The sequence below is a fragment of the Emys orbicularis genome, chromosome 17, assembly GCF_028017835.1.
Source record: "Emys orbicularis isolate rEmyOrb1 chromosome 17, rEmyOrb1.hap1, whole genome shotgun sequence".
Taxonomy (NCBI): domain Eukaryota; kingdom Metazoa; phylum Chordata; order Testudines; family Emydidae; genus Emys; species Emys orbicularis.
In genome coordinates this window covers 18,165,671-18,424,740 of record NC_088699.1, presented here as the reverse complement: position 1 = coordinate 18,424,740, position 259,070 = coordinate 18,165,671, and the positions used below count along the sequence as shown (strand labels likewise).

At 42.9% G+C, this 259,070-nt stretch overlaps 7 protein-coding genes across 9 annotated transcripts; 2 read left to right on the top strand and 5 right to left on the bottom strand.

The window, feature by feature from the left end:
- Positions 1–3,188: 3,188 nt before the first annotated feature.
- Positions 3,189–19,562, bottom strand: NUP88 (nucleoporin 88). The gene is made up of 17 exons (XM_065418249.1): positions 19,326–19,562; positions 17,085–17,254; positions 15,035–15,160; positions 14,721–14,807; positions 13,744–13,920; positions 12,305–12,491; positions 11,506–11,656; positions 10,187–10,285; positions 9,879–9,969; positions 9,025–9,126; positions 7,339–7,497; positions 6,970–7,095; positions 6,193–6,258; positions 5,803–5,883; positions 5,182–5,308; positions 4,840–4,958; positions 3,189–3,427 (listed from the first exon to the last, which is right to left on the bottom strand). The coding sequence occupies exons 1-17, from the start codon at positions 19,560–19,562 to the stop codon at positions 3,364–3,366; spliced, it is 2,169 nt and encodes a 722-aa protein (XP_065274321.1). The 3' UTR covers positions 3,189–3,363.
- A 155-nt stretch (positions 19,563–19,717) lies between these two features.
- RPAIN (RPA interacting protein) lies at positions 19,718–26,222 on the top strand. Its single transcript, XM_065418298.1, has 7 exons — positions 19,718–19,851; positions 21,662–21,850; positions 22,854–22,917; positions 23,783–23,897; positions 24,546–24,609; positions 25,082–25,216; positions 25,992–26,222. Exons 1-7 carry the CDS (start codon positions 19,774–19,776, stop codon positions 26,019–26,021), a joined length of 675 nt encoding a protein of 224 aa, XP_065274370.1. The 5' UTR covers positions 19,718–19,773; the 3' UTR covers positions 26,022–26,222.
- A 907-nt stretch (positions 26,223–27,129) lies between these two features.
- Positions 27,130–34,002, bottom strand: C1QBP (complement C1q binding protein). Its single transcript, XM_065418117.1, has 6 exons — positions 33,729–34,002; positions 32,224–32,374; positions 31,528–31,615; positions 30,832–30,927; positions 29,722–29,844; positions 27,130–28,294 (listed from the first exon to the last, which is right to left on the bottom strand). Exons 1-6 carry the CDS (start codon positions 33,979–33,981, stop codon positions 28,145–28,147), a joined length of 861 nt encoding a protein of 286 aa, XP_065274189.1. The 5' UTR covers positions 33,982–34,002; the 3' UTR covers positions 27,130–28,144.
- Positions 34,003–39,997: 5,995 nt separating this feature from the next.
- Positions 39,998–60,500, bottom strand: DHX33 (DEAH-box helicase 33). Its single transcript, XM_065418190.1, has 12 exons — positions 60,293–60,500; positions 52,271–52,431; positions 50,441–50,668; positions 49,459–49,629; positions 48,032–48,217; positions 46,885–46,996; positions 45,987–46,146; positions 45,008–45,096; positions 44,222–44,349; positions 41,732–41,935; positions 40,813–40,899; positions 39,998–40,306 (listed from the first exon to the last, which is right to left on the bottom strand). The coding sequence occupies exons 1-12, from the start codon at positions 60,498–60,500 to the stop codon at positions 39,998–40,000; spliced, it is 2,043 nt and encodes a 680-aa protein (XP_065274262.1).
- A 6,297-nt stretch (positions 60,501–66,797) lies between these two features.
- DERL2 (derlin 2) lies at positions 66,798–81,205 on the bottom strand. Of its 2 annotated transcripts, XM_065418138.1 has the most exons (8): positions 81,092–81,205; positions 78,535–78,600; positions 78,392–78,415; positions 76,726–76,799; positions 76,103–76,196; positions 75,282–75,477; positions 73,689–73,779; positions 66,798–67,415 (listed from the first exon to the last, which is right to left on the bottom strand). In XM_065418138.1, the coding sequence occupies exons 1-8, from the start codon at positions 81,182–81,184 to the stop codon at positions 67,310–67,312; spliced, it is 744 nt and encodes a 247-aa protein (XP_065274210.1). In that variant the 5' UTR covers positions 81,185–81,205; the 3' UTR covers positions 66,798–67,309. The 2 variants fall into 2 exon arrangements, with proteins under 2 accessions (XP_065274210.1, XP_065274211.1); XM_065418139.1 differs by lacking the exon at positions 78,392–78,415.
- A 305-nt stretch (positions 81,206–81,510) lies between these two features.
- MIS12 (MIS12 kinetochore complex component) lies at positions 81,511–84,888 on the top strand. Its single transcript, XM_065418410.1, has 2 exons — positions 81,511–81,562; positions 82,985–84,888. Exon 2 carries the CDS (start codon positions 83,023–83,025, stop codon positions 83,656–83,658), a length of 636 nt encoding a protein of 211 aa, XP_065274482.1. The 5' UTR covers positions 81,511–81,562; positions 82,985–83,022; the 3' UTR covers positions 83,659–84,888.
- Positions 84,889–130,181: 45,293 nt separating this feature from the next.
- On the bottom strand, positions 130,182–251,098 carry CAMKK1 (calcium/calmodulin dependent protein kinase kinase 1). Of its 2 annotated transcripts, XM_065418215.1 has the most exons (16): positions 250,631–251,098; positions 218,394–218,441; positions 215,555–215,608; positions 204,146–204,197; positions 201,686–201,819; positions 199,848–199,884; positions 195,182–195,203; positions 191,067–191,155; positions 162,495–162,694; positions 161,854–161,907; positions 159,373–159,446; positions 148,670–148,757; positions 145,655–145,783; positions 143,011–143,114; positions 134,496–134,543; positions 130,182–130,254 (listed from the first exon to the last, which is right to left on the bottom strand). In XM_065418215.1, the coding sequence occupies exons 1-16, from the start codon at positions 251,096–251,098 to the stop codon at positions 130,182–130,184; spliced, it is 1,674 nt and encodes a 557-aa protein (XP_065274287.1). The 2 variants fall into 2 exon arrangements, with proteins under 2 accessions (XP_065274287.1, XP_065274286.1); XM_065418214.1 differs by lacking the exons at positions 130,182–130,254; positions 134,496–134,543 and adding an exon at positions 139,690–139,819.
- Between the last annotated feature and the right edge of the window lie 7,972 nt (positions 251,099–259,070).

Here is a 259,070-nt window from a genome sequence, read left to right as displayed (position 1 = left end):
AAAAAATGAATTGATCAGTAAAGAATGGACTTCAGATTAAAATTCTGGGGTTAAAGAAATGCACTATTTAGAACTGCTTCTTCACAGCTTTAATTTAAAAAATGGAACCATAACTGATACTTTCTCAATTTTAGAACTGAGGTGTTGCTAGTCCCATATTTGTGTTAAGACAGTTAACAAAACTCTGTGCACCATTTAAGCAACATCTAGGGCATTTGCACATCATCTCTGCTGGGGTGAATGTCATTCTGTGTCAACTAGCTTTTACCCAGTATAATTTGTAGTTGAAAAAGGAAGATGATTCTGAATTAAGGAAAAATTCAAAGTCTAACACCAATGCCAATATAGGTTGGGTTAATAGTACATGCAACCTGCATCACATAGCACAAAAGCATTATGCTGCAGGTTTCATTCAAGTGCAATGCATCTCAAATATAGTGTCCAGATATTGCTTAAAACAAAGGAAATAACTCAAATCCTACTCTGATCCTTAACTAGACATTAAGGTAACACTATGCAACAAGACTGTGATATTCTACAGGTGCTAGGTTTGGGTTTCTTGTCATATAAAACAGTATTATAACATGACTTTTTAAAAAAATATTAGAATTCCATACAGGTTATCTGCCACTGTACTATACTAAGTGTTGCAAATTCTGAATATTTGAACTGGCCCTTGTGATAACTGAACTAGCTCTGGCCTTTGAGAGGAATGGAAGTTGTCATTTGATCAGTATTTCAGCCTTTACTAATGGAAAGGTTAGTAGGAATATACTTTCTGAATATTAACATTGAGCATCCACAACTCTTAAGTGGGCACATGCACTATATTGTATGTACACACTTGAAAATTTGGTCCTGTGTTTGGCAGCAGGAGTCACAGGAAAAGCAACTGTTTTCAGCCTATATATCCCCTTAGGCTCTGAAATTAGCTAACATTCTACAATGCAGTGGTGTTGTTGTGTGGGTCCCAAGATATTAGATAGACAAGGTGGGTGAGGTGGTAATCTTTCATTGAACCAATGTCTGTTTGTTGGTGAGAGCTTGTTTCCACTAAAAGATATTACCTCACCCAGCTTATGTTGCTAATGTTCTGCTGGTACTTAAACCTGGTAGCAGTGCTTTAAGGAAGACGGCTCTTTTATGAGAACTGGAATAAATCTAACATTAAATTCTTTGTAGCACCTATTTGAGGAAACAACCTAGTAGCCTGGCCCACAAATAATTAACTTTGAGGTGAGGTTGCTAGGCTATATATCCCAAACTGGAAGAAAGCAAGGAAATAATCATTCAACATCTTTTCTGCACTGAGTCACTTCCTCTTCTCAGCCTCCCTTCTACCACCACAGGTCAGCCTCAACTCTGCTCAGTTTATTCTTTTCATTGGTATGGCTTCCATGTACTGCATTTCACGTAGCTGTGGTGTTTGGTTGCAGATGCTGGCTGTGATGTCTTGCTGCAGTCTTCAGGAAAAGTGAGTGGGTGAGCTGTTAGTGAGCATTTGTAAACTTGCTAGTAACTAATATAGAAATTACAGAATGGAAACGTGCATGTGTATGCATGTTGTACTAAATTTTTATAGCCTGGATAGGTGGCTGCATGTATAATTAGGATGAGAGTAGGGGTACACAGGCTCTGGCAGGAACGTAGTTGAGAAGGGGAACTAAATGATAATATCTTTTGCTTTTACAGAGTGTATTGAGTGATTCAGTGCAGCAACCTCACTTCAGTTTTTTGTGGAAGTTTCCCAATCTTTTTAATATTCACAGACAGCTATGAATATTGATGTAGTATTCTCCAGTCTCACTTTGCTACTCCATGTTCCCTTTCCCTACCTTAATCTTCTTTTATTCAATTCAGCTTTCAACTATTAGGTACCAATGTTTAAAGGTAGAGTGTAGTATGGGCATGAGCCCTTCAGCTGCTAATCTGAGCTCCCAGGGCCCCTTGCTGCACACCCTGCCTCTCACCATATGTGCAGGATAGAGCGAGTCCAAAAACAAAAGGCTTCTAGCTTTTGTTGAAAATATGGCCCTAGGCAGACTGGTGAAGATGAAGTGGTTGACTGCAGTGCCAACAACTAAGCTTAGAGAACTAGATTGTCAAACATAAGCCCTAGAGCTGAGTTAGCCAGAAGGGCCCAAAGGTGTGAGGAAAGTAAGGCATGATTTTCAAAAGGAACTAAAAGATTTCTTCAGGAAAAGTCTCACACAGAAAACTCAGGTGCCCTCTGGAGAGCTGTCTGCCAAATGTGGTGATTGAATAAAGAGTACAAACAAAGCAGGATTGAATTCCTTTAAGTGGAAATAAAGCATCTTAATGTTGGCATGTATCCATAAGACTGTAGCAGGAAAATTATCCCTCTATCATAGAAGCTCCTGGGATCAATTTGATATGAGGGTGGTTAGTTTTACAGTTCTAGCTAACATGCACTAGCTGTAACATGTTACCTACTATACAGCAAAAAACTGTAATTTAGAAAATGGACTATTCAGTGTAGACTGTAAAATGAAAAATATTCAGTGAGTTTCATGAAGTCTTAATCTTTAACTAGAATGTTCTTTTTGCAGCATGTCTAGTATCCCTCCTTTCCTTAACAGCTTTATTTGGGCACTTCTGCATGTGCCATGGTCAAGCAGTGCAGTAGTACTACTTAAAACTTAGCTTGACCATGTCACTTTTAGCAGAAGCAGGGAAGAAGTCAAGCATCCATACTCAGTCCCTTGAAATCATCCTAAAGTATCAAAAGAGAATTTAGAGGCCAGTTGTATTTTTAAAGGCAAACTGAGTGTTTGGAAGTGAATACTGCATTTCAGTGAACCAAGCCATTGGTGTCCTGTGCAATTGTGGATGTAAAATTCTGCTGTCTACAGAATTCAAATGTAACCATTTGTTAACTGTATTGAAGGTGTGTCCTTATGAAGAAAGTGGTCCAAATTAAACAAAAGCTGCTGAAGTGTGTGTGCTTTTCTGGTTTTTCTAATCTGCTTTCTGCCAGAGGGGGCGGTAGAGGATGGATCCTAGAGTTTTCTTTGCTGAAGTAAAAATCCCCTTCCTAAATCTTGCCTTTTTTCTAGACTGATTTAATACTTAGTTTTACACAGTAGATAGCTGTAAGCTTAAAACATTTAGTTCCCTTCTCCTTAAGGAGACAAACTGAGCTTGTAAAGGGATCTTTTCTTATCAAAAGTGTTTTATTCAATACTGAGTCTTTACAAAATATGAAATAAAAAGCATATGTAGCACAAACAGTTGTTACTGATAAATAGATGTGGGTTGTCTGTTCTCCCCCTTAAAATATTCTTTGCTGCAATGTCAAAAGCATTTCAGCCTTGCTATTGTAGGGACTTAATCATTGGCATGTTAGAAGTTCACATGGCTTCTGATGTCATTGATCTGTGTCACCATTTCCCTTATGTGTTCTCCCCTGCAAGAAAGTAGACATGAATTGAATTGTACAATGCTGTAATTCTGAGGGGGTGGATGTGACAGGTCTTGCCTTGGTTGGAAGCTACTGCTCCTGAAACTAAAAACCATTCTCCACTGAAAGAGGGAGGTGGCATTAAAGTGCTTTAAAAAGCTCATGCTGAAGGTAATTCTTGAACAATTTGGCTGGCTCGCATCTCATAAAACCTGTTGGTTAACTCTGAGGCCAGCCATACCACCTATCTCATACATCACTGTTTGGCCTCATAGGCTCTGTTTTAGACCCATGGTGACAACCCTAAAATTTTCCAGTAGAGTTGCTGTACAAGATGGAATAGAATCCAGCTCACTAAATCTTAGGTGCATGGGCTCCACCGTGGTAACTACAAGTAAATACTGAAATTGCCTAGGGAGGAGTTTAAGAAAACAAGTTGTTCAGATGCCACAGCAGCAGTGCTCCAATAAAAATGCAACTTGATGGAAAGTACCTCCCTGCTTCACTTCAATAGGAACACAAGACAGCACTGTAGGGAAGCTTCAGTATGTTTTGGGCTTCACCTGTCACCTCTATTCCTGTTGCACAGTGCTGCGCTGAGGAGTTGGTTTCACTGTCAGCCAGCCACTGCTTCTCACTCCAACAGGTTGTTTATTTTCATATAGTTTGTTCAATGAAGACTTTGCAAGTTTCACTACTCAATGATGACTTCACATTCATGAATTTGTCCATTACCAAGTCTTTAGATATACAGCTTAGGGTCTCTACACCGCACTCAGACTGTGCCTGCAGCTCCTACAGACAAACCTGAGCTAGCTCGATTAAAGCTACCTCAGGTGCCAGCACAGTGAAGCTGCAACTGCATAGGCTTTGGCGCAGGCAGCCACCTGACTAAGTACCCAGGGTCCAGGAAGGCTTGTAGAGCCCAAGCTGTCACAATTTCGCTCTTCAGGTATGTCTACACAAGCTGCAATCATACCCTGAGACTGCTGTATTGACAAAGTGACCTAGTGTAACTAAGGCTCCCAGCAGGATAGAAGTTTTCAGGGAAAGGGGGAAGCAGCTGACCAACTGAACTCTCAGGCTGGCATGCACAATTCTTAGACCCTCTTCCCACATGCTCCAGTCTTTTTAGATAAATAGTGCTCTCTAAAGTAAGCTTAGACCCATCTACTTCTGGTCAAATCTTCAAGGTTTCTACAGCTAGCTACAGAATAAGATAACGTAAGTTACCAGCTATTGGTAATAAAGTAGCTCCCAGCTTTGAAGATAAACCCTTAAGTATCAGTGTGTGTACCCTAATGGCACTGTTTGGAGTTTAAACTTGTGATAGACATCTTTCAATGACTGGGAGTTGAATACACTCACAAAATCAACCCAAAGCACAAAGAGCCCAGCTTGGAAAAAAGTTAACTTACTCTTCTTTCAGAACTGTCTGGATGCACTTGCTCTGGTAGGCACTGAGGGTTATGGTAGGTTTTCGTGGACTGATCCCCTTTTCCATCTTTCTCTGCTGATAATCCTTTTTCATTTTCACCTAGAAGTAGCATGAATAATGGACTCATTAGAAACCTTATGAAACATTCAAGAGTTCACTGTTTCATTGCATATGACAGAGAATAGGAATTGAGCAGCAGCAGATGAAGTGTGTCAATTTGCCCATAACTGCAGAAAACATGATCCATCCTGTCCCTGCATGCTTCCTTCCTGCCATGTTTTCCACTCCATATCTTCAAGTTTCAGTGCCACCCCATGCTCACCTGTTTGATAGCATTTCCTAAGTGCTGCAGTTGATCATGTACTGTCTGTAATTCTTTCTTCATGTCTCTCTCGCTATCTGACAGAACTGGAAGCTGAGAGTGAAAACTGCGAAGCACTTTCTTCATCCTTTATACACAAAAAAAGAGTGAAAGGTAACTTTAAAACTTCGGTACACCACCATTTATGTACTAGGCTGTTTACTATTTGTAACTGCTGGCCCCCCTTACTGTGAAGAATTCTTTTGGGGTGTCCCTGTGTTTTCCATTAGCTAAAGCATTGCTTAGATACTTAATGTCCAGTTTCTCCTTCCTGCTAGAAGGATGTAATCTTTCTACAAGTCAATTATTCTCTGCTGGCTGGAGGCTTCTTCTGTGCCCACTGGAATCATTAACATTGCTGAACTTCACAAGTAAAAGGTGTGGCCGTAACACTAAAAGGTTCATTACTGGATCTGAAACCCACAATACACATCCAAATACATTTGGCATCTTCTGGTTACATTGACTTTGCAGGTACTGTGGAAAAGTCAAACTGACTCTTCTCCCTCCCCCCATACACTGTTCTGAACCTCAGTAGCATCCAGCACTGATGAGGAAACAGGTGTCAATCTCTGTACTCACCTATTCATAATATCTTCTTGTTTTTCTTTAGCTTCCTCATACTTCTCAGCCAAGCGCTCAGCCATTTCCCGCAGACTGTTCCTTTATACAAGTGAGAAACATTCAAAATTACTTCAGAATTATGGAAAAAAACATGTAACGTACTTGTTTGAAAAGGGGCTAGTGAAGCTTTGAAGAGCTGGGCTGGATGTTAAACCTGTGACCCAGTCTAACTTCTATGGGTTCTCTACAACAGTGCAGTCGTCTAAATGTAGTTAGTCCCACTGAAAACCTAACCAGCTAATTGGTTAAGACTTTTCTGAACCATTTAATTCCTATACACATGAAAGCAATTAACATTCCATGATTTAGCTAAAAACTGACAGAGCCAATTAAACAGGTCCAACTCACCTTTCCACTTGACAGTACTTAAGATCTTCCAGTTGTTTATTTTTCTGTGCCCTCAGCAATTTCACTCTAAAATGATAGTTGAGTCAGAGGCCAGACCATTCACAAGGCAATGTAATGATTAATAGTCTCCAGAGACATGTAGAACAAAAAAGCCAACAAAACTTGGACACCCTGGAGAGTTGAAAGTAGGTCAGAAGAGAAGGGATGTCTCCAAAGAGGACGAGAGTTCAAAGGGACAGGGAAGAGTTATTCATTGTAATTTCTCATTTTTAGTACTTGTGGCAAAGCTGTTACCATGGTAAAGGTCTCTGTAGATCCCCAGGCATGGAGGCAGGTTGATTCTGTACAACTACATCCAAAAGGAAATGTTTGGCTAGTAGGTTTCAAGTATTTAGAGCAGGGCCCCCCCATGCTTCCTTTCAATATTTCCTTGCACCTATCATCTTCTGTAGAAGTACAAGCATTATGCTGACATTTGTGTAGTACTCCTGTCCTGTAACTTGAATCTATCATTTCTGGAATATCACTAGTCTCAGATCAACACGATTGAGGATCAGAAATCGATTTCTCTACATTCCATTATGATTATTTGCAGGTACCCAGCTGTCTGACCATCCTGTGAGGTCCTTAATACTATATTTGATGGGGATCTAGAGTGAACTGCAACATTACTTTTCATGTCTATATGTGGCGGCATCTCTCATCTGGGCATAGCCTGATGTTATTAAAAACAAAGGACAAACTTAAATATGCCACATGTTTATAAAACCATGTTACCTTTGCTGGATCTCCTCTTTTGCCAGATCCTGTCTCAGGATATATTCTTCCCTGAACACTTGTGTGGCTCTGCTTAGGAGCTGAAGACATTCCTCGGGGGGAGGAGCTGCATCTTTGTCAGCAGACCTTAAAACACACAGTATTTGTGTACATGCAATCCCACTAACAAGTGTTTTTTAAAAAGGTAAATTCTCTGCTAACCAGAGAAGTCCTCTCAGAAATCTGTTTGGGGTGGGAGACACTAAGTCTATGCCAACCCTCCCCCCATTGCAATGTCCCAAGACACAGATAAAAGGTTCTAGGGTGCACATTCCTTCTAGAACGTCGTCTCCTCCCTCCTTTTGAGTCCCATATAGAAAAAGCTCATACTTCAAAAGCAATGGGTTAGCAGAGCTGCGCTGCAGGATGCTTCGTATGTGCTTCTCAAATGAATGCTGTGATTTAGCTAGGATACGAAGAGGTGAGACCGTAATTTCAGTGTCCTCTCTCGTACACAGGAGCGGAGGGGATGCTGGATGGACTGTCGTTCTGCCAAAACAAAACACACATCTAAGTGATACCTAATGACACAGAATTTTGCTTTCTTTACAGTATCAATGGAATTTAAAAATCCTTAAATGACATCAGTTTGAGACACATTAGGGAAAAGCTTCCATCTACTGTGGTATTAACAGAACTGCTATGAACCAAGGCCTGTGCAACACGCAGTAGCAGAGCACTAGATCCAAAGGGACTGACAAGAACATTCATGGAATTGTTTCAACTCTATGGCAATTCCAACTGAAGTCAAACATGGCAGAGTGAAAACCTAAAATGCTACTTGTATCTACACAGGGCCAGAGACAGCAAGCTGCCAGATTGCCATTCAAGTCCCAGCCAGGATTATCTTTGATTGCTATACAGTACTTGGATAGCCCAGTGAAAAACACTTTAGAAAAATGTAAATGAGAAAGTCATGGAACTAGCTGCTCTTTTTGAAGAAGAAGATTAGTTTGTACCCAGATCTTGTTCAAATACCAATCTACCAAGCCAAAAAAAACCCCAACATTCTCTCAGAATTATTTAGCTTGAGCCATTTTATTTTCCCCTTATGTTTAAAGAAACAATACCAAAATCCCCACACCTTGATAGTGATTTTCTAAGGACTTCTATTCTCTTCTTCATGCACACACAACCTGTAGACTTCACAAACCCAGTGGAAAGATTAAGCCCCTAAACGCAGTCTGACAATTGTGTATACTGCCTCAAATGTATTTAGTTCCAGAATGTTGCTGGCCCTAATGTTTGTAAAGCATTTTGAAATCACCAGGTGGAAAGTACCATAAAAAAAGAATTATAGCAGTATTTCAAGAATCCTTTGCTAATGCTTCTTGGGCCAACACAAAGACTGATTCTATGGTGTCCTAAGCATTGAAGGTGTTCTAGGTTTATTACATTATTCCTCAAAATGCCATAAAACGTGGTCGAGTGGACCGTTTCCTGGATGAGCTGGCATTTTCTTAGCATAAGAGTTATTTAAAAAGAAATAAGCTGTCAAGCTCAAGTCTATTTACAAGCACTGCAGTCACCTGCAGGTTACCTGGTAACAAGGTGGCATGGTTCCAATGTGCAGCTTTGGTCTCTAAAAAAATTAATCCTGCAAAAAAAATGGAAAAGTGGATCCCCCCCCCCAACATTGATACCTGGTTCACTGATAAGGCTGACCTCACAGCTAACGAACAACTGGCATTCCACAGAAGGGGAATGCCTGACAAATGAAAAGCAATTTGGGCTGATTTTAGAGGTCTATGATTAATGCAGACATGTTACTTCCCCTCCTTTCCCTCTATCCTAACCCTCCTTCCTTACTTTGTATATTACAACACTTGTACTTTGGTATATTTGTTCTATTTGAAAAGAAATAAAAAATGATAAATATGAAAAAGAAGAGCAGAAGTCCGAGTTAAACTGGCGGAACAGAAAACAAGTCTTGAGACACTGAAGCACTAACTGAATAGAGCTAAAGACAAGGGAAAAGCACGAATTTTAAATCAATTAAGTAAGAAAACTACATACAGAAGAGGCCTCGTGATACATTCATAGGTGCTGGTGATGCAGATCATTGTGGGCCCTAAGATGTCAGAGACTATCCAAAATCCTCTAATTGGAGCGGGCTGCCTGGGGAAATAAATAGATTATAATTCAAAACACCTTTTGTCAGTGCAGTAAGAATATATCCAGAAAGTTGTATCCAACTACATCAACCAACTTGGAGGCCAAAGTTTCACTGACTTAGGACATCTTTCTTAAATAAGGTGCACAAAATACTTTTACAGCTAAAGCATACTCAGATAACCATCTTGTAAGTAATCACCATTTTCTCATGCAAATTATATAAGATATTAGCCTTCCCCTGACTATGAAATAAAACCAGCTTGTGGACATATCCAAATACATGACATCATAGAGCATAACTGGCTCTTTACCCAGCAGGTAATACCTTGCACCAGATTAGGGATGCTTTGCTGGCTTGAAATTAGTGATTTTTATTGGCTGTGTCTGAATTTTAACACTCCATAAATATACTATGAGGGAGAGTCTAAAAGCAGTATGTGTTTTAGTGTTCCACTAAACCCCTAAATTTTGCACTAGGACAGCTAATGATGGTGATAATCTCTCAATTTTTGTTGGTTGGATGGGTGAGGTTCAGATACTACCAAAGTGGGAATTTCAGGCTTAATTCTTTATTAGAATGCATTTGGGGTAAACACTCAATCCTAAAATACCAACTCTTGGTGCTCAGAGTTTAATCATTTGTAATTATTTGGATTCTGTCAGCTCAGCCAACACATTATTCAGAAGGAATCTTGTTAATACACATAACAGAACATTTCTTCACTCAAGGGAAATGGAGGACATTCGGTTCCTACCTGCATGGCAATGGCTTTGTACAAAGAATGTGTTCCACAAAGCACTTCTGTTCTGCTCCAAGTTCTTGTAAACTGTCCTTATCTTCTTCATCTACAAAGACAGGAGACTGTTTCAAATGCATTATATTCAAGATTCTTTAAATTCCAAACCACTTTACGGGGGGCGGGGGAGGAGGTCTACACATTCTGGATAATACCACGGCCATTCTCAGATACCAGTCGCTGATAAACAATTACCTTCCACAGAAGGAAGTAGTCTGATAAACGAACACACTTCCCCTCATGTAGAAGACAATTTCACTACTCACCTGACCCAAGGAATTTGTGAAGTTTGTGGATCCATGTTAGTCCAACACTGTGCACACCAGCTTCATGTATACAGTGATATCTAGAGGGACATTTAGGATCTGAAAATTAAGCAATATATATTATTAGTACAAAAAACAACACAAAATCATTCCTGTATGTCTATATTCAGCGAGTGCTGAAGGTTCAGCACTCTACTCGGATTGGCCCTTCATCTATTTTGCATTAATACTTACACTGCAAGAGCTACCCAGTCCCTTTCCTGCAATCAGTCCAACGGTGCTTTTTTTTTTTTTTTGTAATTACAGTTTCATTTATAAACAGATCATAAAGGGTTAATAAAATAATAGGTGTTATAAGCGTGTTACAAATATGCTTAGTAGAGGTTACAGGTAATTTTAAGCCAACTATTGACCTATTGGACTTTACAACAATCATTTCTTAACCCTTTATAAACAACATATGGAATCTTAGTGCAACATGTGCCAGTTTACTCCTAACTTTATTAAACAAATAAAGCCTGGCTATACTTTATGCCCACCCAATTTCCAAGATCTCAGCTACATAACATAAGCCTTGCAGTTTGTCCTCACACTTTAGCAGCACGCATTCAGCAAGTCTGCAGAAATGCATGTGCACCCTGTAGTTATACATTTAGTAGCAGAAGGCTTTAAACTCACACTCAGCACAACCTGCACTGAAGAGGAAGGAAACATTAGAATCTTCACCCTATCCTTTATAATGGTAGCCATCAGAACAATAACAAGTGCAAAGATATCTTTGGTCTATCAGTGGTTATTACCCAAGATGGTCAGGGACGCAATCCCATGCTGCAGGTATCACTAAACCTCGAACTGCCAGAAGCTGGGACTGCACAACAGGGGATGGATCACTCAAAATTGTCCTGTTCATTCCCTCTGAAGCATCTGACACTGGCTACTAACAGGATACTGGGCTAGATGGGTCACTAGTCTGACCCAATATGGCCTTTATGTTCTTTTTAAGTCTAAAGAGCTGCAACTCCTACCCCTGGTGCTGTGTAGAGACAGCAGGTACTGAACGCTTAGATTCATTTAAAAAACAATTTCAGCAGCATCATTGTGTTCGCATGAGACATCCTTTTTAAAATTAGCAATAAAAGAAAAAAAATACAAATGTTATCTGAAACCTGTTAACAGATGAGGTAGCTTCAACAGACTCCAAGGAACTGTTTTCAAAACACTGCTCTGAGTACAGCGATAAGGTCTACATTACTTAATATATTAAATTTTGAAATAAAGTGACTTAAAACAGCAATAGTATTGATTAATTTCACCTTTACCTCTGTGCAGTTTAATTGGGCAAGAGAAATCAGATTCTAAAGGCTCTTCCTCTTCTCCTGATGCCAGTTTCAGTGCAAGTTCCAATTCAACACATTCAAACACATAGAGAGAAGGGAAGAGGTCAGATCTTGGGTCCCAAGACTTTTCTGACTGTAAAAAGTGTTTGAATGCATCAGTAAAACATCTTTCTAGCAAAAATACCATTATAATAGCAAGAAGAAAATGTTACTTAGCATGGGAAGGGTCTTTCCAGCATTTAAATAAAACACATCCTTGTTTCCTGAATGGCAGCCCCTAGCAGTCACTACTTACAGCCTGCAGGGAGGTGCTGAAGAGGCTTTCCAGAGCAGCTGCTCTTTTCATAAATCAAGCAGGGTGGTCCCTGCCCAGTCCCCGTGAATTTATGATGCTCTTCTCTCTTTAGTGTCACCTATAGTGCCTCTGCAGCTAGTGATGTCAGTTTCTCATCAGAGTTAATCATTTTAAAGGAGATATTTTTAAAAGAAATGTGCCACATTTCTGAGAAAATAAATAAGCATCAAGCTATAGTTTGGTTTAGTTTAAACTGAATATTGAGAATAAACGTTCGTGTTGGCCCCTTGCTAATCAGACCAACATTTTGGCTAAAATAATACCTAATGATTCTATTTTAACTTAAATGTTGATCAGATTAGCAAGGGGCCAACATGAACATTTCTTTTGAATGTTTCCATTCAGGAAATGAGGATGTGGGACACAAAGAAGAGAACCCCACAGGAACAAGTGACATAATAGAGTTCCTAGGAAACACCACCCTACCGTTTGCTCATCATCCTCTTCTCCCTCCAGTACCACACAGTGATAAAGCATTCCTGACTCGGTGGCAATCACCAAGATGTTGGGAACACAGGGCAGGCACAGAACAGCACAAGCATCATAGCCATAGTTATCTTCAGCTGTGGGGTGCATGGGCAATGGGCCCAACAGCTTGCCAAGTTTTCCAGTGCTGCAATGAAGAAACGAGGAAGTGCTTACTGGAAGCCTAAGACCCAAAGTTTCCAAAATTGTCTCCAGTAATCCCCTGGGAAAGAATGAAAGCCAAGGACAACAGCTAGGGGAACACATACGTTTACTAGTTTTTCTTGCTCAAGTCTGGCAAACTGAAATCCAACCTAATGAAAATTAAAGTTCCTGGGCTACATGCACTGCATGGTGCTCTCACACAAAGGAATGAATCTTAGTAATAATCTTGTATTGTCTCAGACTAACACACTTATCACACAATGGAGTCAATAAACAGTGCCACACCCCTTTACGAAGGGCTGTACAACGTGCTTAAAGAGACACTCAAGTTAATTTTCTATGAACAAATGTCAATACCTAAGAATTTATTTTTCAGTGTTTTGGTTTTTTTATTGTATTGCTCTCAGGTTGGGCTATGAAAAGGACTAGGCAGCTTTACTTTTGTTTATAGGCAGTTTCGCGTCAATTTCACATTATTTCTCACTCACTAGGAGGATGCATGCTGCAGTGTTTGTAACCTAAATATAACAGAAATATTTTTTTAATTTTAATTTGCATATCTAATTAAATCTAGATTGCAATTTTTAAGTGTCCTTTCTATAGGTCTTAAAGGTGCATATCTCTTTCATATAACCTAATTTGTCATCTGTCAACCTATCATTTGACTGGAATCCTATTCTAGCACCTTCCTAATGAGACCCAGGCTGGAAGTCCCTAAGATCTCAAAAGGGGTTTGGTTCTTTGAAGCACAGCCTCACTCTGAGCTATGGGAGCTCCTGCTTGTCACACGCTAGGAGCCAAAAACCCCAAGAGTCAATACGGTACCTTTAGAACAGCTGATTTTTAACCAAACCCTAGTTTTCCATCCAAATTTGATCTGAGTATCTCTTTTAAGTACTGTGACACACAAGTGGGTTATCAGCAGTGGGGACTGAACCCAGGACCTCTGGATCTAAAACAATGAGCCTCTACTGCCTGAGCTCAAGGTCCAGGTCTATTAGCTCAAAGACTAGAGACTGAAAGCTCTATGTGGACCAACCAATAGAGGGGCACAAAAACCAACACTGAATAAGCCTGGGTTACAATATAAAATGATGGAATTCAATACAGCATCTGCTCCTGAATCTGGCACAAATCTTGATATAAAATATAGATCAATCTGCACAGAAACGAAATAGAAGTGTTACATGAATCACATTTTAAACAAAATTGGTCATTGTACTTTAAGTCCCTACCTTTGTAAGAGGCTAATATATGTGAGAAAGGTCTCCCCATTTTCATATAATATGTATAGTGGATATGCCAATACTTCCTCTCTCCCTCGCTGCCCAGCTATGTTCTTCGGAACAGATACCAGAGGCCCAAAATCAAATGCCACTGCAGTCTCTCCTAGTGATGCTGTGTACGCTCTCCTGGGGAAGGAAGAGAGACAGGCCAAAAATTACGGTTAGTGATGACTATCTGCACACAGTTACTGGCTGCATTTCAAGTGGCATTTACTGCTACGTTAGATAAATGTGATTAAGATTTTACAATTATGGATCGGTCCTTTAGCCAACAGTATTTTCTGCAATAGATACCTAAAGATGGGTACTGGCCCTCTCTTCAGTTAAATGCATGTGCTAAAGTCTCCAGGGACTCTGACTGATGGGCTGTTTCAAGAGAACACTGCATCTTTCCCCCCACCTCCACTGAACCTACTGATTTCTTACTCCATTTCTGAAACTGAACTGCCAGCCAGCCCAAATACGTAGCACTCAGAGAGGTGAGGATGTAGTGGTATTTTCAGTGCAATATATTAAGCCATGGCTTGGCTGTTGGAGAGCAACAGGTGTCTCCATTTCAGCTAGGTCAGAGACAAGATAGGACGGTAAGCTCCACCTCTTACATTCTCTTCCAAAAAGCCCCTTTTTAACCTTTGTTTAGGACATAATCTTAACTTCAAAATATTTTGCTTTTGTTGCAGACAGCTACTCCCCTGCTCCCTCTAAAATGGTGAGGCGGGGAAAAAACAAGTTCAGCTACTTTGCTGGGAAGACTAGGGAAAACAAGCTATGGAAAAGAAGGAAAAAAGATTCCCCACTGGCGAATTTATCACAACACATTACGCCATCTTCTCTCCAGGTACTTTTCCATCTCTACAAAAAAACATTTGGTACATCAGCAAGTTTATCCTGTTGAGAGCATTTCAAAATCTAAAAACTGCACAAACCCTTTATTGAGCTTTAAACTCTCCTCCTCGGCATCTGAAAGAGCAATCACCTTCACAGGTGTCTGCGGCACCTTCAGACTGTAAATCCTAGAAGAACAAACAATAAATACTTTCATTAAGTCATTAACTTCATACAGGACGACTCCCTGCTTACGCAGAGTCAGTACATCAGTAGTTACCATCCTGAACTTCTTTCTATGCTAGTTTTAGGTTGTAATTCCACTAATAAGCATGCTTACACAAAAGACAGTAAACAACTAGTTCTTGTACTAGAAAAAAACAACATTCAGAAGAGCAAACAGAAATAGGTTTACCTTATAGTATTATCTGAAGTCAACAGAACTACATGAGGTTCTAATGTCTCACTGGGATACCAGGCCACATGTTTTAGGGTCAGGGATGTCGAACTAGTGAAGAACCTTTCAGCAACAGGAACGGTGCTACAATAACAAATTTATAATACTGTTATAAAAGGCACACCATCAAAACAGACTGCTTTTATCTTGTGGGGGAATAGCCTGATTTAAGTCTCAAAATGGTTATTGGTTGTATTTAAAGTTTAAGGGCAATCTTTAACTTACAGTCACATGACCCTTCTGTCTGAAAATTTCTTTTACCCACTACTGTTACAATATCTAAGATTACTACAACAAAGATGAGAATGTTTTTTCCTGTTTATTTTATTTGTTTGATAGCACTGTCTGACTAGACTGTGTCACTAGTCAGTTTCACCTGGTTTTTCCTCCCCATCCCCTCACACAAGACCAGGGAGTGAAAAATTTACAAGACATAGGAAACGAGGAGAAATAAAAATTGGCAGATGCTCAGGGATACAGGTGTAGGATCTTAAAGCCCCTTTTGACTCATGTTTTAAACTGACTAGGTTTCAAGATGGCAATGTCCCTTTAATGGGAAACTAAATTCTATCAGCAGTTCTGATAGAATCTGAAGTCTCTTGTAATGGTCAGAAATAAGTCACTGCATATGTATCTGTGATTAGAAGTAAATCCTTATAAGCATTTATAACCAGCACCATATATGGATGTTTGAATCCTGAGTAAAATATGTGTTAGCATGAAGAACGGGTTCTCTCCCTATCCATATCCATTCAAATAACTACTGAGTGGACGAAACAAGTGCGCTAACCCTTGAAATCATTTTATTGGATGTACTTGTCAGAGTGCTGCTTCTATTCTAACAGATGCTTGGACCCATATATCTATCACACCTATTTATAAATCAGGAACAGAGTAGTTTCATTGTATGATCACTTCCACAAGTGTTTGAAGGGATATGCAACAACTCAAAAATCCTAAATTATTGTGGTCATGTTATCACGGCCACAAAATACAGGCAGAAACAATGACATTTAAACCAAACAGAGACAAGAAGGATCAGCAGCCTGAAGCAACACAAAGCAGCAATGGTAGAGCTAGGCTCAGTCTCTGGGATCCATGTGGCCATGGGTAAAAACATCTCACATTGAGTGAAACTGTTTTTTACACTCTAAATACAAATACATGAAGGACTTATGATCCCCCTTTCACACTCAGTTTTCCCGTTGCTAATTTGGTACAAGTAGAAGGTGCCATTCTATTTCACTTATTCAGGCTGAAGTTCTCCATTTACACACAAAGTAACTAGCATGTGAAGCAGCAGGGCAAGCTAACGTTCCTGAGCCAAAGGAAGCAGCATTAAGGAGGTCAAGTTTCCCTGTCTATTCAATCCTTAGACTCTTCCAAGACTGCCAACAAAAGTGATGAGGATAGTATGATAGTACAAGTGATACAAATCCCAAGTCACAAAAAACTTTCCTGAGGGGCAGGTTATCCCATAATTACCGCCCCACCGGGTTTCTTGCACCTCTCCTTAAATGATCTATTATTAGCCACTATCAGAGACAGGGCAGTAGACTAACTGGACCTCTGCCTAGATTCTCATGCAATGTGAATATTTTGTCCATTAGGAATGAGGATGAGAACCTATTTCCATCACACCATTTCTCTGGTATCCCAATTTGCCTGTGGGGCACACTTGATAATTTGAATATTGTGTCTTAGAAGGTCCTCTGTGACAATGCTCATTGAATTTGTGGAGGCTCTTAGCCCCATAATCCCAACTAGCCTTTGACTCAGCTCACAACAAGTACTGTACCCCTCTCAGACCAAGTTCAATTGGAAATCTTCAAAATACTCTGCTCCTTATTTATGAGACTTCTTTCATATTTTCTGCTCTGTATCTTACACTCAGCACATATGTCAGATCTTTTTGCACCACTTTATTTGATTGGGAAAGACCAGAGGCTCACACATGAAGAGTGTCAAAACAGAATGTGGTTAAACATCTGACTGAAATATAACCTACCTACAATTAACTGTTGGTTTTCCACCTTCAAATTCTGAGTTCTTTCCCCAGCGTTTAGGCAATTCCAGTACCATCAGCCCTTTAATGCCTATGAGCGCCACATGATGCTGTGTGGGACTTAACAGGGTTTCATAGACCTCAAAAAGGGGTGGATTTATGCAAACCAGGGTCTGAAAATTAAAAAGTCACAGTGAAACACTAATACTAATAAATAGGTCATTGAAAAGTACTACATAGTCAGGAGTTAACATTACATTAAGTATTCTGGAAACATTCGCTGACTTGTAAACAGATGGGACGGGGGGCGAAGCAGGGCCACCCCCCCCCCGTACCTGGTACCGGCCCAGCCCCCCGGGCTCCGCGCCCCTCAGACACCCCCCCCCCCCCGTACCTGGTACCGGCCCAGCCGCTCGGGCTCCGCGCCCCTCAGACACCCCCCCCGTACCTGGTACCGGCCCAGCCGCTCGGGCTCCGCGCCCCTCAGACACCCCCCCCCCGTACCTGGTACCGGCCCAGCCCCTCGGGCTCCGCGCCCCTCAGACACCCCCCCCCCGGCCCGGTACCTGGTACCGGCCCAGCCACTCGGGCTCCGCGCCCCTCAGACACTCCCCCCCCCGGCCCGGTACCTGGTACCGGCCCAGCCGCTCGGGCTCCGCGCCCCTCAGACACCCCCCCCGTACCTGGTACCGGCCCAGCCCCTCGGGCTCCGCGCCCCCCAGACACCCCCCCCCCCCGGCCCGGTACCTGGTACCAGCCCAGCCGCTCGGGCTCCGCGCCCCTCAGACACCCCCCCCGTACCTGGTACCGGCCCAGCCCCTCGGGCTCCGCGCCCCTCAGACACCCCCCCCCCCGGCCCGGTACCTGGTACCAGCCCAGCCGCTCGGGCTCCGCGCCCCTCAGACACCCCCCCCCCCGTACCTGGTACCGGCCCAGCCCCTCGGGCTCGGCGCCCCTCAGACACCCCCTCCCTGGCCCGGTACCTGGTACCGGCCCAGCCCCTCGGGCTCGGCGCCCCTCAGACACCCCCCCCCCCGGCCCAGTACCTGGTACCGGCCCAGCCCCTCGGGCTCCGCACCCCTCAGACACCCCCCCCCCCCGGGCCCGGTACCTGGTACTAGCCCAGCTGCTCGGGCTCCGCGCCCCTCAGACACCCCCCCCGTACCTGGTACCGGCCCAGCCCCTCGGGCTCCGTGCCCCTCAGACACCCCCCCCCGTACCTGGTACCGGCCCAGCTGCTCGGGCTCCGCACCCCTCAGACACCCCCCCCCCCCGGCCCGGTACCTGGTACCGGCCCAGCCCCTCGGGCTCCGCGCCCCTCAGACACCCCCCCCCCCCGTACCTGGTACCGGCCCAGCTGCTCGGGCTCCGCGCCCCTCAGACACCCCCCCCGTACCTGGTACCGGCCCAGCCCCTCGGGCTCCGCGCCCCTCAGACACCCCCCCCCCCGGGCCCGGTACCTGGTACTAGCCCAGCTGCTCGGGCTCCGCGCCCCTCAGACACCCCCCCCGTACCTGGTACCGGCCCAGCCCCTCGGGCTCCGCGCCCCTCAGACACCCCCCCCCCCCCGGCCCGGTACCTGGTACCGGCCCAGCCCCTCGGGCTCCGCGCCCCTCAGACACCCCCCCCCCCCGTACCTGGTACCGGCCCAGCCCCTCGGGCTCCGCGCCCCTCAGACAACCCCCCCCCGGCCCAGTACCTGGTACCGGCCCAGCCCCTCGGGCTCCGCACCCCTCAGACACCCCCCCCCCCGGGCCCGGTACCTGGTACTAGCCCAGCTGCTCGGGCTCCGCGCCCCTCAGACACCCCCCCCCCCGGGCCCGGTACCTGGTACTAGCCCAGCTGCTCGGGCTCCGCGCCCCTCAGACACCCCCCCCGTACCTGGTACCGGCCCAGCCCCTCGGGCTCCGCGCCCCTCAGACACCCCCCCCCCCCCGTACCTGGTACCGGCCCAGCCCCTCGGGCTCCGCGCCCCTCAGACAACCCCCCCCCGGCCCAGTACCTGGTACCGGCCCAGCCCCTCGGGCTCCGCGCCCCTCAGACACCCCCCCCGGCCCAGTACCTGGTACCGGCCCAGCCCCTCGGGCTCGGCGCCCCTCAGACACCCCCCCCCCGGCCCGGTACCCGGTACCGGCCCAGCCCCTCGGGCTCCGCGCCCCTCAGACAACCCCCCCCCCGGCCCAGTACCTGGTACCGGCCCAGCCCCTCGGGCTCCGCGCCCCTCAGACACCCCCCCCCCCGTACCTGGTACCGGCCCAGCCCCTCGGGCTCCGCGCCGCTCAGGCCCCGCAGGCTGAGGGTGTAGAAGGCGCCGCGCTCCGCGTCCCACAGGAACAGGTCCGCGTCCAGCCCGAAGATGAGGCTGCGGGTCGGCCCGGGGGGGCTGGGTCTCTCCGCGCTCTGCTCCCGCAGCCGGCACAGCACGGCATGGTGCGGCAGCGCCGCCCGCCACTCGTCCGCCGGCTCCCCCTCGGCCGCCATCGCCCGCCACACCGGAAGAGCGCCGGGCTCCGCTCGCCAATCAGCGCGCAGGGGCCGGCTGGCGCCTCAGAACTACCGCTCCCAGCGTGCACCGGGCGGGCGGCGCAGAGCGGGACTACACGTCCCAGCGTGCACCGCGCGGGCGGCGCAGAACGGGACTACAAGTCCCAGCGCGCACCACGCAGGGCCGTGTCTGGGCTGGGCTTGCGGCATGGAGGCGCTGGGGCAGCGGCATCGCTCTCTCTACAAGGGGGCCGCAGCCCCGCCCTGGAAGGAGACCTACCGCCGGGTGAGGGAAGGGTGCCCCCCCCCCCCCCCCGTCTGTAGAACGCGGGGGCGCCCGGCGTTCGGGCACTGGATACATTGTAACGATTTCCCCATCCCGCGACGGGCGGCTCTGCGGGCTGCCCCCCGCTCCTGGGTCCCTCCAGCCCCTGCCCCGGGCTGGCTGCAGCTGAAGGGCGGGGGCAGGAAGGAAGTGGGAAGGGTCCCTCCACTCGGCATGGCCCGGTGTTTCACCGGCCGCTGTTGGGGTGAGAGAGAGATCCAGGTGGCGGGAGTCCCCTGCCCACAGGCTGGGTGGCGAGCAGCCCTGGCCCGGGTGGGGAGACCTGTTAATAGTAATAGTTACTGTAGTAGTGCGGGTAGAGTCCCATTTGCACCATCTTCCACACTGGGAAACTGAGGCATGGAAGGCTTACGTGATCAAAGGCAGGACTAGAACCCAGGTCTTCTGACTCACCAGGCCAGTGTTTATGCACTGGGCCATGCTGTCTCCCTAACACCTTTTTCGTGGTTCACCCCAGTCCCTGATGCCTGTCCCTTTTGTGGCGTGGGGGAGACCCTGGCGCCCGTTTACCTTGAGCGCATCAGGTTGCAGCCCCTTTTCCGGCTCCTCCTGCACTTCTCCCTCGACCTTCTCATACATGCGCACCCTATCCGTGGCCCCACAGTCACAGGACCTCCCTGTCAACCTCCTCCGAGTGATGGCCAAAGTGGCCGTCTACAACACCAGGGAGAGGATGTTGGCTCAGGGGGTTTCCTGCGACTGTGGGGCCTATTTCCGATCCTCTCTCCGTTCACGCATCCAGGCAGAGTGCCTTTGGGCAGCGTCTGCTGGCTCCCTTGACACCTTCGAGGAGCAGTGAGCGCAGTCCGGAGTTCTCTGCTCAGTGTCCCCTTCTGGTTCCCTTGTTTTGACCTTCACACCTGCCCTTGTTGTTTTTTCCTGTTGTCCCCCATAATCATTTGAGTCCCGGGCTCAGTGGCTCCTCCCCATAGGCTGGGGGAGGGTCCTTTAGCTGTGGGGGGAAGGGGTTGTGCCAGTCCACCTCCTGGAACCCAGTAGGACCATTTTCAAACAGATATGAGTTGGCCACTGCTTTGTTTTCAATGGCACCCTGAAAGCTACCTAGAAAGAAGAGTTGAATGTTGACCTTCTGTGCGCTTTAGTGGCAGTGGGGGGAAGAGGGGAGCTGTTCTGAGTTTCCTAGGTTTCTACTGCCAGTAGTACAACCTTGAGAAATAAATATTGTCAGGCTCTGATTTCAGGTCAATTCTCCTACCCCCTTACCACCAACTCTAGATTATTCTTAAAAGATAAAGAGAGAAGGGAGTGGGGACAGTATATACAGCTGGCTGATGGCAGAACAAGTAATTTCTAGCCAGAAGAAGCCAAAGAATTGCCAGCCAAATATGTATCTGAGTTGATTTCTGGCAACACACAAGGGATTATCATAGCAGCACCATAAAAATTTGGTCCCTGTGTATTCGAGATTGGGCAGAAAATACAGCTGTTTCCTTTGATTTACCTTCTGACTGGAGAGAGATCCCAGCCAAACTGGATTGAACCTGAGCCCTTGGCCTCCTGTCTGCTAATGGTCTAGGAGCCTGACTGGTCTCTGGTTCTATCCACCTGCTCCAGTTGGCAAGTGGGATTTCCCAAAAACCATGTTGCTATTACAGTCCTGTAGTTTCTCAATTTTCTTCAGTTACATCCCTGAGCTATAGAACCAGTGTCTGGTTGCCCCGTTGTCCAGCCAAAAGAAGAGGCATGACGCTAATGAATCCTGCATCATCTATTTTCTCTTCTCTCAAAGCGCTGTGTGGAGAGACTTAAAAACAGTCGTGCCAAGCTGCTGGATCGATACCGCCAGGCTGGGGAGAAAGTGCATTGCAATGCGAGGGCTGCTCTTCTCGTGCAGGAGGTGATGGAGGAGGAGTGGCAGGCCTTGCAGTCAGTGAATGTGAGCCTGCCCTCCCTCAGGAGAAAGGAGGTGCTGTCACAGGTCAGTGAGCTAGATTCTTGCACCTCATCTTGGAGCTGCCCTATACATGGCTTCCCCATCGAACGATGTTACAAACTGCATCTCCGTCCTCAACCGGAGAAACATTTATTAAGAGACTAAACCTTTAACACTTCAGTCCCTCTAATGGGCCTGATCATTCCTGTTACGTGCAGGCCCTTACACTTTCAAAAGCCTGTTTGCTTTAGGGCTCATCTTTAAACTTCCCAGGCTTCTCTCTGCTAATCAGGTGCTATCTCAGGGTTGCAGATATGCACAGCCCTCCATCTTCTCATCTCAAGATAATGTACATCTATTGTTATTTATATCTAGTACCCTTCTCACCTTTCTAGGGTGACCAGATGTCCCGATTTTATAGGGACAGTCCCGATATTTGGGGCTTTTTCTTATATAGGCTCCTATTACCCCCCCATCCCCTGTCCCGATTTTTCACACTTGCTGTCTGGTCACCCTACACCTTTCTGGGTAGTAGGGATCTAGCTGTAATGCCCTGCTTTAAGGATCTCATGCCTCTGGCTGGTCAAGATTTGCACAGCTCAAAAGCTTTGAGCTGCTTCAGCCATGAGTGGAGGATCCAACATCAGGAGCTACTGCCTCTCAGTCCCTTTTAGCTAGGAATGGGAAGTTCCCGTCAGCACCAGTTGCGTGTGAATCTTGTGATTCTGGGGGTTTTGTTTGTTTTTTGTGCCTGGTTTTTAAAGATTAGTGTTGTTTGTCCAATTTCTTAGAATGACACATCTACAAATGGGTATAAAATGTTAAGGTTTTACGTTAAAGGGGAGTGGGGCTGTATTTCCTTGAAACTTCTATCTAGCTTTAAAAGAGTCTGGAAACCTCTGCTTGCTAACTGCAAACACACCATGGAAGTTCAGGAAACTCCCACTATATAGTTGCAAAGGCAGCAGAGTCACTTGTTTGATTACACTGGATTGTTTTAATGCAGTACTGTCCAGCTGATGTTAATCCTCATCTATGTATGTTTCAGGTGTTGGAGGACCCTGATGAACTAGCAGTACTGGAGGAAATCCAACAAGAGTTGATCTCACAAGGTAGCTTTTCAAAAAACATATTCTTGATACTGACACATGCAAATACCCTCCGTGAGCCATTTTTAACCTTCCTGAAATCCTAGTCATCCATTTATTTGAGGCTGGACTTTCTTCTTGGCTCAGAAAGCATGTGATTTCCAAAGGACTCTTTAAAAAAAAAAAAAAATCCATAATCTCAGATGCTTTGGGATCCTGGAAGGTGGTTGGATGTGATTGGTAGCATTGCTTTGTTACAACTCCAAGAGTTGGGAGTTAAATCATGGGATGTGTGAGAGGTCAATGAAGAACATGAGCTTGGACTGTTAGCGAGAGCTTTAGTTCCCTTCTAAAGAGTTGGAAAATCCATTGCTGGATAAGTAAAACTGTTCAAAAATGTTCCAGTATTTCCATATATATAAAATATTTTGACTTTCCCGTGAGCAGCCAATGACCAAATGACAATCATAATAGCACACAACAAATCTCCTTTTGTATCCTCTGAAATGAGAGTAGTCTGAGCACAGCGCTGGGATCCAGGAGTTTCAGGCTCTGACACTCTTTGGACAAATCACAATCTCTGTTTCCCTATCTATAAAATAGGAAGATGTGAGGTACAGTTGATTAATGCTTGTAAAGTACTTTGAGATCTTTGGGTGGAAGGTGTAGTAGGTAGAGTTAGATTAGGATCATCTAGAGGTTTTCAGTGTGCATCATGAGTAAGGATTTAAGACAGAATCCCCTAATGTTTTTGCAGCTGTCCCAAAGAAAGACAAGTTAGAAATAGCGACTAACCCAGATTTCTTTCTGCATACCCATAGCAATTTCATCTTGACATTTGTCTTAGGTCCGTAGCCAATGACAACTGTTTTTTGTTGTTTTTTAACAGAACAGTTGACAATAGAAGAATATGAACGGAGTCTGCAGTTCGACCAGGAGTGCCTCAATGCAATGCTTGACAGCTTGGACGCAGGCAACAAGATTATCTGTCCAGTGTGTAAAAGGTGAAGTGTGTTCCTGTCATCAAATGCTATATGTTAACTACCTCACAAGCCAGTAGACCTGAATTTCACCCAAGTATGTGATGATGATGTCAAAGCTTAAACATCTTCTTATGCATGCTTTCTAACAACTGGTGATTGGCTGATGAAGTCTGGCTTCATTCATTCTTGCTGTAATAAGAGAGATATATGGAGCTCTTCACTTATCACTGGAATGCAGCCAGCTGTGGAACTCAGTAAGCCTTTAATAGCAATATACCATGAGAAGTTAAGACCAGACCTCATATTTTGTGTGTAACGTGACTTGAACACCTCAGCTTTATGCCTCTCTTCCGTACCATTCCTTGCATGAAGCATACTATAGGGTACGCTGATGATCAAAATAGCCGTAAGTGGTACAGGGCATTCTGCAGTGAGTTGATAAATAGTCATTCTCTGTGGCTGCAGATTCAGTTTGGCCTCTTGCATGGGAGGGGGGGGGGGGAAAGCAAACCTCTTTCCCTATTAAGGGTTTGATTGTTCAAGTTCCTTAGAAGGCACAAATCCTGTGTGTGAGAGATGCTTCTAAAATCTAACTTCAGTCTTGCTGGAATTCAGTGTTTTCTCTTTCTAGCTGTCTGTCAAGGCTATCACATTGTGTTCTATTTCTAGGAATAACCTGACTGTGATGAGTCATTTGGTTTTATGCCAGTGTGGATTATACATCAGCACACAGGTAAACTATCGTTTATTGTTGTAGCGCCTGAGAATTCTGGGCAAAGTTGCCTCTCTGTTTTGAATGCTGCTGACATGGTGCGTTCATGTTTTTGTGCCCCCTGTTTTAGTCCTCTTTTGCACCCATACAAGTTTGATGGGAAGGTGGCTGCACAGAGCTGTGGTTCTCAAACTGTGGTCTGTAGAGCCCATCCCAGAAGTCCACTGAATGGAATGATTGGAGAACCAAGCAGCAGGGGCCTGGGAGAAAATATGGGCCTATACATTCTCTCTCCTACTAAGCATCATATAGAACAAAAAAAAGCTGAAGAAACCCAGTGTAGTAGCTTGTGTCTGAAGTGAATCATCCAGCATGTGGAGCTGTGCAGTCAGAAATGCTAGTTCTTAGAGTTAGGTAAACTTGCTGCAAAGCAACTCCTAAGAAAATCCTCTTAAAAGCACAAGATGAGTTTCTTAATCTATTTCTGTCTCAGGGCATGACAGAACAGAAGCTCCGTTCACTTCTAGAAGACAGTGTAACAGAACATGGTCATCAGTGTCTTCACAATCCTGAGTTCTCCATCACTAGTGGAATGGAGGGAGAAGCCAATCTTCTCATGAGCTGTCCGGTGAGTCTAAATTGCCACGGGAGTCTCGGGGAAGCATCCCCATTCATGTGTGCTTCTCCATGTAGTAGGCAAAAACAAATCAACCTATTGTGCTGCTCCCCTTTCAACCGTGCCCCCCCACCCCAACACACCCCTTTGGGGAAGCTGCTGGGTTTGGAAAAGCACGGCATTTCTATGAGGAACATGACAGTAGGGTTTCATTCCATTTTCTAATTTGGCTACTTGTCCTTTACATGTATGATATGCAGTATGTATTTCCATGCCATGTAACACAAATGGAACTATTGGGCTAAGTAATTATCTATATCCTGAATAAACAGGCTATTTTACTAAAACTAAAGATGTCTTTAAAATATAAGTTACTCTTCATCTTTGTTTCCTTTTTTCTAGTTGTCTCATCTTAAACAACCTAGTGAAACTGACTCATCTGTGTTTTACTTTCTGGTTCTCCTGCACTAGCACAGTGCTGCAAAGTTTGGATTGCAAACGCTGCAGGGAATGCTTAAATCCACAAGACCACTCTTTTCATTTCAGTAACAAGCTGTGAAACCATTTTGATTTAAGCGTACTGAAAGCTTGTTTATAGAAGTCCCAAATGTTGTGCTGAAATCAACATAACCTTTAGACATAGTATGGTCCCCCCCCTCTTGAGTGTCTCCCTGTGAATAGACCAAACCCAGGTTTAGGGGGTGCCTCTTAGCATTAGTGCCCTAGTGTTATAATTACTGTTGTACAATCTATACCTGTAAGTAACTGGGCACTTTCTTTTCTAAAGGTCTGTGACTCTTGGACAGTTCTCATATAACTACAACCCTGCTGGGTTTTCTCCATGGAAAGAATACACTAGTAAGATCCTTCTTTCAGCCTCTAAGCAACTTGGATGGCATCCTGCACATCTTTTCTTTTTATATTTAACTGTATATAATGTTTTTGTACTTTAATACTGGATATCAAGCAATATTGGCTTAATCTGCACTTTTGATAGCTAAATAAATTATTTGAAATGAGATGTGGCTATTCACATAAATGAGACAAGCCTCCCAGAATCTTGAATTCAGCACAAGCCTTCTCATAACTTACTGCTGCCTCTCTGGCTTTTCATTCATTTCCTGTTCTGCAGCAAGAACAGCCGGGGCTCTGCCTGTCTCAGCTTGTGTAGTTACATGTGACTTACTCTAGAGCAGGAGATGCCTGCTCCAGCGTTGATAATGGAAAATTTCAGTTGTGAAATGTAAGTGAACATACACCAAGACCAAAGGTACCATTTTAAACAAACTGGCACTTACAAAAATTACATTAAAAAGTCTTCCCTCTCACTGGATCTAATGTCCCTATCATTGCTACTACAGCTTAACCCCTGACCTTTATCATAGGAAAAAGACTAATACATACCAAGTCTAAACAGTAAAAGTATGTGCCATTGAATAGGAAGCATGATACAGTGCATCTTTATTTGCAACCTTGAGCCAGACACAAGCTATGACTAGTATGCAGTGACAAATGTGAAATGATGTAAAAACTCATCCATCACTTCCTTTTGACTGTAGAGGGTAGTCGTTTGAAGTAAGTTATGATATAGTAGTGCCCTTTAAATCAGCCTGACCTCTTTATCAGAGTAGGGCAGTCACAGCTCAGCTGTTTTCAGAATCACTGATGTGATGTATACAGGCTGCTGAGGAATATGTCTGGTGGTTTTCAACTGGGCTGTGATGAGGGTAAACTAAAACCTAGATGCATTCTATATCTCAAATGCTTCAGTTACAGCACATCAGCCCTAGCCATTCCAAATAAAGACCACTGTAGCTCTGATTGGGTGCTGAGTGAGTGAGCTAAACAGCTGGTCTATATAAGAACTCATACTGGTACAGCTGATTGAGTGGCCAACAGGTTATAAAAAGCCCAACCCCATGATAGTGGGTTCTTATGTTTATTTAACTTGTATTAAACAATGTAGTTGAAAGATTAGATACTAGAAATGTTACATTTCAATTTTAACATGTAAAGGAAAACAAACTGATAAAATGTTAAGTAACCAGATAGAAAGGGTAGTGGTGCTCTGAAATACTACAAGAGTTAATCCATGCGTGCTTAACTTTAACCAATATGAGCTGGGCCTTCCAAGTTGTCAGGAACTCAATCTAGTTCCTGTGATCAGAATTTCCTTTCAATGGTGCAGTCAAATTAATCCAGCAAGCCTAGTTTTACTATATCATAGTTGGCATCAGTGGATTCTAAATATTTATCCAAAAATGAGGAATAGGGGCAAGGGAGCGGCATCTTCACAGTGCATAAGTCTGCCTGCAAGATTTGTGACGCAGGTATCTAACCATTAGGAAGTGGCCTGAAAAACCAACTCCTACAAGATGAAAGTCAATGTTGGCAGCTCTGTCATCAGTCTGGATAAGATCTGAACTATTCATCTAGAAACAATATGCTTCCTCTCCTGCCTCCAATCACCACCTGTGTTGAGGCAAATTAACTTAACAGTCTAATATCTTATATACCACCACAAATAAAATGCAGTCTGTGAATTTTAAGAACTCAGCTGCCCCATGAGCCGCCGAAAGGCATCTATGACTTCTACCTAAGTATTTGCCTCTGACCAATTTACAGCACTTCTTAACTAGCAACAGTAAAGCCAAAAGAAAATATTTTTCTTGAGTGGATTTTATTCTTCATGTCATTATATCATGTTTCTTAATTGTACAAAAATACCCAAACTGGTGGGAGGTGTGAGAATGACACAAAACTTAAAATCCAGGCTGCAACATAAATTAAATTTGAAATGCAATCATTGAGAATCATTTAGTTTTCCATGATGTGTTTATCCCACTTTGAAGTTTTAAACTTACTGGTGGTATCAGCTGCAGGTAAGAGCACTGCTACAGGATATCCACATTTGCAGGCTTTGACTTTTAATTTCCTAATCTACTGACATTTGACAAAACTTTTAAGGTCTTCAAGGAATTTAATGTACTCCTGGTGCTCTAATGCAGTGCTGAGCTCAACTAATTCATCAGCAAATGTGTTGTCCACTCCTCGGTCAGCCAAGAAATCCATTAAGTGGTCATACAGAGCCTGCAAGAAATTAATATAATTATTAAACAAAGAATTATAGATAAGCATTACTTTTAAATGCCCTTTTGTATTTCACTTTCCGCTGGGAAGAAGTGAATGTATTTTCCCAAAATGGATAGAACCTGTTCCCTTCCTCACAGCAGGCCTAAACTAGGAGCAAGATTTACAGGAGACCTCTAATGGATGGATCATACTGTTATTTTCTACTAAACTGCACCCAACTGTAATACTGAGATAGTCTAATGACAAGCTAGTAAATCAAGTCTGTTGAAGACCATCTGCATCACCAAAAAGCCTTTTATCCCACCCAAGATTCTCCGTGTAATGCTATGTATTTGAAGTTTGGACACAGGTTTTTTCAATACTGTCTGGCCAGTATGGTCAGAAGATTAGTACCAGAGGTATAGACCTGTTCAATTAAGATTCAGTTCCTTTCCAAATCATACATTGCATTTTCTCATATTCACATATTTTTAGAATCAGGGGGTAGCCGTGTTAGTCTGCATCTACAAAAACAACAAGGAGTCTGGTGGCACCTTAAAGACTAACAGATTTATTTGGGCATAAGCTTCCGTGGGTAAAAACCTCACTTCTTCAGATGCATAGAGTGCACTTTAGCACGTTTTGTACTAAGCAGTAAATGTGAACCAGGGATGTAGAAGACCTTCCCCTTTGCCCAATTTGATTGTGTATGTTAAAAAAATCAGCATCTCAACCTCTGGCATTATCAGCAGTACTGTTCCAGCCAGTGAGTCTCATTATTGATACAGGCCTGAGCCTGCAAAAGGACTTGCATATACCAATCCTTTCTCCCACATGGATTTCCAATTAAATCACTGGCATTTAGAGGGTATCAGCAAGTGCCTGGTGAGGTTTTTGGTAAAAACACACAAAATATGCATAATAAAATGTGCCCGTAACACACAGACAGAAGAACATGCATGAGTGTCTGCTAACTTTACCTTAAATGATCTGTCAAATTTTCACACAACTGGGATAATTTCACTAACTGATACTTGGTCAGTATTCTAGAGATCAGCCTGCAGAAGTCTCACTGACTTCAATTTATCTTAGGTACATATATGGCTCCCATCACAGTAGTATCTGAGCACCTCATAGATCTATATTCATCTTCACAGCACCCCTATAAGGGACAGCAGTGCTATTATCCCCATTTTACAGATGGGGAACTGAGGCACAGAATTGCCTACAGTCACACAGGAAGCCTGGGGCAGAGTAGGGAATACCAAGTCCTAGGCAAGCACCCGAACCACTGGACTCTCCTTCTCAATGAGAGCTCACCAAGAAGCGATCCCAGGACAGGGCTCCTGGTGACTATATCAACATCTAGAGAGAAAACCAAATGGGACGAGTTGAGCTAAACTCTATGCAGTCTAATGTGCTACACAGGTTTTAGCAGCACCTACCCAGTCAAGAGAGTCTGTGCTAAGAGTGTAGTTGGTGTCCTTCCAGTCTGATTCTCCAGTGGGCTGAAAGCTGACCTCCCGAATTGAGAAAATGTCACTCTCCTCCTCTTCCCCATGTCCAATCTGAGACAAGAAAGGAGATCTGTGAGGAAGAACTGCCCTAACTGGAGAGCACCTTCAGCCATTACATTCTGCATCAGGAACGTTATTCAGCTGGCAAAAGCTATGGAGCACAATAATATGACTGACACATGGTAAAGCTAACTACACTTGCAGGTTTTGATTATTAACATATTTAGGAGTCCCTACTTCTCCTCTTGCTGTGTACATGTGGTAAGGACACCTACACATAAGCACAAAAACACACAAGTTGCCATAATGGATCAATCCACCATTATTTGTTGCCCATTATCCTGTCTCTGACAGTGGCCAGTACCAATTGCTTCAGAGGAAGATGTACAAAATCTTCTAATGGACAATTCTGGAATAACCCAAGAAGTTTCCTCCTAAACATTGTCAACTAGAGTTTGGTTTATACTATGAAGCATTAAGATTTATATCCCTTCTAAGGATTTTATTAAGGTTTTTTTAAAAAAAGTCAAATGCAACTGCAATGTTCTCAACAGAAAAAATGTCTAATTTATTTTGGAATTCTACTACTCTTGGTCTCAATGACATCTAGTGACAATGAATTCCACAAGTCAATTATGCATTGTGTAGAAATATATTTCCTTTTATAAGTTTTAAATTGCTGTCCTCCAAGTTACGGTACACTGCTAAAAATTGCTGCTCACTTCCTTCTGCCTACTCTGTTCAGCAGAAGCTATTAGAACAGAGGAAAGCAAGCAGCTATACTTAGGGAAGCGAGACCAGGATATGCAGAGTGGAGTGGAACTTCCCAGCTCTGCAAACATTTAAAACCTTTTATTGTGTCACTCTGAACAAGATGGTAATAGGACTGTCTATACATTATGGAAGCGCATATACGTTGTACAGCAAAATCTTGCCTGACCAGACAAGAGGAATAAGACGATGCACAGAATCAGAGTGCATTGTCCCACTCAACCCACAATTACCAGTGGTTCACTTCCTCCAATTCATGATACCTACCTCATCCTCAGGATAGTGGCAGTCAAGCACAAGAGTCTGTTTGGGGTCATCTTTTGTTACTTCTACAACAAAGTTAGGAGTCGATGTAAGTTCAGGCTATGAAAAGTAAGAGGAAGATCACGTTAGCATTGGACTCCACCTATGCTAGGTAACTACTTTCTATACAAAGACCAGTGGGGATAGCAGGCAGTACATAAACCAACTGCTACAAAACTTAAACTGGTTTGTTTTTAGACACTACACAGATTCCTTGAATATGTCTAATATCGGTGTTCACAGCAAAGCAAGTTTTTGCCTCAAAACCATCACATCGCTCACTTTAAAAGTGGTAAGTGATTCTATTGACTAACTATTGTAATACCGGCTGATTAAATCCCACCATCACCATAAATATAGATGACCTTATAAAAGATCAAGGGGTGTGTGAATATATTTATGGATTAAGATTTTTTTTAACTGTACTTCATCGCAGCAAGTTGCAAAGGTAGCCATAAGTTCGAACATCTTAGTTCCCTTCACTTTTAGCTACAAAGGATCCTCTTGTACGGGCACATTTTATGCCTACCAAGTGTCTTTCTACCTTTGATATTGCAATAAGAGGGAGAGGGTAGTTTAATTGTAGACCAGGCAAATGCCTAATGTCCTCCTCTACTACACTGCACTTATTGAAAGGGTACATAAAGGCTGTAAATTTACCTCCTGTTCATCAGCTTTCTGTCCTTCTTCTGGTTCATCATCAAATGTTGGTGGAATGCTGTTGTTAATGTTGAATGTGACTGTAATCCTTCAACCCAATGTAACAAAAGGATGAGATTAAATACCAGATAAAAGCCACATTAGTTGAACTGATACTCACAGCTCTATTACTGCTCACAAAGTTTCAGGTGCTTATTCAATCTGGGATGTCAATAACGGGGCCTGAAGTATATTGTGCACTTCACTGAATTTCCCCAGCACTTCGTATGGTGTGCTGCTCTCAAGGATAAATTTTAAGGTACGATCACTGCACAAAGTTTAAACCCCATAAATTCCCTGTATTTATGAACTAATGCATTTTCAGTTTACTAGGTTAAATTCATGTTTCCTGTTGCCCCTTAGGGTGAAATGGTGCCACGAATCCTTAGAAGACACAGGGCAAGATACAATGGCAAAGTATACCCCATTGCACTACAGGATGGAAAAATAAAGTGACTACACAGCTTTTGTAATCTCCACTTGGCCTGGATGACAGCACCAAGTGACATTGGGAAGCAGTACTAAGTTAATAGCTTTTCATTAACACAACATCTATCATGAACATGCTTATACTGCTTCACTGGTATTTATACTAAGTCCTTATATTCACTGACAAGATCAAATATCAGCTCATCGAAAAACCCATCTCACACTTACCTCTCACCAGCTATTTTCCGCAACAATTTGGCTTCAGTGCCATGCACTTCTAGCTCCCACCCTCCAGACATCTTGGGCAGGGATTTATGTTTCCGGATCTTCTCCTCCTCTTTAATTTCATCTCTCAGAAACTCTGCAAATGCTTTGTCCCCTGGGAGGAATAAAAAGAGATGAAGACATTAAAACACCTAAGTTAAGAGAAATATTGTTCCCTTGTGGCTAGAAGAGAAAATGAAGTTAGGCCTCCAGGATTCTATTTCTAGCTTAGCCACTGACTCGACCAAATAACATCTGTGTACCTCAGTTTATCCTGGTATAAAGTGGTAATGGTGGGAGGTAATACCACATATCTTATACTGAGATTACAAGGCCTACTCGTTCATAAAGAGTTTTGCAATGTTCAGCTAAAAAGCACTATACTGAAGAGGGCAAAGAATTAAAGCGTGTGCAGAGTGATGACGTGTGAGAACCCTTAATTTGCCAAAGGGGCTGAAGTTCTGGATGAAGAGTTAAGTAACACGCCATTACTAAAAGACATTATTAAAAGCTGTTCTTTCAATACATACAAGTATTGATACAGGTACAATACACAAGAAAAAAAGCACCTAAATTATTAATGAAGTGAGCACAAGAACTTGGATGGAATCACTGGAGTCTTAAGCAGGGTTCCCAGTGACTACAACAGATCTCAGGCATAAGAATCTGCCCTGTAGGGCCTAGGAGTGAAGTCAGAGGGTGACAATCCCAATATACGTCCATGACTGAAACTAGATTACAATACAGATAAATACCTGTTTAACCATCCATCTAAGGAGCGCACACTGCTTTGCAATCATTATGCATCACCAACCCTTTCCATAAAGCAGATGAATTATCTGTATTTCACCACTGGGTTTGCTGAAGTTAAGATGGGGGAGGGAGGCAAGAGACACGGGACTGACACATAACAGAAAGGTTAAGTGACTTGCCCAAGGTCACACATTTTGTCAGTGACAAAGATAGGAACAGAATCCCACAGACCCAATTCCCAGTTCTGCTATAGTCAGACATCTTCCATCCATCCATCCCCAGCATCTCGATGCATAGGAGACTCTGTGCCTAGGAGTTGTCGAGATGCAGAGAACACAAGAGCCCACGTGCCACACAGGGAACACCATGAGCACAGAGAGAAGCAGTTTACAGCTGCAGATCTTCCGAGGGAAGGAGCCCGGAGCCCAGACCGAGAGCTCCCGGCCCCTTCGCCGTCCCGGACAAGGAGCCAGCCCCAGGCTGCAGCTCAGAGGCGGAGCGTCCACCTGGGCCCGTTACATGTACCCTGACCGCCCAGGCCAGCAACCCGCTTCTACCGGGAACCGCCCGCCCGCAGGAACCGGGGGACGGGGCTCCCCGCGCCTAGGAAACCCCGCTCTTCTCCCGGGACTCCCGCGTCGCCCAGCCTCGCCCGCCCCCCATGGGGGGACCCCCCCGCCCTTCCCGGGGCCCCCTCCTTCCACCCCCGCTCTTACCCTCGGTGTGGAGGCCGCCGCAGCCGCAGGACACGCCGGCGGGGGAGGCTCGCTGAGGCCGCAGGAGGCCAGGCCGCTGCGTCCCGGCGGCGTCCCCGCTGAGCAGCCAGAGGCTGCGGGTGAAGGGGCGGGCGGCAGGCGGGCGGGCGTCGCAGAGCAGGGCCGCGGGACGCAGCAGCGGGGAGGGCGGGATCCGCTGCGGCAGCGGGCGGAGGGCGGCGGCGGCGGAGCGCAGAGCCCGGGCGAGCAGCATCCTACCAGGAGAGCGAGGCCGAGTGAGGCGGAGACACGGCACGTGGGGGAGCAGAGGACAGGGACCGACCCCTCACCCGGAAGTGCAAGCCGTCACCCGGAAGCGCGTCATCACCCGGAAGCGTTTCTCCCACCTTCCGGGGCGTGGGGCGCCGCACTCGGACTGGGGTTCTTCTGTTCCCGGCTGGGCCGCAGCGCTGACCGAGGCAGAGCCAGGGCAGCAGGAGCCCCCAACCTCCGGACTTGGCTCCATGGGCCCGGCTGGAGCGCCCCGAGCCCCACCCCCTTGCGAGGCGCTGTGCAAATGGAGCCAAGTCCCCGCCCCAGGGGGCCATTGAAAAGCCCCTGGCCGCCTGGATTGGGCCCACGCTCGCCTGGTGCGTCCTCGGGTTACCAGCTGTGGTTGGAAGTATTCCTGGAGGTTTCCTCACATGACATAATCTTTAATTAAAGATTAATCGTTTAATTCCTGGAGACTCCCAGACAATCCTGGAGGGTTGGCAACCCTACTGCGTCCATGCAGCGCCACAAGCCTAGGAAAGCGGCAGACGCATTATAATCCCATCCCCTTTGCTCTCACAAGGGGTAGCCACGGAGCTTGGCTCCCACCGGGTGTGAAGGCTGAGCCACAGGAATTCTTTTTTCCACCAAAAAGCCAACACCCGATTTCAGCACAAAGCAAGTGTGCTGCAGCTGAGAATAACCATAGCCCACAATTTTCAAAAGTGACTAGTGATTGTGGATGCCAACTTGAGACAGCTTCAAGTATAGGTAGTCAATTATTTTGGTCAAGGTCCAGACTCCAGAGAAAATAATGACGATAAATAAAAGGATGTAGGGGTCCACTTAAAAGCCTCTGGCAGGCTGGATTGGGCCCACAGTCTACCTGTTGAGTATCTCTGCCTTAAAGGCTTCCGGTAGTTGAGCAGTCACAGAAAATTACGACTCTTTAATGCGCCTCATTTTGGACACCCAAAATCACTACTCACTGTTGAAGGTCATGTCCACAATGATTTAAGTCCAAATTAAGCAGACTCCCTGTCTCCCACCAAATACAGCTTTGAAAGCATATAATTGCTGAAGTGGCAACTACTGAATATCAGGCTGTTAAAACAGTAAGAGCTAAAATAGTGATTAGATAATATTTACACTTCAGTGATCAAACGGCTAGAGTCTCCCTATCGTAGGTATGTTGTTAAAACATGCAGTCAAAAGGTAAAACAAAACCCCCTTTCCCCACCTATCTCCCCTGCAAAAGAAACCTGTCCCTGGAACATCTCTCACAAACAGAAGTTGGTCCACTAAGTAAGATATATTACCTCACCCACTTGTGTGTGTAACTTCCATAATGAAGAAAACTAAGAAGGTAGATAAATTTGGAAACACTAATTACCATAATAAAGGCTTAACCCTTGTGGAGCAATTTTCATTCATAGATCTCAAAAAAATTATAAAAGGAAGGTAATTATAATTATTCTCATTTTACAGATGTGGATCCTAAGGTACAGAGGGGAGAAGTTACTTCCCCACATCAGTTGCAGAGCTGGCAATAGAAGCCAGCTCTTCTGCTAGAGTATAGTTGGAGGCCACCCCTGCCATATAACATTTTTCTTTTCTCCTGTGCCACTCATGACATTGCATCAAGGGAGCAGCTGCTAATTTCTCACTCTTCAGGTTTCCATATTCTTTCTGCAGATATGCTAAATCACATTATTTTTATGAACCAAGAATCTCTAAAAAAAAAAAACTGCAGCCAGGAGTAGGATAGTGAGTCCAAGTTATCAAGACATCAGTATTTACAATTTTTCCCTGAACACTTATTTTTAAGGCTTATAGAAATCAATTTTTTTAATAATTGTATAGAGGTCAATTAAAATTGTACAGGGCACTGAAAACTCGTGGGCTAGAAATAATAGTATTGTAAATGTATTCAACTTTATCTCAATATTCTCTCTCCCACCCTTTATAAGATAACAGCATTCAGCTTTTCATTCAGCTTTGCAAGTCCCCTTAAATGTATTTGAAAATAGAAGTAACAGTCAAAAAATAACCTAGTACTAATATTAATTTTAAAAGAAGGACTGACCAGGGGACATGCACCCTGGCATAACACGCTGACCTTTTGTATGAGTTAGTGATGTTACTCTCTAGTGACCAGCTCTCAATCAATCAATCAATAAATAAAAGACACCAGGAAAACACATTCACAAAAGGACTTTAGGTCATGACAGCAAAGCTATGCTTAGAATAAAACATCATGTTACAAGAATCCAAAGTACAAAAAAGAAAATCACTATGTAAAATTAGAATTTGTACCTAAACATTCCATGAGGTACTTTTAATAGCCACTTAGCTTCCTCACTTCAAAGCCTGAGCTATGTATAGAACATAAGACAACAGCTTCTTGAACTTGGAGTTTAGCCATCTCTTTATTATGGGAAAGTCAAATGTACAAATTAGTTGCTTCTGATCTCCCCTCCCCACATCCAATCCCCAAACATATTGTTAATAGGCTGTCCAAACAAAGTGTGCTTTTATTCCACTTTCCCCTACAGATGCAGAGTTTCTGTATAAACACAGGAATAATTATATACAGTGTTTTAATAATTCCCTGCAGTTTGTATGAGTTATAACAATTGAAGTAGCAGCATACTGTTGAAATGCCATCCAGAATTGCAGCTGGTCATACATAGAAAGGAGGCAACTTTGCCCCCAGCCCCTCAGCATGTTTCTTACCAACAAGAATACAGTGAGAGGCACAACTAAGGGATACATTTATACATCTCCTCTAGACCCCTGTAAAAATTCAGTGTCACCTTGTCTGGAAATACACTTCACTATTCCTGGAAGCAGAAGGGAAGCTACTCTAGGCATACTGTGTAACTGGAGTGCACCTATTTACACTAATGCTGCTCTTAGGAATCAGTGATTTGCAGATATTTAAGAGTGTAATTCAGGTTTTAAAGAGAGGTATTTGTCATAGATTTCACTCGATGAGGACCAAGGTAGTCAGAATAATAGTAGCCTGTCGAGAAGGCATATTGCAACATACTGTGTAATTGTGAAGCATTTAACCAGAAAAAAAATTTCAAGATAGAAAGCATAACTTCTCCCTGCAGATCACACAGTAAAGTCAGCAGTTTATCTGTTCACAAGGATAATGAGTTTTCCAATATGATTCTATCCCTGAGCAGCACCATTAAAACATTTCTTTTTAAAAAGTAAAATCGATGTTTGAAAAATACAAGAGTGGACTAAACACCATTTTAGTCAAACTGGGATATCCCAGAGCAGCTCATGTTAACTAATCACATTATTTAATAAAAGTTTCCCATCTTCCCCTTTTAGAAATCTAATCTGCTTTAAGTCATCTCATCCTAAAACTGAACAACTCAAACCGTGCAAAGAGATTTCTGCTGAAACTAGAAGTTGCCTCTCCCAGAGAAGTTATTTTAGAAGTACTCATAAGGATATAATTTAAAAACTTCTTACAATTTTTCTCCGTCCCCATTCAGACATAATAGAACAGTCCATTCCACTCATTCAAGACATTACTGGGCTGAACCTGCCTTAGTCCCTGTATAAAACACAGGATTAAAAAATAAGATTGGTTCTTATTGCATTTTCCTTCAGAGAAGAATCTGACCACTAGATGCTGGATGAAGCCCAAAATGCCGAAGACAGATGTAGCGTTCCTAGCCAACGTTGCCATGCTACAAATGTCTAATGAAGGACAAAAATAATCAAGAAAAGCAGAAAAATACTGGTGTAAAACTGTAATGGGGAAAATAAATATCTGATGATTAAAGAGCTTTTGAAGGAAGTCTGACTCCAAATTACATCATCATCTTTTTTTTTCTGGAAAGTTTGCCACGAAATAACCTGATGAGCTATTGCAAAGGATAAGACTTACAGTGATCTGCTATCTCCAAGCAGTGAACTTGGAAGTTTTAACCTGGCCAAGAAGGAAGGATGAACAAAGGTGTGGGGGGACAGGCATGGTGGAGGGCAATTTCTTTGCTGCCAGAGTTCTGGGTTGAGTCTGGAACAAAGTCTTTGCTTCTGCTTTGAAACCTTTGGCTGCCATGACAAAGAAAATCTCTTCAGGCAAAGACTGGCGCGAAAATTTCAGAGGGCAAAATACAGAAGTTAACAGTCCGAATTCCACCCCTCACACACATACTGAGGAATAATAATAATGTGTCTTAATAGCAAAGCAGAGGAAAAGACTGTACTCAGAAGACAGCTGGTTATAAAGTCAAGTGGCATTTGGAGAGAGGGGATGCATAATAGACCACTGCCAAACTCAACAGTCTGATTGGATTCCTAAGTAAGAAGCAGAGATTTCTTTAAAGATCTGTGCTTTGTGGGAATGCTAAAAAGCAAGTATGGAAGATATCAGTTTTTGCTAATTCGTTAGACTGTCTGCCATGTAAAGAGCCTGGGATCTTTATACTTAACTTCTTTCGCCATCTCAGTTGTAAATATCTGTTTTACCATCTGCACTTTTATGATTCTTCTATGGATTACATGGTTATAAATTGCTAGCAAAATATAACTAGCCACGCCTGCCCAAGCAAAACTTAGATCTCACAGACGATAGCTTGTTGCCAATTAACAGAAGCATCCAACTCACTGGGGAAATGTTACCCAACTTCTTTAACAATACATACTACCTATAAGAGCTCTGCAGTGGCTGATCCTTTCCTTAGATTTAACTCTTTGGTGGTGGTGAGCCCAGCATTCCCTTATTGCTGCAGCATGTGTGCAAGTTACATATTAATATCAGGTGACCACAACCACCAGGCAACGAACATCAACTTCTCTTGCTTGAGAGACAATGATTTTCAGCACTAGCTCTCGAAGCCAGAGCCACAGATCACTGCTGTGAACAACAGAGAGCTACAGATAAACATAGATTTAGGAGGACCAAGTGCCAATCCATTGCTTTCCCTAGTTTGGCTTTGCAATGGCCAACTGGCTTAAGATTCTGCATCCGTATGCAAGAAAAACTGTGTGTACAAGGTTCAGAGACTGGCCTCCTACCAGCCTAGAACTAACCTCTTCAGTGCTGACATCGACTTCTGTGGTGAAGTGCCAGCGTTCCATAGGAATATTGGCACTTTGGTGTGGCCATACAGGGGCAGCCCTGGAAGCGTTTTACTTGCATGGCACCCGGTTCACTACACAGCTACATGAAAACCAACTGGATAATGGAGAGGAATTTTGTTTAAAAAGACACAGCTGGGCTGGTGATGCAGCAATGAGAACTAACAAAGCATTTGAAAGACATGCCTGCAGTCTCTCTGCTAGCAGACGACATGGGTTAACTGATCATCCTCTCTTAATGGCACTTCACCTCTATCAGCCCTGCAAGGTTTGTCTAACAAACAGGCACAGGTGACGAAGAGCTGTCAATTCAGATAACTCTTTACTGGCTTTCAAATGGGTCAAACAAGGTGGTGAAAGTGACATCAGGCAGAAAGATGTCTGATGAGGTAAAATACATTAGCACCTCCCTCCGAAAAATGTACATTTAAAAAAGGTATTTTTGTCCTGTTAATATAATTATACATAAAGATTTAAAACTTTTTGCCGATAAAACCTGCGAGGGATACAAGGGCAATTGTCAAAAAATACCAGGTCTGCTCAGAAGAGTCCCCTTGGGACTCTCATTTCTTCATACACAACCCCATTATACTTCTGTTTTAAAAACTGAAATCCAAGACCATCACCTCCCGCCCCCAAATATATACATATATAGATATATATTTACAAACATACTATATACATGTATAATATTTCCCTCTTATCTATTAACTGTCATAAAAGATGATTGTTCTAAGCCAGTGCAGCAACAGTGCATGAGGTATGGCTCTTGAGGAGAAGCCATTTCCTGTACAGTCCTACCAGATTGGCAAGGCAAAGCTCTATTGTTCCTGTACATTTGTTACAAAAATCTGATCCCATGACCCCTAGGAATCCCCCCCAGTTCGCCTGGTGACACCAAGGGTGGGTCAGTTCTTGGCTGCTCTTAGCTTCCTGCGGAAGTAGTCGGGTGCAGCATCATACAGCCAGTCTGCATCCACTACACACAGGTCCCTCATGTAGCACTTGTTGGTGTGAAGCAGCTCGTTGTACGTGACGCAGGCTGGCTTGCAGTGGAAGAGGACCGAGGAGGGATGTATTGCCACCAGCTGGTGGGAGTCTACGGTGGCATAGGTGCCATCCGGCCGCAACTCTGCAGTGTTCATGAAGAGGCTGTGAGCCAGGCAGCGGCGGATATTCCCCGTGTCCGATCGGGAGGACTCAATCGGTAATGATAGCTGGTTAGTAACGAGAGAGAAAGAGAGAGATGGCAATCCCTTGTGTTTGGTGCCCTGCAGCTCAAGATCAGACACCCTACTGACATTAAGTCTCATAAAACAAGCCTGGAAAAGTCTCACAATCACCACACGGTGGGAGTGAGACTGGAATCGGGGCTTCTAGCGCCACACAAAAGCCCACATCACCTATCGCTTTCTGGCATCCCTTCCAATAACTGTGGGTGCACATGTTTGAAAAGCAAATATGGTACGACCAAAAGCTCAAAAGGAATGGGAACTCCAATTTAAGCTCGGACAGCTGCCATTATTATGAGTTTGCGGGACGCTTGCCCAGAGACGGGGCCAAGCTGCCCGTTAGAGGAGTTAGTTTCAGTCCAACCATATTCAAACCAGGAACTGAAGGCACAGTGTTTCCCTCTGCTAGGATCTGGTACAGGGAAGCCATTCGGGGGTAGAGGGGAGGTAAAACAATAACAAGACAGAAGAATTTTACAGCAACTAGTTACCTTTAGGCAAATGTCCCTGAGCTGAGCTCTGACGTCTGACACCAGCATCATGTTCCTGTTGTTCACAAAGTTCTCTCTGCACCATTCCTGCAGCAGAGCAAGTGGAAGCCAGAACAATTCACTTCTTTATCAAGGATGTTAGGGACATTGTCTTTGGATCAGATGTAAACCAGAGTCCCTAAATCACATACCCATTCAACAGAGAGCTGCTACCCTTCTGGCCAGATTCGCAATATGGATAGTTACACTCAGTCTACCTAAATTCCCTCCTACAGTTCCAATTAGACACAGTATTCCTCACCCATAGTCCTAAACTGTTTTGTGGGTTTGCCATGTGCCATGAAACAGCTTCTGCGCTTCCTCCCCAGAGATGGTGAAAGCAATTCCTAGAAGCATCAAGTTTGTAAATCACTCTCGGAGCCCTGAGGAAGAAAAACACGCTAGGAAGCCCAGGATGCGACTCTACATACGTAGAAATCAGACTGGAGAGTTTGATTTGTGGATTAAATCCAAATCTCATCTACAAAACTTGCAGAAAGGCCCGATCTCTTTGTAAGGAGCTCTGAAATGATGAAGAGCATTGCCAGGCATTTCCTGGTGGTCAGCTGAAACACAATCCTACCCACCTGGAACAATACAAGGAGGAATGATGACCTTGAGGTTAAGGTGCTCACCAGGGCCTCGAAAGATGGGTTCGGTTCCCAGCTCTGCTGCAGAGTTCCTGTGTGACCTTCATTAAGTCACTTATTCAGCCTGTAAAATGAGGTTAGCCCTTTCCCATCTCACAGAAGCATAGTGAGGATAAATATATTGATTAGAAGGCACTCAGATGCAAAGCGAAGTGCAGGTACACGGAGAGAGGTCAGATCCCCAGCGGACGAGTTATTGTACCATCTCCAGAGGCTCCATCCCCACCTACCTTATTACCGCTGACATTTTTAAAGGCTCTGTAGACGTTGAGCAGGGTGAGGTGATCCCCCTCGCTGGAAATGAACTTCTTCCGGACAGACTGCACTTCATCCCGCCGGGATGGGGGGTTGTAGAGGATGCTGTCCACCGAGAGCAGGGACACGATGGTCAGGATCTCCTCCGTGCAGTGGAACTTGGGGGACATGAGGATAGTCTGCAAAGCACAGAGCAAGAGCTGCTTTCATGGGTTTCACCAGCTAGAAAGCTGGCAGATTTCGACAGCACAGTAATCTTGGTGGGTAATGTAAACTTTAAAAGATACCTTCTCTGTGTTAAACTAACTCCTGGCTCAATAGGATCAGATATAAAAGAGAGGGGAACTCTGGTTTATTCTTAAAATCATAGAAGACAGAGGGAAGAGACGTACTAGGGGACATAGCTTGTCCATCCTCATGCCAATGCAGTATCACGGAGGCACTGGTAATAATAACTATCATTAAGGATTATTCTTTTAAGTTGTCCTCATTTGAATGAGCTAAACTACTCACAAACCTTGAATTACACACTTTTGCTATTTAGGCACACAGATATACACATACACTCACACTATTGGGGAGAGCTGATCATTTTAAGGAAATTTCAACATAACACCGCTCATTCATATGAAAATTGTAAGTAAGACAAAGTCAGCTCTTTTGGAAACTTTGGTTTCAACTCTAACTTGCCTCATTAAAATCAACTAATGTGCTAGAGGAAAGGAGGGGAGCAAATGTCCTACCTATCAACAAGAGGCACTAAAGGTGAATTCCAAACCAGTGAGCCTCACTTCAGTACCAGAGGAAATGGCTGAAGTAAATAGGATTATAAAGCACCCATTAGATGAGCAGGATATGACAGGACAAACCAGTACAGTTTCTGTAAAGGAAAACTGTGCCTCTCTAATCTACTAGGATTTTCAGCGCATGCGAGGCTACAGCTACTCAGGGCCAAGTTCCACATCTACTGAATAGCAGCAATGCTCACGGATATTAATAGGAGCTGCTGGTAAGCAGAAACTGCAGAATCAGTGCCCAATCAGGCACTCATTCTCCGCACGTTACTCCTGAGGGCATTCTGCGCCAAAAAATTAAAATTCTGCAAAATTCTGAAAATTGTATTTGTCAAATCAATGTGGAGGCTCCAGCATGGCATTGGGGAGCATAGGCCACTGGCTGCACAGAGGTGGGAGATCACTGTGCAGCTCCCCCCAAGGACACAGACTCAGCAGTGAGGCTGCACCCAACCCTGGCACAGCGCAAGGACCAGGCCTGCCCCAAAAACACCCCAGTGCCCTGCCCCTCTGCACCAGGTGCACCAGGTGTGGGCAGGCAGTCTCAGCAAAGCACGATCCAAGTGTGGAGGGGCTTAGTGTGGGGGGACCAAGTGTGGGTTGACAGGGCTCTGTGTGGGGCAATCCGGGTGTGGGTGGCTCAGTGGGGGATCCGAGTGTGGGGGGGGGGATCTTGATGCACAGGGACTTGCTGTGGGGTTCTGGGTGCAACAGTAATGGGACTCTGCAGGGAGGTCCAGGTGAAGGTGGTTGGGGCTTAGCAGGGGGATCCAGATGCTGGGGGAGTCCAGATACTGGGGGAGTGGGGCTCAGTGGGGTTGGGATCCAGGTGCAGCTGGTTGGGGCTCGGTAGGGTGGGGATCCAGGTATGGGTGGCTTGTTGGGGTGATCCAGGTGCAGGGGGAGTGTGGCTCATCATGGGGGTTCTGGGTGTGGGGGGGTGAGGCTCAGAAGGAGGGTCTGGGTATGAGGGGGTCTGGATGCACTGCGATTGGGGGAAGGGGGAGCAGCTCCCTGAACAGGAACCCCTCCCCCTGCAGCTGAGGAGCGCTGGGTGCAAGAAGCACGGGAGGTGGGGGGAGTTTGCAGAGCTTCTTACAGCCAGGGGAGAAATCTGAGGGTGGGTCTGACACGGCTCTGGATGCCATGCATAGGAAGAGGAAGTCCCGTCCTCCCTAGCCCAGCCGGGACTAGCAGCTGAGCCCGGCAGAGGGTAGGAGCCACCAGCCAGGTCTTCCCCAGTCCCACCTCTCTGCCGGCTGCCTTGGGCACCTGAAGCATGCTGCTGGGGAGGGTTGCATGACCGTTCTTGTGGCTTCCCTTTGCTTCCCCGTCAGAAAGTCATTTTTCTGCGGGGAAGCAAAGAAATCTGTGGGGGACATAAATTCTGCACATGTGCAGTGGTGCAGAATTCCCCCAGGAGTAACATGTGTATTGTTAGGAATGTATCATGGTAACAGCACCTGTATGGAAGGTACCTTGTCATTCTACCTTATGTGGAAATCTTACATGGAATCAGAAGGTAAATGTGGGAAATTTTGTCAAAACAAACCTCTTAACTCATTATCAAATCAAAAGGAAGTAGTTTAAGGAGCTTGAGAATAAGAGACTGATAACTATGGAAAAATATATCCAGATAAAAATAAAAAGCTTATTGCCTATCATTTGTACTTTAGAAAATTTGGGTTCCAGAGGAAATGCTGCCATCTTCCTTCCCAGTGGGGTCAGAGTAACCTGATCCTCCTTCCGGTCCACAGCCCCCAGCAGATCCAGTTGCTCAATGGCTGCCTGAATGGCATCTATCAAGACAGAATGGTACAGTCAGTTGGCTTCATTGTTGGCAATATCAGCAGAGGTTAGGAGGACTCCCCCTGGCACCATCAGAGGCAGTGTCTCCGGATCAGAGTGAAAGACAACGACATGGCACTGCTGTGCCTAGTATGATTAAACTGCTCGAGCCTCCAGGGCTGTCCACCAGGCATGTTCCACTGACACAACATTCACAAATTATATTTTAAATAGAAGCAAAGGTAAGGTTGCCATGCCAAGCCTTTGGCAGCAGCCCTGTCAGGACCCCTGCAGGCTGCTCTCCTCTAGAAGCCTCCCACCAAGATTTCTTCAGATTCTTTGCACCTCCAGCCTACTTTTATCCCATGCTGCTCCTCACTCTGTTGAGCAGTTGTATTCCCCAGCTCCTGCCACCAGTGGGCCTGCTTTCACAACACTGACCACCGTCAGTGAGCACTTAAGGGACTCCAGTCCACCCAGATGGCAGAAGATTTTGATGAGTTCACTTGTCAGCTGGGAGAGGTGGCAACAGTCCAGGAAGTGTTACGCTCCTTATGATACAGGCTCCCCCCGCTCTCCATTATCAGTTCAGCCCAAACATTTATTTTCAGATAAATTCTCAGTGACCTGTTACCCACTCCTTCCAACGCTGCCGTCACACCCACTTACCTGGGGATGGCTTGGACATAAAGTCGAAGGTGAGAACGTTGGGAATTCTCAGAGCCAGGAGCTGTAGCATCACACTGGCCAGGTTACACCTACAAAGGGAAAGAAAAAAATAAGAACCACCTCAACCACCTGCCTCTGTTGAGGCAAGTCAGGCAGACCTGCCCGACTGGCACCTCTGAAATCCTGCCCGCTGAGGAAGACCAGCCCAAGAGTGGCCTCCGCGCTCCCCTGGCTTCAGCACTGCTGCAGAGCGGCTACTTCTTCCAGCAGCACCTCCAGTCACACAGCAGAGGGGAGGAAAGAGCAGCAGCAGCAGCAGCGGGAGCCTTTACACACTCGTTTTTGTCAGGAATGGGGGAGAAGCATAATAAGGGAAAGGAGTATAATACAAAGGGCGGAGATCAAAGGGTAACAACCAAGGTGACACTGGAAGTTGGAATCTCCCCAGAACAGCTGATGGTATTTGGCACAGACCTTGTTGGATTCTGAGCCCCCTCCCTGAGGGCTGAGCAAGGACACAATGGGTAAACCAGTCACTTCAGCTATCCCTTGTAACCTCATCAGCCTGCTGCCAGTTATATCACATGAGATGGGACAGTACAAGCTTAAAAGGGATGGGGAGAAAAAGCTACAAGTCCAAACTGATGGAGGAGGAGGAATAAAATACCCTGTTCTTCTTGTTTCTGACGCCTTTCTCCTGACAATGGGGCTGCTGGTGGAGATGGAGCCAAAGCCTGAGCTCTGACAGCTCCAGGCGCCCCAGTCACAAAACACACCCAAGCTGTGAAAACGGAATTAACCACAACAGGAAGCCAGCAGAGACACTGTTCTGTCTCCGGACTCTGAATGCCCTTCCTCAGCCCATATCCATTCACAGCGCTCACAGGCCTCCCTTCAGAGTTGCAGATTCTGGCTACGTGGCAGGTCTGGCTAAGGGAAGGCAAGGCTGTGTGTTCGGGGAAGTGGATTCTGTTCTCACCTCTGTATCTCAGGTATTGTCATTTTATCAAACTTCTCGAACTCATCCTCTGTGTAGAGCCGGTAACAGATTCCACTGTCCTCTCGTCCCGCTCGCCCTGTACGCTGCCATGCCTGGGCCTTTGACACCCGCTGCACAGCCAACACTTCCAGGCCACTCTCTGGGAAAGGAAAAGAGTCCACATTAATGAATATTCACATATGCGGGGCTTTGGAAACGCAGCTAGTGCAAATTCACACAGTGGCTGAGCACTGATCCTAGGGGAAGACAGAGCACCACCTACTGAAACAACACCACTTAAAGGTAGTCTCCCATCCAAACACTAACCAGGCCTATTCTTACTTAGCATACAAGACCTGAAGACAGCTACATGGTGCTGCATCCACTTGGTGGCATTTCACAGCTCCAGGGGTATTTTTACACTGCACGTAGACACCCACGGCTGGCCCATACCAACTGACTCGGGCTAAGAGGCTATTTAGGGTGTACATGTTCTGGCTCAGGCTGCAGCCTGAACTCTGGGACCCTTCCACCTTGCTCAGACATCTACACTGCAATAAACAGCCCCGCAGCCTGAGTCAGCTGGCAGGGGCCAGCCACAGGTTTTTAATTGTAGTGTAGACATACCCCAGGAGGCCCGGTAGAATTCCACACTTAGCTGACTCTCCCCACAAATGGACAGCCCTGTATACACCCTATCCCAGGATCAGATGAGCACTGGGGAAGAAAGCACATTCAGTTGACAGGATGAACACACACAAAAAACCCGCCTGAAATACGACGTGTTAAAGACTGGGGCAGAGGGGTGTTTTAAATCAGCTTCTATCAGGGTTTAGTGCCTCAACGTACGTATCAAGAATTAAAAATTATTTCCATATCACTCATCTCAACTCCTCACCAGGGCTGAACTTCTTTGCTTTAACCATGCCTGTGTCCACAACGTATTTTATTCCCGCAATGGTGATGGAGGTTTCCGCAATGTTGGTTGAAAGGATCACTTTGCGATAGCCCTAGGAGGAAGAGCAAACAAAAGAATACCACCTAGCTCTTATCTAACACTTTGCAGCAATACAACTCAAAGAGCTTTACAAAGGAGGTCAGTATCATTATCCCCATTTGACAGATGGGGAAACTGAGGCAGCGGTGACTTTGCCCAAGGTCACCCAGCAGGCCAGCGGCAGAGCCAGGAATAGAACTCAGGCTCTCCCAAGTGCCAGTCCAGGGTTGTATCCAGTAGGCCACATTTGCAGGAGTCCCAGCTCCCACTTTCCCACCTCAGAGTCCCAAGATTCACACATCCTTATTGGTGTACTTTGACTTGGTTACACTTTAGAGTATTGTGTCAGTGTGACCAGTGTGTATGGCTACATTAAAACTCTAGCTACTGGACAGATTTCTAAAAGAAAGGAACTTTGCAATCCAAAACAATTAGTCAAATCAAATACAAGACCCCCAAAGGGCTGTTTGCAGTGGAGCCTTTAAATCTTTTTAGTTTTGCTTCTGGTGTAAGGCATGAGATTAGGATCCCTGAAGACCTGAGTTCCAATTTATCCACTGACTAGGAACAACACAGGCTGTAGCAATGTAAGTTCCTCTGTGCACATACACACAGCGCTGCCAAGTCTGCTACACCCTGGAGGTTAGTCTTCTTGGAATTTCAGTACGACCTGGAAACTGCCCAGTGAGGCTGGCCAGCTAGAATGGTGCTTTCTGTGACGAGGCTCTTCGTCCACAAGGATCCGTATAGAGCACGTTCCAAAGGCTCTGCATCTCATTACCAAGCCCTTGGGCCCTCATTCCGCTACCTTTTCTGTATCCAGGGCAATTATTCCCATATTGGGGCTAATGTTGAGGAGAGACTCATAGAGGTGACACCCCACATATCGCACTGAAAACATGTACCCTCCTGTCTCCTGACAGTAGTCAGCCAGGGTCATAAATGAGGATTGCTTTTAACCCACGAGACGTACAGCCCTTCCTGTGCAGGGAAATGGACAGTGATGTGGATGCATCAGCTCCCCCAGGTGTCCCCCAGCCTGGCTTACCTTGGGTGCAGCCTGAAAGACTCGGAGCTGCTGTGTGTATGGCAGTGAAGCATAGAGGGGCATCACCACCATCTGGGGGCAGCCATCGGGAAGGTGCTTGGCGATGTCTCGGCAGGTTTTGGTCATCGCTTCGATCTCTTCCTGACCAGTTAGAAACACCAGGATGTCCTGAGAAGAAGGTGCTTCCTTGGGGGTTGGGGAATTAGAAACGAGTGTAAGCTAGTGGGGGGAAGAAGACTCAAGCAGAAATAAAACAGCAGTTATCAGTGGCAGCAAATCTTCTGAGCTCTCCTACCAACAGCAGAAGAGATGGAGCAGCTGGGGAGCAAAGCTGAATGTGAGCATACGGAGCGAGGTGCTGCTCCCACTGGATTCACTGAGACGGAAGGGGGCTCAGCACTTTGTAGGACCACCAAGATGGAGAAAAAAAAAAAAAAAACTAGAGAAACGGATGGTTCTGCTTTGTTCAACAACTTTCCAGTGCACCCAAACGAACAAGCCAGTGGCAGTACAGCTGGCCAGTAATCACATGAAAACCTGAAGAAGAATAGTTAGGAAAGCTAGGCTGCATACTTTGCTTAGCAGTCTCCTTTACCTCCAGACTAGTGTTCAATTCCTACAAGCACAGCAACAATAAGTATTTTAACAGCGGCAGATGCAGGATATTAATGGTTTATTTAACAGCTTTCCACCAGTCACTCCCCTTAAAAGCCACTGTATACATACAGCTACGAAAGCACCGTGTCACTGTATGCTCCAATGCAGAGGAGACGCGCTGGATATATTTCCAAAGACGAGAACCGCAGGCACCTCTTTCAAAAACTCAAGACTGGCAGTTTCTCGTTGAAACACTTAGTGCTAGTCATAAAATATTGATGAGCTTTTAATTCATTAGATTTCCATTTTCTCTATAGTTTCCCTTAACAACTACATCAGGGAGGCGATCTTAATGATAATCGAAGATTGGCATTTTTTCATTTTGGTGCTCTTTGTGGATTCCACAATTCTGTAAGTAATGGGGTGCAAATAAATTATTCCCTGGAGTGCAATATTTTCCAATATTTCCTCATCTAACTCAGTCACACCATCAGCATCATCTACCCGAGAAGTAGATTTTAAAAGAATATAGGGCCAGCTGGCCCACACTGAAGTATGAAAGCTAAAGATGAGAATACAACAGCATACAGAACAATCTCCGAGTTCTACTAACGATACAAGCTGCAATTTCAGGCCATGGGATATTTGAGATCATGAATCTAGCCAAAGTCTCACATTAATATAGCTCATTCAGACTTCAGGGGTGACACTAAAAGAATCCTCAATGCTTGTAACTACCACTTGGATCTGAACAGGCAGAATGATAACAGATGAAATGTCCAACTGCAGCATCACAGGAGCAATGCTTGCTCCCAAAACACCCATGGTACCTGATGGATTTGGAAGACCGACACCAGTGCTGCTTGGAGGTAATCACTCTGAGGCTGTTTGGTGTAAAAGATCTGGATTGGATGTTGCCGACCTTCTAGATAGAGAACTGGGGCTCCGTTGAAGTACTGAGAGAACTGGTCTACGTCCATAGTAGCTGACATGATCACCACCTACAAAATGGGAGCAAGGCAGGTGCTATCAATGGGACTCAAGCGTGAGACATTTGCCAACAGGCCTACAAAACCCAGCCTCCTTAGACTACTAGGATGAACACCCAAACCAGCAAAAGGTAAGAAAGGCATTTAGTGCAGAAGAGAGCTACATTTTTTTCTTCCGGGCCCTCAAGTCTACAGCCATCCACTCCCACTGTGTGACACCCCAACATGTGTTATACACATATCACCCCATACGCTACAGAAGGAGTGGAGAAGCGAGCTTAAAGGGTTCCAGACATTTACTAAAAACAGCTACGCCTAGTTAGAACATTCAGACTTAAGAGATGGCTTTCAAGAAAGGGAATGTGTTCAAGCTAGAAAAGTCAAACATGACGAGGACCCCGCCCTTAGGGTGGTTCTTCATAACACAGTTAGTTTGTGTATTACACCAAACTCAACTCCTGTCCACACACAAAAAAAATCTCTAGCTCGCATTAAGTGGTGCTTTAAATTAGCTGGTGGGGATGGGTTGAAGCTCGAGTGCTGTTGAAGCTGCAGCTAGTAATGCAGCATGGATGCAAAAGCTGGAATTAGTACACATCAGCGACAAATCCAATCACTCTGCTGCTAACCAAACCACTCTGCGTCACTCCAGTGTTCTTCTGAAGTGACTGGAGCTAGGCTCTCTCTAGTGCACTAACTGGAGTGTATCTAACTCAAGCTAACCATTGCAGTGTAGACCTGCCCTTACAGGTGTGGAAGAACCCCCACTCTCCATCAGCATATATCATTCTGCTTGGGGGCCAGGTGGGGAATCTGCACTCACTTTGAGTGGGAATTTGCCCAAATCCTTCCGTTTCTTTAACGCCGCTTTCACCACCCCAAAGAGCACGTCTGTGTGTATTGTCCTCTCATGAGCTTCGTCTAGAATGACGACACTGTATTTGCGCAGCAGGGGATCGCCAATGGCTTCGCGGAGAAGCATCCCATCCGTTAGGAACTTGATTCGCGTCTCTTCGGAGGTGAAATCTTCAAAGCGCACCGTGTAGCCGACCTAAGGAAACAGTCATGCAGGACAAGGCACAGACACCAAATCACGTACATTTATAGCCGCTGTGATTCACACTAAAGGATCCCAAAGCATCCAGACTATCCTTACAGCCATCCCTTCACCCATATCCAGTTAGAACCGCGAATGCAATTTAAGGAGGCTGCATGTATTTTCATTCTGTGGGTCACAAGCCCCAAGACTCTAACCTACCCCAAAGAGAGCTGTCAAAATCTTAGCATAATCACTATTTTCTGGCACTGACAGAGGAAGTTCACCCCTAAGAAAACCTGAAGAATTCACTGTAAAATATAATAAACACAGAAGATATAACCCCCTTTCCCAGAAGCCAGTGAACTGGATCACAATTTGTTAGCATTCATACATACAAGAAATTAAAGTAGACTGAAGGTCATACACTGCCCACCGTTTACATGCACAACTCCCATCAACGTCAACTCCAGTTTCACCATGGATTAAGTGCTGGATGTGGCCATTTGTACATATCACAGGTGTAATGAGCCTAACCCAAACTAAAACCAGTTCCATAGGACACTGCAGGTGCAGAGGCTCTGACAGATGCCACGCACAATGATTTTTCTGTCCCGGAACACCTCCTCCAACGGGCTACGTGTGGATTATTATAAACGGCTACTCTCAAATTAACAGTGAATTAGCAGTTTGGAGCCCTCATACCCAAAGGCAGGAGGGCATATTGTAGAGGTGCCTCGTCCTAGGGAGGGTAAAGGCCGCCAGGTTTGTGCCGGGCTTCTCTGTCACCAGTGCAAAAAGCAAAGGGTCACATGCTCCCTAGCAAGATGGGTCATAACTGGAAAAAGGCAGCACGAGGAGCAGCAACAAAAGCCAAGCTGTGCTTTAAAACAAAGTTGTGGAGAGGGTAGGAGGAGAGAGGAATCATCCATTTAGGTACAGACTATGATAACTTCATTGTGAACTTGAAACACACCGCTTAACTTTTAAAATACCGAACAAGGTGATACACTCCAACCCTAAGTGCATCCTATGAGAGAAACCAAAAGGATTTGATCAGTGCTAAAAAGCCACCCAAAACCCCAACATTTGGCCCTCAGAATACTGAAAAGGCTGTGAGTACACTTCTGTTCATGTTTAAACATTCAGTAAACACAGACACCACCACCACCACCCTTGCTGGAAGCCGCTGTCTATTCCTTAAACACTTTTATATATTTTTTTCCATTCTCCCTAAACCACACATAGCAACTGCAGCAAGTTCCCAAGAGTCACAGCTCTGCTTGCCACCCAAGCATGCCCTAGCTTGTTGCAATCATCAATAATCAGTGCTGGAACAGGGGGATATGACAAGCTGATTTTTTACTCATTAGCCAGCATTTTTTTAAATAAAAGCAACATAGCTGGACCCACATGGCGAGAGAAAAGCCAAGCGGGGCTCAGCCACTGGGCTGGATGGAAGAGACAGTGTTTTTATTCTTGTATACTATTAAATGTAGACAGCACTTTATCCCTTGTGGTTCTAGGATCCATACAACTGCTCTGACCACCTGCTGTCCTCACCTACCCAACACCACTGTACATCTCAACCACTTTATTTCAGGTCACCTCACATACCAGTTTTCCCAGCTCTGTTTTCTTCTCATCCGAGACTCTAGTAGCTAAGGATATAGCAGCTACTCTACGAGGCTGGGTCACCGCAATGATGCCTTGGCGGCCGATTCCTGCTTCATAGAGGTACTGTGGGATCTGAGTCGTCTTCCCTGAGCCTGTTTCCCCTATATAGCAACAAATGAACAAACAGCTGTTATTTCTGTAGCATCTCTAATGAGAGGCTCTCAAGCCATTTTGCAAACATTTGTTAATTAAGTCTCATCCCTCCGAGAGACAGGTGTTGTCCCCATTTTGCCAATGGGAAAGCTGAGGAAGAAAGAATTAGGGTGATTTAGCCTATGGGAACAGAACCCAAGTACCCCAGCTCTAACCACTAGATACACCACTTCACTTGATAACGCTCATCTCATTCCCCATGGTTGGTCCCTGGTACAGAATTTTAAAGGCAAACCGCAAGTAAATAGAAGCCGAGTTCTGTACGCTACAGAAGCGCTCCCAAGAACATTCAGCACAGCACAACGCCTACGATTCTTCCTTTGTAGGTTCCCCCAGCATCACAGCAACCTACCGCACTCAGACCCCTGGATGGATCGCACCTGCCTAGGAAACCCCTGCTGGAGCATGGAGCTGGCTCGTGAGGCTCAGATAGGTGGTTTACTTTCAGTATATATGGCACTAGTGTGTGGCCTGGGTTTCAAAGCTTTTGAAGTTATGCTCCCATAAAATCCTGGGAGCAAGAGACAGATGAGACCCATTCAGTCGTCCAGTCTGCCTCCCTGCCACTGCAGGACTGGCTCCTACACTAGACTTCTTAGTGTTTTGTGCAGTTTAGTCTTAAAAGTTCCAGGCAACAGAGCTTCCACAATTTGCCATGGGTGACTATTCGCATCTGGAACTGTCAGTTTTCTCTGATATTCAGCCTAGGAACTTCCTGTCTTAATTTTATCCCCCTATTTCTAGGTATATGTCCACCTACCACACCAAATGATTCCTCTCCATTGGCTTATGCCCCCACTTAATCATTGCTGGGCAAGTACTTCTGACGTAGATGGATTTTTGTTTGGCTTGCAATTCATCTTTAGCAAACAAGAACACTGGGCTGAGAAACAAACACACAGACAGGAGCTGTTCTTTCAGCACCACACAGAGGGCTACCCAAAAAACGCCATCCCGTTATCCCACCCATGCTCCCAATTCTGCCACTACACAGTCAGCTGTAATGAAAGTGGCAACCATCGCTTACTACATAGGGCACTATCAGTCTTATGGACCAGTAACATAGGACAGTGATAAAAATAGGGCTTTGTACTAGCACTGAGTTACTGGATCTGCTTGGACCTATTACAGCACTGACGACAAAATCCTTTCATTGCTTGGGACAGATACAAGTTGGAACCAGGCACAACTCTTCAGAGAACATGAATTTGGAACTATTTCAAGTCTCAAGAGCAACAAAGAGCAGGAAACTGACATTAATGCCAATTTCATTCCCCTTCAATTTTACTGGTTCTTATGAGTCTGTTTTTAGTACCTTTAGTGGGAGAAAAATACTTTTAAATTCAAACAAAGAATAATAAGGCAATTTGTATCGCTTCAGCTTTCTCGTGGCCAACAATAGGGATTCCTCCTCACAAAGGTCTCTGAACATGTTAGAGGTGCATGGAAAGGGGGCGGGGGCTGTATTCTTCTTGACTCTTGTAAAACACTGACAGTAGAGAACAGGACACCTTTCACTAAAACCAAGTAGCTTCCAATACACCAGATCCTGAGCCAAATATATCCCTTCTTTAGGTAATGGAACAAACTGGAAGAGACACCCCCAGCTCTGCAACCTCCTCGCCTATTAGGTCTTGTCCGCTGTTGAGTCTGGTATGGTTGCGACCAGTACACAGTGCTAGCTTGTGCTGTACCCCTATGTTCACCCCTTTTACAAGACTATGATAAATTTCGTATAAAAGTATGCCTTGTGAGGTATCATTTGAAAACTCATAAATTTACTGATCATTATTATCCTGATAAAATGTGTGTGGCAACATTGTATGTAAAGATACAAGATTCTAATGTATGATGTTACTGGGGCTGTGTCTACACTGCCAATTGTCGTTCACAGGTGCTTAAAAAAGCCTCCCCTCCACCCCGAAAGACAAAAGTTTTGCGGCAGCAAGTGGCAGTGTAAACGGCTCGTTGTCAGCAGGAGCGCTCTCCTGTCCACAACGTAAACTCCGCTCGTAGGGGGTGGAAGTATTTTGTCGGCAAAAGTGCCGACAAACAGCATTTACACTGCCCGACTTTTAGCGACACGGCTGTATCGCTAAAAGCTGTGTAGTGTAGATAAAGCCTAAGAGAGATTCAACACCTGGAGAGCAGTCCACAAACGAGTTCTCCAGAGACAAAGGACTAGCCAACACCTCAGCCAGGTGTCAACAAGTTCACATAGGCCATCACCTGGTTAAGTGGTCATTCTTTGGCATGAAAGAGGGCGTGGGGAAAAAAAATCTACATCTTGACACAATCATCTTAGGGTTTCTTTCCATCCACACAGACTTTGTCTCCTGAACCTTAGCTGGAGATGACTCACAAAGAAGAGAAGAAACTACAAGAAAGTAGACTAGATGTCCCATGTTCTCTCTTCCTTTCTCTCTATCCACATCACCTCAAGAACAAAGAAAGAAACACTGGACTTGGGGAGAGATCCTGATTGAAAGGAATTCAGCCAATAAGACGGTGGTGAGAGAGACCTTTGTTTTGAATTCACTTAACTTATTAAGTTAGGCATTAGTTGTGTTTTACTTTTACTTTTTTTTTCTTGTAACCAATTCTGACATTTAGCTTTCTGTAGTTAATAAACTTGTTTTACTGTTTTATCTAAACTAGTGTGTGTTTGGATGGAAGTGTTTGGGAAACTCCATTTGAGATAACAGAATCTGTGCATATCTATTAATAAAATGACGGACTATGTATGAGCTTGTATCATCTGGTGAGACAGGAGAGTAGATTGTGTCTATGCTGTGTACATTTTTGTGCTGATTTTGCAAGGACATCTATCTAAGATGACAGAACCACCAAAACAGATTTTTAAAAACACATTTTCAAATATTTACTACTTGCCCCTGACATAAGTAGGACATTCTGATTATTATTTGTATTGCAGTAGCATCTAGGAGCCCCAGTCATAGTCCAGGACCCCACTGTGCTAGGCACTGTACAAACACACACCGAACAGAGATGGTCCTTGCCCCAAAGAGCTTCCAGCTAACTAACGACTTCCACCTCCTGCCCCTTTCCCAAGATACTCATGGAGGAGGATGGTGTCACTTCAATCAAGTCACCATTAGATCTTTTTTGTTCAGCCATGCTACTGCCAGCAGTATTACTATCCTAATGAAGGCTGGTTGACATGAAAAGCCCACATCCACTAACTATGTAATTAGTGGCCATAAAGAATATGATGCCGTGCTGTCAGAGAAAACTCCAGTGCAACATAATTCTTCATGAAGAGCAGTGACTAGAAATGCACATATTGAGGGGCTCGCATCATGTGTATTTTGCACTAAAACCACATTTCCGCAGAGGTACGTCTTCTATTTTCTTTTTCACAGTGACACATGCAACAGGGCTCAGAAGTCAGCAGGGTGAGGGCAATGTGGGAGCAGAGGAAAGGAAGAAGGAATCAGAAGAATGATAAGAAGTTCAGAAGTAACATTATTGTGTGATACAATTGTGATTCCTAGACAGATGGGAAGCAGAAAACCAAATGTAAGCCGCCCAGCTGCAGACTGGGGCAGAGGGAGGAACTATTTACCGCACTCCTCAGCTGCAGAACCTTCAAATGGCATATTGTAGGACATATTTAGCACGTGATAATGCAAACCATACAACTATAAAAGGGAAATGAGAAAAGTACTGTGCATTCCTTGACTAGAAAATTATTGTGGTCAACATTTTTTTGAAGTGTTCGCTGATTGCATGTGTGAAATTTGAGGCACTTCATGCCTAATTTTAACAAATGCTGAGCCCCTACGTTTCCAGCTGGAGTCAATAGGATCTGCGACTCTTCAGCTCTTAAAAGTCACACATAAGGTGTCTCAAGCTGGGCTCATAAAAACAGAGGAATCATTAGTGAACACTTCAGAAAATTCAACTAAGAAGGTGTTTTTACCTAGGGAACAGAGGGTTTTTCCGGTTTTGGATTTTTTTTGGCTGGGGGGGGAGAAGGAAGGAACTATAGGATCATAGAAATGCAGGTCTGGAAGGAACCTCATGAGGCCACCTAGGTCAGTTCTCTGCACTGAGGTAGGATTAAGTATTATCTACCATCCTGACAGTTGTTTGTTTAACCCATTCTTAAAAACCTCCAATGACAGATTCCACAACCTCCCTAGGTAATTTGTTCCAGTGTTTAACTACCTTTACAGTTACGAAGTTTTTCCTAATGTCTAATTAAAGATCTACCTGGATGCAATTTAAACCTATCACTTCTTGTCCAGTCCTCAGTGGTTAAGGAGAACAATTAATTACCCTTCTCTATATAACAACCCTTATCAGGTCCCCTCTCAGTCTTCTCTTCCCCAGACTAAACAAACCCAATTTTTTCAATCTTTCCTCATAAGTCATGTTTTCTAGACCTTTAATCATTTTTGTTGCTCTCCTCTGGACTTTCTCCAGTTTGTCCGTATCTTTCCCTAAGTATGGTGCCCAGAACTGGACACACTACTCCAGTTGAGGCCTTATCAGGGCAGAGTAGAGAAGAACTGCTTCTTATCAACATTCCTGCTAATACATCCCAGAATGAAGTTTCCTTTTTTTTTTTTTTTTTTTGGCAACAGTATTACACTGTTGATTCATATTTAGTTTGTGATCCACTATTGCTCCCACATCCTTTTTCTGCAGTATTCCTTCCCAGGCAGTCATTTCCCATTATGTATTTGTGCAGTTGATTATTCCTAAGTGTAGTACTTTGCATTTCTCTTTATTGAAATTTCATCCTATTTATTTTAGACTATTTCTCCAGTTTGTCGACATCATTTTGAATTCTAATCCTGTGGTTCAAAGCACTTGCAACCCCTTCCAGCTTGGTATTGCCCGCAAACTTTGTAAGTGTCATCTCTATGCCACTATCCAAATCATTTATGAAGATACTGAATAGAACCAGACCTAGGACCCAATATGTCCACCCAATATGCCCTTCCAGCTTGACTGTGAACCATTAGGGGTGGCCAGCCTGAGAAGGAGCCAGAATTTACCAATGTACATTGCCAAAGACCCACAGTAATACGTCAGCAGCCCCCAATCAACTTCCCCACCACCACCACGCTCCCACCACCTCCCACCCACCGGCAGCCCCGCTCATCGGCGCCTCCCGCTCCCTCCCCGCACCTCCCGATCAGCTGTTTCATGGCATGCAGGAGGTTCTGGGAGGGAGGGGGAGGAGCGAGGGCACGGCAGGCTCAGGAGAGGGGGCAGGAAGGGGTGGAGTGGGGGCAGGGCCTGTGGCAGAGCCAGGGGGTGAGCAGTGAGCACCCCCCGGCACATTGGAAAGTTGGCGCATGTAGCTCCAGCCCCAGAGTCGGTGCCTATACAAGGAGCCGCATATTAACTTCTGAAGAGCAGAGCCACAGGTTGGCCACCCCGCATTATAATAATTACTCTCTGAGTAGTAGGAAAGGGATTAAGGGAGGGATAGAAAGCAGCAATAAACTTCCTGGCTTTCCCCATACAATTAAGTCACTGCAAGTCTTAACTGAGAACCTTGCAACTCAAAGTCAGACACCATATAGTATGAACAAACAATTTGTATCTAACTACTGAAAAAAGCTAATGCGGTCTTGGGATGCATCAGGCAAGGTATTTCCAGTAGAGATAAGGAAGTGTTAGTACCGTTATACAAGGCACTGGTGAAACCTCATCTGGAATAGTGTGTGCAGTTGGTCTCCCATGTTTAAGAAGGATGAATTCAAACTGGAACAGGTTCAGAGAAGGGCTACTAGGATGATCCAAGGAATGGAAAATCTGTGAAAGAGCTTGGCTTGTTTAGCCTAACCAAAAGAAGGCTGAGGGGGGATATGATTGCTCTCTATAAATATATCAGAGGAATAAATACCATGGAGGGAGAGGAATTATTTAAGCTCACTACCAATGTGGACAGAAGAACAAATGGAAACTGGCCATCACGAAGTTTAGACTTGAAATTAGAAGAAGGTTTCTAACCATCACAGGAGTGAAGTTCTGGAACATCCTTCCAAGGGGAGCAGTGGGGGCAAAAGACATATCTGGCTTAAAGACTAAGCTTGATAAGTTTATGGAGAGGATGGTATGATGGAATAGCCTAATTTTGGCAATTAATTGGTCTTTGACTATTAGTGGTAAATATGTCCAATGGCCTGTGTTGGGATGTTAGATGGGGTGGGATCTGAGTTACTACAAATAATTTTTTCCTGGGTGTCTGGCTGGTGAGTCTTGCCCACATGCTCAGGGTTTAGCTGATCGCCATATTTGGGGTCGGGAAGGAATGTTCCTCCAGGGCAGATTGGCAGAGGCCCTGGGAGTTTTTCGCCTTCCTCTGCAGCGTGGGGCACGGGTCACTTGCTGGAGGATTCTCTGCACCTTGAAGTCTTTAAACCACGATTTGAGGACTTCAATAGCTCAGACATAGGTTAGGGGTTTGATACAGGAGTGAGTGGGTGAGATTCTGTGGCCCGCGTTATGCAGGAGGTCAGACTAGATGATCATAATCGTCCCTTCTGACCTTAAAGTCTATGATTCTATACTAAGGGCACATTGTACCTAATTACTAACAGCACTTTAGATTATTAACACTCAAACAGTTTGAGAAAAAGCTTTTCACTGTATGTCATACATTCATGTGGTTCTCCATTTGAAAAATGAATAAGACTGTAAACTCTCTGGGACAAGGACTGTCTTTTACTCTGTCCAGTACAATGGGGCTTCATACCTACTGGAGACATTAGCAGAGATATACCTATACCTATCTCATAGAACTGGAAGGGACTTTGAAGGTCATCAAGTCCAGTCCCCTGCCTTTACTAGCAGGACCAAGTACCGTCCCTGAGTTTTTGTTTGTTTGTTTTTTCCCCAGATCCCTAAATGGCCCCCTCAAGGATTGAACTCACAACCCTGGGTTTAGCAGGCCAATGCTCAAACCACTGAGCTATGCCTCTGGGCATTCCCATAACACAATCAGCTTCACTTCCCAGCACAGAAGGTTTGGGTTATGAACACTGTAGGAAAATGTTTGTTTGGACAGAGCAGTTTCTTTTGGAATTGAAGAAAGAATCCACATAGACTTTGCAAATACTTAATTATATCTATCTAAAGTACTTATATGACCCCCATCACCACTGTATCTGAACACCTCACAATCTCCAGTGTATTTATCCCTGAAGCATTCCCATGAGCCTGGACAGTGCTATTTACTCCATCTTTACAGAGGGGGAAACTGAGGCACGGAGCGTAAGTGATTAGCCCAAGGTCACATAGGAAGTCTGGGAAATTGAACCCAGAACTCTCAAGTCCTAGGCTAGTGCCCTCACTACTGTCCTGCTCTGCTATACAAAGCTAAACGATGGGCCAAGCCCGAGTCGCCCACATCCCTTTTCGCTAACCCAATGTCTCAGCAATAGCTGGGGGACCAGACTCCCGGGCAGAGGAGGAATAAGTTACTTATCTGTCCTGGCAGGAAGAGGACTGGCTGCCCCGTCTGGGTGGGGTGGGGTGGGGGAATAGGGCTGTTCCATGGGGCTCCTTAGCCCACGAGAGCCCCTGGCAGGCGAGGGTGGCACGAAGGGCTCCTCCTGCCAGGGGAATGGGATGCTGGGTGCGCCCTGGGAGACAGCGGGGGGTAGGGAAAGCCCAGCTGAGGAGGAAGTAGGCAGAGCCCCCTGGCCGAGTGGGGGCTGCGGGGGGCTCCATGGTGGAGCGGAGAAGGGGGCACTCCCGGGCCGAGGGGGAGTGGGGGGCACTCCCAGTCCTGCCCCGCCGGGAAGGTCGCTCCCGGCCCGCGCTCACCGATGAGGATGGCGCTGTCCAGGCTCCGGAGCTGGCTGAGCAGCGGCCCCCGGGCCTGGAAGATGGGGAGGCTCCTGCGCTGCGTCTCCCCGGCGCTGGGAGCCAGCGGCTGGCGCTTGGCTCCGGGCGGCGCCAGCAGCATGGCTCTGCGGGGAGGGGGCGCCAGCTTCAGTCTCTTGGCCGGGGGCAGCTCGCCGTCCTGAGGCATCGCCCCCGGGCCGCGGCCGGGCCGGGATCAGCGGCCGCGCCGGGATCAGCGGCCGCAGGGGAACATGCGGCCGCCCCGCCCCGCGCACGTGTTCCCGCTGCCGGCCGCGCACGGGGATTACCGCCCGGCTCCGCGACACCCCTCCCGGGACTACAACTCCCAGCCTGCACCGCTCCCGCTGCCTGTGTCCCACTAGCCCAGAGCGGGGCAGGCTGGGAGCTGTAGTCCCCACAGCCCACACGTGGCGCTGGTCTGCGTCCCACCTTAGCATGCTACAGGGTGGGCCGGGCCTGCGGACCTTACCCTGGCCACGCTGGGTAGGGGCCGTCCATAAGGTATTAGGGGGTAGATCCTTAATTGTGGTGGTTGTGTCACTGTTACAAGGAGTGGGGGGGGGGGGGGTGTCTTGAAAAAATCCCCCAAAAATGTTATGTAATTTATGGACAACCCCTTACTCTACCCCCTTTTTCCCCCAGGCTGCCAGCTACTTGTTAATAAAAGTGTGAGAACATGTGTATAAAGTGCACAGACACAAGTAAAGAGTCAGCTGTGTGCACCCCACCTTTGCTATCTCAACTTTATACTGATAAAACCCTATGTGTAGGGATGGTTTTAAAGCTTCTAACATATCCCATAGTGAGGCATCCACTTACCCGGCCTATTGCCATAGGCATATTCACATGGTTTTCTGCATCTTGTCTTCAATCACCTGAGGAGTGCGAAAAGGAAAAGTGCATGGAGACACAGCACTGGGGAGTGTGTGCTCAAGCCTTCAACCATACAAAGGATGATGGAAAAGGGGACAACAGAGAGGGGCACTGGGGAAGTCAGAGCCTTCCAGCACAAAAGAAAGGGGGTGGGGTAGGTCAAAAGAGGACAAAGATCTAAGTTTAGGCGTCAAAATGAAGAGGATCTGAAATCTTGGATTAGAAAAGAAAGAACAGAAGAGGGATATATAGATGAAAGAAATGCGCCAAGCAGTTCCAAATGGCTCCCAAGCCTAGAATTTCTGCTGGTGTCCCTCCACCGAGGGCATTTGACAGTCCATGGTCACCACATTCAAAAATACACTGAAAAGTGGATTAAACACACAAACATTTACCACAGAAACAGGCTTAAAACATCCCTTTTAAATACTGTTTCTGGCCTTTTTTGCTAAAGACATCCACTACCCCACTGTTATGCTGAGAGATACTGGTGACAATCACAAACCTCTGAGACTGGGTATGAATGTACCCTGCGATCAACGTAACTGTCAGGATGAGTTAATCAAAAAAACCCAGCAAAACCTCCCTCCCCCAGACAAAGGAAGGGCTGTGAACCCACACAAGAGGTTTTTGGGGTTTTTTGGCTGAGTATTATTTGGCTATTGTTTGGGGTAGAACAGAACAGAGAGGCACAGGCAAAAAGTAAGGAAGCCAAGCAGTAGCTTGTGAGCACAGTGTGACCATGGAAAAAGCTAGAGAGAGCTTTTGGGTCTGGTGCTGGCTAAAGAGACTCCAAGCTGTAAGCTAAGAAACTGCCCCTTTTTGTTTCTGGTTCCTCCTGCATTTGGAGAAGCAGGGTTTTGTACCTTTCCTTATAAATAAACAAGACTGCAAATAAAATAGCAGACTCCATCAATTTCTGCTTCCAACTGGAACATCCCCAGGGCCTTGAAATTTGACTTGCCGCTTTTCAACCTGAGTGGCCACAGTACCATTCTTTGGGAACATTTCTACCAGAAGTCCTCATGGGAGACTGGGCCTAGGTCTAACACTTCTTTTCTCTGTTCTGATGGAAGGTCCAACTGAAATGTGGAAATTATCTATCTCCTTTCTCCAGAGAGGGAAGAAGGCAAAAGATAGTGTATTTAACGGTGAATACAGAGTCACCTAGCCTAATGGAAATAAGGTCACCCTGTTAAATATCTCAATACTAGCAGTATCATCTTCTGCAGTTCACTTCCCCTTGGAATTAACTAATTACACCTCTACCTCAATATAACGCTGTCCTCGGGAGCCAAAAAATCTTACCGCGTTATAGGAGAAACCGCGTTATATTGAACTTGCTTTGATCCGCCGGAGTGCGCAGCCCCCCGGAGCACTGCTTCACCGCGTTATATCCAAATTCATGTTATATCGGGTCGCGTTCTATCGAGGTAGAGGTGTACTTTCTTAAAGATTAGTGTCACGGGGCATGGGGGAATGGGCAGTTTATTTTTATTTTTAAAAGTGTACAAGCAGCAGCTTAAGCACAAGAATTCGGGAGTCCTGCTTCTGAATTTTAGGCCCAAATATGACACAACATATGGGTAAATTACTTGTCCCCTCTCCATTATTTCACCAGTATTGGGCAGTCACCATAGAATCATAGGACTGGAAGGGAATTCGAGAGATCTTCTAATCCAGTCCCCTGCACTCAAGGCAGGACTAAGTATTATTTAGACAATCCCTGACAGGTGTTTGTCTAACCTGCTCTTAAAAATCTCCAGTGACAGAGATTCCACAGGCAATTTATTCCAGTGCTTAACTACCCTAGTAGGTAGGAAGCTTTTCCTCATGTCCATCCTAAACCCCCCTTCCTGCAATTTCAGCCCATTGCTTCTTGGCCTAGCCTGAGAGGTTAATAAGAACAATTTTTCTCTCTCTTCCTTGCAAAAAACTTTTATGTACTTATGTTATCATGTCCCCCCAAAGTCTTCTCTCCTCCAGACTAAACAAACTCAGTTTTTTCACTCTTCCCTCATAGGTCATGTTTTCTAGCCCTTGAATCATTTGTGTTGCTCTTCTGTGGACTCTCTCCAATTTGTCTACATCTTTCCTGAAATGTGGCACCCAGAACTGTACACAATACTCCAGCTGAGGCCTAATCAGTGTGGCGTAGAACAGAAAAATTACTTCTTGTGTCTTGCTTAGTTGCTTCCTACCATGCTTCCCAGCACACTGCAGCAAATAAGCTTACCTAGCTGCACTGAAAGAATACAAAATTAACTAGCTGCTTTAGAAAAATACTCCAACTTCAGTTTGGGACAATGTTGACTTTGGAATCTGAAGGTGGGAGAGTCTCAACCAAAGCTACCATTTTAGAATCACAAATGAAACACCTGAAAATAACTATGGCTGGTTCCTTATCAGTAGCCACGACACCATCTCCTACACCATTTGTGTAATGAATATTTACTTCAATAAAGTGTTAGTGCCTGAATTTTCAAAGAGATGAAGCTTAAGAGAGTTTGAGAGACAGCTTTCCAAACTAAAGTATAATACAAAGGCTCTGATGTGGAAAAATCACTGCCACGTATTGGGAATCTAATTTGGCTAAGCAAGTGTTTTCTTCAGTGGTGCTTGCTACTGTTAAATATTTTATGCATGCAATTTATGAAGTACAATACTTTTCTTCATTTAAACTTTGACAAGCGGTTCAGAGGATGAGCAGCTTTGTTTTTAGACTATGACCAAAATTCTTCACACATTTGTTAAGCACTTAGCTGGCCTATAAAATGTCTTATGAACATGCAGTCTGTCCCATCACCTAGCCACCTACCCTCCTTGAATGATCTCCAAGGAAAGAAGAATGCCGTAGAAAGTGCCGTTGGCAATTTGACACACAGCACTCTCACCAATAGTACAGGATGGTGTTTGGGGAAGCAGTGTTCACTTATAGTCATTAAAGACTGTTTGGCATTTTTCCACAAGAATAAGGTTATTACATATTTGGATAACTGCATTCCACCTCCATAAAATTTTACTGCCACTTAAAGTGGCTGTATGTCCTGTCAAACTGTTGTTTACAATTTCTCAACACTATTATTAGTGGCTATAACTTATGGAAGTGGTAGAGGTAGTTCAGCTTTTGGTGAAATTTAAAAGAATAACAATCGTTTAAAGCCATATAAGTACCTAAGACAGACACAAAAAAGGTGGCTTCTTCCTATTTTAAGTTCAACACATGATTTGCCTCTCTCTAAAGTATATGCCTGAGTTATTATAGGACTACAACGGGGAATACTGACCATTTGAGGTCAGAGAGGGAAGTCTGGGAAGCCAGGCTACCCTGTTCCAGGAGTCCCAGAGCAGTCAAAGGCCTAGGGAACAGCAGAGGCAGATGCTGGAAGAAACAGATGGTCCCAGAATAATAGTGTCTGGAAGACACCAGGACCAGGAGCCTTGTAGTGTAGAGTGGGATGGGGCATAGCTTCCTTACCCCGCAATCCCCCGGCCATTCAGGACAAATTCTGGGAAGGAGAGCAGCATATAATCTATGTCTTCCCTCACATGGGTGTAAAAAAGCTTAAAGAAATGTAAAAGAAATGCCAGAAAAGAGCGCAACAAGTAAACAGAGCTAGGCAACAACAGGCCATGAAAAGCCATTTTATACTATAACAAGCCAGCAGCTGTCTCTCTAGCCGCATAACTCAGGCAAGCAGTCTCCTCCTATACTTCCTATTTCTTTATGATAGGCACCTCTCAATATCCCAAGCAGATTTACTTCAACATCTTCTTTAAAGGAGCAGTAGGCCCGTTAGCCACTAACCTGGCCTGCAGCTTGCTGGTACTTAGCCTGACAAGCCTGCCTCCCCTTTATGTTAAGTGAAGGCAGGGGTCTGGGAGACAGGAGATAGAACTCACTGCCCTGAAACAACGTCAGCTGCACAAAATTCTATGGTCTGGAGATTAAGGAACTGGTGTTGCTCCCCAGCGACATAAGTGGCTTCAATTGCAAACAGTACAAGTTTCTGAAAGTATTAAAATATGGGAAGATGCAAGGCATAAAGACTAGACAGCATCTGAAGACAACTACATCGTGAGGTATTTCAGGATAGCCTATACGTCATTCCCTCATCTTATTTTTTGAGGATGCCTCTAGCACCACACTTCTATTAATATGCTCTTTAAAACTTGACTTTGAGTACAAATTAACAATAAATATAGTGCAAAAAGTAGCAAGTAGTTTCAGTAGACGAGCCTGGGTCTTGATCCTTATGAATATATGCATATGCTTCTTGTTACAGCAGTGAGAAACAGACCTCCCTTTTACAGATAGATTTTGGTCCTAGCTACAGAATTGCCCTTTAGCACCAACCCCTGCCTGCTAACAGTCCACCTGCAGATTAACAAGAGTCTCTATAAAAAAAATTGGAACATGAATCTAATCAAATTGCCCCGCCCCCCCCCCCAAGTTAGACCCCAATATGCTCTTACCTCTCAAAAGGATAAAAGTAGGATTTAAAACACAGGCCAAGCCATTTTCTAGACCAAGAGATTTCTGTAAGTCTCAAACTCTTATTTTTAGTGATACGCTGCCATCTGTACTAGCTTCTTGTTATACTGAGATGAAGCTTTACTGGCAGTTACTGGCAGACGGAAGACTACGGAAAACCACTCGGTTGAGACATTTGAAGAGTACAACTCACCATCAGCCCCCACCAAAACATCAGAGTACACACATCCCACTCAATTTTTGAAATTCATGATTACGATGGATGGATACCTTCAGTGATCAGAAGTGGGATACAAAACCTCTCAGACAAGTCACTAGTTCAAATCCAATCCAGGTTAGCTGGTCCATTCTGTGATAGCTGTTCAGTGGCCTATGTGAAATGAATTGATGTCACTCCAGTTCTTGTTGGCTAGATGTCCATATCACTCACAGCCCTCTCGTTAGCAGTCTCTGCAGAGTTCAGGGACTGAATTTAGCACACAACATTAACAACCATCTTCTCTACAGGGCGTGGCTGAGGCATGTTGGTGAGGAAACCTAGGATTTTTGCCATGTTTCCAGGGCTGTCACTGGAACCTTTTATTAACACCAAAATACCACATCAGGGAGCTTTCATGTTTGCAGCAAGCATCTGTTAAACTTTCTCTAGCCTTGTCCTCTTTTCTACCATTTCCCTCAAATCAACAGATTATGCAAGAAGGTAACAAGCAGTCACAAGACATTTTATTTTATTCACTCGCTATCTCAGAGCTATGAGTATCCCAGTCTAAGAGCTACTAGTCTAAATTATATGGGAAAATCTTTCACAGCATTCTGAATAATTTGCTGACCACTTTGGAAAAAAAAAAGCTAGATTTTTCAGAACTATACATGCATATTTGCATTTTCTACTGCATGTATAAGCATGTCAGTGAGATTCATACCTCGCCATTTGCATATATGTAGTTCAAAATAATCTGGATCAAGATGTATTCTCAGCCTGCAAGCTAGGTTCATAATAGGGCTCGTACTGGAACTATAGCAGTCTACTTTCATAGAATTAGCAAGGTAAAATTTGCACCATCCAAAATTAAAATCCTGTCGGACTCAAAAGAAAACAGGCTTGGAAATTTATTGTATTTTGCTTCATACCAGCCTTCGACAACAAGAATAGGGAATCACTTTAAAAGATCTCACACGTCTCCTTTTTATCCAATGAGAAAAAAGTTAAAGCCAAAGTTTTATTTTGTCCCTCAAAGTTTCCTATACACAGTTTCCTGTATCAAATAACTTGGAAAAAATGCCTTAGAAACATTTTCAAATGAGTACGCATGGTCTTGTTAACTGAAGTTAACAGGAAATGGTTTCCAGTTGGGTTGGGGTTTTTTTTGGCTTCACTAGATTATGCTTTCAGTACCAATACAACAAAACCCCTGGTGTAGAAAGACACTGGTAGTCTCCTGGAAATGTCTTGGATTAGTTAGACTGCCATATCATAAAGTGCTTCTTGTATTCAGAACCATAAAGCTGTAAAGTGTCCTTTCTGCAACAAGGAGAAAGAGAATTCCCAATATGGTACTTCAGTTTAGTTCCTTCCAGTTATGTCTGGGTATTGGCACAGCCATTTATTAGCCTCCGAGGCGCTGACCTTCACCCCATGCAAATCCTCCTGGTCGCTCTTCGGGCAGCGGATTGTAATTGGGATCATCTTCTGGTGTATCAAACATTGCTTTCCTGAAAAGCAGAAGTTATATGTAAATACACAGTTCAACTTGAGGCAAGCAGTCAATGTAACATTCTCACTACAAGATACAGTATGCAATAGTGTCAGTCATTTAAATCCAAGTCACATTTGTCCTCTAGTTGAGATCCAGTCAGCTCATATAGGGCAGATCCTATGATGCAAGCCCTTCAAAATTAAAAGTTTAAATAAGAAGATCATATAAGACTCAAGTTCAAATATACTTTACTCCTGACAACAGGGTCAGTGAAGTTGAATCGGTAGCCTTGTCTACAGCAGCTACAGAAGCCACATTAGCACATCTCTAGCAAAATATATCTAAACATACTTAAAAGAACAGCATTAACAGTTTTCTTAGCCGGTGGAGACATGACCCAACTTAAAACAATTTACAGGAACATGCTACAGACTAGGTGGGACCAAGATATTGGGTGAAGTATTTTAAAGACCACCAATGAGGCTGGAATAATTAGTCAAGTCCTTGATTTACCTCAAAAACCTTCAGTATCCTTTCACTAGCAGCCTCTATAAATATAGTTTTGTAACCTAGTTAATAGCACAGTTCAGCCACGGCAATTCTAGTCACTGAGCCATATTATCACCTTTTGGCAAGAATCCTATAAAGAGAAAATGTAAAATTTTCTGACTAATGAGTCTAAGGCTTGGTCTACATTACAGAGTTAGGTCGCCGCAAGGCAGTTTATGTCAACCTAATTATGTCAGTGTACACGCTACAGCCTTGCTCCCACCTATGTAAGTACCCGACTACACTGACATAACTCCACCTCCAGGAGAGGTGAAGGGCTTATGTCAGTGCAATTAGGGTGATGCAGTGTCCCGGTAGACACTGCATTTCTATCATCGGCTGTTGGCTGTCATTCTTGTCAATTTCTTGGCCCCCGCTGGCTGCCCTGAGGCTCCTGGCTCCCCCGCCGGGACACAGAACTCCCTGCTGGGAGCCTGGGGGGCTGAGGGGGGCAGCCAGGCTCCTGGCGGTGGGGAGCCAAGAGCCCAAGGGGTGGGGAGGGGGAGCTGGGCTCCCGGCGGGAAGCTGCATGTGGAGCTGAGAGCCCGGGCTCTCAGCCCTCCATACTGCCCCTCTTATGTCAGTGGAAGTGCTTCTCATGAGGACACGCATCACCAACAGAAGGAGGGTAGTGTGGACATGAACCACCAGAATAATTACTGCAGTGGTTGTAAGCTGACCTAACATAGGTCAACTTACGTTTCTAGTGTAGACAAGCCCTAGGATTCAGGTCACCAGGCAGAAAGATTTTAAAGCAATCCCAACATGCCTTCTTTTTGATTGGTGCCTGGAATCAACTTAAAGCTCTAAGGTTGCTTGCTGGTTTCCATGCTGGACAGGATGAAGAGTAAGTATTAAGCTAAGCAAACAAAAAACTAAGAAGGTTTGAGTACAATTAAATTATTTAACATGCTAGTCAGCATGGGTGCTGTGTGTCAAATGAAAAGATGGAGGATGAATAATTGTGAGGGAGGGAGCGGTAGGCATGTTGATTGGACGAAAGAGCCTGACTGTCAAATCTGATTTCCATACATGATTCACTATTACAACATGCTATTGCCCTAACACCTGGAAGACAGGAACTCCTAGCTCAGTCTGTGCCATGTGTTAAATCAGTTGTCAAGGGAACAGGATTATGTATAGTGGCTCTTTATACTCCTGAGATAAAAACATCTCAGTCTTCCACACATTTTAGTTTGGTCAACTAACAATTTTATAGTTATCATTACGTTACTACCAAAATGGAGTGGTTACTTACCTTTAGTAACTATAGTTCTTAGTTACTGTTGTTGCCCATATGGATTCCAAACCCCACCCTGCAACCCTGTTTTTGTGCCGTTCTCTTTATCTGGGATTCTGACTTAGCAATGGAACTGAAGGATGGTTGTGGCTCCTTTGGGTGTGGACAAAAGGACATGCATGGCATAAACGGAAGCCAGTGGATACTGCTATTCAAAATATTCTAATTTCACACACATGTGAACTTAGAGTGGGATCTACATGAACACCAGATTCTAAGAACCACCGTTGTTTTCTGGTTCTGAGGTGGCTACCAGAAAAAAAGCCACATTTATGTCAACCTCTGGTGTTCCTATGTGAAATACAGCAGAGAGTCTCTTGAAGTAACAGCTAATCATTTAAAAACTGTCTTCCTTGCCACCTAGTTTCATGCTGATCAAGTGAACCAAAGCCACAGTTAATTCGCTCTACTGAAAATTATATGAACAGCACAACTGGATTGAAGGAATTTGAAGTAAAGATATATGCATGAATCTGAAACTGACATGCTCAGTGGTTGAAACAACAAGACTCAAGACAGATAAGGAGAAACTTTGTACTTTTCATATGAGCTAACCTTAAAAGCAGTTTCAAATTGCAGAGGCACCCTCCTCTAAGCCAAGTACAGGCAGCTCAGGGAACAAGAGCAAAAATGGGCTCCAAATTCATTTAAGCTACAGCTAAGCACAAAGAGGCATACTGTATTTGCTGGTCTGACGGGAAAATTTTCAACTAGTGAACAAGAACTGGCAGCCAAAGAAAAAGAGTCTTCACATCAGTCAGCTGCATGGAAACAGATGAGTGAACAGTACTGAGCAATGAAACAAGAGGACATGGAGGAAAAGAAGAAAAACATGGAGAGACTTCAAACTAGCCAAACGAAAAACAGGGCAAAACTCCCCCATTAACCAATACATATATGTTAGGCAGAGTATTAATATGAAGTGGTGGGAAGTTATGTTAATTGTGTATTATACTCTCCTCACAATTCTGTTCACCCATGTCAAGTATCCCATAACACCTTGCATTAGCTGAAGTAAGCTTTTGCTTCAGTAAATAGGAAAAATGTCAGTATCAGGACATATGAGTGTGTTACCATAGAAACAAGTAGGGAGTTATTCTCACAAACCATTACTGTAATGTCCCAAAGGAAAAGGACAAGATATATGATTGTTCTACCCTGGTACCAACCTAGGTGCCTTCACACCCCTTGGTATGTGGCATGCCCGTGTTCAGAACAAAGATAAGGGGCACACCATGTTACCAGAAAAAGAAGATAGAAAGATGATTGGTTAAATCTAGTTTCAGATTATGTACTCAATACCTATTACTTATAAACAGGTGGGTATAAAAATATAGCTTTAGGAGTGTAACTTTGGAAGCACATCTTCTGTGTAAGCTGCATGTAACAATGCTGCATGAGATGGCTTCCCAGAGATTGGAATTGTATTGAACCTTTTTCCTTTACTAGATTATGATGAGATTATGGCAATAAATCTGACTGATATAGGTTATTTGGCCTCTTGAATATATTTCATAATGAACCAAAGTGTGGTCAAACAATTAACTATACAATTTATCAACATCCTACAGTCAGAGGAAGTCCTTTGGGAGAGGTATACAAACACAGAAAGTCAGACAAAAATACATAGAGAATGAGGGGATTTCAATTTCATGGGTTCATCTGAAACATGAATAAATGATAAGCAATAGGCAACATGAATTTGTCAAGAACAAATCATGCCAGACTAACCTAATTTCCTTCTTTGAATACAAAACAGGAAACAACAGACTAGGCAGCAGGTACTGCTAAAAAGATCTAGGGGTTATAGTGGATCACAAATTGAACTAAGCCAAAGTGATGCAGTTGCAAAAAAACTAATATAATTCTGGGGCATATTAACAGGAGTGTCATATGTAAGACACAGGAAGTAATTGTTCCACTCTACTCAGCACTGGTGAGGCCTCAGCTGGAGTATTGTGTCCAGTTCTGGGCACCACATTTTAAGAAAGATGTGGACAAATTGGAGAAAGTCAAGAGAAGAACAATAAAAATGATAAAAGGTTAAGAAAACCTGACATATGAGGAAAGGTTAAAAAACTGGGCATGTTTAGTCTTCAGAAAAGAAGATGATGGGGGACCTTGTAACAGTCTTCAAATATGTCAAGGTCTGTTATGAAGAGGATGATTAATTGTCCTCCATAGTCACTGAGGGTACGACAAGAAGTAATGGGCTTAATCTGCAAGGGAGATTTAGGTTAGATATCAGGAAAAACTTTCTAACTAGAAAAACAGTTAAATACTGGAATAGGTTACCAAGGGAAGCTGTAGAATCCCCATCACTAGAGGTTTTTAAGAACAGGTTACACGAACACCTGTCAGAGATGGCCTAGATATATCTGGTCCTGCATCAGTGCAGAGGGATGGACTAGAGGACCTCTTGAGATCCCTTCCAGCCATACATGTCTATTAATATTTAGAATTAAATTATTGTAGGGTGGCACTAGAGACTATTTGGAAGCAGGGAAGAAGTTGTGCATATAAATGAAGCAGTAAGAATGATGGGATAGAATAGTTATGGCTTCCAATTAGCGTTATTAAAAGATGTAAGGATGAATTTCTTACAGCTAATGTTTAAAGAACAGTATTCAGAGAAGAAATAGGTCAGTGTAGTACTAAATATCTCTTCATATCTATGGAGAGCTGTGCAAACATCAGCTGATCTTCATAATATATCGGAGATAGGCAAGTGTCTCCATTTCACAGTTGAAAGGCTAAGGTACAGAGAGGTTGACTTGTTAAAAATCAACAGAAAAGTCTGTAGCTGAGTCAGAATTACAATTCAGGATTTCCCAATTCCCAAAATCATACTTAATCCTGTAGATTATGCTGCCAATCAAACCAGTTTGAGAGATTTCACCTCTGTGGGTATCTGTTTACCAAGTGCCCAAAAAAGTAATTTACAAACACAAGGAATTAGACTGGATATAAAAAATTATACCCAAGATCAAAACTTGAGCAAAGAAGGTGAGAGTAAATTTAGCTTTCAGTCTTTGGCAGTAGTATAAAAGTTTGTGCTGTTATGTAAGGCAAACCCTGGCTGACACTAAAATAGCTAAAGGAACTATATGATGTTATGTTCACAAAAGGAGTGACAGGACACTCAGAAATATTTTCAAAAGGGAGGATGGAAAATACCGAGTTGAAGACAAGACTACAGCAGACACATTTAAGAAGATTGCTATGTCTGAACATTCACAAATTTAGGACATGACAGGATTCATAACCAGTCTTCTGAACAAAGTGACTCAAGCAGTCCCAAAATATTGGTGATCAGACACTAGACTGGATCTTAAGTGAAGCCCTGTGGATGAAATCATAGAACAAGAACTGTCCCCCACTTGGTCCACAGGCACCCACTCTACCAGGTGAGCCAAAGGGAACCTCCCAATGGCTGATAGCTTAGACCCCATCTATACGGGGGGAATTGACCAGCATAGCTATATCTATCGCAGAATAACTATTCCATTACAGCTATTCCAGTATAATTTAGTTATCCTGCAATAACGCCTTTGTGTGAGCACTCTATTCTGGAATGAGTGATTTTATTCCAAAATAATTACTCATCTATCAAAGCAAAGTAATTAGTCCAGAATAAAAATCACTTTTATTCCAGAAGAGTGTCCACATGGGAGACTTATTCTCAACAGCTATGCCAGTCAATTTTCCCGTGTACACAAGGCCTTACTTGTTTAAAATATCAGGTTTAGAAATCAAATCTAGACAGGATCAACTCAGCAATACATCATTCTGAAGGCAAGAATGCCAGACAGTTTGTGGTCTTAAAAAATGAGGTCTTGTCTGCTCTACACAGAGAATTTTCAAGAGGTTTACCCTGTCCTTCAGGAAAGTTCCCCATATCCATTCTAGTGTGCAGTGTTCCAGTTGGTTACTATTCTCTGCCCAAGAGATGAAAGAATATGAATGGCACTGTGTGAACAGCACATAGTCTATCATGTGTTTTGTGATCCTTTTGGATGGTGGGGAGGGAAGGGAGTAGCTACCCAAGTGTAAAATATTAGCCACATTAAGCTTCTCACTCATTTTGTGTATTTTGCACTCTGAACTCATACTGACACTTTGTCTTAAAACGGGTTTCTTTTAACAGATTCAGATATATTTGGTGCCACCAACAGGCAAACTGTATTATGGATTTTAGTTAGCATAGGAGTTCTTGGACCTTTTCAGAAGTTAGACCATGTCTTAAGAGTGTCTCTTGGATCCTCTCCCCCTCTGGCAACTGTAACACCCATGTGACAACTACAGCAAATGGAACAGTATGATGAACTCAGTGCCATTTATCTCAAATTTCCAAATTTACTTGTATTTGAATTAGTTTAAAAAAAACATTGTGTACAAACACATTTGTCCATGTGCTCCAAATTGGAAGGTAACACTTACAAAATAGATGGTGTTTTCAGAAGCCGTCCACCACCAGGCTGATTAGGAAAGATATCCTCTAAGAAAAAATATATGTGTCCAACTGCGATCCCTAGAATCAATAAAAAAAGAAAGCTGAAGTTGAACTGGTGACTTTCAATATTGCCATTATACCACCTTTAAAATGTTTCACAAGATTTTTCATAAAATAAAAAAAAAAGACAAGTTGTGTTTGATGCCCTTTGTAAATAGCATGATGTTAAAAGGAACTGAAGTAGCATGGTACATACTCACCGCAATATAAAATACTAGAATTAAATGCCATACTAGAAGAGATCTATAGCATAGTGAGTCATATAAATACAAGGAAAAGTCTGTCACAACTGTCTAAACACTTTGGTGGTATGGTTTCATTTGTACTGACAAAAATGTCAGAATGCAAGCTGCCTTACACAATTAAGTCTCATGTCCATAGTTAGCCATGGATATCTGGCTCTCTCCAAGTAATGCAGAAGCAAAACACTGCACTACTTGGAGACATTACAACACAGAGTATGCCACCACGTACAAGAACAATGAAAACTGGTAGAACACAGTATTCTGTACATCGGAGCATGTAAACAATTAGGTCACAACAAAAAATAACCATGTGGCCTCCTTGCTGCTTTTAATTTTTTTCCCTATATGAAAGAGGTTAATAGACACTACCAATTGAATGAGCTGACTCCTTTAGTTAAAGGTTTGTCACCTTAATCCCTCAGAGTATAAAACTCACTATTCAGCTAAGGTCCCATTTCAGAACGAAAAACTTTTTCAGAAGTCTTTAATGTGGAGGACTGTTTCCTCTTCCAAAAGAAATATAGAATGTATCAGACAATAAGTTGTTCAAAACACTTTGGAAAACAAGTCTTTTTTAAAAAAAGTTGAAATATCAGAAATACCAAAGTTACAAATACTTGTCAGATGTGTACCAAGATAAACTGAGCAAGACAGGTAGAGGTAGCCTTTGGAACAGGGTTATGCAGTAAAACCTCTCAGATCCCAGGAAGAGTATTGGATCTGATACAATCACTCATGCAATAAGCCAATCCCAGACCATCGCTCCAGCTCTGAAGACTTCCCCAACCCAGTTTCTTCTCTAGATTTCTGCTCAGCTGTGTGCAGTGAGCGCTTCTGAATCTGAGATAATTCCGAAAATCCTTGTCCTGGCAGTCACAGCACTTTCTTTTGAAATACCAGTGGGGCCAGTACAAAGGATTATTGATGTGTGTGGAAACTAAAGATTCCCAATACGCACACCTGATTAGAAGAAGTGACTCTCAGAGGAAGCAGCACAAAAGGGGAACTGTTCATGAGAGAGAAAAGATTAAGAGATCCATCACCTAAACCATCCAGGCTAATCCTGAAACCATAATCAACCCTGTCATTGGAAGCTTATGGATATCTACTTACCTCTCTAGTAGTGCATCAAAGCATAAATAGCCAACATGGCTTGATAAACCCTTTCTCTTTGCAGGAAGAGGTACTAAGTAGGGGGAGAAGAGACTTTACCTACCAGTAGTTTATGATGGAGTGGCCAAAAAGTCTAAGGATTTCATTTTTCACGCTTCTTACCCAAAAGATCCACAATGATGGAGTTCCCCAATAGCAATGAAAAGCCCATGAGTACCCAGGGCAGAAATGGGGCCTGGAAGATGAGAAGACCAAAAAAGTTCATACGGACGTAGGGATTCCTGCGGCTCCACACATACACGAGCATTATTGTAAAGGCCTGACCCAGGAAAACCAAGTTCACAAACAAGCCAAAAAGCTGACACAAACAGTTAAAGAAAATATCAGTGCACATGACCAACTTGTAGAAAACTGAAATATGAATATGCGGGAGACGGGAACCTATAGGCTGCAGAAAAAAAATAGTTTTGGAGGCCAATCATGGCATCAACAAAAATAGACACACCTGACCTTTGAGTCTATGGTTTTCCAAACAAACTTAAATATTTCCTCAGTCAAACAAGACACCTATAGTTTAATCCCCCTTAAATACTCCATGCTGCAAATACACTATGAGGGGTTTATTATTACAGAAGCTATTTTACACACAGCATCTATATTGTGTGTGTGTGTGTGTGGGGGGGTAAATTCACCTGGACAATAACATTTCCTTCAATCCTCATGATAATACTTGTACAGTTAAATAGCATCTTTCAATCTAGGATCTCATCTTTATAGCCTTAACTCAAATATTTAAGTGCAAAAGATCAATTCCACATTTAATAGTAACCACAAGATCTGGAAAGTTTTGAAGCCCACTTAAAATAGAGTCATTCAGACTTCATTATACAAAAAAAGTATTTCTCTATTCATTGACTTTCAAAGCACAGGGTTTGTGTTCTCCGTGTTAATGGTAGCTGTATTGAAACAGTAAAAAAGGATACAGTCATTAAAAGTCCACCAAAAAGGAACATAAATACAAAGTCTGCCGTCCGACCTCGGAAAGACCCCTCCTCAAGCATTCGGCAGTAACGATATCTGAAGGTGTAGGTCAGGAAAGTGTTATACTAATCACATTCAGCAGAAAGATTAAGAAAAAAACCCAGCTTTTTACATACCTTCACATAGGTTTTATATACAGAATTCCCAAACATCCTTCACAATCGAAGGATTTTTATAGTAGATTATCAAGCAAGTATTGAAACTGCATGAAGTAAATTTGATGGTCTCAGTCCAGTTCTGAGTTAGTGGACAAGTATTCACACCACAGAAAAAATACCTGCCCAATTAGCAGTCTTACTGGCTATTTAGCAGAAAAGTCTGGTACTACAGAATGAATTCTCACTCCTAGTAGTGTGCGTTCCAAATCAAGATCGAAACAATGAAAGCTCACTGAAAAAGAATTACTGAATTAGGTATTTAGGATGAAATCCTGGCTCCACTGAAGTCAGTGGCACAGAACTCCGACTGAGGTCACAATGTGGTGCAGAACTGGAGCCTTATACAGTAACACGGACACACAGTTTTGCATTCCAAAGAGGTGAGATACACTTTTTATAAAGGATACAAAAAAATCATATTAAATAAAAAATTAAATCCAACTGGCCCAAAGAATAAGTAGTTTGTAATCAATCGCCATACCTGTCAGAATAAGAGGAAAACAGATAAGACAACTTAAATATAAATGGTACCCATCTCAAGTATTTAAATTCTCTACATAGAGAATACAGAAAGAAGTTTGTTTAATCCACACAAGCTAAAAGAACTTTGATCAAGTTTATTTGACCTTTAACACTGCTTTAGTATGAGCATTCTGAGTAATACGACAATATTACCTAGACTACTGCATCTGAAATTATGTCCCCAAAATAAGACAGAAGAACACCATCACACAAAACATACACACTGCAAAATGGAAGTAAATTACTCTGCAAGTTAGACTGAAAACATGTAAAAAGAAAGATTACTCCTGGGGGAATTCTGTGCCACTGCACATGCGCAGAATTGATGTCCCCGGCAGATTTCTTTGCTTCTCTGCAGAAAAATGACTTTCTGAGGGGGAAGCAAAGGGAAGCCACAAGAGCGGTCATGTGACCCTCCCCAACAGTATTTTTCAAGTGCCCAGGGCAGCCAGCAGAAAGGTAAATCACTGTGGGGCAGGGGGCAGGACTGAGGAAGACCTGGCTGGTGGCTCCTACCCTGTGCCGGGCTCAGCTGCTAGTCCCGGCTGGGCTGGGGAGGTTGGGACTTCCTCTTCCCCGGCACGGCTTCTGGGGCCGGGTCAGACCCACCCCCAGATTTCTCCCCTGGCTGTAGGAAGCTCTGCAAACTCCCCCCACACACAATTCCTGCATCCATTGCTCCTCAGCTGCAGGGGGAGGGATTCCTGTACAGGGAGCTGCTCCCCCATCCACCCAACCCTGGTGCATCCAGACCCACTCATACCCAGACCCTCCCACCAAGCCACACCCCCCCCTCCCGATGAGCCCCATTCCCACTGCATTTGGACCACTGAGATGAACCACACGCACCAGGATCCCATCCCCACCGAGCCCCAACCGCCTACACCAGAATCCCCACCCCACTGATCCCTACTCCCCCAGCATCTGAACCCCCCACTGACCTCCCCACACCTAGACACCCTGCCAAGCTCTATCCCCCCCACACCCAGACCCCCCACTGCTGAGCCCCAACCACCTTCATCTGGACCCCCTTGCAGAGTCCCCCAACAGGCCCCTGTGCATCCAGGTCCCCTCCACACCCAGATCTCCTACTGAGCTGCCCGCACCCAGATTGCCCCACACAGAACCCTCTCAACCCACACCTGGATCCCCCCACACTTGGATCCTGCCTTGCTGAGCCTGCCTGCCTACACAGAGGGGCAGGGCCCTGGGGTGTTTCTGGGGGCAGGTCGGGTCCTTGTGCTGTGTCAGGGTTGGGTGCAGCCTCGCCGCTGAGCCCATGTCCCGGCGGGGAGCTGCACAGCCATCTCCCACCTCTGTGCAGCCAGTGGCCTGTGCTCCCCAGTGCCATGCTGGAGCCTCCATATTTATTTGACAAATAAAATTTGCAGAATTTTAAAATATTGTGCACAGAATTTTAATTTTTTTGGCGCAGAATGCCCTCAGGAGTAAAAGATAGCTCCACAAATGTGTGTGCAAGCAAATACAGTTTCTTAGCTACTGTTTGAACAATGTGACCTATCAAAGCAATGAGTTTTTACCCCTACTTACCTTCACTTGAATGTTATTAGAAACCTTCCGGGGAAAAAAAGATATTCCAATATTCTCAATGTGCAGTTGTGAAAACAAGTGTTGCAAGTTTAATAATTTTCTTACAAGGATGACAACATTTAACATTCAGAAAAAATACTTACTTGAAAGTGTTTAAATATTAATTCGGGGTTAAAATACAGTTGAAATGGTGTGATTAGTTCTAATTGCTGAAATACAAGAGAAAATATGTGACAGGATCAATCCATTAAAGTCCACTTCACTTACTGTAGAGACACAAATAACCTGTCAGTGGTACATTAATATCTCATGTTCTCTTATTTTAAAAATTATGTGCAAAGCCTAAATTCAGCCAACATATTCAACCTTATGTTCCTTTTACAGTCATGCTTGCCCTCCTCCTCTGCCTCCCCCATTTTGTCCTGTGCCTACTTATCACAACTTAGTCCTGTTTAGATTTCAAGCTAAACATCTACCCCGATAGAACGCGACCTGATATACTACGAATTTGGATATAACGCGGTAAAGCAGTGCTCCGGGGGAGGGGGGCTACGCACTCCGACGGATCAAAGCAAGTTCGATATAACGCGGTTTCACCTATAATGTGGTAAGATTTTTTGGCTCCCGAGGACAGCGTTATATCGAGGTAGAGGTGTATTTGGTTTAGTGGCTATCTTCCATTTTATATTTGTAAAGCACAAAAGACAGTAAGGCTTTGGTCCAGAGATCTGGATTTGGCTCATTTTACATCTGTAAAAGTTTCAATGCACATGCAGGGCTCTATAGAGCCATGAAACAGAATAGTCTTGATGGGGCTTCTGACCACTACTATGACTATATCATTATTCATTATATAAGGCAAAAAATAATGATCTTTCTGCTTTAAGGAATGTCATCATCTTATATTTTTTCCACCACATAAAAGCATATCCCCCCTTTAATCTGAGAAATAACTACTGGAAGCTCACCCTAGTTTCACCCAAAAACACTGAGTTTTCAGAAGAATTTCTTGGCAAAGTTTTTCCTTCTCTACATTCCTTTCAAAATAAAAGAGGTTTCACAGAGTTCCCAGGACACAAAAACTTCTTCAAAGACTACATCCAACGTATATGTATGGTGCCACTAATGGTATGTTTATGTTGCACATTATGCATATGTGTCTAGAACATAAGAACGGCCACACTGGGCCAGACCAAGGATCCATCTAGCCCAGTCTCCTGTCTTCCAACAGTGGCCAATGCCAGATGCCCCAGAGGGAATGAACAAACAAGTCATCATCAAGTGATCCATCCCGTCGCCCATTCCCAGCTTCTGGCAAACAGAGGCTAGGGACAACATCCCTGCCATCTTGGCTAATAGCCATTGATGGACCTATCCTCCATGAATTTATCTTCTTTTATGTACCCCAAAGGCTCACATAGCTTCAAAAAGTGATATTATATTACATTATATTTTTTAAACTGACACATTCATCTTAAATGAGCATGTTTTTAGATTCCTTGTGTCCAGTCACTGGAACGTGGGAAACACTAGCAACCAGCAACCAATTTTCCATGTATTTGCTTGGCCATCACTTTAGTAGCTACATTACTATAATAACCATTTTACAAAAGGGCTCTGCCATATTTTCCACACTTCTCTAGCGGCCTCATTAATAAGAAATTTTATAACTCTAGCAAAAGGCCGGCAAGGAATGGGACACCATTGGGCTGGGTGCTTAATGATTCTGCAGAGGCACGGCGGTGAAACACCCTACACCTCAGCGTACAGCGGCTCTGTAATATAACTACCAGAGAATAAGTCTTGGAGAACTAATTCTCCCCTCCCCCCCCCCCCCCCAAAAAAAAAAACACAAACACACACACCATCTCATGTGGGTACCTGATTCCTTTTCAGTCCCTGTCCTTATCTGTGGTGCAACTGTTAAATGTCTTGCTACCCTCACCCATTTCAAGTGCTGGTGGGTTTGGATTTTGTTTGTGCCTTCAGCACAGGCTGTGTATACACCTCCAGAGGGTCCTACAGAAATGGTTCTCAATGTGTACCCCTGGGGGTATGCAGAGGTCTTCCAGGGGGTGCATCAACTCATCTAGATATTTGCCTAGTTTTACAACTACATAAAAAGCACTAGAGAAGTAGTACAAAGTAAATTTCATAAAGACAACACGAGAAAGTCAGCAATTTTTCTGTGGTAGTGTAGTGACATTTTTGTATTTTATGTCTGATTTTGTAAGCAAGTAGTTTTTAAAGTGAGGAGAAACTTGGAGGTACACAAGACAAATCAGAGTACGGAAAGGGGTACAATAGTCTGGGAAAGTGGAGCACCACAGCCCTACAGGATAAGGGAGAGACAGAACCACCAGGGCCCAATCAAGCAGGTAACTTAACCCCCAGGCTGCAGGGCCGTTCGCCGTCTCTGCAATGGACCGAACCCAGCCGCCCGGATTCAGAACCAGCAGAAACGCGGGGGGGGGAGGGAGGGGAGTTGGGGAGAGTGAGGCTGGACTCGGAGACCAAACCGGAACCGAGCCTGGCCCTGTCTCCGCGCGGCCACGCCTCACAAGCGGGGGCGAACCAGGATGTAGCCTCGTCCCTCCCCGCCAGGGCGGCGCTCCAGCCCATACACAGCGAAGGGACAAGAACGAGGCCGCCGGCCCTGCCCTCAGGCCCACCCCGCTGCCCCACACCCTCCTGGCTCACCACGGCGGCGGTGGTGAGGACGCAGGCGGTGGCGTAGGCCCGGGTAACGGGCGGCACCTGCAGGTACTCCTGCCGGAAGGTCTGGTACGCCATTTTAAGGCTCCGCTTCCGCTTCCGCCTGCGCGACGGCTCGCCTCATTTCCCCCTTCCCCCCCTCCGCACGCTACACAACCAATCAACGCTGCCTCCGGCATCCAAAGCCAGCCAATCCTTCGCTTTCTTTTATCTCAGCGGTTTGAAGGGGGGAAAGCCTTTCTTCCCGGACGCTCCGACGGCCCCTGTCAGACGTGCTTTGTGATTGGGCGGGGTATTTTCTCCCCACCCCCTCCCGGCGCTCCGATTGGTCTGGGAGGTGGGCGCTGAGCGCGCGGGAGGCGCTGAATGGTGGTGCTCCTCCCGGGGGCGGGCGTTCGAATGAGGCGGGAAGCGGCGGCTGGGGTTCAGGCTAGCTCGAGAGCTGCCGTCCGCCCGGTGAGAGGCCAAGGGGAGTGGGCGGGGAGGCTTCCCTACGCCAGCGGCCCCCTCTCACTTGGGAGCCGGGCAAGGTGGCGCCCCAATCCCAAAGGCCGCGGGAGCCTGGGCCCAGGCGACGGTTCCTACCGAGCCAAGAGGGAGCCAGGGCCTGAGGGCCCAAGCAGCCCCCACCCATTGGGCCCGGGGAGTGGTAGGGCCCTGGGGATAGAGCACCAGGGTGAGGGTTGGCGCTGTGCCTGCTGGGGGATCTAGGGCAAGTCATTGCCCTTCCCTGTGCCTCAGTTTCCACATCTGTACAATGGGGCTAAAGAGCCTGACCTGCTTTGTAAAGCGCTTTGAGATCTGCTGAGGAAAAGCTCCCAGTGAGAACTGCCTGCTGTTGTCTGCTCTCACTCTGTGCTGAATTTTCTCAGAGCCTAATGCTGTGGCTTAATTATCCAGGGGAATCTCCCCTGCCCCTTAATTATGACCGATGTCAGTCACTCTAAAACCTTCCCAAGGTGCCGGTCTGGTCCTTGGTCTGATTTGAAAAGGCTTGTACACAGTAGGGGTCTGTGACTGTTAGTGGGATAGAGGCTGGTAAACTGCTTAAAGGGGGAGCTGATCCTATTATAATGGACTAATTGGGGTCTTGGTCCTACCCTGTGAACACAAATGCCTGAGAAGACTTCTGTTGGAATACCTGCAGCACAGAGCCTTCACCTCCAGTGTGACAGGGAAACTGCTTTCATACACAGTGTGACAGTGTATTGATAATTATGTCTGCAGGGCTTTTCCAACCAGTTACGATATTGAGATATTTATCTATAACAGTGGTCTCCAAAGTGGGGTGCGCAAGAGGATCCTTGGGGGTGCACAGCAGGAGGAGCGGGGTTTTTCTTTGTTTGTTTTTTGCTTCCGGAGTCTGAGCGGCTTTTTTTTTTTTTGGCTTTGGCAGAAATGGTAGAGCCGGTGCGGCAGGAGGTGCGTGCTCAAAAATTTTTTACTGATAGGGGTGCGCAATCAAAAAAGTTTGGAAACCACTGATCTATAACACAATGTAATATGTTCAGAGAGGTCTACAACTGTTGACACAATGCATCACTTGTGCATTCAAACACTACAAAAGGTTCTATTTACATTCTACAGAATCCCTCCTTGGGCCTAATAACAATAGAATTTAGATTTTAATGTAAGGTTCTAGTAATGGTTAGCAGTGGTAATAGAATAGGATGTAGTTTCCTCTGAGTCAAAGACTGGCAAATTATGTCCTGCTGGGCAGAGAAAGGACTAGATTAAGAACCAAATTCTTTAAATTCCCCTAAATTCAAACTTGAACTCTGCTCTTCATAAGTGAGGTTAATGCTGTAATAGACTGCTAATACAACTCACCCTTTCCAAAATACAGATTTGTACTTATGTTCCTTTTTTCCTTTACAGATTTCCACATTGTCTCTGGTTGACTTCTTTTAGCCAAGATGTCAGTGAATCCTATGGCATATGAAGCCCAGTTCTTTGGTTTTACCCCTCAGACATGTATGCTTAGGGTCTACATTGCATTTCAAGACTACCTGTTTGAAATGATGCTGGTTGTGGAAAGAGTCATTCTGAAGAAACTAGAAGGCTTTCCTGACTCTAAGATCAGTCCATTCCAAATCCGTAAGAGCACAGAGAAATTTCTTCTCTTCATGAAGGAGCGCTTTGATCACCTCTTCAGCAAAATGGAACAAATGCTTTTGCAGTTGGTGTTAAACATCCCTAAAAATGTTTTACTTCCTGAAGACAAGGTCCACGACCAGTACCCCTACAGTAAGGAACAGTTTCAAACTCTTCAAGGTGAAATTGATCAACTACAGAAACAATACAAGGTCGAAGTGTCTGCTGGACAGGCCCTTTTAGCAGAATTAGAAGAACAGAAAATGGTTCAGGCAGAACTTGAGAAGACCCTCCAGTGGTTTGATGGGCTTGAGAACATATGCAGAGAGCACGGGACTAGCAATTTAAAGGAAAGCTTTGCATTCTTGACGCAAACTTCTAAGAAACTGCAAGATATACTAAAGGAAGTTGAAAAGAAAAACAGAAGATTGCAAAAAAGTAGTCTCCATGTAGTGTAAAGGAAGTACTGAAAGGGCAGCAGAGAAACCAATAAGACAATACTTTTGTTACAATACATTTTTTGAGGATCTCTCCAGAAGCATTTGTATATAAGGTTTTGGGGGGTTTGCCCCCTCTTCCTTGCCATACCAGTTTTTGACTGAAAGCTGGTGAGTGCAATATTCTGGCAAACCATCATTTTCCCCTCCTGAATTCTATAAATACTGCATCAACATTTCTTTAAGTAAATAACCATATCCCCCTAAGAATGTCTAAATGAATTGTCTGAATGGTAGAGGTGAAGACGCAAAATAAGTGCATTGTAATAAAGACTTCAATTCTCTGCACTAGTTCATTTAAGCAACCTTAGTAGATAGGAAGCTTTTTCTTTAATGTAGAATAGGTTAGAAGCATCTTAAGCTTAAACTATTTTTTGGAAGTCAAGACTTGTCAGTATTGAAATGTTCCATTTAGAAATGTAAGAATGTGACATCATAGTAAAACTTAGGCCTTGAGGAGAAATACATTTAATAAATGTTGGAGTTGGAATTAATCTAGACACTGGTGAGTGGTTTCTAAAACAGAGGGGTTAGTTATTACTTCCAGTATTTTAAAAAAAAAGGGGGGAGGGGGGTTGATATTCTGAAGGAGTTAACAGACAGGACAGAGGGCCTGGATCTTTCCTGTTTCTTGTGGGAGCATTTCACAAATATTAATCAGTAGTCACAAACCTATGTACAGTAGGTGATTATACCAATTTTGCAAATGGATAGAGTTAGTTTTGCTTTGAGCAGGAGGCGCACACTGTACAGTGCTGTGTGTGATAAGAGATGGATATGAGCTACAGCGGAATAATTCAGACTCTGGACTGCTTTGAAAGTTTTCTTGCACCATAGTATATGTCGTAGTGTCAGCACAGCATTATACATTGTGTGACTCTTGCTAAAAGCAAAACTTAGTTTGCCTATTTATACAATGGGTATATTCACCTACCTTACATGGGTGTTGTGAGGACATTAATATTTGTGAAGTCCTTTGAGGTCCTTTAATTAAGCTTACTTTATATGGACTTGTTCCACAATCCATCAAAGTAAATGTGAATCTTTCCATTGACTTCAGTGGCTTTTGGATCAGCCCTTATTTGCATATTAGTATAGTAAAAAGAAGCTTAATTTTACAGAGGCAAAACTTCCTTACTTTTTAAAAGATACTTGCTTGAACAATGTTTAACTTCTGTATAACTTGAGAGCTACTTAAATAAAAATTATACATAAAGTGACAAAATGTATTTTTTCAATGCATTCTGAAACTATACTATGAAATATTCTATGAAATTTGTCAAATACGTGAAGATTTCTGGATCAGCTCAATATGCTCAAAGAACAGGTCAACAAATTTCAAGTGTCCACTGATTTTGTGAGCCCAGTGTGACATTGTGACTCACCTTGGGCACCCGAAGTCAGTGTCCACATCTGAAAATTTGGCCAAAGACGTTAACATTTAACACTAGTCTTTGTGTGAACTAACGTGCATTAAATAATACCTAAAGATTTTCTAATGGAAATCATTCTAAAGTATCTTATTTAGAGACTCATTTTGTATGTATCACTTAAAACAATGTTTATTTTTCTGCATTTTTTGATCAGTAAAATCTAAGTGTTTATTTCCCCACCACTCATTCTTACATGTAGTAAGCTTCTGTGCTACTGTATGGCTGCAGCTAAAACTATAGTTAGAGGATTAGGAATAGATACTGAATAAGCAGATTAATTTTTAAGATGCAGCTTAGCCTGTCTTTTATAAATAAAGTACATAGTTGTGTTTAACTTTTTCTTCCCCCAAATTGCAAAGGCTACTGCCCATACTTTGAACTAAACATGCCAGTTTATGAAAAGTCATTCATCTGTCACTTTGTAGAACTTGCATCCTTTTATCATATTCTTCTATTAAGAGTGTGATTTAAGTGAAAAGTAAATAAACATTCCAATAACTCATAAGATAGTGTGATACATTTTTCTGTTACTGCACTAGAAAAATATCATTCAAAAATCTTCATTGCTAATGCAATTTTTTTTTCTGCGATATGACTGCAACAAACCTGTGGATATTGTTTTGTCAGACAGCCACAAGGGAGTTAATTTTCATTCTGAACAACAGTGAATGTTAATTGGAAATCTACAGCAGGACAAAAAAAATAAATTGGTAATTTTAATGTAAAATTAAGTAAACATTTGGATGTCAATAGTAAGAGTACAGTAATAGACATTTGGCAAGGCAGGAGATGAAGAATACAGATACCATCTTTTCTTTAGGGTACAATTAAAAGCTCCTTTCTGAGCCTTACAAATCTACTGTGTGCTTATTTAAATAGGTCCATAAAATGAGCTATAGCACAAGAATTATGTTGATTTTTTTATAGTAAGGAATAAAAAAAGTCCATGTGGGGACAGGGAGTGGTAGGTGAAGACACCCCCCCTCCCCCAATGATACTGATAGTGTTTATCATTCATTGCTAGTGATGTCAGCATTTTCCCAAGGAGTGGCTCCTTCCTTAAATATCCCATGGACTAAGGAGGGATTACTTTAAAAAAAACAAAAAACAAGGATGATGTTTTGAGTAATATAATGATGAATAGGGTTGAGGATAGGGACTGGCTTGGGATAAAATGAGTACCTTTTATAGGTACTCTATAATGGTGGGGTTTAAATCTATTCACCAAATACATATTCTCCAAGTTGGATAAGAAAAGCAAAACACTCTAACTTTAACTGCACTTTACTATGATTTTAAGCTCACGAACAATGGGTATTTTGAATTTTGGGCACAAACACTGATTCAAATAGATTAAAAAATAAAATCATTGGGTTTAACCCTGCTAAAGGTGGTTGGTTTACTGGGTCATCCAAACTCCTTACTAATATAAAGTTGTGTCCTCAGATAGACCTGAGAAGTTTGTTGTCCATCTATTTTATAAGGTTATAGAATGTTCTCTTCTTTTAAGTGAAACAATGTTAAAAAACCCAGCCAGAATGTTAAAGCTTTTGGGAAGTTTGCAGGAGATACATTTCTACATGCACCCTTATGCAGACTGTATATATTGTACCTTTCTCTGCAATAAAGATACTAAGTAGTGAAGTGTTTCAAATGTATCAGATTTAATAGGCAATGTGGATTCTCAGACTACAATAGGCACAGTATGCAGAAGGAGTGTTGTACATGTTGGCATGAATATGCAAAGTACTGAGGACCATCATATGGTCACCAAACGCATCAAAGCCTACAGCTTTATTTCCATTATTAATGAAATTGGATTGATGTAGTTCCTTGCATAGAGAGAAGTCTTGTATGCTATTACACTATAGACAAATTGTATTTCTTTTATACATTCATAATTCACTAGTGGAATGGTGGAATTCCTCAAGGGCTTCTTTTCCACCATGATTTCAACAATTTCCATCCCACCATCAACCTCAGCCTAGACCAATCCACACAAGCGGTCCATTTCCTGGACACAACTGTGCTAATAAGCGATGGTCACATAAATAGCTCCCTACACTGGAAACCTACTGACCGCTGTACTTATTTACATGCCTCCAGCTTCCATCCGGGACACACCACACGATCCATTGTCTACAGCCAACCTCTAAGATACCACCGCATTTGCTTCAATCCCTCAGACAGAGACAAGCACCTACAAGATCTCTATCAAGCATTCTTAAAACTACAATACCCACCTGCTGAAGTGAAAATAACAGATTGACAGAGCCAGAAGAGTACCCAGAAGTCACCTCCTACAAGACAGGCCCAACAAAGAAAATAACAGAATGGCACTAGCCGTCACCTTCAGCCCCCAACTAAAACCTCTCCAGCGCATCATCGAAGATCTACAACCTATCCTGAAAGATGATCCCTCACTCTCACCGATCTTGGGAGACAGACCTGTCCTCGCTTACAGACAGCCTCCCAACCTGAAGCAAATACTCACCAGCAACCCCACACCACAGAACAAAAACACTAACCCAGGAACCTATCCTTGCAACAAAGCCCGATGCCAACTCTGTCCACATATCTATTCAAGTGACATCATCATAGGACCTAATCACATCAGCCATACCATCAGGGGCTCGTTCACCTGCACATCTACCAATGTGATATATGCCATCATGTGCCAGCAATGCCCCTCTACCATGTACATTGGCCAAACGGGACAGTCTCTAGGCAAAAGAATAAATGGATACAAATCTGACATCAGGAATCATAACATTCAAAAACCAGTAGGAGAACACTTCAACCTCTCTGGCCACTCAGTAACAGACTTAAAGATGGCAATTTTGCAACAGAAAAGCTTCAAAAACAGACTCCAACGAGAAACTGCTGAATTTGAATTAATATGCAAATTAGACACCATCAATTTAGGCTTGAATAGAGAATGGGAATGGCTGAGCCATTACACACATTGAATCTATTTCCCCATATTAAGTATTCTCACACCTCTTGTCAAACTGTCTGTAATGGGCTATCTTGATTATCACTAACAAGTTTTTTTCTCTTAATTAATTAGCCTCTTAGAGTTGGTAGGACAACTCCCACTTTTTCATGTTCTCTGTATGTGTGTATATATATATCTCCTTACTATATGCTCCATTCTATGCATCCGATGAAGTGGGCTGTAGCCCAAGAAAGCTTATGCTCAAATAAATTTGTTAGTCTCTAAGGTGCCACAAGTACTCCTGTTCTTATTTCAAACAGAGTACTATACATTCTTTCAAAACCATCATGTCCTTTTTGGACTTTTCCCTGCTAAATTGCCATGTTCTAAACTCCAGTTTATCTAATATGTGGTGTGCATCAATGGAATGTGGATTTAATATGCTGCTAGTGTCACATTAGACCAGTGATGTGTAATTATAATGGTGTCTAGTCATTGAAGAGTGGGACAAACCGGGATAGTACCCTGTTGCCTGGCCTGCAGAACAAGGAGCACAACAAACCACTATACCTGTTCTTTCATGTACACAGCATTTTGGCCAGTAGAGGGCATCAAGAGACTTTGATGGCATTTTGACATCCACAGACTGAGTATTTAATTTGTTTTCATATACACCAAGAATTGTTGAATATCTCCCAAGACAAATCAGTTCTTTTGTAATCAGCCAAAGGAAAATATTCACCTACTGATTACAAAAGATTGTTCAGTGTTAGAAGAAAATTATTCTTTATCATTGTCGCATGGCAACTGCATCACCAAATAAAACTCCTGCATGATCGTATTGCTGCTGCTCTTGCCCTTCATTCTCCATCCACCAACAACATATATTTACCACTTATCCTAGAAAGTGTAAGCTAAGTCCAAATCCTGTAAAGGGATATACATGGGCAGACACTTATGCCTGCATAGAGTTCTCTTGTAATCAAGGGGGAAATCTGTGTTGGGTATAAGGGTCCATCTCTGTGGATCCCTTTGAAGGATCAGCATTTAAATTCTTTGGGTCTTTAATGTGTCTGTAAAATACCATACCCATTTCTGATTCTATATACAATATAAATAATAGATGGGCTTTTAGACTGTAAGCCCTTAGGGATAGTGATCTGGTAGTCTACATCATTATGTACATGAACATTAAGCATGAAGCCTCATTTATTTGACCTTCTACAAACACATGGTGAGGCTAAAAGAATAACGTGATAAAAAGATGGAATATTTGGCTTTTCACAGTTTTGTATTTGTCAATTTAAATCCTTAACAATATAGTTTTTCTTCCTTTATTTAATTCCACAATCTATGAGCGAGAGAGAATAATGTAACTGGGACCATCAGAGCTCTTCCGTTGGAGCTATTATGATGCAATATGGTGTAGCATTCTTCTCATGCTTGGGCAGGCTGCAGCATTCCATTTGCTGGCCTCTGGCCTAGTGTTCTCACTACATAAAATGCTAGGAAAAGGTTGACAACATTAACTTCATCATTCAACGTGCTATTTTGAACAGCAGGACTTGTGCTCAGAATACACATTAGTCTAACTGAAAAAGTCAGGTGCACACTATTGTGTGTGGTGTAGTTCTTGCAGCATGGGTCTAGGAGCACAGACACCTGGGTTCTATTTCCAGCTCTGGCACTGACTGATTCATGGTAGCACTTTGGGAATGTCACTTAACCCCTCTGCTCCCTCAATTTCCCTATTTGTAAAACAAGGACAATAAACTCCCAATTCACAGGTGGTGGGAGGCTTCTCTCAGGAGCTCTTAAACTTTTTCACAGCAGGGACATCACACAGAGTTCATCTCATGGGCACCTATTGTCGCATCTGCAATCATATTACGTGTTTGTGGCAGCTACAGCAACTGCTTACATGGAAAATTAGCATTAAGAACATATTTGATATATTATTTCTAACTGTTTAATGCATTAAAAGCAAATGAGCCACAGGTATTGACATGGCCACCCAGCTCTCCACTGCCTGACAGAAGTACTGTGTGGACCTCTCTTTGGGAACCTCTGGTTTACCTTATTAAAGTAGGCAAAGGACTGTGACAGAGTAAATTTTTATTGGGGGGAGGAGGAAGACACCTATACTCTAAGAAGCAGGACTTATTCTCCTCCAATATAGTTAAGGCTAGAGCTCCAGGAAGAAAGGACTGGGGGAGCAGAAAGAAAGAAGACATCTGCAGATTCCCCCCCACACCCTCAACATTACCTGACTTTTCTGTCAAGAATAGGGTGACCAGATGTCCCGATTTTATAGGGATAGTCCCGATTTTTGGGTCTTTTTCTTATATAGGCTCCTATTACCCCCCACCCCGTCCCGATTTTTCACATTTGCTGTCTGGTCACCCTAGTCAGGAAAAACATGGACATAAGCCCTAAAAGTGTCTCTCTCCCTCAGAGATAGCTTCAGGCAATGGAAGGAACAGCCCTGTCTCACGGGGAAGGGTTCGGAGGGTCATCTCTTAATTTCCTTTTAGGAGGGCATATTGGGAAAGGGTAGAGCCTGGGGATCATCTCTCTCTCAGTACTGAAGAACGACTGCAGGAAAAGAGGAACTGAGATGGTACCCTATTGTCTGTGACAGACATACAGGTAGGGGCTTTCCTGTTTGAAAAAGCCTATTGGTTCTTTTAAAGTAAAAAACTTTGATCATTAAGTACTGATGGCAGACTGGCTTCTTGAGACTACTTGTGTGTAAAGAATGCTTCTGTGGCTTCTTGCATTCAGTTGCACCACAAGACAGATGGTTGCAGCATCGCAGTCATCCACTTGCGATGGAACTCTGAGCTATACCTTCCAACAATCAGTTCCCACACCATTATCACCTATTCAGCAAATCTTGGGAGGCGGACACTCTTCAGCTGTCCCAGTAGCAAGCTATTACCAGGACCCTATTGAGTATGACCCCTTTTTTAACTGCCTTTCCTAACTAAAAAAAGAACAGGAGTACTTGTGGCACTTTAGTACTCCTGTTCTTTTTGTGGATACAGACTAACACGGCTGCTACTCTGAAACCTTTCCTAACTAAGAAGCAGGTAATTAAATAGCCACTTGACTTCTCTCTGTGTATATGCCAGTTCCTTTTATTAAGGTTGGTGGTGTGCAAATTATTCTAAAAGTGTATAAAAATACTCCTTTTGCCCTAAAAGGATGTGCCAAATCATATGTGGCTCAATTATTTTATAAATACAAGCTTTTATAAAATTTTAAAGATCAATAGCCATGTTTCCACACACTTATTTTTAATTAAAAAGATTGGTTTTTTTTTAAAATAAAACATTGCCTAGCAGTGTTTGAAACCCAAACATTGTATCGCTGCCAAAAAAAATTCACAAAACACTTTGAGTTGCATTGTTTGAGCAGAGAAATGTAAAAAGTCAGCAGAGTGTAAATAGCTGCAAGTAAATTGGTTTTTTAAAACTCTTATAATTGAAGGAGTTAACAGCAGGATAGATTAATTTGTTTACAAAAGACTAAAAGGAAACTTTCAACTTCTAAAAGTGTTCTTTTGCCAGGGATCAAACTGGTTCTATCCAGCAAATCCTTGTTGTCATCAAACCATCTGAGATTTTAATATAGGGAATACAAAAATAAAAAAGTAAACTCTATATTTAAATTTTTCTTCTATAGCTATCAAATCAGGATATCCTACTAATAGCACAGTTGTCATCTAAGCTGGCTGCTATTCTAGGTTCAACTAAAATCTCTTTATAAGCTATGGTTGAAATTCTACCACTTGAGATGTGGTTTTCAAACTGGGGCCTGTGGACCACTTCCAGGTGGTGAATAGAGCTGCTTCTAATCACAATAACGAAGTCTGTCTTAAATCAGTGGTGTTTCTTGCAAGTTGTAACCTAAGTCAAGACTCTTAGGGGCTTGTGCATGGGGTTTTGACTAGCTAATCTAAAATTTAACTTCTCTGAAGCCTATGTGGCTGATAAACATAAAGAAATTAATCTGCCATCTAGATGCAGACCCCTTGGCATTGACAAATGTTGGCGTCCATGGGAATGCCTTTTTATATTTTATATTATTTCATCCTCTTGTGATCAAGATGTTTGTAATTTTTTTTTATTTAGTTGGGGATTGGTCCTGCTTTGAGCAGGGAGTTGGACTAGATGATCTCCTGAGGTCCCTTCCAACCCTGATATTCTATGATTCTATGACAGTATAAACGTATTGGGCCAGATCCCCAGCTGGTGTAAATTGGCATAGCTATAACATTCTATTGTTAGAGCTCTACTGGACAAGAACCTAACAGCTTATACAAACTGACCCCAATATGTTTCTGCCTTAAGAGAACAACTGTATTGGTCACAGGTCACCAAAAAGGTTGAAAAAGCTTTACAGAAAAAAAAAAAAAAAAGCACGCATTTACATGGATTCCAAAACTTGCTTACTCCAATCTTTAGACAGAGTTAGAAAGATTTGAAATGACGTTTGCGTGCATCTTACAAGTAAAAGGCAGAGCAGTGTTCCTCTGGAAAGAAGTCATCTCTCACTTGCCTAGTTGTGGAAAGAATCCCACTGGGAAAAGCTTGTTATGACAACTAGAGAATATTAAGACTGATTTACTTTGATACCTGTTCTTGAATTATTGAACCCACCCATAAGAACCCATTCTGTGCTATCTAGATTAGGTCTGGTATATTATATTCAGCACATAGACTTCTAAAATGTAATTCATTCTCAGGGTTCTGAGGACATATAACCATTCCACTGAAGCTTTGCAGTAATGTATAGTTACATTATCAGAACCCCTCAGCTGAATTACAGTTTTGCAACTGTGACCTGGCCAAAAGACACTCTGTATTAAACACATCAATACAAATGCAATTTACACGGCTCTTCCGGGTCTGTACGAGGTCTGTTAAATGCTGTGACCTATTCACTGAAAAAATGAGCCCAGAAGAAGGGGATTTTTCCCAATTTATCTGCACCTTAACTGGAATGTATGAGAGTGGTTTGTGCCACTGCCCTAAAGTCTACTGCAGAAATAGAATCTTTCCCTCTTTAAAAGGCCAAACTCTATATAATTAAACAGCTGTTCCTTAAGAACTATGCCAGAAAGTTTCTTCCATATGAAAGCTTTCCTTTCTGCAAATGTACATCCATATCTCAAATGGTACAATCCAATTAATTGTCTTTGACTACTCCAGAACAAAATATTAAACAGTCTTTACTGGGCACCTGTATAAAGAAGGTTTAGCAAACTATAGTAAACGCCAGAGATGCAGTCAACCATCAGCTAACTTGTCCCATGTTAGCTTTCCTATCACAAAATCAGAAGTAGTGGAGCAATATATATAAAGCTCAGCCCCTTTCCCAAAGTCGGTAATACTGAAATTATACTAACTAAGGTTTCCAGCTAACACCAAGACATGTGTGTCCAGTTTGTCTCTTTTAGCAACAAAACCTGTAAGTATAACTAACTAGTTTGCAGTAATGCTATGGTTGTGTGCCAGGTCAAAACTAAAAGAAAAAGAAAATAGACGTGTAAAGCAATAGAGCTGAATATTTGCATTCCTTTAAATGTCTTGCTCATTGCATCTTTTTGTACTCATGAAAAAAAGACAGAATAATCTTCTACCTCCAATACTGAAATTAAGCAGCCAGTCCTGTCCCCCTGGGCTATACAAAGTGCAACATATTCCTGAATCAGCATTGCAAGTGTTCCTCTACCAGCCAAATACAATGAAGAAAAATCCTCAGGTTAGCTTTAAGCTTGTTTCTGTTGCCATCTTAGTTACTTCCCCCCACCAAACGGTGTTTTCTCATCTCTTGCTCTGTGATAATTCAGACTCCACGATTGTTGGGGGCAGAGACCTTGTTGCCTTATTTGCATGCAAAAGCATAATGCATGTCTATGGTATTTTTATAAATAATAGTAAAGGGTTTGAACAAATGTAGTTCTTAATGCAACGCATTCCAAAGTGTGAGGCCCCATTCTGGCTTCCAGTGAATGAATGGTAGTTCAGACTTCAATGGGAGCAGGATTGGACCCCACTTTTGTATTGTATATGGCTTTAAAGGAATGGAAGGGAGAAGCCATCAGTGATCTAACCTTCATTTTAAAAGCTTAGCTCCTCAAAGTGATCATGTAGGAGCTGGGATGTAAGTTAGAAAAGCAAAAGGCTGAGACCAGGAGGTTAAGATTCAAATTAAAGTCTAACCAATGGCAGCAAAACAATTCAGAGAATATTTGCAGAAAGAATATTGCTCTGGTGTATTTTGTCAACTAATGCAGTTATGTCAGCACCAAAGTGAACATCTGTGGATTATCTGAATCCCCCTTTATTAGTTTCACCGACTGAGGCAATAAATGTTAAAGGAACATCACTAATTTGTACGATCTATTCTAGGATTCACCAGGAGCAGCTTCCACAACCTCCAGTTACAATATCTGTTGTCTCTTAGGAGAGATTGACCTCTGACCCCTATCTGGAACATCAGTGATGGACAGAAGACCAACTCAAAAAGTATATCATATTTGATCTGCATAGTATACTTAGTAACTGTGGTTCCAATAACACTGCAGAGCAGTATCTTTGGTGCAAGGTACTGAGGGCTTGTCTTGAAGAAAATGGGGTTCAGTGTGGAGTAGGAGGGAAAGGGTGTTTGCTAGAGGATGCTCTCTCAAGGGCTAAATACACTTTTTTTTTAAAGTATCTTTATTTAGGATTGCGCTGTCAGCTCAGCTATAAGAAACCAAATCATAGATCACAAATTCTTGTGTCCTAGAGGTTAGTGGTGATCATGGGAAGTTTCTTTTCCATCCAGCTTACATGACCCAGTTATCACAATAACAGTGAATCAAGAAAAGAGACCCAGTCTCTATCAATGACACAGTTAAGTCACTGTATATTGAGGCAAGCGGCAGGCCAGTAAGTGACTCACAATCCCAAGTTCAATTCAGACCCCCCCAGCTCCAACTTTTGAGTTGCTGAAGCACTTTGTTGAGACCAATTAAAAAGCAATACCTTGATAAATATGATTGCGTCACTATGCTTCAGCTGATACTAATATATTCAGTCACATAAGACCTCTGTGTAAATGAGAGTCTTGAGGAAACTGCACTTCTAAACCTCAACAGCTCTTGTTACCATGGTAATTGGTATTCAATACTTGGGCTTTATTAAATAAGGTTAACCCTTTATCTCCTACCTATTTTCGATGGGATCCATTACTAGCTGAGTGCCTACAGGCTAGGTGTGTATAAAACAAACATGGGATTATCAGGACAAGAGTTGAACTATATGTGATGGGACCCCTGGGGTGCAGCCTGGGACTGTGGGACTGCTGTGCCCTCTTAACTCTCCAGCTGGGGCTGTCGCTCACAATGCTTTTCTAGTGACAAGCAGCAAGCCCCTCCGGGCACTGTTATCACTCAGCACAACCACATGTGGAGCCCCACACCCAGCTAGATTGCATGAATGCTCCCAGAGCCACTCATGAATCACACAGAGAAATGCCCCAGCCAAATCCCCCCAGCTCCAAGCACTGTACCTCGGGAATATACCATATTGCACTGCTCAAGATGAGCAATGCAAATGTATTAATTGGTTCCCCACTTCATCAATAGAAAGTGGATATACACCAGCCTTTGCAAACCTGAGCAGATTCATCAGACACTTCAGGTAAACTGACTGGTAAAGATACACAGTTAAATAAATGTATTGACTATAAAAGATAGATTTTAAGTGATTATAAATGATAGGCAAAAAGTCAGAGTTAGTTACCAAAATAAAATAAAATATAAGCATGCAATCTAAACTCTCAACCCTATTAGAGTGGGCAACATCTAGATTAAGCAGTTTTTCTCACCCCACTGGACATAGGCGCCGACTCCGTGGGTGCTCAGGGGCTGGAGCACCCACGGGGAAAAATTGGTGGGTGCTCTGCACCCATCGGCAGCTCCCCGCCCCACCCCAGCTCACCTCTGCCTCCGCCTCTTCCCCTGAGGGTGTCGCCGCATCCTGCTTCTCCCCCTTCTCTCCCTTCCTCCCAGCGCTTGCACCGTGAAACAGTTGTTTCACGCAGCAAGCGCTGGGAGGGAGGGGGAGGAGGAGGAACACGGCGCACCTGGAGAAGAGGCGGGGCCAGGGCGGGGATTTGGGGAGGGGTCCAATAGGGGCAGGGAGGGGGCAGGGTCAGGGGGGTGCGAGCACCCACCGGTGCCAAGGAAAGTTGGCGCCTGTGCCACTGGATATTGCAGTCCTTAATTTACAGGTTTGTTCCTTAAACCTGGGCCAGTCTCCTCTGTTGGAGTCTTCCATCTTCTGAGTGTCTTTGTTGCTTGCAGCATAGGTGGGGGCAGGAGAAAGGCCAACATGGGGCCCCTGTGTTCTGTTTTATACCCTCAGTCCCATGTGCTTGGAGAACACAAGTCCAGGCATGTCTGGTGGGTATTGCTGAGTCCCCAAGCAAGGTTGAGCAATTCCCCTGGTGTGGCTTTATGCAGGTGAGTCATTGCATTGTAGCTCCCTTGCTGGACAATGGCTGTTAATGGTTGTTTGACACCCGCCTGGGCGTTGGTTTCTTTCCTTGGCATTGTCTCTGGAGAGCTAGTATCTGGGCGCTCCCCAAACCCACAGCGTACTTTAGTGACAACCATACAACACAATCCTCATAACTTCATATGCATTAATGATATACATATTTAGATAGAACAGTGACTTTCAGCAGATCATAACCTTTCCAATGATACCTCATACAACCTGCTTCATATGCCATATCACAATTATATATAAATGAAGGATATGGGGGTTACAGGATGTTCCCCCAAGGTACAGAATATCACACTATATACCATATTATAACAGAAGGAAACACTTTCATGGAATCACAGGACTGGAAGGGACCTTGAGAGGTCTTCTAGTCCAGTCCCCTGCAGTCAAGGCAGGATTAAGTATTATCCAGATCATCCCTTACAGGTGTTTGTCTAACCTGCTCTTAAAAATCCCCAATGATGGATATTCTACAACCTCCCTAGGCAATTTATTCCAGTGCTTAATTACCCTGACAATTAAGACGTTTTTCCTAATGTCCAACCTAAACCTCCCTTCCTGCAATTTAATCCCATTGCTTCTTGGCCTATCCTCAGAGATTAACGAGAACAATTTTTCTCCCTCCTTCTTGCAGCAACCTTTTATGTACTTATGTTATGTTCCCCCTCAGTCTTCTCTTCTCCAGACTAAACAAACCCAATTTTTTTCAATCTTCCCTCATAGGTCATTTTTTCTAGCCCTTGAATCATTTTTGTTGCTCTTCTCTGGACTTTCTCCAATTTGTCCACACCTTTCCTGAAATGTGGCACCCAGAACTGGACACAATATTCCAGTTAAAGCCTAATCAGCGTGGACTAGAACAAAATAATTACTTCTTGTGTCTTGTTTACAACACTCCTGCTAATACATCCCAGAATGATTTTTTTTTTGTTTGCGCAACGCTGTTTCACTGTTGACTCATATTTAGCTTGCGATCCACCATGGCCTCCAGATCCTTTTCCGCAGTCCTCCTTCCTAGGCAGTCATTTCCCATTTTGTAGGCATGCAACAGATTGTTCCTTCATAAGTGGAGTACTTTGCATTTGTCCTTATTTAATTTCATCGTATTTACTTCAGACCATTTCTCCAGTTTGTCCAGATCATTTTGAATTTTAATCATATCCTCCAAAGCACTTGCAACCCCTCCCAATTTGGTATTGTCCGCAAACTTTATAAGTGTACTCTCTATGCCATTATCCTAAAAACTGATGAAGATATTGAACAGAACCAGACCCAGAAGTGATCCCTCTGGGACCCCACTTGATATGCCCTTCCAACTTGACTGTGAACCTCTGATAACTACTCCCTGGGAATGGTTTTCCAACCACCTTATAGTAGCTCTATCTAGGTTGTATTTCCCTAGTTTGTTTATGAGAAGATCATGCAGGACAGTATCAAAAGCCTCACTAAAGCCAAGATATACACACCTGCCACTTCCCCCCCCCCCCCATCCACAAGGCTTGTTACCCTGTCAAAGAAAGCTATTAGGTTGGTTTGATATGATTTTTTCATGCCAAATCCATGCTGTTACTTATTATCTTCTAGGTGTTTGCAAATTGATTGCTTCATTATTTGGTCCTTATCTTTCCAGGTACTGAAGTTAAGCTGATTGGTCTGTAATTCCCTGGGTTGTCCTTATTCCCCTTTTTATAGATTGGTACTATATTTTCCCTTTTCCAGTCCTCTGGAATCTCTCCCATCTTCCAGGACTTCTCAAAAATAAATCGATAATGGCTCAGGTATCTCCTCAGTCAGCTCCTTGAGTATTATAAGATGTATTTCATCAGCCTTCATGACTTTGAAGACATCTAACGTGTCTAAGTAATTTTTAACTTGTTCTTTCCCAATTTTAGCCTTTGCATGTGTAAAGAAAATACATCAAAACCAGCATATTAGCTAAGAAGAATTACTAGTCCTTATCTAAACACACTAATGAGAAGTCCAATTACCAGCCCCTAGGGACTTGCAGCCTGATCCAAGGGCTTGTCCAAACCCATGTAAGTAAGAGCATTTGAAGGCTGTTCTAAACATTGCTTTCCATGGCCCCATTACGAGTCCTGGGAAGCAGAGAACAGCTGTTCTGCAGCTCACTCTGCCCCTACGCTGGTACCTGGGAGCAGGGTGGTGTACAGCCCTTACTCCTGCTCTGCGCTGGCTCTCTCTGTCATGTGCTGTTGGCACCTGCCTACATCCATTCGATTTAGCAAAATGAAGAAAACTGTCCACCCTCTCTTTGAATCTATTGACAAAAGAGGGAAAAAAGAATGGAAACAGGGCAGAGGCACGCTTCTGCACCTCATACTAGGTCTTGTAAATTCTGGCTGTTGCCCTGGCAAGCTTGGTATCAATGTGTGTTAGACTGAAGGATCCATGAGTCTGCAGACTGCTCTGGTGTAGCATTTGTCACAGCATGACATCTCCACATAACTTTGTGACAATATAACCATCACAGGGCCAATCTAAGCCAATCTGGCCCCCTTTCAAAGATGTTACATTGGAATCTCTTGCGGCAAGAGCCAAAATTTAGTGTGTAACTGTCTCAGATCCCACCAGCCCCAAGTTCTGAAACCTCCCTCCCTGCCACCCCATTGGCATGGAATAAATCTGTTAAGAGCTGGACCCAGGAAGCCATCTGCCGTTCTGGAGGGGGTGTGGCCTGATGTATCTAGTTCTGGGCAAGTAGCATTCCCATCTCATTCCAGACCATGTCTTAGGTCTTCACCTGTGATTGGTAGAAGAGCATCCCCATCTTATACCATGCCCCACCCTAAGCCTGTATCTGTGACTAGGGAGCTTTACCTCAATACAGAAATACAATACTGAATTCAATAACCTTTTGAAATTCAGATCTAGGAAAAGTTCGCCTTTTCACTTGTTTGTCTATGCCTCCTCCCTCCAGAAAGTTGGTAGAGAAAAATTAGTGATTAAAAGAATGACTTTGGAATGTGGCCTCCCTCTCTAGCCATTTCCCCCCTCTATGTGCAGAGCTGAAATCTGCAGGCTCTGTCACCCTCTGTCACTTTGTTCCCTAGGTTATAATTCTGGGTATTAGAAGAGGTGATTTTATTTTTATCCCACAAATCTCCCCCTCTCCCCCAAGATCTTCAGGCTCTCTTTGCCTCAGGCTGCAATCAGTAAAACTAAATTTCTGCTTCAACTTTTTTGGTCTTTCTTTTAAACATTAAGGGGGAAAAAGCAACAGTATGTATGTGCTGCTTATATCTTAACACTAACACCATAGAATCATAGACTTTAAGGTCAGAAGGGACCATTATGATCATCTAGTCTGACCTCCTGCACAACGCAGGCTACAGAATCTCACCTACTCACTCCTGTAACAAACCCCTAACCTATGTCTGAGCTATTGAAGTCCTCAAATTGTGGTTTAAAGACTTCAAGGTGCAGAGAATCCTCCAGCAAGTGACCCATGCCCCACGCTGCAAAGGAAGATGAAAAACCCCCAGGGCCTCTGCCAACCTGCCCTGGAGGAAAGAGCTGCAGTCAGGAAGTCATCTGCAGTGTAAGGACAACTTGATTGAACCTACAAACATGAACAATAAAATAAGAATATTTAGTATATGCCAGTAAATCAGTGGTCCCCAAACTTTTTCAGTTGTGCCCCCGCCCCCCATAATGCGGTCCGCACCCCCCCAGGAGCCTCGGTCAGGAGCCAGGGCTAGAGCATCAGCCAGGAGCTGGGACCAGGTGCAGAGCGGGGACTGGGGCCTGGAGCGGAGCAGGGGACAGAATGGGGCTAGGTGGCGCTCCCTCCCCACCCCTTTTAGGGGCTGGCCTGGGTCCTGCTGTGCCCCCCGCTAATGTTCCTCTGAGCCCCCCTAGGGGGCACACGCCCCACCGTTTTGAGACCACTGCAGTAAATGGTACACTTTCTATATACTACTACATACAGATACCACTTTTTATACAGAACTCCTGGTAAAAATGCTGGGGGTGGGTGGGCAGAAAGTAGTGTGTGTTTGAGATAGTTTGGGAATAGCAGATGAGACTGTCCTGTTCCAGACAGGAAGACATGAAACCGGTAAGGTAATCGAAGCATGATTAAAAGGGAAGAAATCCTAGTTTGCCAGGTGGGTCACATTACTATCACCACAGAGTTCTCAGTCAGTAGGAAGCAGCTCATCTTCCAGCCACACAGGAAGGACATGTAACCAACAAACATCACACCTCTCCCTGGGTGGAGTCTGTATGACCTAGGGACCCTTGCACTTTGCTACGCATCATCTGAAACAACCCTGAATCATTAGAAATTCAATTTGGGCCTCTTTAATTCATCTCTCTACAAATATGTGTCCTTAAACTAATAAGAGGAGGTATTGACCTAAATGCTCCCAAGGTCTGTACAGTGATTTTCTTTTTTTATTTTGCATGTGTCTACACTACAGTTAACCTGGGCTTTTACTCATTTTTTTAAGCCTTAACGCCCCTATAGGCCACAGACAAAAACCTCTGACCCAGGTTTGGAGGTGTTTTAAAACCCAGGCTAGCTGACCTGAGGGGGTGGGGGGTGTATGGATTAGAACCAGAGTTCTGCTTTAACTCTGGGTGGCACCCACCCACTTTACAGCGAGGATCCAGGCTAAAACACTTGAGTGCCGATAGTCCTCTAGTGCTGTTCCCATAATTCTGTCCAAAGGACATAAAAATCCTCCCACCATTGACTTGGAAAGAATTCTAAAGCGCCTCAGCACAAAAAGTTGTGGGCTATGCCCCCAGAGACACAGGCAATTGCAGAAATCATGAGGACACAGTAACACTATATGTAAGGTTTTGCAGTGGGGATGCTCACACCAGGGCTTGGCTAACACAAGTGCCAGTCACCTGAGTTAACTGTGCACTGTAGACATAGCCTTGTTTTTGTTTTGTTTTATTTTGGCAGAGGGGCGGGGCAGGCTAGGATGGTACGAATAGCAGCAGGGGGAATCCAGGCAGGGAGACTAAGGTATTGATTGTTAGCTGGCTGGCTATTCATAAGCAGCTAGAGTTAGGCAAACCTAGTTCAGGTTGTAACTGCAACTATGGGGCACTGTGAGAGGTTTAGCATGCTGGCCAAAGAGCATTAACCCATTTGATAATAAAAAAGGGGGTGGGTGCTGCATCTCTTTGATCTGTTGGTACAGCAGAACTAAAAAGTAAAAAAAATCTGGGTGGGGGAGGGAAGGGGCCTGCATAGGACTGTGAAGCAGAGGGTCACTGGGGCAACCTGACCTTGGCACAGAGGCTATTTGTAACTCATCCTACACAAGGCAGGCATAGCAGAAGGTGGTGAATAGTCACTGATGAGGAGTGATCAGTTAAGGGTGCAATTGGATTTGAAGTGTAAGCATTCAGCCCAAATATTTTGGTTGCAAGATGTGATGAGGTAAAGTGAATGGAATCAACTAGGAGTCTAAAATAAACTATTGTGGAAAAGAAGCGGGCAAGGGATATGGGAGTTACTGTGTAGTGGATTTTGTGCAGGAAGACTGTCACTCTTACTGTGTCTCCACATCACTCAGCTGTAAGGTTAGACAGTTGCTGTGAAGCCATTGTATGGCCAGGCAGTATTCTGGCTCGTTGGGATTCATGGAAAATTACTTTGGGACTTTTTGCTTCACCCTGTGCAGTACTATCCCTCTTCCCACCACTATAATAAATTAAACACCGAAAGTGTCCATTCTGATAGCATTCGTGCCAAGACATTAATTTACATGAGCAAAGAAATCCAGTCAGGGCTGCTATCGCCAAGGGCCCTTGGTCACATTTACTGCTCTGCTGCTAGTCAGCACTGGAAATTGGTTTTTTAAAAGAAAGTGATAAATGAAATAACTTCACACTGTGCTACTCAAGTAGCATTAAGTACAAGAAACTTAAACACATCATTAGATGTTTACATGTAATATTTAATACATATAAATACAGTGAATCCTGTTTGTTGTGGTCATTCAAGAGATTCGCAAAAGTTGGTTGTCTGACTAATGTGGCAGTTTAATAAAGGTGGGGCAGGTTTGTCCTTGACACATCTGGAGATACTCTGTGGTAGCCTTTTAAAATAGTTTGCCTAATGAGATCTTTTGTACGGTTTTCACCATGTAAACAGTCGCAGCTAAATATGTATCATAGCTGAAATCTCTGAAAAGGGTCTAACCAAGCTGAAAATAACAGAGCCATTCATTATGTGAAGGAACACGATGGCAGCTGCCTGATTGAAATAGAAGAGTGCCATGGTAATAAAACCAGCCCAGTAGAAAGCACTAAAAGCTGTTAGTGTTGTCAGCGCTTGCAATATTTAGTGTTTTCTTAAAAAACAAAGTACTGGAGTCACTGTGACTACAACAGAAACTAAGCGGTCATTAAAAATAAATCAATCAATTCTGAGCCCTTATTACGGAGAAAAAGCTTGAAAACATGAACCCTAAAGACTCAAAAGCTAGAGGGCAAATGAAAAGAACTCAAAATATTTTTAAAATCACGTTTTTGTGGTTGTTGCTTTTTTTTTTTTTTAGGCCTGACTCATGATTGTTGACTGTTTGGCACTGGCAACACTAATTTAATTAAACTTCAAGAGAGTAGTACTCTTCACTAGTGATCACTTGCGGTAAATAATAATTAAGGCTTGAGAGGCACTGGAGCCTGTATTTAGCTAACCAAGTAACATGTATTGGGATTTAAAGGTTTGCTAGAATTATAATGTCCAATAACTGCCTAGATCAAGCAGCAGAAATATCTGAGACAAGAAATATGGGAGACTGCTTGTATGCATATGTGGTGTATGTAAAGTGTGCAATTCCCTCCCTGCCTTTTGCTGGCTAGTAATTTTTTACCCTTTTTTGCTTTGAAGTAGTCTGGGATGTACATTTAGGAAAAAGATATTGAAAAGGTCTGCCTTAGGGATGTGTGAGTATCAGAGGAGTTAAAGGGCTCTCTCTGGGGGAAAATTACTAATTAAGGGGCCACTTTTAAAGCTGTACAGAAAAACCCAAACTGTTGATTGTCAAGTCATACCATATTGGGGTTTTTGAAGACACATTGTTTGGGGAGGACCAGTGGAAGCGTAGAACACAGTTGCCAGCTTCAGGTGTCTTCTTTATACTATTTACAACTTATGGTGGAAGTATGCCCTCCTGACTACTTCTTTTATACCTTGCAAGGGATTGTAAACACTGGGCCTAAGCCTGAGGCATTCTGGGGAATGTAGTTTAGGTATCATGACACATTCTGTTCTGGTGTGTCGATTTGGTTAAATTAACAAACATGATTTCAGGAATTATTTTTGTTTATTCAAATGGGTTAATGAATTAAATGGTCAATTTGCATTAAATGTGAGGAAATGATGGCGGGTTTTTTTTGTTTTTTAATGAAGCAGAAGCTTTGAATTCCTTTATGAGAAGGACTATGAGTAAGCATCTCTTATGAAATGGGCTGTGCTGAACAGTAATAAGTGTAAAATAGGTAGCTCAATAATTAAGTTATTAATATATTATTTGTATTCTCATTTAACTTGGGGCACAGTTACTGCTGTGAATAGGGGGGAAACCTTCAAAGCATGGCAGTACAGCATGTGTCACTATTGAGGAATGTACAAATAGATAAGAGAAGATACTCTGTTTAATTATTTCAGTAAAGGTGACTGTTTCAGTCCCATTTTGGCAAATCAAGTCTGTGGACACAAAGACTCTTTGCTGCTTTATTTCTGAAGCAAGTAAAACTACTTGGCTTAGACCAGGGCCTCCCATGAGATCTGTAGCCAGCTGAGACATAAGCATTGAATAAAAGCTTTTAATTATTCATATTCCAGTAGTACCTAGAGGTCCTAAGCAGAGTCCTGTTATTCCAGGTACTGTACAAATGCCACAGACAGCTCATATTCTAGGATTATGACAAGATGGATAAGCAGACAAACAGGAGAAGAACAAGATAGTACAAGCTTAATATATTTGCATAAACTAGCAGTCTAAGTGATCATTGTAGTGACAGGTGGCCACCAGCCTAACCAATGCCAGATGGTGGAGGTTTGTAGGCATCTCATCATTTGATGCAGCTGTGATCAACAATGCAGCCATAATATTTAATTTTTTCATCAGACTTCCAAAGCTTGTAGCTGTGTTGAACTTGAATCTCACTTGCACTACTCTGTCTAACCTTTTCTTTGGAGTCCCTACCTCTTTCAACCTGTCACACCCTGATATAGCTTTTTTTTATTTTTTTTATTTTATTTTTGTGGGAGAGGAGGAGAGAATGCTTAGCAACAGTCAGGTGATCAGGTCCGCATGCCATGAATAAGAAGTATTTCTGCCTGAACCCCCCACCAAGGATGGGTCTACAGGCCAGTGTGCTGCCATTCCTACCTACCACTTTGAGGACAGGTCTGTTTCTACCGGCTTCTGAAAGTTTGACACAACCAGTTATGATAATCCAAATCAAAGATTGGCCAGATGCTACTCCCCCACTTCACTTAGCACCCTGGTGCTATCCCTTTTCATGGTGGTATTGGGTTCTGGGAGCACCATCACTCTTTCTGCTAAATCAATTGGGAATGCCTCAGAAATAAGTACAGCTTTAGATTTATTAATGCTTGCAATTACTCTTTACAAAATGGCTGCGTATAAGGAGTGTGAAAGCAAGAGGCCTCATTCTGCTACAGGCATGGCTGTGTTTACAAATCTCTATTCCATGGTGTATTAATATTGTACCTCAGTATTAGCAGCCTTTCCCACTGAACTTATTCACACCTCACTAGCACTAAGTAGCCTTGGAGGCAAAAGAATTTACTATAGGAAAGAGAACTAAGATACTTATAAGGCACCTAATGCCTTGTTACTCAAGGCCACACAAAAGCAAGAGTCTAATAAAAATGGTCTCTCTCTTTTTTCTCTCAGCATGATCAGAAGTGAAATGCCTGAGATATTTTGTGTTGTGTTTACTGGCACAATTCCTGGGGGGAAAAGCTTCTTCAGTGAAATGCCTTACATTTGGAGCTAGAGTTTATATTTTAACATTAAAAAATAACTAAAGATTGCCAGGAAAACAAAACAAAATCCTCTTCAGACACCTTCAGTGCAGTGAAAGACAATATGTGATAGCCAGTGATGTTGTTCACTCTGATTCCTTCTCAGATATTTTCTCTTATTTTCCTCCTTTTGTCTTTTAGAGTCACACTCATCTCCCTTATAACTGGGTGGGTTAAATATCCAGCTGCATTAGCGAGTCAGAAAAATATGGTTAATATTTTCCAGAAGGCTCAAACTTTATAAACAGGATGAGGTGCTCAGGCAGACACTGCCACCTATCTTTAATCTTTGGGTGGAACAAACATGATTCTCACCTGGCTGGTGCCTAACTGCAGTTCTCAGCTGGGAGTCCACGGCCCCTCAGCAGGTTTCAGGGGATCCACCAAAATACATCAAACAGCATACAAAAAGTAAAAGCCATTTCACCTCACACATTGCTTTTTTATTTATTTTTTTACCACAGTGTGTGTTAATTTTCCTGCATTATATGCTGAAGCCTGTTGGCTTCATTAGGGCTGGTGTTAGGGGGTAGCAAGCAGGGCATTTGCCTGCCCCACACCACAGGGTGCCCTGCGCAGCAGCCAGACAGGTTTCGGCTTCAGCCCCACATGGCAGAGCTGAGGATTTGGCTTCAGCCCCGGGCGGCGGGGGTTGTGTTTCAGCTTCAGCCCCACTTGGTGGGGCTCGAGCATATTAATACTTGAAGATAATATTCAGGTTTTTTATTTTTGTACCTATAATCCTTTTCTTTTTTATATTATATATGTATATGTGTGTGTGTGTGTGTATTTAACTGTAAAACCATCAGTTTAATACAGCTTTTAATCTATTTGCAGAAAAACAGCTGTTGTGGCACAGGTGGGACATGGAGTTTTTATAGCATGTTGTGGGAGGCGGGGCCCAGAGAGAAAGAGATTGAGAACCCCTGGCCTAACTGATCCTGTTCCCTGTCTCCAAACAGGAAATGAGAGCTTCAGTGTTTTAATTTAAAAATATTATTTTTCTTTCTGTCATGTTATTGCAGGATCATCATCATCATCTGACATCTAGACTGTTCTCAGCGGTACCAGATGACAGAACAAGGAGTAATGGTCTCAAGTTGCAGTGGGGGAGGTTTAGGTTGGCTATTAGGAAAAACTTTTTCACTAGGAGGGTGGTGAAGCACTGGAATGGGTTATCTAGAAGGTGGCGGAATCTTCTTCCTTAGAGGTTTTTAAGGTCAGGCTTGACAAAGCCCTGGCTAGGATGATTTAGTTGGGGATAGGTCCTGCTTTGAGCAGGGGGTTGGACTAGATGACCTCCTGAGGTTCCTTCCAACCCTGATAGTCTATGATTCTATGAGAACAGGGCAGGTTTTTCAGGCAAGCACGGTCATCCAAAAACTTCTGTGGCTGAGGGTGGTGGGGCACGAATAAGAAGGAATATGATCGAGACACGTACAAAATAATGACTAGTGAAGGTAAATCACATGCTCCTATTTACCTTCTCCACATAATACAAGAATAAGGGGACACAATTAAATTGAAAGTTAGCACATTTAAAACTGAAAAAGGAAAATACTACTGTATTTTACACAATGCATAACTGGCACCCATCCTGCTATCATTGAGGCCAAGAGCATAATACAAATCAGAAAAGGATTAGATATTTGTTTTTCTAAAATTTCTGAAATACAACTTTTGACACTGTGTCTTAGTGCAGATTACCATACAGCTCTAGCCATGACTGCATTACAGGTAATGCTGACACCTTTACATCTTGCTATCAGAATAAGCTTTCCTTAGATAGAAAGGAACTCCTAAAGGAAACTTCCCAGCATGGCTCATAATTTAGCTGGCTTCTAATAAAGCACTCATTCTCCATCCCCAGCCGGGTTAGTTGTACAGTGCATAGATTGGAAACCCTCCTGTGAAATTGCTGGTTCTATTATGTGTCTGGCTTCTCCAGTTTTACACACAAGAACTCCAGAGACATTTTTCAGCTCCTCGTGGGGTTAACATTGGAGCTACCGAACTTTAATAGCAAAGTGCAGAGGTCCAGAGGAAAGGGCTGATGAAATTACCTTCTTCTTCACTTGGCTGCTACATTAGTGGAACCCAGCAGGTTCTTTCTCAGCATATCTCAGCTTGAAGCCATCAAAGAGTGGTTGCTTGCCATTCCTCAGGCTGAAGCTATGGATTTCCTTTAGAGCAAGGTGTGCCCTGTCTTCCTAGTTAGTGTAACATTACATTTATTTGAAGTTCAGCACTGTATTTAGAGCTAGCAATGGATGAGCTGGATTCAGTCTTCTGTTTGGGATATATGAGTACAACCCTCCCCCCACATTGTTATAGACATTTTATTAGTACTAGTATTGCACCCTGAGCTCATTTGTTCTTCTCCATAACCAATCATTGTCCGAAAGCTGAAGAGTTCTATTAGTTACACACAGAGCTTGCATTGCATTAAAGAAGATTTTCACCTAGAGGTCAGAATATGGCTGGCTCTCAGGTATACAAATTTAAAAATTAGAGAAAAATAAAGATTTTCAGTGGGAACTGGGGGTGCTCAGCACGTCAGAAAGTCAGGCCACTTGTTTGCAGCTGCTTGATGTTCAGCATCCACGTTTGAAAATTTTGGACATTGTATTTAACATTAAAACAAATTAAGGTCAGGAGCCACCCTTCATGCGCCCTAAGTGCAGAGAGAATTAACTAACACGCGCATGCACTTCAGGTGGATTTTAGTCTATTTCTCTTTCTTTGCTACTTTCATTGCTCTCACTGTCTTCCTGATCTTTCACTCTTTGCTTGGACAATACCAATTTGTAGTTAATATTACCTGAGTATTGTTGTTGCCCACTAAAATATTTATTTTAATATTACTAAGGCCAAAATCCAGAGCCCAGCAACCAGCCTGAGCAGCTTCAGCCCAATGGCTGAAATTGCATTCACAGTTCCTTATGCTGCACCCGGCAGGAGCGGAGAACAGGGGACTCTATATGGAGGCACTGCCTTGTCCTGTATCTTCCAATCAAACTACCCCTCCAATGGCCCACTGAGGGGCCCTCCACAGGCACAGAGAAGGAGCTTGGAACTGGCCCTTAATGAAGGCTGTCTGGAGTATAATTGATTAAGTAGTGGTGTTACTGGGCAATTTTTATAGTAAGTAAATTATTTATTGATGGCCAAATAATACCATGCCTTCCGTGAACATGGGTATCCCTAAACAGAGCAGAACAGTGAACGATTACTGTAATAGTTGTCTTTTTGCATACATTTCTCTCCTGCCCAATTCTGCGTGTGAGCATTGAAAGGACACAGTAGCCTCGTCAATGAATCAGACTCAGCAAATGAAAGAACTGTAGAAATGCAGAAGTGGAAGTCATTGAATCCCACCTGCTACCAGGGTAGGATTTTGTTCCCAGCAGTACGTTTTCTAGTGTTTTGTCCAGTCTTGTTTCAAATGTGCTCAATAATGAGGCTTTCACCACCTTTCTTGGGAGACTGCTCCAAAGCTTAATACACTTCATTGGCAGGAAACCTTCCTGCTATTCTGCCTAAATTGTCCCTTTCTTACACTAGTAAGAGTATTAGTATCACTACTAATCATATACCCTTGAATCACCCTAAATAATTCCAATAATTAGTGTTATGGAATAGTGCTAGGACAGAAGCAGGCAGACTCATGGTAGATAATGGATATTAGCATATACACTACATTATAATTAGGTTTGGAAGGATTAGATTTTTATTGGGAAACGTCAGTAAGCATCAATTTTACCACACACATAAACCATCAAAAATATTTTCATTGATGATAATAAACATTTATATCTGGGCAAAGAAAGAAAAATTCTGCTTGAGAATAAAATCAAAATCCAGGTGATTTAGATTTTTGAATTAGGATTGTTACAAATGGATTAGTGAATAGTAAAAACAAGTATGATTTATTGATGTAAGGATGTTTACTTAGTATGTTTCAAAATGCGATGTGGACAATGTGTTTTAATGGTTTATAAAATTTTAACTTTTTGAAAATTGCAGCATCTACCGTCATTAAATAATTGTCTGACCAACCTCCCATAATTTCCCACAACTGTGAAAATTTAAATTGATAAATATCTAAAAAATGCTTAGAAATAAACATCAACATTAGCTGATGAAATTATTTAAAAAAAAAATCAAATTCTGCCAACCCTAAATACAATTTATTATTCAAGAAACTCATCTTAAAACCTGGTCCCATCTTAAAAAAATTACCATAAGACCAGGGCTTTCAGGCTGGGACAGTTTGTATGAGGGTGATTTAAAAAAATCAAATCCTGAGAGAAATTGTGAAACTCATTGAAACACACTCAGGGAAACCCTTTTAACTTGAGTGAGGGAGACGTAAAATAAATGCCCAATGAGGGATCTCCAGTGTGGTTAAACTTAGCTGGTCCTTACGGAACTCATACAAGTGACCTCTATGATCAAACTGCTTGTCTTTGGTTTTAAAACCATCATCATAATTAATATGGGCCCAAATTCTATTGCCAATAGGATTTGTGCTTGACGAGGACTGCAGAATAGGGCCCAAAATGAATTACAATTATGTAGGGAGAAGGAATTTAAATGTGTGAAAGGCATCTTGATATAGGCCAAATTCTGCTTGTGGCTACACGATGGGGGATGCAATTTACTTGAGCTTCATGCTCACAGCTAAAAGAATGACCGCAGCTTCCACAGAAGTCAGTGGGAATTATGGGCACTCAGCACCTCACAGCATCAAGTTCTTTGTTGCCATTGCCACAAGTACCTACTGAAGTCAGGCCTAGCACTGACAGCAAAGGTGGGCAGGCTGACCCATCTGCTTCCAGCCCTCAGATTGGAAAGTTCCCCTCAGGATTTTACCTCACGTTTTCTCATTTTAATGCACAGATCTCATGCTTGTGAATTGTTACGGTGATTGTAGTAGGATTTGAGCTTTGATTGCAAATGTTTTGTTAATTAAATGATCTTTATTGAAAATTCTCCCCCTCTCTTTATGTGTAATGGAATATTCCAAGAAATTCTCCTTGGATGCAGCTCTCAGCATAACCCCTTTTTCTGTCTCATAAGGGCAGACTGGGAGCAAAATGCTTTGGGTCACATTGGCCCAGAGTATCCAAGAGCCTAAATATCTTTGAGGATTGGGCCTAGCAATCCCTATACTTGCGGAAGTACAGGAACTAAATGCAAAACTCATTTCTTTGGCTTGGCTACCCTACGCTATTTTGCAGTGTTGCCAACCCCAAACATCCAAAAATCGTGAGTCAGGTCTCTCCAAAATCACTAAGAGTGGCTTAAAAATAATGAGATTTAAAATGTTGAGCCCTTTTTGCTTTCTGACTTTTGAACCATTAGGATGCACTTGGGTCACATTTGTAAGCTTTTCTCAGCAGCCATGAGGGCTAGACTTCTTTTTTTTTTTTTTGGAAGAAAACTGTGAGTTTCATGGCATTCCAGAACTCCAGGTGCTGAGACATAAAGGAAAACACCAAATAGTGTGAGGCTTGCAATAAAATCATGAGAATTGGTGACACTGCTATAGGCAAAGTAAGGGATTAGCTCCCATCCTGGGGGGAAGTAAGAACGACTGCTATTTTGATACTTAAAATCTTGTGAGGCATTCAGATACTATAGAGAAGAGTGTTAAAATCCTAGATAAATAGACAGGCCTGTTCCTAATAACAAATAGTGAAGGGTGTTTTGTTTGTTTAAGAGTTCTTTTGTTGACCACAGCTTCTGAAGCCTTAATGTCTTTAGGAAACTGGGTTTTGCATGAGGGATAACATCCTTAATACACTAAATATAACCTTGTATGCTAAGCCTGTGGGTTAAGATGTTATATTTTCAAATACAGGATTTCATATAGTGACATGAAACGTATTCTTGCCAGCAAGTTAAAGTAGTATGGATTGGATGAATGGACTATAAGGTGGATAGAAAGCTGGCCAGATCGTCGGGCTCAATGGGTAGTGATCAACGGCTCGATGTCTAATTGGCAGCCGGTATCAAGCAGAGTGCCCCAGAGGTCGGTCCTGGGGCCAATTTTGTTCAACATCTTCATTAATAGAGGGTCCTGTGGCACCTTTAAGACTAACAGAAGTATTGGGAGCATAAGCTTTCGTGGGTAAGAACCTCACTTCTTCAGATGCAAGTAATGGAAATCTCCAGAGGCAGGTATAAATCAGTATGGAGATAACGAGGTTAGTTCAATCAGGGAGGGTGAGGTGCTCTGCTAGCAGTTGAGGTGTGAACACCAAGGGAGGAGAAACTGCTTCTGTAGTTGGATAGCCATTCACAGTCTTTGTTTAATCCTGATCTGATGGTGTCAAATTTGCAAATGAACTGGAGCTCAGCAGTTTCTCTTTGGAGTCTGGTCCTGAAGTTTTTTTGCTGTAAGATGGCTACCTTTACATCTGCTATTGTGTGGCCAGGGAGGTTGAAGTGTTCTCCTACAGGTTTTTGTATATTGCCATTCCTGATATCTGACTTGTGTCCATTTATCCTCTTGCTGACTTGTGTCAGCAAGAGGATAAATGATATCTGACTTGTGATATCTGACTTGTGTCCATTTATCCTCTTCATTAATGATCTGGATCATGGGATGGATTGCACCCTCAGCAAGTTCGCGGATGACACTAAGCTGGGGGGAGAGGTAGATATGCTGGAGGGTGACCTAGACAAATTGGAGGATTGGGACAAAAGAAATCTGATGAGTTCAACAAGGACAAGTGTAGATGGAAGAATCCTATGCAACGCTACAGGCTGGGGACCAATTGGCTAAGCAGCAGTTCTGAAGAAAAGGACCTGGGGATTACAGTGGACAAGATGCTGCATATGAGTCAACAGTGTGCCCTTGTTGCCAAGAAGGCTAATGGCATATTGGGCTGCATTGGTAGGAGCATTGCCAGCAGATAGAGGGAAGTGATTATTCCCCTTTATTCGGCACTGGTGAGGCCACATCTGGAGTATTGAGTCCAGTTTTGGCCCCCCCGCTACAGAAAGGATGTGGACAAATTGGAGATAGTCCAGTGAAGGGCAATGAAAATGATTTGGGGGCTGGGGCACAGGACTTACGAGGAGAGGCTGAGGGAACTGGGCTTATTTAGTCACAGAACAGAAGAGTGAGGGGGGATTTGATAGCAGCCGTCAACTACCTGAAGGGGGGTTCCAAAGAGGATGGATCTAGACTGTTCTCAGTGGTGGCAGATGACAGAACAAGGAGTAATGGTCTCAAGTTGCAGTTGGGGAGGTCTAGGTTGGATATTAGGTAAAACTATTTCACTAGGAGGGTGGTGAAGCACTGGAATGGGTTACCTAGGGAGGTGGTGGAATCTCCATCCTTAGAGGTTTTTAAGGCCCAGCTTGACAAAGCCCTGGCTAGGATGATTTAGTTGGGGTTGGTCCTGCTTTGAGCAGAGGGTTGGACTAGATGACCTCCTGAGGTCTCTTCCAACCCTAATTTTCTATGACTCTATGATTTAGGAGACAGTCAGGACTATCTACCACCATCCCTTCTCAAATCTAGATATTCAGTAAGCTCCTAGCAATGAGTGAATTTTGTAGGTCTCTGGAACACTCTGAATCATATAAGAAACACGTCGAATACATTGAAATCAATCAGTCTACCGTATGGACAGAAACTACCTCTTTGGCTTCCATCTCAATGAATGGGTTTAATTTAAAATGCCTGTTTTCATTGCACAACATTTCTAACTGAAAGGGAACCCTGTCAAGACCAATTGATTAATTTTAAAATAATGCATATTTAGAAATAGCAGGTCCTGATACTTTGCGCACAGACTAGTTTTACAGCCGTGTAATACTATTAATTTCATTGGAGTTACTCCTTAGTTACATTGGTGTAAATGAAGTGGGCCTTGTGCCTCAAGCCATTTTTCTAGCTCAATATTTTATTTCATGCTTTATTTTTTGGCATGTTATCACTGATTAGAGTATGCAGCTTCATTAATCCAACTAAACTGGCTATTTATTTATTTGTGTTGTTGATTTCATTTTTTAATAATTCCATCCTGCTTTCCCCTCTATCTTGTTAGCCTATTTCCCACTTTGTACCCATTACTTCCCCTCTCAGCACATTGTTTGCAGCGAGTTCAACACTGTTGCTATGGCACTGAAGAATATCTAGGGCATGTTTTTTCCCTGATCTTATCATATAAATCACTTGTCTGATAATATAAAGGAGTACAGTAGATTTGTTAAGTATGAAGGTTTGACCTCTGATGACAAAATCTGATAGCAGGAGTCTTTGATTGCCTTGCTGGAAAGCTAATTATGGTTCTTGAAGTCCACTCAAATGGGAATTTAAGCTTTTCAGCTACTAACTTTTTATGGGTTGGTGCATCAGCAATGAGATTGAAAATAATTTGAAATATCAGATACAAAAATCTAACATGACATTCAGTGTCTGAGTTTAAAAGCTGGAAAATTCCTCCTTTGCCTTATTGTGCCACATTATTGTAGGACATTCAAGATTCAGCATTCCCTGTTTGAGACTGCCACAATCCCAGACCCAGCTGAATGAATTATAGGTTAATGGAATATTCTTTTTCTTTTCAAATCTGAGATCCCATGCCTTTAACACACTATTGCCATCATCCCTAATTATTGTGGAAATCAGAGCAACAGCAACACAGGAGAGTGATACCTTCTTGCCTCTGGGGACAACAAACAAACATTTAACAGTCTAAGGTCTTTGTCTGGTCTCTTCAAACATGACCATTCCAACAAAAAATAAATGCATAAAGAATATCAGCCCCCATGCTTCAGTACAATTGTCAATGACTAACTACATGCTATTAGGAAGAAACTTCCCCCAGACACGCTAATACATACTTTTCTACTGTGAGGGTTTTACACCTTCTTCAAACAAAACCATCTGGTACAGGATAATTTCAGGGACAAAATACTAGATTAGACAGATCATTGGTCAGACCTAGTTTGACAGTCCTGTATTTCTTCCTGACTATGGCTCTCTACTCTGAGCAGCTGCCCTGCTAGGATTTCCCAAACTTCTGCTGCAACTTTAGAATTTTTAAGTGAATATTTGAAGGCTGTATTTAAAATGGACATTGGCTGTCACAGAGTTTGCTGCAGAAGACTTTTTTCAGAAGTAAAGATGAATGCAAATCCAAACCATAAATCCAAACATTCTTGTACTTTAGGGTGTTGAAAATCTGTACCTGAAGTTTGAGCTGCAAGACCATTCAGACTGTGTCCAGGAATGAATTTCTCACAGAATAGCCATTGGTAGATGGGACAGAATGGGATGCCTGTATCAAATTATTAACTCTATGGCATTCTGGAGTACAATCCAAACCAGTGAGGGGCTGTGTCACCCCTGCCCTGCAACCTTGGGTGCCTCACAATGTTTTACTGTTGCAGCTTCCAACTTGGGTCACTCACAATCAGCAGGTCACACCCTGAGAGTTTGTGTACAGCCACACCCTGATCCAGCAACCTGTTACCAACCACACTCTGGTTACTACTTGCAGGGTGACCCCAACACACGCCTAGTCCTGGATTTTCCCCACAAAATGTGTGTTCTGCATTGTCCAGCCCCCACCCCATTGTGTGTTGAACACGTCAAAACTTGCCCAAGGGAAGCTCATTGCATCCCAGGAAATGCCCTGTCCAAAAAAAATAATTGACAAGTCCTTCAAGGACTATCACCAGCCCCATCAAGACTGCAATCTGGGGCTACTGACTGCGAAAGATGCTCGGCTACTGGGCCATACCCAGGGAACAATGACTTTTCTACACAGGGCCCTGCATGTGGAGTAAGCATGACAAAGGGGGAGAGGATTGGGGCATCCTAGCACAAGGCCAAGAGCAAGAGATGTTACTTAAGAGTGGGATGCTGCTCTGATTGGGAGTTGACCATCACCACACATAAGGAGACAAATGGCAGGATGACAAACCCCAGACTCACAGAAGGGGTGAACTCAGACTAGGGGAGAGTACATCTCGGGACTTTTGTTGTTTTCAAAGAGCTGTAACTCAAGTGCTCCTCAGAGTAAAGTCTCTGTGTTTAAGAAATGCCGTTGTTAAGTCTGTGTTTCTTGCTTTCCTGTCACATTGTCCCCAAAGGGGCTAAAGGAGAAGCCCAGAAGGCCCACAGCCTAGGCAAAGCTCTGCAGGAGTGTGTGTGAATGATGGTGGGCTCAGAAGGTCTCAGGCACTGATTTCAGTGTCTAGGGCAGCTGAGTGGCAGCACCCCATATCCCAAGGAAGGACATCAAATAAAAGGTGTGAAACTGGGAGTAGCACACAGCCTCTGCAAAGAGATTTCTAAACACCTCCCCTTCCTCCTTCCCCACCTCGCCCTGCCCCCACACTTGGGTCTAAGAGAGGAGAAGAGGCATACTGATCTATTGAAAAACAACAAAATCCTGCACACAAATCCCTGCCTCAGTTTCCTCACCACCCCAAGAACCCCTTTGGGATTGGGTCAGTGCTTTTTCTTGGTCCCAGGTCCCTCCTGCTCAGTGTTGCCTGCTTCTGGTCTCTTCTCTCTCTAAAATGGCCAGTGAGAGAATCCTCCTCCTTTTATAAAGTTGCAATCCCCTTTGTTAGGTGACCCTCCTGGTCAGCCTCTTAAGTCCCTCTCTCCTCAAGATCATCCTGGTCCGTCATCACGTGATTGTTCCTTGGTTATCATCATACCTGGAAGGATGGGTTTCTCTGGGTGGTGGCTACCTCATTGTCCAAGGATACTTGCATTTGAATAGAAGACCCTCCAGGTGATCACTTTGCATTGGCTCCCATTTGTCAACACTGTTTGGAATTTATGATGGAGGAAAAAAGGTAACAGGGAAGGGACAAAAGTCTTATTCCCAAAATGATGCTCTGAAAACAAAATAGAGTTGGTCATGTGATGCAAATACACACACATTTTGAAGAGAGCTGTAAAATTTAAAAAGTTTGTGTCCTCTACTAAGCCTTTGTGATATAGCCTCGAAGTGTTGTTTTCTAAAAAGTTTTCTGCATTAAAAAAAAAATCAGGTCATGATTTAATTACCTTTATTTTGTTGGAGGATTTTGGCAATCTTTGGAGGATGTGGAATGTGACACTGCAACTGCAGCTTGAGAAATTAAGCCTCGGCAATCCTAGTCTAAAACTCAGAATCTCCTTGTCACTCATATAAAGGCTAGGAAAGAAATGAGGTCTAGCATAACTGAGGTGCAGCTTTAGTTATGTTGCAGTGAACATGCCAGTGCTCAATGCAAACCAGAACACTGGAGTTTAGTTTTATAGTGGTCCAAGGTAAAGCAGGCCGGTTTCAGTTTAACAAACCTTCATTCATTTGTGATGTCTGAAGGTAATTCTGCTGTGAGAGCTAGGGTACTGCAAGCTATTTTGAATATGTTCAGGTCACAAAAAGGATTTTTTTATTATTTAAGTTATTTCTTAGAATAGGGAAACACCACAGAGGATTGGTGAAACACTCCTGTTCTTTTAACCTTTAAACATCACAAGCTTTGGATCCATGAGTACTGGAGGGGACTATGAAGCAGTTTATTCCTTTGTTGGTATTTTCTGTGGAAGAGACATTCACTCACTGGAAAGGTTTTGTTCTCTGAATGATGAGCAAATCAGAAGTGAATCAAATCTTAGAAATGGAAAGCATGGTCTCCATTTCACTTAACTGAATTTAATTGGGCAGATTTTATACTGTGAGACTCAAGCAATGAGATATTTCAGGTAATATATGACACAATCTTCTTTCTTGTATGAGGATATGGATTTTGAAAAGACATTTTTCTCCTGGTATGTGGCAACACAATGGCTTGCTCTGATATATACTGAAAGATTGTAAGCATGTTAAGAAAATAAAACCCAAGCATTCAAATGGCTAGACAAATTCCATCAGCACTGGAATATTCAATTAACTAAAGCATCTTTGCAATCCATGTGTCCTTTCAAAATAATAGCCTGTGGGGTTAGGCTATCTATATAGTAGACCTGACATGGACTATGCTCCAAATGCATTTAGAATCCAGAACAACCTGCATACTGAGACCAGAATTTGGCCCTGTCTTCCTACCTGCCTGAATGATGGACCATAAATGTTCAGAAACCACTGTAGATATGCCATATGTAACGTATACTGATTCAAAAGTTATTTGACATAAAATGAAAAATCCATTACCTTCAGAAGACAGAATCTATTTTACATGCTTTTCCATGTTTACTTCTTCAGGTGTGTTGCTTCCTTAGCTTTAAGGCCACCCAGCATTTGAGAAAGATAAGATTAGGCTAAATAACAAAAATAAATATTTCACACCCTACTTTCTTACCAATGTAATACACCTGTAAACACAGTAGATACCCCTAATTCAGCCTTCCTACAGACCCCTGATCTGAAGTTTGTGGTTGCAACATCACAGTTAATCTATTTCTTTCTTTTTTGATAATATTTTATTGAATTTTTGTTTTTAAAATATGAGAGAACAAGACAAAAGAACAAGAAAGTAAAGGAATGGGAAGGACAGGATGGAAGGGGGACAGGGAAGGAAATGAACATTTAAACTAGATGGTAAGTTTTCCACCATAGGGCCCTTGATTTTATATCTGTCTGTAATGTATATACATACACTGATAGTTTTATAGAAATAATTGTTTCTAATACAAATCCTATCAAATGACTTTAAGACTTTTTTGGACCTCATTGTAGCTTTTGGTGTGCCTCATTGAGTTAAATATGTATTATTATTCTGGAAGACATTAATGGCTGCCATCAAGAGGACATTTGATCTATAGATAATCACAGATCTTGTTAAAGCCAATGGGTAGCACCTTTTTTCAGGCTAAATGGAAGGAGCAATTAAATGCCCCTCTATGCAGTGATTTCTGGAAACATTAGGAAGCCACTGCCCAACACAATGGGCCACATAGCAAGGCCCATCAGAAAATAAACTGTGCAGGAGATGTAACTTCCCAGGAATTGATTGCAAGCACAGGGACTAAGGGACTGGTTGGTTGCAGCTGAGTGCGCATGCATGTGAGAGAGAAAGAGAGAGAGGAGATATCCAACAGCCGGTGAAGCAGTGTTGAACAAAGCCCTAAGAGGAAGCCAGAGACAGAACTTCTTAAGGGCATAGTACTTGCTGGAAAGGCAGACTTGGATTTCTGAGCTAGGAAACTGAAGCCATTATTTGTTTCTATTGTGTTTAGGAAAACATGACTTTGTGTCTATTCTTTGTAAATAAATAGGATTGGACTGAAGAAATACCTGACTTGTATCAATAATTTATCCTCTTAACAGAAACAACCGGGCAAGACCCCAAATATGGCTAGCGACCCAGGCCAAAAAGGAGCACCATTATTATAGGAAACATGGAATCACATGTATAACTAATTGCTTCACACTTTGCTCCCATCCTCAAATAATTCCACTATCTCTCAGTTCATTACAGCATCCAGTTCAAAATTACCTACCTTCATTTAAAAAGCCTCCATGACCCTGATCCAACCTACACCATGGAACTTGTCTCTCTCCATTTCCCTCCCTCCTGCTTCTGCTAGGACTGACTTACTCTTAGTCATTCTAGTCAGTCGCACCATTCTTTGAGCAAAATTCTTCTTTATAGGTCTGGATTTCTGGAACAACCTACCTTATTGTCTTGCTATGTCTCAGCTGAAGCAGACTTTTGTAGTCTAGTTTCAAATGATGTGGTGACCTCCATTTCCTTGGGAAAATCAATGTAGCTACATAAATCTATATCAGCTGAGGATCTGACTCTTACTGTTTTGTATGCATGGGTAGAAAAAGGTAGTGTGGTCAGTTTGTGGACCCAAAACCCCCCTATAATATTGTTCAAAGTTTTGTGCCCAGGTATAGTTGTAAAGTGAGCTTTAAGAAGTGAATAAAGTACTTAATCTTTGTTCATATAGACCAAAGTATACATGACAAGACAGATGAGATGTCTCTCCTAGGGTTTTTAGATACTGTAATACTTGGACTGAAGAGAGAAATTTCCTTTTTGCATATGGCGAAAGAGATACTAGGACAAGGAGAACACTGGAAGCATCATGCTTTTAAATACCTTCCCACTGCTCTAATCCTTTGCATGCTAGTTAAAAATCCATGCAGACTGATATTGCTGCTCAAATGTCAAGTTATAATCTGAATTGCCCATCACAGCATTGGTAATACTACACTTCACTAGGAGCCAGCTGCTATTTTTTATGAGCAAACTCGTAGGCAGGGTGATCTTAGGGGTTTGTATTTAAGCAATGATCACAATGCTCAGTGATGTGAATATGACCTGATAGGATTTATCCCAGCACTAAGCACACCTTTTGCCCTACCTAAAATGGGGGAAAAACCAACAATGAAGGACACAAGATAAATATTAGTGCAGGGTTGGTAACGGTGTCTTTAGCATAATTATAATAGTGCAGAGGTGACGGCCACACAAGGGAAGGTGACAGGGGCAGCATGATCTTATGGAGCACGCTGAGAGAGATGGTCTTGTGGTTATCCCTTTGGGCTTACTGCCTCTTGCCCATCCAATGCTCTCCTGAAACACCAGAGCTGAAAATCCTTGGTACAAGCTGTTGCAGTTCTCAGTGGCAAGGAGATGACAATTTCCCTGTAACCTCTCCATTATAAACATACTGGCCAATTTTGACTGATACTTGCGTTGTTTCCAGATGTGGAGGGAGATAGGATGAATATGACCTAATAAAGTATTAAAGAAAATTAGCTCTTGTGTGGTTCTCTTTTAAAAATGGGCTGGAATGCTCAGTACCTTCCATGCTTAAGCCCTAATTGAAAAGTAGGGATTAGTATGAATTCTGTGTGTTGGGGTGAATTTCAGCCTCAATGCTTAAATATGCAAATTTAAAATAATTTGTACTTCAATCACTACATCAGCACTAGGAGTTTCTATAGACTTTATTGTCATTTTCCTTTCAGTTCCAGAGTATAAAAGCATGCAAAAAATAGCCTCTCTCTTAATAGTACATATTTACACCGTAATGGCCACGTGCCATCACAATACAAAGCGCATATACATCATGCTTCAGTTATAGTAGAATACATAGGTTGCTATACCTCACACCAAATAGCGCAACAGATGAGAATACCAACACAGAACAGGCATATAAATCAGGTACAGAGCAGCAAAATTACGGCACACAGTATTAGTATTGTATCCTGAAAATTATAATTTATTTAGCTTTTATCATTCTTTTTGAAAACTGTAGTGTTGGAAACACTTTATGGAGAAGGAATGTTGAACGAAGGCGCATTCCTCAGCTTGAGGAAACGCAAAGCTTAAGTGACTTTGATTCAGTGAATGAAGGTTATTCCTGCATAAAAAGCTAGGGATAAATTGCTACTTCCTCTCTTTCCCCCACTCCAGTACATCCAGAGTTCTGAATGAAGCAGATCTTTTGTGTTTTTGTACAGTGCTCTGGGCCAGGAAAGAAAATGCTTTCACTTTTTGTTCAATTCTGTAAACGTTTTCAGGTGAAAAGGAGAATCTCCGGTAACTCATAATACACTATACAAAAATTCACTAGATGCTTCCCAGCCCCAAGAAATGCTGTAAAAATCTGAAATATTGTAAGAGCTGCTAATCTTTTTCATTAAAACACACTAAAAGTGCACACAAGCTCTAGCAACTCCACTTTCCTAGTTTTCATTTAGATTAGTATTTAGATGCCCTCTATATGGAGAGACTATTCTCTCTTTCCTTCTGTCTCCTCCTTGTCTCAAATCACAAACATTTTGCATTAGCATCAAGGATCAGGAACTGCTAAGTTACACCTGATCAGCATGCAGCAAGGATCTAGGGGTTTGATCCTACACAGTGTGGAGGACTCTGGCACAGATCCTGGAAATAACTTAAGCTCATGCTTAACTTTAAGTATGTGAGTAGCTCAACTGATGTCAATATACAAAGTGCTCAGTACCTTGCAGGATGGAATCTTAGTTGAATTGGAGAAGTAACATTCTTTGCTGTATAAGTCTTGAAAATCTCTTGCTAGCCATGACACTGAAGTTTAATTTGCAATCATGCAACAAATGATCTGTCACATACACAACTTGCTGCTCTACATAGGAGACCTGAGATCTATGTTATACTGAGAAGACTTTTTCTTTTTTGCACATTTTCTATACAGCTCTTTGACTTGCTGATGATGGGGAGAAAGAAGGTGTGTTGGGGTGTGTGTGTAGTTTTTTTTGGGGGGAGGGGGTAATGGTGGCTTTTACTGAGAGATAGGTATTCGTGAACAATGTGAATACAGCTTTGTTTGATCCTCCTGGACTAATCATGAGAAGAGACGACACATATATACCTAGACTTTAAAGGATCTCATGTTGCAATTTATCACAAAACACAAGAAAACAAATTTCAAGTCATACTTTAGATAGTCATTTGAAGCCCCTGTGAGTTTTGCTTTTTTAAGGACTACAGAATGTCTAATCTTAACTGTGAGCTGGCTGGACAAGTAATGAATAGTAAAATCTGTTATTGGGACTTTCTTTCTTTTAGTTGCACCACAGTTCATTTTGCCTCTAAGAAAGAACTATACCATGCCCTCTCTCCTCATTTTAAGACGCTTATATGGTGCATCCCCTGATCTATAGATAGTTTGCTTCCCATTTGCTTCCCACCTACAGTACCAATCTGCCTAAGTAAGGAATGCTGTTGTAACAGCATCCTCTTTGTTTTACAGAGATTTCAAGGTGGAGTACACCCTTAAAAAGCATTTGTCAGAAAAATTTCTACTGAATTCCCAATACAATTTAGATTTCATTTTATTTATGCTGTATGGCTCTAGGACTAAGTTAAATACAGGATTATTTATCCTTGCATTGTTAAATTCTTTTCTAGCGCCGGATCCTGCAATGTGCTGAGTTATGTGAACTCCCACTGAAATCAATGGGTGTTGAGGGCATACCATACCTCCCAGGAGATCCATGTGGAACAGAAATATGTCACTTACATCCAAATGATATTAAAACTCATAATAGATCATGTATAGACTCCTTTATAAACTAATATGTAAATTTAAATGGTCTCTTCCATAAATTATAGTGCACATTCACATATGCATGTAATGCCTATACAAAAGTGACACACTTCACGTATACAAAAAACACACATTTAGTTTCCACGAGCACTCAGCACCTTACAAGACTGGGCTCACAAAGAGGCCAAGTTATCATCTGAATTTGATTTACTTGTCAAAAGAATTTATTAGCCTAGAATTGGAAGCATGCAGTAAAACTGCATAGTAAGTTAGAAACTCTTCAGTAGAAAGACATCTATGTTGATTTCATGTAACTCTCATATTTTCATTTAAAATAAATTAGTGTCACTTGAACTTACACACAGTAACTCCAGCAGCTATAGCAGTATTACAAAGACCAAAATCTGGGCTTTAAGGGGTACATTCTCTACAGCCCTCATGCTTACTTTGTTGAACGTAATCTATTTCACACGACAGGACATCTCTGAACTTAACTTAGCCTCTGTTCAGTTGGTGCAGTTAAAGGCCTAGAAAATCTTACTATAAGGGGATTTCCCCCCCCCCCACACACACAGTTTCTTGAATTTAAACTTGACTCACAGTCCATGCTTTCCTGAAATAAATATTACAATTAAGATTGCAACTGCCCATCAAAGGAGGTAGATTTATTTACAATTTTACTGCTTTGACATCATGATCCATGGAACAGTGAAATTCCTTTAATGAAATCCATTGCAACCAACATGGCACAGGTTTATCATACACAGTAACTAAAGAAAAATCCTTGCATTCTCTCTTTGTCCTTGTTTCTGGAAATGTAAGCAGTTCAAGGGGTCTCCTCTCATGGCTACCATGTTCAATTATGCTGTCTCCAAAGAGAAGTTTACATAAGAGCTTATGCTTTGCTATAAACACCTGCTTGGAAGACCAATATAACGGCTACAACAAACAGAACAAAATGAGTTATTTTTAAAGCTTTCTTTTCAAGATTATCAGAGCTACTTGTTAGTCACTTAGGACCCTGATCTCACTCCCACTAAGTCAGTGGCAAAACTTCCATTGTCTTCAATTTGAGCAGTATAAGACCTTAATCAGAATGTTTCAAATTGTACCCAATTTGCAAATAAAATGAATCAAGCTAGCATCCCATCTCCTCTTAAAACAACAACAAAAATGACCTCTAAGTTGCCTAACATCTTTGAAACTCAATGACTGCCCTGACATGCAACCCACTGGCAATTTAAAGTAAAGTAAAAAACCAACAGACGAGTGTCTTGTCAGAAGCTACTCAAACAAGATACAAAACTGTTGTCACCAAAGGAGTGAAAGCCAAAGAAAATCTGTGAACATGTTATTAATGTTAGCCACTTTTCAAATTATGCTTTATATATTATATATGGTAAATAAACACGTGGGTCTTACAGAGATCTTTGTGGCACCTGATTCATTATCTTTTTAACCTACAAAAGAGAGGATTTTTGTTTATTTCAAAAATCTCAAGACACTGAAAAGAACCATAGAAAAATCTAAATCTAAAGTCATGATTAATGCTGCATGTGCACGAAATTCTCTTGTAGACAACAATTATAGGAGCTGATTATGTGACTCAAACTGGAAAGGCTATACTGTAAATGTCTGTTTCTTTACTTTGCACTGTCAAAGTCTCCAGCAGTCTGAAAGACAACTGGCAAAATCTAACATGGCTGATTTGCTTGGTGTTTTTATAGACCTTTGCTGCTCAAAGGTGGAATCATGCAGATATGACACAATTACCAGCAAATACACATTATTCTTTATCACAGACAAGTGGCCAGGAAACCACGGCACAACAGCAGCTATAGTACACATGCATAGTGGGATGAGATGGTGTTATAAACATTAAGCGTCACTGTACATGCTTCACTCAGACTCTACAATGTAATGATAAGCATCTGAAAACAATGGGAATTTGGTTTTTTTTTAAAGTGTCGTGTTCGTATTGAAATACTTCCACCCAAAATGATAAAGATCTCTAATATGGCTGTCCTTGCTAACAGACTTGACAAACTTTACCAAGAGTTATCTCTCAAGCTAAGAGCTTAGATCTATTAATCATTTTTTTAAAAATGTACTTCATGCAGATTAAAAAGTGTGTTATTTCTCCACAACAGAAATTTCTTTGAAGGCTTCTCAAATTAGACATAACTTAATTACAACTTGGACTAAATTATAAGAAGTGACAAATAACCATTTGCTTTACAAAAAACTGTTAGAGGTGTTTCTCACAGATATGGACTTGAGAACACACATTTTGATTAATACAGGCACCCTCTTCTGCAGGTAGGGTGACCAGAGAGCAAGTGTGAAAAATCGGGACAGGGGGTGGGAGGTAATAGGAGTCTATATACGAAAAAGACCCCAAAATCGGGACTGTCCCTATAAAATCAGGACATCTGGTCACCCTAGCTGCAAGATACCCTTACAGCAGAAACAGTGCTGTCTAGTATATAAATGGTGGTGGAGGATTTTGAATACAAAATGTAGGGATTGCACAAAGACATCAGAGACTGACTATTCCAGTCCGCCCCCCTGCTCTGCAGATCATCCCAATGCCCGATATTTATGTAAAGAGAATGATTTTCATCCATTCTGGATAGGGCTGGATTGTCAAAGATGAAAGGCTAATTTGAAAAATAAATAAATTTTATATCCTTTAATCTGCTCCTGTCCCATAGTAGAAAGGCACTATTGCTCCAAGCTACACTAACACTGCTGCAAACATGTGGTACATTTCACTCTGATAGGATGACAGAAGTGGAATGTCGTTTCACAGCATTCCCTCTAGACATGCAGAGAAATCGTTAGACTTCTTTTGATGCTAGCATAATTTCCCCTTTTTGAACTGTGTGCAGATTTTAAGATTGCTTTGTGTGATAGAATTAGGATGATTTCTTGTCATCTAAAGGAAAAGAAATCTTGGGCTGAAAGCCAGAGATGACAAAGTCTCTGAAGCAGAATTCATTTTTGTCTGGATTGGAAGAAACAGGTCTATTATGGTTTTTTTTAAAGGAACATTGAACATTTTCTAAAAACAACTTTGGGGAGAATTTAAAAGATTAAAAGACTATAAAAGCAACACAGTGTCCTATAGCTAAAGAAATAGTACAGAAAGCCTACTCTTCCCAAAAATATTAAGATTTTGATTTGTTTTATTAATTGAGGCTGGGATTTTCAAAGCAGTCCTAAAGGAGTTAGGTTCCCAAATCCCACTGGAAATTGAGTGCATAACTCCACTGGAGTCCTTTGAAAAATCTCCTCCATAATTTTAAAATGGATAGTTATTGAACTATAAATCCATTAGTTTAAGAAATAATCTAAATTCTCATCCCCCAAATCAGCTAACACCACTGAAGCTGAACTGGAAGATTTCCTTAGTGTAGATAGACGTCAGGTGCTATATTCAAAGTTAACTTCCTTATTAAGTTTATTGATATAAACTAAGTATAAAATTGAATTCAGAGTATCCACTAAGGTTTTTGGCACCCGTATAATGAAATGGTTTAAAGTCGCACCTCAGTTAAAACCAGTGCAACTTTGACTATAGACAAGGCTAGAGCCCAAGTGAACTCAAGAATACCTCTGCTGAGAAATAATGCTCCATAATATTGTAATTGGCAAATTCTTCTCTGCAGACTTCTTGCCTGAGCTGAAGAAAAGAGTAAATGAATTTTCCATCAGCATCATTCCTTTTACAAAAAAAGAAATATAACAATAACTCCAAGACTAGGCTGATTTAAGACACCTGCTTTTATGATTACTACTCTGTAGCATAAATATAATAAATTACAATATTTTGTTATCCGTAGATAGAAGGTGCTATTGAAGCACGATGCAAACTTTGATTAAAATTCACATCCCCCTGTGAAGTGGGGAGTATTATTATCCCCCTTTTCCAGATGGATAAACTGAGGCACAGAGAAGTTAAGTGACTTGCCCAACTTCACACTGAGAGTCATTGTCAGAATTGAGATGAGAACTCCCATTTCCTCACTCCCAGTCCTGTGCTCTACAACTAGACCATAGACATAAAGGCTACTGGTCTGCCTATCTCTTGCTACACTGAATCTGCATTTTTCAAAACACTTCTGTGCAATAAAAAATAACTATAACCCCGACACTGACAGAATGATGCTAGCAGAGATGCCTGTTAACATATGTAATCATAAAAGAGAGGAATGTAGTGAATAAAATGGATGACATTCTATGTCCTTTGTTCTGTAGGAGGTCAGACTAGATTATCAAAATTGCCCCTTCAGGCCTTAAAAATTAATGATTCTATGAAAAATGGGAAGTGGAGGAAAATAGAGTGAATATAAGATATAAACAAGGGGTTTATAACATTTTATCTCATTCACACCCTAAAAAAGGCCAAAAAACCTACCTTCTCATCCTGACCATCCTTAATTTACCACTTATCTCTCTGAAACAATGTATATTCTAGCTGCCTTCCTCACAGAAAAACTGCATAACTTGCACTTAAATGCATAATAATGGAAAATACTCCTGCCTTTTGACTTTATTTGCCCTTTTTGTTGACATAGATAAACATAGTGATAAGTAACAATCAGGATGGATTTCTCAAGAACAAATCATGTCAAACCAACCTGATAGCTTTCTTTGACAGGGTAACAAGTCTTCTGGATGGGGGGGAAGCGGTAGATGTGGTATATCTTGACTTTAGTAAAGCTTTTGATACTGTCTCGCATGTTCTTCTCATAAACAAACTAGGGAAATGCAACCTAGATGGAGCTACTATAAGGTGGGTGCAAAACTAGTTGGAAAACCGTTCCCAGAGAGTAGTTATCAGTGGTTCACAGTCATGTTGGAAGGGCATAACGAGTGGGGTCCCACAGGGATCACTTCTGGGTCCAGTTCTGTTCAATATGTTCATCGATGATTTAGATAATGGCATAGAGAGTACACTTAAAGTTTGTGGACGATACCAAGCTGGGAGGGGTTGCAAGTGCTTTGGAGGATAGGATTAAAATTCAAAATGATTTGGAAAAAATGGAGAAATGCTCTGAAGTAAACAGGGTGAAATTCAATAAGGACAAATGCAAAGTACTCCACTTAGGAAGGAACAATCAATTGCACACATACAAAATGGGAAATGACTGCCTAGGAAGGAGTACTGCGGACAGGGCCGGCTCCAGGCACCAGCTTACCAAGCAGGTGCTTGGGGCGGCCACTTCGGAGAGGGGCGGCACGTCCAGCTGTTCGGCGGACGGTCCCTCACTCCTGCTCGGAGCGAAGGACCTCCCACCGAATTGCCGCCGCAGATCGCGATCGCGGCTTTTTGTTTTGTTTTGTTTTTTGTTTTGTTTGGCTGCTTGGGGTGGCCAAAACCCTGGAGCCGGCCCTGACTGCAGAAAGGGATCTGGGGGTCATAGTGGACCAAAAACTAAATGAGTCGACAGTGTAACACTGTTGCAAAAAAAGTGAACATAATTCTGGGATGTATTAGCAGGAGTCTTGTAAGCAAGACGCGAGAAGTAATTCTTCCACTCTACTCTGTGCTGATTAGATCTCAACAGGAGTATTGTGTCCAGTTCTGGGCACCACGTTTCAGGAAAGATGTAGACAAATTGGAGAAAGTCCAGAGAAGAGCAACAAAATTATTAAAGGTCTAAAAAATATGACCTATGAGGGAAGATTTAAAAAATTGGGTTTGTTTAGTTTGGAGAAGAGACGACTGAGAAGGGGACATGATAACAGTTTTCAAGAACATACAAGGTTGTTACATAGAGAAGGGAGAAAAATTGTTGTTCTTAACCTCTGAGGATAGGACGAGAAGCACATCTATAGAGGTGTGCACACACCTTTGTACTTGCCTGAGAGACTAAACACAGCAACCCTAATGTAAATCTGAAGTAACTCCATTGAAGTGAATGAATTACTCCAAATTTATAGCTGTGCAACATGACAATCTCATCTCAGAACTCCTACTGGCAGCTATTCTTTCTCTCCTGTGGAACTGCAGCAGGACATAACCTAGGACATGACATAACTCCTTTTGTAGTGGTTTCAGCCTCCATTGCTGCTGACTTGGGATGCCAAACAAAGCTCTGACCTCCTAATTTGACAACACTGCAGATTCATGCATATTATTAAAACCATATTGCGGATGTTACAGCAGCATGCAACAGCAAAGGACCAAGTGCATAAAATCTAAAGTATTGAAATGTTTAATTTAACTCAACTTTTGTCCTGTAGCTTTTCTGGGTCTCTTGCTTAACCTCTAAGAATCATATACTAACATACTCTCTTATAGGAAAATGTCCTATTTCAGGGCATTCACCAGTAAACAACAGTTAGGTAAAAAACTCAAGCTATAATCAAACACACATACTGTCTCTCTCTTATGGGGGGACTGGGAGGTGAGTGGGAAAGGAGAATCAGATTGCCTTAAGTGACAAATAAAATCCATTGTCTCATGCTTTCAGATCTGTAAATACAAATTCCTGTCCACACATTAGCACACAAATGGAATCAAATCCCAGCCCTCTGGGAACAGTAGACTCTATAAGCAAGTACACTTAGGGTGACCAGATGTCCCGATTTTATAGGGACAGTCCCGATATTTTGGGCTTTTTTTATATGGGCTCCTATTACCCCCCATCCCGTGTCCCGATTTTTCACACTTGCTATCTGGTCACACTAAGTACACTCTATAAGCAAATGCTCTTGGTGCACTAAACCATCATATTCAGATGAATATCAAGGCCTTTAACTGTTCTGGGACACTCAAAAGCTCAGTGCAGATGGGTGGCAATACCGTATATTTCCAATATTGTACTAAAATGACTCTAATGTGGCCCTATATGTTAAAAGGAGCTATATAATGCAAAAATAAGAAAAAACGAATAGCACAAAGAATTACACAGTGGAAGATCTCATCCTACTTTAACAGAAGTCAACAGGAATTTTGCCATTGACTTCAGCAGAAGTAAGACTGTTCCCCAGTAAATTTAAGTGCTTGAGTAATAAATAAAAGTTAACCTAAGACAGGAGACCTGGTTACTGCATATCTTTTTTCTTGGTACTTTGAATGCAGAATGCAAAAAGCTGGAAAACATCTTGATGGCAAGTACCCTATTTGATAAAGTTTGGTTCTTTGAATTATAAATAAAAAGACATTCATTGGTCAAGATACCAGACTATAATGACCACACAACGTAGGCTGAAGCACAAATGGAGAATGAGGCACATGCCAAAAACAGAGAAACATCTTACATGTTGAATGAAGCCAATGAGTAATACAACATAGCATTCCATGAGTAAACCATTTCCAAAGAACTCGCACTGTTAGTTGTTGTTGGTTGTTTCCTCTTTTCAATTTCAGTTTTTCAGGTCACAAACTTTGGTTCATGAGAGCAGAATGTGTGCGACACAACACAATGGTTACAACAGGAGTAAATAACCAATCCATGACATGCACATGGCTTCAGGAAGTAGCCTCATCTTCACAGACGTCAGGGAGATCAGGGTCCTTTACTCCTTCTCTGCTCCCTTGCTTTCTACAGGAATGAATGAAGGGAAGTAAATAATTAGAAACAGGCATTTAGACCAGGTAGTTTTCTCCAATAGGCAAGCCAAACCAATAACATCAATAACTATATGAAGGATGACGTTCAAACAAAACTGTATTTCCTTAAGAAGTATACCATGTAAACAGTTAAACTGTGATAAAGAAAAATGCATCAACATCAGTGCACTGATCACTCAAGTATTATAAGACTTTGTATCATGAGGCTACAGCTGCTTACTTTGTCAAAATACATTCTCAACTCCCTTTTATTGCACTAGTACAAGAGATTTAAGTCTCAGAAACAGACATACAGAAAGGCAGCAATGTTTATAAGTTTATTTGGCTTATATTTTTAAAATCTACTTGTTTCACTGATTTTATGGTTTCACACCTGCAACCCTTTTTCCAAAGCTCAACTGCACATGGCAGCTGATTAAAATGCCAATTATATAATTTTTTCCCCAAAAAATTTCCCACTTTTTTCAGCTTTTCCAAGAAAAACCCAAACTAGAAAATATTAGTTTTTAAAATGTTTTAAAGAAAAAAATAGGTTTTCAATAAAAAATTTTTGATTTTGAAATCCAAAAACTGAAAATATTTACTGAAAACTACACCAAAAGCTGAACATTTTTACAAAAACTCAAAATTGTTCCTGATAATTCAAAAGTTTTACCAAAAAATTTCAGTTTCCAATTTCTGATAATTTATTGAAAAAGTCTAAGCAAAACGTGCTCAGTATTAGCCACTAAACCAAACTGAAGGTAACTTACTTATATTTGTTTTACTTCACAAAGTCTTCAGCCTTTTCAGAATGCTCCTAAATTTCAACTTCCTCTCTTGCAGATTCAAGAGACTGATGGCTTGTCTCAACTGCAAAGCCAACTTGAGTGTTGCCCCTACTTGAGTCCCATCCACACACAAAACCCCTTAACTCAACTGTGGTGGTGCTTTTAAGGCCTTGTCTACACTAGAAAGGTTTGCTGGTATAGGTATACTGGTATAGCTATACTAACACATCGTTCTATTGGAGATGCACTTTATACTGGAAGAACAGTTGGCAAGCCTGTCAAGTGGTAAAGACTCCAGCTCAAGTTAGTGCAACTTGTCAAGTGCTAACACAATCACTTTGCTGCTAATACAATCACACTTTGTGGCTCGAGTGTTATTTCACAATATGTCTGCTCTCACCCGAGCTAGGCTAACTTGAGAGGCAGTAACTAGAATGTAGGTAACTTGAGTTAACTCTGCAGTGAAGACAGCCTAGGAGAGGTAGCAAGGCTAGTCAACTCTTAAAACTGGTCAGGTGAAATTTTTTTGGACATCACACCTTATCATTTAGTTTGAAGCTGTATCACAGCTCAGACATAAGCGTTCCTTTATTTTAAAGAGTGAAACAGAAAAAAGAATGGTTGCCATTAAGCATAATTCCATTCCTAAGTGCACCATCACAGCCCAGGTGATAAACCTGACCTTGAATATAGACAATTGACCATTTCGCAATGCACTTTCAGGCCTGACACCAACATGCTGAGTAACAGATCCGTCTTCAGTGGCTGATCCGAGTTAATTCAGGGGCTGTCATCACCCTCTTTAAATGATTTATTACCGTGAACAGGAAAGGAGGTTTCATTATCAGATATAATGCAAGCAGGTCTGTGCAGTGGGATAACGGCAAGCATAATTCAGCAGCAGATGGTGTCTCACTGGTTATTTAGAGCCTGCTGTCATTTTGTACTATTTGCTACTGTCTGCAATTTGATGACTCAGATTAAATGTTTCCCTGTAATTCTCAGTAGCTGATACCTGTCTGTACACCTTGTTTTAGCATTAAAGGCAATGTGATCCACAGGATGTGGAATGGGTGCAATACAGCATAAATTGACAAAACATTCAATACAATACTGAATATCAACTAAATTCATTTTCTACAGACAGCTGGGGTGATCTTGCAGTAAGTAGTCTGCGGTCTGTGCTGCCACATAGGAGACATGAGTACATGCTGAGAGGACTGAGGCTAAATGCTAATCTCCATTAAATAGCTTTTCTTAAGGTGTTATTTTGTATTTGTGTTACTTTTGTTAATAGCAGGCTAATGAACCTTGCTCTGTGTGGTTATCCAACATGCTGCACTGTTGAGACCATTGTTAATAGTGGTAATAACACATGGCACTCAACTAGCAATTTTTGTACATTAATGGCGCAAGCTTCACAACATAACAGATAGTAAAATTAGGATAGAGAGGCAAAGAGACAACAAATCAGTATTTGAGTCATGGCTCCTAGTCCCATGTTCAGTCATAGCTCACTCACGCTCTGTCCTGTTAACTGATAAGAATTCTTTCCTAATGCCATCTATGCCTTCACTATGGGCCAATATCTGTCCTCATTTATGCACTTGGAACTCCCATTGACTTCTGTGGGAATGAAGGCAGAATGTCAATGAGAATGAAGCAAGCAGCCAGGAGTTGTGCCTGGGTATCTGAGAAGAGAATTTGGTCCTATGTATTTAAAGAAAAATTGCTTCAGAACAACGGCAGCATCTCTCTTGTGAACAGTTTGTTGCACCTCTGAGGTCTATTCATCAGGAATCAATCACAGGTTTCATTTGCACCAGGCTGTGTTATTCATTCCAAAACCCAAGCATTGTCTGCACTGGCAATTTGTTTTAGTTCCAGCCATCTCTGGCCAGCCATTGCAGTATCTGTATCAGTGCAAAATAAGTGTTGGCAAGATAACCCTCAATTTGCACAGATTGAGGTTACCCGCACTTGAAACCAGGGTACGCTTCAATGGAGCCAACTGGCCACAGATGGCTGGAATCAGGGTGAATTTCCAACGTAGACAAGCCTCAGTCATGCCCTTACTGGGAGACCATGCATATGCTGCTGTTAGGGCTAAACAGGAGGCTGTGGCTGAAACCAAGTATCACGGGCCAAGTGGTGAACTTTTGTATTTTATTACATCTCTCTAGCCTTAACGGATGCTGATACAGGGGGTTTCTCCTGAGCTTGATTTTCTGAGCATGGTCTTTTAAGTCATCATAAGTGCAAAACTTCCTTTGATTCAGTGGACCTGTCTATGAATTCCTGAACTGTACATCCAAGTGGAAAAGACTATTACTTACACTAAAACTTTCTCTTTTTTCAAAATTGAAAACAGTCCCATGTATTACAACCCAAATGCCAATAAAAGTGCGACATCCGCCTTTATTCTGCTCAGTTCCTTCCCAGTACTTCTGGAGAATCTTTTCAAAATCTTTCACTCTTGCAGCAGGAGGTGTCCCTAGTTTGATTCATCTATTTATTTTACAGTGATAAATGAGCTCCTAAGTAAACAATTGTCTCCACAATAATGGAGCTGCTCAAATGGAATTTCAAGAGACATGATTAATTTCCAAGCATTCATCTGAAACCATCTCTGTCAAACTCAAGGCAGAATAACTGTGCTTTGAGCTGGCTGTGCACAGTGGGATTTTGCACTGAGATGTCTTTTTTTAATCATCTCTAATGGTTTACATTAACTACATTATTTTGTTGTTGTTGTTGTTTTAAATTGGACAGCATACTTTGTGGACAGATCTGTGGAATCTGTTGCAAAATATGCATGCTGTCTGCTTAAGTCCTGATGGATATGAGAAATGTTGAAATGTAGACCAAGAGGTTTTGTCCATATCAGTCATAGAAGCATAGAATATCACGGTTGGATGGGACCTCAGGAGGTCATCTAGTCCAACCCCCTGCTCAAAGCAGGACCAATCCCCAACTCATCACAGCAGAGTCCCAGAAACTTGAAGAGTAGAGGTATTGGTAGAATTGCCTGCTGCATATTTGGTTGTAGCCACATCTATTAATCTTTCATAAGTTCTAAATATTAGAGATGGGCCTGAGCTGCAAGTTCAGATCTGATTCCCAAATTTTGTGGGTATTGGATCTAGGATTTTGGATTAAGCCCCATCTCTGCTAAAACTCACCAAGTCTCCCTCTCCCATCCTTCCCAAAAGAAAAAAAGAAGAGTGAGGAAACATGACCAAGAAAAATCTCAAGTAACTTAGAGAATGAATGTTAGTGTCACACACACACAAATACTGTAACAAACTACATAACTACTGTAACAATACTGCTCCTATATGAAGGATGGAATTTTATGTTCTCAATAACACAGAAAGCATGACAACTGAAGAGAGGACTTATAATTCTACTGCACCCAGGGGAAACACAAACACACAGTTACCTTAAAGATGGATGCAAATATACAGATGAGCTTAAGAGGAACCTGTCCCTAAGGGCAAACAATGAGATAAAGGAAGAAAATGGTAAAGAAGATGCTGGCAAAAGGCAAATGAGCACGTTTCTGAATATTAAGGGAATGAAATTAAATAGAGGATGGGGTATTAGTCAGCAATGTTTACTAAGGCTAAAGACCAAATAAAAAACCATGACAGTTAATGCTGCCACCCATAGTGCAGTGCTGTGCATACTGGAGTAATCACCTGTGCTAACAGCAACTGATCCTGCAGGGTGCCAATTGCTTCCAGCAAGCTGTTCAGTGCCATCAACACCTACTGAAATCAGTGGGAGTTGAGGGTGTTCAGCAGCATACGGGTCTGTGTCCCTAGCATGTAGAAGTCTTATGAACATGTCGTGTTATTAACTACCGAAGGACACAAGTTGAGCAGGAGTTAGGCAATTAAACCACTTAGTAGATGATGGGTGCTTCTGCATGTGATGCTTCTAGAGTAACAAGATGTTGTGAAATTCTGTGCCGAAGTTATTCTATAAACCATTAGTTAGACTATAATAATACTTACCCTTGCCACAATATGAGCCATAGCTTTTAATAAAAGCACTAATCCTTCCCTTGCAATGAAAAACATATGAGTGTGAAATTTACTTGGACAGGATTTTCCATTGACAATGTGTACACGTTTGGGCTCAGGCTGGTGCCTGGGCTCCAAGACCCTCCTCCTCATTCTCAGAGCCCAGGCTCCAGCCTGAGCCCAAACATCTACACTAATATTTTTAGCCCCAAGCACAAGCCCCATGAGCCCAAGTCAATTGACCCGGACCCTGAGACTTACTGCATGACCCGGGCTCTGAGACTTACTGCAGGGGTGTTTTTTTGCTGTGTAGATGTACCACTTAAACACATATTTTGTGAAATTAAGGGTGAAGTCAAACCTGGCATCCTTTCTGCAGCCAGTCTCCTGCCAATACCATCAACAATAAAGCCTTTAACCTGGCTACAAGTGTCAACAGGATATGTTTTAAAACTGAATGTATTTTTGGTAAAAGGTGCTGGAGTGATAGCCCTGGGGGCTGGCATCCTCTCTCAGCACAATAGGCACAGCACTGGCAAGGTGTGTCTTGAACGTGCTGCCCCACCAATGTGCCTCAATTGAGTTTTGGAGAGAGTCAGGGGCGGCGGGTATTGTAGGCAAGGGAGGTTTTGCCTCCCCAAACAGCCTACTGTGGCCCCACCGGCAGGCCAGCGTGCCTCCTGCAGCGACTCGGGGCCGCCAGTGCTGGGCCGCGCCGCCTGCCCGTTGCTGGCCCCCTGAGCACCGGGACTAGGGGCCGCCCAGAGCCCTGGGGCTGTGGGTGCAGTGACTGCGCCACACAGAGTCCCAGGGCTGGGGGCACAGCGATCGTCCTGCCTGGCCACCTGCAGCACCGGGACTGGGGGCGCTGTGGCCGCGCCACCCAGGGGCTGGGGGTGCTCAGGCTGCGGCACACCGGAGCTGGGGCCTTGGTCCCCCACCCCTGGCCGTCCGGCGCTGGGGGGCCACGGTGGGGGTGCTTTGGGCTCCTGTGGGGGAGGGGGAGTTAGAAAGGGAGGGGCGGGGCCTCGGGCACAAGGGGCGGGGCTGGTGGTTAGGTTTCCCAGGCAGCGGGGTCACCAGCTGCTCATGGAGAGAACAGGTCCTGGGCTATTCAGTCCTTGGACTCTGCTGAGACTGTCAATAAACCTGACAACTTTTTGTGGTGACATGGATACCTGTTAACAAGAACTAAACTGAGTCTGCTAACTCATTAACACATGACCAAAAAGCCACCAGTCATGGCTAAACTGGCCCTGTTTGAACCAGCGACTCTCAGATGAAAAGCTCCATTGTTACAGCTATTTCATAACCTCACTGTATAGGTGCTGGAACTATGGGTGCTGGGGATGCTGCCACACCCCCTGGCTTAAAGTGGTGTCTATTATATACAGGGTTTACAGTTTGGTTCAATGGCTCTCATCACCCCCACTCCACAGATTGTTTGAGCACCCCGCTTCACTGGTCACTTTGCATCTTGCTGCCCTCATCCCCTGTCTGTGCCTTCTCTATTTAGACTGTAAGCTCCTCAGGGCATGGACCTTGTGATCTGATCTCTCAGTGGGAACAGGATCAAGTTCTGTAAATAAGAAGAATAATCCCATGTATACGGTAGCTGAAAACCACACTTTACCAACAGCAAAGCAGTGCTTAATGTGCAAGTATAGTGGATCTGCCAAAACATCTTTCAGTTAATTTGAGATGTGTTAGCAGTAATAAATGAGAGTAATAAATGCAGTGAAATTATGGCTGCATTAATGAGAGGAATCTGACTCAGGTGGGGAACCTACACACCTATAATAAAGATGTATACAATGGAAGCTAACTGAGAATACTGAACAGTTGGGATTTTTAAAAACCTGTATTCAGTGACTGGGAAATTTAAAAGCAAGAGACCAAATCCATCCCTAATGTAGCTCCACTGAAGTAATAGGTACATCATAGTTGAATTTGGCCCATAGCATGTAGGATCTAAAAAAACAAAGGGTCAGATTCAGTGCAGATCTCCTGAGAGACTCTGCACAGACAGAACAGCCCAGAGGGGAGTTACAGATGGCTTTACACTACCTCTGAGCTGCTCAGATTCCAGGAAGCTGCTGCTGTGACCAAAATGACCTCCCCCCCAGCATAAGTCAGAGCAGCCTTCAGGGCTGCTCTATCTTATGGCAGTCTTCTCTGTGCTGCCTGTGCACTGGAGCAGCATGTAGGGACCAAAGTGAGAGCCAGGAGATCAGCCTCACAGTGGTTTGTGACCCATAGCAGCAGTTAAACACAGTTCCAAGCTCAATCAGTGATGTAGGTGTACAGTGGTACTTTTGCCTGAGGCAGAAGCTATATAAATAGTGTCGCTAAAAACAGCCGTCTTCATTTTAGCTCCACTCAATTGTAATATATTGCCAAATACCTACGCATAGGTGCCTTTTAAACATTTCTAGACATCTAAGTAAAGAAATAAATAACAAACAGGAAAGGATTTTTCAAAATGTTACAAGAATTGAAGAATTTAAGCCCTCCCCATGAATTTAAAAACTATTTTTAAACAGGGCCATTTAAGGACCAAAATCTGTAACAGCTATGAAAGGCCTCCTGCTATTGCAAAGAACTTTGATCTGCATCTTCTTCCCTAAGCATTTCCCAGAATAGAGCTTGGCATATTGTGAGCAGGTAGTAGAAGGATCGTGAAGAAATTAATTAAGTCAGGCAGCTTCCAACCTAAGAAACCCAATAAGTAGGCTGTTAAATTGGCATCTTCCTCTCTTTTTTTAAAGGGCAGATCCCTTTTCAGAAATGTTAATTAGGCACCAGATACTGAAAAGCTAACTCAGCTGTCAAAAGGCTTATTGCAGGAAGATTCTTGACATTGGCGCAGATGCAAGTTGACTTCAGCAGCACCCAGTGCATATGGCTTAGAAAACCCCCAACTATTTTACAAGCAGCCTAATTACACAAATTGAACGTGAAATTGGGAAAGTTTTCTAATTGCTTTTCTTTTTTTCCTATATAGGAACATGAAAGTAATTTTCCTTCCTATAATTGAAACTAAATGCAACATTACAATCACTGATTTACCACACTTCAAGGACAGTACAGTCAGGGCTGTGGAAAAACAGTGTTGGGATTTTTTTTAAATTTGTTTGCTTCATTAATATAATAGAGATACCTTTAATATAATAAAGGTGACACAGGTTGCACTTTGGTTTCCAGTGTGTTGTCAGCACACAGAGGCTCACTATTAGATCGTGCAAAGTGCTCTCAATTCCCATTGAGGAACATCTGGATAATAGAGCTGCATCATTGCCGATGCTGTATGTACTGAAGACAGGTGGCAGATAGTGGCGGCATATAACAGATCAGCCACCCTACAGTATAACCTTCCCTCAATCTAGTCCTTACTGTTCTGTATTATGTGTACTTGTTTTAAAGACTAAATGGGCCAAATATTCAGCTGGTGTCAATGGCATACTGCATTAAAGTTAATGGAACTACTCCAATTTATACCAGCTGAGAATCTATCCCACCATTCTGAAGACACATACTGTCCCTGAACGTGAACTTCCGAAGCAGCATACACAATATTGCCTTTGGACTAATCCTGCAAGATGCTGAGCACTCTGGCCTTGACCCAGCAAAGGATTTAAGCACATGCTTAAATTAGAGCACACTGAGTACGACTATGACCTCCAATCAAATATATGTAATATATGACTTCAGTGGGACTACTCATGTGCTTAAAGTTGTGCTTTGTGGGATCAGGGCCAGACTTTGCAATATCAAGCCCTTATACTGTAACAATGTCATTTAACATTGTTAGCTCCTAGAAGTTTGTTATCCTTTACACTTGTTCTAGATTTATTTTAATTAACTTGGCACCATTCATAACATGTACATTTATGTTTTATTTTACTTCTATATTGGAGATGATTTTATACAGAACAATCCATTGTAAATGGATGGCATGAAGCATGGGTTTAATATCTAGCACAATTTCTCTTTGCAAATGTACTCAGTGTAATCAGGACATAATTCACCTAGTACAATGAACACTCCCACTTCATAGATTTCATAGAAATAAAATAGCTTTGTCTCTTGCTTTCTGTATTTTCTTAAATGCAATGAAGCAAAACACAAGGAAAGATAAGAAGCTTACATCTCTTTCATTCATGCACTGATCTAACTTTTACAATGTATAAAAAGAAAAATCCATATTCTTTTAAATTATCTGTTTACAGTGTTAAATACATCACTGTATGTAAGAAATACTGTCTGATGTGTCAATGTCTCTTGATTTAATTAGAAACATTCCTATGCTGGTCCATAAGGTCCATTTTTGCAAGTCTTAGTTCAGGGTAATCAAACATTACTGGAAGGTGCCAAAAATGCTGATTGCATGATAGCACATAAGCTGATTGGGTACAATTAAGTAAGAGGACAGCACTTGCACACACAAAGGTTACAATAGATAGGATAAAGTTTTTTTTTTTAAAGAAGAGATATAAACTTCCTTGTTTTGGCGCAACCACAAATTGGCTTTGATTCAATCAGTGAACTGGCTCATTATTGTAAATCAGGTGCCTTGAGCAAGCCAACACAACAGTGGATAAATGAGAACTAGCTGACATAATTTATTTCAAAAAGCCTTTGACACAGTGCCACACAAGAGGCTATTAAGGAAACTAAGTCCAGACATGGTGGATGAAAATGATTAGAAGTGCGGAAAAGCTTCCATACAAGAAGACACCTGAAAAGACCAGAATTGTTCAATTTAGAGAGGAGATAGATAAAAGGGACACAATAGAGGTATACAACCTGTCACTGAAGCTTAATAAGATTAAAAAAAATCAGACAGATTGGATAAAGATTTTTTTAGAAGGGATATAAACTCTCATGCTTCAGGGCATAAGAGGTCAGAAAGAAACATCTCCTACTGGTAGTTTATTCTATCATTGCCTACTAAAGGGTTTCTTATGCTACCTTCCTCTTAAACATTTGGCACTGATTACTGTCAGACAGACTAAATGGACCACTGGTCTAATCCAGTATGGCTATTTCTATGTATCTCAGTGATATCTATGAGAACAAGAGAAAATTCTAATATACCAGTTAGGATAAGATTTGAAGAAAAAAAAAGCACCCATTGCTTCCCCTGAGTTAAATACTCTGGAGGGTGTGACAGCTATTTGGTATTTTTCTTTAGACTCAGTAAAGTCTCAACATCATAGAGTGAAGAGACTCACTGGCAAGGAACGATGTGAGGATATGGGTGACAGTAGCAATGTCATAGGCAGGGCCGGCTCTGGCTTTTTTGCCACCCTAGGCAAAAAAGCCACCCGCCGCCCCCTCCCCCCCCCCCCCCCCAGTGCGGCAGGGGAGGGCGGCAAGCCCGGCCGGGGCCCCGCTCTCCCCGACCGGCCGGAGCGCCGGGGGGAGGGCGGCGAGCCTGGCCGGGGCCCCGCCACGCTGCCCCCCTCCAGGCGCCGCCCCAAGCACATGCTTGGTGGGCTGGTGCCTGGAGCCGGCCCTGGTCATAGGGTAACAGGAAAGGAAGGTGATGGTCTGAGAGTTATATAAAGTGAAGATTAGCTCTTCCCACTAAGCTGATGAAGTATCCACATTTGAAATGCTCTTCTGACATGTCCCTGAGACTGTACTTGAAGCTCAAAATCACATCATATAGAGCAGTCTCTTGGATGACATCTCGCTTGCCAGCCTGGATTGAAACTGTCAGTTTGTAGACTGAAAATCAGTGAGCTTCAGGAAACTGGCAGCAGAACTCAGAGAGCATGGTACATCTCTGCACTCACTACAGGCCAAATTTCAATGGGATTTGAGCATGCTCAGAACCCTAAAAGGAAGCACTCAGCACCTCACAGGATTGGGTCCCTGGGAAAAAGATATGAAAAACCTGTTCTAGGTAAGGTTCTAAGGCTAGAAGTGCTTCTGTTGTTAGCCAGGTTCAATTCAACATGACTGCAGTAACTCTTTCCTTTCTGGATTAGGAGTGCTGTTCATTATCCACAGTTGGTTAATCATGAGGTAGATTTACAGCAGGCTTTTGGTTCTGAAAAGGTTAAGGCAATAAAATATAAAGAGCAAAAGCGCTTCTTTATGGTAATCAAGGTCCTTTAACTCTCCCACCTCTGAAAGAGTCTCCCATAGTAGATGGGAGAAGGGAGGTGGATACAAAGGAGAAAAGTATCTAATTGGATGTAGTCATTCTCTCTCTCTGTTGTAAGGATCTGGGCAGATAGCTAGAGCTATAGGACACTCAGCTAGATGGCGCCAGACATCTGACTAGTACAGTGTATGGCAGGTCCTGTGTTACCATCTGTTGTGCAAAATCTAATTAAGGAAACATATGGGAGTTGGAACTTGGCCTGGGTGTCTCATACAGGGAACTGTGAGTTAAAATTAGGCTAAGGTCCTGGCTAATATCCCTGACCCAAGTATCAAACAAAAATCCTTACAGTTAAATGCCTTTTCCTCAAGATCAGTTCTTCCCAGCTTTATGAGAAGTTCTAATGAGGATCAGTCTTTATCGCACAACATTGTCTGAACACTCTGAGGGTATGTCTTTACTACCAACGTTAAAGCGCTGCTATGCAGTCGCGGCACCAGCGCTGGGAGACAGCTCTCCCAACACTGTAAAAAAACCCACCCCCCACGAGGGGAGTAACTGGTGCTGGTGCACTGTCTGCACTGCCACTTTACAGCGCTGAAACTTGCATCTCTCAGGGGGGTTGTTTTTTTCACACCCCTGAGCGAGAAAGTTTCAGCGCTGTAAAGTGGCAGTGTAGACAAGGCCTAACTGATCTAGGCTCTATTGCGTGCTGGGGATTTGCACATTACCTGGATCCTGCTCCAACTGAAGTCAGTGGCAAAACTGCTTCTGACTTCATTAGTACAGGACTGGGCTCTAAAGTCCCCTCATCTTTAATGAGAGCAACCCGCTGAAATCCCTACACACTGGTGAGAGAAAAGACTATTTCCAAAGATGTAGTTAGGTAGTTTAGTTAATATATATAAAAAGTTATCAGCATCTTTGGGAATCTGCTAAGGGTGGTGTTTGTTTAGCATGGAAGATGTTGAGTTTTGGGCATGATGTATGTATGCTGTGTACTGTAGCTTGGTTTATCACATATGATGCATTTTGTTGGTTCCCACAATACCAATAACGTAATGTCAAAGGTGTCACTCACTGGCTTCCAGTCCAGGATGTGCATGTTTGCCAGTTTGCACAAACTACATGGGTCACTGATTTCCAGAGCGGAGCTGAAATATATCCGCATGCTTCTAGTTTTACAGGGTTTCTTATTTTTTAATGTCTAGATGACTCAGCTGGCCTCTTTCTCCAAACCTTCTACTTCTGTTGTTCATGGACAGCAGAGCAGACGCTACTTACATAAGAATTAAATAACCTAGCTGAATTTCATAAAAGGATACTTTACTAGCTTGATGTTTGAGTACTGTTTAAACTACACACAGTATATAATAAACAAACTGGCTAAAAAGATAGTTCTGAGCTGCTCTAAATGGGTGCAACTCTTCTGAAGTCCACAGAGCTGCATTCATTTACATCAGCTCAGGATGTCAAGTATCAGGGGGTAGCCGTGTTAGTCTGTATCTACAAAAACAACAAGGAGTCTGGTGGCACCCCGATGTGGCCCTTAATATGGAAGGAGCTGCATCCATACAAAGAAATGTTTACTTTGTTCTAATGTGGATGTTTCACTATACTTCAACCCCAAATGACACCTGAGGCCTTATTCATCCCCAGTGTAACTCCACTGACTGATTTCCACATGAATTTCGCCTTTAAATTCTAAGGAAATTATCTGAAAACAGTTTCCATTATTCCTCCCACGCTACTTTGTTCATTGAAGCGGCCGTATACTGCTCAGGCTGAGCACTAGAAGAGGTAGATATACATACATTAATAGGTTTCCTGGAGCAGACATGGACCTCTCTTCCCTTCTGGCCTGAACCTCAAATGGGTTTCCGAATGAGCGTTTCCTTAGCATGGCCTTCACTAAAATCTTTGAAGAAGGAAAAACAGATCAGAGAAGATAGGTGGCACAGAGTTATAATGCTGCTCTAAGCACTAGATCAGAGGAATGTAATGATTACTTCATTAATAATTTAATAAAATTGTAATGCCATTTCACAGTTAAAAACTGAACTAAAGGGATCTGTATAATAGCCCTTAGGTTTCTGTTTGGTATAAATGCTGACCCATTGGCTACTGAAGTTGCAAAGCATTCCTAGAAACAGTTATATGAATATTGTCAACACCTATTTACTAGGGGGAAGGGAACAGGCTGGTTACCTGAGCACAGGACTGGGAGCCAAGAGCTCGTAAGATCTAGTTCCAGCTCTGACAACGACTCCCTCTGTGACTTGGGAAGTCACTTTAAACCTCTTTGGCCAGATCCTCAGTCGGCATAAATGAATTTGCTCCATTTACTTCAATGTAACTATGCTGATTTACACCAGCTGAGGATCTGGCCACTTTATATCCCTTTTCCCATTTGTAAAATGGAAATAATAATGTTCTCTTATCTACCTCATACGGAAGTTGTGAGAGTCATTAAAGGTTAGAATGTGGTTTTATCACTAGCCCCAAATAAGGAGAGGTAAATAGCCACACCACCTCAGTGGCTGGGTGAAGAAATTGTCACAATCATCCCCCCTAGAGGGATTAACCACTAAATTTACATTCAGATTCAAGTTCAGATTTTGTACGCCCCCAATCCTTAACTCCAGTCAGGTGCACGGTATTTAGGTCTGGGGCCATCTCTGTTACTAACAGATCTTATTATTTCTATTTCTAGGTATCAGGATTCCCTGAAGAATATCAGATACCATCACTATAAGCACAGTATAAGACCTTAGATATTGTGGAGATGCACGAGGATAAACAGAGTACCGAAGTTTCCAGGGCTGTCAAATAGGCTGGCATTTTGACTTTCACTATTTAACAAATATTTTAGGAAAAGAGAAACCCTCTGCCTTTGGGGGAAAACCCATGAGCCACCTTAGAACAAGTTTTACAGTTCAATCTTATCTAAAAGGCACAGGGTGGCTGGCTCATGGTGATTAGGTAGGCTCACAAATTCTGCAATATTTCAGTGATTGCATTCTAAAAATCAGTAGAGAAACGTAGGGCCAGATTCTCAGCGGATGTAAATTGATGTAGCTCCATTGAAGCCAACCAATGGAGCTACACTGATTTACACCAGCTGTAGCTCTGGTCTATGTATTTTTCCCCCAAATTATGGGATAGTATTAGTATTTTCCTCCCACATGTGTGGAAGTTCTTAAGCCACCAGGCTTTAGACCTGGCTTACCTTCCTTTGCTTTTTAAATTAGTGAGGATACGTTAACAGTATTTTGTTTCAATAATTGAAAAGCAGGCATTTAGCTTTATGCCAGGAAGACTTTTCTGGACCATAGCCTATATTTGTCTGGAATACTGCACTTCATATGTCAATTCCAGGACATCTGGTCACCACACGCACACTTAAGCATAACCTCAATTTGCAGTCAGTAAAGTGTCCCCTTTTCATTACAACTTCATCTTTTCCTTTCATAAAACAAAAATTTTTTAAACCTGCCAGGACACATCTCATAAAGGGGAAGCAAGTCTTTCAACTCCCGACACTGGAGCCCAGTGTTTAAATGCCTAAAGCAGAAAGGCTGAGTTCTTAACTACCCATTGTAATTTTAATTATTTATTTTAAACTTGGAGGTCAATATTTTGCAGTGTGTTTATTATTCCATCACATAGAAGATTTTGTAAGAAAAGGTTTCACACATTTATTTCTAGAGGGAAAATGCCATATGATTAAATTGCCTTCAAAATGGGAAGAGAAGAGGATTCCAGTTCTCAGGGCTGTATCTCTAGAGGTGCCTAGTGCCTACTGAGTTGCTACACCTACAGCCTGGTACTAAGCCCACTGAAGTCAATGAAAAGACTCCCATTGATGTCATGGGCTTTTGATCAGGCCCTTATTGCTGATCCAAAGAGAATAGGCTCAACAACGACCAGAGCGTGTCCTATGCTGGGTTTTCTGAGCCATTTGCAGCTCTGCTTCTTTCCTTGTCTGTGTACACGGGCGGCTGCACGGCAAACAATGCAAACAACCCTTTACTCTCCCTCGCTGCTCTCCCTTTTTCCGGTAGGAGTGGTGGCGCTGGGACTGGAGTCTTGTGTGTCTGGTAATAAGTCTTCCCAAATTTGAATTTCTTCTATCATTCACTTCCTCTGGTGCTGGCCACCTGGGGAGCTTGGCCCTGCACCTATTATCTGAGTAGCCCCTTTGACGTCAATGATCATATGGATAAGGGGTGCAGGATCAGGCCCCCCGTGTGTTGCGCTACCAGTAAATCTTTTGAGGTAAATGCACAGCTCAAAGGCATGAACAACGTCTGCTGACTTGAATGGCTAAATCACGCACATCATACACTGGAAATTTGTCTATCCCTCACGTTGAGACTACTTCACAGGCTGATGGCTCAAAGAAAGTGACATATCTCCCGGAACATAAAACCTTAGAAAGCTCCTGTTTACACTTACTACAGCTGGCAAGCTTGGGATTGTCTTGACGGAATTCTTCACCTCCTCCTCAGTCACCTCCACCACAGTGCAATGCTCTTCCTCCAGAGGCAGCGGATCCTCCCCAAACTTTGTTAGCCAGGGATGCAACTACATAGAAAAGGGACAAAAAAAGATGTGAACAAGCCACTGCAGAGAATCCTAAATGTGTTTGTCCCTTGTACTTCACACAGTATGGATGTTAGTTAATATGGGGAAATAATGAATATAGGGCTGATTATTATTACAAGCTGCGAGTCAGTATGGCTCCATTTTCCACATAGGTTGGCATGTGCTGAATCAACAGGCTGAGGGCTAACTCAGAGGGTCTGCTGCACTCCAGCGACTGTGCATAGTGTCTCTACAGAGACCATAAGACCATAACAGACCATCAGCACCAACTGTCATTGGCTGGCATTTTCAAATGGGCTAAAAGAGTTAGGCACTCAATTTCCACTGAATTCAGTCAAAACCTATGAAAATCCCAGTCATCAACAGCAACTCTTTCTCACATACATAGACACTTTAACAACGCAGGCCCAGGAAAAGTGTCATAATGTGTTTTCAAACTTGGGTGCCTAAATTTAGGCACCTAAACAAGTGGCTTGATTTTCAGAAGTGCTGAGCACTCAGTAACTAGTGACTTTAGATGCTGCTGCAAATGCTCAGTAGCTCTGGAAATCAGGCCACCTAGGTAAACATATAATATGGTACCCAAGTCTGAACATTTTGGCCTATCACTAATGTGACGTTTCAGGGTCACGGAGAGGCCCCTATACACGATGTGGTTACATGGCTGTGCAATTGCCCACACAACTTACCTTTTTTGCCTAGATGCCACACAGACTGATGTTCATACCACATCAGTAAAAAAACATGGTCACCCTCCTACCACCTTCCAGCTGTTCAGACGACTGCGAGGGAGCAGGAAGAAGCTTTTTGGAGGATGTGTCTTCTTTCCCATATAATTAAACGCCACAGGAGTGGCTCCTATGTGGTTTAGGAGCCTCAGATGTACCTGCATCTTCCAGCAGGCCTCCCACTTTCCCTCCCAAGAGAACACTTCACCTTCTTGTGCTGCTCCCTAAATTAAATTCATGGTGGCTAAGTCCATAAATGGCTGTTAGCCAGGATGGGTAAGAATGGTGTCCCTAGCCTCTGTTCGTCAGAGGATGGAGATGGATGGCAGGAGAGAGATCACTTGATCATTGCCTGTTAGGTTCACTCCCTCTGGGGCACCTGGCATTGGCCACTGTCGGTAGACAGATACTGGGCTAGATGGACCTTTGGTCTGACCCAGTACGGCCTTTCTTATGTTCTTATGTTATGTTCCCTGCTCCTCTAGTTTAGTAACCACATGGCTTATTAGATTATCTTGTAATTAATTAGCATTGTCCCATAATGCCATGTAAATCAGTTCAGGGCATGGGAGGCCTGTGCATAATTTTGGTCTAATGTGCTGCATAATACAAGGGGTTTCAAGTATAAACAAACAGTACTAGAGTGGGGCTCTTTGATATCAATGGATTTGTCCAAGGGCTGGCCCCTATGGATGTTAATCAGAACAGCATCCAGTATCCTTTTAAAAAATACCTGCCTACCTCCTGGGGACTAGTCCACAGCATTCAGTAAGACTGATGTTCACTGCCTACAAACTTTAAAAGGAGTTTAGTGCAGGTGTCCAGAGCACTTTTCAAGAGCTCAGGAAAGAGCTTCTTTATGGCACTTAATTAAATTGTGTATTCCAAAGATGATTATTCATGCTTATAACAACCCTCTTCAGAGGCAAAACACCACAGTCAACCCTAAATGAAATCATTTTTATTAAAAGTATGGAATACCTGAGTTGTGTGAGCATTTCAATTAGGAGACATGTGTATTCCGTGCACCAACATGGTTCAGAAACAGCAATTTCCTTATGTATCCCCCATATAATTTCCTTGATATTTTTTTTTTTGTTAATAGCAATTCCAAACTGAGTTTGCAAAACAATTAGACCTAAATAACTGTGAATAACAAGAGTGATACATCAGAGATGCAAATTAGGAGAGGGTAGATACAGTCAATCCACCCCCACCTCTGCTTTGTTCAACTTCAGTTTCTCTGGGCTAGTCTACACTGGCAACGCTAAAATGCTGCCGCGGCAGCGCTTTATCATGGCTGTATGGTCGCAGTGCGGCGCTGGGAGAGTAAAAAACCCACCTCCACGAGGGGCGCGGCTCCCAGCGCTGGGGCACTCTCTATACTGGTGCTTTACAGCGCTGAAACTTGCTATATGCAGGATTTTTCTTTTTCACACCCCTGAGCGAGAAAGTTGCAGTGCTGTAAAGTGCCAGTGTAGACAAGCCCTCTGACTCTTTTCAAATAGGTGAGACTTCTCAGTGACTAATGATAGAAGAACATGGTATCAGTCCTAAAACAAAATATACAGAGCAGCCTGGAGCATCTTTCTCTATCAGGGGGTGTTCGTTGCTCTGGATTCATGAGCTTTGCAGAACAATGACCAAGGTAATGTTGACAGAAATGGATGCTACATGCCTTGATCCCATTCCTGCATTTGTAACAACAGCCAGCATGGTATGAACAACAGGTACATACACGTATAGTATTCAGCTTCACAGTCACTGCAACACACATCTATGTCTGCTAGAGGAAACAGGTTTGATCACTGGAGTTAGCAATCTCAGTAAAAAAGCAAGGTTTCAATCTACACAAGTGTTTGTGGGAAATGCTATCAGTGTTTTATCCAGATTTTGAACAATTTTAATTAAAAATCCCCTTTTATTAATATTCTCAGAAATAAACAGCATCAGAGTGATGTTAAGTCATACAAATATGGAGCAAAGTGAATATACTCACCCTTTGAGCTATGCTGATTGATATATCCCCAAAACAGAAATGCTGGTAAGTTTTGTCACAAGTAATATAAGAAATATGAAACCAACTGAAACTATATGAAACAATTCCAAATAAATATAACATTCATGACGAATTTACCTTAATCTCAGGAACCGTTATCCTTGTTTCTGGATTTTTATCCAGCATCCTTACAATCAGTTCTTTGAGCTCTTCACTTATCTGTGGCCTGATTAAAGAAAATACCAATATATGGTTAATAGGTAACTACAAATGACAAGGTTATGCATAAAGCTTCTCGTAGTAATATTCTGTTAATTTGATCAGTTTACAAGTACAGAATTCAGCCCCCCGCCCCAACTGCCCGCAAATTCAGCCTGGGAAGTAAAAATCAATTCTTCTTAGGCCTTATGATCACTAATAAGGATAATGTACACTAGATTCTGCCTACAGGCAAAGGGGTTGTACAGGAGCAAATAAAGGCATATCTGAAGATCAGGAGTTTTACAGGTATTCTGAGGGCAGAATCTGAGACAATGAGGTATAACTGACAGGCACAATTTAAATGGGGTTGTACAGGTGACACTAAATACATCATTTAGCTTGCAGAAACATTATTATTAACAACAATGTGTTGGAAAGAAATAGCCCTGTTTGATATTCCAATCCCAGGGTGAGTTTGCAGGTTGTATGAATTGAAATGTTTCCACAAATACTGATGAAAAATTATTTCAAATTTAACATTTGTCTGAAGCTTTTGCAACCAACATACTACAGAAAACTGTGCTAGAAAAGGGTCAAAGAAGGGAAATAGTTTCAATTTCCAAGATAAGGGTCTTATAAAAAGTAAACAATCAACACAAATGGTAGCAAGAACATTTGATTTTTTTTTAAATAGTTTTTAATAATCTAGTCCCCAATCCTGTAAACCCCTATTCACACAAATAGTAGTTGCTCATGCAAGTTGTTCCCTTGTATGGATTACTCTCAAAAGCAAAGGTTTGCATGATCAGTAGTACTAACAACACAGGTAAGGACTTTTAAAAACAAAAATAATTTTTATTATGACAATGCTCTGAAATAAAATTACATTAGTGTGTGTTAGCACCATGATAGTCAGCTGATGATCTCTGTCAGCATTTCTGTCATGAACAATTTTCAGTGGTGCATATATTTGCTCAAAGCTGGAACTTGGCAATGTAAAATTTCACGCCAGGAGAATACTTCTGTCCCATGAGAATGCATTTCAGTGCTCATGAACGTGACAGATTAAAAATGCTGGTGAGAACCAGGCATAATGCCTCCCTCTCTCTTCTCTTCAAAAGCAAAAGGAAATAAACCAACTATACAAATAAATTACATTCAAATCATATTAAGGGACATACTAGTGTGATGGATTTGGAGCTGTTCTGTAATAACTTATGAACACTGTATGTTGACCTGGTTATTGGGACATTTAATGTATGAATATGTTGGTTTAGTTTAAAAGGGGACTGTCGGGAAAAACACAAGCAGGAAGGGACACAATGGCTTAAGATAAGCCACTTCTCAGAAAACACTTAAGAGTTGTTAAGAGACAATGCCAGAACTATTGGCCCTAAGGACTCTGGCTTGATCTCCTACTGAGCCTACAGGACTGGTCTGAACTAGAGGAGTAAATCCTGGGAATTCATTGAGATTGGGGAGTAGTTGTTTTGGGGAACCAGACTCAGACACAGTAACATACTGGCCTGCCTAGGTTACCATCAATGGATGGGAACCCTTTAGGTCAGAAAGACATGTTTTAAAATACTTTTGCTTTAAATGCTTTGTTCCACTGTTAAAATAAAGGTTTCAGAATAGCAGCCGTGTTAGTCGGTATCCGCAAAAAGAACAGGAATACTTGTGGCACCTTAGAGACTAACAAATTTATTTGAGCATAAGCTTTCGTGGGCTACAGCCCACTTCTTCGGATGCATAGAATGGAACACACAGGAAGAAGATATTTATACATACAGAGAACATGAAAAGGTGGAAGTAGCCATACCAACTGTAAGAGGCCAATCAATTGAGATGAGCTATCATCAGCAGGAGAAAAAAATCCTTTGAAGTGATAATCGAGATGACCCATAGAAGGTGTAAGGATACTTAACATGGGGAAATAGATTCAATTAGTGTAATGACCCAACCATTACCAGTCTCTGTTTAGACCTAAGTTAATTGTATCTAATTTGCATATTAATTCAAGTTCAGCAGTCTCTCTTTGGAGTCTGTTTTTGAAGTTTTTTTGTTGCAAAATTGCCACCTTCAAGTCTGTCACTGTGTGGTTAGAGAGGTTGAAGTGTTCTCCCACTGGTTTTTGAATGTTATGATTCCTGATGTCAGATTTGTGTCCATTTATTCTTTTGCGTAGAGACTGTCTGGTTTGGCCAATGTACATGGCAGAGGGGCATTGCTGGCACATGATGGCATATATCACGTTGGTAGATGTGCAGGTGAACGAGCCCCTGATGGCATGGCCAATGTAGTTAGGTCCTATGATGGTGTCACTTGAATAGATATGTGGACAGAGTTGGCATTGGGCTTTGTTACAAGGAGAGGTTCCTGGGTTAGTGTTTATGTTGTATGGTGTGCGGTTGCTGGTGAGAATTTGCTTCAGGTTGGGGGGCTGTCTGTAAGTGAGGACTGGTCTGTCTCCCAAGACTGGTCTCCCACTTTTGTTTCAAGAAGGCTGTACTATCCCTGTTCACCACTGATCACAGACTGAGAGGAACTGCAGGTACCCCAGTTCAGTTGGACCTCGGGTGGGTAAGAACAGTTAATCCACAGATTCTGTAGCCCAGGGCCTGGTATTAGAACAGGAAAACTGTAGCATTTCACTCCAGGAGAGGTAAAGGTCTGAGCCCTGAAAGAGGACAGAAGTGCAGCTGTAACTGGCAACAGCGAGAACAAAAGGGCCCGAGTCTCACTTACACTGAGGCTCTTTAATACTGCTCCGGCTGTGTAAAGGGGTCATAAAGTGGTATTCTTTAAACACCACAGTGGTGCCAAGGGGTCTTGGTGTAAATGAGAATCAGGCCCAGATAATGGGAGGGACAGGAATGACTAGTTGAATACTGCCATTCTCTAGACTGCCACTCACATGAAATTTTAGGCAGAGGGCAGGAAAGGGAAAAACCATGACACTCTTATAACAAGATCTGGGCTATAAAAGATACTAATACTGGAGCAGAGAGCAGTAGTCAGCAGGTCATAAATAAGCAGTCAGGGCTGCTAACACAGTAGGTAGCTGAGATAAAGGTGAAATGGTGCTTTCTAAAAGGCCTAATATCTGTCAGCGCAAAAGCAGTATTAATGTGATTTAAAAAGAAAAAAGAAGACAGCACAATGATCTAGTCTGATATTTTTCTAGGAGTCAGAAAGACTTCTAGGCAGACACAGAAATAATGAAAAATCATAAGGAAGGGCAAATGCATGGCTGTCTTTGTTGCAGACAAGCTCTGTGGGACATTCATGCAGTTCTGGGTAAGTTACTGTTGAAATTAATTGAATTACCCAGTTAACAACAGAGAGAGGAAGGAAGGAAAAATGACCATGCACCGGCTATTCACTATGTCAATGCTAAACAAAATGCCCACCACTTACACCAGCATGTCCATGCACCATGTCAGATGAGATGTCAGTTCCAAGGGACAGTATGTGCACCAAAAAGGGGAAAATATCTCCCATGTGTTCGGAACATATGTGTACAAACATGTTTGCTTGTCTCCCCTTAGACACTCATGGAGTCTCCCTATTTCTCCCCTTCACTCCTCCATTCTAAAAAGAACTCATGTCATACTTGACAATTTTTTCAGTGGAAGATTCCATAATACTTTGGAGTTTGTTAACACAGTTTCCCAATCAGTCGGAGGTATTGCTAAAGCATGGCAGAGGGCTTCCTCACAATTTGAACATGCAGCAGTATTGCTAACCACAACCACTGAGGGTACGTCCAGACTACCCGCCGAATCGGCAGGTAGTAATCGATCTATCGGGGATCAATATATCGCATCTCGTCTAGACGCGATATATTGATCCCCGAACGCGCTCCCGTCGACTCCAGAACTCCACCAGGGTGAGCGGTGGTAGCGGAGTCGACGGGGGAGCCGCGGCCATCGATCCCGTGCCGTGAGGACCCGAGGTAAGTCGAAATAAGATACGTCTACTTCAGCTACGCTATTCCCGTAGCTGAAGTTGCGTATCTTATATCGACCCCCCTCCGTGTAGACCAGCCCTGAGACAAGCCCTCAAATAATCATGAACTGGCTTAAAAACCATGAAATTTTAAATAACAACTTTGAGGTCTTTTAAATTGCCTTCTGGACTTGGAGCAATTAGGGTTCATGTTTTCCAGTTTTTTCCCCCCAACTAAGGGAGCTGGAAATGTCTTTATTTTTCTAAATGAAAACTGAGATTCTTGCATATTCCCAGGAGCTTGGAAGAACAGCTAGTATCGTGAGACTCATGACAAAATAGTGAGAATTGTTAACATTGCATTGTAGGTCAGAAAAAGAATGACTCAACTTTAGATCCTTATTAGAATCACACACATAGTAGTTCTTGCACTCTTAATAGATGTCTGGACACAAAGCCTTTACCAATTTGCTGTTAGTCCTGAATAATTTTTATTTAGTGCTAATTGTAACTTAACCCAAGATGAAATTATGCCTAAATCCATTTTCTTAAATATCTAGCACAATGCACAGGAGTTTAGATGCATAATTCTCATTTATATGAACAGAGCTGCATATCTACAGAAAATATTTACCCCACTGTCTCTGGCCTAAGGGGAGCTGAAACATCTGAGCACAGAAAGTTACATTTCTTTATTTAATAGTTCATAAAGCAGAGACTGAGTTTTCATGGACCCTCTGTAAACAGAAATGTGTGTCTTTTGTAGCCATGGTAAAATAAATTGACTCCAAAATGCCCCTATATATAGCTAGGTGCTAATTCTGTGGGAGGTAGGGTGACCAGATGGCAAATGTGAAAAATTGGGACAGGGGGTGGGGGTAATAGGAGTCTATATAAGAAAAAGACCCAAAAACCGGGACTGTCCCTATAAAATTGGGACATCTGGTCACCCTAGTGGGAGGTCTGAGGTGGAATCAGTCCAGTGAGTTCTCGCTTAATATGCATCTCTCTGTTACCATCTTTATCAAAAAATGGATTTAGTTTAGACAGCAATCAACACACAGTAACTATCTCTCAACATCTTAATGAGCAGCAAGATTTTTTTAGGCTGGGAGAATAGGTCAATGAGAAGTCAAAATAAATCATGCAGCAAGAGTTATTGCTGAAGGAGATGGCTGAATGAAGAAAAGGTTTCTTAGCACAACCCAGTTAGCCCATTAAATGTTAATAACTTACTGTGGAGACAGATGGGAACAGTCACTCGTAAACTGACTGCTAACCCAAATATATGATGGCTGAGAGATGATGGGCAAATTGCCCAGGACCTGAGAGAGCAGAGACACGACTGCCTACATAAACAATTCTTTGCCGCAGCTCTGTTAAAACAAACATCCATCCAAAATCATGCAGCAATGGCAACACAGAATGAATTACCTTAGTGAGTTCTGTCCATATTTGCAATGCCTTGGGCCTGATTATCTGTAATGTGCTGACTGCCCTCAACTCTAAGGGCCAGATTTTCAGAAAGGCTCAGCACCCACAATTGGAGCAAGATTTTCAAAAGAGTTCAGCTCCGTATTAGGCACTTAGACAAGTGAGCAGATTCTCAAAGGAGCTTAAGTTTTGATACCCTGGACCTTATTTGAGTGCCTAAATGGGAACCGAGCTCTTCATCTGGCCCCTTCTTGATTTAAGTGGGAATTGAGGGTACTCAGCTCCTCACAGGAGAAGGTCCGTAGCATCTTAAAAATGATTCACGCCGCTGGATAATGAACATCTGGCTACAATTCGGGCTGTGTGACCCTGGTACTTTACCAGGAGCATGTTTCATTAGAGTTTTAATTTCCTCATGCACATTTCTAAATACTGAAGTAATTTTATCTCTAGATTTTGACTAAAACGAAGGATTAATTAATGCAAGTAGGTCAAAAATTCTCTGTCTGGGTATTGGGCTGAGTTGGAAAAAATCCAGCTATGGGTACCTCATCCAAAAGCAAGTGGAGAAATAAATGAATCATCATCCAAAAGCCAGAGAGAAGGCCTGAAGCTGTGAAAGCGCAGAGAAGTGGCAGGTATGTTTACAGATGTTTTATAGCCCTGTCTACACTACAGACAGAGCCTTGTTAAGTGTAACCAGGGACTGACAGACTCATTTGACAAGAGTACAGAAAACATGGATCACATAACAGCATTTTCCCCACTACAACTGTATATTAATTTGGTTGGCTTGTATTCATCTGCCACACTGCACAACCCTGAGATCAACAGATCAATATTATTAAGGCCAAAAAGAACACTATGATCATGCTGTCTGACTCTTTCATAGCACACAGGCCATAGAATTTTACCCAGTAATTCTCATAGTTGAAGAAATTCTATTATCAATCCTCATCAGTACATTCTGTGAAAATGCAGGCAGCTGTTTTATATAGCCTTAGCTCCTGGTGCCAGGGGCGGGGGTTAAAGTTGTTTTTCACATGGTGCATTGCGCTTTTGAGATATCCTCCTGCACAGACTTGGGGCCTGATTCTTTATTGCCTTGCATGTGGTGTAGTCATGTACAGCCTGTGTAAAGTGAGTGTGAAATACTACCAATATCAAAATGAAAGCATTTTACACCCACTTTGCACAGGTGTATGTGACTACGCAAGATGCAAGGCAGTGAATAATCAAGCCTGTGGGAGACAGCAGTACTGGTTAAACAGGTAACAGACACGGGGTTAGTCCCCCCTATTCATGTTTGAACTAAGGCAGAACACTATTCAAGTTCAGTGCTGCAATAAGGAACACCCACATGGTTAGGAATCATGTGTTTATCATGTTGCATGTGTGGGATCAACCTTGCTACATCCTAGTTACCAACTTAGTAAAAAATCCCATTATAGTGTAGGTGAATATTCTGGAAGAGGGCTTTCCATACATACAGTTCTTCAGCAGCTTTGTTTCATCCTTTGCAAGGCCAACCATTATCCTCCAACACAATTCTCATTCCCAATTAATATTCTGCACAGGAAGTATCAAAGGACCTAGCGTTACATTATTATCCAGTAGTACAGTTCTACTGTGTCCCACATCAAGCTAAGCCAGGGTCATGAAAGTATATCACCCAGACTTCTATTACCTCTGTTCTCACAGGACTTTAGTAGAGGGCACTACTATTCTGATTCTTACGGGAGGGGGAGGGGGAAGTAACTTTTTTTTTGGTGGTGGTGGGGGGGGGGGTTGGTTCAGGGTCAGACCTTGGAAAACTTACACTGGTGAGTGGTTACTAACACAAGTAATCCCATTGACTCAAATCACAGTACTTGTGTGAAGAACTACCAGTGAGCACAAGAGGTTCACAACCTGGTTCATAAGTAACTTGATACAATTTGCAGTAATAAAGGTATTTTCTCAGTAAATATAGAGAAGCAGAAGACAATAGAGCCAATAGTGAAGTAATCATATTTATTTTTTGTTCTGTATTTGTACAGCACCTAGCACAATGGGGTCCTGGTCCAAAACTAGGCACTACAGTAATACAAATAATAAATAATAATAAAAATAATGACAGGTTTCAGAGTAGCAGCCGTGTTAGTCTGTATCCGCAAAAATAACAGGAGTACTTGTGGCACCTTAGAGACTAACAAATTTATTAGAGCATAAGCTTTCGTGGGCTACAACCCACTTCTTCGGATGCATAGAGGGCGAACAATTTATGAGTTTACTCTGCATAAGCTTTATGCAGGGTAAAACGGATTTATCTGGGTTTAGACCCCATTGGGAGTTGGGCATCTGAGTGCTAAAGACAAGCACACTCCTGTGAGCTGGTTTTCAGGTAAACTTGCAGCTTTGGGACAAGCGATCCAGACCCTGAGTCTTTGTTAGAGCAGACTGGAGTGTCTGGCTCAGCAAGACAGGGTGCTGGAATCCTGAGCTGGCAGGGAAAACAGAAGCAGGGGTAGTCTTTGCACATTGGGTGGCAGCTCCCAAGGGGGTTTCTGTGATCCAACCCGTCACAGTGGATCCTATGCATCCGAAGAAGTGGGTTGTAGCCCACGAAAGCTTATGCTCTAATAAATTTGTTAGTCTCTAAGGTGCCACAAGTACTCCTGTTATTTTTAATAAAAATAATATTTATCTGAGGTAAAACTGGCAATCATTTCAATTCCAACACTGAAGTACATGCAAAGGGAGAAGAAAAGGAAGAAATTATACTTTCTGTCCCTCGGCAGCATCTCAGTAGCTTAGATAGGGCGCTGCTTCAACTAAGGGAGAATCAGAGGTTTTGATATTTTATTTTATTCTAGGAAGCTGAGATTTGATGATTCATTTGGATCTTCTCATGTCTGTCTCTGAAAACATCACTGGCACAAATGCCCTAGTACTTTGCTTTGTATTGCTTTGGCTGATTTTATTACATCATAATGGGGTTACTGATAGAAGCCAGGAGTCTAAGAAATCTGCAGACAGACTTTTCAGCTAGCTAGTTCAAGCTGACAGGAATAGAACAACTGATTTCTGTGGGTCAAGAGAACAGAGCCTTCACATGTATCCCCTGGGACTCATCCTTATGAGCCTTCTGGGTTCATGCTGCCTCTGCCCTTCCCCTAGAAACAAAATACCCAAACATCCTGCACTCACTGGTACTAACATGACTCTCACAGGAGCTCCCACGATAGCCCCCTCATATATTATTAATGATTTATTTTTTAAACTGACTCATTTGTACAGCAAATTTTTGGATGAGCATCCATGAGGGGAAAAACCCAACCCCATAGTTACAAATGGCATGAAACTACTCTCATTATTACTATAGGACACAGACAACAGGACAGCTGTAGATGTCACTATTTCACTGTACTATTGGGCATAACAGAACATTTGTGGCCCACCCACTATTGCAGGGTGAAATTCCCATCTTGGAAAACATTCCTCTAGACTGATGCTATTATCCTGCTGGATTTGGCTTCCATGGGTTTCTCTGTTCTGCCAGCCTCTTGAACTATTGACTTCTTTAATATAGTCTTAAGTCAATTTATTTCCCCTTACTACTATTTAGTTGCATTAAGCGTTAGGTTCATTGCTAACAGAGTCCTTGATCTTAAGCTGTGATAAAAAGGGACCATGAAAACCATTAGGGATGCCAGGGCTTGTGATACTTTCTGGGCACTGCCAAAGAGGCAGACTGCAGTTTCTAAACACTTGGTGAGCCTACTGTATCTCTGGTGTGTCTCTATTTATCCTGCCTTTTTAGCAGGCCAAGTTAGTAGAATATCTTAACCCTGCAGCACTCCACTAGAATACAAGGATTGAGATGAAGAATTCTGCTACAGCGGCAGAGTGCAGCCATATATGCTTCCAGCAGCTTCCTTCTGATTATCCCTCCATTTCTTCTAGAGTTCCCTTCTCCATACTCAAGCCTCATGGAAATCATGGCACCATGTACTGGTAGCCTCCATCACTGTATTACAGCTATTCACTAAAACCACTCCCTTCATGCTAACGCTATTAGCTTATCATAAGTGATGAGGATACTGAACTGCTGGATTTGGATTTGAATAAATATCTTTCTTCAGCAAAATTTGTGAACACTGCACGTAGTACCACACTCTGGTTAGCGGAGGCACCTGAGCTGAAGCCCCTTGGCTATAACCGAGAGGGCAGATTCCAGAGCATTCTCCATTCACTCCAAACCTTTGGAATATTCTTCCTCCTAAGGTTCACAACAGCCAGAGTTTTTCTGCATTCGGGACATGCTGCAAGGCCCACCTTTCTTCTCTTGTCTGTGAGATGGGTGTTGGACAGGGCTGGTGCTCTGGGGATCGTATTGGGGTTGGTTTGATTCTGTTATAATATATATATAGTCATTAGGTTATCTGAGTTGATCTTGGGTAACTGATGTGTCTGTTTGTTTTATAGTGCATTTTTTAAGATTAAGGGTGCTATGAGCATTGGAGGGGTATTCTTTTGTTAGACTTTGTAAAAACCTAAATAAATAAATAAATAAATATTTTACACTATGCTGATACTTCGGGCACTACCAGCCCTTAGTCAAGTATCTTGTTTTGGTCAAGCATTGGAAAACCTTGTTTAGTCACTTAGGGCCAAAATTCTATCTTCACATATGTTGCACCCAGCTCCAGCTGACTTCAGTGAAAACTGCATGTGCTCATTTATGGCCAGAATTTGGCCCATGGAATTTCTCACTTTTAAACAATAGAGTGTAGACCAAGCAAAAGAAAAAAAGAACAGAGACAACACAACTTGAACAACATCCCCAAAGCCTCCAGAGGGAGGCTAGCTCAGCTGGAAAGGAAAGATAGTTCAGTGGTTAGAGAGCTAGATTTTGGAGACCCAGGATTCAAGTCCCTGCTTTGTCACAAACTTCCTTGGGCAAGTCACCTAGTCTCAGGCCTCAGTTTCCCATCTATAAAATAGGGACAACAGCACTTCCTTAGCTCATAAGGGTGTTGTGAAGATAAATACCTGAAAGATTTATACAAATACAGATTTATATTAAATACACAATAAGATACTACAATAATGGGGGCCATAGGATACACAGATAGGAAACCTCAGAACAAACAAATACACACATAAAACTCCACACAGTCAGCACAATAGCCAACTGTTATCATGTATGTTGCACAGTTAATAACATTGCAGACTGCACTTTATTTTACAATAGTGCAGTAAAGTTTACTTACTCATCTGGGAACTCCACCGCCTTGTTCTTGATCTTGTTATGGAGAGACAGAATGTATTCATCTATAAAAGGGCACTACAAAACAAAGCAATGGTTTTCCAGCTGTTAGGCATCTCAAGTGTTTAGCAATTGCCATTCAGATATACTTTTGTTACATGTTTCTTTTGAATTTGACCCAGAAGATACATGCAGGGTATATTAGTAAAATCTTCCCACCTCTCACAAGCAGAATTATGCCTTACTTAAAAAGTTAAAGGCAGAGATTTTAAAAGAGCAGGGTTGCCCAGCAAATGCAGCACTGGAGTGAGACTCAAGAGATCTGGGTTCTATTCCAGACTCTGCCACTGACCTGCTGGGTCACCATGGGCAAGTCACTTCGTCTCTCTGTGCCTCAGTTTACCCATCTGTAAAATGGGGGTAACAATACTGGCCTTCTTTGTAAAGCACTTTAAGATCTACTGATGAAAAACTCTGTATAAGTGCTAGGTATTATTGTTTACCATACAAAAGGTAATTAAGAAATTCATCTCCAAAATTAATAGTGGAGATTCACCTGTCTGAGAACAAAAATGAAGCAAGAAAATTACCCAAGGCCAGGGGATGGAATCCAATCCACCCTGCACACATGTAACTTGCACGAACGCTGCGGGTTACCATGTAGCCTCTATTCCAGTCTATGGAATGCGTCTGCTGCTGCTTTAGACTTCTAGACAACAGTTACTGGATTTGTGTAAGCACAGATCCAATGGTTCCATTCCTACCCCTCTCCCCTCAATGCTCTCCTATACACCAGTTTATCTGAAGCCGGTGGGAAACCCTCATTCACAGCACACACACAGGGGTATAGTCCCCATGTCAGCCAGTGCCATGCAGGGCTACCATGGGGATTTTTGGTCAGGAGGACCTTGTATGGAGCCTCCACAAGTAGGCGAATTCCACTCAACAGAATATATGGGTGTATTTTTATATGATACATGGAAAATTGCTTCCTTCTTTAGTTGCCTGCTGTGATGTCAGTTCATAGTTCTGGGGCCTTCTATGACAGCTAGTCAGATCACAGACTCCCCCTGACTGTATTGTCTGCTTGCAATGTCATTGACTTTTGCAGGTGAAACAGAATCTTGAGCTTCAAGTCTTCACAGGTAAGCGAAGCAGGACCCAGCTTTCAAATATATTAATTTTTAAGGATGACATTTACTTGGGAGACTCTGTTCACGATCTAGGATCTTAAACAGATTTAAAAATGCTTCACAGAACAGTTTTACAGATCTTGGGCACTAACCACCTACATGATGCCTAAAATAGTCATCTTCAATCACTTTTTAAATTTTCTATGCTAAATTCAGATACATGAGCTCAGTGCACATTTGTTTCAAATGTAACTTTTTCCAGATGACTGATATATGCCTAAATTCTGGCTCTTCCTATCTGAGCAACATGGGCAGGTGGGCAGGAGCGGAGCTGTTGTGACAATTGGCCTTTACTTGAGACACTCTGCTTGCAGAATACCTCAAGGGCAGTGTGTGGGGAAGCGCATTCAGTGGTGCTCCTTACTGCTGGTCCAAAGACAGTAGCGTCAGCACCTGCTTCTGGTGGGATAGGGGATGGTTTTCTGGACTTGTCCCCTGAACCGCCCAGCCAAGGCGAGTTATAAAATGAAGGGAAATGAGTGCACAGTATTTACTGCAAGGCCAACGGTAGGGGGGTTTCCTGGAACAGAACAGTTAATTGGTTTTATTTACCTTACCTCTTCCAGTCTTCTCCATGCCATAACACATGGGGAAATGATATCACCAGGGGACAAAATCCCGAGAGATTCCACTGTCTTCAGTGCAAATTATTATTTTAGAAATAGCCCAGTGCGCAGTTATCATAACTAATAAAATATCCTGAATTAGCTAAACCATATCACAACTGTCACAAAATTACTTGTTCCTTTACATTTTACCCCCGTCAATTATAGCCACATCAGCTAAAAAGCCTTGGAACTGTGCAGTGTGATTTGTGGGGCCCTGCATGGCCTTGGGAGGATCCTACAAAACCATAAATTTTTTTTGCTCATGCAGCAAGTCACCATAACCTGCACAGGTCTGCCGCATTTATCAGCTGACGGACGGCACACTATCTGGATCATTTAAAGCACTTTAGAGCAGCTTTTGTATCAAACTCGTGCTTCTCTCCACATGTTCCGCCTGATTTGTTTCTAAATCCAGGAAATATTTGGGGGAAAAAGAATGGCACTATTATTGCCACAGGTGCTGATCTGGGCACTGATGTAAGCTATGGGGCAGACCTGTGAATTTTTATGCATGGATGCCACCCTTATTCACCCACTGACTTCATTAGGACTATTTGGGAGAATTAGAGCTTGCAGATTCAAGCTCTCTGTTTATTATTTTTCACCTATTTGTGGGAGAATCAGACTAATGATAACCAAGCCGCAGCTCCTATATAAAATTCAATTGTTCTACAGTCATCTTACCTTCCCATATACAAAGCAATACAAAGTAATTCCCATGGCCCATACATCAAGTGCCTGAAAGAAAGCAATTGCACTTAGTAAATTAGATCCAACAGCTAGATACATTTTAGATCAGACAGCTATTTTCTCAAACATAAAAATAAACTCTTTTTCATTAGTAACCTAATTTTATAGATACTGAACAATGTAATTAGATAGATACATTGCTACATGCACACAAAAGTCTGCAAACCACCTAGCACACTTTGACCAATATTGGCCAGATTCTGCCAGCCTTAATCACATCCAGTAGTTCCTCACTGTACGAACAATCCCATTCATTTCAATCAGACTACTTGTGGAGGAAGACACAACTTAACATGAGGAAGACTGGCAGAAATCTGACCTAGACAAATAATAATGGATCAAAACCTGAAGCCTCATTCAGGCAAAACTCCCATTGGCATCTACGGGAGTTTTGTCTTGAGTAAAACAGAGTTAGGACCTCAGGATTTGACTCAATAATAGAAGAAAAATTCTTCTTTATTTTACCTGGCCTGTGGAACAGAGAGACACCAAAGAGTATGGTTTGGATACCACCCTTCTTTTCATGTTCCCCAGGTCCTAAAACTCAGACTAATTAGTGGTGATCCAAGATTTACCTTTCCACTGAAGCTTTTGCCAGAATCTGAAATTGCCTCTGGAGCCATGAAGGCTGGTGTCCCGGCAGTACTGGAAAGCTGGGCATCATTCCCTTCAAACTGATTACTGACTCCAAAATCAGCTATTTTGACATGCCCATCGTCTCCCAAGAGCAGGTTGGAAGGCTTGATGTCCCGGTGAATGATCTTCTGATAGTGCACTGTAAACAGATGGGAACATGCTCTTCAAAAGCTGCCCAGCATATCCGGAAGAAACCACAATATATAACAGCACCCTTCCTTCTCCAACAAAATGCTAGCTAATGCCCAGGCCTATACATCAGATTTTAGAAAGACAAGGGCTTCATCATACTTTCTAAAATAGTTGATGACCCACTATTGTTCTGTAGTGAGCCTCGTTCAACCCTCTTGGGGAGTTAGAAAATATTTCCCCCTTGCTGAGCTTAGTATTTTTGAAGCTTTCTCTTAAATTTGAATGGCCATAAAATCAACATGGGTGGTTGTATTTAAAATGACAGCAACCTTAATTTATATGGTGTAAATTAGTCAGTCAAAGCATTTTTATGTATACATGTCATCACTTATACCAGCACAGCCGTGGGACCAGTGATTGTCAGAGGACTACTGTTCTGTGCATAAAAGGAGGATTTTAGTCCCCAGTGTGGTATGGTGAGTGGAAATGGAGAACGGTCACATTTCAAAAGGGACTGAGATTGGCAAGGGACCAGGGCTCAGGAATACAAGCCATGGCTGGGTTGCTGCTAGATGAGCAAAAGAACCTCATCAAGTAACATCGGCCAGTCTAGGATTAATAGAGCTGCTTTCTACAACTCTGCCTGCCTGTTGTGTCACTGGGGAGTAGAGGGTGCTGGGGTTCATAGGGGCTTCTGAAGCATGCTGGGGGATCCTGGGGATGAGTGAGGGTGGTGAAACTCCCAAGTGGCTGGAGCAGCTGCCTGCAGAAACAGGGAGCCCAGGGCCTATATCAGGCCCCTCACCATCTGCCACTGCTCCAATCTCACTCCTGCCACTTCCTGGTGGCACATGGCTGCCTGCTCAGCGGATGCCACTGCAGCCTCTAGTGTCCAAAAGGTGCAATTGCAGGCAAATGCCCACAGCCTTCCAGTAGCTTGGCCAGATGCATGGCATCTCAATCAAGATGCAGCATTCTGTGGGAGGACTGTCAAATGCGCGTCACATGAGATGCAGCCAGGGCTGTCAATCTGGCACTTTTCGCCAGCACTGAACAAACGTTAAGAGGAAAATCAAACTGATAAAGGCAATTAACCAAAGAGAGTGGGCATAGCCCCAGAGATCTTAATACCCAGGGAGAGGGAGTTTTGCTGTTGAAGGAGGAAATAATTACAGTCAAGTCTTGCAGATGGTGCAAAGCTTTACTCCATCTACCAGCTCCAAATGAATCCACAGGACTGCTCATGTGAGTAAAGGTTTGTGGGATGCAGCCCATGGGTTACATTTTTTAGATGTTTATCTCAAAATTGCAATTCTACTTGACTAATCTACATAACATTAGACCCCCACACAGAAAGAAACATGCCCACATGAGAAGACTGGAAGATTGAGGGGACTAAGATAACATCCTGGTGCCAAGGGGAACTGACACATCAAAAAAATCAGTGAACATTTTCAGTTTGAAAGAGGCTGTTTTAAACCCGAGTGATAAACAGATTGCCGATGCCAGAACTCTGGAGAATACCACCATGCTCTAGTTGTGCCATAAACAGGAACCTTTGAAAGAGACACAGAATGTTTTATTCTAAAAGAGAATAAAAGGAAAGAAAAAATATTCCAACCTTGAAAATAACAACCACTCTCATGTTCAGAAATGTGGCCTTACAAGCTATTGTCACAGGATAGCAAAGTCATGTTTCAAACCAGCTTCCATTCTGAAATGTTACAACAGGAAAGATTGCAATTATGATTAGGTTGAATGAATGAACTGCTTCCTGGGCAAGTGAGAATGGACTCTAAGTCTTAACTGGTTTATAGCACTGCCAAATATCAGATCCAGCTGAATTATATAAGGTTGAAAAGCTCATCATTGCAGATCACGAGGTCAAGAGATAGCCTTACAACAAATTCACTACTTGGTTTGCACTTTATCCTGGAGGCAATACTGTTGCAATAAGAAAAGGAATTTTTATGTCCTGGAGTAAAGGGGAAGAAGGAAATTATAAAAAGAAAACCAGATGTATTGTACAGCAATATCGTGACAGCAGTATTCAATTTAAACAAGAACTTTCAGAAAAGGTTATCTGAAATGTCACTGTCATCTAAAGCAAAGTGTTATATAAGAACTTGAATAGCATACAACAACCTAATTGATTTCTTTGTATGATACTATGTGTTTACCCAGTATCATTGTGCCTCTGTTTGCGTAGTGAACAGATTCTTTTAGTAAGTATTCTTCTTTAAGAGCTAATCTAGATGCATAATGGACCAATTCCCAGACAAATGCTCACAGGACAGTGTTAAGAAACGTCAGTGGTCATTCTAGCCCAGATTTGCTGTTGCTGTGCAATTATATCGTGATGTGAATCGGTTAACTCTTGTGAGAGGCTGACTAGACAATCTGGGTAAACACCAAACACCCTATGACAACAGTAATTATTATCAGACATCTGCTGCAGAGCAAACCTATTGATGAGCTGACATTTCATTATGGTAATGCAAGAAAGAAAATGAAACTGCAGTTTCCCGTCAGGAAATGATTAGCTGCCTTTCATGCAGGTGTGAAATATAAGATTCTTAAAGAATAAGCCAGAGACTGCGGGGCTCAGATTCCCAACACATTTTTGCAAGTAAAATACAGGCCATGAAATATAGGTCAGATTAATTCAGCTGTGGAGTTAAAGTCTATTGAAATCGATGGAGTTTTACACCAAGGGAGAATTTAGTCCGGGATTTTTATTAATTCATCCATAAAACAAAGTAAAACATGATTCCAAGCCAAATAAATATTTATCTTTCAAAATATATTACTTGCCTTTGTGAAATCTAATAAAAAGATAGTAAATACAAGCTCTTTGGTGTAGAAACTGTTGTTGATGATATGTTTGTACAGCACTCAGAACAATTAGGCCCTGATCTAGGTAGGCTCTGGGTACAATCACAATATAAAATGTTAAATAATATGTACTACAAATAAATACATAATAAATTGTAACCGGGATCAAGTTCGCTAAACTACAGGATTCATAAGTGTACATGGTTCACAAGTCATTATGTTCAAGGATTGCAAATGAGTATTATTTGTTTATTTGTATTATAGTAATAGTTAGAGGACACAACCAATATTGGGGCCCCATTGTGCTAGGCACTACACAAACATTGTGAGAGATAGTCCTTTCCTTGTAGAGTTTACAGACTAAATTTTCAAAACCGCCTAAATGGCATAGGAGCCTTAGTCAAAATTTGACTTACAATCTAAATAGAGAAGACACTGAAAGCAGGTGGGGAAACAAGCAGAAAGGTGAAGTGACTTGCCCAAGGTCAAATGGCTGGTCAACGGCCAATCCAGGTCTCCTGAGCACCAACCCAGGGTCGTATTCACTGCCTCTCTAATAGTAGTAACCAGAGGTACCGACTTTGGGATTTTCCTGGGGGTGCTGGACCCCCACTTTGCCCCAGGCCCCGCCCCTACTCGACCCCTTTCCTCAAGCCCAATCCCTGCCCCTTCCTGCCCCCACCCCACATCTTCCCACCCTCTCCCCTTGCCTCTTCCTGCCCCCCCCCCAGTGCCTCCTGCATGCCGCTGAACAGCTGACCGCGGTGGGCAGGAGGTGCTGGGAGGAGCTGATCGGCAGGGCCGCCAGCGGGTGGGAGGCGCTGGCGGGGAGGGGAAGGAGCTGATCTGTGGGGCTGCTGGTGGGACTGCCAGTGGGTGCTGAGCACCCATTATTTTTTTCCCGTGGGTGCTCCAGCCCTGGAGCACTCATGGAGTCGGTGCCTATGGTAATAACGGCATTATACCAGTTAACTCAAAGATATTTGCACTATTAACCCCACCTTCTCCCCTACACAACCTCCTGTTACATATGCGAAAGCCATACTGATGAGAAAAAGAAATGAGAATAGAACCATTTCTAAACATTGCAGTCCAAATTCCCTGCTGATGTAAATGGGAGGAGCTCTGTTGACTTTAGTTGTGTGTTGCTCATTTACAACAATGGATAATTTGGTACTGAACTGCTAGCCAGAACACCCCCTCTAATTACTTATAGTAAGTAATAAAATGACCTAGAGGGGAGACTAAAATCAAAGAAATCTGTCCTCAGTTCTAGTGTGGGCCATGTATAGTTTTTCCATCCTGAAGAGTTTGCAACATTATTTCAAACACAGGGAGAGCTCTGCAAACCCATTCCCAGGTGGAGATAGTTCTTCAAAGAAATCTCAATGGAGCAAACAGAGCTGTTACTCCCAGGTCTCACATTACTGTGAAATGCATTTGGTACATATGGGGCTGTGTAAGGAACGATAAAATATAGTTCCATATGGACTTGACTCTAGTCAGTGAAAACAACTCCCAGTGATTTCTGATCCTATGAAAAGAACCAAGAACTATTTATCCATACAACATAAATAAACATCAGATTTCAAAAAAATTCCCAGCCAACCAGCTTTGGAAATAAGAGAATTCCAGATCTCTCATGAATGAAATAAAAGTAACTTGCTAATTCTAATTAGAAAGGGGACGAAGCTGCAAACTTTGGATTCAGGTCCGAAATTCTGTAAAGTACGGGAGCATTTAACTTGGGCCATCTCCAGTTTTAATAGAGACCATAATAAAACTGTAAAACTTATTGCGATTGCTGACTCATGTAACTATATCGTGCAAACAAATTGGAGGCAAATAATATGAGACAACAGCCATCTACTGTATCAGCTGATTAGCTGAAAGAAAAACATAAGACACCTGTTCTCTTAAAGTAATGAATATCAAAACAACCACTCGTGACATAGGTGGAAACCATGCTGAAGACCACATGGAAGTATGCTTGTTACAGTGTCACGTAGTTTAGTTTAATTACTCTGTAGCTCCATGCTGTGTTTTATAGGAAGATCATCTGAAGAATGACCAAGGGTCCTGTGACTTTTGCCCTTTAAAAGAGTGACTATTGCATGCACTGGAACCCTTAGGGATTAAACAGACTGCAGAGGGGGTGCTTTTTGTAACAGAAAATGACCCTGGATAACAGTTCTCTTGCATATCATTTTGCTTGTGGCAAAATTTCAGCAAAGCGGTGTGATTTGCATTTCCAGTACAAAAGACTGCTGCAGTGACAGGGCTGTGGGTTGCTGCAATGACAGGAAACACTGGAGTTGTCGCCTCACAGTATGGAGAAATAAAGAGAACGCTCAAGAGAAAAAGCTAAACATCCTGTCCCAACTGCCCTGAAAACAAAGGGCTTATCAGCATGAACAACCTTCAGATAAGCTCCCGATTATCATATAGTGAGACAACAGCACAAGCAGCATATATTTGTGCCACTGTTGGCTCCTGAAGACCCACAGACAGATCACAACAAGGGAGTTGGTGATATTTATACACAGTAAAATTAAATTGCGTAGTTTACACTCGCACCATATTAACACTCTATTTCATCAGTGCTCAGAGTGCTCAGGGTTAGGTTGTCTCCTGGATCCCTGTTAACGCAAGTAATAGTGGTTGGAATTAAAGGCAATCATGTTAAACCTACTGTTCATTATCACCAGAAACATCAGCCACAAGGTGAGGGAAATTAACAATACTACCTTTTCTTGGTTCTAAGTATTAAAAACTATGAACTAAACATACATAACAACAAGACAGCAGAGCTGTATGAACATATTGTATAGAAAGACATACAGAACATACAGATCAACACTCATCAAAATAAACTTAATAAAAACAAATACTAGTTCTTATCTAAACCTATTCTAGGAAGTCCTTACCAGCACTCTCCCAGTTCCTCCAGAGACATATGTGGGGCGTCTAGCCAGGGAATCAGCGGGAGCCTCAACATTCACCCCATTTTGCTTGTAGGCAGCACTTGCTTGTAGGGAGTTACTTCAGCTTGTGACTGCACACTTTATAAAAGCTGTTCAGGGCATCTCGATCCTGTACCGAACATGCATTCCCCCACCCAGTAAGTCAGAGCACACTTTCAGGCCAGCACCGTTGGTATGAATAAATAATGATTTTCTCCCTAACAGATCCGACTGTTTTCTGTATACTGGTATGAACTGAGGCTGGTTTTCCAGGCTGATATGAAGCAGTTAGTATTTCAGTCCTATACTGTGGACTGATGTGGTTCACCTGGTCCAGCAGACAGGAATCCAACATTAACAGATGATCTTCAACTACTGTAGAGACAAATGCTGTAATGAGACATTTGTTCTCTTCTCTCAGCAGCTGAAGACATTGCTTGATTAGCCATAAACCAGTTGGTCTTTTCTCTGGACCATACCATGGCACTTGGCTTTGAGAAACCTTTCTGATTGATCTTTACCCACAGTACAGTGAGCAGAGCTGTAATCTGATCACACTCCTTCCACATACCCAAGATCCTGAGTGCAACAACCACTCTAGGGCCAGCCAAATAATGCATTCACTGGTTACTCTGGTATAAAGATAATAGGTCTGATCCTAAAGTAGTGTAAATCAATATAGATCTGGCCCAATCGGAACACAGTTTTCTGGTAAAAAATCCCAGAGCAGATGATTTGTCAAAGACTTCAAACAAATGGTTTAAGTTGTTCATTTTGGCTGTTTTGCTTGTTAGTGCTGAGATTGGCTGCTCACTAGAACAAGCTCCCTGTGTACAAGTTGCTCTGCTATCTCAATGCTAACTGACAGACCTGATTTTAAAAATAAATCAATACTGCTTCATAATGAAAATGAAACGTACGATATCACAGTTAAAGCCCCTGGGGGAAAATGTGCTTCTGGAGCTCTCGGTTAAATTCAGTTTTATTAGAGTCATCCTTCATTTCTGTGGGAAAACAGCAGCAATTCAGGCACTATTTGGATCTTAATAATAATTCTTATCCTTCTTATAGCATCTTCCATCCAGGAATCTCTAAACATCCATTAATTGAGTTTCACAACAGCCCTTGTGAGAGAGGCAAGTATTACTAATGGGGAAGCCGAGGCACAGAATTTTCAAGCATGTCTACTAATTTGGAGGGCCCAACCTGATACACAAAGAGCTTGATTATCAGAGATGCTGAGTACCCACAACTCCAACTGAAATCAGAGCAGCTGAATGCTCAGTAACTCTGAAAATCAGGTTGTTGGTGTCTAAATGTGGGCCCCATAAAACTGAATCACCCAAACTTTTGCAAACTTGGCTTTTAATGTTTTTTTAAAGCAATGCATTTTCACTTAATTGATGCTAGAAATGAGGAAATATGGTTATGGATGTATAGTACAAAACCGCTGAAAATCTAAGGCTACCATTCATAGTATAAGAACATGAGGCCTGCCATATTGGATCAGACCAATGGTTCATCTACTGCAGGATGCTCTGACAGTGGCTAGTATCAGCTGCTTCAAAGGAAGGTGCAAATAACCACGTAGCAGGCACTTATGGGATAACCTGCTTATGTGGAAAGTTTTTCCTAACCCATATCAGTCCCAGGCTGGCTTACATCCCTCCAAAACTCTTGATATATTTGTTTCAACTTTGTCCTCCTCCACCTCCTTCACTGCCCACTTCACCAGCTTCTCAAGAGTGGCGTCTCTATGCTCCTGAATGACAGGCCTGAAGAGAGACAGAGGGACTTTAATGCAGAAATGCTGGAAGGGTTTGGTGCTACATTTTGCTGTTCTTGACTCATATCAGCAAGAGTCTGATCCTGCAAACATTCCAGACACAGAGTTCCCATTGAGAAAGGTCCTGTGTTCTGAGGCCCTGATGAAGCAAAGCATCCATACTCAGGACAGCACTTAAGCACATGCTTAATGATAACTTAAGCATGTGTGATTAAAGTTAAGCAGATGCTTAAATTCTTTTCTGAACTGGGGTCAGAGTGCTTGCAGGCTCAAGTGCCAAGTTAGCTGAATACAAACTACTACAACGACATCAAAATGAGAAACCCTCAACAACCACTATCACAAATGTCACCCTTGCTGTCAATCCTCCTCTGACCTCTGTAGGTGCTCCAGCCAGGTCAGCATCCAACAATACTCCATTCACCCAGTGTGCCACACTAATGGGCCTATTCCCAAGGGAAATACAACTGTAAATTGCATTGTGCTGCAGCATTATTGTTGAACACTGAAAAATGTGCGTCACAGACGTACAGTGCTGCAGGAAAGCCTCCTTAGGCTGCACTCTTTCAATGAATGCACTGTGGTATGATGAGTGGGACTGGAGGCCATAAGAACATAAGAATGGCCATAGTGGATCTAACCAATGGTCCATCTAGCCCAGTGTCCTGTCTTTTGGCAGTGGCTAATGCCAGATACTTGAGAGGGAATATACAGAACAGGGCAACTATTGAGTGATCCATCCCCGGTCATCCAGCCCCAGCATCTGGCAGTCACAGGCTTAGGGACACCCAGAGCATGGGGTTGCATCCCTGACCATTTTGGCTAATAGCCACTGATGGATCTATCCTCCATGAACTTATCGAATTCTTTTTTGAACCCAGTTATACTTTTAGCCTTCACAACATCCCTGGCAATGAGTTCCACAGGTTGACTGTGTGAAAAAGAGGGTCAGGTTTTGGGAGGAACCTAGTTTGGTAGTCAGGCTGCTACTGGATAAACACAGGTTTCTCTCTGTGTGCATACTCAATCCAGATCTCTTTCCTACAACTCTGCCTGTCTGCTGCCTTCCTTATTGCTAATGAAGCATGAAAAGAGCACATCTGTCTGTTCAGGTCCTTTTATAGAACCCATCACCATGCCATCCTTCAGGGGTGATAATACAGCACATTTCACAAGCACTAAACTCACCTTTAAATGAGAACCCTCTCTTCCCTCATTTCTAGACACATCCACTTTCAGACTCTAAAATAGGCTGTGCTTGTCATTCAAAAAGCAGACATTTGGGAATTGTTCATCTATACCAACCAGCAGAAAAAAGCAGGAGGAGGGAAATGGGAGATTATTCCCCATTGTCTTTTCAAACAGCTTCCTTCTCTGCTCTCCCTGCTGGAAATCCCAGGGCCTGAGCACTTCATTACTAATGCTCCAAAACCCCATTACAAAAAATTGCCACATATTAGCACATAATGCTATTTACTAAGGCTGGTGCTGAATTATATTTGATTAAAACAGAAGCCGGTTACTGTTCAAGGGCAAAAGCAATCCATATGGTGCTGCTGCAGAGTCTGCTTAGTATTACCCTCACATCAGCCCTGTAGTGGAGAAATGATTTAACACCCTACCAAGGAAGCTGCAGCAGCAGCCGATAAAGCTTAAAACGAAATGCTGTTCTTTGAAGCAAGGCTCCTGTCACGGCTGTATCCCCACTTTGAACTTTAGGGTACAAGTGTGGGGGCCTGCATGAGGACTTCTAAGCTTAACTACCAGCTTAGTTCTGGTCCGCTGCCACCATCCCCTACCCTAGGAAGCTTTTAGAAACCTCTCACCAATTCCCTGGTGAATACAGATCCAAACTCCTTGGATCTTAAAACAAGGAGAAATTGACCCTTCCCCCCCTCCTTCCTTTCACCAACTCCTGGTGAATACAGATCCAAACCCCCTTGGATCTTAAAACAAGGAGAAATCAATCAGGTTCTTAAAAAGAAGGCTTTTAATTACAGAAAAAGGTAAAAATCATCTCTGTAAAATCAGTATAGAAAATAACTTTACAGGGTAATCAAACTTAAAGAGCTCAGAGGACCCCCCTCTGTCTTAGGTTCACAGTACAGCAAACAAAGATAAACACTCTGGTAAAAGGTACATTTACAAGTTGAGAAAACAAAGTAAAACTAAGACGCCTTGCCTGGCTTTTTTACTTACAAGTTTGAAATATGAGAGACTTGTTTAGAAAGATGGGGAGAACCTGGATTGATGGCTGGTCCCTCTCAGTCCCAAGAGCGAACAACGTCTTAAAACAAAGAGCACACACAAAAGCCTTTCCCCCCCCCAAGATTTGAAAGTATCTTGTCCCCTTATTGGTCCTCTGGGTCAGGTGTCAGCCAGGTTACTCGAGCTTCTTAACACTTTACAGGTAAAAGGACTTTGGAGTCTCTGGCCAGGAGGGATTTTAGTACTGTACACAGGAGAGCTGTTACCCTTCCCTTTATAGTTATGACAGCTCCTATGCCAGTTTGCAGTGTTCCACGAACACCAAGAATGATCCAAAGCAAGTGGACCTGCAAGTGGACATGCCATTTAAGAGACAGCCTGCTTCCTGTGACCATTTACACTTTTTATATTTAGACTAGTGTTCAGTGCAGAGGATTGTAAATCAGGACTTCTGGGTTTCATTCACTAGTCTAACACCGAATTGCTTTATGACCTTGACCAAGTCACATGGGCCAGAATTTTCAGGAGGGATCAGCCCCTGGACACATGGCCAGATTTTCAACAGAGCTCAGCACAGTGAGTGCATATTGGGTACTCAGCTCCTTTGAAAATGTGGCCACAAAACTTCGTAATGGGAGCTTCTGGCAGCTGAGCTCTTTGGAAACTTTGAATTCATAGCATAAGCAAAATCAGTTGTCACAGATTAGGCATAAGTGCCAGAATCTCTTACACTAAAACCAACATTTTACAGGCATTTAGCAAGGTCAGGGAAGAACATTTAATGAGAGGTGGGAGAAACAGGACATAATAGATTTATTACAATACACACAAACACTGGCTATGTTCTTACTGTTTATATTTCAGCAGTGCCTAGAGGCCCAGTTGAAACCAGGGCCCCACTGTGCTAGGTGCTGTGTATATACATAGTAAAAGACAGTCCTTGCCTAGATGGGTCTTCAAATTAAACAGACAAGAAGTGGGAGAAAAGAAGGATTATTATCCTTATTTTATGGATGGGAACTGATGCATAGAGAGATTAAGTGATTTACAAAGGTCACACAGGGAGTCTATGGTAGAGTCAGGAACTGAACCCAAATCTCCTGAGTTCCATGCCAGTGTCTTAACCACAAGACCATCCTTCCTTCTCCATGTGCATTATGTGCTTACAGCTACATTTGCAAAAGCCCACACAACAGATGTGTCATGCAGAATGTGCAGCTGACAAAATCCAAAACAAGACCCTGGGTACACCAGGGCTTTTTCTTGCCATGTCACCAGCGTTTGAATTTACCCATCTCTTGATAACAGTCCTGAGAATACTCTTAAAACAAACACACTGTAATTGACTCTTCTGTTGATATATTTACTTAATTCCTCTTTTAAGATAATGGGAATTATATTCACATATTGATGGTACAGAAGAAAGATTACGCCTTATCATGGAAAAGCCAGCTTTTGATCAGCACAGCAGGCATTTATATATTGTTCTGGGTTTAGTGTCCGGTGCAGGGCTCCAGAAGCTGGTGGGGGATTTTACTGAGAATTGCTTTGTATGACTGTACTGCTGGAAAGGTAACTTCCCAATGGTTTTAGCTGCACTTCATTATCCTTTCCTGTTCCTCTTTCTGACCCACTAGTTCAACTAAGGGTATGTCTACACTACGAGAGTAGTTCGATTTTAGTTAAATTGAATATGTGGAATCGATATTACAAAGTCGAACGTGTGTGTCCACACTAAGGACAGTAATTCGACTTTGTCAGTCCACACTAACGGGGCAAGCGTCGACATTGGAAGCGGTGCACTGTGGGCAGCTATCCCACAGTTCCCGCAGTCCCCGCTGCCCATTGGAATTCTGGGTCAAGCCGCCATTGCCTTCTGGGTAAAAAAATGTGTCGAGGGTGCTTTTGGGTAACCGTCACTCCCGCCCTCCCTCCCTGAAAGCGCCGGCGGGAAATCAGTTCGCGCACTTTTCTGGTCAGTGACAGCGCGGACGCCACAGCACTGCGAGCATGGATCCCGCTGTGACCATCGCTGCAGTTGTGGCCGTTGTCAACGCATCGCAGCTCATCATCGACCTTTCACTGAGGCAGATAGAGAGAAATCAGGCGAGGAGGCTACGGCACCGGGGTCAGGACCTGAACTCCGAGAGTAGCACACGCCTGTCTGAAACCACGACACCCAGTGCCGAGGACATCACGGTGGCAATGGGTCTTGTGGATACTGTGGAACGGCGATTCTGGGCCCGTGAAACAAGCACGGACTGGTGGGACCGCATAGTGCTTCAGGTCTGGGATGAATCCCAGTGGCTGCGAAACTTTCGCATGCGGAAGGGGACTTTCCTTGAACTTTGTGAGTTGCTGTCCCCTGCCCTGAAGCGCAAGGACACCCGGATGCGAGCAGCCCTGACTGTCCAGAAGCGAGTGGCCATAGCCCTCTGGAAGCTTGCAACGCCGGACAGCTACCGGTCAGTCGCGAACCAGTTTGGCGTGGGCAAGTCTACCGTGGGGGTTGTTGTCATGCAAGTAGCCAAGGCAATCGTGAAGGTACTGCTGTCAAAGGTAGTGACCCTGGGAAACGCGCAGGCCATCATAGATGGCTTCGCCGCGATGGGATTCCCAAACTGCGGTGGGGCTATAGATGGGACTCACATCCCTATCCTGGGACCGGACCACCAGGCCAGCCAGTACATCAACCGAAAGGGCTACTTTTCAATGGTGCTGCAAGCACTGGTGGACCATAAGGGACGTTTTACTAACATCAACGTTGGATGGCCGGGCAAGGTTCATGACGCTCGCGTGTTCAGGAACTCTGGTCTGTTTAGAAGGCTGCAGGAAGGTATTTACTTCCCGGACCACAAAATAACTCTTGGGGATGTGGAGATGCCTACAGTGATCCTCGGGGACCCAGCATACCCGCTAATGCCCTGGCTCATGAAGCCCTATACTGGCGCCCTGGACACAGAAAAAGAACTGTTCAACTACCGGCTCAGCAAGTGCAGAATGGTGGTGGAGTGTGCTTTTGGCCGTCTCAAGGGGAGATGGAGAAGCTTACTGACTCGCTGTGATCTCAGCGAAACCAATATCCCCATTGTTATTGCAGCTTGCTGTGTGCTCCACAATCTCTGTGAGAGCAAGGGGGAGACCTTTATGGTGGGGTGGGAGGTTGAGGCAAATCGCCTGGCTGCTGATTACTCCCAGCCAGACAGCCGGGAGATTAGAAGAGCCCAGCGGGACGCACTGTGCATCCGGGAGGCTTTGAAAGACAGTTTCCAGACTGAGCAGGGTCACCAGTGAATTTTAAGTTTGTGGACTCAGAACCTGAACTTGCCACCGTTTCTTTACCCAGTTACCGTTGACTATCCTCTCCAGTTACATACCCCCTTCACCCCCTTCCCAAAAAATAAAATCTGTTCTGTTTTGTTAATGAACACCGTTGTCTTTATTACTGTTTTCGCGGGAATGTTTTAAACCTGGGACGCAGACTGTGGCGGGGTGCGGGTTTACTGTTGTGATGCAAATGATGCTTCTAAACTCCAGGAATGACGGGTTCCGCAGTGGTGGACTGGTTGTTTCAACAGAGCCTGCCAGCCCTCCTGGGCGGGACAGCGTGTATGTGTCGGCTATGTGACTGTCTGGCAGGGGGAGGAGGGTTACAGCTCCCCTGCTGCGGGGCTCTGTGATGCATTAGATCTGTAACTGCCCTCCCCCGCCACAAAGTCACAGAGCAACCCCCCCCCCCCACAGAACATGAAAACCACCTCCCAGATTGAACAGGGTCACTAGTCACTGCACTGGGTATGTGTCCTGATCCTGGACCTGACCCCGCCTCTGTACCCTGGTAAAGGTGACTGTCCTGTCCAATTACCATGCCCCTTCCCCTCGTTCAGACAGACTCTCCTCCAAAATAAAATCATGGAAACAGTAATTAACAGAAACGAATATTTTATTATGAACCAGACATGAAACGTGGGGGTTGAAACTTGCACGGGGGCTTCTGTGAGGTGTGTAGGAAAGGACTTTTAAAATTTTGGGGAATGAGAGCCTTCTAGTGCTAGAGCAGTCTGCAGGGGTTGACTGAAAGTTTTAACGGCCCTTGCCGCCCCTCCTTCTTTGTACTTTGGGTGAGGGGGGTGTGGGACTTGGTGGCGGGGGAGGGCGGTTAGAGATAGACTGCAGCGGGGCTCTGTCCTCCTGCCTCCGGTCTTGCAGAACATCCACAAGGCGCCGGAGCGTGTCCGTTTGCTCCCTCAGAAGTCCAAGCAGCTTTTCAGTAGCCTGCTGGTCCTCCTGACGCCACCTCTCCTCCCGTTCCATGACTGCTCGGTGCATTTGGGACAAGTTCTCCCTCCACTGTGTCTGCTGGGCTGCCTGGGCTCGGGAACAGCTCATTAGTTCTGAGAACATGTCCTCCCGCGTCTTCTTCTTCCTCCTCCTAATCTGCGCTAGCCTCTGGGAGTGTGCTGACAGGCTGGGTTGGGAGACAGTCGCAGATGTGTCTGTGTGAATGGGAAAAATGGAGTGAATTCCTGAGACAGATAAATGAAGTTGTGTACAAAGAACCTAGTCTTTCTCTGTGAACAAGACCATGCACTGCACCTCTCACATGCGCACTCAGGACAAGGTCGAATTTTCGGCCATCGCCTTCAGTGCCTGGGGTCCTGCAGTGGTCTTGCAGTTATCTGAGAAGCGTGGCAGGACACCTGAACTTCTGTAGCGTGCAATCATGGTAAGCCGTAGACTTCTGGCTGCTTAAAACAGTACTAGTAGCACTGGCCTCCTTTCACATTGAAAGCAATGCCAGTCTCTGCTGCCAGCAATCAGGACAGCATGAACTATGCCCCTGTCCCACCCCCTCGCGGCTGTTCCAGGGAAAGATCCCTGTATGCTGCCCCTCTCCCTCCACCGCGTGGCTGTAAAGCAGTCCCAATACTAACATTCCCCTCCCTAATTCAAAGCAGGGCGTAATGAGCGACATCACCCTGCTGAGGATCTCGGAGTCCCAGAGGGAAAGGATGTTTCGAGAAAGCCTTCAGAAACCAGGGCCGTTTGCCGCTATGCTCTGCAGGGCGATGATACCAGAGTATCTGATGGTGTCGTGGCGCGGTAACGTGTCCTACCACGGAGGGCCCACTAAGATCGCCCTACCCAGGAACCTGATGAACAGGCTGGAAATGTACCTTCATGAGACCTACGAGGAGTTCTCCTATGAGGATTTCGCCTCCATCCCCGGCCATATTGACCGGATTTTCGCGTAGGTGCACTGGGACTAAAGAGTGGAGCGTCTTGGGCAGCATAATCATGACTTACCGGACATTGTAAAAAAAAATTTAAATACTTGGGACTAAATTGTGAAGAGCCTAAGGCAGACAAATCATGAAAAACCCTTTGTTACTATTGTAAATATTCCAGTTTTTTTGCAGATAATTGTTTACATGTTTAAGCACTTTAATAAACAGCCATTGTTAATATTATAAATATTCCAGTTCTTGTAAAAATAAATGTTTAGATATTTAAAGCACTCACTGCTTGATCCTTCCCCTGATTCTGTCTCCGGGGTAAGGGATGGGGACGGTTGGTAGGGGATCTCGGTAAGGGTGATGAAGAGCTCCTGGCTGTCGGGGAAATCAGCGGTGCCAGCGCTGTCGACTGCCTCGTCCTCCTCATCTCCTTCTTCATCTTCCCCGTCCGCTAACATGTCCGACGAGGAACCTGCCGCGGACAATATCCCATCCTCAGAGTCCACGGTCAGTGGTGGGGTAGTGGTGGCGGCCGCACCTAGGATGGAATGCAGTGCCTCGTAGAAACGGGATGTGTGGGGATGGGATCCGGAGCGTCCGTTTGCCTCTTTGGTTTTTTGGTAGCCTTGTCTCAGCTCCTTGATTTTCACGCGGCACTGCGTTGCATCCCGGCTGTATCCTCTCTCTGCCATGGCTTTAGAGATCTTCTCGTAGATCTTTGCATTCCGTCTTTTGGAGCGCAGCTCTGAAAGCACGGACTCATCGCCCCACACAGCGATGAGATCCAAGACTTCCCGATCAGTCCATGCTGGGGCCCTCCTTCTATTAGATTGCACGGCCATCTCTGCTGGAGAGCTCTGCATCGTTGCCAGTGCTGCTGAGCTCGCCACGCTGTCCAAACAGGGAATGAGATTCAAACTGCTCAGACAGGAAAAGGAATTCAAATTTTCCCGGGGCTTTTCCTGTGTGGCTGATCAGAGCATCCGAGCTCGGACTGCTGTCCAGAGCGTCAACAGAGTGGTGCACTGTGGGATAGCTCCCGGAGCTATTACCGTCGATTTCCATCCACACCTAGCCTAATTCGATATGGCCATTTCGAATTTAGCGCTACTCCTCTCGTTTTGGAGGAGTACAGAAGTCGAATTTAAGAGAGCTCTATGTCGAACTAAATAGCTTCGTGGTGTGGACGGGTGCAGGGTTAATTCGATGTAACGGCGCTAAATTCGACATAAAAGCCTAGTGTAGACCAGGCCTAACAGATGACAGGGGTTCCCTTGAGCGGACAATACACCTGCCACATAGTAGGCAAAGCGGGTTTTCCTTAATACAATCAATAAAGAGACTTTACATTTCCTAGTGCAAAAGTGGCAGAAAGAATGGATTTTCTTCATTTCACTCACAGCAACTGCAGCTGTTCCAGCTTCTTGTGATCCAGGTAAAACTAATATCATGCTTGCAGATAAACTGCAAAGGGACAAATCCTGCAGTTCATCTTTACTATGGCATAACTCCCACTGCAGCCAATGGGAGTTTAGCCTGTGTAAAGACTCCAGAGTCAAGCCCTTACAAAATGAAGCTAATTGACAAGTTCCTCAATTAAAACTCTAGAGTTTGGGCCCGATCTGGGTATCTGAACCCAACCTCACCCTAAAATTTTGAAGGGTTCGGGGGGGGGGGTCACATTTGAGATTCTAGTTAAACCCATCTATAGTAAACACATAGAGGCCAAAATCTGTAATTCTGTAGTGAGATGAGGAAGATGTTACATAAATTGCTATGGCATGCCAGTGTTTATACTGGACCTTTACTTACATACAGTAAGAGGGAATGGTCTTTCAATTCATGCTAAGTAAAATTTATTCTTAAAATATTTTTAACTCTTACAATACTTAACAGTAACAAATACTATTACAAAACCACTTTACATCAATACAATCCTAAAGGATGCCACAAACATTTACACTATATCCATTTGGTACCAGTGAAACACAGCCACTTCGGGGGGGGGCCCCCGGGGTGGGGGGGGGAAAGAAGGAGAGTAGGATGAGCGTAGCAGTCAACCACTGCACTGTGTGAAGGACACTGGGGTAATTCCCATCCCACTCCGGATCCTGGATCACAAGAAGCTGGAACAGCTGCAGTTGCTGTGAGTGAAATGAAGAAAATCCATTCTTTCTGCCACTTTTGCACTAGGAAATGTAAAGTCTCTCTATTGATTGTATTAAGGAAAACCCGCTTTGCCTACTATGTGGCAGGTGTACTGTCCGCTCAAGGGAACCCCTGTCATCTGTTAGTTGAACTAGTGGGTCAGAAAGAGGAACAGGAAAGGATAATGAAGTGCAGCTAAAACCATTGGGAAGTTACCTTTCCAGCAGTACAGTCATACAAAGCAATTCTCAGTAAAATCCCCCACCAGCTTCTGGAGCCCTGCACCGGACACTAAACCCAGAACAATATATAAATGCCTGCTGTGCTGATCAAAAGCTGGCTTTTCCATGATAAGGCGTAATCTTTCTTCTGTACCATCAATATGTGAATATAATTCCCATTATCTTAAAAGAGGAATTAATATTAATTAAATTATTCGGCAATTACTCTTTCACCTTACCATGTGAATTTGCTCTTTTTTATCTACCTGTAAGAAAAATTAAGGAGTTTTTACAAAATAAATATCATAAACAGTTTTCATCTTATTTATTTTAAAAAAGTAAAACATTGTTGAACTGCTGGTCCAAATATATTTATTATTCTTACTTTAACATAGATAGCCAGTTATGGTTAATTAAAAATATTCTTTGTATTGTTACTTGTCTCTGGATTTCAATAAACAAACAAACAAATATGAAAAAAAGTTAAACACAAGTTAATCATACGCGCTCATCGGCACTTAATGGAAAATAGGTATCATTAATTCACGTGGTTTTTCTAATAAAGTCAGTGTGATTTTTGGCACTGCATTTCTTCAGCCAATTTTTCGTAGTTGGGAGAGTAGGATGATCGTAAGCAATCGTCAAGATGGGCATCTGTAAGCCGAGATCTGTATTTTGATTTTATGATGTTCATTGTTGAAAACAGAACTTCGCATAGATAAATGGAACCGAAATAAGATTTTATTTTGTATGCTATGTTTTTTAAGGTAAGAAACTTTTTTCCGTCAACCAGATTCCAAAAGTTTTCATCTGTTGCACAGGATTTTAGAACAATATCATTTTGAAGGTCCAAAATCTCCAGTTCCACATCTTCTGTTCTTACTTGAATGAGACTCGCAATTGATGTAGCCATTTCTGTTACCTCTATTTGGCAAGTAAAAGGATTCACAAGAAAGGCAACTACAGGCTCAATGATGTTGAACTGTTGAAATCTCTTTTCAAATTGTTCCAGAAGTGTTTGAATGTGGATAACAAATGGTGATGGGTTAAAATCACTGTCACATACCATTTTCTTCATACTTGGGAAATGTACGAGAGACTTCGTCTTCATATGTGACATCCACAAGATCAGTTTTGCTTTGAATGATTTTACAGAACCTATCATTTGAGCCACATGTTTGTCTTTTCCCTGGAGCTCAAGATTTAAAATGTTCAATTTGTCAGTGATGTCGGCAAGAAAAGCCAAGTCCATTAACCAGCTGGAGTCTTCCTAGTTGCTCGAAGTTCTGATTTGTGGACTTCAGAAATTCTTTGATCTCTTCAATTAAGCTTAAAAAACGTGCAAGAACTTTACCTTTGCTCAGCCATCGTACTTCTGTGTGCAAGATAAGATCAGATTGTTTATCATCAACATCTTCCAACAGGGCCTTAAAAAGTTGGTGTTGCAAAGGTTTCGCTCGAATAGAGTTAATTATTTTAATAACGACATTCATGACGGGTTGAAAAGAAAGAACTTTGACGAACAAAGCTTCTTGGTGCATAATGCAATGATAAGACAAAGTTCGGAAAGGATTCATTCTTCTTACAGAGTGCAATGAATCCATTGGCACTGCCCATCATTGCTGGTGCCCCATCAGTGGTGATCGCAGACAGCTTGTGTAGTGGCATACTAACTGATGTTGCGTATGGATCACCTGGATCGATCGGTCTTCAGCTGTTGTTAAGACTGCGCCAATCACAACACATCCGCCATTCTTCTCGCATTCTTGCCTTTCTTCTCCACATTCGTCCGAAACGTTTTACAATGTCATCTTCCCACCTTCTTGGAGGCCGACCAGGTGGTCTTTTCTGTTTGCGCGGGTACCACTCAGTAATGATTGCAGTCCACCTATTGTCCGTGAACCGTGCTATGTGGCCCGCCCATCGTATCTCATTATATCTGCTTTCCGCAACAATATCTTTCACACCACTGCGTTCTCTAATAGTTTCATTTGGGATACGATCCAGAAGGGAAATTCCCAACATAGCTCGTTCCATTGCCCTTTCAGCTACCGACAGCCGCTGTTCTTCTCTCTTCGTCAGTGCCCACGTTTCACTGCCATACAGCATGGCTGGCAGCACTGCTGAATTGAAGATATTTGTACGTGTGGTCTTGTCAATTTTTCCTTTGAGGATGTCCTTGATGGAATTAAACGCACACCATCCTGCCCGAATCCTTTGCGAGAGTTCTCCGTTCATGTCTTGGCGCATATTAACTTCTTGGCCCAAATATATGTACTGTTCCACTTCTTCAATTTCTTCTCCTGTTACTGTTATTCGGGCTTTTCATAAGACGTCTCATCGCATGTATTTCGTTTTGCAACGGTTCATTTTCAGACCGACCTGACAGCTTTTCTTGTCGAGTCTTCGTAGCATGCTCTGCAGTTGGTTGGTGCTTTCGGCAATTAGTATGATGTCATCCGCGAATCTGAGATGAGATAATCGTTCTCCATTTATATTAACACCACTCCTCCAATTGATCTTGTTCATAACCATTTCAAGGCAGGCAGTAAATAGTTTTGGTGAAATCGTATCTCCTTGCTTTATGCCTTTCTCGATTGGGATGCGGAGGGGAGTTTCGAGGAGAGTAATGTCTGTTGTACATCCAGTATTCACTTCCTTCAACAAACTGATGTACTGCGTGTTAATGCCCTGCGAGCGCCTTTAATATTGTGTTGAACTCAACGCTATTGCAGGCATATAGGGCGATAGTTCTTAAGATTTTCTCGATCCCCCTTCTTGTACAGCAAGATGGTATTCGACTCCTTCCAGCTTGATGGTATTTTTCCTTCTTCGAGATATCGACAATCTTAAAGCGAGGGCCTTCCAAAGTTTTTCACCTCCTGCGGAAATCATTTCTGACGTGATTCCATCTTTGCCTGGAGCTTTTCCCTTCTTCATCTGGTGTAGTGCACTTTGGACTTCGCTGACAATTATTGGGGGGACGCGTTCTTCTGACTCTTGGAGCGTTGGGAGAGGGATGTTGATTCTTGATTTGAACAGTTCTGTATAGAAGTCCTTGCAGACCTCCTCCATCCCTGCTCTGTCAATTACTGTCTCTCTGTCCTTGTTCTTCAATGCTGTTACGCTCAATCTATACGGCGCCAATTCCCGCTTGCATGTCCTGAGGCTCTTGCGTGATTCAGCTGTTTTAAGGAGCTTTTCTTTCCGGAAGTTCTCAAAGTCGACCTTCAGTTTTTGCCGTATGATTTGAATACATTATAGATGTCCTCACCCTTTGTTCGCCCTTTCATAGGCAATACTTTTAGTAACTCTTCTTTTACGGTGAAGTCACTAAATACAATCCTCACCATAACTGCCAACTACGCTGTGTCCGATATATCTGTCGACTCATCAAATTGCAGTGAAAATCAGTCACATATTTCCAAGTCATCCTTTAGCTGAGTTTGCATGTCGCTTGAAATTGCATGTATCCTCCTCGTAACTGTGTTGTCTGATAACTGCAAGTCTTGTATTGCCGACAAAATCTCACCTTTGTTAGGAAATCCTTGAAACAGGCAATCAGCACCAGTCAAAAATGCTTCCTTCAGCAATTCACCATCTTGAAAGGGTTTTTTCTTCTTTGCGAGCAGATGAGCAATTTTAAAGGAAGCAATAGTAGCACTTTTAGACTTTACACTTGTCTAGTGAAAATAGATTGCTGGGAAAATTAATCAACTCAAATCAAACCTTTCTCAACTCAGATTTAAGTGGATGGCTAATGTCAAAAGAGCCGTGATTAGTTTGGAAATGGCGTTCGACATTATGTTTTTTCAGCACGGCAACAGCACCCCCGCACAATAAGCAAAACCATTTCCCTTTATTTTCAATAAAACAATAGGATTCTTCCCACTCTGCGTTGAAATAATACGTACGTTGTCTATTATTTGAACCACTCATTTTGGGGCAAAATATCAAAAAAATAATAAATTGCAAAGCACAAGAAAACAGCAGTATCAGTGCAGGAAAAATACTCACATACAGGGCCGGCTCCAGGCACCAGTGGAGCAAGCATGTGCCTGGGGCAGCACATGCTACAGGGTAGCATTCCGTCCATTCTTGGGACGGCAGAGTCGGAGCGGTTTTTTTTTTTTTGGCGGCAGTTCTGGGCAGCGCAGAGAGAAGCCGCGAGGCCAGAGAACACCGGCGCCTGCAGCCCCAGAGTACTCTGTCCCCAGCAGGTGTGGGGCCCCGGCTGCTCTCCCCTGCTGGGCACTAGGCGGGCCCCGCGCCTGCCAGGGACAGAGAACACCGGCGCCCGCAGCCTGCAGCCCCGGAGTTCTCTGTCCCCAGCAGGCGCAGGGCCACGGCTTCTCTCCCCTGCTGGGCACTAGGCGGGCGCACATAAATGCCCTGGCGGGCGCCATGGCACCCATGGGCACCGTGTTGGGGACCACTGGTGTATGGTTACAGAGAATTCAGGAATGGAGGGGTTAATGTCCATGCAAAGTAGAAGGAGCCCCTCCCCCAAAGCCCTGCCCCAACTCACTCCACCCCGCCCTCGCTTGCTCTCCCCCACCCTCACTCACTTTCAATGAGATGGGGTAGGGAGCTGGGGTGCAGGAGGGTGTGAGGGGTGCAAGCTCTGGGAGGGAGTTTGGGTGCAGGAGGGGGCTCTGGGCTGGCGCAGAGTGTTGGAGTGCAGGAGGGGGTATAGGGTACTGGCTCTGGGAGAGGGGTCAGGGTTGGGGTGCTGGAGAGGTGGTACGGGGTGCTGACTCTGGGAGGGGGCTCAGGGTGCAGGAGGGGGTTCACGGTGCTGGCTCCAGGAGTGGGCTCAGGGCTGGGGTGTGGCCTCCAGCGGCTCCTGGTTGGTGGTGCAGCATGGCTGCTGCTAAGGCAGGTTCCCTGCCTACCCTGGCCCCACGCCGCTCCTGGAAGGGGCCAACGCACTCATGGCGGGGGGGCATGTACCTCCATGCGCTGCCCCTCTCTGCAACCACCACCCCTGCAGCTCCCATTGGCCACAGCTCCCTGTTCCCAGCCAATGGGAGCTGCGGCGGCAGTGCTTGCAAGCAGGAGCAGCGTGCAGAGAGAGACCCCTGCCCCCCCGTCCCTGGGGCTGCGCTGGCCACTTCTGGGAGCGGCATGGGGCCGGGGTAGGCAGGGATCCTGCCTTAGCGGCAGCCCCACTGCACCACCGGAGATCGCAATCGACTGGGGGATCCTCTAGGATTGACCAGTCGATCGTGATCGACCATTTGGTGACCCACTGCCTTAAGGTATGATGCTTTCTACTCCAAATCCAAGGAGACTGAACAAACAATGACATCATTGTGAAAGCTTCATTCATTAAAGCAGGCCCTTGGAGAGTGAATCAGCATTCTGACTCACTAAGAATTTAGTTTAAATTATAATGTCTGTCTTGTGAGTGCTGTAATTGAATACCCAGACATGCACAGGCAGACACGGCTGAATTCTGAAGTCCTAGAGCTTTGCCCGAATAAGGACTTCAGGAACATTCAGGCTTCAAAAGAGTATTGCAGCGACTGTGTGCCTGCCAAACCCCATACTGATAAATGGATTGCTTGGTGCAATTTTATATAACAAGCCTTTTCTCTCTCATCCGCACCTCAAACGTGCACATGCGTGCACGCATGTGCACACACACTTACAGAGCCAATTTGGAAAGAGATGTAGTGTAGCCTCCACCTCCTTTTGTTAAACCAAATGTCAACTCCCAGCAAGAGAGAGATTTCTCGTTAAGGGATGTCAGCCTGACAGTTGTGGAAAAAACATCCTTCCTCTTTTACTTACTTTACCTGGTGCTGGTTTCCATGGTTTACCTGCCAAAGCAAATCTGCAGGACATCCAATTCATCGTTATTCAGCAAACCAATTTAAAGCTTGGTTATTGACAAGAAAATTAGCATTAAGTCAACCTGGAAGAAACCTTACTAACTGTATTCAAGATGTCAAACCTCTAACCCACTGTACCTGGGATATCAAAAATAAAATACTCTAAGCAAATAAATGGGGTTTTCTTTTTACTCCAGCAAATCTGTAGATTTGTCAAGTGTTGTTTTAAACATTTTCAACCATGTTTAGGGTGGAAGATGGTCTGACTCTGAAATGTTGTGCCGCTCCTATTTACAGGGATTCTGGGTTCTAGAACTGTTAGCTAATATTAAAGAAAAACAATGATTTGTTCTCTATATTGGGTAGGAAGTGTTGTCTAGGGATTAGTACTGGGGAACAGGAGTCAGGACTTGTATATTGTATCCCTAGCTCTGCTACTGACTCATTACATAAGTCAAGGTAACTTTTGGACAACTCAGTTTCCCAGTCTGTAAAATGGGGATAACAACACTTGCTTTCTCTCAAGGAGTACTGTGAAGCTTAAATAATGTTTGTTAAACTCTTTGAGTTGCTCAACTGAAATGCATTATCTAAGTGCACAATACATCATCATGGCCCTGTTTCAGAAAACACTTAAGTGCAGCACATGCTTAATTTTAAGCATGTGAACATCCCCATCTCTGGTCAGCAAAGCACTTGAGCATGTGCTTAACTCCCATTGGCTTCAATGCTACTTAAACACATGGTAGAGTGCTTTCACTCCCAGTTCAGGAAATGACTTTACAATACTAAGAAAAGCACTTGAGCATGTGGATATGGCGCTTTCCTGAATAGGGCTACTTTCTTTGATCAGAGCCCTGTTGAATAAGGATGGGATTACTTATGTGCTTAAAGTTATGCATGTGTTTAAGTGATTTGCTGAATTGCGATCTACCTGTGTGTGTACAAACACACATGGACAACACAAACACACATGCATGTGCACACCCTGCCTAGAGTTTAGGCAGGCGCAACTGGAATTATATTTAAATAAATGAAATTAATAAACTAAAAAAACAATGGTTTGGGGACATTTTTGTCACCCATTGTAATGTTACTCCTGGTCAGCTAATCTTGTGCCATTCACTGTCACACTGGCAAGGAAAGGTAAATGCTGATGGCTTGTAGTACTGTAACAGAATTTCACCTAATTTAGCATCAGATCCTCCCAATACCTCAGTTTTCTGAAAAAATGTCCCAGACTCCTGTGTATATCAGATACTCCAGAATCTAGTTTACTAAAACAAAACAGATCAAGAAAACAAAAGCAGACATCTGGCAGCCTCATGCTAGGTCTTCCCCTGCTCAATCGGGGCACCTCACAGTGCTTAGCAGTCCACTACACTATGACTCTCCTAAGGGTTTTTGTTCCTGCCTGTCACTGCACACAGCTCCAGCCAGGCCTTTGCCTCTGGCTGGTAGGGAAAACTTCTGCTCCAGTCTTCTCTCTAACTCTATATCCCAGTAAGAATCTCCCTACAGGTGGCTCTCTCTCAACTGAGCAGGCTCCCTTTTATAAGAAGCACCAACCCCTGGCTACCATTGGGTGATGCATGGACACCTGACCCAACCACTGGCAACGGATAATTAGGCACAGGTGGGCTGAGCCCAACTCTCCTTATGGGGCCAGCCCACTCTGTGACAGGCACCAATAATTAACTTAAGCCAATATTTCTACAGTATTACATAGGCAGGCCTATATTCAGTCATAGCCATTTTCCATCTAAACCAAGATGCCTTACATACAACATGCAGCATATTGTTCTTGATTAATACATTCCAGTTTGTGACAAGAATCCAGTTTTTAACGTCTAATTTAATAAAACCCAACTAGCAATGATGCAGTTACTGCTGTGAACATTGTGAGCTTAGAACAGCTGCATGGTGATTGAGTCTAGCAAATTACATAACAATTATGTATGCTTACATTAAAATTACCTTGCAATCTTTGGATTGCCTGGCAACACTTTCCCTCAGTATGCACAAATGGTGCACTTTTCTCTGTAATTACATAGTAATTGCTATGCATTTACACAGCAGTTGCAATAGAGCACATTTCTTAACTTTTAGCAGCTAATAAAACAAATGGTTACCCAAAAGCCTAAAACAAAACAGCCTATTGTTTTTGCTATTATCACTAATAAAACATCTTATTTGTTTGTGTTACCCAGTCTCATCCCACCTCCCCCCATCCACATTTTTTGGATTATCTTTTAGACTGCAAATATTTTGGGGCAGGGGCTGTCATTTACTACGTGCACACCCAGTGCCAAGCAAAACAGGCCCCTGATTTCTGTGGGGGCATCTAGGCACTATCAGAATATAAACATTAATAACAAAAACTACAATTTTTCTAACCTATAAACTCTACTGGCAAAATGGTCTTGGACCCTGCAGCCTTAACTCATAGTACAATCCCACTGACTGTAAGTATTTATTTCATTTCCATTCAGTGGCTGGTATTGTCCCTTTAGTTTCAGGTGGAAGACAGAGCTAATGTATTGTAGCGTGTGATATGAATATGGCCTTGTGAATGATCTTCCTTCATCTCAGCAAAGCCTGCTGTGCTCGTTAGGGACATTCACATTCCAGTTACCCTTTCAGAGCCGGCTCTTCTGTAAAAGAGCCAAGCAATACCTAAATCTTTGTTTAGCCTATGGGGAGAGCAGTAGAGCTCCCTGTGTCTTTCTGAGATCCAATTAACTGAAGGCAGACAAGGCTCTAAGTACATATTACAGGATAATACATTTCTTTTAGACTGACAAGGCTATGTCTTTGCTTTTTAAAAACATGGTCAGTGGAAGTGATTTAGAAATTATTCCCTCTGGTTCAGTAAGACAAACAGATTTTTCCAAAGGGTTGAAACAGTGGAAAATGTTGCATTTCAGACTATGGAAGCAAAATAGGTTAGGTTAAGTTACATATCTAGAAGTCTCCCTACGGTCTGATCCTTCAACTCTGACTTACTACTCACAGCTTGTGTTGGAAGGTGTGATTCAATATGAGTGAGGGTAACACAAACTAGCCCATAGACAGCTTTAGTAAAGTTGTCAATGAAGCTACTGTCCTGAATAAAGGCTGTATGATGAGACTTCTAGAGTGAAATCCTGGATAATCAGGATAATACCTGTAAAATCACGATAATACCTACCCCAATGTGAAACATTGACAACCATGGATGAAAAGTGTTATAAAAAGTGCAAAACTGTATTATTTATTATTATATCACTTATTAAAGAAGCATGTCACAGCCATTACTATCAGTCTCATGGAAAGAAACTGCTGTTGGTATATTGCCTTATGGCCTTTGCACTGAAGTTAACAAGAGTTTTCATAGAATCATAGAATATCAGGGTTGGAAGGGACCTCAGGAGGTCATCTAGTCCAACCCCCTGCTCAAAGCAGGACCAATCCCCAACTAAATCAAATTTTGCCTTTGACTTCAATGGAGCCAGGATTTCATTCCTAGTCTCTGAGGCCCAGATTCTCCAAGGTATTTAGGTGCCTAACTCCCACTGAAATCAATGTGAGTTAGGTGCCTAAATATCTTGGAGGACCTGGGCCTAAAACTCTTTGGTACAGCAGTGGCCAGAGAGACTGTTCAATCATATTAATTCCAGCCATGAAATACTGCAAAGGGACATCTAAGAGAGCCATTTGTATGTACAGTCCTAGCCCTTAAGAAAACTAAACTGCAGCTCAGTAACCTCAGCATCTGCAGTTTCCAGGTATTCCTCTAGGGAAATACAAGGGAATAGAAAGATACCAATGTAACTGTCCCTATCTGATGTAAATCTGGCATATTTTGAAGGGCCACCATTCCCCGTGACAGCACAGATACAGTAAACTTCAGCAATATTTAAATAATATTAGGAAGTCTGGCTCTGTCAATGCTAAGAAAGGGAAGCCTTAAATGGAGAACCCCAGCCAGGAAGGAAGGAAGGTATTTCCTCCTGCACCTAGATATTGAACTCCAGGTTGCAGATCACAAGGAAGTAAGGAGACCATCTAGTAGAGACTCAGATACCATGGTGATGAGTGTGGTGTAAAAACCCAACTGATAGCTTAGATACAGCAAGTGAGCTCTGGAATGCTAGATCTCTGCTCAGTGCAGAAAAGGAAGGCACATCAAGGAGTCCATAAATGAATCTTTGATCCTGATTCCTGAGGGCCAGTGTGCATCGGTCCCAGTAAGAGCTAGTCAGTCAAAGGTTGCTCTTATCCCACTAGCATAGGGTCCAACACACAACCACTCCCTTTCTCCCCCAACATTTCCCTACACGCGGGGTGAGGCAGCTGGCACAGGGGCTGTCTTCATTATCTTTATGTCAGCAGTGATATGCCAGTTCCCTTATGCCAGGGAAATTCCCTGATGACCATTTAAAGATAAAATCTGGCCCTTTTGTAGTGCTCAGGCCTGGATCTTAGATGAGAATCTGGCCCAAAATACTTGGGAACTCATCTGCCAGGTTAGAGGGAGAAACACAATATTTGATTAAAATAAATTGTGCAATAGCCCATTAAAAATATATAGATGCTGAATACTGAATGAGGATTCTGTGAAATACACAAGCCACCAGCTGTGATGGCAGGTGATGAGGTGGCATATTCTCCCCATGTCACAGCCCTGAGTAATGATGAGTCACTGAGATGCATTCCAAAGGGAGCAGACAAGGACAGATGCCCTCCAGCTGCAAGCTCTTCCCCCACAGCTCAGCTGGAAGCAGCGCAAATTCACTTCAACTGAAGCTAATTGACTTTCTTAGCCTGTGTCTTTGCAAATGCTGTTTCCTGGCTTCAGCCAAGCTTGGCACAGCTGTAAGGATTAAAGTCTACAATTTCTATCCAAGAGAGTTAACAAAAAGAAAATTACTAATCGTTTTCATAGTGCCACTTTAAAGAACGGCTGCCAGTGAATAACTGTGATACGGCCCATACAAAACCAGGCTGAGACGTGTCATTGCCAATCTTGCAAACCCCTCCATATATGATTAGAGAGTATCCTTTTACTCCCAACAGTTCACCAGTGACTAAAAGATTGGCTTCAAACAAGAATGTAGGTCAAGGCAATGCTTTGTAAAGGTGCAACTGATCTTGGTACTCACAGTACTCTATGCCCAAGACAATGTCCTTAAAGTAGAGCCGAGCCTGCTCTTCAGTGAATGGCTGGTCAGTTGGCACCTCCATGACAGGACTGAAAGGAAAAAGGCAGTCAGCTAGTAAACAGAGCTCTCGGGTTCTATTTCGGTCTGTGACTCTGCATGATCTCGGGCAAGTCATTTCAGACCAGATTTACAAAAGTGCTCAGCAACCACAATGGGGGTCAGATTTTCAAAAGAACTCAGCTCCCATTCAGGGACCTACATAAGTGCTCATCATCTGGCATCTCCCATTCGGACACTTAGAGAGAGATTTTTCAAAAGACCCAGCATGCTGAGCTCATTAGAAAATCTGGCCATTTACTTTGGTGCCTAAATGGGAGCTGAGCTCTTTTGAAAATCTGACCCCTAGGACTTGATTTCAGAGGACTGAGCACCCATAACTCCAGCTGAAGGCAATGGGAGTTGGGCAGACTCTCAGCACTTCTAAAAATCAGGCCCTAATTGTCTGTTTCCCCTCCTGTAAAATCAGGATAATACCTACCCCAATGTGAAACATTGACAACCATGGATGAAAAGTGTTATAAAAAGTGCAAAACTGTATTATTTATTATTATATCACTTACTAAAGAAGCATGTCACAGCCAGTACTATCAGTCTCATGGAAAGAAACTGCTGTTGGTATATTGCCTTATGGCCTTTACAAGCACCATACAGTTGGCACATAACTTGCATATCAAAAGTAGTCTTCCAAAGGCCTGATTCTGATTTGACATTATGCTAGTTAGGATTTGCTCCTGAAGAAAAGGGAAATAAAACCAGTGTCGTCCAGGTTTCAATGAGACCAGAGTAAGGGCTAAATATTCCCTTGTAGGGTTTGACATTAACATGAAAATATTTCTGATTTATCATTTTAGCAGCTCTTAAAACCCTGTTTTCCTGTTCAAGGTTCAGTACAGCTGCGAAAAAGTCTCAGGAGTCAGATTGAAAACTTCCTTTTCCCCACCCTGGTGGCCCCCTTTATGTCTTCATTGTTAAAGGACTGCAGAATCTCTTAAGTGACCCTCCTCTCCCCTGCCCACAGGTGAGAGCCAAGCGTAAATGGCAATATAGGGCCTCGACGCTACAAGCTGCTTAGCACTTTCTGAGAGGTAAGGAGCACATTCAACTCTCAATGATGACAATGGGAGGTGTGGATGCTTAACATCTTGCAGGATTCTGCCTGATTCTGCAATGTATTTGGCACTGATGCAGCAAAGCACTCTAACTTTAAGCATGTGAGTATTCCCACTGACTTCAAGAGACTTAAGGGTGTGCTTAAATGCTGTGCTGGATCCGAGCCAGAGCTCTCAGTATCTTGCAGGATTGAGCCCTTGTTGAGAATCAATGCACAAGAGGTCTCCAGCGACTTAGCAGCAGCTACCCTCTCTTTTAACCACCCTGTCCGCCCCCCAGCCCATAGAGCTCAAGGAAGCTGGCAGCACCGCATCTCTCATGTCAGAAAACTACTCTCTGTGCTTTTTAACCCCCCCCCCCCCATTCTTTCACTAGATGAGCTTAATGGTCTGTTTCCATTTTTGTCACCGATTTCCAGCTTCCTCCCCCATCACATGGCAACATTTTCATGTCGCTGAATCCTGGGAGAAGCAATGGGAGCGACAGGACTGCTAATGAAGTATAATTGCCATCTGCTAGAGGTAGAAGGGTTGCTTCAAAAGAGTGGCACAGCCCCCCTTCGTGGCTGCAGCTGATTACAATGGCTTTTTCTGAGCTGTGCAGAGACTCAAAAGAGAGTTTTCTCCCTTCCCCAAAGGGACAACTGTTGTCCTGATCACCAGTAAGACCTTCCTTGCCTCTCATCCTGTCACCATTAACCTGCAAGAGATGGCAGCCCAGAAAAAAGTGGTAAAGGGAAATAAAATGTATGGAATCTCCCTGCAGACTTAGCTCTCCTAAGCCTTCTTCCTTCTTTTCTGAATTACAGGCCCATTCCAAGTGCAATTAAAGTCAATGGAAAGGCTCCCAGTGACTTCCTTGGGAGTTGAACCTGGCCCTAAATAAAGTATGGGAGGGGAGTTTGGGAAGAGGAGCTTCTGGATTTGTCTACACTGCAAAATGAAGGTCTGATTGTAGCATGGCTAAGCGTATCTGCGTTAGCATTAATCTGGCACGGGCTAGCAACCAGAATACAAGCCCTCCAAGGATCCTGGATATATGCTCTGGTTGCTGGCCTATGCTGCCACTACTGTTACCCGTGCTAGCTAGATTAAAGCTAACATGGTTATGCCTACCTATGCTACAATCAAACCTTCACTTTGCAGTGTGCACATAGCCTCAATGGTTAAACCTTCCTTTCATGTCTTGTACCATTTCTTCTGTTTAGCTCCAAAACAGAAGTAACAGGTACTGGAGAGATTTAGGGCTCAATCCTGCCTTGAAATAAATGGTAACTGAGGGTGCTCAGTACCTTGTAATATTACACCCTTAGTACCCAATCCGATGCCTACTGAAATCAATGAAGGTGTTTCTACTGACCCCTAATTAAGGGCCTGATCCAAAGCTAAATGAAGCCAATGGAAAGACTATTATTGTCTTCAGTGGTTGCTAAGAGTGGGATTTTCAAAAGTGCTTACCACTGTCTCAACTCTCATGCCACTGAAGTCAGTGGGAGTTTTAACAGTGGCTTCAATCGGAGTAAAGTGAGGCCAGTGACAAACGCCCTAAACTACCACAACATGCTACACAACACAATAGACTCTGTTCAGGAAAAAGCTACCCTTCAATTGGCTTAGACAGTGAAAAGCTTTTCATCCTCTACTAGATGAGGCCTAAAACCATCACCCCACCACTATAATGACGTTAATAGCAACAACCCTGCCACACGGCGCAGTGACACATGAATATGCTATGACATTTTAAAACTGTATCGCGCCCCTGTATTGTTGGGTTTTTTTGGTTGAGCCAGGATTCCAGCCCGTGTTTCTACCTGGCAGTGGAAAGCATTTTCAGCCATTACCTCTACTCATTTGGAGCAGAAAATTCTAATGATGATCTCATTTTACTCTGTGATGGTCATCAATTGTTTGCTGCAATAACAACTATCGTGTCACACTGAAAATTGTGCATCACATGCACATCAGACTGCATCTGTGCTACAGCATGCAGAGGTTCTCACTTGCATTGGCTACTGTCGGAAGACAGGATACTGGGCTAGATGGACCACTGGTCTGACCCAGTATGGACGTTCTTATGTTGGAGGACCCAGCAAAAAGAAAAGCAGAGCCCACATCAGAATCTAAAGAACTGAAAGTGAGTGTTAGGACCCAAGAGAAACAAAAGCAAAGCAGCAAGTAAGGAAGGATGGTCTTGTGGCAAAGGCACTAGACTATGATACAGATTTGTGTTCAATTGCTCACTGTGATAGAGGCTCTCTGTCTGACCTTGACCGCTTCATCTCTCTCTGACACAGGGGCATTCAAAAACGTGGTCAGTAATACTTCCCTTCTCCCTTCCTGGACCTGTCTTGCGTATTAAGATTGTAAGCTCTTCAGAATCTGCTGTAAACTGTATCTATCCCAAAGATCTGGATAACGTAATGTGTGGAGGTGGAAAAGCTCCTGCATTTACAAAATGTTGTCTCTCAAATAATTCGGGCGAGGGAGAATTCAATAGTGATTGGCATAAGGTTAGACACTGGTGAGTAAACGAGTGCAAGGAACTCTAAGGAAACATACCCTATACATAGACATGACAGAAGAGGGTATAAAGTGGAAGTTACTTTAACTTACATTATTTAAAAACTTCTTCTGGTCACTTGACATGTAAGTTAATCAAGTCAGACTCCCTTCACCAGATTCTGAAAGCAGTTATGCCAGTGTAAATCTCAGTGACTACAAAATCTAGAGAGTATCTGATTTACAGTGGTGTAACTGCAATCGGAATCTGTCTCCTTCGCACCCACTTAGTGACATACAACTGGCACCATCTTACACATCGCCTCTGCATTTCACCCAGGGAGTTAGTGAATGAGTCCTCCTCTATTCAGAAGCTGGCTCTCCATCTGATGAGAACTGCAAACACCTAAACATTCTATTCCCCAAAGTCCCCTGCGGGCTACTTACCCCTTGCGCAGAAGGTCAAACACTGAAAGAAAAAGAAAAAAAAGCAACCATGGGTAAGAGGGAAGGAATCCAATTTAGTGCAGACACACATTTCTAGCATATTTGCCTATAAAATAAACACAGTCCCAGAACCATTGTAATCAATTTATCCCACCCAACAAGGCTACAAGGCGATGCAGAATTAAAAGAGCTTGTTGCTTTAGCAGAGACAAATATAACTACCCAGGCCAGCTCCAATTGGGAGACAACAGATGCCAATTTACTAACCCTACTTCCATTCTCCTGGCTTCCAGACCCTCTTGATTTGATTTTCCCTTCTTGCATAACAGCATTGTTTTTTGTATCACTGCAATAATATCAATAGCAAAACATGATACGGTATGAATGTGTATCCTCACTAGTAATGTATTAAATTGGCAGGATAGCTATGTAACTATCAACAGATAAAATGGATGCAATTATATGAGTTTGAAACATGCTCTAGTTTGTACAACTCTGAGTGTTCTCATTTTTATTATGGGTGAAACCGTGGCTTTGCTGAGTAAGCAGCAGCGCATTGTTGCACTTCTCCAGCCTGTGACTCAGAGTCCCAATCTGCATCCTAGTTCCCCACCCTGCTATGGGTGAGCAGGAGAGACAGGGAATAACCTGTACCAGCCTTATAGATTACTTCCCCCTCCCCACGAACAGTGGTACACTTATGCTGTATGGCGTTGGATCCAGAAGTCTGCTCCCTCCCCATCCCACCTGTCCACATCCCAGTCACCTATCTCAGCCCTATTCCTAGTGCAGATTATTTCCTCTGCTGGAAGGCACACTGGGGCCTTGGCTCTGTCCCCCTGTGCAGAAGAAGGAACAGTAGTAGCCCTGCAGAGGCTGCTCCACCACACAGTTAAGTAGGTAGCTGGCACACAGGAGTAAGGGGTAAAGCAATCCTCACACTTCTGTGGGGGAAGGATAGATGGGCCACAGCCTGGTACCATCTGGTACTTGTTTTTCTTTCATAAAACCAAACCTTTTGAGGTTCAATTAATAAAACACAAATAGAAAATTATGTAATAATTAAAAAAACGGTTAACCTACCTTTCTGTAACTGCTGTTCTTCAAGATGTGTTGCACATGTCCATTTCACTATAGGTATGTGTGCGCCCTGTGCACAGTGGTCAGAGAACTTTTCCCCCTCACTGGTTCCGGTCTGGCGCCATGCGCCACTGCATGCCGCTGTAAGAGGGCAGATCTGCCCCGACCCCCCTCAGTTCCTTCTTACTGGATAGGCTCCGACAGAGAGGGGAATGAGGGCAGATGGTGGAATGGATCTGTGCAACACATCTCGAAGAACAACAAAAACAATTCAGTGCTGCGATTGAAATAAGAGTGTTTGTCAAACCCCAGTTAAATTAATGAGCTGCCGTGTATTGTCTCTTTAAAGGAGCAATGAACTTAGCAACTTTGCTCAGTTTCAATGAGAGGGCTGGACATGGCAAGGAGATGTCTCCCAGGAATTCAGGAGTTGGGATTCACTGTCTGTTACCTGTTAGGCAAAGTTTGGACTGGCAAAGTCCTGACGAGTTTGCTGGCAAGGCCGACAAGCTGGTATGTCAGGGAGCTATCACACAGCTTAGCAGTAGCAAAACTCTCACTTACTGAGGTTGAAACAGGTAACATAGTAACTCACAGTTCTGGGAACCTCAGCAGATTATCACATTGGCAGATGGTTTTGGGGAAATTCAGGACTGGGAGTGTTTTGGAATCACTTTGCAAAAAGTAACTGGGTGATAGAAACCAGGGTGTGGCCTGCTTGCTTCTCAGAGGGCTGTTGGTGTCAGGCTGTGAGCTACAGCAGCACAGCATTTAAGACACCCAGAGTTGCAGGGCAGGTAGTAACACAACCCCTTACTGGTCTGAGCTGAACCCCAAAACATCACAATGCTGTAGCCCGGGAGGCACAGAAACGTGACGTGACTTGCCCAGGATCACCCAGCAGGCTAGCAGCAGAACTGGGAATAGAATCCAGGTCCCCTGAGTCCCAGTCTAGAGGACTACGCTGCCTTCCTTCCCCAAGCTGATGGAAGCATTCCTTCTTAGCCACTCTACAGAGCTCAATTACCCAATACCTCAGATCAGAAAATTAAGATGTCAATGTAAAACTAGATAAAGTTATTTAATTTTTTTTTAAAAATTGTATAGTGATTAGAGCAGGACACCTGAGCTCTATCTATGGCTCTGCCACTGCCTCACTCTGTGAACTTAGGTCAATCAGTTAAATCTCTCTCTGCCTCAATTTATGCAGGTGTAAACAGGTGTAACACCAACTCACTGGGGTCTGCTGAGCAAAAACAGGGCTTAGGCTGGGAATTGGGTTGTAGCCTAAAGTCCGAAGTGGCTATCACTGCTCCATAATAGCATAGGATTTCCCAGCAATGCAATTCCACCATTAGACACCTTTGTGTCTGATGTGTAGGCTCATCTAGGCAGTAGGGTGCCATACTGTTAGGGGGTGATCTGCCAAAACCAAGGAGACCTTTCCCTCACAAGTAGTTAAACAAGATACTGCAACACTAGCAAAATCCCAATGCAAACTCTCATCTGTAAAGTGAGACCGCTCTATTTACAGCAAAGACCTATTTGCTACCATACAGCAGTGATGTTAAAACAGATCAAGATGCAACTATAACATGCTGCAATCTTTCTTTGCAGGCTCAGGAAGAAGCTGCTTTTGGCAGCATTTAATAATTCTATCATTTCCTCTATCTCAGCTTCTCAGTTTTCTTAGCCCTGCTTTCTTAGCACCAAGCTCTGCATGGTGTACATGGATGCAAGAAATAAACAAGCCAATGTGCTTAAGTCTCAATAGCTCACTCTGTCCTGCACCTTCTCTTGTTTTCTACTCTACTTGATTGTCTACAGTACATTTTAGAAGGAAAGCCTGCCTGGTATTTCTGATCGTCCTGCTGGGAAGTGCTATCAATGGTGACACCATTCAGCTGAATGCCTAATGTCAGACAGCCTGAGCTCGAGACGTGTTGAGCACTTACCACGTCCTCTGACTTTAACGGGAATTACAGATACACAGCCAGATTCTCAGCTTTGCCAAGCTTATTCTTTGTAAAGCAGAGAGGGGTGGTTACAGCTCCCTGATTCTCTGCAAGCCCTTGTCCCAGGTTAGAGCAGCCTAGTAGCTGCTCTGTGTTCCCTGAGCATTGCAAAGGAAGCAGTGTGTGGATGAAAATCAGCCCCACTCAGGATTAGACCTACATCTTCATACAGCATCACTGAGACATGCAGACGGAACAGTAAGGCTTGCCCACCCTGCAGAGTGCTGCTACGCCTTGGCTTGGTTTTAACTGCCCATGAAAGAATTGCTTTTTACAATGTTCTCAAATGTACCTACTAGTACCAATGAAGCGGCCCTTACTGTCCCACTGCAGTACTCCTGGCCCAGTCTATGAACCCTTTCATCACACTGCTGAGCTACTGCTCACATAAGCTATTCCAGGGATTAAAGAGAGGGTGACACTGGAGATAGTTATGCAGGTGGTTATGCCCCTAGTTTGCTCACCCATTCTGTGCTCAGACTCCAGTGGGTCTACTCATGTGAGTAACTGCTCTCCAGTATGAGTAAGGGGTTGACAAGCGGCCCCACTATTATTACTGCTATCACCATTACTGTAACCCAGCAGCACATCTTTTTTCCTCTTCTGCTTTTTGAATTGTACTTTGCACTGACTTTCATTCAACCAAAAGGAATCTAACACACACGCCCCTCCAGGAGACCGGGCCTCCAAAAAGCCACACAAGCTGGACTCCCTGCTATACTTGTGTTTCCACCTCAACTGCCACAACTTTGATGTCCCTCGAAAAACAATGTGGGCTTCGGCTGAATCTGCTCTTGAAAGGGAAACTGGCCTTTCAAAGGAAAGCAGCTTCATTTGCTAGGCAGATCCCTCTTTCCAGGCAGCTTCAAAAGCCTCCTTTACTATTTCTTTATTTACTATACTATGAGGCGTATCCTTGTAGATTCGGTGGCTGACTCTTCACAGGGGTGTTAGGGGAGACAGGACAGAAGGAAATTCCCTCCACTCCTTGTGGGCATGCATGAGGCAGACATGATCTCAGTCTTTGCATATCACACTAGACTCCCCAGAGAGAAGAGGAGCCATCCACTGCTCCCACCCTTTTACTCTGGCTGGATGAATTAGAGCCAGGCTGAGTGTGTGCGGGAAGCACAAACTATACCTGTTCAGTGTCAGTGGATGCAGCAGCTCTTGCTCTGTGCAGCTCTCCTAAAGTGCAAGGCCTCCTGAACCTGGGGGAGGGATAGCTCAGTGGTTTGAGCATTGGCCTGCTAAACGCAGGGTTGAGAGCTCAATCCTTGAGGGGGCCACTTAGGGATCTGGGGCAAAAATCTGTCTGGGGATTGGTCCTGCTTGAGCAGGGGGTTGGACTAGATGACCTCCTGAGGTCCCTTCCAACCCTGATATTCTATGATTCTATGACACTGGTGCAATGCCTTTCTGCATTCTCCCACCCCTTAGGAGACTTTAACGTTTCATAGGTACCAACTCTATCTCTGTTGTGGTCTGTGTAAGTCTCCTGGATATGTACATTAAACACCTCAGTGAGAATAAGCAAGTATGGCTCTATTAACATACAGGGAGATACATACCCATGTACAGATTGTCCTCTGCAGAATCATCCAGTACCTAAAATGGATATCACAGAAGCAAGGGAAGGGAAACAGACAGGGAGACATCTTTAATCCAATAATACTCTATAATTACCCATATTTCATGTTGTGCTGGAGGGTGTTAAACTCACAGAGCACCTGGAATTGAAGTTTAATGGAGTAATATGCGATTTGTGACTTTAAATATACATCTATCTCCCCTGCCTTTATCTCGCATGTGCGTGTGCGCACACACACTTCTTACCAGTTTTTAGTAGGGATAGACTCAAGCATCCCTAAACCTGGAAAATTTAGCTACAGATCTGCACATTGCAATCTGACCCTTCTCTGATGCTCTGCAGACTAGACTTAAAATAACAAGACTTGCACCCTTGAACCATGTTAAGCACAACCACTGTACACACCAAGGGCCCTGCTCATGCATGGCATACAGTCACATAAGCCTGATTTTCAGACAAAGTATATGCAAGAAAGGCTGCTATGCATCTGTCTCCATGTAACCTACATGCAAAAATCTGGCTGGCCTTACCATCTAAGGAAAGGCTATCACACTAGTATGCCAGGAAGTTTCTCAGTTTGGGTCCTGAACTCCTGGACTGTCAGCAGCTGGGAATATCACCCTGTCGCAATCTCCTCTGTCCACCTGCGCACATTGTTTACTAGCTCAGAAAGGAGTTGCATCCAGACCTCTCTAACTGCAGTGTGGGGCCACTGGAGGGGCAAGCATAGGTCTCACTGGGCATGTGCTGCAATGTCATGACACCAACAGAGCTAAGCTGTGGCCCTGCATAATTGTCATCACACTGGATTCAGGGTTCACCAAACTTTGCAGCTAAAACTTGACTTGAACCCAAATATCTCTGTGGATGCCCATCTTTTACACTGAGAAAGCACTGCTATTCACTGGTATATTTCCCTTCTTACCACATTGCCAGGATCAGAATGGGCTTACAGGAGTTGTTATGGGGTCAGAGATCCTATTCAAAGACTCCAGTGCTACAGAGCAACTGCTAGCAGTTAGAAACTCACTGCACTGAGGAGGTTTTTGAAGGACAGAGAGAAATTTTCTTTAGTTTACCCTGGGAAGATCTGGGGAATTAAAGAAAACAAATTCCATGCACTCCTCTGCCTACTAGAGACAGTGCATGCAAATTAAGATGCTATTTGCCCATGTCAGACAAATATTGATTAATAGGGCACTAAGGTCCATCACCACACAAGCACACTCTCTCTCTTCCCGCCCCGCCCCCACTCCCGGCCACACAGACGCGTAGGGCTTTTCTACATACAGCATTCCACAGGTTAACTTAAGGAATGATCATAAACTGATTTAGTTAAACTGGAGCAAAAGGCTGAGATGACACTAATTTTGGTTTAAACTAGGCTTATTTTGGATAGCTTATGTTGATTAGGCACAGGTTTAAGCTAAACCAAAGTAAGCTGGTCTTAGACTGAATAAAAGAATAACCACACAGGAGCCTACACTAGTTTAATTAAACCAGTGCAAGTTTGTGTGTAGGCAAGGCTTAACTTTTCTTTCTCTCTCTCTAAAACACGCAGTTGCTTAAGGATCTGCTATTTATAAACTTTGACCTTGATCAAGCAAGCCCTCCACATACACAGCCCCACTGTGCGGAGTGTGGGCAGAATCGGGTCCTTAATTCGTAAAGATAGGCTGTGATTTTCAAAGCCATCTAGGGGATTTTACTTCCTGATCCCCATTAACTTAAAAAAAACCAAACTTGAATGTAACCATCCGCACAGTCTGACCTGAACAACAGCGCCCCTTCCCTCCCAACCCGCTTTGGCATACACACCTCAATCAGCTTCACAATGTTGATATGGTCCAGTTTCTTTAAGATGGCTATTTCTTGATAAACTCTATCCAGTGGTGCCATTGGTTTCGGCTGCCCACCAGAAGTTGCTTTGGATCCTCTAGGGGGAGGTCGACCTGCAACAGCAGCAACAAAAAGTTGTGCTTTACCCCTGCTTGGCAGCACACGATACAACACAGTGAACGGCTGTAGCGCATGGGGCTTTGAATGGGTGCAGGACCTAAAAACATACGACTGAGAGATGACACACTGACCTACTGAACGTTCTACGCACGATTCAATGCCCAACTTTTATTTTCTCGTATAAAGTCAACTTGAAATTTAGTGCCAGTGAAAAGAGTAAGATTGACTGCTCTGGGGATTGGAAATCAGTCAGCTGCAGAACAAGTACAACATGGGCACCAGCACTGCCCCATCAACATTCCGACAGTCTGCCCTGGAAGGACATCCAGCAGGTCCCAAGCTCCGCTGGGTCAACTCATCCCATTATCTTTCTAAGGCCGATGAATTGAGCTCTGTGTGCTTCAGTGCGTTCGGACCTTTCAGGTGAAGCCTTAAAACTAAAATTCTGTATGAACATTAAGGAGACCATGGGATGTTTTCATAGAATGATTTACCCTGTGTTACTAGCCACAATTTATCTGCCCCCAACTACTCTGATACATCTAGTTGATGCCTTCCACCCCAGAGATAGCTGCACTGTCTCTCATTTGTAAACAGGTTTAGGATTGTTCAGGTTAAATGCACTATTCTATTATAATCATGATCCCATTGAAAAAATCATACCACAAGCTATGATGCAGATAGGTAGTTAGTCAGAAGGCAATGCACATTCTGGTCTGGTTTTTCTATTGTTACAAAAAGCTCCAATTTCCATGTCCTGTTCTATTTCCAAAACAATTACAAAGACCTGGCAAGTGAAGCGATCCCCCAATAAACAGATTTAAGACCCAATCATGAGGCCTCTCACTAGCTTGAATGAATTATTCCACGAGTAATTGCCAAATTACTCAAAAGGAAAATTTGGTTCTTGATGACAAAATTTCACAAGGGTACGTGGTGCTTTGCATTAGCCTTATGCACACAATGAGCCTGATCTTAGAAGGAGCTGAGTGCCCACAACTCCAACTATCTTCAATGGGAGTTGAGAGCGCTTAGCAGATAGTAGGATCAAGCCCAATGTTTTCAAAAGATTAAATTTAAAACATGTCATTTCACATGAAGGAATGAATAAAAGCTTAGTTTCCAGAACGAGAAGACGAGCCAGGTAGGATATTGCTTGTATTGTTGTGTTAGGCAAAAGGCCTCACTATAAGAAACTACTTGAGCTAGTGGAATGGACCAGCGGGGAAAGGACAAGCCGTTAGCCAGCAAGTTTTCCTCTTCAAGGTTTGATTCTTAGATTTTAGGGTGCCTGAATTACAGCAAGAGAAACAAACTAGAAAAACAGATAAACCCAACCTGCGTTACAACCCAGGTCAGTGTGCAGAATCCTTTTCCATTGACAAGGCCAGAGTTTCAAAAGTGCTCAGCACAGTGTGAAAATCTGGCCATCGGTGTCGCAATCGGAGCTGCCGGGTGCTGAGATCTAGTGAAAATCTGGCTCCAACTGTGGATACTGAGTACTCGACAATCTGGCCCCAAGGCTAGAATTTTCAGAAGGGCTCAGTATCCAGTCAGGGCCAGGTTTTCAAAAGCGCTCAGCGTGTTGGGTGCCACGTGCTTTTGAAAATCTGGCCCTAGGTGTCTTGCACACTCTTTGAGAGCCTGTCTGAGCCTTTAGACTCCACCTCCACATTCTGTGCTAGACCACTGTGGGACACCCAAGAAGGAGAGTTAACTTCCTGATGGCTGGGAAACAAGCAGGGGCGGCTTTGGATCACATCACAAATTCAAAATGGCTTCTCCTTACAGGTTGAGTATAAAGAACGAGGAGTACTTGTGGCACCTTAGAGACTAACAAATTTATTTGGGCATAAGCTTTCGTGGGCTAAAACCCACTTCATCGAATGCATGCAGTGGAAAATACAGTAGGAAGAGTAGAGTGTTTTGTGTATAGTGTCTTGTTTTTGTGCACGCAAAAGTGTGTGCCTGAAAGCTTATTCAGATAATTTGCTGAAAGATACTGTGGAGGCACAACAAGAAAAAGGGCTTCTATATGCTACACAAGTACAGAGGTCAGTGTTTTACCATCAGGGAGCAAGACTGTCTGGGGACAGAGGGCACCAAGGAGCAGTGAGGTGGGAAATTGTGTTTTGGATGATAGCTCGTGCCTGTCCTTAATCCTTATTATAGATGATCCAGTATGTCTATCCTCACAAACCACCCAAGCAGCTTTGAAAGGAGGCCAGGTTCTGTATGCCTTACTCCGGCAAAATGTCCAGTGGATAGCAGGTAAGGCCTGCAGGGCTTGTCTGTAACCTTTAAAAGCATGATACCTACGTGGAAATCCATACTGTTTCAGTAGCTTCTTTTTGGAGAGGACTTTCATAGCCTGAGGGAAGAAAAAAAAGTGTTAAAACAGAGCAAAGCCATGATACTGGGAGTTACACTCACTGCTCAATCCTTGCAGTGTTTGCTATATCTTTGCAATTCAGTTCAGCTACTGGTCTGGGACTCCAGTTTTCAGATCTTTATCCAAGGGAGAGAGAGCTTAATTAGTGACAGACACCTTCAAAATACTTAAGATCTAAGAAAGAATGAGTTATTTTCCTTTAGGTATATAAAAAGGCCAATTTTACCCATCTTTTTACAAAGCAAAAATAAATCTGATTCATTTATCTTAATCAGATAAGTAAAAAGGGGGCCTGATTCTCAGTTACTCTGTGTGACACAGAGACCCCTTTGTAAACAGTGTCCTGCTCTTTGCAAACATCTCTCATCTCACACCCGAGAAACTCACTACAACACACATGCCGTTTAGGATAGCCATCCCTAAAAAGTAACATGTAAGGTAACTACAGAAAGCTCGTAACTTGTCACAATTCATAATCACGGAGAGACATATGTACAGATGATATTTACAGAATAATGTATTTATACTGAAAGTTTGCTTTATGGATTGGGAGTAGCACAGGCAGTATTCTCACAAGGCCATTTTTGTGAGTTGCATGAAGGGATCTTGGTGTAACTGAGAACCAGGCCCAAGAGCTCTAGGTTAGATATTTCCAGGATGCCTGTCACTGTGGTATCACAGATTGAGGGGCACAGTGATCTGTGGGGTAGCATAGGAATTGCAGGGTACAATGGATAAGAGAACACAAAAGGAAGCATACATTTAAATAAGCTGGCCACTTGATGACACTCTTCCATCCCTCTACATTCTCATATTCCAGTATCATACAGTTGTTTGGAACCAATATGTAGTTGATGTGAGATGGTGGACATCAAAGTAATTTTTCTGCCGTCCAAATGGCATTAGGCGTGATGGCAAAAGACAACTTGAATGTAATAAATCAAATCTCTGAGACTCCATAGATACTACTGTGTTAAATAACCTTCTAGCAGCCACTCCAATGATCCCTGAAGACTTCACAGATAAATATTTCATGAGAAACCAGCTCATATGACAATTTGCTCAGGGAAATATTCTGCTCTAGTGAGGCTTTTTCAGAATGAGTAGTTTACTTCTATTAATCAAACTTCCATATCTGTAATCCACAGTGGAGTGACCTCAGTGAAATGGGGCTCAATGGAAGGAGACTTTATTACACGTTACCTGATGCTAGTTATCTCTGCTGGTGAGGATACAGCTACCAACCAGAAACCCCATCCATCCTTTCAGTGCCTCTTATATAGATTAAGGGCCAGATTAAAATCTCAGTTATATCAGTGGATAGCTGGACTAACTCCAATGAAATCTGAATTTATGCTGGTGTAACTGAGCAGAGACTCTGGCACTCAATCCCATTTTATAACTACAGAGGCACACATTGAAAATAGTAGTATCAGGAGATGGAGACTAGAAAGTTCTAGTCCTTCACCTACACATTGCCATGTCTAAGGTTAGTTCCAACTGGTTGGCTGAATTATTCTGTAGTCTGTGTGAAATGAGTTTGTGATGTCCACAACCCCAAAACCACCTCCACAATCAGCACCTTGAAAGAAGGCCCAGGACAGGAGGGTTCTCAGTGTACTATAAACACACTCCACTTTTATTTCTCCCCCTGCACCCAAATTACAGTGACAAGCGAACTTCAGAAAATATTAATTTCTACCCACCAAAGAAATTCAAATACTGGGTTACTCTTTCACTCAGATTCAGCCAGTAAAGAGACCGTTACATTGTCCTGATCCCATCCCTAAAATTGGAGTCTTTTTCCCATTTGATGAGTGGAAATGAACTTTAAAATAAAAATTCACCAAGTTTTGCTAGTTCATTGGCAAAAACTGGTAAGCATCAACGTTACTAAACTAATGGGGCCTTGCTTTCAGTTGATGCCACTAGGCACTGCCATGATACAAATAATTTATAAGAATCATGATCCCTACCCTACTGGGTCTAGAACTTGCAGGGAATGGAATGGCATAGAGGGAATGCCTGTTTTCAGCACTGTCCTATCTAGCTTAGGTATCTATATGGCCCCAGTACCATAATATCTGAGCACCTCACAACCCTCACACCTGTGAGGCAGGGAAATGCTATTATCCGTATTTTACTGTTGGGAAACTGAGGTACATAGAGGCTAAGGGACACATTTTTAAATATATTTAGGCACCTCTTGGGATTCTCAAAAGTATCTATTGAAATCAATGAGTTTTAGGTGCCTAGATGCTTTTGAAGATTCCATTGGGCACCTAAATACCTTTAAAAATCCAGCCCTAAGTGACTTGCCCATGAGCACACAAAGTCTGTGGAGAGCAAGGAACTGAACCTGGATTTTCCAAGTCCTAGGGTAGTGTCCTAATCACTCTACCATCCTTCCTCCCTGTCATAGGATTCAGGGAGGAAGGATGCTAGTAAAGCAGTGCTCTCACATTCAATGAGGGAAGCAAGTAGTAGTAACCCAGTCATCTCAACTGTTCATAACTCACCTGAAAGGAACTACATGGCAACTGTATGGATACTGTAATGTAGTTAAGGTTGTGTGACGCCTATGACAGCATTCGGACTTGCTTCCTATATTGCAGCTGCAGCTACACCAGCTCTTTGTCTACTGGTGACTCCCCAACTCTTGGGAACTCCCCATCTGCAGAACTCTGGTAGTTTTCTAGCCCCTTTGTGCCATCAGAGCAGTGCAAAGAGGTTGGATCATAATACATCCCATTGTTTTCTAAATCCATATGTGGGATGAACAGCAAAGTTTCTTGCGGAACAAGCAGGAGTCATTAATTACCACAAAGAATAGAGGCATGAATAAACAGTATACTACAGTGAAAGTTGGAGAGGCAAATCACCACATTGCATCCTAGCTGTGCATAACAGCAGAGATACAATGGGGATTTAGCAAGTCTCTCTTCCTTCCAGGCTCAAGCAGAGCTGTCACCAAGGCAATGCATTCGTGAAAGAACCAACCCATTTCCGCTCTCAAGCAAAGCGAATTATCCAAACAGAGCCTTTCAGACACAGAATTCTCTCAGAACCTGGTTGGTGGATTTTCCCTTAGTACTGACGAGTGCCTCAATAGCTTCTTCCGAAACAAATGGTGCCAGTAGTTTTCTCTATCTATGCCCCTGTGCCCAATTCCTGCCCCTTTCTGATTTCATGAAAACGTGGTTCGTGGCGAGTGTTCTTGGGAGGCAGCATGGGGATCATGTTACAATTTCTCTGATTAATGGAAACCTCTGTACAATATTTAAGCCTACTATTTTCTTCATAGCATTACTGCAGTCTGAGTGTATTGAGGAGCATAATCAAAAGGGCTAAACTACTTTAGGGGAATAACCCAACAAAAGAGGACCTTGGTATCTTTGAGATGAAAGGTTAAAGATCAGGAGGAGTTCTGTAACTCAGAAGTTCTGATTATCTGATGCCAACTCTATAGCTCAGATCCTGCTTTCCGTAAAGTCAGTAACAAAATTTCCATTATTTCACACGGGGGCAATAAGCAGTGTTGCGCCTTGTAAGTGGACTTGCCATCTGCACATTGCAATGCATTGAGACAGCTGAGGACTTCAATTACTGTATACCCAAGCTCACTCTATGGAGGTTCAGCTGTATAGAAGCTACATTGGATTGATGTTTGTCCAGCACTTTGGATATGGAAAGTGATATACATTCAAAGCATTATTATCAATAATCTTATACCATTGTTGGATTAAATGTCCCATTGGGAATGCGGAAAAGTATCACTGTTTATTTCCAATAAGCCCCCCCATCTATTCTTTACCCTTATCCGCCATGTTTCAGAATGACATCCCAATGAAAAGGGACTACAAACCCTCTTTTGCTGAATAAGGGAAAGCCATTAGTCCTGCATATCATGCTATTCAGATGCTGACCATAAATTTGTCATCACTAATCCCAAGCACTGTTTATCATATCATCATCTAAACAGTTTACATCCGATCACTCCATCCATCTTGGTCATTGAACGAGTTGCATGCATAACGTGTGACTGAGTGATGGCACCTGTGTCTGAGGAACCTGGATTGCTACCCATCCCTCCCTATTTTTTGGTGTGATTTTTAATGGAGGATTTATGGCTGCATCTGGAAAGCTTTCATGAAGAAACTCAATCATCATCATCTCCATCAAGAAGCTGCAGGGAAAAAAATGGAATGGGATCATTTTTGTCCAGAATTGGAACAGCAATTGTCCTTCTCAATCACTTTGCGCTACAAGCTGTTTTAGAGATTGAGAACAGGAAAAATACATGGCCTGAGGCTTCTCAGACTCAAATTTCATCAGCAAAATTACTCCAAACTAGACTTCCACAGGGACATATATTGTTTCTGCTTTGTATTTTTTGCCTTTTAAGGTGCTTGGCCTTTTTTTCTAATCACTGTTAACGCATCTACTGCAAACTGTAACACTGAAATATTTACAGCTGTAAGGGTTCCTAGGCATAGTTTTGCAAACTCTGGTGTAATGGCAGGTTATCAGCAGGGACTGAACTCAAATGGTAGAGGCCTGTGCTTTAGCAGGCTACGCCCAACAAAGTCAATGGGATTCTTTTCATTTTTCTACTTTTCTTTTAATAGAAGGTCAAAATCAGAAAAAAATAAAGTCCTGCTTGCACATGGGATGACCACGGATTTCTTATTAAAAGGGATATGCCTAATTTGAGGCCTGATCCAAAATCCATTAACATAATGAGTCTTTCTACTGACTTCCACAAGAATTGAGTCAGGCTATTGGTGCTTAAAAGTTCTGCAGTAATCAACACAGAATGCACACTGTCCCATACTTCAGCAAAAATCATGAAAAGGATCATACACTGCGATTTTACACTGTGCAGGATTTTGTAACATGAATAAAATACTGCATCTTAAAAATAAGTTTTCTCTTGTTTATAGGTATATACTTTTTTTTGCACAATCATTCTCTGTTTCCTTTAAGCTAGGTGGTAACACTTCCTTGTACTGAAATAGAATGTGTGACGTTCGGCTACATACCATATACAATTCCAGGCCACTTAAATGCTAATTTTCTCCAATTATTTGTTGTCACTTTTCAACATGAAGACAAAAAGAGAAATTGGCAATGTTGGTTTTGGAAAAAAAAAAAAGAATAAAAAAGCCCCCTCTCCCAATTGCCAGGATCAGAATTGCTCCTGGTAATTGCTGGTGCTACACATTTGCATTAGATCTCCCCTTCGGCTGCCTGACAACTCTTGTCAAGTGTATTGTTGTAACATGGTTTTAGACAGCAGCGATAAGTGGAACAACATGCAATTTATCTCGGTATTAAAAGCTGCATGTCAGTCAAACACACAGGGAAATGTGAGGAGCAATGCAACCATTAGCTAATTACACAATTCTCTATCATTTCTCTTAAGCTTTTAAAAAAATCTGTCAAATTCCAGGGTATTTCAACGCCTCAGGAAACTGGAAGCCTCTCCATCACAATCTATAACACTGCAAAAAACTGACACTGATGCCCCCAGGATGAGCAGCCAACAAAATTCCAGAGTTTTACACAATAGGGAACGCACCCTGTATGGCCGCACCAGAAAAAAGAATGATGTGTGTAAGCAAATGAAAGCAACGGAGTAAAAATCTAGCATTATTACTCTTCTGCTGCTGCAATCTGCCCTTGTCATATGAAAATGTTGGGTCAATTGTGTAGCAGGCCCCTCCACCAGGGGTTGTAAAATAGCAGACATTCAGTGCAGTCAGATATTTTTTCTTTTTGCTATTGCCCGAGGCGTTGAAAAACCCAGGCCTCCCTCCCTCCTACTGTTTTGGTGCATCCTTTGTTTTGAGACTTTGTCTCAGGGATGAAATTTAATAGTGCAAAGTGTAAGGTTAGAGACTAACAATAAGAATTTTTGCTATAAGCTGGAAACTTATCAGTTGGAAGCTACAGTGGAGGAGAAAGACTGTCACCTGGGTGTACTGTTGGATCACAGGATGACTATGAGCCGTTAATGTGATGCGGCCGTGAAAAAGACTAAGGCAGTCCTAGGATGCAACAGGTGGGGTATTTCCAGAAGAGATAGGGAAGCGTTATTACCATTATACAAGACACTGGTGAGACCTCATCTGGAACCGTGTGTGCAGTTCTGGTCTCCCATGTTTAAGAAAGATTAATTCAACTTGGAACAGGTGCAGAGAGGGGCTACTAGGATGATCAGAGGAATGGAAAACCTACCTTATCAGAGGAGACTCAAAGAGCTTGGCTTGTTTAGCCCAACCAAAAGAAGGCTGAGGGGAGATCTGATCGCTCTCTATAAATACAATGGAGGGATAAATACCAGGGAGGGAGAGGAGTTATTTAAGTTAAGTGCCAATGTTGACACAAGAACAAATAGATATAAACTGGCCATCAACAAGTTTAGACTTGAAATCAGATGAAGGTTTCTAACCATCAGAGGAGTGCAGTTCTGGAACAGCCTTTCAAGAGGAACAGTGGGGGGAAAATAGCTCATGGAGATAGGTCCATCGATGGCTATTAGCCAGGATGGACAGGGATGGTGTCCCTAGCTTCTGTTTGCCAGAAGCTGGGAATGGGCGACAGGGGATGGATCACTTGGTGATTACCTGTTCTGTTCATTCCCTCTGGGGCACCTGCATTGGCCACTGTAGGAAGACAAGATACTGGGCTAGATGGATCTTCGGTCTGACCCAGTATGGCTGTTCTTATGTAAAAACCTAACTGGCTTCAAGGCTGAGCTTGATAAATTTTTGGAAGGGACAGTATGATGAGACTGCCTACAATGGTAAATTGCCATTGTGAGACTGCAAGTAGCAAGTATGCCCTGTGATAGGACACTAGATGGGGAGGGCTCTGAATTCCTACAGAGAATTCTTTTCTGGTTTCTGGCTGTTGGGTCTTGCCCAAATGCTCAGGGTCTAACTAATTGCCAATGGTGTAAATGGTGGGTTCTCTGTAACTTGAAGTCTTTAAATCATGATTTGAGGATTTCAGTAACTCAGTCAGAGGTTATGGGTCTATTACAGAAGTGGGTGGGAGAGGTTCTGTGGCCTGCAATGTGCAGGTGGTCAGACAGGATGATCATAATGGTCCCTTCTGGTCTTAAAGTCTATTGGGGATTTGGAGGGTGGATCATTGTGAACCTCTGCTCCTTCCTTGCACAAAGTCTGAGTAAATGGGTTTTGTGTATGAGGGTCTCTGCTGAGGTACCAGGGCTGAAATGGAATCTTCCTAGCAGTAGGTGGCACACTCTGGCTGCAGTAGCCTCTGAAGGTTTGTCTAGTTTAGAAAAAGAAATTGAGATTAAGTTGCATTTAGCAAACATGTGTTCACTAACCCAGACCTTTTCCCTAATGAAGATATAGGTTAGCACATTTTACCCTGAATTAGCTGTTCACCAGCTAAACCAACATAAAAGATGTTAACCTGCATCTAACACAAGTGCAATGATCACAGTACTAATAGGGTTTGCTAATCCCAACCTACATTTGACCTCTGTTCCTAATCTACACAACCCCCCCAAGTTCACTGAACCAGCCCTCTGTGTAGCACTTAGCACACTCACTAAATAAAGTCATGCCCAGGAAATAAAATTAAAATCCCTGCATTAATAGATCTGAAATGTTCAGTGGTTTGCTTCCCTCCATGTTACAGCGGCATCCTCAGGTAGAAGTGGGAAGAGAGAATTCATAGAAATGACTGTATTAGCATGTCACTAGGTTCTGCATTCAGAACAATGTCTTGTGCAATATGCAATTTCCACCCAAATCAGCACGATAGGGCAGAGTTTGTTAGGAGGCCAGAGCAGAAAGAGGAACTAATGGGAACAGCAAACATTTCAATTAACGGGCTGAGTTGGTTAGAAAGTGAAAGGCATGGAAACAATTGCGATTCCATCCAGTTGGATAGATTCAGGGTGTCTTTTCCAGATTTTGCATCATTTCTTCCTTCTATCATTTCAATATATTTCCTATGCAGTCTCACACTAGCTGGAAATATGACCGGCTAGGATAATCTTGGATAATGATGTTAACAGTCATGCTAAAAAAGCTGTTAGCTCAGTAGCAGAACTGCAAGTCAGGAAGGAAAAATATCTGAGCAACAGGGTGGCTGTTTGTGAAAGTTCCTTCTTATTACCGTGGGAATGAGGAACCAATTTGAAGAGTTTATTCCTCATCCCTGTGCCCAACACCAGGCCTGTACCCTACTTGTGCTGGGGGCTTGAGCAGTCCATAGGCCTTGACCTGCCTCTGAATGGGAGCAAGTTTCACACACAGACTGTAGATCACTACAGTTGTAGGGACAGTCAGACTTCCAGGTATCTCCTGGCTCTGGCACAGTCTAGTCTGTTTTATATAGGTTCTTATGTCATGCTCATCACTATAATATCGGAACACCTTCCAGAAGTGCAGTAAGCAATGTGACTAATATCAGTTGCAGTCTGCTATTTATGAACTCTCCAATTTGACCCTTAAGGGGCAAATCCTCATTTCAGGGTGAAATTCACTCTTGTGCAGAAGGCCATCAGAGGCCTATGCACCACTTAAGTACTATGTAAGCTCTCAAAACTGGATTTAAGTGGAACTTAAGTGGTCTGCACAGCCAAAGTACTTGGGGCCCTCCATGGAGAGAGAGTGGTGGGGAAGAACCCCTTCTTCCCAGAAGATGAGCAGTGGAGCTGTTCTATGGCTGCTACTCTAGCCTTCAAGCTTCCCCCACTCCATGGGGTGTGTGTTTCCCACACCACACTCAGACAAAGAAACTTCAGACCAGGAGGCCAGACTTGTCTGGAGTTGCTCTTTAGTTTGGTGCTTCAAATGTTGGCCAAGAAGCTGAGTGTGGATCTTCGATTTCAAAGAGATAGGGAGGTGTTCAGATCCCAATCCTCACTAAAATTAGACTGGGGTTAGAATCATTAGAAGGGACTACAAGGGTCATCTAGTCTAACCCCCTGCCAAGATGCAGGATTTGTTGTGTCTAAACCATCCAAGACAGATGGTTATCCAGTCTCCTTTTGAAAACCTTCAGTGAAGAAGCTTCCACAACCTCCCAAGGCAGTCTGTTCCATTGTACTGCTCTTACAGATAGGAAGTTTTTCCTGAGATTTAATCTAAATCTGCTATGCTATAGTTTGAACCCATTGCCTCTTGTCCTGACCTCTGTGGCAAAAGAGAACAGCTTTCCTCCATCTTTTTGTGGCAACCTTTCAAGTATCTGAATACCACTAATATATCCCCCCTTAATCTCCTCTTTTCCAACCTAAACATACACAGTTCCTTCAGCCTTTGCTTGTATGGCTTGCATTCTATTCCTTTGATCATCTTTGTCACTTGATTCTGGATCCTTTTGAGTTTCTCTACATACTTTCTATACATTGGTGACCAAAACTGGATACAGTACTCCAGCTGAGGCCTAACCAGCACTGAGTAGAGTGGAACTATCACTTCCCATGACTTACATGCTCTGCCTCTGTTGATGCAACCTAAAATTGCATTTTTTTTTTTGTAACAGCATGGCACTGCTGACTCACGTTGAGGCTGTGCTACACCACAACTCCCAGATCATTCTCAGCAGTGCTGCTGCCAAGCCAGTTTTCCCCCATTCTGTATATGTGCATTTGTTTTTTCTTCCCTAAGTGTAGCACCTTATATTTGTCTTTCTTGAATTTCATTTTATTGTCTATAGCCTCGTTCTTCAATTTATCAAGATCCCTCTGAATTTCAGCTCTATCCTCCATAGTACTGGCAACACCCCCAGCTTTGTGTCATCTGCAGACTTCATCAGTATGCTCTCTATTCCTACATCCAGGTCACTAATAAAGATGTTAAACAACACTGGAGCCAGAACATATCCCTGTGGAATTCCACTTGATACGTCTCTCCAATCTGACTCATTCCATTAATAGTTACTCTTCGTTTGCGGTCATTTAACCAATTATATATCCACTTAATGGTACTTCTGTCAAGCCTGCATTTCTCCAGCTTACTTATCAGAATGTCGTGTGTCGAAGAACAGGTATATTATGTCCACCGCATTCCCCCTACCCACCAAATCAGTTACCCTGTCAAACGTTTGGGTCCAAAGAGGGCTCATGTTTGGATTTGGACTTCTCATCAGATTTCAGGCCTACAAAATGGTAGAAATCGCACAAGATCAGCTGTTCTCACGAGATTTCAGATCCATCCAAATAAAAAAAATGGACGGCTTTGTGGTTTTTGATCCAATCCAGAACAAAAAACCACAAGGGTAGGTATGGGACTATGGAGTCAAATCCACCCCTCACTAGAAAATTTGGAAGGGGTTCAGATTAGAGATTCCAGGTTTACCCTATCTGTGGGTCTGAAGTGACAGGTATTGGACTTTTTTGATTTAACAGCTATTTAGAAGTAGAAGTCTTAAACCTATGGCCTCAATTCAGGAAAGGACTTAAGTATGTGCTTATATGTGTTCTGAACTAAGGAGGCATTTTTGAGTCTCTATGCCCAAACCCTACAATTAGCTATACAACGGACTGATTGATTTTTACTTATTTGCAGGCCTTGCTACAGAGCCCATCACCATAATATCTTGATTTTTCCATTGTCTTCATTATAATAATACCTACCTGTTATACAGCAATTTTCATCTGTAGATCTCAAAGCACTTTACAATGATGTAAGCATCATTACCCCCAGTTTACCAATGGGGAAACTGAGGCTTGACGAGGGGAAGTGACTTGCTCAAGATCACACAGCAATCCAGTGGCAGAGTTCGGAATAGAATCCGGGTCTCGAGTCCCACCCCAGTGCTCTCTCCCCTAGGCAACACTCCCTACAGCTAAACATTGACTTGCTAATTGAATAGTATAACATGCAGTGCTGTCACAAAGAAACCACACAGTGCTGTGCTGGGTTGTATTGCTAGGGGTATCACATACAGGGCCCAACATTCAGTTACAAAATGTGCCTGTTCCTTCCAGGAAGATTTTTTAGAAGCACAGTAGATCTCCCATTTCAGGTGACCTCTTTCGTATCTAGAAAATGTCAAGATAGCTCAGCAATAAGTTTGCCTGCCTATTTCTGAAACATGTGTCCAACATCTCCACTCATTAGTTAACACTTCACACTAGGTTTTGCTCACATTACGCTGCTCTGCATCACACACACTGAAAAGTGTAGCCTCATGCCCCATCAGGTTGATTTTCTATTCACAGGCCACGTGGCTCAGAAGGATTTAAAAACAGAACAGAACAGGAGAGAGCTAGTTCTCTGGGATGTGAAAAAAGAATCAGAAATATCAACACCAGCCAGTAATACGGGGAAAGAGGCACTTACGTAATACTTGTCGTCACTCTCATTGTAGGCCAGTTTCACAACACCATAGGAGCCCTATAAATAAACACAAATTACACAGTCAGTTCGGCTGCCTTGCTTTGTTTGCCTGCTGCTCAAGGCTTATCATGTTTGGCCTTGCAGTGAAAAATAAGAAGTACACTCAACAGCCTCGAGCAAAAGCTCCACGTGATGTCAGATTGTGTTATACAGCGCAGCTCCCTTCCCCCTATGAAATGCAACTCAGATGGACCAAGACACATATAGGGGCAAAGGGAGTTTCTCTTCTCTTCATTGTTATGTTCAATGCCAGGGATAATGTCCTTCCTCTCCTGGCAGCTATTTCATTTGGGCAATGGCGCACAGAGCATTTCCTGAGGATTAATGACTGTCCGGAAGGAACTGCCTCAGGCCATTAACTCCAACCAGTTATTAATCCTCAGCAAATGCCCTGAGCCAAGGTTATATTTTTATTACAAGTTGAACATTGGGGAAAATTTTCTTTTTAAAATCTTGTTGTTTCTGTGTTAGTTTTTTATATTCCCTTCATACACCCCCTCACAACTGGAGGCCCCCACCATTTTCATAGAGGACTTTCCATGCGCTGGGAGTTTATAGGAAATTAACACTTTGTAGATCATATCTTCAGCTGATGTTAATTGGCACAGTTCTAATGAGTGTGTGTTGCCTGGTCAGTTGCAGTTTATGGAAAGGTCAGTACTAGAGCATGTGGAACATGACAGCTCCAGTAGGAGCTCAAAGTAAAACCACTGAAATTTCGTCTAGTTTTCTGTCAACTCTATACATTTTACAAGGCCAAGATATTAAACTATAACTAGATTCCTCCTCCAATAGTTGCCCATTAAATACATGTATAAGAACTACACTAAGGGTGTGATCCAACTCCCACTGAAATCAGTAGGAGCATTTCCATTGACTTAAGAGTTGGAATGAGACCCTAAATCTCATGAAGGGCTGGTGAGCAAAGCTTTGGGTCTGACCCAAAACCCACTGGAGTCAATGGAAGTCTTTCCATTGACTTTACTGGGCTATGGATCAGGCCCATTGTAAATTATTTAATGTGGCAGATTAGAAAGTAAAGGTGAAATTCACTCCTCTGCAGAAGGCCTGCACAAGCCCTGTCTACCACTTAAGTCCCACTAAAGCCACCAAAATAAGGTTTAAATGGGTCTTAAGGAGAGCATAGGGCTTGGTGGGCCCTCTGCACAAGAGTGAGGGCTTGGACTGTGATACATTTACTCACCTTGAATAGTAATATACTCTTCATTGACCGCCATGGATCTAATGGAAGAGTAAGGTACTACACGAGGGGAGTAAGCGTATTGCAATGTGGCCCTAATTAAAGAAATACAATTTTTAAAAAAATCAAGGAAAGGGCTTTGCTCATTCATTCTGATAGATGTAATTTAGCTTTAAATGGAGGTGAGGCCCAAACAGAATTCCCAGATCCAAACACCCTGGAACCATGGAAAAGTCTGGAGACAGATCTGAATTGGCAGCTGGTTCCTATCTCTATCATGTGCAAAGCCAAAGACTCAGGTCCAAACACCTTCAGAATTGCATCTCTCTGAACTTCCTGACCTGGACCAATCTCGATCTTAATTTTTTAGGGTAAACTTCCACTAATGAATGTGCTGTGGTAAACTGCATATGTGTCATGAAGTCTTGGTGATATGAGAACTGCCTAGAGCGCTCTCTCAGATAAGAAGACAGGAGACCCCTCGGAGAATATCTGTGAATGAGAATTGTCAAGTCTGGAGATGAGCATAACTGAGAATTAGCAAGAGTCTCCAATATTCTCTCCCTGATTCTGCTCTCTCCAGGTACTGTACCCGTACACAATTAATCTAGACAGGTACATTCAAAGCCTTGCAACAGAAATCACCCACTGCCCTTTCCCCCATTCCTGCATGCATATGAAGGACAAAAAGAAGGCAGCAACTGTGGCTTCTTGTCACAGAAAACAGGTGCTAAAACTTGGAAATGAGCCACACATATGTTTTGATATACACAGTAATTACTACCACCCCAGGGACTGGCTGCAGTGCAGAATCACAGCGTGCTTATGAAACACCTACTCTACTACAACCTGGTGCTTGCTAATCTGGACGCTTTAACTGATCCACACAGTCAGTTTGTAAGTAAGAAGACATCTCTCTGACGTGGTCAGAGTCTGTGAGCCCTAGAGAAGTTTGAGCTAATAACCTTTTTGGTGAAACTACCTGTGGAAGCAGGTGTAGTCACTTCAAAATGGAATATATAGATAGAAATAGCAAGTACAGCCTTTAGGGAACGATCATTTACTGATCCATCTGCAGACACATGGCATGAATCCAAATGTGCAGGTGTCTGAACTGTTCACCAATTCAGAACTTTAAATAACTTTCAGTGAATCTCTTCTGGAATCATTCTGAGACTTTTAAATACAGAATAGAATTAAATCAGCAATTTCTACATGGAAATAAAATTTAACCAGTCCTGACGGAGAACAAGTGCCTGCCTTTATCTTTCTTTTCTCATTGGTTGGATTAATTCATTAAAGGACCTTGGTGTTACATTTGGCAAGAAACACCCTGGAAGAGAGCCAGCTCAATACCTTCAGTTGGAAGGAAAATAAATGTAGATTTCAAAGAAAGTAGTTCAACACTGATCTTGAGCAAAACTTGATAAGACAAATAAGAGGGAAGAAAAGAAAGGCTGAATATAGTCTTGGACTATATCGGTCTTCAGGGCAGGGATCGTGTCTTCACGTGGGTGTGCATGTAGCATAATGGGGCTGCTGGGTGCTACTGTAATAGAAACCTTAATTACACTAACATACCTTGCCAATTTCACTTTGCAGCTTGTATTGGTTTAATTGCACACAGTCCTGCAGATCAAAAAGAGAAAAAAATAGGGTATTAGTAAAAGGGAATTACTGTGAGCTTGAATCAGTACCAAGACAAGAAAAAGTCCCGAAGACAGAAGCATTAAGGCTTATTTAAGCCATTATATGTTAAGTTATAGTTACCACATTTTTATGACAATAGAACAAATTATGGGCCAGATTCTGAGCTCAGTTACACTGGCATAAATCTGGAGTAACTCCACTCACTTCAATAATGTTATTGGTATAAATCAGAGCAGAATCTGGCCCTTTTATGTTTAAAATGTGGGAGGTTGTATCTAACCACTGCAGTTAACAAGGAATAGAATTCAAACATCCAGAATACACATTTTAAAAGAAACAAGCATTCAGGCAAGCTCATTTAAAAGACTACCAAAAAGAATAACGAACTCTCAAATTGATCTGATATTTATTAGAATCAATTATCTGTTAACTGCATTAACCTCTATTTGTGAGTTATCAAGGAAATTAAAAATTAAATTTCACAAACAAAACAAATAAATTCAAAGTGGTTTTCACTTTGCAGTTCAAATCAGACCCTATTTTTTGTTTTTTTTTAAATGTTTGTTTTCTTCTTCTGTTTTCACAATATTTGTTTTCATTTTTGTGTTTTTCTTCTTTTTTTCTCTCCCTCCTCTCTCCCATGCCCCAACCCCAAAGTTTGGGGAAAAAATGTGTTTGAAAAATTTCAGCCAGCTGTAATTTATTTTCCATGCCTATTAACCCTTACTAATAAGGCAAAGAGGCACTGAGCAGGATTCTATTCCATTTTGTACAGCAACAGATTTGTTGATCACATTCCAATTATTTATAAAGGCACTTGATTATATAATAAGATAATATCAGAGCTCATAAAAGTAGCTAGCTCTGTTGCAAGAAGCACACTAGCTATCCATCTTTCTTTTATTGATGAATGTCAACTATATTCTTTTGTCCTGAAACACTACAAAAAAGACATGGGGCTGGATTCTGATATCTGTTACATCAGTGTAAATCCGAAGTAACTCCACATTTACACATCCAAGATTTTCTAATACCACTCCTCAACGTGGAATCTGAGCACTGTGCAAAACAGTACACTAGATGAGACATGCCTGGTAGTGGGTCTCTCTTGATCCCTCTGAAAGAGCAGGGTTATTTTTATCTGTTGTTGTGTGGGAAAGCTAAGTGGATGAAGTGAGCTTTACATTTTGCCCTGAAGGTGGTATGGTTCATGGCTGTTCTATGATCCTGTGGCAGTGAGTTCCACAGTCATGGATCAGCCTCTGTGAAAGCTCTATCACCTGCACATGAGTTTTACTCTTGAAGTGGACTGTTCCATTGTTCCTGAAGAACAGAGCTTTTGTGGGAGGTTGTGGTCCTGAATTATGATGCAGTCCTTTAGGTATTCTGGACCCATCCCACCGAGGGCTTTGAATGTAAGTGAAATCAGAATCTGGCCCTTTGTTCCTAAATGACAATACTTTAATTGAGGCTCTTCTAGGAGTAGCTTGGTGTACCATATGGGCAACTAAGGAGGACACAGTCAGGATCAGCTCAGTCATTTGGGGTAATGGCAGAGCCAAATAACTAGGTGAAGCAGCAAGATAAAACAAGGAGGGCATCCAACATACTGCCAACAATTATAACTTTTACATATGTGATATAAATGTATAAAAACCATTGAAATTAATAGAAAGACTCCATTTGGATCAGACTCTTTGAGAGTCAAGGGCCAATTTTTTCAAGGGTCTCTGGACTGTACTATCTTCAGGGCCCTAAGTACACATGGATCAGAGGCCTTTTGAAAACTCCAGCATCAAAGGTTCAGTTCTCTGGGGTGAAATTTTACCTAGGTAATTCTGCAAGCTAAGAAAAGAGCCAGACATGCTTCTGGCTCTAAACAAAGATATCATCACCAGACTATAAAGGCCCACATGAGCTATATGGGCCAGATTTTTAAAGGTATTTAGGCACCTAAAGATGAAAACAGTCACCACTGCTATTTTCAAATGCACCTAGGTGCCTAACAGCCATTTAAATCAAGTGCCTAAATACCTTTCAAAATTTGGCCCAATTTCTCCATATTAGCAGGCCACTGACGAGTATTCAAGTTTTGGGCATTAGATACAATGCAATGAGTTAAAACCGTCCACAGGGTGCATCAGGTGCAGAAGACATGTAGCAGTATGTGCATGCATAGCATGAACTCTAGGAATATCTTCCACATTAAACACATGCTGGATACATAGCAACCATGGGAGAATTTTCAATGTGTGCAGCACCACTAAATATTGACACAGATCCACCCCTGAGCATAGCACATCCTGTGGTGGACTTTCATTTCGGAACTATGCTAAACAAAGGAGGCTACGTGTGTATGGGGTCAATCCAACTCCTAGTGAAGTCAACAGCAAGATTTACGTTGGGACAGATTTACAAAAGCACTTGGGCACATAACGATGCAGATAGGTGTCTAGTGGGATTTACAAAAGTGCCTAAATGAGGTAGGTGCCTAATTCCCTTTGAAATTCAAAGTTAGACAATTTGTCCCAGAATGATTAGGTACTGAGGGCCTGATTTTCAGAGACCGTGAGCTTCTTCTGACTTCACTGGGAATTGCAGTTTCTCAGCACTTCTGAAAATGAGATCCTGTATCATCAACAGCTTCTACCAAAAAGAAAATAAAAAGATGAGAGGAAGGATAAATTACCAAGTTCAAATATGTTCTTTTAGGTCTAAGAAGTCCTATTGAAATAAAAAAACAAACCTTGCAGTGTGTTTATTATCCTGACAGCATTCCACAAAAATGAAAGTGAAATTTATTCTGCTGGAGCCAAAATGTCTGTGTTTTAATGAAACCACATCATGTGACTTCCATTATGCTCTACAGCAAGAAGAGTATACTGTCAGAGCATTCACTGATGAGCCTCCACTGGACTGCTGCTAAATGCACAATAGTCAGCCCATGGTATAACATCATAGAACACCAGCACAGCACAGGCCATCTGAACAGACAGTTGTGGTTAATGGTACAGACAGTAGCTGTTGCAGAGTATTTGTGAGCATATAAGCAAAGCAACTCTGTATCCTGTGCACTTTACTGAAGGTACGTGAGGTTGAAGAAATGCAATGGAACTTTTTTCCTTCCCGTTAAATTTTGCTAGGGTTTGGATGATTCCTCTGGGGCACAGGATTCAGATTTCAGGATATCGGTACAAGATCCAAAATGCTGCTTGTTGTGTAGCAGCACACGTGTCACTGAAAATAACTGCTACACGACATGAGACCCTTATGGGCCTGACCACCAGGGATCCTAATTTTTCATGAAAAAAAATCAAAATTCTCCAATAAAAAAATACATAAAAATCCACGTTTTTCTGTGATTAAAATGTAACACTGCATTTTAATTTCCCTAGCCACCCTATATATAGGTAGCAGTCTAACACAATATTTTATTGATATATTTACAATTTTTAAACAAATTGGAAGTCTACCAGTGACATCAATCATTATAATCAAATAAAATTAATAGAATTGCAATTTGTATTTCTTACATGTACCAAATACTTCTATGTCTGTCAGCCCCGGGTGGTGGGACTTGGGCTGACAGTGGGAACCCCACTGCTCGGCCCTGACAGTGGGAGCCCGGGGCTGTCAGCCCGAGCCCCACCGGTCCAGTTTGGTTAATACAGAGAGCCGGATAAGGAAGGCATGGATAAAGAGGGCTCTACTGTATATGGTTTTATTTTTTCACCAAATGCAAAAACTTAAGATTCTTTGTAAAAACACAAATTCTGCATTTTCCCATGGCAAATGGATTTCCAGGATCCCGGCTGATCACTAATGTGAATAGAGCAGACTGGCAGTGGATATAGGCCAGTGAGGAGGGGAAAGAAGGGAGGACAGGTTCCATAATTTACTCCCTCCTCCCCCAAATCCTGCAGAGGCCCCACAGCAAGTGGGAAAGGGGTCCATTGGAGCAGGGCTGTAAATGCTAATTTCTGGGGCACTGTACCCTGTGAACATTCCTGGAGTCAGTTAACACTGACCCTATCAGAAATAACATACATCGCCATCCCACCTCACAACACAACCACAGCCAAGGTGGCTTTGTGGGGTGGTATTCAGCAAGGCGCCAATGGCAACAGCAGTACTGAGGCACAGGGGCTCCTCATGAATGGCTTTGGTGGATCCTAGGAGAGGCATGACGATGTTGAAAGCCAAATCCCTGGCATCGCTGTGGGAGGAAAGGATCAATGGCAGTACCGTGCCTACAAGGCATAGGGAGCAGAGGTGCTATGCAGAAGGATAGCCCATCTGCAGGACTGGCATATTCCTGAACTCTGCAGGGTTGGGAGGCCACATGCCTGACTGTCTGTGCAGGTTGCCCAAGCATAGGGGAGAACTGCAGCCAGATGTTAGGAGGTTGTAGGGCCTCTCCTGTGGGTATTTTCATAGGAAGGGTCAAAGAGGTACAAACAAGGGCAACTTATATCTCCTAAGCCCCCAGTCCTGGCTTCTACTCTGCAAATCCTTTCCAATCCCAGAGCCATGACAGGACTCCAGGCCCTGTGTCTAACCAGGCTTAGTGCAGGGACAGGAAACTTAGGCACTCCTAGATGGGAGTCAGAAAATGCAGTCCAGGACCCCTGCTGGGATATAACTGCCCACAAACCCTCTTCATGCTATTGTCTGCCTTAGTGAGACCTTCCCTGAGGAGTCAGCTCTGGGGGATGTAATGACTGCAGCTCCTCCACCACAGGACACTAAAGGGCTTGCATACCTTGTCACAACCCTTTACAATGCTTTACTCCCTTCTACAGCTGCTACTAGCCTCCTCTCGTCTTCTTTCCCTCTACATTTTATACCATGCCGTGGATTAAATGAAAAGTAAATATACCAAGGATGAAACACTGAAGGTTTCAGATGGGCACTCACTTTGCACAGGCCCTCTGCACAAGGGTGAATTTCACCCTGACAGAAGAAGGCCCATCAGCATAGCAGCCTTTCACTAAGTGCCTTGCAGAATGAACCCAACATCCACAAGAAATTTAGCTACTAAACTTGATTCTTTAGTGGTTAGAACAGCAGCAGCTTTCTTTAATGAGAATGGCCTCGGGGGACAGGCAAGCAGGAACGAACAGATTGCTAGCTTCTAAGGTAGAAATTCTTCCACAGCAGTAGTTTTTTGTGCTTAATTAGTTCAAGGGCTTCCCTTATCCCTCCTCAGTGAGTTTTTGGGTGTGCAGGAATCGTCTAAGAGAGATTCTGCAAGAAGGGTGACATTCACTCCATGCAGGGGGCCAGCACAAAACATAGGCATCACTGAAGTTCCATGTAAACTGTTGGAGAATAGATTGTGGTTTAGGCCTTAAGTGGAGCCTAAGGCCTTGTGCTGGCTCTCTGGACATGGATGCATTTCACTCTTAATGCACTCAAGACTCCATTTAACCTAGGTATTTCCAGCTTTTGCTTGTTAATTTCAACACGGCAGTTGCATATACAGAGGCAACCTAGATTTCATCTCCCAAAGATGTCTTGTTTTTCTCCTCAGACAATGCATATCTTATCTGGGTCCCCCTCTGTGACCCAAGGATCGCGTGATGCCAGCTGGCAAAGGCCATAAGGGTTACAGGGATCCCCTAGGTGTGGCATTTACATTCTAGTTCAATACAGAGTGTCATGTAAGGTCTCTAATGAAATCCTGTGTCATACTGATTCTCTTAATCATTGTGAGATGTATGTACGGGTGATATTTAAGGAGTTATGTATCTGTATACAAATTATGTTTTTAAAGCATGTTAAAGCTTAAAGCTGCAGTATTCCATAGTAGTCACCAATAAGTAAAATACAGCAATACTTTTTATGAGAGAGGTAGTGGTGAAATATAACTAAGAATGGGGGAAATTATTACTTAAATTATATCACTGTAACCAACACTGCTGACATTTGCAGGTAACAGTACATCAGCAATGAAAGAAATTACACCTCTACCCCAATATAACGCGATCCGATATAACACGCATTCGGATATAACGCGGTAAAGCAGCGCTCGGGGGGGGGGGCTGCGCGCTCTGGCGGATCAAAGCAAGTTCGATATAATGCGGTTTCACCTATAACGCGGTAAGATTTTTTGGCTCCCAAGGACAGTGTTATATTGGGGTAGAGGTGTACCTAGGGCCTGATCCTGTTCCCAGTGAAGTCGATAGGAGTTTTTTATTCACCTCACTGGGAGCAGGATCCAACCCTAGGTACTGCAGTAACAGGACTACATTAGCTCTCTCTCTCCCCAAAGCAGCAAGTCCGAGGCAGGTCTGTGCTGTGGCCGGCGGGAAGAAGCGCCTCTCCCCGCCACGGCAGGTCTGTGCTGGGGTTGGTGGGGAGAAGAGACTCTCCTCGCTGCGGCAGATCTGTGCTGGGGGAGAGGCATCTCTCCCCACCGCAGCCCCGAGCCCCTGCACAGGGCTTAATAGCAGGGCCGGTGCAAGGAAGTTTCGCGCCCTAGGAGAAACTTCCACCTTGCGCCCCCCGCCCAGCCCTGTGGCAGCTCTCTGCCCCCCCCCCCGCCCTGAGGCGCCCCCCTGCGGCAGCTCCCCCCCCTGCCCTGAGGCACCCCCGCAGCAGCTCCCCACCCCCCCCCCGGCCCGAGGAGCCGTGCGGTACCTCCCCACCCCAGCTCACCTCTGCTCCGCCTCCTCCCCGAGCACGCCGCCCCCGCTCTAATTCTCCTCCCAGGCTTGCGGCGCCAAACAGCTGATTGGCGCTGCAAGCCTGGGAGGCGGGAGAAGTGGAGCGGCGACCGCGCGCTCGGGGAGGAACGCTGTAAAAAAAAATTGGGGGCACTGCTTTTTGGCACCCCCAATTCTTGGCGCCCTAGGCAACCACCTAGTTCGTCTTAATGGGAGCACCGGCCCTGCTTAATAGGCATCTGCACGGCCGCGCAGTTTAGCGGGAACTTAGGTTCCATACCCCTAAATCTTTTTCTTGACCTTCTCCAATTCCAATATATCTTTTTTTAATATGGAGTGACCGGAACTGCATGCAGTATTTGAGGTGTGGGAGTACTATATCTATATCTAGATATAGATATAGATATATAGTGGCATTATGATATTTTCTGTCTTATTATCGATCCTTTCCTAATGGTTCCTATCATTCTGTGCTTTTTTGACTGCTTGCTGCACATTGAGTAGATGTTTTCAGAGAACTATCCACAATGACTCCAAGATTTCTTTCTTGAGTGGTAACAGCTAATTTAGACCCCATCATTTTGTATGGCTAGTTTGGATTATGTTTTCCAACGTGCATAACTTTGCACTTATCAATACTGAATTTCATCTTCCATTTTGTTGCCCAGTCACCCAGTTTAGTGAAATCCCTTTGTAACTCTTCACAGTCAGCTTAACTATCTTGAGTAATTTTATCTCATCTGCAAATTTTGCCACCGCACTGTTCCTCCCCTTTTCCAGATAATTTATGAACATGTTGAACAGCATACATCCCAGTACAGATCCCTTGGAGGACCCTGCTATTTACCTCTCTTCATTGTGAAAACCGACCATTTATTCCTACCCTTTGTTTCCTATCATTTAACCAGATACTGATCCATGAGAGTACCTCCCCCTCTTATCTCATGACAACTTACTTTGCTTAACAACCTTTGGCATGGGACATGTTGAAGGCTTTCTGAAAGTCCAAGTACACTACAGCAACTAGATCACCCTTGTCCACATGCTTGTTGACTCCTTCAAAGAATCCTAATAGATTGGAGAGGCATGATTTCCCTTTACAAAAGCAGTGTTGACTCTTCCTCAACATACTGTATCATGTTCATCTATGTGTCTGATAATTCTGTTCTTTACTATAGTTTCAGTAAACTGATGTTTGGCTTACTGGCCTGCCAGGATTGCCTCAAGCCTTTTTTAAAAATCAGCATTACATTTGCTATTCTCCAGTTATATGGCACAGAGGCTGATTTAAGCGATAAGTTACATACCACAGTTAGTAGTTTTGCAATTTTGTATTAGAGTTCCTTCAAAACTCTTGGGTGCATACCATCTGGTCATGATGACTTATTACTATTTAATTTATCAATTTGATTGAAAACTTCCTTTACTGACACCTTGATCTGGGACAGCTCCTCAGATTTGTCACCTAAAAAGAATGGCTAAGCTGTGGGAATTTTCCTCACATCCCCTGCAGTGAAGTCTGATGCAAAGAATTCATTTAGCTTCTCTGCAACAACAGCCTTGTCCTCCTTGAGTGCTCCTTTAGCACCTTAGATCATGCAGGTTTCAGAGTGGTAGCCGTGTTAGTCTGTATCATACAGACTTCCTGCTTCTGATGTGCTTAAAAAATTTTTGCTGTTAGTTTTTCATCTTTTGCTAGTTGCACTTCAAATTCTCTTTTGGCCTGCCTAATTATATTTTTACACTTGACTTGCCAGAGTTTATGCTCCTTTCCATTTTCCTCAGTAGGATTTAACTTCCAATATTTAAAGGATGCCTTTTTTGCTTCTAACAGCCTCTTTTACTCTGCTGTTTAGCTATGGTGGCAGTTTTTTGGTCCTCTTACTGTTTTTTTTTATTTAGGGTATACATTTAGTTTGAGCCTCTATTATGGTGTTTTTAAATAGTTTCCATGCAAACTGCAGGAATTTCATTATAGTGACTGTTCCTTTTAATTTCCATTTAACTAGTTTCCTCATTTTTGTGTAGTTTTCCTTTTTGAAGTTAAATGCTTCCATAGTAAGTTTCTTTGCTATTTCTCCCCCCTACAAGCATGTTAAATTTAGTTACATTATAGTCCCTATTACTGAATGGTCTGGCTATATTCACCTCTTGGAGCAGATCCTGTGCTCCACTTAGGACCAAATCAAGAATTGCCTCTCCCTTGTAGATTCCAAGACTAGAGGCTCCAAGAAGCAGTCATTAATGAGGTCTAGAAATTTTATCTCTACATCCCATCCTGAGGTGGTATGTACCAGAAAATATGGGGATAGTTGAAATCCCCCATTATTGTCGGGTTTTCTGTTTTTGTAGCCTCTCTAATATCCCTGCACATTTTACAATCACTGACACCATCCTGGTAAAGTGGTCAGTAATATATTCCTACTGCTGTACTCTTATTATTCAAGCATGGAATTTCAATCTATAGAGATAATATTTACTAAAAAAAACAATGAGGAGTCTTTGTGGCAGTCCTTAGAGACTAATAAATTTATTTGGGCGTAAACCTCTCTAAGGTGCCACGAGGACGCCTCGTTGTTTTTGCTGATACAGACTAACACGGCTACCACTCTGAAACCTGTCATTATATTTACTGTTTCATTCATTTAAGATTTTACTAAATTTGACTCTATACTTTCTTTTACATATAGTGACACTCCCCTACCAACATGACCTCCCCTAGTATTATTGTGTCCCTTTGATTAATAGCATTCCACTAGGCTTCTGTGATGCCTATTATATCAATATCTTAATTTTAATACCAGGCACTCAAGTTCACAAATCTTAGTTTTTAGACTTCTAGCATTTGTATACAGGAACTTATAAAATGTGTCTATATTTAGTTGTCTGCCTTCATTGATGTAACTGAACGGGACTCTTTTTTGTTTGACTGTTTCTCGTCACATCCCACCTGTACTTTATCCGCTTATATCCTTTCCTTTTTACTAGGATATACAGTATCTCCCTTAATATTCCCCTAAGGGATGTCTCTGTCTGGACTGTGTGCTTCTCTGCACCTGTTGGCTTTCCCTTGCCCTTAGTTTAAAAACTCCTCTACGATATTTTTAATTTTACACGCCAGCAATCTGGTTCTGTTTTGATTTAGGCGGAGCCCATCCTTCCTGTATAGGCTCTTCCTTTCCCCAAAGGGGAATAAACCTAATAAATCTAAATCCTTCCTCCTAACACCATTGTCTCATCCATGCATTAAGACTCTTCAGTTCCATCTGTCTAACTGGCCCTGCAAGTGGAACTGTAAGCATTTCAGAGAAATACTTCACCTGCAGATTCATTTCATTTACTGTAGTGCTCTTCACCACAAGAAATTTCATAACACCGCTGGAACAAAACAGGTGCAGTTTAATTGTAATTGCCTCCTCTCCTATTTTAATGCACCCCCTGCTTCATTCCCGCTCTCTTGCCTAGCTGCATTCATTTTATAAATGCTCCAATTGTCCTTGGTCTCTCCTGGCTTTCCAGGGGAGCAAGCCAACCAATATGTTTTTGTTTCCAGCTTCCTATTCTATTCCCCCTCATCTAACCCCTGCTGCCCTACACACATCGATTCTCAAGGTCACGGACGTAACGATGCCCTTGTACACTGTGTATCCTCTCAAACACAGCACAAGTGCAGTTCATGCAGGCTTCCCTTGATGACTTGTTATGCTCCAGGACTGTGCACAATACAGCAGGTCTGATTCCCCAGCCAACAGTTAATCTGCAGTCCTAATTACTGTATCATAATTCAGTTTCACAGTGTAATCACTGCCAGAGATCTTAGTATTACCTAAATTCTATAACCAGTACATAGAAGGAACTGCCAAACTGGATCACACCTGTGGTCCATCTAGTCTAATATCCTGTCTACAATGATAGCCAGCACCAGATGCTTCAGAATAACCTGTGCATACTGAATGTTTTTTCCCTTCCTCTGGCAGCTAGCAGGAATATCCCTTATTACTATGGACCAGTCTATAGGACTTTTGCCTGATTAGGGACTGATGACTACAACCCAGAGTCCCTTTTCTTTACATACAGAATTAGTGGGGCTTTTCTTCTAGCTCAGAGAGGGGGCTGAGAAAGAAATTACACTCACTGGGCCTAAGTGATTTAGGAGTACAAGGCCCATTGACTTTCAGTGTGGTTTGTGTTCCTAAATCACATAGGGGTAATTTTTCAAAGGGGCACTTAGGTGCCTAATTCCATTAGAAATCAATGAGAGTTAGGTGCCATGAAAATCAGTGAGTTAGGTGCCTGAATGCCCTTTGTCCTTTTGAAAAAAATCCATCCCATAGGCACTTTTGAAAACTGCGTCCATTCTAAATATTTAACCTGTAATATCTAATTAAAGTATGTACTCCTGTCCAAGCAAGGCTGCAGGGGTGGGGAAACAGCCTCAGTATTCACAGATACAAATCAAAAAGTCCTTCCAGACTTTAAGACATATTTTTTAGGGCTGTCAAGCAATTACAATTTTTTATCACAATTAATCACACGATTAAAAAAATTGATCGCGATTAATCCCACTGTTAAACAATAATAGAATACCATTTATATAAATATTTGTGGATGTTTTCCACATTTTCAAATATACTGATGTCAATTACAACACAGAATACAAAGTGTACACTGCTCGCTTTATATTTATTTATTAATAATATTTGCATTGTAAAAATAAAATAGTATTTTTCAATTCACTTAATACAACTACTGTAGTGCAATCTCTTTATCATGAAAGTTGAACTTACAAATGTAGAGATATGTCCAAAAAAATAAAAAATAAACCTGCTTTCAAAAATAAAACAATGTAAAACTTTAGAGTCTACAAGTCCACTCAGTCCTATTTCTTGTTCAGCCAATCGCTCAGTCAAACAAGTTTGTTTACATTTGCAAGAGATAATGCTGCTTGCTTCTTGTTCACAATGTCACCTGAAAGCGAGAAAAGGTGTTCTCATGGTACTGTTGTAGCCAGCATCGCAAGATATTTACATGCCAGATGTCCTAAAGATTCATATGTCCCTGATGCTTCAACCACCATTCCAGAGGACATGCGTCCATGCTAATGATGGGTGCTGCTTGATAACGATCCAAAGTACACATCTACCCCGATATAATGCAGCCCGATATAACGCGAATTACAATATAACGCGGTAAAGCAGCGCTCCAGGGGACGGAGCTGCTTTACCTCGTTATATCCAAATTCGTATTACCGCAAGCGGTTCCTCTGCGCCCGCCCGTTACTTGCTGCGGCCCTCCCCGGGGCCCCCCTGCCGCAGCTCACCTCCGCTCCGCCTCCTCCCATGAGTGCGCCGCAGCTCCTCTTCTCCTCCCTCCCAGGCTTGCTGTGCCAATCAGCAAGCCTGGGAGGGAGGAGGCAGAGCGGAGGTGAGCTGGGGCAGGGGGGCCGCAGCAAGGGGGGGGGCGCAGAGGAACTGATCCCTGCCCCAGCTCACCTCCGCTTCGCCTCCTCCTACTACGGGCACGCCGCTCAGCTCCGCTTCTCCTCCCTCCCAGGCTTGCCGCGCCAAACAGCTGATTGGCGCAGCAAGCCTGGAAGGGAGGGAGAAGCGGAGTGGTGGCGGCGCGCTCAGGGAGGGGCGGAGGCAGAGCACAGGTGAGCTGGGGCGGGGAGCGGTTCCTCTCCCTAACCCGATATAACGCGGTCTCATCTGTAACACGGTGAGATTTTTTGGCTCCTGAGGACCGCGTTATATCGGGGTAGAGGTGTAGTGCAGACCAACACATGCTCATTTTCATCATCTGAGTCAGATGTTACCAGCAGAAGGCTGATTTTCTTTTTTGGTGGTTCGGGTTCTGTAGTTTCCACACCGGCATGTTGCTCTTTTAAGTCTTCTGAAAGCATGCTCCACACCTCGTCCCTCTCAGATTTTGGAAGGCACTTCAGATTCTTAAACCTTGGGTTGAGTGCTTTAGCTATCTTTAGAAATCTCACATTGGTATCTTCTTTGCGTTTTGTCAAATCTGTATAGAAAGTGTTCTTAAAATGAACAACATGCTGGATCATCATCCCAGACTGCTATAACATATGACAGAATGCGGGTAAAACACAGAGCAGGAGACATACAATTCTCCCTCAAGGAGTTCCGTCACAAATTTAATTACATTATTTTTTTTAATGAATGTCATCAGCATGGAAGCATGTCCTCTGGAATGGTGACCAAAGCATGAAGAGGCATACGAATGTTTAGCATTCGGGCATATAAATACCTTGCAATGCCGGCTACAAAAGTGCCATGCACATATCTGTTTTTACTTTCAGGTGACATTGTAAATAAGAAGCAGGCAGCATTATCTCTCGTAAATGTAAACAAACTTATTTCTCTTAGCGATTGGCTGCACAAGTAGGACTGAGTGGACTTGTAGGCTCTAAAGTTTTACATTGTTTTGCTTTTGAGTGCAGTTATGTAACAAAAAAATTTGTACATTTGTAAGTTGCGCTTTCACAATAAAGAGATTGCACTACGGTACTTGTATGAGGTAAACTGAAAAATACAATTTCTTTTGTTTATCATTATTACGGAGCAAATATTTATAATAAAAAATAATATCCACTTTGATTTCAATTACAACACAAAACATATATATGAAAATGTAGAAAAACATCCAAAATATTTAATAAATTTCAATTGGTATTCTATTGTTTAACTGTGCGATTAAAACTGCAATTAATCACGATTAAGCTTTTAAAATCACGATTACTTTTTTGAGTTCATCGCACGAGTTAACTGCGATTAATCGACAGCCCTAATATTCTTCCATTTGCCATGTTGCTTCAGCTCTGGGGTATATGAACAAACAAGAACATCCAACCGTAATTTCATTTTACTGGTTTCCAGGACAGCACTTGAAGGGGGGGGGGGGGGAATATGGGCTGTCAATGCAACACGCTGGATAAAATAAAAAGTAAAACTCTGTAATAAACTAGTTTATTATTATCTGAATGGCTTTTGTCACTAAGCAGGCTAAGTGTAATTGCAGCCCTTAGCTTGCATGCAGCAACCAGATACTTCTCGATACTGACTTGTGAGCCACATACACCTCTACCTCGATATAACGCTGTCCTCGGGAGCCAAAAAATCTTACCGCGTTATAGGTGAAATCGCGTTATATCGAACTTGCTTTGATCCACCGGAGTGCGCAGCCCTGCCCCCCCCCGGAGCACTGCTTTACCGCGTTATATCAAGTTGCGTTATATCGGGGTAGAGGTGTACATTATACCTCTCTAGATTCTAACAGAATTTAATACACAGCACTTTAGCTGACTAAACTTTAATAGAGCCAATAATTTATTGCTGTTGCACTGCATCCTAGCACTGGATACTGCCTACCACCTCTTTATTGCTCTCTGCTCTCACTAAGAGCTGGCCTTCATGGTAGTCTGCCTCCTTTTTCCTTTCCTTTAAATCTTAACAGGAGGTGGAGCTTCTTTCATGAAACTGAAGTAAAAGCCTGAAATTTCACCCCTAGAGAGAGAGTCAGTTCAACAAATGGGGCAGATACAGGGACAAGGCTTGCATCTTGATTTAAAAAAAAGAATGGAGTGGAAATAGGGTTGCCAATTTTGGTTTGACATATTCCTGGAGGCTTCATCACATGATGTGATCTTTAATTAAAGATTAATCTTTAATTCGTGGAGACTCCAGGACAATCCTGGAGGGTTGAAAACCCTAAGTGGAGACTCAAGGTGATTTACTGAGCTGCAGTACTTTAGCAGGAATCCTCCTACTGAGGTAGATTAAATGTGGTGGAGTGAGGGGAAATGTTTTTCTGCACTGAATGGACATATTTGGGGGCATTACTGCTACTGACATCTTCATATTTCAGGCACCCCTTCTGTGAAATATTATAAGCTCTGACATATCATTTGGCTTGCTCTTCTGGTTTGGCACAGAGTTATCTCCCCTGTATAAAAATATTACAGTCTTCTTCAGCAGTGGGCCACAGCAGCCTCCAATAACAACACTGTAGTAATAATAATTGCATTAATATAGCATTTTTCAAGAGAGGAGCTGAAATTGCTTTCCAAAATGTGGATAAATATTATGATCCCCATTTTAGAGATTGGGTAACTATGGAAACAAGAGAAATAAAGTGACTTGTCCAAGGACACATAAGTCAATGGCAGAGGCAGGAATTTAACTCTGGTCTCCTGCCGCCTAGTTCCCTGTTCTATTAAACCATGCTGCCTCCCACATGGTAAAATGGAGTGAAAATAAAAAGGTTTGCTTGTACCAGGTCTGCTAATAGCCCAAATGAGGCAGTGGCATCGATGGGAGAATGGGCACTCCAGTACCTACCAGTATGGCGCTAATGTTGCTGAAAGTCATATGTCTATACTGAAATGAGTATCTCATGTGTTAGAAGTGTTTGAGGCAGATTTAGTGGTTTGACGTGAGGGAAAGGTGGATAAGAACTAACATCTCTGAAGCTCAGGGGGCCTGGGAGGGGCCATCTGACAGCAGAAGGGAAGACAAAAGGAGATGTGTGTTAGTCCATGCAAGGATAATATTGGATTTCTGGAACAACTTCTAGCTGCTATAATTATAGTCATCGCATTCTGCTTACATTAATAAGGTTAATGCTTGTCTAAATAGACACCATTAGTTCTGCTCAACAGCAGCCAAAGTACAGCTAATGTAGTGGGTGCTCACAGATGTCATGTACAGCACAGCACCAGGAGTGCAGGTGGCCAGAAGACAAACATGTTTTCTCCAAACTCAATGGCAGTTTCCACTCCATATGTAACACTTTCCTTTAGCTGAGGCTGAGCCTCACAAATACTTCTGGATCAAGATTTAGGCCAGCAAGTGGTCCGCTGCAAAAAAGGACAAGCACATGGAAGAAATGCTGATGAGGCCTTACATTTTCAAAAGTGACTAGTGATTTTGGACGGCACAATTTTTGTGCACCCAGCTTGCAACTCCTTAAAGGAGCCTGATTTTCAGAAGACCTGGGTGCTCAGAACTTTGGAAAAAACTCAGGCCCTTCAAAGGTGTCTCAAGAAAGGCATCCAAAATCACTAGACACTACTGAAAACTTAAGCCTGGTGTCCTCACAAAATGCCATTTAAAAGCTACAGCTTTGCAGAGGGCCACTATAAGATATTCAAAGTAAGTCTTAAGAGTTGCATAGGACTCATGCTGACCCTCTGCACAGGGATGGATTCAGCCTCTCTGGTTGCTATGGAGCATCTGAAATGAAGACCAGGAAAACTTCAGTAATTCACATCCATTTATATTATTCAGTACTCATAACTTGGTGAGAGGAGGAGGGTTTAAGATAAAGGGTCAGCTCTGAGGACCTGTTTCTGATCTTATTTATAGACTTCAGTAGGGCTACTTCTAATTTACACCCATGTAAGTGAGAACAGAATCAGACCTAAACATGCAAATCATGCTTGAAAATGTTTTGGACAAATGTACAATGGTCACTAATAAAAAGCCATAGTATAGCAGCAGTTACACACACTGGGATCTGAGATATTGCTGATTTTCCCAGCATTCAGTATGTCTAAAGAAAACTGATTATCAATCACTGCAGCATCTTTCAATTTCAAATGGCCCCAGCATGCTGCTCATATTAAGATTATAGGACAAAATACCTATTCTGCGTGTAAAAGTGAAATGTTTCTAAATCTCTAGCATTTACAAAATATTTTTAACCTTCTTTGATTCAAGCTATGAATGCTGAATCGACCATGGCCGATGTAGGTAAAGAGAAAACACTCTGGATCCTATTCTGATTTCAGAGGGATTCGAGAAAGAGAGTGCACACAAAGGAAAGAAAATTGTACTTCAAGGGAGGGTTTAAGGTGGCTGGCCTGGCAAATAACACAATAGGCTAGATCCTCAGCTAGTGCAAATCAGAGTAGCTCCATTCATGTCAAAGAACCTGAAGTCAAATCAACAGGGACCTAAATTTTCAGAAGTGCCCTAATAGTTGTAGGTATCTCAATTTGTGGATGCCTTGGTCAATGGAGCTATCTGTGTCAATTAACACCACCTGAGGCCATGTCAGGGTTACAAGTCCTTTATGATCTGTAGTTTAGTAACAAATAGCCTTGCCCTCTGAAAATCAGGGCCCTTTAATGTGTCTAAAGTAGGGCACACACACAAAAAAGGAGACACCCAATCACTGGTCACTTTAGAAAGTCCAGATACTTTGGCTCCAGAGGTCACAAAGCCTTTGTGATCAAAGGGTGTTAGATGCCTACACACTTGTGTGCATCTTCAAGTGCCTTAATACCTTTATAAAACTGGCCATATGCCCCGAAATCAAATGCCTTTTTAAAAACACTTTTGTGGTATCCACTGATTGAGATAGATTTCACTACTGCCCGGGATTCCAAGTTAATTGCAAAATGAATGTAAAAATAAAGGATGTCTCTTAGACAAAGCTGACGAAGTTTTACATATGCAGAATGTTCAGTGAGCCTCATGAAAGGTCCTTCTATGATCAGAGCCTACACATTCCCCTCCTTTCCCCCTAACATAACCACAGCCAGCAAAATGTGTGTATTTATAAAGAGAAAGACTTTCTTCCAAGATAAATATTTTAAGCCTACAGTAGGGTGAGCTACTGTCAGAAGCATCGTCAATCTAAATGGCTATGCACTGTGTACTCTCAGACTCAATACTGAAGGAGATGCTTAATTTACTAGGCATGCTGGGGAAGTGAATACCACAGCATGCTTTTCTGAGAGAGAGAAATTGCAGGGGGGCAGTGAGAGGGCATAGAAACAGAACTTGCTTGGCTCTTCTAGACAAACCTCTTACCACTGCAGATGTAGGGAATGGAACAGATTCCTGAAGACCCCTGGGCTCTCACTGATGGAGTTTCACTCCATGTAATAAGGCAGGGTAGCTTTCATCTAAATTCTAATGATGGATGTGGGCGGGACTTCTGCTAATCCTGACCCCGAAGATTTCATTTTTGTGGAAGATAATTTCTCCAGCTGGATTAGATCCTTTTAGAAAGAATGTGTATTTAAAGTAGCCTGGACTCAAGGGACTATGCCTATTCTGAGTGTTTGGGGCACTGAGAGCTTCGATTCTTTAACAGAACCACTGTCTGCCCATAATGCCTTGCATCTGACTCAACCATTTTTCAAAAACTTCTTTCTATCCTTTATTCAACTTCACCACTTAGGAAGACTCTTGAGGGCTTTCTACCATTTCTGGGTCAGACTTTAACCTGCCCACTCACCCATGAGTGGACTGTGGAGAAGCGAGGTTAGTTTGAAAGGCTGTATGACCCTTTGAAGGAATCTTCACACCTGTGGGAAATTTTAGACTGACTTTTCTTTTTGAAAGTTTCCAGCAAATGCCCCACTAACAATGAAGCTTAACATTTATGACAGGATATTGCCAACAGCCTTCACCACTGAGAAAGTTAAACATGACTTGGATTCAGGAATTCCAACTCTGGTCTTCTTGGCTTTTGCGGGAGAGCCTACTGGGTTTCACACTGGTATATTGTTAGCTCTCACTCCTTAATCATGTGAGTGGGTTTAACTTCCTTTCTTCTAAAATATTAGTCACTGAAGCTAAATAGGTGTGAAGAAAATCAAAGAGATCTTTAATAGTCTGATTAAAAATCCTTTCCCCCTCTCACTAGCTCAACTTTCCTGACTGGTACGATGTCATTATTTCATTAGACACCATAAAGACCTCTAGGCTTGTTAGGGCCTGAATTTACAAGGTAAAAAAACCAAGCAGAAAAAAACCTTCCAATAACTGTTAAATAACAAAAACCAAAAACCAACCTTACAGGCTCTCTTTATCAGTCATGAAGAAACAAAAAAAGGGCACAAGGGCAATTCCTTCCCTCTCCCTTTTGCAGGTCACCTTAACATTTGCTGGCTGGCAGTTATTTAAACAAGGCCATTTCCAGTTGTATTATAATATGAGGAATGCTTAACCTCAACTGTTTCAGCAGTGATGTGAGTAAGACAGAGGTAGTATGTAAGGCCTTTACCATCACCACAGTACACTCTTTATAGAGTGGGTAATGTGTACTGTAGTTGTTGCTGTATGCTTCTTGTTACACATTCAGGTTATACAACTGTCCTGTACGTTCCATAAATATTTTCAGATACAGATGCCCACTATTTGAATTAAGGTGGCCCAATTCTGTTCAGATTTTGAGGCTTGGGGTTTATTATTTTCCTTCTCTTTTAGATATAGCTACCATTTAAAGGGGATGAATCATGTCTGTTTTAAACAAAGAAGCAAATAGTTCAGGGTCTCCCCACACAGTGAAAGAAGATGAAATCCATTGTTTTGTTTTAATGCAATGTCTTATTTTGTTCCCTCCTTGTTCAATTGGTTAAACATGTTTGTTTACATGCAAAGAGCGACCACATACTTTCAGCCAGAATGACATATTATTCAGAACAGCAGCAAATTCTCCCTTGAGAGAGTGCAGTGTGTGTATATATCTCCTTTATAGCAGGCTGCATCTGAACAAAAATTGCAGCTATCTATGCAGCAGCATGGGGAATTTCTCTCAATATAAAGGTATAGTACACAGAATATAAGGCATAACAGAGACAAACTGCTTACACTACGTAACCTAGCTCCTTACTTTAAATGTCTCACTCTATTTCCTTCCTATCGACTGTGACAGATCACACAAGACTGCCTCCTGCTCCTGCCCTCAAATTGTATTTACTTCCACTGTCCCTTCCTACCTTGTTTCCTGTGGAGGGGGTCGTCAGGAGAGCTGCCAGTTGAAGAAGCCTTGGCAGTGCAATACCATTTGAGCTGTGCTGCCAAGGAGGAGAGGGATGGGGAAGGATACTTGGCTGTACAGTAGATGGGTGAAGGGGGCTGATGCAGCGAGGCCCATCGGATAAAGCATTGAGCTAGCACTCAGGAAACCTGGGTTCTATTCCTGGCTTTGTCACTGGCCTTAGGTAAGTCACTTCCCTTCTCTGTGCCTCAGTTTCCCTATCAGTAAAATAGAGATAATGACATTCACTGGCTCTGCAAACTGCTCAGTGATCTACAAAGGAACAGAACTACATTATGGAAGGGAGAGAGGAAGACAGAATTTTATAGGCTGTTCAATTAATGCACCAAATATGTTGTGAAGCACCATGTGTTTGACTTTATGTTACAAAAATCAAAATAAATACATATATTTACTTTCTTTTTGCTTGCAGTGTGTCAGCTGGAAAAGTGGCAGACTCCACTTTATTAAATTGTTCTGCTACAGAAAAACAAGACAATTATATAGTTTATCAGGGAGAAATATCTGTCTTTGGGCCCAGTGTTCTTTAAAGATAGCATTTTAGATCCCTATTGATTCCATCATGCTAATGTGTTCACAATTGCTGATAAATCAGAACAGGAACTATAACATTATTAAGATCCTTTGTTGAAAGGCTGTCAGAGAATTAGAATGCTGTGTCTATTTGAATGGACAGTACTTGTTTTGTCTTAAAACAAGATGCTCTGTTTGTCATCATGCACGAGGCTCCCCCTTGGAGGGGGAAAAAAACAAAACAGCACCAGAGATCAGTGTTGATCAGAAATCAATGCCACAGAATCAAATATGGGAGTCCATATTCTAGGACCAACTCCAGAAGTCCAGTTATTACATCCCCATGTAAAAGATGGAGACACTGACAGGTTGTGTGACTTGCCTGAGTTGCACAGTGAGACTGTGTCAGAACAGAACGAGGACCAGAACCCAGATTTCATGACTTCCAGTTCTGTGTATTAGCCACAGGAGCTGTCCATAAATTAAGAAGGGGGTGGGAGGGTCCTTTAATTTTGCATGTTTGTTAAAATATTTCAAGGGGTGGGTGGAAGCTGAAAAATATGCACCTTACTTCTAGTATGAATTTATCAGTGAGGGTAACTAACTATAGAAACAACTTACCAAAGGTCATGATGGACTCTACATCACAGGAAATTTTAAAATCAAGATTCGATGTTTTTCTAAAAGATATGCTCTAGTTTAATACAGTTGTTGGGACTTGAAGCAGGAATTAATTCGGGGAAGTTCTATGGCCTTCTTTGTGTTATGCAGGAGGTCAGACTAAACGATAACAATGGTCACTTCTGGCCTTAAAAGGTACTAATCTCTGTTCTCGGAGTGATGCTCCAAAATAATATTATTAAACAAAAATTCAGAGCTAATAAGTAGGTTAAATATTAGTTAAGCAGGGTAAATACGGAGGTAGCATATTATTAATTGTGTTTATTACAGCAGTGTTTAAGGACCGAGCACAAGTGGGCCCCATTGTGCGAGGCACTGTAAAAAACACAGTAAGAAACAGTCTCTGCCTCAAAGAACTTACAATCTAACTAGACAAGACAGACACAGGGCGGGGGAAGGGCTAACACACACAAGCAGAATGAACTATATGGTGGTGACAAATGTCAGGTTAATTCTTTTTTTTTAGGGGGATGGTAGCTGGGAGTGGATAAACTAAATGGAAATAAAAGAGAAGGGAGTGGGGACTCTGAAGAAAAGAGGGCGAGGGGGACCAGGCAGGGGAGAAGAGCTAAAAGAGGGGCAAGTGTGATAGATCCTTATTACATTCAGCTAGCTTTGAGAACTCCATATGAGGAGCACAGAACAGAGACAGAAATGCTAAAAGACAAGGACGTATGAAGAAAAGCAGACAGCTCTGGAAAGTTCCAGGAGCACAAGACTTGCCATGCTGTATCAGACCAATGGTCCACCCAGTTCAGTATTCTCTCTCTCACAGATCTCTGCATTAGATGCTTCAAAACAACTGAACAAATAATTAATGGCCTGATCTTGCAAGGTGGTGAGTGCACTCTACTGCTGTTGCAATCTAAATGAAAGAGGATGAAGAAGCTGTTAATTCCCAAGGCTGGACTTTGGAAACAGACTGTGGGAAAGTAGATAGCAGATCCTTAAAGGTTTCAGAGTGGTAGCTGTGTTAGTCTGTATCAGCAAAAAGAACGAGGAGTACTTGTGGCACCTTAGAGACTAACAAATTTATTTGGGCATAAGCTTTCGTGGGCTAAAACCCACTTCATCAGATGCACGGAGTGGAAAATACAGGAGCAGGTATAAATATACAGAGAACATGAAAAGATGGGGGTTGCCATACCAATTCTAACGAGACAAATCAATTATTATCAGCAGGAGAAAAAAAACTTTTGTAGTGATAATCAGGATGGCCCATTTCAAATAGTTGACAAGAAGGTGTGAGTAACAGTAGGGGGGAAAATTAGCATGGTGAATTAGTTTTTAATTTGTGTAATGACCCATCCACTCCCAGTCTTTATTCAAGCCTAATTTAATGGTGTCCAGTTTACAAATTAATTACAGTTCTGCAGTTTCTCATGGGAGTCTTTGAAGTTTTGTTGTTGAAGAATTGCGACTTTTAGGTCTGTAATTGAGTGTCCAGGGAGGTTGAAGTGTTCTCCGACTGGTTTTTGAATGTTATAATTCTTGACGTCTGATTTGTGTCCATTTATTCTTTTGCGTAGAGACTGTTCGGTTTGGCCAATGTACATGGCAGAGGGGCATTGCTGGCACATGATGGCATCTATCACATTGGTAGATGTGCAGGTGAACGAGTCCCTGATGGTATGGCTGATGTGGTTAGGTCCTATGATGGTGTCCCTTTAATAGATATGTAGACAGAGTTGGCAACGGGCTTTGTTGCAAGGATAGGTTCCTGGGTTAGTGTTTTTGTTCAGTGGTGTGTGGTTGCTGGTGAGTATTTGCTTCAGGTTGGGGGGCTGTCTGTAAGCGAGGACTGGTCTGTCTCCCAAGGTCTGTGAGAGTGAGGGATCATCTTTCAGGATAGGTTGTAGATCCTTGATGATGCGCTGGAGAGGTTTTAGTTGGGGGCTGAAGGTGACGGCTAGTGGCGTTCTGTTACTTTCTTTGTTGGGCCTGTCCTGTAGTAGGTGACTTCTGGGTACTCTTCTGCCTCTGTCAATCTGTTTCTTCACTTCAGCAGGTGGGTATTGCAGTTTTAAGAACGCTTGATAGCGATCTTGTAGGTGTTTGTCTCTGTCTGAGGGATTGGAGCAAATGCAGTTGTATCTTAGAGCTTGGCTGTAGACAATGGATCGTGTGATGTGGTCTGGATGAAAGCTGGAGGCATGTAGGCAAGTATAGCAGTCAGTAGATTTCAGGTATTGGGTGGTGTTTATGTGACCGTCACTTATTAGCACTGTAGTGTCCAGGAAGTGGATCTCTTGTGTGGACTGGTCCAGGCTGAGGTTGATGGTGGAATGGAAATTGCTGAAATCCTGGTGGAATTCCTCAAGGGCTTCTTTTCCATGGGTCCAGATGATGAAGATGTCATCAATGTAGCGCAAGTAGAGTAGGGGTGTTAGGGGACGAGAGCTGAGGAAGCGTTGTTCTAAGTCAGCCATAAAAATGTTGGCATACTGTGGGGCCATGCGGGTACCCATAGCAGTGCCGCTGACATGCAGGTACCCATAGCGGCACTGCTATGGGTACCCGCATGGCCCCACAGTTCACTTGCACATTTACCAATGTGATATATGCCATCATGTGCCAGCAATGCCCCTCTGCCATGTACATTGGCCAAACCAGACAGTCTCTACGCAAAAGAATAAATGGACACAAATCAGACGTCAAGAATTATAACATTCAAAAACCAGTCGGAGAACACTTCAACCTCCCTGGACACTCAGTTACAGACCTAAAAGTTGCAATTCTGCAGATCCTTAAAGACAGTCTCTCAGCCTATTGGAGTACAGCAGCAGCAGCAAGAGCACTGAGAACCGAGAAAGAACAACCACTTACCTGGTCTCATGCTCTCTGCTTCTGTTAAGCATGTGCTGTATGGCCTTACACTTATACACACTACGCTGCCTGAGCAACAAAGAGATAGGGACAACTTAATCAGTGATCCCAGGGGATGGATAGGACAGGCAGGCTCTGGGGATGGTGAATTCAAACACCCAGGGAGAGGAGAGAGAAAGTGCGTGAGTGTGAGAATGTCAGACAGAGCAAGAGAGAAAAGGACAATTTAATCAGTCAGGAGAGTCTGGGGGAAAGAAAGGGTGATCCAATTAACCATACTAGGTAGTTGGGGGAAGAAAGAGTCGGATTAGCAAATGGAGAAAGGGGTCTTTTGCTTTCACCAGCTGCCTATAATTTTTTTCTTTTCTTTTTTGGCGGGGGGAGGAGAATGAGTGGTGTATTTTCAAATACAGTACTCCAGCATGGTATTTTAGAGTTCTTACATTTTCTTTTTCATTTGTAATATCTCTGCCGTTTTATGTAAGACAAGTCACATCAGATATGGCGATAAGGAGATTTAAAGTCAGTCTGTAATGAGATTTTTCAGAGAGACAAGCTCCCATCTCCAATTTTTTGTAAATACAGACACCAGAGTCCCATCCTGACAGTAAACCAGATTTCAGTGCTAACAGCATAGCCAAAGGAGGAATCTGGCAAAGTCAGCATAAAAATCTATTGTGACAGAATGTACTCTTGGGTCCACACCCTACACACTGCTGTAATAATCTTTCTACAAGTATGTCTTGTGAGGTATCATCTGAAAACTCATAATTTGCTAGTCAATGTTGTTCTGATAAAATATGTGTGGCAGCATTGTATGTGAAGTTATAAGATTTCCCTGTATAATGCTATTAACACATGTTCCATACCATAGCAGAAGTTGACAAACAGGACCATTTCAAACAAAGGAATGTGTGCTCTGCTTAATTTGCATTTAAGCAGTAAACAGTCATCAAGCAGGAAGGGTAGAAAAAGAAACTCAAACAGGTTAGGGAACATCCTTCTCCACTTTTTGTCTCCAGAATCTCAGCTGGAAATGTTTTCCAAGAAGGGACTGACCATACAAAAAGGAGGGACAAATACCCCAACACACCCATCCTCTCTCTTTCTCTGTGTCCATTAATTCACTGCACCACAAGGGACAAAGAAAGCAGCCATTGAACTTGAAAAGGGGTCCTGACCTAAGAAGTTTGGTCAGTAAAATTGCTGAGAGCATGTGGTGAGAAAAACTTTGCTTTGAATTTAACTTAGTTTGTTAATTTAGGAACCAGTTGCTTTTTATCTTGATTTTTCTTGTAATCATCTCTCACTTTTAGGCTTCATTACTTGTACTCACTTAAATTCTCTCTCTTTGTAGTTAATAAACTTGTTTTATCTAATCCAGTATGTTTAAATTGAAGTGTCTGTGAAACTCCATTTGGGGTAACAAAATGTGTGCATATTATTTCTATTAAACAAATACAAATTCATATAAAGTCTGTATTGTCCAGGAGAAGGCTGGGCAATATAAGACATACATTCTGGGGGGGAAAGGGGAGAATCTAAGACAGAGTGTGTTGGGGTCACCCTGCAGTATAACCAAGGCTGGTAAGAGCCAAGGCTGGAGGGCAGCACACACATACTGACACAGCTGGGAGTGACTTTCAAGCTGGAGGCTGTCTGGGAGCAGTCCAGACTGGAGGCGACAGCAGCAAAGCATTGTAAAGGGCACCCCAGGTTAGAGGGCAGGGGTGACACAGCTACTCATTAGTCTGGATTGTACCCTGGGTATGTTATAGCTATCCCCTCATCATCTTGTATATAATGAAGAGGAAGCTGCGAGCTGTATATACAGACAGCTCATACTGAAGGAGACAGTGCAGTCCAGTGGATAGAACACTGGACTCTGTGTTAGGCGACCTATGTTCTAATCCTAGCTCTGCAATGACTTGTTATGGACCTTAGTACTAAAACTCTTTGTGCTTCAGTTGAAGATCACGTTACTCCTTTTTTTAAGGCATTTTGAGATCTATGGATCAAAAGCAAGTAATCTCATTAGTAATATTAATCAATCTTAAAGGAATTACACAGTAAGTGTACTACAGAGTTAGGGCAAGAACACATGCAACGGGTCCTCCTGGCCACAGTTCAAGAACTAGCCCCTCTCCTGAAAGGAGATTTCCACGCAGCTTTCTAGGCAAGGAACAGCAACCCCCAAAGGACTAGCAGAATCTCTATAGGTGTATGGCAGGCTCTTCTATAATACATCAGAGATCCACAATAGATAGACCTATCAGATCATCCCATCCATCTACCTGCAGCACATTCTTTAGTGTTTTTTTGAGATTAGTTTTAAACATAGGAACTATGGTGGCAAAGCACTGAACTGTTGCAACTCCTGGAATAATGATTGATGAAAGCATAGCCAATACCGGATCGGAAATTCTGATACATCCCAGGGTGTAGCTGGACAATCCATCTTGGTTTCTGATTGATGTAGACTATCCCTGCATATCTGACAAAGTGCGGATGTTCATGGATTTAATCTTCATTTTTGCAAAGACTATAATTTACCTTGGGTAATGACTGCTAGCTCTGAATGATGGATGCACTGTCTCTAGAAAGACATTGACTGATGATGCCAAACAGTCATTGCAAGGAGAAAGGAGCAGTTTTAAAGGTGCTTTAACACATGCAGGTCACCAACTCCTCCAGTACAAATGTGTCCCACAGGACTCACCAGGAAAGGACTTGAACGATCATCTGCACTGAAACCTGGCAGTTACTCAACTACTGGAGAAGCAAGTCTGTGAGCCTGCCCTATTGGCCTCTCAGCTCACAAAGGAACTGTTTACCAAAGCTTCCTTAGGGATCTGTATAAAAAGCAGCACAGCATGATCATAATTATCACCACAGTCCCATTTCATCCCCGGCAGGATAAAAGCCTCAATGTGGCGTCAACCAAGACACTTGGAATGTCCCCCCTCCCTGCCCATAACTCCACTCTGCCAAGTCACTACTCTCTCTTCATTCAAATCCACCCTGACTCTCTTCTGCAGTGAAGCATACAAGAAGCAAGTGAACAGATAATAGTGTAAGCTTTAAACAAATTCCTATTCATCCTGGGGGCTTCCTCATACATCTTTGTCAACCATACTATCTTGTTTTGACTGCAAGTATGCTGGAAGAGGAACTGTCTGTATTGTGTCCTGTACAGATCTGAGCTCACTGTCCATGCTTAACAAATGATAAACAACATAGTGGTAGTTGTGCAAAAGATACCATTGCATCACTCCATTTATTCATTCTCACCTCTCCTTGTGATACCAAATATCTCTGAGCTTCACTAGTCAGTGATTAGCCTCTGCTCTACATTCTCTGTAATTGCCCATATTTCCCCTCTGCCTGCCATTGCTTACAGAACAGCGTCATCAGTCCTGTTTTCTGTAATAAAAAGCAACCACCTTCACGGCTTACTTTTCAGTACCACTGTCCAGTAAAGTTCTATTTGAGTCAGCCTCCATTTCTCTTTTTGGCCCATCTCCCTAGTTGGAAATAGCATGTATAACAACCCCACAGGATGGCTCATCAGTACAGATAGGGCCCAGTCTCTTCCGCACAGTTCTCCACCAAGTGAGCTAAAGGAGTTATTCCATTAGTCAGCAGCAGCCTCTTATCCTCTATCTTAATCAGTGCATGGGTTGGCCAGAGAGGAAGAATAGTCTTATGATAAAGGACTTGTTGGGGACTTGGGATATATGGGTTCAGTTCCTAGCTGTGGCTCTTCCTGTGTGACCTTTGGAAAGCCACTTCTCCTCCCAGTGCCTCAGTTTCCCATCACATCCCTTTGTGTGTCATGTCTATTTAAACTGTAAGCTCTTTGGGGCAGAGATGCTGTCCTATCTGTCTAAACAGCACTCAACACAATTGCATCCCAATGTTGGTTGGGACTGCTAGATGCTACTATAATACAATTGAGCAATAATAATACTAATGTGAGGTTGTATTTTAAAATTCCACATGAGTAAATACAATTTTTGGTGTAAGTATAGTACTGGTGTCTTAAAATTCCTAGTGCCAAGATGGAGGCCAAGCTTTCAAAATCTGACCCAGAGCCTACTGTCCCTGCATGTTTCCCTCTCATTTCAGTTTGTAATGTCTCACTGAAGCACAATTATCCTGGACACTTCCTAGAAGAGTACTAGCAGGAGGCGTTATTTCAGTGGTCGACTCATACAGATGCCATAAAAGATTAGCCTCCATGGGGAAAAAAAAGTATTTTCTGGACAGATAACCGTGCTGACCTTAAACACACTGACGTACTAAGGAATGTGTATTCCACAAACATGACCAACACCTACAGTTTGCTCCCAGGAAACCAAGTATCTGTGAGCATGTGGACGCAAGCCCTCAACCTGCCTCTAAATTTACCCCTAAATGCTTATGAGAATCAAAGCTCAGGGGGAAAAACCAACAAATCCATAGGAACTTTTCTCCCCAAGGTAACTCTGCCCCTCCCTCACAAAGACTGCAGATCCCTATCCATGAGCCTAGAGCACCTTCTCATCTCAGTTCACACAGATTGGCACACCCAGCTCCCCAGGGTACAACTAAATACCTAGGTATACAGATAAGAATGAACCCTGCTTGTGTGGCACAATCAACTACAGAAAGATTTGTTCATCCTTGCTTTTTGAAAATGATTGTCTGAAGCAAGTGGGGTTATGTTGGATGTAAATCAGGGCAGAAGTGGCCTGGAAAGCGAACAGGAAGATACCATTATTTGAATTACGGTAGTGCCTGGGGAGCCCTGATCACAGCTGGGGCCCATTGTGCTAGGTACTGTACAAATACAGAAAGAAACAGATGAAAACCTCTGGGTGCACATACCCATACCCACACTCTATACTGAACAAATGAAGGATTCTAGAGGAGTGCTGGAGGGGAAAAGCCTGTACTGCAAAATATACAGATAATAAAAACCATAACCAAAGTCTGCAAGATTGGGCCTATAGATTTCCAGGCTACCCTTAAAACCTGAACCATAATATTGTTGTCTTTAAAAATATCACAAGGTCCCTCTGACTTAGACTCCCTGCCAATGTATCCCTTCACCTCTTCCTGTTGCAGTGACACTCCATTAATATGAATGATGCTTTCCACAGAATGCAGCTTTGTTAAGTATTTCAGTCATGGTGTAGCAGGGCTCTTAATAGCTACGTTAAACTGACCATTAAAAATGCAGCACTGCACAATAAAAACTGCTACTGGAGCAGAGAAATGAAGGTCTCTGCATTTGCATTTCAAACCAAGCTTCTTTTTGAAAGCAACATCTACTGATTAAGATATTGATTTTATATATGAGGGTTGTGATTCTTTTGAATTTCCCTGCAGATTGGAACTTGTTATAAATATATTCCACTGCACTTACCTTGAAACAAATTTCATTCCCAGCACTGTAAAAATCACTGCAGAATTACAGCACTGACATATAGAAGTCAAGTAAGTTTTCTGAAATTTGTTCTGAACCTCCATTAAAGCATATTACTGGGGCTAAAGAATACTGCAGACACCTATAGTTCGTTATATTCATATATTCTCTTTTATTAGTGCTAGAGTGCAATGAATTCCTATCTCACTGCTCAGTGACTCACAAAGGTCCGCCACTCCAAAAAATACAACAGAACAATAGTTTAGAAGTAATAATAATTTGTGCTTTTACAGTATCTTTCACCTGAGGATCAAAATGGGATTTACAAAGGGAGTAAGCAGAATTATATCCATTCTTCAGATGGGGAAAATTAAACCACAGGAAGGCTAAGTGACTTTGCCCACGGTCATTCGGTAACTAAGTGGTAGAGTTTGGATTAGAACCCAGAGTTTTGACTTCCAGGCTCATGCTCTAGCTATTAAACGATGTAGCCTCCATAACACAGAGCTATCCTCTGCCCTCAGCTACACCTCACTGACTGCAGCAGGGTGGCATGGGTGTAAGAGGTTAGTAGTTATCCCATAAGGATAAGCTGTGGGCAGTACCTTAAAACCTTTAGTTACGCATCCAATAGTTTAGATGTTCATCTGACTCTCTGAACCTTTTGATATTACCCATCCCTTTAGGAAGGCCTTGGCTCTTCCTTCCAACAGACCCTGAATCCCCCTATCTTTACTGAGTCACTCATCTTCCCCTCCTCACCTTCACTGTCAAGTCGTTCCTGTGGACTGGCCATGCAACCTCTCTCATCTCTGATGACCACCACCGAAACCCTTCCTGTGGAGCAAACAATTCAGACACCACAAAATGCACCTCGCCCCACTGAACCCCCCAAGCTATTGAAGTCTCCCACACTAAGGGAGGCAAGTACATGAGAAGACTATGAAACTGGAGAACTGGGGCCCACCTGAAAGGCTACTGTGTTCCTCCATCTAGCTGCTGCTTCCAGAGGGAAAGGAGATTTGGCGGCAATAATGGTGTGGAAACTGCCATGGAACCTCTCTCTTCCAGCAACCGCTTGAGTGACCAGATTGTGCTGAGGGTTCTCAGTACAGGTGATGGAGGGGGAAAAAGATTCCCCATTCCAGCTGTTCTATGCCTCCTACTGCAACCTCAGGGCTGGAGCAGCAACCCCTCTATGTAGGACAAGGCTATCAGATATTGTGTAGTCACAGACTCCCCACTCCATCACCACTTGCACCTACTCCTATCCACCTTCAACTCCATCCTCCTTCCCCCAGCCACAGAGGAATCTCCAAGGAGCATTACACTGCGATGAGCTGGGGATCCTCACCCCCCCCCCCCCATGTACACTCCCCAAATCCTGCTTCCACTCTACTACATGCAGAGGGACAGTTCTGGTCTTTGCAGTCAGGGACCTTCAACTCCCATGCAGGGGAAGGGCAGGAGGTGCCACTAAATTCTTACTATCTAATGATGAAAGATGAAACCTCACCATGAAACCACTGGTCACTGAACTGTATTGGCTTGGCAGCTATCTTTCTGTAAAGAGTAGAGAAAGGAGGAAGGAAAGAAACAGGAAGCAAAAGAGGAAGAGAAACATGGGGAAACAGGCATGTGGCCAGAATGAAATATTCATGGAGGAGCCAGATTCTTGAGTGCTGAGCATCTACACGTAGGGATAGATGTTCAAAAAAACTCAGCTCCCATTTAGGCACCAAAATAAGTGACCAAATGGGAGCTGAGTAGGGCTGGCCAGAAAACAAGAATTCTGTTTTGCAAAAATATTTGAGATTTCAGAATTTGTTTTTGTTCTGCATCAGAACAAAACAAAGCCCTTTCACAAAGGGCATTCACCAGAGACGTGGAAGACCCAGATTCAACCTCATTAAGAGCAGGGACTTGAACTTGGGTCTCCCCAGCTCCTGAGCTATTGGCTACTTTAGCCTGGGGTCTCTCTCTCTCTAAATTTTATCCTGGATCTAAGACACCTTCCTGACAAAAGCTTTGTCAAAACCAATAAATTTCCCCCAAAGGTTTTGGTTTTGATGAATCAGCATTTTCCAATGAAAAAAATCCTCACCAGCTCTAGAGATGAGCTCTTTGGAAATCTGGCCTTAAGAGAACTACCAATGGCCTTATGTATCCTGGAATCTCACACATTAGAGAAGGAAAAGATTGGTACATCTTTGCCTCCCTCCAGTCAGGATTGTTTTCCAGTACTCTGTTCAGAATAGCTTTATATGGTACGAGTGAAGTTGTAAGTGCTATTCTGAGAGCGGGTTACACAGCCTACAAAAGGAATACAGGCCTTTCATTATGCAGAGCTTTCAAAGAAAACCCTATCAAAGTTTCAACATTGTCTGTGAGCACTTCCTGTATTATTCAAGCGCTGTACAGCTTGTGTTATCACCGTGGACTGCTGCATGCCTTATTTTATTCAGTGAGCTCTGAGGTGTGAAATAGGACTGTGTAATCTGCACATTCACAAAGCTGTTTGGTGGGGCTCTGTGGGAGTCCATGCAATCCTGGAAACACTGTCTGAGGAATTTAGCTTCTACCTGAGGAATTATTTTTGAAAGTCAATAAAAATGTAAAAATCAGGAGAGGGAGATCACAATATATTTACACTTCACATGAAATTAAATCATGTCTCCAATAACCACAACCTCATTCACGTGGCATGATGGGAAATGCCTGATCTCCACATGCGTAAACCCATAAAATAATCATGGCAAAGCTGCCACAGCAGATAAACTTCTTGAGGGCCCATGCGGTAAAAAAACCCAAGGAAATCCATTTGAAACCAGCCTTACCTCTACTCATTAAAAAAAATTATGGGATACCAAATTTAGCCTACCATGCTGCTGCTTCTACTATTCAACTGGAATAGTTATAAGGAAGGCATTAACTTCAATGGGACAACTCATGTGCTGGGCACATGCTTACGTAGCTTACTGAATCATGACCTAGATGATCAGATGGTCCATTTACAATAGAAGTAAAGACTGCTTCAAGTGTTGAAGGCACAGACATATACAAGTTGCTTAACTATGTTACAACCTATGCTACAAGTTGCTTATAATCATAGCTTATTATTGTTTTTAGGCATTTATGCATAAGTTAAATTTAGCGCCTCTGAAACTATTGGCTTTGGAGGCTAAAGTTTCCTATCAGCAGGCAGAAAAGACAGCATCATACCTTGGCATCATCATTACAGCAGAGAAGAAACCTACCTCAGAATCTGAGATGGCGATCCGGTTGGACTCTATCGTTGGTCTCCTCACTATACGTGGTGAGATATGTGTTAAAGGTCCTGTTGCATAAGGACCATAGCCTGGAGCATTGGTAGAAGCCAGGTAGCTTCCTGTAGGTCTTTCTTGAAGAGACAACTTTCTGCTGGATAGAACAGGCCTAGTGGGAGCTTTCTTTGGAACATTCATCTGATTAACATCCTCTGGGTCTTGTGAAGGTAAAGATTCATTTGTTACCATGTCACTATGGACCCCATTCCTCTGCATGTCTGCTACACTGTCAGAAAAGACTGTGTCATTCTCTTCTATTGCTTCTTGAACATTTTGGTCATCTATATTAGGCCCAACAGCAACATCTATGGCTGCTACTCTCTCTGCCAGGTCAGTCTGAGTGTCTTTGCAGCATGTATCTGCACCTTCATCAGCGGTGTCGGCTGGAGAATCTCCCATAACTGTGTGTGACTCTCAAGATCTCAGATGACACTGCAGACAGCTGTGGTCTTAGGGCTCACGGAAAACATGTGGCATGAAGGATTTTCTCCACATGGATCTCTAGAAGGAAACACAATGAAAGATTACTGAGTGATAGCGTCAGCTAAGCAAGGATGTAGCCAAAACCTCCAGTAGCAGGCATGTGAAAAAGATTCGAAGAAAATGAAGGCAGAATGTCAGCAGGGAGCTATAAGTTAAAAACATCCAGAAGGAAAAGCAAAACCAATCAACAAACTAGTTACAAAACATTTACAAGTGATAAGGGCAGAATTTCATCAGCTGATCTGGAAGTCAGCTAAAAGATACTTCTGCTTTTCATATCTAGATCAACAGATAGTGTTAGTTTCTAATACTGGAAGGAGGAAATTAGTACAGCCTCTTAAAAGAATAATGACAGGGATGAAAAGCCAAATATCTGATCTTGTTTTAAATCACATTTATAGGTACAGCATGTCACAATTTCAGGGCAACTGCACCAGTATTTCCTCCTGTGTGGTCTGTGAGAGCACCCTTTTAAAGATTTCTGGTTCCCAGCCGTCGCCTCTCCTGGAGGGAGACCCATGTCTCTCTCTCTTCTGACAGAGATTTTTAAGGCGGCAGTGCTCTCAGATCTACACTCTGATATCCCCCACAGGCCAGCACCTGTGCTTTGCTTTCTCTCCATGGACTTTGAACAGTGTATTGCCAGCAGTTACAAGTTACCACATAGTTCCTTCTAAGCAAGCACATTTATTATTAAAGTAACAGCATTAAAAAAAAGAATATAAAAACAATAAAAGAACCTACACACACGCTAAAAAGCTTATCAGTGATCACCCCGAATTCCAACATAGGGCTTGGTTACAAGAAAGGCCTCAAGTCAGTTTAAACTCAGGTTATTTATCCAAGCACCCTTTCCTTGTCTGCTGGTCTCTGGAGAATCTAGTTTGAACCAGAATATTCGAGCCTCCCCAAGAGGTGATACCTCTCTGGAGGTGTTAAAGCTGAATTATTTACTCTAACCATCCCCTACTGTTTTCACTTCCTGGAGGAGCTGTGTTCACCTTCCCCTGATGGAGTGCATGCAACATCTGACCCACAATGATACATAAACCATTCATAAACTTAATACAATATGGCCTCCCAAAGATATTGCAGGAGGTTGCCCTATCTATCACGCAGCATGACACATGGAAAAACACACATTGTGAAACAACCATTCTTACAGAGTGCATCAAATCCATAGCCACATAGGACTTCAAGATAATCACTACACTGTCCATCCTAGCACCTGAGAACTTAGATCTCAGAACCTCCTGCTGGGAAAAAGCCTACCCAGCTGCACTAAAGGGAACTCTCTGTGATGTTCCCCCCTGGTGTTATCTGGACCGGTGAACTGCTAGATCACTCCAATCCTTGGCTCTGGGAGCCAGCCTTACCCTGCTCTGCTGTGAGAACCCCCACTCCTGGGCTGTTCACGCACAGCCTCAGGCATGAAAGCTGCTCCCAGCTACTTGCAACCGAATGACACTAGCCAATATCTCTGGTCCCAGACAGAACCCTAGGAAACTCGGTCTTGCAGTGTCCATTTATGCCCGCTGGACACTGCAAGATTATATGAGTTCATCAATTTAACAAAGAAATTGATATGTACCAGGCTTGTTATCACAAGGGGAGTCTCTGACACACTTTAAACCAAATGCACTGCTTCAGGTAGAATAAACAAACATTTATTAACTACAAAGATTGACTTATAATCACTTAAAATCTAAGCATAACAAGTCAGATTTGGTCAAATGAAATAAAAGCAAAACGCATTCTAAGATTATCTTAACACTTTCAATGCCCTTTCAAACTTAGATGCTTCTCACCACAGGCTGGCTGGTTGCTCTTCAGCCAGGCTCTTCCCTTTGATCAGCACTTCAGTCGCTTGGTGTGGTGTCTGTAGATGTAGGTGGAAGAGAGAGGAAGAGCATGGCAAACCTCTCTCCCTTTTATCATGTCCTTTCTTCCCTCTTGACTTTACCTTCCCCTTCAGAGTCAGGTGAGCATTACCTCATCGCAGTCCCAAACTGACCAAAGGAAGGGGAGTGACTCACTCAAGAGTCCAACAGATCCTTTGTTGTTGCCTAGGCCAGTGTCCTTTGTCCCTGTGAGGCTGGGCTGGTTTTGTCCCATACATGCCCTGATGAGGTGTGAACTGCCCCTCTGCTTCTGCAGAGTTTTTGCATGGGCTTGCTTTAAGCCATGACTACACATTTTCAACCTCATAACTATATACATGAAATTACAACCTATAACATAACACTACTATAACAACGATTACTATGATATTACCATAACAACAATGCTCAGTATATCATGAACCTTCCGAAGACACCCAACATGACAAACTTTGCATTAGATCCACACAATCATATTATAAGGATGAACATGGGGGTGTAGAGTGTTCCCACAAGGTACAGAACGTCACACTCTCCTTTTGCTGTTAGCAATACAGGGCCAAGGATACACAGTTAAACCTTGCTGATTCCAGTCACTAAGGGGCAGTCACACATACTCACATGTCCAATTCATTATAATATAATCAACAGAAAGGTTTTTAAAAAGGCACAAAAGGACTAGTACATGAGCTGCAGTGTAAATATGTGGCAGTTAGAGGTGCTCTCTAATACATTCTGAAAGGGTGATGAAAAAGGGTGAAATTAGCTATCCGATGGGTACATTAACCTAACCACCAACCACCTAAGACTATAAAAAAAGCTGATAGGTCCAGAAAAGGAAATGATCATATATAATATATAGCTGTCACCCACTAATCATCTCTGACAACACAGTGATGCAGGACAAATACATCTGAATCCCGTAACTGGATTTTTTGTCTGGTTAGTCCTAGCATTTCTCTCTTACACTGGATTATGTTTAGTGAAGTACAAAAATGCAAGAATAACACTAGCCTGCTTGAGTCTTTTACGCATAAGTCAAGTTGTTAATTATTGTCATACACTGGTTCTGATTCTGATGTCACCTACACCAGTGTGACTCCAGCTTGAATGGAAACAACAAGGAGTCTGGTGGCACCTTAAAGCTTTAAGGTGCCACCAGACTCCTTGTTGTTTTTGTAGATACAGACTAACACGGCTACCCCTTGATACTTCACAGCTTGAATGGAATTACTTCTGATTCACACCAGTTTGTAAATCAAGATCAGAATCAGCCTACCGACTTCAGTCCAGGCACACACAGGCCTTTGCTGTAGATCATGGGGAGTCTGTGCACAGTGACTGAAGGGAAGGTCCTGGCCCTAAGCATTCAATAAATGCACAATTAAAAATAATGAAGCTGAACCCTGCTGCAAAGAGGCTGTGAAGAGGGTTTAAGAGAAAAACTGCATGAGCAGGTAAGGATATGGGGTCTAATTTTGCTCTTATTTACATCTACTCAACCTCATGGACTTCAATAGGGTTTTATGGGTGTAAACAAGGGAAGAATTTGGCCTACAATCTTAACTCCAGATCACATCTGATCACACGCCAACAGGTAAGAATTTTCATGCTTTCTTAGCACACTAAATATCACAGACTGGAAAGAAGCAAAATGGAACAATTTTCCCCTTGCAGTAACACTGTTCTCCCTCCCATGCATAATCATTCCCTGCTCTCTCTGCAGTTTAACAAAGTGATAAAAATGTCACAATCATTAGAAGCTGCAATCAAATGGCAGTTTTAAAATCTTACATTAAAACTATATTAAACTATCTAACCCCAAAGCATGAATCCCCTTCAGAGAATAGGGATGCTCACAGAGTAAGGAGCGAGAGAGAAATTTCTGATACCCCACCAAGAACCCATTAATGCTCCATCAACTGTAAGTGTACGATCTGGATGAGCTTTCCAGAGAGGAATGCTGCCTTCACACTAAACATACATGTTTGCATATAGACTTGGCTAATTCCTGTTCATGTAGCGCACAGGGCTGTGGACACTGCAGCCCTGTGACCACGCTAGTAACTCTGAAGCAGCTCTATTAGTGCTCTGTGGCCTGAAGATGGGAAGCCTGTGAAGAACTCCTGTGCAAAGCTTGTATGCTAGGGCATTGCACTGGAGTCGAGAGTTTTGGCCCCTAGAGTGTAGAAACTGGCCTTTATCACAGCATGGGAAGGAGATGGATTCCCATGGATTAGTGAAGTCATTAAGTCAAGGAAGAGACAGATCCATCCCACACTCAATTTGTTACCAGGTTGTCTCTGACAGGCTCAGTGTTAGGATGCAGCAGCCACAGATGCAACAGATGCAGCTCTGGACAGAGGTGCATACCATGCAAACTGATCTACTCACACTGTTTGTGCACACTCCAGCCTCGGCATTTACTTCTGATCAGAACAAAAGAAGCCCCAAACCATTTAATCTGATGTACAAAAGGGTTATCTGAGAGCATAATTAATCACCATTCCAGAATTCCAACTGATTTCATCCTCCACTGAGGATTAGCTTGACGATTTAAACATGGCTTTGATTTTCTTGTTAAAAAGAAATTAGGTTGTTCCAAAACACAAGCCATTTCCTTCAGAGGCATTAGCCCAGGGGTAGGCAACCTATGGCACGCGTGCCGAAGGCGACACGCGAGCTGATTTTCAGTGGCACTCACACTGCCAGGGTCCTGCCCACCGGTCCGGGGGACTCTGCATTTTAATTTAATTTTAAATGAAGCTTCTTAAACATTTTAAAAACCTTATTTATTTTACATACAACTATAGTTTAGTTATACATTACAGACTTATAGAAAGAGACCTTCTAAAAACGTTAAAATGTATTACTGGCACGCGAAACCTTAAATCAGAGTGAATTAATGAAGATGCGGCACACCACTTCTGATAGGTTGCCAGTCCCTGCGTTAGCCCATGGTCACTTACAATTCACCTTGCTCCCTAAAGAGTATCAGTTAAAAAGAAACAAACCCAGAACAGCAGTAAAACCTCCAAAGCTTTTTTCTGCTGCTGCTTATTGTAGGTTTTGGGGCATTTGTGAGGCTGGCAGTTAAAATACACGGACTGTCTGGCAGAAGTGATAGCTAAGTCTATTGCACAAATTCCCCCCCTCCCCCCCCCCGTGCAGCTGGGGTGTCTAACCCTTCCCCCACTACCTGGAAAGACCCTGAGGCACTTGGGCTGGCTGTATGAAACATATTAAATAGTAATATCTGTGTTACACTGTGGTTACTCTTTCATACCCTCAGGCCAAGTGCTTCAGTATCTCAGTCCTTCCGAAAGAAACTCCCTGCATGCTCTCGGTATACAAAACAGACATGTCTTATTATTTTAGACAAAGAGAACAACAAAACAAGAAAGAACAAATGGAAAATTTCCATGAAAGAGGGCAGTGTGCGCGTCTCCTCTGTAGCAGTCTGTGCTGGACTGAATACAAAATGGCTGTCAGTTTCTGCTGGCAACATGCTTCTTAGAGATTTAAAGATGTAGTACATAGAAACTGACTTCTAAGAATTGTATAGGGTATATATGACACAAAAATAAAACGAAGAGTGTTTTTTGGGGGGGGGGAGAAGGGGGGTTAAATTTATCCTTCCAGTGTATTAAATGACTTCTTTACAAAAAAATAAAACCCCACAAGTTTGCCACACAGGGGCCAATACAGAGATCATTGGGTGTTCAAGAGCCAATCATTGGGACAATCTAGGAAAGAACCCTGCCAGGAACCCCACATCCCACCTTGTACACTGACATAGTCACTTCTGCAGCAGGTCTCTGCAGGAATTTAGGACTAAGGAGTGTAGGTGTGTTGCCCATGAACAGAGCTGTGGCCAGAGGGCCCCATGCACAGTGTGGAACTACATGGCCCAAACCACATATATCGGGTGGTTTGCGTGTGCTAGTCCTCCCTGCATCCAACAGGAGGAGTGAATGGTGGGCTGACTATGCACATGGCTCAGCATTAAGGCACGTACATTGCAAATGAGGATTTCTTCCTTCTTTCCCACTATTTTAGTGTGCGAGCCCTTTTGCTTAAACTTGGCTCACAATCTCAGGGCTGGGCTCCATGGCATTTTTAGAGATATTGCCACTCTATACAGAATAATGATTAATAAAACGTTACATTCATACAGCGCTTCATGCCAAAAGATCCCAAAGCGCTTTACACGTTATGCAAACACTACTGTAAGTAGCCTATTGACTTCAATGGGACTACTCACAGTACTGGAAGCCCCAGACTGTAAGTACTTGGGGCAGGTACTGTCTATTATTATGTGTTTATACAGTTCCTAGCACAACCTTGATCTGATCTTGGTTGCAGCCTCTAGGCACTAGTGTAATGCAAATAGTAATAAGCCAGATGAGGCTTTACATACCCAGAACACCACAGTAACCAATCAGATTCTGTAGATATCACTCTGTAATTGTGCAGAATTCAATGGAAAATGAGTTTGTCTCTACAGTAGGGTTTGGGGTTTGTTTGTTTTGGTTTTTGATATGATATTTATATCTCTGCCGCAGAAGTCTAACAATTCTTAAGAGGCTGGTTCAACAACAACTTTATAGAAAGGTTCGTATTCTCAATTAAATTATCCACAAATAGGAAGTATCAAAACAACTGATTTCAGGATAAGCAAACAAAATACCCATCCACTCTCATTTTACACTTTGTAATTATACAAGACCCAGCACCAAATAGTGAGTATTTCCCTGAAGCACAATCTACAGCAGACAGACCCCCAAGTCTGGAAAACTTGTCCGGCATAACATTAGTGCCTCTTATAAGCAGGATTCTGAATAGCAACCCAGAGCCAGCACCCTCAAGTGAAACAAAGCTGAACCACATAGTTGCTATCTATAAACTATATCCTGCATCTGTGGGCATGGTGCTTTAGACATGGTCATCTGTCTGATCCCAACCAAAGTGAAACATCTGTCTCAGATCAAAGGATTACGCTGCAGACATGAACCAAAGCTACAAATAAGCTTATATGAGCAGAATTAATTTACTTACTGATCTCTTATTTTTTATTTTTCACTTTAAATGGAGCTATTCCCCTGCAGCACGTAGACCATCACTTTAAAGTTGATTATGTTTTTGTGCAGCTTTGCAATTTATTTTTCAAATGGTTGCACATGTTTTCCAGATATGCTCTGCACAGAGCACAGTATGAAATATACATTTAAAAAGAGTGTGTTTCTGAGAAAGGTCTCTGTATACTGTATGTGGAAGCCAGAGGAGGATGAATTTAATTAGTGTTGCTGCTCAATAAAGTACTTGCAAACACTGGTTGAAATGAAAAATCCTAAATTTGCTTCAATGTTTGGTTCATTCCCTTGGTCAACAAGAATTTTCTTCTTTAGATGATGGATGGATAAATTTGTGATTAGGACACTTGGAACTCCGGAGATCTGGGTTCATTTCCTAGCTCTGCTATAGACTACCCGAATGACCTTGGGTATGTCACTTAGTATCTTTTTGTGTCTCTGATCCCCAATGTTTGCCTTTTCTATTTAGGTTGTAAGCCAGGGGTCGGCAACCTTTCAGAAGTGGTGTGCCGAGTCTTCATTTATTCACTCTAATTTATGGTTTCGCGTGCCAGTAATACATTTTAACCTTTTTAGAAGGTCTCTTTCTATAAGTTTATAATATATAACTAAACCATTGTTGTATGTAAAGTAAATAAGGTTTCAAAATGTTTAAGAAGCTTCATTTAAAATTAAATTAAAATGCAGAGCCCCCCAGACCGGTGGCCAGGACCTGGGCAGTGTGAGTGCCACTGAAAATCAACTCGCGTGCCGCCTTCGGCACGCGTGCCATAGGTTGCCTACCCCTGTTGTAAGTTCTCTGGAGGAGAGACTGTCTCTTAGTAAGTATTTATACAGTGCCTAGCACTTTGGGACCTGATCTACATTGTCAAACAAATAATGATTAATAACAATAACAAGTGCAAATATTTACAC

What these genes read in the sequence shown, in the direction of transcription:
- C1QBP (XM_065418117.1), bottom strand. Translation starts at nt 33,981, where the DNA reads ATGCTGCTCGCCCGGGCTCTGCGCTCCGCCGCCGCCGCCCTCCGCCCG. An exon ending in CGGAAAATAGCTGGTGAGAG is followed by an intron (nt 31,616 to 32,223) that starts GTAAGTGTGAGA and finishes ATTGGGTTGAAG; the next exon opens with GATTACAGTCACATTCAACA. An exon ending in GCACAGACTCTCTTGACTGG is followed by an intron (nt 28,295 to 29,721) that starts GTAGGTGCTGCT and finishes AATTTCTTGCAG; the next exon opens with GCTCTGTATGACCACTTAAT.
- NUP88 (XM_065418249.1), bottom strand. Translation starts at nt 19,562, where the DNA reads ATGGCGGCCGAGGGGGAGCCGGCGGACGAGTGGCGGGCGGCGCTGCCG. An exon ending in ACTTCAGATAATACTATAAG is followed by an intron (nt 14,808 to 15,034) that starts GTAAACCTATTT and finishes TTGTTCTTCTAG; the next exon opens with GATTTACAGTCTGAAGGTGC. An exon ending in TATATTAGCCTCTTACAAAG is followed by an intron (nt 12,492 to 13,743) that starts GTAGGGACTTAA and finishes TCTTCATTGCAG; the next exon opens with CACTGGAAAACTTGGCAAGC.
- DHX33 (XM_065418190.1), bottom strand. Translation starts at nt 60,500, where the DNA reads ATGCCTCAGGACGGCGAGCTGCCCCCGGCCAAGAGACTGAAGCTGGCG. An exon ending in GGACAGCGCCATCCTCATCG is followed by an intron (nt 52,432 to 60,292) that starts GTGAGCGCGGGC and finishes GTTGCTATATAG; the next exon opens with GGGAAACAGGCTCAGGGAAG. An exon ending in ACAATACCTGAGATACAGAG is followed by an intron (nt 45,097 to 45,986) that starts GTGAGAACAGAA and finishes TTCCCTTTGTAG; the next exon opens with GTGTAACCTGGCCAGTGTGA.
- CAMKK1 (XM_065418214.1), bottom strand. Translation starts at nt 251,098, where the DNA reads ATGGGAGATTCTCCAGCCGACACCGCTGATGAAGGTGCAGATACATGC. An exon ending in GCAAAAGCTTCAGTGGAAAG is followed by an intron (nt 161,908 to 162,494) that starts GTAAATCTTGGA and finishes GCTTTCTTTCAG; the next exon opens with GCACTTGATGTATGGGCCAT. An exon ending in TCCCAAGCTTGCCAGCTGTA is followed by an intron (nt 143,115 to 145,654) that starts GTAAGTGTAAAC and finishes CCTTCTTCAAAG; the next exon opens with ATTTTAGTGAAGGCCATGCT.
- MIS12 (XM_065418410.1), top strand. Translation starts at nt 83,023, where the DNA reads ATGTCAGTGAATCCTATGGCATATGAAGCCCAGTTCTTTGGTTTTACC.
- RPAIN (XM_065418298.1), top strand. Translation starts at nt 19,774, where the DNA reads ATGGAGGCGCTGGGGCAGCGGCATCGCTCTCTCTACAAGGGGGCCGCA. An exon ending in ACAAGAGTTGATCTCACAAG is followed by an intron (nt 22,918 to 23,782) that starts GTAGCTTTTCAA and finishes GTTTTTTAACAG; the next exon opens with AACAGTTGACAATAGAAGAA. An exon ending in ATCTGTCCAGTGTGTAAAAG is followed by an intron (nt 23,898 to 24,545) that starts GTGAAGTGTGTT and finishes TTCTATTTCTAG; the next exon opens with GAATAACCTGACTGTGATGA.
- DERL2 (XM_065418138.1), bottom strand. Translation starts at nt 81,184, where the DNA reads ATGGCGTACCAGACCTTCCGGCAGGAGTACCTGCAGGTGCCGCCCGTT. An exon ending in TTATTTAATATGATTTTTTT is followed by an intron (nt 76,197 to 76,725) that starts GTATCCTTTATA and finishes CTACACCTTCAG; the next exon opens with ATATCGTTACTGCCGAATGC. An exon ending in TTGGTGGACTTTTAATGACT is followed by an intron (nt 75,478 to 76,102) that starts GTATCCTTTTTT and finishes TGTTTGTGTCAG; the next exon opens with CTTTTTGGCTTGTTTGTGAA.